General features: G+C 50.0%; 4 protein-coding genes across 11 annotated transcripts; 1 reads left to right on the forward strand and 3 right to left on the reverse strand.

Annotated features, from left to right (window-relative positions):
• Nucleotides 1-3,962: 3,962 nt before the first annotated feature.
• On the reverse strand, nt 3,963-92,300 carry C8H4orf50 (chromosome 8 C4orf50 homolog). Its single transcript, XM_087909085.1, has 13 exons — nt 90,695-92,300; nt 86,812-87,208; nt 81,756-81,894; nt 78,309-78,854; nt 70,990-71,104; nt 69,936-70,054; nt 66,152-68,578; nt 59,884-60,057; nt 56,826-56,882; nt 55,503-55,685; nt 48,907-48,958; nt 47,346-47,467; nt 3,963-11,152 (listed from the first exon to the last, which is right to left on the reverse strand). The coding sequence occupies exons 2-13, from the start codon at nt 87,093-87,095 to the stop codon at nt 11,066-11,068; spliced, it is 4,305 nt and encodes a 1,434-aa protein (XP_087765211.1). The 5' UTR covers nt 87,096-87,208; nt 90,695-92,300; the 3' UTR covers nt 3,963-11,065.
• A 131-nt stretch (nt 92,301-92,431) lies between these two features.
• Jakmip1 (janus kinase and microtubule interacting protein 1) lies at nt 92,432-185,908 on the reverse strand. Of its 8 annotated transcripts, none has more exons than XM_087909078.1 (22): nt 185,604-185,908; nt 152,458-152,720; nt 145,747-146,241; nt 135,251-135,460; nt 134,208-134,327; nt 131,286-131,432; nt 130,512-130,652; nt 129,009-129,068; nt 120,528-120,656; nt 119,223-119,351; nt 117,098-117,181; nt 114,528-114,590; nt 112,893-112,991; nt 110,327-110,428; nt 109,744-109,797; nt 109,136-109,201; nt 103,822-103,890; nt 102,361-102,438; nt 99,191-99,394; nt 98,171-98,236; nt 93,913-93,957; nt 92,432-92,855 (listed from the first exon to the last, which is right to left on the reverse strand). In XM_087909078.1, the coding sequence occupies exons 2-22, from the start codon at nt 152,584-152,586 to the stop codon at nt 92,826-92,828; spliced, it is 2,520 nt and encodes an 839-aa protein (XP_087765204.1). In that variant the 5' UTR covers nt 152,587-152,720; nt 185,604-185,908; the 3' UTR covers nt 92,432-92,825. The 8 variants fall into 8 exon arrangements, with proteins under 8 accessions (XP_087765204.1, XP_087765206.1, XP_087765203.1 ...); XM_087909080.1 differs by having other exon boundaries at nt 93,913-93,988; XM_087909077.1 differs by having other exon boundaries at nt 102,349-102,438.
• On the reverse strand, nt 120,565-128,804 carry LOC146893882 (uncharacterized). The gene has a single exon (XM_085691971.2). It carries the CDS (start codon nt 123,989-123,991, stop codon nt 123,785-123,787), a length of 207 nt encoding a protein of 68 aa, XP_085548097.1. The 5' UTR covers nt 123,992-128,804; the 3' UTR covers nt 120,565-123,784.
• A 63,324-nt stretch (nt 185,909-249,232) lies between the features above and the next one.
• Nucleotides 249,233-277,550, forward strand: Wfs1 (wolframin ER transmembrane glycoprotein). The gene is made up of 8 exons (XM_048414974.3): nt 249,233-249,363; nt 256,203-256,454; nt 266,688-266,770; nt 268,447-268,591; nt 269,999-270,169; nt 270,674-270,754; nt 272,159-272,310; nt 274,976-277,550. Exons 2-8 carry the CDS (start codon nt 256,208-256,210, stop codon nt 276,779-276,781), a joined length of 2,685 nt encoding a protein of 894 aa, XP_048270931.2. The 5' UTR covers nt 249,233-249,363; nt 256,203-256,207; the 3' UTR covers nt 276,782-277,550.
• The last annotated feature ends 9,920 nt before the right edge of the window (nt 277,551-287,470 follow it).

A 287,470-nucleotide genomic window follows, 5' to 3' on the forward strand; every position in this document is an offset into this window, starting at 1 on the left:
TGCATGCACAGTCAGAGGTATTCACATCCAACCCCCAATTGGCTTAGACAACACTACTACACTGATTGCCTAAGAGGGTCTGGTAGTAGTGTAGGTGCTGGGGACTGGGCTAAGAGTGTAATAAAATCCTGTTCTCAAGGGCCAACATTCTAAGGGGAAATGATACAGGAATGCAGCATGCAGAACTCAGGAATAGGTCCCTACTGCACAACAAGGGGGTCATGTTAGTATTAACTCCCGGATGCTTGTATATGAACCAATGACCCACACGCGTGTTGGATACAGACTCCAAATGACACCTCTGGCTGGACAATTTCCACACAGTACCAAAGGCAAACTCACAAAGCTCCTCCACACATACCAGCCTGTAGACAGGGAACCCACACACATCCCCACCAGAGAAGTGGGAAGAACTAGACACACAGACAGCAGGCAATCATCGGGACAACAGCTTCCATCTATGGGCAGCTACCGCATGCTGAGTACAGTCCACTCTAGATATGCCTGGAACTTGAAACCTGGAGATTTGGGGGCTCTTCTAACCAGGAAGAAGTGTGAAGACTAGGGTTTCCCCTCCTCAGAGGCCAGGCAACAGTCACTGTCCCCTTATTTATTCATGACTTTCTAGTCCCTGGGGACCCTGGAATCTCAGCTGTGCTTTCTGGATGGAAGACTCACAAGCTGCCAGCCCCCTAGGCAGACAAGTCCAAACTGGCAGTTAGAATTGGAGGGAAGCAGTAGGAAGCCTGATTCAGCATCTGTCCTTTAGTAGGCTTCAGGGCGCTGGGAGCTGTCCCTTCAGCATCCCCACAAAAGGTCACAGAACTCTGTGAACAATCTTAGAGAATCCCAGATCAGACAGACAGCACAATGAAATGATTACTGCGATGACAGCCTGAAGACTCTACATCAGCTGACACCTTGTGTGCCTTGGAAGCCTGGACCAAGGCAGTCTGTGCTGCAAGTAGGGTCCTTCAGTTGTGGGACTGAGGAAACGGAGAAGCAAACAGTTGTCTGCCCGTCCCACTTCATGTGGCTGTCTGCCCCTGTCTGCCTGAGACTTCATGATCATCCAAGGTCAGTGTACAGTTGGAAAGTTCCTTCCTCCTCCACTCACCCATACTTGACAGGGACCAATGCTGGAGACACAGGGAAGCATTTATAAAGTCCTTGGACTCAGGAAGAGTCTTTTCAACAGTCACCATTTTGGGGACACGGTCTCTCCAGCCTTGTCGATGGTGCTGGAAACCTTATTGCTTTTTAAGAAAATATTAGGCCTGGAGAGATGGCTTAGAAATTAAAAGCACCTACCACCTTTCTTCAGAGGACCTGAGTTTGATTCTCAGCACCCATGTCAGGTGGCTCACAAGTGCTTGTAACTACAGCTCCAGGAGAACATACACCATCCATTTCTGGCCTCTGTGGGCACCCACAAACACACACTCACACACACACACACACACACACACACACACAGAGGGGAGAGGAGGCACACACATCACACAGATACATAAACAAAAGTAAAAGAACAAAATAAATCTTGTAAAGGGAATAAAGGAAGGGGCTGGAGCGAGGACTCAGCAGTTAAGAACTCTAACTGCTCTTGTTCCTACACTGTCATGGAAGCTCACCAATGCCTGTGCCTCCAGTTCCAGGGGACATGACACCCTCCTTTAGCCTCTATGCTCTCTGAGGTGCATGTGGTGCACATAAACTCATGAAGAGTCACACACATACAAATAAATGAATAAATTTTTAAAGAAAGAATAAATGAATAGATTTTTAAGAAAGAAAAGAAAGCCCATTCCCTCAGGAGAAAGAGCCAGCCAGTTTGTGAATGCAGAGGATGCAATGGGAGGAAGCACTCATTATGTTCAGGCAGAAGCAAGGAAAATCAGTTTTCACTTACCGAGTGTTTACCACCTGCCTGGGGCACCCTACCAACAGGATGCTTGGTGCGCCACCCACCCACACTCCCACCCCCACCCCCGCAAGCCTGAAGGTGCTATTTTAGCCTCATTTTCCAGATTAGGAAAATGTGGCTGAGAGATTAAATCCTTTGCCTAGAGGCACAGATGGCAAGGAGACTGTTGGGATGCTAAAACATAGTCTCCTGCTGAGGCTGCATTCTAACCATCAGCCCTTTCTCTCCCCAAAATGTCTGACTGAGGTGGTCCCTTGGGAGAGAAGAGAGAAAAGGATGAGGGAGGTACTGTCAGATGAGTGTGGACGTGGGAGTTAGACTCTTGTCCTTAGTGAAACCTTGGTCACCCAAGACAGCTTTTGGGCGCCACTGTGTGGTCACTGTCTGGGCCAGTCATCTCTCCTTCCTTCCTTGCAGAACGGAACACCAAATGCTGGCACTGTGTATTCTTTGTGTGCTGGTGAATGGTGCTCTACTTTGTGCACCGCTGACTCCTTCAGCCATGCCAATGGCAGCTTTGCCACCTCCACCTTTAGGCTGTTGTGCTGAGGAGGCCACATTGTAAACCTATCACTCGTGTGCTCCAGGAAGAAAATAGGTTTGGACACCCTCTAGTCAGGTTTGTCGGAGGCCTTCCTGCCACATCTCTTTAGTCAAAGTCAGTAAGGTAAGTGGAGCAGATAAGTGGAGGCAGAAGACAGAGGCAGGAATGGAGCTAAAAATGTTCCAGTAGCAGTCAGGGAGCTGGGGACAGTGGCTGGCAGAGGACATCCAGGATGCTGCATCAAGCCCATCCTGTGCTAGACAGCTATGACCTCTCCGTCCTCCAAGGAAAAGTTGACCTAAATTAGCGACACCATAAATGTGAGAAAACCCAACCTTGAACTCACCATGGAGACTGTGAAGCCTTCCAGGGCACTGAGAGAGAGGGACATGTCAAGAGGGTAGCAGAGGGGACAAGGCCAACTCCACACAAAATAAATACCAAAATACAACTTGTCAAAAGAATGTTTTGTTTGGCACAGTAGTACACACCTTTAATCCCAGCCCTAGAGAGGCAGAGACAGTAGAGTCTGTGAATTTGAGGCCAGCCTGGTCTACATAAGTTTCAGGCCAGTCAGAGCTGCATAGAAAGACCCTGCTGGGGAGCGGAAAAGTTTTTGGAAAATGGAACTGCAATTTGTTGTCAGGGGTGTACTGCTCTTTGTCAGTCTTCTAGCCAAAGTGATGGGCTCATCTGAGACGTGAGAAATTCAGAGCGGACAGGGGAGCTTCCTGAAGTGAGCCAGAGATACACAGCCAGGCCAGTATGAGCCACAGACTCAGAGTTCTAAATACCTGCCTTTTTTTGGCTGCTCCCACCCAGAATACACTGCACAGAAGTAAGCTGCCCAGTGATGTTCGTACAATCTCTCGGACCCATGTATTAACCCACATGCCAAATGAGGATTCGGGGTGTTCTTAAAGATCTGGAGATGAAGAGGATGTGGTAGAATATCTTGGTGGAAACAAGAACAAGAGGCTGAGGGACAGAATGAGATGGTGATATAACAGCAGAAGCAGAGAGAATGTATGCTGCAGCCCTGCCCTTGAAGATGCAGGAGGGACCCCAAGCCAAGCCAGGCAGGCAGCCTCTCCATGGAGGAAAAGGCAGGAATATGTATTCTTCTCTGGAGTCCGAAAGAAATGCATCCTGCCAACACTTTGATGTTGAGACCCACTTCAGGCTCTGGATGCCAGAATTAGAAAAGATGTGGGTGCTGGGGGGTGGGATCTCATACCTGTAATCTCAGCACTCAGGAAGTAGAGGCAGGAGGACTTTGGGTATAAATGTAGAAGTGTTGGCTTTCGCCATTAGTCTCTTGGCTAGAAGAAATTAACATGGAAGTAAATGTTAATTTACTTCCCGTTGTTTGTACTGAGTTGATTGGATTCACAGGAAAATAGTTTATTTCCCACCAGAAAAGGAGAGTCCTGAACTCACTGCCTTTTTACATTAGACCAGGACTTCCAAAACTCAGTAACGATCACCAAACACTAAAAGGAAAAAAATACTTTAATCATGAAAAAAGCATATGTTTTAATGTACAAAATTAAACAAAGTATACATTTCACTAACATAGAAAAATACCTCTGCATAACAAGAGAACATCCTGTTCTAATTTACACAAGACGGGATTATCATTAGAAATCCTGATGGGGCAACTGAGCCTGAGTTACACAGGTCTGAGTGGTGATGGGAGGGGCTAACAAATACCCATCATTCTGTTCGCCACTCTGCACGCAGAGTGCTATGGGACAGCCACTGCCAATCCCTCGGGGCTCTGCCTGTCACTGGACCATGTCTCTGTGAACCACAGTGGTTCACCGGGAGAGGAACATGGCTGGTCTGCTAAAATTTTGACCTTGGTTTTGTTAACACGGTTGTGGAAGAGTCCTTTTAGAGTTCAGCAGTGGGCTGTAAGCTTCTTGTAAACCTGTGACCTGACTGGGATATACACAACCTCTCAAATGCTGTTGTGTTTTACATTTGTCCTGTGATTTCTGCTCCTTCCCAGTTCTCACCCCCAAAGGCTGAGAAGGCCAGGGACTCTCTTCAGCAACCCAGCCAGTGATTCCTATTCCCTTCCCTCGCTGGCCATGAAAAGCTTTAGCCCCCAGCTCAAGGGGGTAGCCTGTGCTCTGACTTGCTCAGAGTTGTCTGCATACAGATTGCTTTCAGGGGAGTGACAGAAGTCCCTGGTGTCTGTCAACATTCTTTGAGTGTTTTCAGACACACAGACTAATCCTCACACCCACCTCCCACTGTTGCCCCCAGAGAGGCCAGGAGAGTCAGTCTGAGCTTCCACGGCAGGTTGGTGGCCCTGCCAGAGTTCGAGCTCAGGGTGTGGATCTGGCTTCTCACTAACCCTCCCACCTCTACTGGCCTTGTACTTGGGCTAGTGAAGACTCTGAGAATTATCCTTGACCTAGCTTCCACTTCCCCCACCACTAGTCCAAGGTCATATTTACACACACTCACACTGCGTTATACTTCTTCAGTTGCAAAAGAAAATGACACCGAATTGAAATCAAGTTTTCAGCCATGTTTGACAATGAATCTCATCCATTCTTCGCTTCTCTTTTGCTCATCATTAAAGATCCCATCAGGTCATCCTTTGTCATGGAAACAACCACCCCCCAAAAAACATGCTTTTGAAGAAAGCCTTTCTCTTGTGGCTTGGTTCAGTCTTCTCACAAGGCCAAAGTCGGATTGTGGGGCAGCAAGGATTTATGAAATCAGAGCATGAGTGGAGATCGGATGAAATGAGGAAAACACTGCCCTTCAATCTCACGGTGCACTTACTTAGTCCAAAATGACTTTGGGTCCAAGGTATGAACCTTTTCTATAAGGCACCAGAGAATCTCAAAGTATTTATGCTCAAGCCGAGTAGGATACACTTAGCCAGGGGCACCAATGCAGGAATGAAATTCGCTGCCGTTTATTGAGCAACTGGTAGATTTGCCTCTCATAGTGTTTCTGGCCCAGAAGACTTCAAGATGCAAGGAAGATGCTAGAGGGACATTCCATTCCCTAGATTTTCAGGTAGTTCTGCAGTGATTGGCCACCAAGACCCCATCATCAAGACTTGTCACAAAGAACTGAAGGTCATCTCTCACTGTGTGCTCTGGCTCCACAAGACACACCGAGGCTCACAAGAGCCTCAACAGTCAAGTCACCAAGCTGACTTGTGGTCAGAAATATTTCAAAGATAGGAACTTGCTACCCGCACACTTCTTTCCTTGAGGACAGTAAAAATAAATACAAAATGAAGCACAGGAGAAGCCCACAGGGTTGTCTAGGGCAGGGAATAGGGGTGGGGGGGACGACATTGGTTCACTGTCTGAAAGTGGATCGTTATCTCCCCAAGATGCCTGTCTCAGAGCTTCCCCAAAGCATCTTTGCTCTGGTCCCATCCAGGACAACCTCTGCAGGTGAGCCGAGCACCCACTGTCTCAGCAAGGAGAACACACGGATCATCGGAAAGATGTCAAAACTGTCTAGTGCCCTGTTCTGACAAGCTGAAGCCTTAAAAAGTTTTACTTTCCAAGCCAGGGGTGGCACATGTCAGCATCCCAGTACTTGGGAGGCAGAAGCAGGGAATCAGAGGTACAAAACCAACCTGGGCTACACAAAGCCACGAGAGTGTCTCAATCCCACCCCGTCCCGAAAAAAAAAATGAAAGAAAGAGAAAGAGGAAGGAAGGATAGGACGAAGAAGGAAGGGAGGGAAGGAGGAAAGCCTCACCTTCTAGCCCCTCCACTTGGAAACAAGCACAAGCCATGAGTCTCTTTCAGGCAGCTGAGAGCTTATAGGAGGAACAGTCCCTGAAATTATTGACCTCGTTCAATCACCTGCAGAGCAAAAGGAGTGCAGGGCACTCTTGTGTGAGACCTGGGTCCCCATTCTCTGCAGTGATGATGAATCAGACTCACAGATGAATCTCATCACAGATGGTTCAGGAACATTTTTATCAGACAATTTCACAGAGCCCAGGCTAGCCCTGAACTCTGGATCCTCCTATTCCCACCTCCCGAGTGCTAGATGTGAGGATAACAGGCATGTAACAACACACCCTCCCCAATTCATGGTTTGTTGTGTTTTGTTCTTGAGTATCTGTAGATCTCAGGGAAGCTTCAAACTTGCCATGTAGCTGAAGGTAAGTTGAACTCCTGATCCTCCTGCTCCACCCCTGGAATGCTGGGAGTTCACCATCACATGCAGGGTATACGGTGGCTGGATGGGCCTCACACACGCCAGCCAAACTCTCTACCAGTCGAGCTGCATCTTCAACCTCATGTTCATGAGCTTCTGGTCAGTTCTGCTGGTCTGAACATTGGGGAAGTAGGGAGAGGTCGAGCCAAACCCCACTCACACAAGTCCAGCCATAAAGTAAGAGTTCCAAGCTATTCCAGGACTCCGGACTTCCCAAGGAGGAGCCCACACATGAATCCCACAGAAAAGGAGGACTGGAACTCAGTCTCGGTGTTAAATGATGCCATTCACATTGAAACCCACGACAAAACGAGCCACATCCTCAATCGGAAGCAGCTGCACTACGGCACTGCTGGTCAGTAGTCCACAAGAGATCAGAACCTGGTTCCGTCCCATCTGGGGTCCCTTAGCTAAGGATGTCCCACTTTAAGTTTTCTGGGCTTCACGAAGGAAACGGATTTCCCCAGATTCCACAGGGGATGCTCCCGGTTGACCATCTCAGTCCCTGCACTGCTGACCTGCTGGGGAAGGACAAGGACATGGCCACCCTGAGCTTACCACCCAGTTCAGCCTGCAGAGCAATCCATCTCGGCGGCTGCCACACCTCCAGCGTACCTATTTTAAGCATACTGCCTCGTAGTTCAGGGGAAAACGTTGCCATGCCAACTCTCTGGCTGTTGTTAGTCATGATCTATGAATGTGTAGTACAGCCATCTGACAGGCAATCCTTCTCAGTCCAGGGACATATTCCAAATCATCTCGAGGCAGACTGATTACGTCGGTCACAAGGCACACAGTAGGTACGCTACACACGCACACCAAAGTAACAGCCTGAACAAAGCACCTTTACTGTGCTCAGGTCTGCAAAGTGCTTCCCTACCCAGCCTGTTCACTGGTGCCCCCGGCAGATGCTGGTGTGGGTGACTGTGTTAGGACCCAGGCTGCCAGGTGAGGAAATGGGCTAGGGGGTGTCTTCAGTGTCAGAGCTTCAGACTGCTCCCTGCAGCCTTGTGGCTCTGGCTTTAAATCCTTTCCACCCCTCCTATGCCAGGTGGTCTCTGTATTCTAGCTAGCACATGAAAGTCAAACAGCACCAATCTGGTCTTTTCCCACAGAATGTAAGTTGACAAGAGCCTTTTCCATCTGTGCCCTATCTCATCCAAAGCCCAAAGAGGAAGAGACTGGGCTCTCCTGGGTCCATGTCTGATCTCAAAGGATCCCCCATGTGTGGTCCAGGGGTGTCTCGAGTTAGGGGATGTTTCATACGTCTCCATCCAGGCTTTGGAAAAGAGCAAGCAACAGCCTCGGTGTTGAGTGGGAGGAGAGACCAGTGGGACCCCAGGACAAACAGACCACCTAGAACTTGGCCCAGGAAGACAAAAAGCACCCCATCCAGCCATGGATGCCCCTTGAAGGCAAAGTCAGGGAGAAGGACTATTCAAATGGAGCATGGAGCAGAGCCACCAACGCTGGCCACAGTGGACACCTGCTGAAGGGGCTAGCCTGACTCTTAGTCAATGCCATTGGTTGAATCAATAAATAAGATCTGGAAAGCATTATGTCATGACATCAAGTGCCTGTGAGTTCTGGAGTGAGCCAACAGGAACTAAAAAGCCACCTGTGCCCCTTCCTTGTGGAAGAAGTATTTGGAGAATTGTATTATAAAGAGAGGATCTCACAGTATAGCCCTGCATGGCCTGGGACTCACTTCAAGCTCACAGAGATCCACCTGCCTCTGTCTCCCAAATGCCAGGATAAAGATGAGTGCCACCACGCCTAGCACAAGCTTTGCTGATCTTGAACTTCTAAGTCTATCCTCCTGGTACTGAGAAGACTATGCAGATGGCCCGGAGGATGCCCACTACAGGCTGATTCAAATCAAGCAGGCAAATCCAAAGCCAGGTGCTCCCTAGACATCTTGACTTTTTCTGGGAAAGGGAAAGTGTTTGGGAGACCTCAGAAGTGACCCCACTGACTAGAAAGAAACAATTATGGAATACCTGGTATATGCCAAGTTAATTTCCCACAGGCCTCGTGAGTCCTGGGAATGGTCCTAGGTTGTGCAAGCCTCCTTTCCACTTTACAGCACAAGGAAGGAGTCCCTCTCCATGCACACTCAGTCTCCAGGATTGGCCTGAGTTGTTATCATCACCTTCCAAACACACTTTGCCCTCTGTTTTAGCTCCTCCAGGCTGCCAGAGAAAGGGCTTTTCCTCCAGTGTTCCTCCACGAGACAGAATTGAGACTCAAATAGCTCAGGGCTTTGCCCTGAGGTGGATGGGCAGTACAGGGCCCAGTTTATCCCAGGGAGAATGGTGGTATCACTCCCTGTCATACGTAGGCTGAGGCTCTGACCCTTCCTGATATCTGTACTGCCACTGCTACGTGCAGTGCTGAGAGACTGTCACTGAATAACGGTAAGGTGGCAGCCAGCTGGCCTTTGGAGTGGGTTGAGGAGAATAGTCTATTCCCAAGGCATCAGGACAGGTGTTTGACATTGGAAGACAGCAGAGCAGCCTCACACCGCTCCCATGGTGGCCCAAAAGACAAGGGGTTGGGGGAGCAAAGTGACAAGATCCCACAGCTTTCTGGAGAACCCAGATGTTCTCCAGAAACTTCCTAGGGAATGTCTGGGCTTTAAATGTTAAGTTAGTCCGCATGCGCGCGCGCACACACACACACACGGAATAAAGCATATCAGCATATCTGAGTGCTCACCTTCCTAGCAACACCAGTCCTGTGTTCGAAAGATCCCAATGTCACTGCTGGGTGAGAGGACAAACAATGTGGCCAGTACACGCAGTATTGGCTTTATCAAAGGGCATTCTGATGCATAATTAGCATAGGCAGGCTCTGGAGACATCATACAGAGCCCAAGAAGCTAGTCACAGGATACATGTTATTTGCTGTTCCTAGGGCAATCAGACAAGAGAGACATAGAGTCTCTCAGGGCTGTCAGGGTCTGGACCAAGAGGAAGAGGAGCTAGTGTGTAATGGACATAGGGTTTTAGTTGAGAAGACAAAAGAGCCCTGGAGATGGTAGAGGCTATGACTGCACAGCACTGAGTGTGTGGATGTGCTCAGTGCAGTGAGCTGGAGGGTTGAGATGGTCATGACACTGAGTTCATACTCTGTACCTTCAGCCTAATAAGAACCACAACTCACAGACAGGGTTTTGGCAAGACCCTCCAAGGGTAGCCTGTATGCTATCTACTGTGGGCTAGATTCTGTGTTTGAGCACATAGGTTATCTATCACTCCTATATCCTGTGGTCCTGTATCTTCTGGGAGTACTTAGATCTCAAAGGTCCTGTTAGATACCCATCTACCAGAACCAGCCAGCCCCATCACCCTTAAAGGGAAATACCCTACCCCTTCAAGGAAACTAAACCCCTGGAGAAGAACACAGAAATGGGACAAGGCATTGGTATGTGTTGCTTGCTTGGCATGCTGTGACTACCTAGGGGAGAAGTAGAGGACACAGTTGTTAGAAGTGGCCTGTGTTTGGATAAGCAGTTCTCTTTCCTCCTCCTGGAAGAAGAGAGGCTACCTGGAGACTTTCCCATGAGTCAGAACCTGCTCCTTAGGAGAAACCAGCAAAAGGAGCTCATAACCAGGAGGGACTGAGCCATGGTGTCAGACAGGGAGATGTTGCAGTTGCCAGTGAACTGGAAAGCATGTGGGTGTATCCGCTACACAAATGAGGAGCTGAAGCCCTTAAGGGCCAAGGGATTGCCTAAGGGTCACCAGCAAGGTAGGGGCAGAGGCAGCTATCTAGATCCCCTGCAGAATTCTCTTTCTACCCCTATTTGACACGGAGTCTGTTGCTTTGAGAACCTGATGACAGCTGGGGGGGGGGAGCTCTCCCTCGACAATTCTCAGTACAGGTGAGACCTCCATTCAGCCTGGGACTCTGTAGAGCCTCCATGATGTCCAGATCATCACCAAGGCTGCTTTATAATCATCCTTGGCAGGCCTCATGACCTGCTGCAGGTAGAAGAGACATCAGTGATACGGTGTGTGCTTCAAGACAGCAAGTCCTGAATGGCAGTAGGGAGGTGAGCAAAAGATAGTTCACAAACACCAAGAAGCTCCAACACAAGAGTCACCATCCTGGAGTGTCAGGATGACTTGCCAATCATCACACATGGGAGAAAGACTCCCCAAACAGGTTAAGAAGGAAACATTCAAAAAGTTAAGCCATTTGTGCAAGTAACACAGCCAGCCGGGAAACTCCAAATCCCAGAATCCTGCCATTGCTCCACGCCAATGCCGGGGACTTCTGAGGCTCTCACCGGCCTCGTGCAGAGAGACACACCCCCTCATGATGACTGGGACAGGGGCTGGTGACGCGGCTTGTAACTCAGCTCTTGCAAGGACTGTAAATCACAGAGCCACCTCTGCTCCATTGGTCAGCCGGGACAGCCATTCATCTTTGCCAGCATGATGTGCCTGATGGTGCTGTCTTCTTTCCTGCAACAGGGAGAGCAGGGAGATGAGTCTCTGGAGAGAGCAGGCCACCCATGTGGCCACCACTGAGAGCTGTCCAGATGGGCCAGCCTTCAGATTGCTGGGGTCGTGCCTCGAATCTCCACATGCATAGGGCCTGCAGGACAACTCTCCAGCTGCTCATACTTGGAAAAGAAGCTACTTGGTGTTTTCAGAGAGCAGGCTTGTTACTGGGGTGTCTGTGATCCAAGTGTGCTCTATGAAAGTGTTACATGGACAAGTCTGGTACACACAGGCTTTCTAGTATCCATGAGGCCTTCATGGAGGCCAATGGCCCAAAGAAGGCTTGAGAACTGACCAAAGGAAGAGAGCAACAGGGTTTCAGGGGTGTATTTACTGTTCTGTTGGCAGAGTTACCAGATCCTTGCCTCTGCCAGGCCTGGTGCCAGGTTCAGAGGATACAGACAACCCTGTGGCGGTTCCACTGAGCTGGAGGAAACAGTGAGCGGTGGGGACATCACAGCTGTACTAAATCAGGACAGTTACTGCAGGTGCCAGGAAGGAACCATGGAGGTAGCAGAACAGGAACATGAATGAGAGGAGACTGCCAGGCAGCCTGGGCAAGGGTTCTGTGGAGAGAAGCCTATATGGTGAGAGCTGAAAAGAGAGGGGCTGTGTGGCTGGAGGAGGGAGGGGTGCTGGGAAGCTCCAGCACAGGCCTGGGCACGATGAGAGTTCAGAGAGGAAGGAGAAATAAGAAAGAAAACTTTGGGGATTGGTGAATGCCTAGAGATCGTGATATCTGGGCAGGATATCAGAGACCCATAGGAGTTTTCTAGGCAGAGAACACACAGAGGCTGGAGGCAGTGCAAACTGGGTGGGGTGTGGGAAATGCAGGCTGGAGAGGAGCCCGTCGGGAAGCTGCCAGATTCATTCAAATATCTGGGCAGTGTGACAGCCCAGAGGGAGACCCCTGAAGAGTGATACCCTACCAGAGCGAAACATCCCTGTGCAGTTCCGCGGCCACCCCACAGCTGACGTCACCAAGGCCAGCTTTCCTGTGATGCCGAGGGTCTGTGGAGTTGGACAGCAGCAGCACCGTCTGAGCTGCATCCCTCACAAGACTGTCATCCCCAGCATCACCCTCAGTGCCCAGTCCTGTAGCACAGATCTCATTGTTCTCTCTCTCTCTCTCTCTCTCTCTCTCTCTCTCTCTGTGTGTGTGTGTGTGTGTGTGTGTGTGTGTGTGTGTGTGTGTGTAGGTGGCTGCAGACTGCTTTGCTTTTCAAAATGTATTTATAGCTTTCTTCCTGCATGCTATATCACATGTTGGGGGTGGGGAATGAGACAAAAATAAACTCAGTGCGAATCCTTGACCTCGTAGGATCTCTGGGGCCAGAATTCCCTCTCCATCAGAGTCTCTGTGGAGCTTCACAAGTGCTCAGGTCCTAGGAATGTCCGTAGCTCTTCAGACCCTGTGCACAGGGTAGATTCCAGAGGTCTGTATATCCAGAGGGTATACAGAGAACTCCTTTCTGTTCCGAGCATTCTGTACCTCGTAGCCTCAGCACCTGGTACTTGGGTATCACTGCATTGAGATGGATTCTATTCTGAGCACAGAGCACAGTCCCTAGATAGGGCTGAGTAACAGCATCACCCCTAGTTTACACTGACAGCTCAAGACAGCATCACCCCTAGTTTACATTACACACAGGGTTCATGCTTAAATTCTTGCACTGATCTTGTATTCACCAAGAAATATACAAGGATTAATACACAGAATTAATAAAGGCCATAGGGCCACCTCCAAAGTCCATATGGGATGTTCACAGGTTCAGTTTAAGGATAAAAGTTGGATTCCAGAAAGGATGTTAAAATGAGATGTTCACAGCAATCTCTCTCTCTCTCTCTCTCTCTCTCTCTCTCTCTCTCTCTCTCTCTCTCTCTCTGTGTGTGTGTGTGTGTGTGTGTGTGTGTGTGTGAAAGCTTGCCCACGCATGTACACACCCCTGTAAAGAAAAACGTTGGAATAGCTATTATAAGACCTCTCTCAGCAGGTTAAACGGCAGATAAACAAAGATAAAGAGAGATGTGGTGGACAGAAAGACAGATGTGAGGAAACCATCCGGAATTCAGTAACAAGGTAAAAAGCTGTGGGGAAAGAAAGTCTGCGTGGTCAGTAGAGATCGGAGGCTGTGACATCTGGGTTGAAACCCCAGTGACCAAAGAGACCAGGCCATGGAGAAAAATAAGGCAAAGGGTCCCAGGCATCAGAGTGCAAAGGCCCTCAGGTGGAGTAGAATCATCCAGGTGCCTGAAGGACAGAGAGAAGGATCCTTGGGCCTACTGTGTGTCAAGGGACTGTAGGAAGAGGGAAGAAGATGAGACATGGACCAGCAGGATTGGCTCCAGCTGAGGGCCCAGGACTGCGGAACAGTGAGAGCGCTTGCCTACCCGCTGACCTGTTCCTCACTCGCTTTCTCATTCTTTTACCTATACACGCACTCATTCATTCCCTTCCTCCCTCCCCTCTCATTCATTTGTTCCTTAATTACCTACTCCGTGCCTATGTGTCAATGTCAGGATATGTTTGTTCTTGAGGGCCGCTGGCCAAGTGAACCGCAATGGCTAAAGAATGAAGGCTTAGGAAAGATACTGGGGTGGTGGGGAGTGGGAGAAGGGAGGACCAGGAAGAGCCTCCTGAGATGGCAGGTGGAAGCCTGTAAAAAGGTGGCTGCGAATGTCAAGAGGACTCCTGAACATGAGACCAGGCTTCAGCCTCCTGGCATCATCAAAAGAAGGAGGACCTGTGTGAGCAGACCATGGTGGAGGCTCGGGCAGGAAGGCAACCACATGATAGGGAGGGAGAAGCCCTGGGGTACCAGGAAATTAGGCCAAAAATGGGGACAGTAGTCTATGCCCTACTTAGTACCAGACCCTTATGAAGACAGCTCCTTAGCAAGAGAGTGCAGCCCGACAGGAGGCTGGCATAGATGTGCCTGCCCTTGGCACCATTTGCTTCACTGGATCACAAGGTCACAAATCTCAGTGGGGACATAGATGGAAGCCTCTCTCAAATCAAAACCCATCAGACCGTGAAAAGCAGACTGGAGCTCACACCAGCACTTCTGAGGGTGAGGCAGGAGGATTGCCATAAGTTCAAGGGTAGCTTGAGCTACATGGTGAGTTCTAGGCCATTCTGAGCTTAATTATGAGACCTTCTCTCAGAAACAATGAAAGGAAGGGAAAAGGAAAGAAAGGAAGGTGGAGAGAGAGGAAGATAAGGAAAGGAAGGAAGGAGGGAGGGTGACAGGAAAAAAAGGAGGAAGAAGGAAAGAAGAGAAAAAAATGAAGGAAGGCAGGAGCCCAAATACAAGTTTGGAAGCTCTACCCCACCTTTCTCTTCCACACTGCCAACCCCAGCCCAACCACCATCACTTCCTGCCTGGGGAAGCTTCCTGCCAGTCTCTTGTTCCCAGGCTGGTCCCTCCCTACTCCACACAGCAGCCAGAATTCCTAGAAAGAGGATGATGTCATCACCTTGCCTCAAACTACCTTGTCTCTCACTGCTCTGAGGAAGCAGCCACACTCCTCAAAAAGGCACACAGACTATTCCATGATATCTAGCTCCGCCTGCCTCTCCTGCATGTCCTAAAAACTTGAGCCCTTCTTGACTGAACTTACTGCTGTGGCTGGGGCCACCGTGGGTGTCCAGAAGGTGGGCTGGAATTTCAGTTACACTCTCTTCTGTGTCTGCATAAGATATTCATTTCCACCAGTCCTTCCAGTGCTCCCCAGAATGCCTGCTCCAGCTTAGTCCCTGAATCCTTGGCTCAGTTTAGCGTCTGGACACAGCTCGGTGTTAGGGATTGGTGCTTGCAATTCTTAGGACAGAGGGGCACCAGTCCCTATAGTAACAGTGATGGAGACATGGAAGCAGGGAGCCTGGAGTTCAAGGAGGATCCTATGGGAGCACCGAAGAGAGCCTTACCCTAGGAACCCACCATGTAGGAGTCAGCCCACTGTCCCAGGACATAGGATTAGCAGGTCAAAGCATGCCATCCCAGAAGCTTGGACTGTGGGCACCTCCCTGGACCGGCATCCCCTTGGACAGCTGCCACACTCAGAATCTTACTGGTATCTAAGATGCATGTATATCTTTATCCACACTTCTGACTATACAGCCAGGTCCCACATCCAGGAAGTGGTGACACTAGCAGCTGGAAGTCTGGAAGACTCAGGACTGGTGCCCTTAAGCAAGGCACAGAGACACACACAAAACATTTCAAGCCCTGGAGAAACCACTCATGGGGAAGTATGAACAGTGAGGGACCTAAACAAGTTAAACCCCAGTCAACTTAACGAGTCTCCCCTCTGAGGCAGCAGGTTTCAAGACAATCCTTGAGTCAACATTTTTTTCCTGCCATATAATGGAAATCAAACATAAGATCCATGATTCCCATCCAACTTCAAATACAAGGCTTCAAAATTTAAGTCCCTACCCCATCTACTCCACTGGGTCGCTGATTTCTCTATTCAGATGTCAGAAAGTTCCTGGTCTGCACTCAACTATAAGCAGGGCAGGTATGAATCTCAGCATTGAATGAACAGACCAGTTCTTGAAATGGGACCACCCAGAATCCTCTGTACATAGGTAGTTCAGGAAACAGGCCCCCCAAAAGCAAGGGGCCCCAGAGTGGTAACCAAACTAAAAATCACTTTCTGATTCTTCAGCCAACACTGTCTCTACCTCACTTCCGGCTCACATTTATCCGGACATCCTATGACCCGCAAGCACCCAGACAAAAGCCATGTCATTCTGTGCCACCTCTCTGACCTAACATCCTTTTAATTATCAGGGAAAACCTTTTTGGATACCTAACCCAAGGCTGTGAACAGATGGCACCAGAGACCTACAGTAGAGATTGCCCTGCCTGGCTGGAACCAGTGTACCCATCTTCCCTCCAATGCATCTGATGCTTTGGTTTGCGGATTTCTTTCTGCGACTACAAAAGCTCACAAAACTGCTTCCATGGAGAAAAGTGTTATCTGGGGCAACCTGAATTTGGCTCAGAATAAATGACCTATTATTTCCCCCTTTAGAGTGAGACCTGGGCTGTATTCATATTTCTATGCACCCAACCACGGGCAGGAAGTTCTTTGGGGGTTCAAGAGGAATCAAAACGAAGTTCATTCCTGTAGCTGCTCTTGAATGGTCTGTTGATGCCTGGCCCCACCCACCACACATGAAAGCGGCGTCATCTCTGCTTTTCTCCAACAGGCAGCCCTGAAGAACTGTGGGTCCCTTCCCCTTCTATCTGCTGAATGTGGGGAATTTGCTGGCCTTTCTCAAAGCTGTGCTGAAAATATGATGATGACAAATGCAAGAGACTAGTGAAAACCAAGCAGTTTTTGATATACACTTCTGTAGAAAGGGACACCAGGATAGAAAAAGGGCAAGAATGACCTTCATGCTGATTTGGTGTCAAACAGTGTTTTGTCTTTGTTTTTAGGCCCCGTCTCAAGAAATTCCTGCCTCTTTCTCCATTGGGAGATCTTGCCCTATCCCTCGATTCTCCATCTTATTGGCTCAGGACACAGCCTTATCTTATGAATAACATGGAACTCAAGACTTCTCTGACCCTGGGCTCAGTCAGTTGTCCCTTTCCATCCTCAGAGTCCCGAGACAATCATCCTCCAGCCAGTGGGGAGGGACGCAGCACCTGCTGCTTGTCTGTGGCTCTGATGAGCTCTAAGTGCACCCCATGTTGAAAATGCACTATGAAGCCTCCGGCTGGAATAGTGAAGCATGGTTGCTCAAACCCTCTATCCTCTACAGACACCATGATGAGGCCAGTTAATGGTGCTCTGGGTTTCTTCCAAATAAGAAGAGAGCATCAAATAAGGTGCCTTCGCCTGCTCAGGTGATCCATTTCACCTGCTACATGGTCAGCAGATCATGGGCCACTTGCTGCTCTTGGACCCTGGCAGGGCACAGAATAGAAAGACCCACAATAGGAGCTGGCACAGGTCTAGCAATTGACTCTCAGATGAGGTCTGCCCTAAAACTGAAATTACTTCTGATGTTGAGCCAACCACATGATTGATGACTGAAGGGTTGATAAGACGCACAGACACACAGACACACACACACACACGCACACACACACATACACGAGGGGGTAGCTGAGCAACCCTCTGTGTTTGCATGTGTGTGCATGTGTGCATGCATTAGGGGAGACTGTACCTGGAAGGGAATGAACGAGTACACTAATGAACAAGAGAGGAGCACCAATTTTTCAAAAGCTGATAGAGAAGAACTGTCTCGATCAAAAATTTTTATAACCACACCAGATGTGCCTCTGTGAAGAACAGCACAAAAGGTATTTTATTATAACTTTTCCAAATTTTCGAAACAGAACAAAACAAAAAAACAAAACAAAAATACATGTGCCCTTATATCAGAGGCATGACGGTAAAGCGCCTGTGAGTTTTAATCAGCCAGGCGAACATCACAGACACAGAGACAGCAGCCCGAGATGGCAGGCTATTACTCATGGCTCCCCAGAGGAGGAGGGGGCACATGGGGAGCACTAGGGTCAGTCAGGAGGCAGGCACAGCAGCAGAAAGCCTTTATTAGGGTTTCCAATCTTCCAATTAAGACGAGCAGCTTGAGGTAGACTTAGACTGACTGGTTTGAATGGTGTGGGGGGGGGGTCTCCAGGCTACAAGGATGGGGGTTCCCTAGGAAGTAGGGTGGAGATTCACTTTGATTTGAATCAGAAAGGTGTGCTCACAGGGAGTCTTCTGCCATTCCCCCTCACCCACCCAAGGCCACCTCTTCCACAAGTTGCTGACATTACAAACAACTGAAGATAAGCAGCTCCAGGTTTATTACCCCTAGGACTTTAGGCAGGCTCCCTCAGTTTCCCCATCTGCACATTGAGGGTAACAATCCCTACCCACAAGGCTGTTGGAAGAAGCTGACTCTCGAGGCTTCTGTAAGCGACTGGACTGGAATCAGTGCAAACCTGCAGTGACTTTTCTTGGGGTCACGGGTGGGGGGGGAGGGCTGACACACTGGTGTGCAGTGGAAAAGAGCTCACACTGTAGACTAGGTGAGCTGCTCCCCAGCTTCTGGGAGCTTTCTGAACAGTGAGACACTGAAAAGATAAAGACAGAGTGTTCTTTCCTCAACGTGCCCTAATCTGTGCATCAATAGTAAGATTCATGGGGCTGCTTTTCCTCTCCTGGTCTCCAAGCTCCGCTTTAATTCACGGGTCTGTCCTGGAGGCGGGGCTCTGAATCTCATTACATACACTGGGGCTGGAGCTGGGGCAGATCGATTCCCTCTAGAAACGAGGCAATAAATCGCCCATAGACATTATGAGCAAACCTCAGCTGCCAAGAGGGAACACACAAAGCAGGCTTTCTCCAGCCCTGAGTTTGGAGGTTCACTCCTGTCCCAGGTTGACATTTTGAACCAGCCGTAGGCATGAGGCATGGCTGGGTCTTAGAACTACCTCCCAGAAATAGGCTCCTTTCTACAAAGGCAGATCCAATAATAACAACCAGCACGGCATTATTATAGGATGGAAGAGCGGCCCAATGTTGGGTCACAGGGGTCAAAGCAGCTTTTTGTTATGCACCCATGAAAGGTGACACCTCTGAAGACCACACTGACCACAGGGAGAATGGCGGTGAGATCCAGCTCCAACAAGGCAGCTCATAAAACTCGGTATTGATCATGGCCATAAATATTACAAGGAAAAGTACACAGGGGGATAAAAACGACACAGGCCAGAAAGCTAACAGCAATTTTGTTTTTATGAATTTCAGTTTTCTTCTTACCCACTTTTCTCTCTCTTTTTTTTCCTGGACAAAGTAAACATCACTTAAATTTATTTATTTATTTATTTTTTTGGAAGCTTTCGATAGCTACAAACGTTGACCGTTAACTGTAGCTTCTTCTGTTCCAATGACAGCACACCTCCTTAAAGCAACACGAGCAATGGCACTTATCCCTTTCACTTGTTCAACAGCCTGGCATCCTACTCTACAGCCCTAAAGGAATCCATCTTGATCTACTTTAGGTGTGGGAAAGTGGAGCTTGTTTTATGCACCTGAGTGAGTGACCCCCCCCCCCCCCAGAATCTGCCTGTTTGCCAATAAAAACCTCACCCAAGACACTGAAAGTCAGAAACTTGCGCCACTTCACCGTTCTCAGCCCTTCGAGGACACATCCCAGAGTTCTCCTGAGAGAGTGTCTGTCACCTACCCCGTCACTTTGTGTTCTATACTTGGCTACAGCATCAACAAGCCTAAGCACATGAGCGCCTCTCACTGGCTTCCAGTCTGGCTACCCTGACCTATTGACTGGAGGTTCCAGAAGGTGCGGTCAGTCAATGGCAGTCCTTCCTAGCGCTAAGCTGGGGCTGTCAAGTTCTTTCTTCACTCTGCCCCAGCCCCACACCTCGAGGTCTAGTCTCATCCAGTTTCTGCCACTCCGAGGCCCTTGCTCTTTTATAGTGCTGAGGGTTCTTACACCACCAGGAAAAGACACAGTCGGTGCGCTAACTCACAGCCATTTCCAGCCTCCTTTCCCACTTGCGTCTTATCTGAGATGCTGGAAAGGAAAATACTCGTGTTGGGAGGAGTGGCCTCAGAGCAGTTTCTGGCCATTCTAGCCAATGAGAAACAATGCAACATTAGGAACTGGGAAAGGCATGCATTTCCCTTTCCTATTCAGACACGTGAAGTGTGAAGCTGCAAGTAGCCACCTCGTGACAGTCTGACAATGCTCTTGGAGATGTGAGCACACTGAAGACAGAGAGCCTAAGAAACAGAGGAGGGCAGCTAGATGGTCGTGAGCGTCAGGGAGGAGCCGGGAAATCCCTGAGAACAGGCCTGAGTACCCATTCATCCTCTTTCCCCTTCTTCTCGAGTGCTCCTCCTAGGCCACACCTACTCATCTTCTGGGAATGCTCCAGACCTGGAGCCATATATTTTCCTGAGATAAACCAGTTATATTTATGTCCATACAATGTGGCTGCCTGTGAGTGGGTTCACACTGAAGTTGCCTAGGAACAAACTGGCTTTTCCAGAAAGGCTGCGAAGTAACCTCAGGGGAGGATGGACTACCTTGAGTAAAGTTAGGCTTTCAGACTGTGACAGGGTCCTGTCCCACAGGGGACCATTACTGCACCCTCTTTCTCTGTCTCATGGCTTTTTCTCTCAGACACAACACACTCTGCCCAGCTCCAATTAGTTTGGAGTTCTAGGTAGTTGAGCCGGGCAGATCCTGCAAGAGTTCTGATTGGCTTGGTATCAGTCAGTCTCCTGACTGTCGACCAATTGTCTTTGAGAGGGGTGGAGCGATGCTGCTTGACCCAGCCTTGCATCTAAGCTCCACCCACTGAGGAGAACAAAGCAGAGGTAAGAGAAAAAGCTGGACCAATCTCTGGCCTCCTCCCTCAGTCCATGTGATGGACAGGCTTCTGTGAGACACCAAGGGGAGCAAGGGCATCTTCTGGGCAAAGGCAACTCCTTCTTCCACGATATTCACAGCTTAGGTTCCTACAGGCACAGAGGCCTAAGTCAGAATGTGCATGCAGGTAGATGCAAGAGGAGGAGCCAAGTGTGAGGCAGAAGGCAGAGAAGCCAGTGTCCTGGTAAGGATGGAAGTCACTCCTGTTACAAGAAATCATGATGCTAAGGACCATCTGGCAAGACCAGAGAAAACCATTGAGATGTTCTGCCTCCTGGACAGGCAGGTGCCTGAGGCCCTAGGAGAGCTGCGCTGGTCAGTGGAAGGCTGACTAGAGTGTGCAGCATGGCCCCAAGGCCTCTGTCCCACTGGCCGGAGGATACAAGACCAGGACTGGAATTAGCCCAACAAGGAAAAGTTCAGTCTAAGAAGGGCACTTCCAGGATACATACACCCACAAGGCTCTGCTGCTGGTGGCCACACATGATTCCATAAAGTTCTCTAATTCTGTGTTGCCTGCTACCTTCAGCCCTCAGTTCTAGAAGAAGAAACCAAGCTTGGGGACACTAAGTAACTTCCTCGGAGTCGTCCAGCCGGGGGAGGGCAGATCAGCACTGGAATCCAGATCTCCCTTTTCTCTGTAAGGCAGGTGCCCCCACGAGCTCCTCTTCACCCCAGGCATCTTAAGGGAAGGAGAACTGGGCTGAGATTTCCTGCATGTTGCTGATAAGCAGCCTCCTCACACAGCCTAGCTCAGCCAGCCCGGGGTTGCAAACACTAGAATCTCCCATTTAAACCCAGATATATTTGTTAACCTGAACTGTACCATGCAGAAAAGCCTAAATGAGAAAAAAAGGAAGGAAGGAAGGAAGGAAGGAAGGGAGGGAGGGAGGGAGGGAGGGAGGGAGGGAGGGAGGGAGGGAGGAAGGAAGGAAGGAAGAAAAATACCACCAACAACAAAAATTGTTAGTGATCCACCCAGAAAGAACAACAGCTTTGAGCTGGTAAAGCCAGAACACTGGCAGCCTCAACCCAGTCTCCCCCGAGAGCTACAACATTTCATTCTCGAGTCTGGAAAGCGTACACCCAGCCCCAGCGAAGTATTTAATTATTGAGCATCCCAGCAATTCAACTGCGCTCACCACAAGCTCTGCTTTGCACAGATCACTGGGAGTCACTGGGCCTCCACAACTCCCATAAATCATTGCAGTCTGGCAGAAGCCCAGGCACAGGGCAGCAGCAGCAAAATCATACAGAGTGCAAAGAGAGGCCGCAGGCCATTCGTCGGAGAGCTGGGGCTAGAGGGACACAAATGGTGACTAAGAAGAAATGATTTGTGGCCCTGAGGGAGATGCTTGCAAGGAAAGGGCAGCATGTGAGAGAGAAACCACATGGTTAGCCGTGTTGTCGGGGAAAGACCGCACAGGAGACCCCAGAGTTCAGCCACATGTGAAAGAGGAGATAGCCTCTCACCCGTCACCACGCCCAATGATTACACAGTCCAGGAAAGCACGGCTCGTTGAGGGACCAGCAGGCGCTGGACTCCGACTTCAGGAAGGTTGGGTGGGGCACTGAGCAGTTGGTTCAATGTCACATGGATAGATTGGGGTAGTTCTGCTCCCGAGCCACGTTCCTGACCAACCCATAGAACACAGGACCACACTCGGTGTTGGGGCAGGTGCCAAAGAGGCACGGAGCTCAGGCTGTGCTGGCTCCAAGGCTGACTTGCGATGTTTGCCTTAGGGTGTTTGCGGAGGGAACAAGAGGGATAGGAAGGCAGAACACACCCCAGCTGGCTGGTGAAAATGGACACTTATTGCCTGCGCATCTGGAGGATACCCTAAGGGAACTGCTAGATGTCTGTGGCTTCAACGTATCCTCCTTTACAGCATCCTCTGTAGTCACCATGTTGGGGTCCCTATGCCTGGCAGCACGCCGACACCTCCCACTTGAGGGTTTCTGAAAGTATCAATCGTGTCTTTGCAGGTCAGGCGGGCAGAGTGTCCTGAGGGACTCAGATATGCTATCCGATGAAGTTCCCACCTTCCTCCTGTGCAACCTGGCCTGAGAATCGCCGGGCCAGACCACACCCCTGTCTGTGTAGGGTAACAGACCTCCAGGCTCAAGACTTAAGGCTTGGGGCTTCTCCAACAGCACCTCCCACAGATTCTCACTGGGACAGGCACGTCCTCCGTTTCCCAGGAAAAGCCATCCCAGTAGGATCTGGGAGGAAAGGAAAAGGGACACCAGAGCTGAGGGGGCCTGGGGAGGGGGCGCTCAGCTCTCATCTCATCTGAAAGACATTATCTCTCTGGCCCTATTGAAAGGTCTCCCAATGAAAACCGAGCATCTGGAAACAGTGGCAACCGAGTCTCCTCCCCAGATGACTGACTTTTGGCCAGAGGGGTGATGGGAGTTCAGAGGACAGGCAAACACGGAAGATGGCAGGGCAGCTAGCCCACCTCAGATCTTGGCATGGCTGCAAGAGACAGATCGTTGGGGACAAGGCTCTCAGAGCCCAGAGTGTCAGCAGGAGCCAAAGAGGGTGCCCAGACTATTAGGGACCAACACCAATACGGGCAACAAGGACCCTCTCATTATCTCTGTCCCAAGAGTTGATGCTCAGAAAAATTGCCAGGAAGGAATCAGTGACCAACTCTATGGTCCCTTTGCAATGTAGAGATGCTCCGTGGGTTAGTAATACACCCATCCCTCCCTGCTGGGAAGTCAGCTGTCATTGTTAGCTCAGCACCTCTCACTCGGCAGGCAATGCCATTGAGGATAAGCAGGGGGACAAGAAAGTGCCCAGAGTGACCACTTATCACATATTCCAGGGTTGGGTGAGGCTTCAGAACAAGGACCCTGGAGTCATTCACAGGCTCTCTTCACACATGCAACTTTCTCATTCAGGCTTCTAAAAGACCCTCAGAAGGAGGCAGGCAGTTCTGTAGCTCACTTCTGCCTCTCTCCAGGCTGTTCTAAATTTTAATTAGCAATAATTATCATAAACATTTCAGAGTACTTGAGCATCTACAAACCACTTTGCACGCATTATCTCCCTGGGAACTCACGGAGTTCTGTACGTGGGGACCTGTGAATGAGCTGCTTTCTGGATGGTAGCCAGAGCATTGCCTGTTGCAGGGACGACTGGGCCAGGTATTCTCTGTGGCCTCTAAGTACTGGAACCTTTACATGGGCTGCTAGTTTTTATTTTACACAACCCAGCAGCAATGCAGGGAAATTCAAGAACCACTGACGGTGGATGGGAATTTGATGTTCACGAACGGTGTGCATCTCGCTCAAGGGCCACAGCGAAGGAGAGGGGAGCCGGGACTCAACCCTGGGTCTGTCTGACTCCAAGAGGTCAGAAGGACAGTGACAATAATGACGATACAGGACACTAACTGATGTCACCGGAGCCAGGCACAGAGCCTGGCACTTGGCATTGTCTATCGTCTTATTCACTGCTCACAAGGAAAGGAGACAGTGCCTGCAGGAGTGGATAGAGAGGACTGTGGAACCACCCTGGGGCAGAAGGCTGGAGAAAGGAAGAGAACTATAACTGGGTCAGGGCTGACGTGGAAGTGGGGACACAGTCTGAGCAGGCAAGTGAAGAAGCCGGCTCTGGGTAGTGCAATCCTGAGGTAAGAGCCTTGCAAACTGGGAGGGCGTTTTGTCCTAAGATCCCACCTCACCCTGGGTCCAGCCTGAGACAGATCTCACTCACTGGGGTTAGAGTTACTTGTTAGGCGAAGTTTTGAGCTTCTAACAAACTACAGGAGTCTGTAGTGCAGGACGAGGTCTCACAAAAGGGGTCATTGGACCAACTACAGGTCATGTAACCCTGGAGTTCTGCCTTGGAGATGACACCCACCACCGCCCTGCCCTGCCACCTGCCTCAGACCTTAGGGCCACTGGAACAAGAGAGTAGGAAGAATGGTGGATGTCCTTATCCGCTGTAGAATATTATTTTAAGATATGCTACATTTGTTTTTGCTGTGCAACATTTGTTTAATGATGCAAAGATGTGTTGCATTCTTTTATGTTGCATTTGTTTAACTCTGTGAAGCTGTGTCACTTTGTCTGTCTAAAAAACCTGATTGGCCTAATAAAGAGCTGAATGCCCAGTAGCGAGGCAAGAGAAAGAACAGGCAGGGCTGGCAGGCGGCGAGAATAAATACAAGAAGAAAGAGAAGACTGAGGAGTAAGAGAACATGGAGAGGAGGGCCAGCCACACAGCCACACAGGCATGGGGTAAGAGTGAAAGTAAAGAATACAGAAGTAAGAGAAGGAAAAAGGCCAGAGGCAAAAGGTAGATGGGATCGTTTAAGTTAAGGAAAGCTGGCTAGAAATAGTACAAGCTAAGGCCAGGCATTTATAAAAAAGAATAAGACTTTATGCATGTGATTTATTTGGGAGGTAGGTGATGGGCCCCCAAAGAGCCAAAGAGTAAAAACAACAACACTTTTCAGTACTGTGTAAATCGGAGGCTAGCAAGGATCGGAATCTGGGTCTTGGTTCCCATTTCAGTGGCAGCCACCACAATTGGGGGTGGAGTGGAGGGTAGGGGACGGTCTGCTAAACCTATGTAAACCAGTTTTAACCAAAGCTTTGTGGCATAGCTTGTAATTCCAGCTACTGATGTGAGGCTGGGAGGACAGGAAGATCATGAGTCAAGGCCAGCTTGAGTAACTAAGACTCTGCCTAAAAGAAAAGAAAAAACAAACAAACAAACAAACAATAACAAAAAACCCGACTGGGGATGTAGTTCAGGCGTGAGGAGATTAAATGTATGTGTGAGACAAGCCTAGAAAAGCAGTCAGAGAGTTCAGGGATAGGGTGGGGTGGAATGGAAGAGGCGCCCAGTGTTCCTGGTGGGAGCTTCAAAGCCAGGGGGAGGAAGGAAACTCTCAGCAGGAGCAGAAGTTAGAGCAGCTGAGCTCAGGCTTCTAGAAGCTTAACCAGGCTGAGCGAACCATGGAGGGGTGATGGTCTCCAAGTTGCCATGCTTTTTATGATGTGTCCTTTCCAGGTAAGAAGGAATAGGGAGCCCTGTAGATTGTCTAGGATCATTCAGCCTATGACCTGACACCTGGAGATACAGACTCAGTCCAAGGCTGTGGGGAGAGTGGTATAGTGGGGAAGGTGGCAGCGCTGGTCACTAGGACCCGTGTTCACTTGTTTGAGGCAGGCGCTCACATAACCCAGGTTGGCCCTGACCTTCTTGCCTAGCTGAGGATAGTTTTGAACTTCTGTTCCCCCTGCCCCCTTGTACTGAGTCCTAGAAGTCCAGGCACGAGCCACCACACCCAGCTCGGGCTGCTATTGAAGGCTGACTGTATCTTGTCATCATAAACGCGTGTTTCTATGGCAACCTGCCCCCTTACACATGTTTAAGGCAGAGAGTCTGCAGTCAGAGATGAACAGAGTGAACTCTGGAGCCATGTCTGGCAGGAGAGACACTGGGTGCAAAGTGAGGACAGCACCCCGACTTTGGCCTTGGCTGTGGGAAGCAGAGACCAGCTGGAGTTAGAGAAGCAAGGAAGCTGGTGGGGAGTTCTGAGGAACGAGGAAAGAGATGAAGAGACCAACTGTAAGGAGAGTCCTTAGCATGAGGGCAGACCTGGAGACCCCCAGGGAAGGCTGTGGCTGTGAAGCATGGGGTCTAGAGACCCCCCCCCCCGGGATCCCTGGCTGTGGGGAAAATTAAGCCATGCGTGAATGAACAGTGACGATGACTGTGGATACCCAGGGTATGTTCCCTTTATGTTTCTTTCTGGAAGGTCTACTTTGGTTAATCTGGTAACTTACGTATTCATAACTGTCAAACTGAAAGAACTCAAGTGTTCAGCAACTGAAGAATGACCACTGAGACATGATCTACCCGTAAATATTGCTCAGCCATATGATGGTCCCTTACATCTGGGTGGGCTGAGGCCGGAGCATCGCCCTGACTTCAAAGCTATCCTGGACTACAAAGTGAAACTTGGACTTAGAAGACCAAAACAAATGTAAAAATTGAAATGAAATGGTGACCTCCTTTGGTTTAAAAGCAGACAGCCAGCAAAGTGCCTGCCTCCTCAGGCAGGGAGACCGTATTTATGATCCAAAGAAAAAGCTAGACGAATTGACTGAACCCAGTTTCTAAGCATCAAGGACACCTACCTTCCTCATTACTCTCCTCCTGGCTGCATTCTGCCCAGGCCCAGACCCCTGGCCTTTGAGAGTGGAGGGCCCCTCCCCTCGTTCACATGCATTCCTCCCTGCTCCACACATTTCCTACTGCTTCATTTCATTTCTGTTTTCTTATTCCTTTATTCAGGAATTGTCCCTCGGCCTCTCCTTGGCTAGTTCTGTGCAGAGAGAAGAAGTGGCCACCAAGAGATGTCTGTCTGCCTTCCCGTCAATGTGTGTCTGCCTGCCAGTCAGATTTATGGAGTGCTTTCAGCAGCAAGCAGGCCCAGGGTTGGCAGGAGAGACTGGGAGTCTCATCCCCATTGCCCAAGCAGCCCTCTGTGCATGGGAGCCAGAGTTCAGGCATCAGGGGGGTCAGAATGAAGCTACCAAATGGTTGATCTGATGGCCACTGTCCAAGGCCAGCCTCAGCACTCCCCATTCCTCAAAGGCAGGGTCCTCCACGCCTTGTCCTCCTCCATCACAGCTGCCCATTCCCCGCTCTACACAGACTTCCAGTCCTCCTATCTTGGCCCTTGGACGATTAATTCCTGTCTCCCAAGCCCCCAGTTCAGCTTGAGTGGGGCCTCCTCCTGGACATTAATTCAGCTGCACTGCCCAGCTTCCCTGCTGCCCAGGTTCTCTCCTAGCAACTGCTGTGCAGGGCTGCCATTGATGCCTGCTCTGTGCCCCCTGGGTGGACTGTGAGGACAGCCCTACGCCTCTCCCAGTCCCAATTCCAGCTCCTTTGAGGGACCCACAAACACAAAGCTGAAATTAACACATGGAACTCACGATATTAAGGGACATAACATTTATAGTCATCTATAAATGGCAAGCGTTCATGAGACGCATGATGATTGAATTCAGTGTAGCTCATTAAGTCAGAAATAAAACTCGGTCACAAAAGGCCCTGGGACAGTGTTCATGTTCCACCCACCGAATATCTGTCATGGGAGGGTCCTAAATCAGAGCGGCAAGGGCATTCACCACGTAGGAGCAAAGGTGAAAGCACTGGACGAAGCTCTCTGTGGGCACACGTACACATCTCTACTCAAACACACACGCATGCACAGGACAGCTATCAGCTTGACAGCGCTGACAGCCGGCGGCAGCTGAGCTCTGGGTCTCCAGAGAGCACGTGGAGCAGATGACAAATCACCTTTGTTGCTCAGTCAGGGTTTCATGGAAGCAGGAGCAGGTCCTTGCAGGGACACAGATGGGAACGGAAAGATGGAGGCTTCCCTGAGAATCTGCTGGAAGAGCTGTGGTCACAAATGCTCCTATACACTGCAACCTCAGGCTGTCAGCTGGATAGGGGTGGCTGTGTTGCTCCCAAAGGGTCAGTGATTCTGATACACAGACATAACACCCTCAGAAGCTCATCGAACTCTATGTGGCAGATGCTTTTAAATCTGCTCCGCCTCTCCCCTCCTTGTAAGTATCGGGTTTCCTTTCGAGACACTTGGGGAAGCAGATTGAAAGAAACACTGAGTCAACCTTCACGGGGCTGTGTGTTAACAGAGCTGATATTATAAAGCTGTGGGAGGCATTTGCATTCAACATTTTACCTTTCCGCAGCATTATCTTCCCAGAAGTCATTATCCACAGCCCCTTCCTCACTGGGTTCCCGCATCCCGGGATGGTCCTCAGTACATACAGCTCTCAGTACTCAGGGCACACGAACCAGCGCTTCATTATTGTACTGTAGCATCATTTGCTTAATGCAATTGGATGTCTTTCCTGTTCCTGGTCATTTTCTATTACAAGTCAAACCGTGTTACATTGTACAATTAGCTGTATCTGTGTCTAAATGACCAAGAAACCCCAAAGGGAGTTGTTACTGACGGGCAAAGCAAAGACCATGAAACGGCGGACAGGAGGTCGCTGGCTCGAGGCTGTGGTGAAGGTGCTGCCACAGTCTGACCCAGGCTGCAAAGAACCTTGTGTGAGGAAAGTCACTGGTGGGGAGAAGCCAACAAGGCAAACATCCAGCAGGACTTTGGAGCAGAGGGACGTGGAGAGTAGAAATGATGAAGGTATGCTCTCATCAAACCCGAGGCATCCAAATGCTCTCTGAACCACGAAGGACCACAGTCCCATTCCATCCCTACCCGACACACACACACACAGAAATTACCCTGATGGTTAAATGCTTGGCGACCATTAACACTGTACACTTTCCCATTAGCTCTATTTGTAAATCTTGGCAGAAGAAGGTTTTCAACATGGTGATACCTTTATAAAATTCGAGACTTTTCAAATCGGTCTTACATTGAAATAATGCTATGTCAGAGAATGGACTTCAAGCTACTGTCTTAGTTTGGGTTTCTACTGCTGTGATGAGACACCATGACCACCGATAAAGGAAAACATTTAATTGTGGGTGACTGACAGTTCAGAGGCTTGACCGATTACCACCGTGGCAGAAAGTACAGTTGCACGCAGGCAGACACAGTGCTGGAGACTAGAAGAGTTCTATCTCTGGGTCGGCAGGCAGCAGGAAGAGACAGTGACACTGGGCTGGGCTGGAGTTTCTGAAACCTCAAAGCTCACCCCCAGTGACATACCCTCTGCAAAAATATATGCACACATACTGACTCCAACAAGGCCACATGTTCTAATCCTTTCTAATATGCCACTCCCTCGGAGCCTATGGGGGCCATTCGGATTCAAACCACCACCACTACTTATATTATAGATTGTTCAAGGGCCTTCATTTAAGGCTCCCAATGTACAAGAAACTGGGAACTCCAAGCTCATCACTTGCACCTATGCAAAGGGTATGGGTGCTGTCCAGGCTTCCAACTTATTTACCAGCAGTCATTTCTTTCAAGCTAGGGTATGTGCATAAACACTCCTTTATCCCAAGCCCAGTACTCCAGCTAGGCATAAGGACACTGTTTTGTGTATTAATACTTCATGGCTTGACTCTGATGCCCACTGTGGCATGCGTGCTTTTGAGAACCAGGCACTCAGAACCTCAGCTTGTTTCTCGCCTGGTGATGACAGCAACTTGAACTTAAAGCCAAGTAGAAGGAAAATGAGATTCACTGTGAGCTCCTTGTGAGCAGAGCAGCAAGGAACGTGAGCAGTTTGGGGGCACAGAATGAACACCAAAACTATGTGCAGCAGTGACTTAGGTGGGCCCAGCCCAACGGATGCCTGTGGAATTCTCCATCTGTCCGTGCTCCTGAAGAGACAGGTGTCAATGGGACACGTGAACATCCTACGTGGTGACCTTCCTGTACTATCCTCTCATGAAGGATGATGAAGTACTAAAGATGTCTCATTGCTAAGGGCTGTTGTGATGATGGTGGGTTCCGCCAGAGCCACCCCACAGTGAGCAAGCTGCCCTGGGCTCTCCCCAGCCTGGGAGACTGGAAGCTTATGATGATTTTTACACGATTGCTTTATAGTCTCCTGAGTGTTCATAGCCTTTAAAGGCTGCACCACATGTGTCTACAGGATTCAGCGATACTTTAGCTGCACTGAAAGCCAGAGAAGCAAGAGGCAGACCCTGGAAAGACCAACGCTGGAGCCATGCTGCACTGTGTGCTGTGATACAGAACTGAGAATCAAGGGAACACAAACCTTTCGTGGACACAGATTTCTCCCTCTCTCCCTCGAAATGTAGGGCCAGAGGCTGGGCGGTCTCTGCACACCCAGGTGTTTGGCAGGCAGAGGCTCTGCTGCTGTTCTTCACAGCCAGGTGGTATTTCACCTTCCCTGCAGAGATCAGTCTCCTCACCTCTGGGTCTCAGTTCCAAGTTCATCTTTGGGTCACTTTTGTCACTAGTGCCAACTGAATTCATCCCCTAATATATCTGAGCCCATTTTTCCAGTTACCCCCTCTCATAACACTTTAAGAAAAGCCAACACGAGCTTTGTGGACCTCAAAACACCAGGCATTTTCAAGAACTTTAAATAACACGTAGCTAACCCTCCCCAGAGTGGTCCTACAAGGTGCAGGCAGTAGCTTTGATCTATACAAAGCAGACACTACTGATCTACAGTACATCTGGACAAGCAGATACACAACTACCTTGGGCTTGCTCCAGAACCTGGCCCTCCCCACAAGGGCATGCAAACATGTTCACAGTTTGCTGTGTGGCTGTGTGTTACAATGTCGATCTCCTTGGATCCCCTGTTTAAATTCACTTCTGTGTCCATGCTGGCTGGATGGAATGAGAGGAGAGGCTTGTGGCAAAGCCTCCCGCATTAGTGAGCAAGCTGCTCCGGCTGCCTAGAAGAGCTCACGGTGGGAGCAAGAGCCTGGTCCTATCCCAGTGAAACAGATGAGGATGACCGAGGGCTGGTTCAAACCCCACTGGAAAGAAACCTCAGGGACAGAGTGAGAGTTACGGTGGGCCCTGGGTGGGCCCATCCACTGGGAGTCCAGGATACATGGCTGGCCTGCTCCTGAGTTCAATTTGTGTCCTGGACAAAGAAGAACTGGATAACAGCATTACAATTGGTGAACAAAGCAAAAGACACACGCAAACTCTTTCCTAGAAAGTGCACGCGAGGTGAGAGATAGCCCACACACACACAAACACTCACGCATGCACACATATAAGCACGCATGCATGCGTTCATAGCTCTAGTTGGTGTGGAAGGCTCATTTCACTCTCTCAGGTAGTTGGACCCATGTAGCCATCACAGATGGTACAATCCCATGATTTTTAAACTTTATGTCAGTGTCCATTCCAGCAAAACCTAACGTTGAACTGACTACTGATCTCTCCAGGCTAGTGACAGGAGACACAGTTCTCCCTCCCTGCTCAACAGCAGAAGCAAACTCTGCCCCAGCAGCATACAGGGACCCTCCAATAGGGCACGTGCTGCTGACCTAGGTCTCCCACAGTGAGGTAGAGTCTCAGCATTTCCAACTTGCAGTGGTTTCAGGTTCAGTTATGCTGAGTTCATTGGATGGAAAGCTGCTGAGCCGGGGAGCACCTGTGCTCTCACCTCACAAACAGGAAAGGATGCTAAAGACCAAGAGCCTCCTCCACCCGCACCCAGGAAATGCAGCTCTGAATAGGCAGGCCAAGGAGAAAGAACTGCAAGTCTGCTTTGTAAACTTGAGACATGACTCCATCCCCCACACTCTAGTCACCTCCTCACCCTCCATCTCAGACATCTCCACAGTTCCTGTGATATCTGTCTGTGAGCTGAGGTCAAAGCAGTTGTCTCATGGGGCAGGTTTACCACTGCCTGAGTCATAGTGTAGATGCTACCTGTCACCTTCAGGGACGTTCTGAGGCTGAGTCTGTAGTCACATCAAGGAATTTAGTGCCTGGATCTTTCCAGTCCGTCCACCCTCCACTCCCACTCCACCCCACTCCTATGCACCTATGTCTACCCCTTCCTCACTCGCCCTGTCACCTGTCGAATACCCCCTTATTCACCATGTTGGCACATAGCAAGCTCAGATGCAATGACTTGCTCATGGGATTCAAATTTCTGCTCCTCTGTATATCCCCAGCACTGACCATGAGTGGCTCGGGTTCTAAGTTCAGGCTGACCTCGGGAGTCATTCTCAACACGGTCACGACTCACCCTTGCAGAGCTCTGGGGCCCATGTCATATGGTCTGGGCAATAGCAATGTTCCCGGCGTCCTGACGCCCATGATGCCACCATTCTCAGGCTGGTGCTGACATAGTCTTGGGTGCTGAGGCAGTCAGCTAGGATGGATCAAAGCCTTTCTTCAGGACAGAAAAGAATCCTAAATACGAGGATCCTGACTAGGGTCCTGGGGATGCCTGCCGTGGGGGGAGTCTGGAAGGGGCGTCAGGAGAGAGGAGAGAGAAAGAGGGGGAGACATGGAGAAGCTCTCTTTCACAAGGGCACATGAATGACAGCCTGAGCTAGGAAGCCTTAACAAGGAGAGGTTTGTACAGTTCAGGGCTCCAGAGCTTTCACCCCACAGTCAGTCGGCTCCATGATCTACCAAGGTAAAGCCGGTTCCAATGGCAGCTGGAACTTGTGGAAGAGGAGAGCACTCAACATGTGACAGCCAGGAAGGAGGTGTGGAAAGGGCCAGGCCTGACATAGAACCCCCAAGTATCCATTTCCCTCCCAGCACCAGGTGAACCAGGGGCTGGGAATCAGTACGGTGCTTGCTGTGCCCACAGGAGAAGCCGAGCCCAGTTCTCCAGCAGCTGTGTCCAAAAGCCTGGCACGGCAGCATGCACCTGTAGCCCCCACGTGGGGGAGGTGGAGGCAGGATGATCCCCAAGGCTTGCTGGCCAGAGACTCAAGATGGAGCTCACCCAGCGATTCTGTGTCCAGAAAAAAAAGGGGAAGGCCGAAAGTGTCTGAGAAAGACGCCTGGCTCTGACCTCTGGTCTCCACACGCATGTGCAGACATGTGTACCTGCACACATTTGTACAGATACAAAAAAGAAAGCAGAATGGCTTTATCGCCAAGATACTAGGCCCCTGATCAAGCCAATGTTTAGCTCTCCCGGGGCCTCAGTTTCTGCAGCGAGACAGTTGGGCTGATTCACCCCCAGGTCTCAGATAATTGTTTTAGTTTTTTTCCAACTTAATTTGAATCCATCCAGTTTCAATTCTGCTTAATATCACACAAGACCAATTCTTCTTATTCACTGCGAAAACCTGTCACAGCCCTTTCATAATACGCTGCCAGCTTTCTTCTCCCTCTCGTCACCAGAGACAAATGATGCCTCGCTTCCGCCTTTCCTTCACCCCATCTTCCAAGTTTCCTGCCGAGACAGATGGCCCCTCCATCAAGGAGCATGCCTCCTCTCGAGGCCTGGGCTCATCGGCTTCTTTGATTTATGGGAGAAACCAAGCAAATCACTCGCCACCCAGACTGCCAGCCCAGGGAGGTACCAGTGTCTCTCGTGTCCTCGTGCCCCCTATGCACCGATTCGCTTTTCCACAATGGCCCTAGGGTGGACCTCTGAGGCTCCGTGAGATCACTTGGCCTCTCAGAGATTTCCCTCAGATATGGAGACTCTGGATTTAAGACCTGCTGCCGCTGGCTGAGCCTGTCTCCCTGGCCAACCCTGAAGGTCCATCCTTTTTATCTCAGCGTGGAGGCTGGGAAGACCTGGCCTCTGCTGTTTGTAGGACTCATTATTCATCTTCCTCTTGCTGCCCTGCACAGCGGTGCCCTCTGTGGAGTGTCTGCATCGATGGGAGTGGCCAGCCAGGTGTAGGAAGCCCCTCCTGCCTGCCACAGATGGTCTCTGGCCGGGTTCCTAGCCTGGACTAGGTGCACCTGTTGACTCTCCAACTGGTGAAAAAAACACCTTAGTTATTCAACTTACAAGGAGGAAGGTCCCTAGAGGTCTGCCCCACGGTCACTTTGTCCCATTGCTTTAGGCCTGTGGCACAGGAGACTCTCAAGACAGGAACATGTGGTGAAGGAATTGTCTCCCCTCATGGCAGTCAAGAAGCAAAAAGAGAGGAAGGAGCCATAGTCTCAGAATCCCACTGAAGGACGTGTTCCTAATGACCTTACACCTCACTTCCTCCTCTAGGCCACACCTCCTGAAGAAGTTACACCTCCAGGTGTTACCTTAGGCCAATGACCAAGTTTTGCACAGGTGGGTCTTTGAGGAACATTCCAGATCCCAACTCACTTACTTGTACCTGCTGCACATGGTGGAGGACACCAGATTTTCTAGGCTTCTCCTGGCACACACGTGGTTCCTTTAGTCTCTGCAGCATCAGCCACCTTCTGAAGCTATAACTATGTAATTACCTCTCTAGTTGTTGGCAGGAGAGCTTTTCTACCACCGATTATATGTAACCCAGAACTGCGTCTTCCTTCCCAACCCCAGACTCACAGGTTTCAGAAGCTGAAAAGCAGGAGCAACCAATAAGCAGACGGAGAAGTGAGACCAGAGACATTTGACAGAAGGCTTCCCAAGGTCTCCTAGACACAGACTATGGCTGGATCATTCTAGTTCCCCTGCCAGTGAAAACCACTCCCAAACCTACACAATGCTCTCCAGGTACCATGAGAACCCAGTGCCCCTGCTGGTTTATGCAGAAATAAAAGTCAACACAACTTCTCAATCCTGACGTGTGGTGGGAATCTACACACCACACACTAAAGATCACAGGCACCTTCTCAGTACAGCACAGCTCATTCATTCTCACCGGAAGCACCCAGGTGCCCTTCTCTTGGTCCCAGAGTACAGCGGGACTCCTACCATCATCACCATTGGTTTTTATGGTGCTGAATACTGGGTAAATCCTATTGCTGTAGTGGGGGGGGGCTGGTAAAGCTCACATGAAAATCCCTCCCATCTCTGTGGGCACAGCTATTTGGAGCGGGACCTGCCCTGCTCCTCCTGGCAAGAAGTAGCCTGTCTCCTCAGGTTTGGAACAACTTGGCACCTCCTCACACCAGAGAGAGAAGCAGTGTCACTGTGAGAATGGCAAGCTTGCACCTCAGGAGACCTTCAAGATCCCACTCTCTCTCAGCTCCGCCTCTACACCTCCACGTGCAGAAACCCAAAGAAACCTCCACGAGGCTGAGGGCCGTGCGAAAGAAAGGGGTGCATCCTTGTTGGAGAGATGGTCACCAAAAGTGGGCACCAACCACCCTCAGCCACCAATCACAAGGCCTTGCTTTACTCCACAGCCCAAGTGGACTTTCTGATGAATGAGGGTGAGGCCAGCAGAAAGCCGCCCTGCAGAGCAAAGCCTTACAAATGTATAAACGAAGCAATGGGGCTTGGAGGATGCAAGCTTTGGGTAGCAACAGCCCAATAGTATTCAAACAACACACCCTCCTTTTTTCTAAATCAGTGTTGTGATGGTGGTGGTGGAGACTCACATGTCCTTTGTATTATGCCCTGTGATGGATCTATTTAAGGTCAATAGAGTGCTTGCTGCACAAGCACAAGGACCAGAGTTCGATCCCCCAGAAGCCACATAAAGGGTTGTGGTGGGTGCCTGTAATCCCTGTTCTGGGATCAGAGATAGCAGACATAGAGGTTTGCTAGCTAGCAGCCTGCATGAGTCAGTGAGACCATGTCAATAAGAGACCTTGTCTCAAAAGATAGAAGGCATACACACACACACACACACACACACAGAGAGAGAGAGAGAGAGAGAGAGAGAGAGAGAGAGAGAGAGAGGAGCTAAAACTGTAACCCTGTGAGTTAAGTATAGTTATTGTCCCTATTTGCTAGTGAGGAAGTGAGTCCCTAAGGGGTGATTTGCTGAAGCTTGCAGGGCTCACAGGTAGATATGTTTCCACTGTGCGGATTCAGCAGGACAGCCATGTTGAGTTGTCCCAGGTAACTGCAATGGGTTTTGCCCACATAGCTTCCCAGTACATTCTAAACAGATAAAGCCACCAGAATGCTATGGAGATCTGCAATGAGACCCCAGCACCAAGAATGTACTTGGCCATGTTAGGTTAAGGTAAAGCAGGGGCACTCCAGCTTAGATAAGGTCACTTTCGTCCTAATCACTCTATACACATCATTTTCTGACCCTTGACGCAGGATGACGCTCCTGTCATAAACTGTGCTCCACAATCCTACATCTACCTGTTGGCGTCTGTCTTTGGTCTCAAGGGATCCAGTGCTGGCCATCTTGTACTACTGTGTTCAGATCGCTGTGAACACTAGTGTATTGGCTCCAGTTTCTAGAACTGTCTTAACTATTCACATAGCTTCTCTCTTCCCTTCCATCCCATCCCCCTGCACTCTGTAACTCTTCCCCGGAACCCCCACAGGATGGTGGGGCCCAGAGCACAAACATGTCTGTTGGGTGTTTTCTGTCGAGTGACATTTCCTCACACCTGTGCTTTACCCCTAAAGCACAGTGGGTAAAACCTTTGCTCCAGAGGGTCGTAACCCATGCTGACACACCCAGGACACCTGAGCATATGCACTCCAGGTCCCCGCAGTAGCCTTGCTGGGGAGGTAGCACCTCTGGGTCATGTAGCAGCTGAGGTGGAAACGGAGTTATTTGGTGGCGCAAAGGACTGAACTAGAATGGCCTGGCGCCAGACAGACTTCTCCCCATTTATTGTGACACCCCTTTCTATTACCTGCTTCTCAGGTGCAACGGCCCCAAGTCCTCTCAAGCTAAAGACCCTATTTCCCTGTCTTTTCTGGGTTCCAGCTACAGCCCTAAGGAGCACCCCGCACCCTGACAGCTGTTCCCACCCAGAAGAGCTTTCAGCCTGATTGTGCTTCCTGGGGACAGGAATGGCTCCCAGGGAACACCCCACCCTGGCTACATCCTGATGCTTAAGGGAGAGACCACAGCAGGTTTGAAATCCCTGGGAGGGAGGGAGGGAGGGAGGAAGGGAGGGAGGGAGGTAGGGAGGAAGGGAAGGAGGGAGAGAGTGGATCATAAGTGAGCCACCAAGGCCTTTGTTCGAGGCACACAGGCCACAGCAAGCAGCAATGACCAGCACCAGAGACACTGACAGTGGCACCTTGGGTATCAATCCGACTTTACCGGAGCCAAGTCTGGGAGTGGGTGGTCCAAGAGCAGGCCAATTTAGGGAGTCCAGCTGGGGCAATCTAGGAACAGGACAGGGATTTGGGGGTGCATTTGGATTGGAGGACTGGAATTCTGGATCCGATGGCTGACACATAACTTGCAAAGTGCCTAATCCGCTCCGAGCACTCCGTCACTGTTAGTATCAGTGAAGCTGGCTTTGTGGGTGCCATTTTGGGAACTGAATATGGCAACATGGATGAAAGCTTAAAAGAGGATTAGCACATAGTAGGGCCAAATATAGAGAATTTATTTAAATGAAGGTGATATCCATGTTAGACATTCAGGGAAAAGGCGTGTGTGCCTTTACTAGTGCGGCTTCTCACGGTGTGGTAGTTTGAATGTAACGGGCCCCATAATCTCATAGGGAGTGGCACTATTAGGATGTGTGGTTTTGTTGGAGTGGGAATGGCCTTGTTAGAGGAACCATGTCACTGAGGGAGTGGGCTTTGCGGTTTCCTAGGCTTAGAATACCATCCAGTGTTTCAGTCGACTTCCTGTTGCCTGCAAGATGTAGTTCTCTTAGCTACTATTCTAGTACCATGGCTACCTACATGCCGCCACGCTCCTCTTCATGATAATAACGGACTGAACCTCTGAAACTGTAAGCAATCTCCCTCAATGAAATGTTTTCCTTTATAAGTGTCCCATGGTCATGGTGTCTCTTCACAGCAACAGAAACCCTAGGACCCATGGCTATGACCAATCCCTGAGAGAAAAGGCCTGAAGGAGGAAGGGTTGCCCCTGATCACAGTTTCAGGGGTCTCAGTCCATAGCCATCTGGCTCCACTGCTGTGGGCCTGAGGCGAAACTAAGCATCACAGCAGGGAACATCCCCTTGCTGGCACAGGAAGGAAAGAAAGAAACAGGAAGAGAGCTGGGAAGGATACTTTTGGGAAGCACAACCCCTAGACCTATTTCTTCCAACCAGGCCCCATCTCCTACAGTTCTTCCACCTCCCAAAACAGTGCTACCAGCTGGGGACCAAATGTTAACACTTGAACTTGTAGGTGACAGTTCATTAGAGTGTCATACCCTGTTCTGAGCCTTTGTACGGGAACACACTGATGTCCATGACAGGATCTGATGGGGAAATGGAGGCCCAGCAGGATAAAGAGCATCTAATGACGTTTATGAAGAGGGTTGACCAGCTCCAGAATGCACCGTCTTTACCAACACGCCTTCCTGCACCTCCCAAGTGTGACGCTGGTGAAGCACACAGTGCTGGAGACATCGTTCATTAGTTCATTATCACTGTGGGAACTCAATGACTGCAAAAGTACAGCTGCCTGGGAGTCAATTCACCATCTCTCAGCTCTGGAATTCCTGGTGGTTTTGTTTGCTGCTTTATTTGTTTGCATTTCCCCAATTCGCCCAAATAAACATATTTGATTTGGTAAACAGAAATCACGCTGTTCAAAGTATGCTCATCTCTATCGGTGGTGCCAGGAGTGGGGAGGCACTGCGTGGGAGGCCATGGTCTCCAGGCAATGTTTGGAAATCGTCTAGTCAGCTTAAAGCACTGTCAATCTTCGGCTCCATTCCTCCCAGGATCAGCACCATTGCAGCTCAGTCCATCCACAAACCCCTCAGCCTATTTCATATAGTCCATCCTAGCCACAACATCATTATGTTGCTAGGGATGACCCTGACCTTCTGATCCTCCTGCCTCTACTTCCCAAGTGCTGGGGTGACAGGCATGTGGTACCCATGAGTGGTTTATTCTGTGGGGGAAGGGAGATAAAACCCAGGGACCCCTGCAGGTTTGGTAATCACTCTATCAAATGAGCTACACTTCCAAGCTTGCCATTAGGTTTCTAAAGTGAATTTTAATGGAAACCCATGGCTCCAATTCTTGACCCTGCTTGGGGAGGGCGTGGCTCTTTGTACAGCCCTCCCATTAAGCAGGAGGCCCCGGGCTTTCTGGAACCCCCAGCCCCCACTGTGAAGGAAAACCAGAATATGTGTGTTAGCGGGTATCCCTTGGTAGCATCAGTCTAATTACACAGCCCTGCGAGGCCATGACCTCCCCATCCATCATCCTTCAGGCCTTCTCATGACAGGGGTTGACACACGTCCCCCAGGGACCAAGTGGTTACTGGTACCCAGGCTCCAGCTGAGGCTAAATCTCACCAGACTCACTTCACTGCCTATGTCTTCTGCTGCATTGGATGAGCTGGGTCCAATTGCCATCTCTCAGATAGAAAGAGAGAAAATTCCATTTGTCCTCATGAAAGTGCTTCATGAATGTGAGCTTGGAGCATCTGAAGATTTGGTTACTCACGTGGGGCATATTCAGTGGGCAAAGAAGTCGGGGAACACATTGACCCAGGAGGGGCCTGGAGGCTAAATCAGACACAACACCTTCACCTTGGAGAGGGAGACAGTAGTTCATTGAGGATTGCCCTTTTTCATATGGAGGAGACCTGAATTTACCATGAGCATCTAACAAATACTGAGCCTATGCCAGACACTCATTAACCATGAGCTAGAAATTTTTGCTATCTGTGTTTTCCCATACATTGGACCTAGATCCATCTGTTCTCCAGGCCCAGGAGACCACTCGGAGAGGATGATCACAATGGTTGGCCCTAAGAAGAGTATGACTGGGGTTTCCTTAGTCTCTGTCTTCCAGTTTGGTACATCTAATAGGAAACACAATGAGAAGCCTGGAGAGAGGAGAGAAGTTTCTAGAATCCACTTTCCATCCAATATAAATAGGCCTCGCAACACTTGAGTTCCTTAGTAGCACACTTAAATTTCATATCCAAGAGCAGCTCTCTCCTCGCATTCTGAGAGTCCTCAGATTCAAAATGGAGTAGCCCCTGCTGAACCTTAATAGCAACAACAAATGAAGCCAGGGGGTGCTGGAAGAAGGGACCATGAAGGCCTGCGAGCAGGAACTATCACCAGATCTGTAACCTATTACAAAGACCCCACCGGTAGCCTTGTGTAAGGAACACGTCTACAAGGACGTCTGCCCAGATGCCTGTCCTAAGCCTGCCATCTCTCTGAACCGAACTTTAAAAGCCCCTTTTCTCAGTGCTGGGGGAGTAGGTGGGTGCTGTAAGACAGCCAGGGTGCCTCCTCTGTGGCCTCTGCTTCTTGAATCTGCATCGTTGACAATGGCACAAATGTCCCCATTGCCGTGAACATTCTCAAAGATGCACTTTAATCTGCAGAGACTCCTTACTGTTGGTATCAACAGCTTCTAATCTTAGGGAGACACATAAGGAGTTGGTACATGTGGCCACTGTGCTCTAAGAGAGAGGGATATCCAGAGAATGGGGCATGGCTCAGTGACTGAAGACATGCTTAGTCCTCAGAAATATGAATCTGGACCAGAGGCAAAGTCTAGGGTAGATAGAGAAGGGTAGGACCACGACCACACCACTGAGACATACCAGTGAGACCCACTGTGCAAAACAAGGACAGTGACCTAGTTTCTTCCATAGATGAGAGCAGAAATTAAGAAGAGAGAAGGGGAAACTTGTGCATTAAAAGAGATAAAAGGCCATTTGTGTGCAGATGGATGATATGTGATGGATGGATAGATGGATGGATGGATGGATGGATGGATGCATGGATGGATGCATGGATGCATGGATAGATGGATGGATGCATGGATGCATGGATAGATGGATGGATAGATGGAGGGATGGATGGATAAATAGGTAGGGTAGATATATGGGTGAATGAAGGAATGGTAGGGTGGCTAGGTGGAAAGATTGATAGGTGGGCAGACAGATGAATGGTTTGATAGACAGATGGCTGATCAAACTGTGGCAGGTTTATCCAGGTGAAGCATATCCGGCCTTTAAGAGGGAGGAAATTAGTGTGTACACTCTATTGTACACACACACCTTCATGACATTGTACGAAGTCTAACAAAGCTAGGTACGAGGGAACAAATTCCATCGGGTCCATAAATATGAGGGGCCTAGACACTGTCACTTTCTTTAAGACACAAAGTAGACAGGTGATTACCAAGGCAGGTGGATGGTTCATGTTACATAGGGACAAAGCTTCAGTTTGGGAAGATGGAAATGCTTTGGAGAGGGATTGAGGAGATGGTCACACAGCAGGTGACCACACTCCTATGTAAGGAGGTAAATTTGTCTTACATAGATCTACCTCAAAAAAGAAATGCCAGCTGAGTGGTGGTGGTGCATGCCTTTGAGGCAGGCAGATCTCTGTGAGTTCGAGGCCAACCTGGTCTATAAGAGCTAGTTCCAGGACATGTAGGGCTATTACACAGAGAAACGCTGTTTTAAAAAACAAAACAAACAAACAAACAAAAAAGACATGCTAATCAGCTATAATGAGACCTTAGTTAGACTTAGTTTCAAGTAAACCATAAAAATGCTAATATAATTTGTAAAATAATTAGAAAATTGAACTGATTGAATGTTTGATAGACTTAAAGAGCTATCACTTATTTGGAGCACGATGATCAGTGTTTGAAACGTTCATAAACTGAATAAGGTTTGTCTAGCTCCACGTTCAAATAGTGTAGTGGAGGGAGAGAGGGGACGGGGCAGGGTCCTGACGCAGGAGCCTGCTCTCAAGCCAATCTCTGTTGAAGCTGAATAATGAGCAAGCACACTGGAACCTTTTACTATTCTGCCTGATTTCACAAATATTGACATTTTCCATGCAAAAATGTTTTCCAAAATGAGCTTAAATTTTGTTCCTTCCCCCATCCAGCCTTTCTGTGACAGAGGATCTTGCTATTCCTCTCCAAGGCCTCAAACTTAGAGATCTCTCTATCTCCACCCAAAAAGTGCTGAGGTGCACAACCATGCCTACTTGGAAACCAGTTTACGGCCCCTTTTACATCAGCTGCCCCAATTCTTCCTCCTCTCTCCGCAGCCTCTGTCACTCAGAGCTTGAATCTCTCATCATCCCAGGACACGGCCTGCCTTCTGCTCCCAGGGCAAGAAGGGCATTCTGGACCCCAGATGCTTCCTGTCTTCGTAAGGTCCCCTTTCCCTTGCATTCTCACTACTGCCTGGAAGAGCGCCTGCAGTAGTGTTGACCCTTATGGTTCTGGGTTTCCCCAGAGACCTCTCTGTGTTGAGCCCAGGGATCGTGGCTCCCGTGTGTGTCGTGTCTCATGCCCCACGGCACACTGACCCTACATTTCAACCATGGCACAAATACGGCACTTTAGACTGTGACCAGCTCTGCCCCAGAGGTCACTTGCAAGCTGTCACACGAAGCTCAGATCAGCACACGTCCTTTATCCGAACCTCTTCTGCCGGGGGCCTCCTGTGCAGCTGAGTCCTGCTCACCTCTCCACACTCTGGTGTTTCCTGTGCCCCAGCTATGAAGATCACACTGCCAGGGTCACACAGAGGAAAGAATGCTGCAGCTCTTCCGTATTTGAGCCCTCTTAGTGTGGCAGAGTGTGACTCACTCCTTCCTGTCATGCTGGAAGCCAGACACCTCCATCCCATAGGCCAGAACACTGAGACCCTGGAGATAAGTGAGGGTCAGAACCTGAATCCGAAGCAAGGGGTGGGAGTTAGGGATGCTTAGCTTCTAAGCCATTTGCTTCTCTGAGTAGTGCTGTGGGAGTTCCTTCAGCTCCTTCAGCCAATCGCCGCTGAGTTACCAGCCCATTGGGGCGTGGTCTCTCTCCCTTTAAAAAAAGCAACGGCTGTCCTCCACTCTGTCTTTGTCTTCCGGCTCCGTTTCCGGCCCCTGGACTCCTTTCCTGTTCGCGCGGAGAGGCTGTTGTCTGGGACGGTAATCTGTAAGTTTTTTCCCCTTTGAATAAATAACCATTCTATTAATCATAATTCCAAACTGGTGTGGGATTGTCTGTGACTTACGCCTTCAGAGTAGGCAGGGAAAGCGTGAGAAGCTGCCTCTGAATTAGAAATGCTTCAGGACACAGCATGAAGCATGTCACCAGGCTGTGTCAGCAAGGATGGTGGAAGACGGTGTCACCATGGAGGTGTTTTGCCAGCAGAAGCCAGGTCTCCAAGGGCTGCAGCCGAAAGCTACAGCTGGCTAACCCAGGTTGAGAAGAGCACAAGGCTCTGCCCTCAGGACACACACTCCAGCAGGGTTTTGTGGGTTTGTCTACATCCTTGCTTTCTATGATGTTTATAGCGGGCCTCCTGCCTCCAAAAGAAACAGGAACCAAACACAGTGCTAGATGTATCTGGCACCCACTGGCCTGGCCCTGAAGCCAACCACCTCGCTATCGTCAGATGATCCCCTTTCAGGGCTCAGCAAGGGCCACCCACTCTCTCCAGCACTTTATCATCTGTCCCCAAGGGCCATCTCACAGCTTCCCAGCATCCCCTGTGGTCCTTTCCTCCTAACTGTGAGCCCAGCAGGTGGAAGCAGGTTAGCCATTGCTGGAACTAAGACACAAACACACATTTACTATGTTAAAGCTGCCAGCAGAAATGGAGTCACTGCTGCTACCCTCATAAAAACAATGAGCAATGGTAACTAAAGCCAGAGGTGATAGGAGAGGAGATTTTACCACACAAACTTGGCTCCAAGAACTAATGCAGGACCTACTGGAGGTGTAACCATGGGCAGAGGCCGTCACAGCACTGTAGGTTCACGCCTGACTATTTTGTACAGCACCAGGCTAGGTCTCTATAATGACAACTTACTGTGTTGACATCTCTGTACTCCTTTTGTTTTCTGTTTACAAACTTTCCCTTACCTCAGCCTCCTTGGACGTACGTGGACCCACACAGTGCTCAGCTAAACCCAGAGAAACCATCACCTTTGAAGAGAGTCTGACTGCCAGTAGGGTTGACTGCCAGCCTCCCTCTACTGACACACCCCTGGGCAAGGCTTGTCTATGACAGCAAACGGTGTGTCCCACAGCGGGATGTGACAGTACAGGCTTACAGCACACCATGCTCTCTCTGGGAACAGCTCACCTTGGGGAGATATGGAAGGGACTTAGCTTCTATGGATGCCTCACTTTGACACCTCCTCTTCCCTGGCAGCATCACACACACACACACACACACACACACACACACACACACACTTTCAGGGTGCAGCACTTCCACCAGGAGGATACTCCTGTATACTCATGGGCAGCTTCCTACCCCATAGTCCCACCCTGTGTCCCATCTGCTTAGGCCATTAGGTCACACTCCACACATTGTCTGCCTGGAAGCCCAGGGGCAGGAGCTGGCAGGAGACAAGGAGACCCAGCTCCAGTTCTCCCCTCCACGCCCGCCTCCCAGAGTCAAAGGAAGATGAATGAGGCCCTAGGGAGGGAAACCACACTCAACACAGCCACTCTTCAACCACACAAGTAAAGCCAGGCCTCCCCATGGACATGCCTCACAACTAGCGGGGAAGAGCACACTTAACTCACCGGCTTTGGCTAGACTCCTGGGGAAGTCCTGCACGTGGCTTGTTGACAACTGACTGATAAATTATTTTTTGGCTTGCTATTCTGGTTGCCGGCCTCTCCAGAGGCCTCAGCAGAGGAGTGGCTGTTTCCAGCTCCTGCAGGCCAAGCTCCTGCCTGGCCTTCACCATCCTTGTCCCAAGTCCTGACCTCTGATAACATATAGCTGACCGAGGGTGTGGTCCACTGGCAGCCTCACTAGGATATAACCTGGACATGGTTCCATCTCCCAAGCCCCAAGCCAAGCCAAGTGGCCACAGCTATGTGAGTTTTGCTTGCATTTCAGTGGCTCCCATTTCCCCTGGAAACCAAACCCACCAAGTCCTAGATCCATACTGTGGTTGGTTTCACGAGATACTGATATTGGGGAAGGAAAGGCAAGGGCAAATGGGAATTCTCTGTTCATTCTCTCTCAAACTGAAAACCAAAGTGCACTAAGACTAAGCCCACAGGCCCCGCCTACATCTTGAGTTGTCTTTGTCCTTGCTCCCTTCTAGGAGGGAACAGAGTAGGACAGGCAGGGAGCTCTGACCTTTTCTTCAAGATGGGGAAAGACACATAATGGAAAAGCCCAGAACAAGGCCTAGGACATGAGGCCTAAGGACCCCAGGGCAGCATGCCATGCTTCATCCTGAAGGCTGTCTGTGCAGCTGGCTGAGACTCGGTGGCCATGGGTGAGCAGCTGGCTGAGACACAGTGGCCTAGTCCTTCCTAGGTTTGTGCACGGAAGACCTTTTGTCGCTGCCTTTGTACCTAGCAAAGCTGAGCTAAGTCTGCAAGGCGCCCCGGCATCTTTCCAGCTTCACCCACAACCACAAGCCTCTAAGACAAAGACAAAGGCACTCCCCACTCACCGAGGGCCAAGACCGAGACCGATTTCTTAAAGTGCTCTCGGAAGGCTCAGCTTCAAATATTTATGGAGGCTGTGAAGTGGCCCCAGAGAGCGAGTGGCCCTGTCAACTTCACGCCTGCTGCCAGTGATTTATTGGCTTGGGAATTGCTGCAGACACTCTGCCTGAGTGCTTGGTGGGAAGCCAGCCTCCTCCAGGAGCTGTAGAGCGGCAAGAGACTGCCTGCTAGGAAGGGAGGATGGGATATTTTGCCTCTGCCCCTTAGCAGAAGGAAAGCTCCGGATCCCCACTGCTGGGCACTGTCCAGAATCCAGGCTGAGCCTGAAGACAGGGACAGCTGGAGAAGAGAAAAAAAAAGTAAGTCTCTGTGTCCCCTGATTATGGGATGGCAGCTCACATCTCTTATTCAAGGAAGATATGACAATGACAGCCAATGCTTACCAAGCACTTACTGTGCTGGCATCAGACATCTTATCGCGTGTTCACTTCCTCCTATGACAGTCCTAAGAGACCATCATTACCAAGTCACAGCCAAGGGACTGGAGATGGAGACCAGTTGCGTTGTCAAGCCCTGCCACTGAGAAAGCGAAACATGCAGGCATTGGGCTGGTGGCAGAGGGGAAGCAAAGGCTTTTGTTCTCAATGGTAGGAGAACACACCCTTAACACTGAAAGGCCCCATGGCTCCTGCATGTTAGCCTCAGGCCAGTGTTCCCATGACCCTCCAAAGGGAACCACATCCCTGCACTGGATCTTCTTATAGGCTTGCCTCCGGGCTCTGCACAATGAGACAGGCCAAATAGTTTGATGACCCCAGACATCTTATGTAACTCTATGTGGCTGTGTAGCTGTTGGTTCCACATCACTCGGGGCCATGCGATTTCACCCTCCTCCCTGTCTACAAGCCCTCCACCAGTCACTCCTGGGCATCAGACAAGCCGTATCAGCATCTCACCTCTGAAACCACGTTCCCTTCCAGAACTCAAAGGAAGGACCAGCTACAGGAGCACTGTAGCAGGGGTTCTTTTGCCTCTCCAGCATCCTCCAGATAGGGTTATGTGTCTGCCTTCCAGTCTGACCAGCAGATTAGAGTCATCTCTCCATCCCCCTGGGATGGGAAGGGGAGCAGCCACAGAGCTACACTATCAATGCTGTCAGCCTGAGTCTCTGGGGTGAGCCTGTGGGACATCAGGAACTGTGGGGGAGGACTTGGAGGACCCTGTAGGTTTTTGTGCTCAGAAGTCAGTTTGAGCCAGAGAGCAGACAGAGCGGCTCTAGCAGTGTTATCTTTGAATGAGCCATGGGTGAGGAGGGCACTGCCCAGGCCAGTCCGTCAGAGCAAGACAAGAAGGGGCAGGGATCACCAGAGGGCCCAGGCCTCCACACACGAGGGCCAGCACTCAAGACAAATAACAAGACACGGCATGAGGCTTCACCAGAAACAAGAACTAAAAAGCAGGTATTAGACATGGGGTTACATTTTAGCGCTGAGATTGGTGGGCTTTATTGGAGCTGTCATGCATGCCTGTGTGTGTGTGCATGCACTCATGTCTGTCTGTCTGTATCTCTCTGTGTGTCTTTGTCTCTGTCTTTGTGTGTGTGTGTGTGTCTATGTATATGTACTCATGTCTGTCTCTTTCTGTCTTTCTCTGTGTCTGTTTCTGTCTCTCCCCCCCCTCTCTCTCTCTGTTGTGTGTGCGCGCGTGTGCGCATGTATGTACATGAGCATGCCCATCTGTGAGTATATTCCACTTTCAATCAAAACCACATTTCAGAAGTGAGGTGAAGGTGTGTGCTTACCTTTGGGGAACTGGGTGGAGCCATCTGAGATGCCCACTTAGTCCCCGGAAGGGACCAGGACTCCACACCCCACAGGCTTTGAAGGATACTGTCCGGTTCAGAATTAAGCAGATACTCCTGAGCTGGAAGAGAGAATCCTCAGTCAGGCCTCAGGCTAGGCATCCATCTTTAAAACTGGCAGGTCCTAAACGTCATCATCCTGTTTCCATGCTCTTGCTAGCCACAGATGCTCCCAAATGGCCACCCCATGACAGAGGTTCTCTTGGTGCCTTTGAAATCTCTTAGCACCACCCTTAGTAATGACATCATCATGGTCTTGTGACACCTCAGACCACTGCCTGACTCCCTAATCCCTGGTAGCTGTCAACTCCTCCAGGGTGGGGCTATGCCCCCCTTCATGTTCCCTCTGCTAGCTCCCACCCCTTGCATGAACCTCCTACAGGGGGCGCCAGGCAGCCTCCAGAAACCGAGTACAAACAGTCCCATTAATCACAAGCATCTCCTTCTTTGACAGGTGAGAAGGCCGAGCTCACAGAAGGCAGACTGCTAGAAATCAGGGGCAGAGTGGGGGCAGATAGACTGTACAGCTCTCCAGCTGTGGAAACAGGTACCAGACCACGCTGGGGGGGGGGGGCAGCAGTGATGGTGCAGTGGGCAACCCCAAGCTGACGAGAAGAGCCTTTGCTTCTCGTGTATTGTCATCCTGCTATGTGCTGGGTGTGATGAATGATCATCCTATTATCCTTCCAGAAATGGTCTGTGGCTCAGAGAGGCTGATTAACTCATCCACTGCTCAGCGCTGGCAGAAACAGAATCTAGTATGTGAGTCATGGAGAAAACAGATCTGGTGTGAGGGCAGCCTCACAGACCCTCGGACCCCTGCTCGACCCCACCTCTGTAAATCAGCCCACACTACTAGTACGTGGCACTTAAGGCCCAAGAAGAGGAGAGTCTGTCTGGTCCCTAGCGCCCTAATTTCTCTATTACAGTAAAGACAACAGGACCACAACAAATGACTCATGTCCCTCTCTCTGAGCAACCACAGTTAATATTTAGCTCATCTCTTGGCCTGCTGATGGCACGAGGGTGCACATGCATGATACAGCTGACAGTATAGAATACCTTGTGTCCTCCCATCTTTGAAATTTATGCCTTATCATCACACTGTCCTATGACATGACATTCTCGGCCACCTTAATGGCTGTGCTATTTCCACAGAGGACATGGGTTAGCTCACAACATTGAGGGCATAGGGTGACATGCCTGTCCCCTGAGCGTGTTCCTAATATTCTATGGGAATTACTTATATGAGATGAATGTCCAGGGCTGGGGAACGGATGGAATGGTTCATAAAGAACAGAGATGAGGAATTTAAGGCTCTTCTCCCTTTCTAGTGTGTTCTGACACTATGAGGTGGGAAGGCGGGACTGAGAGCAGCAGGAGAGAGAGACATAGGAAGTCCCCTTAATGGTACAAGCTCAACACTGGGCAGGTTGTACCTGGCTAACCCGGCCCTGACTTTTGCTGAACGCACAGAAATGTTTCTGGCAGATGCACTGACCTCCTCCTCTGGCTGTCTTCCCCTTGGAGCCAACATCCAGGCGGCAGACTGTCTGGAAGAAAAGATAGCTCAGTGGGTATACTGTGTAGAGCAGGATAAATGTTCCCAGAGGACCAGCGTGAGGCTAACCTTCCCATGCAGCTGAGCTCAGCCTGTGCTGGGAGGTAGAGGTGGTGATATGTCGCCCACATTCCCTCCTCAGTCACCTTACAGGTGGCCCATGCCAGGCCTGTTCAAGGGTACCACACACCAGAGACCATTCAGTTTTTTTCACTCAGATTCAACCATGCAGAGACAGCAACAAGTGTCTTTTCAAAATTGCATTAAGAAAAAAATTAGAGTTGGGCTATCTGGTACTGCTAGAGGCCACCGATTCATCTCCCAGATAATGAGGAGACCTGGAGTCCAAGGCCACCCCTGCACTACTGCAAAGATTTGTAGGGAGCAGGGCGGCCTCAGGAACTCAGACTCCACTCAGCAGCCCCGAGCGGTTAAGAAGAAGCCATCTACTAGATCTTCGAACCTGGATCTTGCATTGTGTGTGGGGCAGGGCCCTGCATGAGGTGGCCCTGGGACATCTCTTTTCCCCCATCTTCATCATGATGCTCCAGGTACTGGCACAACCCGTCATCACATCTGAAAGTTCTGCTCTCTTTCCTTCACTGGCAAACCTCTGTGTGAACCTCAAGATCTAACTTAAATGCCCTGGTCCCTTGACCATCTTCCCTCCTGACATAGTTCAGCCACCTGCTTTGCTACTTGCCATGACCAGGATCTACGTGACAGCTGGGCTCTGTGACAGATTCCAGAATGGACTGACCAAGGCAGTTACTAGTAATCAAAGGCCTGGACTTTACTTACCTGTCCTCTGGTCACAACCTATTCCTCCCATCTTTCAGGAGCCTTGTGCTCCAGGAACGGAACGATAGTGCCTGCTCTCCTGCTGTGCTTAGGTGTGGGTAGAAGCCCCTGTCCTGATTTCATTGTCATTGCTGTGACAAATGCCTTGCTAAAAAAGCATAAGGGAGAAGAAAGGCTTATTTCAGCTTACAATCCCTAATGACCGTCCACCAGTTTGGAGAAGTCAAGGCGGGAACTCTGGGTGCTACTGGCGTGACATCTGCAGTTGTAAGTCAAGAGAATAAACACACACTTGCTTGCTCTCGGCTAGCCTTCTCCTCTCTTCTACTATTCAAGACAGCTGCCTGTGCATGTCTCTGTGGGCTTTGTAGTAAGCACCGCCAAGGTCCTGGCTTTCCCAAGGAGCTGAAACTTCAGTGAGGCTGGATGGTGCCCTAGCCCCTGCTGGGTGCCTGTTGTGGTCTGAATGAGAAATGTCTCCCATGGGCTCATGTATGCGAGCACTTGATCCCTAGTTGGTGGGGCTGATGGGAAGATTTTGCAGCCTTGTTGGAGGGTGTTTATCACTTGGGACAGGCTTTGAGCTTTACACTCTCACCCCCTTCCCACCCCTCCCTGTTCTTTTTCTTTCTGAGTGTGGATGAAAATGTTGCTAAGCCAGCTTCCAGATGCTGCTGCCATGATATTGCCAAGCCTTCCCCTTTCATGATGGACTCTGTCCTTGTGGAACTGTGAACCAAAATAAGCCCTTTCCTTTGGTTGCTCTTGCTGGGATAGTCTATCACGGCAACAGAACGTAACTATGACATAGTCTATAACAGGTGTCATACTGGGCTCTATGAGACATTATTCGATACCCAAAGAGCCTCATGGGGGACAAAGGACTCTACTGACTCAAAACACATAGTTTAGAGAGGTGAGGCTCCAACATCGTGTTCTTTGTGATCAGGGCATCTTCATGCACAGGTGGCCATGCCTAGATGTGAGCCAGCTAGGCGAGCCTAGAAAAGGACACAGAGGAGCTGTTGATCTCTGATCCAGGCCCACTCAAGAAGAGCCCTGGGGTGAGGTGGATTGGGGAGTGGGAATTCTTGCTTGTCCCTTTCCCCATCTCTATCCCAAAGCCAGGAAAATGCCAAGACCTTGAACCCTCAGCACGGGCCACAGAGAAAGCTGGCTGAGCTGGAACCACTGTCACCACCCCAGGACACCTGAGCTGGAGAAGAGGTCCCACTGGGAGACAGCGCATGGACAGCACGTGTCGCTCTGGGGAAGCGGCACACTGGAGAGGTGAGGTGACAAGCAGGTGCATTGAGCTTGGCCCCACAACCATGCACCAGAGAGAAGGGCTGACTAAGTACGGGCTCCGCCCCTCCCCAAATCTCAGCACTTCAACAGAGGTGCAATTCCACCATTGCAAAAATGGAAAGTGGCCACACCCCTCTTCTGGTAAGGGAAGGTGCCAAACAGTCTCCATCCCTTGCCCTCAACAGCTCTCAGGCTATTAGGGCCCTCCTTCATGAAGGGGTATTTGGGAAGACTGAGTGAATCCATCTGTGAAGTGGCAGGCAGCCTGAAGGGTAGGACAGGAGCATGGCCAGATATAAAACACAGATGGCCTGCCTGGGTGGGCATAGCCCATGTCCCATTCCCACATTCTCTGTTTCCAAGGAAGGGCTGGTGGGCACCTTAGGGTTTGAACTCTCCAGGGATGTTTCCAGAAGGCTTCTGTCAGAGACACACCATCTCCCTACTTGCCAAGCTGCTGCTGTGCACAGCCTCGCCCAAGGCCATCAGCAACTCATCAGCCACCAGGCAGTCCTCTCTGATGCCAGCCAAAGCCCAAAGGCCTCCATCAGGACTGCCATCTGTGTTCCCTGAAGCAATAGCCAGTGTCCATGGAACCAAGTGCTCTGGACCAGCTTCCAGGCCAGCTGCCAGCAGGAACGCTGCCGCCACCACCACTGAAAAACTCAGTGTCCCTCTCTGGCCACTACTTGACCACCAGGGTCGTCATGGCCCAGAATGTACTACTAGAAGGCACAGAGGGTTGGTTACACAACGTACAGCCAACTCCTCAGACCCCAGCCTAGGGAACTTGTCTAAGGGACTCTTAGGGGACTCTTGAGTTGCTGGGATCCTGCAACACCACACCATCCTTCAGTTTCTGGAAGCTAATGAAGCCAGTGCAAACACCATGGACTCCACTCAGCCATGCCGCCTGTGTGCCTGCTCTCAGGATCTGCCCAGGAAATGCACCCTTGGAATATTCTTTGTCTTCACAACACATCACAGTAGTTTCTGCTCCTTATTCTGTAAGAGACCCATACATTGAAGACTGGCCTTCCTGTGTCCAGAGGAATTGCCTTGGCGGGTGCCAGACCCAAGCTGTGACCAGCAGCTACTCCCCACCTACCCGTCTCTGCAGTGGCCATAGCTGGGGCGTGTGCAGACTCCCACTGTAAGTTTCAAGTCCCACCCCCCTCTACTACATAGGCAAGTCACTCAGCACAGAAAGAGCCGAATTAGAACGCTCCACAGGGACACAGGTCTTTGGGTAGGTGAAGACCCTTCAGAGTCTCATTTTTGTGTTCTGAATGGGGGATAATTGCACCATGCTTGTGGGATGACAGGTGCTTTACTAGTCTGCAGCAAGCACTTAGAACATCACCTATACACAGTCAGCGGAATACGGAAGTGTCCCCCTCATCGAGTGGAGGACACCAGGGGTGGTAGAGTGGAGATGGCGACCCTGGACCTACAATCTCAGCCTCTTGCCTACAGGAGACAGGTTATCTCGTTCTGGCTTCTCAGCAGCTGTCCTGAACAGACTGTGCTCTTCCCATTGTAGAGATCAGAGAACAAAGGTCAGAGGACTTAGAGCCTTGTACACCAGCCTTGGCCAGAGCCCTGGTGAAGCCAATTGTTCCCCTGTCCGTTTTGTTAGCTCGCTGTCTTTTGGCCTCCTTTGTTCTCCCCCAGCACCCCAGATCTATGGCTCAGGGTGGCAGGAATGTCTGTCAACATTATGGCCAGGAAAGGGCACAGCAGGCTGACACAGTCTCCAGAGCACAACACAGGGATGGGCTCCATTCAGAGTCACCTTCTATGCTGGTTAGCTTTTATCAACTTGACACAAGCCTACACGTGCATACAAAGAAGGAATGTCAGTTGAAGAGTCGCCCCCAGAAGACTGGGCTGTGACCATGCCTGTGAGGAGCCATCTTCACTGTGGTTGTGGGAGGGTCCAGCCCACTGTGGGCAGCACCATCCCCACCAGGTCCTGAGCTGTGTAAGAAAACAAGCTGAGCATGAGCTACAGAGCAGCCCAGTAATCAGCACCCCACCCCCACAGTCTCTACTTCAGTTCCTGCTTCCCGGTTCGGGCCCTAAGTTCCTGCTTCCTGGTTCGGGCCCTAAGTTCCTGCTCTGAGTTCCTGCTTCCTGGTTCGGGCCCCAAGTTCCTGCTCTGAGTTCCTGCTTCCTGGTTCGGGCCCCAAGTTCCTGCTCTGAGTTCCTGCTTCCTGGTTCGGGCCCTGACTTCCTGCTTCGGGCCCTGACTTCCTGCTTCCTGGTTTGGGCCCCAAGTTCCTGCTCTGAATTCCTGCTTCCAGGTTCAGGCCCCAAGTTCCTGCTCTGAGTTCCTGCCTCAGTTTTCCTGATGCTGGACCGTGATCTGTGAGCCAAATAAGTTCCTGTCTTCCACAAATTGCTTTAGGTCATAGCATTTTTCACAGCAATAGAAACCAAACTAGGACACCTTTAGAGCTGAGGGTAGCACTGAGCTGAGTCGGGAGCAGAGCCAGGGCTGTGACATGCAGTAGACAATGCAGAGGACAAAGAGACTGACCATCAGGGACAGTTATGCCTGCTGTGTGGCCTCCCCAAGATCTACACCCCAGGCCAAGAGGAGACAACTCAGATCCAGGGAACTTCCTCACAGATGAAAGCATCCAGCATGGAACAATTAACACCCACTCCCCATCTGTATTCCACCACCCACCCCATCCCACACCCCCATCCCATGCCCCATCCCCACTCCATCCCACGCCCCATCTCACACCCCCATTCCATGCCCATCCCCACTCTATCCCACACCCCCATCCCATGCCCTATCCCCACCCCATCCCACGTCCCAGCCCCATCCCACTCTGCACCCCATCCCACACTCCCGTTTTTCTTCAGTTCCCACATGACCTTCTGACAACAGATGGTGATTGACCAACATATGAACACATGAATGAATTTGCCTCTCTGATAACTGTAGGGAGGAAATGTGCCAACTTTTTTGGTGCGTTCACCCACCTAGAGTATGGCAGGCCACATGCTTGTTCTGTTTTTCATAGATAATTGATCATGCTCTGATTTACACATCAGCCCCTTGGAGTTTGGTTATTGGAAATCAGCCTCTCCCACCCTGGTTTCATATTGTAATCAATATATTCTTGCTTCATCCCTGCCTCACTCACCACAATTATTAGGCACCAACTGTACCCCTGAGACGGTCTTAATCACTTCAGCTAGAGTCTGCTCTCTCTCTTCCTCCCTTCCATAGCCACAGAAATGGAGGAACACTAAACATGGCATTTGGTGTTCTGGATTTGAGATCTGGCCCTGCACCAAGTCTCTACACCTTTGACAACCCCATGACCTCCAGTTTCCAGCTCCTCAGTTGCATGGCAATTTGGACCATAGACACCTGCAGGTTGTAAGAGGTTGAGGTCAATCCCTGTGCAGCCAGGAGCAACCCCAAGACCATATTCCTGGAAAACAGCTCTCTGTGTTTACCTCCTGCATCCACCATACACCATCAGTAACCTGGCTAGTCTTAGATGCACCTCTGGCTCAAACCCAAGGAATCGGGCCTCCTGTGTGGCTGACACCGTGGGTGCCCCAGGCTGAGCCAAGCAGAGACCTGGAAGCTTTCTATCTGGGTCAGAAGAAAATAGCAGTCAGCACCAATCCTCCAGCCATCAGAAGGACATGTGAATATTCTGCCCTCAGTTTCTTCTGCTGTTGACCTTCAGCAGAGGAGACTCTCACACACTGGTTCATTATCTTTGTGTGAGTGCGGCGCTGGGCATAGCACCCAGGGTCTCATCTGTACCAGGCAATCCCCACCCAGCTACAGATCCAGTTGGTTCCTGATCTTGTGTTTCAAGAAATATTCCCTGAGCAGATTCTATGTCAGACAATGGCGAGACAGAGAGCTGGGGAGCTGCTCTGGCCTCACGGAGAGGTATCAGGCAATGCTCTCAATCACACAGGAAGGATCCCTTGTGTATGTTACACTATGCATGGCCAGCTGCAGGGCAGGGCAGAAGGGTGTGACAGGGATTGTGGTCATTGGTATTCAGACCAGTTGCTGGGGATAGGCACTTGGAATTGTGCCTTGAAGGCTGGATAGGGGACTGCCAGTGGAGTGGGCCAAGCCTTCTAGTGGAGGGGGCTATGTGTACAGACCTCATAAAGTATTGGTGACAAGAATTTCTGGTGACACAGCATGATGGTGCTTATGTGACACATTTATGTCTGTTCCTCTGAGTCATAAGCCCTTCAAAGGATCCCCAGCACTTTTCCCAGTACCCAGAACACCGGTGCCACCTGGAGGAGGATCCAGAGAGTGTGAGGAGTGGGTGGGTCAGTAGCCAAGACAGCACAGGCAGGCAGGGGGTCTGGACTGGGTCCACTCATGGTCCCTACCAGCAGGGACAGCCTTGTGCATGGCAACTTACCTCTAGGGCTCCCGGGGTCAGGAAGGTGGCAGCATACTCAGCCAGAGCCACATCATCAAGCATGTTCTGTGCCAGCTCAAAGAGCAGGTGGGTCTTGGGCTCTTGTCTTGGAAGTTCCTGCAGCAGTTGCTCAATGAGGCGGTTCCTCTCTTGGCATTTGTGAACCATGGAAGCCAGCTTGGCCTGGAATGTGGGGTGCATGGTATAGGTTGAACCGAGGGCCAAGGCAGTGCCCCATTCTCAGCATGATTCCTCACCCACACCAACACCTCAGGATGGCACGCTAATAGGCTCCAGGGCCCAGTAGTAGGAGGCAAGAGTTGGGCTATCTTGTGGTACAGTGCTCTGACTAAGTTTCTCTCTACAATTCAACCCACCAGTCTGTACAATGCATTGTGAGGGGAACCGGGACCCACCCAGGACAGCCCTGCCTTTCCATTTGGCTTCACACTGACAAAGAACAAAGTCCTGGAGTTTTCCTTCAGATGAGAGGGATTTGTCAAAGCAGGAATTTAGTGGGAGAGCATTCTCATGGTCTGACTTTATGGGATTCATTGTACTGCCCTGTCTATGGTTTCCCAGATGGCATCTCGGAGTCTCAGCAGGAATTCTCAATTCTTTTTTACCAACACAAAGACAGATAAGGAATGATGGGAGAGGAAGTAGTTCATATGTCTGATATTAGAGCTGAGGAAACTGAGTCCACAGGAGAAGGCAGAAGGAAACAGGGTTCTGGGCGTCGTGGTGCTTGGCTGATGCTTAATCAAGGCTCCTCTTAGCTCACCACACAGAGACCAGAACCTCAGGGTGAACCTCTGCCTCTTCCCAATGCAGGCCCAGATGAAATGTCACCCTCTCCTGCTGGCAAAGGGTATGTGGAACAACAAAGGCCATCCCTGGGTTTGTCCCAAATATAAATATAAAAGGATGGGTGGGGGAAACTTCCTTAGCAAACAGGTACTGGAGTGTATGCAGTAATGGAACAGTGGAGGAGACAAGAGATGGAGAGAGGGGAAAAAGAGAGAAAAGGGCAGAAGAAAAGAGAAGAGGAGGAAGATTGTGGTGGGGGTGGGAATGTGAGCACCTGCAGTCTCCAAACCCTTGCACCTTCTCGGTTGCGCCAAGGAGAAAGTGGGACACAGCATGTGGGATTAGGACCCATGCCATATAGGATGATTTTGAACACATGAGAAGCCAGACAAAGAAAATATATGGAATGCTGCCCACGTGGGGACCTGGGTGACACCTGTCCCTGGCGTTCTTAGGTGTTTATATGAAATACTAAGCACCCTCTTGCGAAACAGCGATGTGGCACTATGTTACCTTCAGAGGACTCATGGCCAGGAGTGCTTCATGCTGCTGTGCCCGAAGCTCCTCGAGCTGAAAGGAGAAGCATGCTTGTGATTGAGCAGTGTGGCTTTGGTTTGGCGACAGTGCAGAGTGCTGGCCTACCATCACCTTTCCCTGTGCAGAGATGGGGTGCCGAGGAACAGCCAACTGTGATCGCCAACATGGAGCCACAGAGACACAATCGTGTGAAACTTGGATCCCTGAGCCACACGTGATTCCAACCCAGCTGCCCACTGTGGCTTGTGAATCTCTCATTCTCCCTGCTTACTGTCTCCTGTGCAGTGGGGTGCAGTGACTGTTAACCCCAATTAGAGGGTCATGATGAGGCTTCACTAATACATGGCACGTAGGCCCGGGCATGGTACTCAGTCATTAGCTACTGTTACTGCTTGGCGCAAAGTAGCAACATGGATTCTGTCCCTGAGGGGAAGCACATCTCAGCCCTCAGCTCTGGGACGCCTCTGTCACCCATCACATGGAATATAGCATGCACGCCTTCCTGGCATGGCCTCAGCCCCTGCTGGGAAGGACCAAGTGTGGGACCTGACCCAGCAAAGAGAGGAACAAGCACCAGGCTCTTGTGTGAGGTCACTCAGACTTTCCACATTACTCCAGCATCCACCAAAGGACCTCACTTCTGTTCAGCCAGATTGTCTGAATTCTTTCCCATAAAATATATTAAAATGGGAATTTTATAGCTATTCCTTCACACTCTCTTTAGAGTCTGCGGTGGCCTAAATAAGTCCTCCATCCTTACCCCTGACCTATTCTGACCCATCATCTTTTCTGTCAACATTACACACACACACACACACACACAAATCAAGATGTGTGCACACAGACACATGAAAACCTGCTACCTGGAGAGTGTCGCACATCCTATTTGGTAATTGAATAGAAAATCCTGGTGATGTGTTCAGGCAAACCAACTGGCTTCATCCCTTTAAAACGTGCAGCTTGTGGTGTGGTTTATTCCAGTAGGTCTTCGTTAGGGGACATATGTAATACTGGTCTGCTTCTTTGTTTTACAAACAGTATTTCTGTGCACCTGTTTGGTGTAACTTTTCAGGCCTGGTCAAAGGGTAGATTCCAGCTTCAGATAGACTAACTTATTTCCAGGGACTCAGTGTGTTACCTTGATGTAACCGCTCCCTGCCTCAGTTCGGGGAAAAGCTCGAAAGTGGCCCCGTGAAATGAGCACAGGACAGTTGCAACTCAAAAGTGAGTGCTCAGCCCTAGATGGGACATCTGTATCACATTTTAGTCTCTTCCTAGACTCAGGGATCATTGTGGAGAAGGGGGCAGGGATAGTGTAAGAGCCAGAGTGATAGATGGCTACGAGGAAACAGGGTTTTAGGGACACAGCAGGCCAGTTGAACATATGAATTTAGTGTTTGTGACTGCACGAGACTCGGGCTCAGGTCAAACTGACCCCCAGCATGGAGAAGGGGAGTGAGCATGGGGTCCCACCACTAGCCAGGGAGCTACTGACAACTGGCAGCTGCTGGGAGAGGGAGGGCCGGCTTTCTTGAAGAGTACAGGCCCTGGTAAGTGGACCACACTGTGACAGAAGGCCACACATCGTAGAGTACATGGGCAGCACACACTGTACTTGATGGATTTAATAAAAAAGACAACAAAGATGGGTGGATAGGGAAGGGAGGGGTGGATCTATGAGGAACTGGCAAAGGGGTAACATGATCAAAACATATTGTATGAGATTATCAAAGAACTAATAATTTTTTTTCAAGGCAGGATTTCCTGTGTAGCCCTGGCTGTCCTGGAACTCCCTCTGTAGACCAGGCTGACCTCGAACTCAGAGATCTGCCTGCCTCTGCTTCCCAAGTGCTGGGATTAAAGGCACGAGCCTCCTCTGCCAGGCTAGAACTAATGATTTTTTATGTGGATGAGAAAAAGAGTAGAAAGAAAAGCTGGAGATTAGGAGAAAGCATTTTGAGTCATGTATCTTGTCATTGCTTAGTTATAAACATTTTGGGGGCTGCTTAGGGTTGTCCATATAAAGGATTATAAACAAATATCACATATTGACTGAAATTAAACCACTAACACTGCCTGCACTAAGTGCTGACACATGATGAGAAACAAGGTGGGGAGCCCCTGTGTATTGCATGGGGTTTCCGCTAGAGAAAACATTCCACAAAGCCGCAGCCTCAGGAGGGACTGATCAGGAGGGCAGCACGGCCCAGCGCCGCAGCCAGGATTTCTGTCATTTTGTGTGAACATGCCTGACAGGGTCTGCGTGAGTTGAGCCACATGTGGGTCTGACCATCTTTCACAGCCAAGGTCCTGAACCAGTACCCCTGGAGCCTCTCACCGCCCTTTTAGAATCGTGTCCACACATTTTCTGCAGAGAAGGACTGAATTACCCTCCTGAAAGTATCTGAATGTCCCTGTGCTGGCTAGTCTTATGTCAACTTGACACAAGCTAGAGTTATCTGAGAGGAGGGAACCTCAGTTGAGAAAATGCCTCTGTAAAATCCAACGGTAAGGCATTTTCTTAATTGGTTGTTGACAGGGGAAGGCCCAACCCACTATGTGTGGTGCCATCCCTGAGCTAGTGGTCCTGGGTTCTATAAAAGAGCAGGCTGAGCAAGCCATGGAAACCAAGTTAGTAAGCAACACCCCTCCATGGCCTCTGCATCAGCTCCTGTCTCCAGGCTCCTGCCCTGCTTGAGTTCCTGTCCTGACTTCCTTCAATAATGAACAGGGATATGGAAGTCAAATAAACCTTTTCCTCCCCAAAGACCAGAGTGTTTTATCACAGCGATAGGAACGCTAATTACACAGCGCCTGATGCTTTTTAAAGATCCATATGTACACGTCGTTTCTAATGGAGGACAGCTGGCTGGAAAGGCTCCAGATCCCTTCCTTCCTTCCTTCTTTCCCTCCTTCCTTCCTTCCTTCCTTCACTCTGTTCTTTAACTCTCTAGCCAACATGATCAAGCTGTTGGTACTCGGATCCTTGGGGTCTGGAAACATTTGGAGGAAGAGGAGGGTTGGCCCAGCCTACCTTGCGCTTGAGCTTATCCTGGAGGCCCACAGCCTCATCCCGAGCCACCTGCAACTCCCGCAGTGCCCAGCCCTGGTCCCTGAGCTGGCACTGTAGAGTCCGCACCTGGTGGTGGAGTCGCTGTATGCACAGTTTGGGGTCTTCTTCGGGGACAGCAGCCTTGGAGGTCTGGGGCTGAGGGAAGAAAGTGTGGGTGAAGTCCTCAGGTGTTCATATGCCTTAGCCAACAACCAGTACCTGTTTTAATGTCTGTCTGTCTGTCTGTCTGTCTGTCTGTCTGTCTGTCTTCCTGTCCTGATTGGTTTTCTCACAGTAGAAGGAAGAAAGGAAGGAAAGTGAATGAGGGAAGGATGGAGGGAAGGATGCAGGAAGGGAAAGAGAAAGACAAGAAAGGAACAAACAACTGTCTCAAATTCTATACCCCAGCCTATTATTGCCCCATCCATTTCCCACATGGCCTGCTCTCAGTGCCTCTGTGTGCACCCTTGAGTGTGTGGGTCGTGATGGACATTTTGGGAGAGGAGGGGAAGAGGACATGGAACCCCAGAACAACATCCCAGAATGTTATTCTCAAAAATATGTGAAGTAGGACCAGGGTTCTGTTTAATCACTCTCAGTCACCACTGTATCGAAACACCAAGAAATGAATGACATTTCACACACAAGTCAAATTATCAGACACACATTCCAATGAAGCTTCAGACTTCAGATAGGACGGCAGTGCCGAATTTCCCACAAGCACTGGCTTACACCAGTTCCAGATAATATCTTATTCTCTGACAGAACACCAGGGTAGCAGGTCTCACAGAGATGCCATGGGATGCAAGGGAGAAAGGAACTTGCCCAGCCCTAAGGGAAGTGGGCTCAATGGTAGAGACAGGGCTGCCCCCAAATGGCCGGGTGTGGTAAGTTCTCATCGTTTTACTAACTTACATATGCATACATCTGCACACATACAAGTATTTTTTTCTTTATCAGTTTTTAAAGATTAAAAATGTTAATTCATGTGTATGTCTGTGTGAGTGTGGGGCACATGGGTGCAGTGCTCAAGGAGGCCAGAAGATGGCGTCAAACCCGCTGGAGCTGGAGTTACAGGTGGTTGGTGGCTGCATAGTGTGGGTGTTGGGAAAGTGGAACTTGGGTCCTCTGGAAGAGTAGTAAGTGCTCTTAACCCTGAGGCCATCACTCCAGCTCCTCTATAAGATCTGATACAGGATACATAGCTATTGCCTTTCGCCCATCGCGTGCCACATGCCCTCCCCACTTTTGTTAGTATTGGGGTGCCATCTGCAACAGTGCTCAACTTGATTGTGCTAACGCAGTGGGGAGACAGGCCTTGTCCATGACAGGAACACACCTGTGGGTGCTTGACTTGAGACCTCAGTAGGAGGATTTCTGGGCCCATGAGCAAGGTGTGACCAATGATTGAACCACTAAGGTAGGTATGGGAAGGGGAGGTACCGCTTACAGGAAGCATCCCCTCTGTGAAGGACTGGGGAGCTCAGAAAGCCATGAACACCCTTGTCCTTCACCCACTCGTCTCATGTCTCCCACCATTCCACACTCTAGTGGGAGAGGGAGAAAGGGGTCCCAAGTTATTCTGAATGGGAGGGGGAGGAGAAGAGCGGAGGAAGAGAGAGCAGGATCCATGTGACTCCGTGGATGGTCGGCCATCTCCCTGTGAGCAATGACCACAATAGCAGAATGTGATATTTTTCTTAATTAATAGAAATTCACACTGCGTAGGCCTGAGACTCACAGGCTGGGGTCTGTCAGGAACAGATGGGTGCTCCGGCTGGTTCCATAAAATCTAGCTCCATACTCCAAAATGTGGCCTTTTGAGAAGTTTGGTGGTTTGTTGCCACCTCTTGCCTCTGGTGGCTCGGACAAAGACTCTGCTCCATTGGTCCTAAGACAGTGCCCACAACATGATCTGGTGGTAGAGGAGAAAGCTGTCTGCTGCCTGGATCTACCCTACACAACTGACTGTATGCTGTGATTTTGCTTAGGAACACTGTCCCGAAGAGTTCTGGTTGAGAGGGAGAGTGACAGACACAGGACGTTCAACCCAAGTGACAAAAGGAGGCCCAGAGACTGTAGGAGCCCTGAGGAGCTCTGAGCAGAGGATCTGGCTCCATCTGTGCTGTCGTGGCAGACACATGGCGCATGCTGGGACAGTAGCATTCACCTATCTGGTGATATAAGTCCCCATCACAATGACATTGATGACCGCAGAGCTGCGAAGAGCTATGCCTGAGTCAGCTCCAGCACTCTGAGCCCGCTCCACCCTGAGTCCGCTCCACCCTGAGCCCGCTCCACCCTGAGCCCAGGCTACAGGGCTGCCCCGAACATGAGGCTCAAAGGTCAGTAGCAGCTTCCAACTAAATGCAGGGACACACAGAGTAACGGTGAAGGATGCAGAGAACTTGCGGTGCAGCTCAGGGTGGGGCAGATGGGGCATAGACAGTGGCTGCTGCAGCCGTGGAGACTAAGCTGTATGTATCCTTACTGTAAGAGTTGGGAGGTTCATGCCCAATATGACAGGAAGCTATGAGAGGGCCATAGGCCTAAGAGAGACTCAGGGACAGAAAAGGGGACCTTTCTTCACCCTCTTCCCTGATCACCCCTAAACCCTGTGGGGTTCATCTCTAACTGCTAATTCTACATTTCCCAACTCCTAGCTGTGATTGTGATCCCCAAACTCCCTCTGAGGTCCCCAAACTCACTCTCTCTCTCTCTCTCTCTCTCTCTCTCTCTCACACACACACACACACATACACACACACACACACACACACACACACGCACGCACACACACACACGCACACACACACACACACATACACACACACACCACCACCACCTCAGGGCAAGGTTAACTAGCCAGCCCTGACCTTTTCCCTACAGCTTCTCAACCTTCCATCTCACACCACAGCCCTGGCTGCTGTGGCAGCCACATTGGCTCAGCTTTATTGTTCAGCAAACTTGACTTTTCACTGCATCAGAGCCCGGGCAGCCATCTTGCAAGGCCCTGAAACTCTCTCTATATATCCATCTCCTTGGATCTCCAGTTCTTCCCAGGTCAAGTCAGAATCGCTATTGTTGAAAACCAAGAAATCCAGAGAGAAAACACAAAAATAGTTCTTTGCACGTGCTGTAAAGTGACTGGGGGAGCAACGGGGACGAGGGATTAAACACGGGCAAGTGCGGGAACCCCTAGGCTTCTCTCTGAAACTCATTGTAGACCATGGTTTAGGAAATTAGTTCCAATGCTGAGATCAGGGCTGGGAGGAAGGATGAGAGACGGAGTTCGGTACAGAAAGACAGCCAGGTGTGGAGAACAAACAGAGAGCTGCATTAAAACAAGCAAAAACAAACGCTGCCCTAGAAAAGCCTTCCTCCTGTCCTTCACTGGGAGGGTGACCCACCAGGGCCTCGGGGCCACACACACTGCTGAGAAGGTGGCAGTGTTTCGGCTGAGCCAAGGTGAAGTCATCTCACTGAACACTCTGGGAACACAGCCAACGTCGCAGAAGGGTGGATGTCTTAGGAGCAAGTGCCACACTGGGAGAGTCACCGCACACCCTGGAACTGAGAGAGACTTTCACAGAATACAGTGACCAGAGGTCACCTCATGAGGGGCCAGCAAGAGACACTCACAGCACTGCTGGGAGGGAGAGGTGGCCGGCGACCTCTACCACACATCACGCACAGGTCCTACATCAAAAGTTCTTTGAGTAGGTGGATATGTGAGGAAACCGTGAAATGTGACATCTGCCAAGAATCAGGCAAACAGGAACAGGCCGAGAGATGATCCAGGTGCTGGAGAGGAGATGAGACCTACAAAATGGCCAGAGCTAGTGTGTTTCCGCATTCGAAAGATAGATTTGAAAGGCTGACAAGATGAACTGTTTCAGCGCACTGTCAGTAGCTCTCCATTGTAAATAAGAAAATGGATGGTCTAGATGCACAGAGTGCTATGAACAGAATCGGGAGCTCACTGGGTGAATTTATCCAAAGGTGGGTCACAACAGAACACACAGCTAGCAAATTAAAGTCAATAGAAAACGCAAAACACAAGCACAGGCCTGCAAAACTAAGGCAAACTTTTCAATAGATAAAAGAGTCTGGAATTACAGAAGGTGAAAGGGAATTAGGACAATAAAACTGACCAAAGGACAATCATGGGACTGAAGAGCTGGTTTGCAGGCTAACGTGCTTGCTGCAGGGCTGAGGACCAGGGTTCCATGTCCAGCACCCATGGTTAAAGCCAAGTGTGGTGGCACACACTTGGGATCTGCAATCCCAGCACTGGGGAGGCTGAGACAGGCAGATCCCTGCGGCTCACTGGCTACTCACTCTAGCCTTGTTGGTGAGTTCTAGGTCCCAGAGGAACCTTGTCTGGAAGGAAAAATACAGGTAGATAGCTTCAGGGGAATGACACCAGAGGTTGACCTCAGGTATCCACACACATGCACAGCACACACACACACACACACACACACACACACACACACTGCACACATACAGGCACTGCACACACATGCATGCAATAACAAACATGCCCAAACACACAAGCACTATACATATACATGCATATGTACCTCTGAATATGGAAATTTTTCTTAAGGAAATGATAAGTAAAAATCTCTCAAGTCTGAAGAAAAGCATAAATATCTAAGTTCAAAGAGCTTGGGAAATGTGTATAAAAATACAAACAGAATCATAGCTAGATCCATCATGCCACCAAAAATCAAAGATAAGAAGGAAATCTTCAAATCAGTCAGACATGACAGCATTCGTTTCTTCCGGAAACGGAAGAAATGACAATGACAACTGCTTTCCAAATGGAGCTCGCTGGAGGCGGAAGACAACAGAAGGCAGCCTTCAGAGTGCTGCATGAAGGGGAGCTGCTGACCCACAGCGCTGAATCTAAGAGAAACGATCTTCAAGGCTAGCGAGAACAATGTTTCATAAAGAGAAACACAAGAAAGTCAGCCGCCAGCTAACTATCACTATGAGAAATACCAACAGCAACGCATTCCTCCAAATGCTTGTGGAAGAATAAACACCACAAAAACTTGCAGATATTTGCAAGAAAGATCAATGGCTGCTCAAATCAGCAGCAGCAATGACATGAAGCTTATTATACTTCGAAGCAATGCATGACAAGATAATAAAGAATTAGCAAAGGTAAACTACTGAAATTTTTTTTTGCATGATTTGGGACATGGTACAAAGGCATTAATCTAAGGCAAATCTAAATGACAGATACATCCTGAACTTTCTAGAGTGGCCACTAGAACAATAATAGCAAAGTATACAAAAATATAAGCTATTGTAAGAGAAAGAATTATACACACACACACACACATTCATACACACATATACACACACACATACATACACACATTCATACACACACACATACACACATTCACACACACATACACACATTCACACACACATACACTCATACACACACATACACACATTCACACACACATACACACGATGAAGTGCAGACAGTAAAGGAAACTGGTAGAAATCCAAAGGCTGTTCTTTGATAGTGACTAGAATTGCTGATGAGAGAGGGAAGTGGGAGCCAGCAATGGAGAGTGAAGGGAGGGAGCAGATGGAGACACAGAGAGGGAGAGAGAGACAGGATGCTGGAGTGATGCAGGGTCTCCGTATGAAGGGTCCCCAGACATTAACAATGTGAGTGTTTCATCTTGGGAATCATAAAAGCTGAGATTTGTCTTGGGACAGAGGGCAGGAGCAACTCAGAAGAGGGACTCCCATGTCTGCACCAAAGTCTCACGTCTCTACAGAACCAACCCAATTCCCCTGCTGTGTTACCTTCCATGGACCACTGTTCTGTCTGCAACAACTGTTAAGACCCCACCTGAAGAGTGATGGCTTGGGCTGTTTGGGCTATTTCCCACTTGAGAAAATCCAAGGTACGACCTCAAAGTGCAAGCCTTCTCCTGCACCCTTTCCTCTCTGGATCTACTGAGAGGGTCAGGCTTACCTGGCAAGTCAGAAGGGAGATCTTGGGCCAGCCTGCTTGGGTTCATGCCAGCTGCAGCTCTCCCTAGCCAGGCGACCTCATGCAAACCCCTTCACTTCTCTGCCTGGTTTTCTCATCTAGCAAATGGGTCTGGAGCTCTAACTCCCTCATATGGCTGCCACTGGGATGCCTAGATCTTGTTTGTGGGTTACCCCACTACAGAGTCAGCAATACAGGAGGGAAGGCAAGCCAACTAACCTGGAGGCTGCGGCTCAGGGACCTCTGAGACTGTCCTTGTTGCATGGAACACCATGGTGTCTCCTGTTCTTTCTGCAGCCGAGCTCCGTCTCCCTTTGCCCCATTAGCGTTTGCTTCCTGAGGCCCTGTAGTGACTGCACAGACTGATGAGGCAGAACTAGCCACAGCCCCGCATCTGGACCCTTCCAAATCGAAGGAAGGTCCTGCCTGCCCCCACGTCACGCCTGATTTCTCATCCCAGGGTGGCCCACAGGCTCGTGTAACCAGTTGTCCTGAAAGCAGAGTCACCTGGACCTCTTTGTCTTCCGTGTGTCCCTGGTCTCCTGCCATCTTGAAGTTTCCCTGGCGACACCACTTTTCTTCCCTGTGATTCCCGCTCATCTGCAGGACCTCCCGCTCCAGGCCTTGGACCCTGCATACAAGGTGCTGGTTTTCCCCCTGCAGAGCCCAGAGCATGTCTTCTATCCCTAGCATCGTGTCCTTTATCAGCCCTTTGTAACTGACTCCGAGCTCTGAAATCAGAGCCCTGAGCTCCCTGTTTTCCAGGGTGACATGCTCCATCCTGCTTCTGGCTTTCCTGACACTCTCGGACATGGCTTTGTGCAGCCGGCCCAGGTCCCCCTTCAGTTTCTCATTCTCCTCTTCCAGCTGGGAAATCTTGCAGTAACTCTTCCCATTACAGTCCTCCAGGTCAGACACAGCCTGCAGACACTGGTCCAGTTCGCGCCTGAGGCGGTCCAGCTCTCCCTGCAGCGATCGGTTTGTCTGTTCCAGCCTCAGGACCTTGGCCACTTCTCTGGCCCGCTCTTTTTCACAACGGTGTCCTTCATGGTGACATCCTTCTTGGGCTCCCTGAAGCCTGGCATTGTCAAGCAAAACCTGACTTCTCTCTTTCTTTGGGGTGTCAAGGAGCTGAAGGAAGCTGCTCCCTACCCTCTTGGGGGTACACCACATTGGGGGGAGCGGGCTCCCACTCAGCTTTGTGGGACCCCGGTTGGCTTTATCCCCATCAGCTAGTCTTGAAAGAACTTCTCCAGTGCACAGAGCCACACCCTCCTCCGGCCTCACTCCCTCGCCATTCCTGGTAGATTTTGCATTCGGATCCTGGCTGGCTGAGACCTGCTGATGGCACACATCCCCCTCAGTGTCCAACCCTGTATAAGCGACACTCTGGCTCTTTCTCATCAATGCTGACATCTGCTGGGGATCGTCACAGACAAGCTTCAGGTTGTTCAGGTGCTGGAAGCAGGCCCCCACCTCCCTTTCCAGTGTGTCTAGCTGGAGGGTGCTCCTGCCCTGTCCTGTGGTCAGAGTCTGTGAGGGGCAAGGACCTTCACTGCTGCCACCTGTTGGGGCCCATTTGGGAAACTCCAGCAAATCCCGATCGCCCATTGGTAGTCCCTGTTCCTGACCCGCATGGCGCATGGAGTCAGGCTGCTCAGGGTCACCCAGTGAAGCCGGGCTGGGTGCCGCTCGGAGCTGCATCTTCTCCTCTTGCTCTTCCTCCCCAGACCACTCCTTTTGCAGGAATTGAGTGTCTCCAAAGCACAGCTGGTGGCCCTGTTTGTCCTGTGTCCTCCTCCAGATCTCTGTGCCCTCTCCTGCAGGAAGCTGACTACCCTTTGGCTCTGGCTCTCTCGTATCATGGGCCCTAGAGCTGGTAGCCGCTTCCTCCTTCTCTGGTGACAGTGTTCCCATGTGTTCCCAGCCACATCCTTCCACACCCCATCTCTTTCTCAAGGGATCAGGACCTTCCTGTGACTTAGAGGTTGCCCCATGCAGAGTCAGCATGAGACATTCCGGCCAGAGCCAAGGACAGCGGGCCATGACTTGGGTCTCGGAAGCCCTGCTCCCTTCCTGTATGCCCTCTGGGGCTTGGTCCTCGGTGTTCATGATCAGCTTCTCGCTGGTTTCCTGGTCCAGCAAGGACTTGCCATCCAACTCTGATTTCATCACACCCATCACCTTCCATTTCTCTGCCCTTGCAACTGGAGGCCTGCCTCTCTCCTTCCACATGTCTCTGGGCTCCTTGGACTCTTCTGTGGGAAATGGGCCATTTGAAACGAGTGGAGACTCCTGGCTGGAGGAGGCGACTTGGCTCCTTGCCAGATCACAAGGCCAGTCAGGGTGTGTCACAACCTCAGGGGCAGGGGACGGCTTGCCGTCCATCTCTTCTTGGGTCTGAAGTTCTTGTAGGAGATGCTTCCAGAGCAGAGGTGGCAGTAGGGGCTGTGGTTCCCCAGCAGGTCCCCAGAGCGGGAACATGGATGTGGGTAACAGTAGGAAGGATTCCTGGGCTCCAGCAGCTTGAAGGTTCTCTGAAACTCCTGCCAAGGGGCGGAGTGGCTCATCCATGCCTGGTTCTGGGGGGTAGCTACACCGCAGCCGAAGAATCTGTCCATCTAGGTGGGGGTGGACAAGAGCGCCCTGCAGGTAGAGAGAGGAGATGGGGTATGAACCAGTCTCTGCCTGCCGAGCTTCACCTACAGTTGATCATGCTCCGCCCCCAGTGCCCTCAGATCCTGCTCATAGAGCTGCACGGGTGTCCTGCTCTTCCACCTCAGGGCTTCGACCTGAGCTCCTCCCACTGCCCAAGATTCTCCCTCTCCCAGATATCCTCTAGGAACACCCCTTCACCTCAATCCAAACATTGCCTCCTCACAAATACCCAACCCCTGGAGCAGCCCCTGGCCTCGGGCAGCAGTGACGTGGGTTCTAAGACAGTGATGAGATTGAGATAACAGAATTAGCAGACACAGATAAGGCACTGAAGCCGAGTACATGCTATTTCAGGGTGACAAAAGATTGTGTGGAATTCCTTCCTCTACATGAAGCCAAACTACATGAGGGGATAGTTCAGGAAGTGAATGGATGCAAGGATGGATGGATGATGCCGCAGGGCGATCGGGAATGAAAAGTCCCCAGACTATCTTACAAAAGATACAGCTTTAATAAAACAGAAGGAAAAACTTACACAGAATCCCACCCATTTGGAATGCTGGATCCAGGCCAAGTCGAGAGGGAGAGAGAGGGCGGGAGCTTTCACCCGCCAGGTTTATAGGTAAATTTTTACCTTAGGGCAACACGCCCCATGAAGAGGATGTGATTGGCTGAACTCCCCTATCAGATGGATGCATGGATGGATGGATGCATGGATGGATGGATGCATGGATGGATAGATGCATGGATGGATAGATGCATGGATAGATGGATGAGGTTTAGAACCACAGAGCCACATCCGGACACCACTCCCAGTTCAGCTTTGTTTTTTAGGACAAGAGACAGAAGATGAGGTCAGAGGTTTGCCACAGCATTAGGACGAATTCAGATCCAGCTCCTGAGGTCAGACCATCAGAGTGATACAGAGAGCAGAAGGAGGAGACCAGGGTTCTGTACCTCTGGAGCTGGGGAGCTCTGGGGAGAGGGGTCCCAGCATCCCTCGGGTAGCTCTGGGGGTTCCCAGCATCCCTCAGGTCTCATCATCTCTGGATAGGAAGACAGAACCAGCTCTGTGGGTAGTCAGAGGGCTTCCCCAGCACAACATGAGTGAAGTAGTCCAGGCCAGGCGCTTGGTCTGGCTTCTTTTGATCCCACTATACTTCTTAGTCCAGGTCTCAGCAAACTGTAACCCATCCCCTAAGACTTCTCACTCAATCACTTCCAGAATATTCTTCCAAATCTGGAGTTTGCCAACAAGAAGCACCTCCCCAGGGTGGCCACATCACCAAGCACATAGCACGGCCACTAAGGCCCCACTGATCCTCACAGAACCCTCTGGCCTCACCTGTCTATGCTCAGACCCTGGCAGGTCTTCCGGGAGCTCGCCTATGGTACTTGCTGGCATCACCAAGCAAGGGTCTGGCTGATCTTGAACATGGCTATGGGGCTTTTCTGAGAGCTGGCCTAGAACAGCAAGACCCTAAGGTTAAAATCACTCTTAGAAGATTTATCATAATGCCCACCAACAGCCATGTCAGCTGACAGATGTCTCTCTTGACTCGGGTCTTTTAGCCCACAGTGAGTCCTGAAAAGCCCCACTCTTCTGCCGAGCAAGAACCTGAACCTGGAAGATATGAATGACTACCAAGGGCGAGCAGAGGAAGTGGCTCTTAAGATACTGCCCTGGACCACAGTTGGACGGTGCCCATGGAGCATTTTGAACACTCGGGATCCTCATTTGCCAGCAGGGTGATACCCCACCCCCAACCCTGCACAGCTTTCAGGAACAGCCTCGCCAAGTCACATTGTACTTTGACCCATCCAACAGCTCTGTCCCCACACCATCAACCCTAGATGTGACTACTGGGGGACATCAGCTGCCTCCTCCTACAACCAGCAGTCCTGGGTATCATGAGGCTTGAACTACTCTTATGTTTTGACGACTGAGGATGAGCAAGCAGAATCTCTTATAGCAGGGACGTGAGAAACTATGTCTGACATTAGAGACCGGGGACTTCAAAGCCCCAGTGATTCTCAGACTGACAGTCACAAGTATCACCCTCAAGCCAAAGGGTAAAAGGTGGCTAGAGTGATCCCTGCTTGCCACAGATGTCTCTGTGAGGACAAGCCCCCACCACCAGCCTGCAGCTGGTTGGCACCCCTTGAGAGCTGAGTGCCTAAGTTTAAGTGTCAAATTATCCTAAGCTAATGGCCCCTGGAACATCACACACTGATTCTGCCTTGACCAACTATGTGCTTGAGCCTCTCTGAGCCTTGGCTTGTCTGTAAGAGGAGCAAATCATCCTTCCCAACACTGTAAGAGTAACATGAGGACTAAGCTAGCTGGCCTATCACTGGGATGTCAGGTGGCCCCTCTATGTATGACGTCATCCACAAACCTGTGAGGGCTTGAAGTCCACAAGCATCACTGTGGCAGCCTCGGCTGCTGCAGGGATTCAGCACCTCTGCCCTGGGCAGGGGCAGAGAGTCACTCTGGGCACAGCCCAAGGCACCCTTGAGAGAGACAAAGAATTGAATAGTCACAAGTGCCCTGGTTGACCTGTCCACTCCAAGCCCATGCCTAGGCTCCCTTATAGCAATGGTCAGACCCCTCCAAAATAAGGAAACTAAGGCTCAGAAAGTGGTGGGCTCAAAGCTGGCCATGGTACCTAACCTGGGTCATTGTTTTACTAGGCCACAGTGTTCTTGTTGATTCTTGGTATTCTTTCAGTAAGTTACAAGGGGTGGCAGTCTGTCCTTGGAGTAGTCTGTCCATCTAGACAAGAGACTGTATGGGGAGGTGTGGACGGGGACTGAGTCCCAGCCTTGCTCCTGTGTGGTTTCTCTGTCCCACTGGGAAAAGCTGGAATCTGCCCAGGTATGTTGAATGTTTCCCTGTGAGCAAGTCCTAAAGGTGACAGTAGCCAGTGATCTGGGAAGTGCCCCCCGCCAAGACCTGCAGGAGGCCAGTTGTGTGAGCAGAGAGGAACATACCCAACATGGGCCTGGAGACCACCTCTGAGCTGTTCCAGCTGTCATGACCACTGTGAGCTCTTGCCCCTGACATGGTGGCCTCCTGGCCTGCCACCATGCTGGCCACATTCTCTGTCTCTGGACCTCTGCACAGGCTGTTCCTTCTGCTACTTTAGGGTAGGATTCTACAAGCCAGTCAACTGTCATACAGGCTCCTGGCCCTGTGCCCACTCCACTGAAGATCTGACCAGCAAATTAACCTGGAAACCAAACCAGATCAGGGTGCCTCACCCTTCTCACTCTTCTCCAGCAAGAGAAAAACCCCATCCTCCCAGTCTCACACATACGCCTTGTTCTGTATTCTAGCCAGGGACTGTAGACCCCAGGGTATGGGGCAGGGCTGTGGTAAGCCAAGGTGTATTTGAGTGGCCCTAGGCAAGCCCACACCACAGTAAACTACCACTCACCTGGAACCATTTTTTTTTTCAGTTCCATCTTTGAAGCAAGGAATCCATGAAAGATGGCAGTAAACTAGGCTTAGTGTCCCACGGCAGCAGTGGTCAAGTCCCCATGAGGCTTTCTTTGGCCTTTCTTGCCAAAGAAAGGATCTTTTCACAGATCAAGTCCCCATCATCCTCCCCAACAGTCCCTCCCTCAGTCACTCTGTGCTTGTGACCTCTGATCTGTCTGTGCAATGGTTTGTGCTGCATCCTTTTGCCTATAAATCCTAAGCCCCATATGCATCATAGATTCCTCCAGAAGCTTCCAACAAAGACTAATAAGAACACTCAACCCCAACTGATAGCAACCAGAGGGCATTCGCACCAGTTCACACCCTAATAGACAACGGGCTGCATCTAGAGAGGCCTGACCAGACAGGCTATTGTCAACTGCACTCAGAGCCCTGTCTCCTGCCTCTGTTTCTGTCCACTCGCTTCTCACCTGGTCATAATTAAGCAGTCCCAATTGCAACTTAAAAATCACCATGAAAACAAGATGGAAATTCAGAAAGATGAAGGGAGGGAGAGACAAATGCAGGAAGGTTGAAAAGGATGGAGAAAAAGATCAGAAAATAAAAACTAAATGAAACATAAAAAAAGAGGGGGGATGAGAAGAGAAAGAAAAACTCAAGCTCCAAATAAAGGTGAGGAAAATAGAGGGCAGAAGGAGAGGAGGAAGGGGCAGGTGGAGAAAGAAAGGCTGGGGTCAGAGTCGCTCGTCATGTTCCGCCAAGACCAGCATTCACCATGGCGCTTACTGTCCAGCCAGCTTGCACTGTGCTTCTCTGCCCAGACGGTTTCAGGAACATTTGCTGAGCCCCAGCTAAGGGCCAGGCCTGCTTCTGAGACTGGAGAACACAGCTGCAGAAAATGCACACACTTTTCGCCCCAGGGAGACATCTAGGCAGCATCCTGCACGCTAGGACACTGAAACGATACCTTCCATCTGGTCTACCCCTCACTTTGTCAGTGATTAAACCAATAGTCAGGGAGGGAGGGCAACTTGTCTAAGGTCACAGGGCAAGTCAAATGGAAAACAGGAGAAAAGCTCCCATATCCAGACTCGATCCTTCCCACGACTGTGCTCTGCTCAACCCTGAGAGAACAACGGCCTGGATTCTGGTTTGCCTCGGTGTGTGACTGCTCTGAGATACAAGGGTATCTAGACACAAGATTTATGCATCACAGTACATCTTTCTGGGCTGTTCTCAAAGCACAGATAATAGAAGACTTCCACTTGCACAAAATGTAAACTTTAGCTTTAGCTTTGTACCATTTTTTTTTTATTCAATAGTTTAGAAGAACCAAATCCTCCTAAACTCTCCTGCTGTGATTTGGGATTGTCTAACATTCTCTGCCCACATAGTTCCTAAGCTGCCGCTTCTTAAAATGGGTGTCATGAACCACACAGGTTGTACAACTAAATGTCACCAAAAAAAAATGGCAATGGTAAAAGGGTTCTGAATTCTCAAGTACCCCAAATAAAGTCAGAATCAAATAAGCAATGAAAATGAGGGGTTCCCAGTAGCACTGACCCATATTACACTGTGTGACTTTATGCAAAAATATACACACACTTCTACTCATTATATGCAAATTTGCTTTCATCTTTAGTAATTGGTAAACATATATATAAGAATTGTTTAAAATAAAATTTGCATTACTTATCATCACTAAATGTTTCACATGTATACCTATTTTTTAAATTTATTTTATTTTTATTTATGTGGATCTGTGTGTCTGTGTGTAGGTATGTACACACTGGGGAGGTGAGTATGCGCAGAGGCCAAAAGAGGGCACCAGATGCCCAGGAATTGGAGTTCGAGGTAGTTGTGAGCATCCTGATGCTGGGTGCTGAATATCAAACCTGGGTCCTCTGTAGGAGGTGTACATGCTCTTATCCACTGAGCCATCTCTCCAGCTCCTATGCATCTATTTTATATGCTGGCGAATCTAGATTGTGGGAAAACTTCTTAAGAGAGAGGTGTCATGAGTGATTTGAGAAGCCCTGGCTTAAGCAAGACCACACAAGCTCCATCTCACTGGGCACTGAGGCTACTTCTGATTCTGCCAGTGGCAAGTAGCACTGAGATGAAGACAGCTGTGTGCAGCTGCTTAGCAGCTTCTGACTCCTTTCTTCAAAATGTGCTGTGGTCTGAGTGTGAAATGTCCCCATAGGCTCATGTTTGAACCGTTGGTCCCAGCTAATGACACTGTTTCGGCACTGAAGGCTGTTGAGCCTTCAGAGAGTGTAGCCTCCCTGGAGGAAGTGGGTTATGGGGACAGCCTTGTGATAGCACACACCTGATGAACTGGCCCCACCTCCTACCCACTGTCTGCTTCCTGAGCACACGCACAATGTGACCAGTGGCCCATGGCCCTGCTGCCTGCCATGCCTGCCTCACCATACTGGGAGTAAACACCCCAAGTCGTGAGCTAAAATAAGTTCCCCTTCCCTTACGCTGCTTCTTGTCGTGTATTTGGTCACAACAATGAGAATAGCAAACATCTGTCCATGGAGGTTCATGCTCACACAGGAAATATAGGCATTTGTACGACATTTGATACTCACTGACTGTCAGCCCTCCCCAAAGGCTTGGGTCTGCAAAGGCCCAAACCCTGCAGAGCAGCGGCTCCTTTATAGCTGCATGTATTGACTATCTCCTTCTGTTTTCTTTGTGTGGTGTGTGTGTGTGTGTGTGTGTGTGTGTGTGTGTGTGTGTGTGGTGTGTGTGTGTGTGTGGTGTGTGTGTGTGTGTGTGTATGTGTGTGTGTGTGTGTATTTTGCTGGGAATTGGGGGTCTCACACATGCTAGGCAACTACTTTATTTCTTGACTTGTGGTCAAGTATTCTTTTAGAGAGTTTTATTTTATTTTATGTGTATGTGTGTGTGCCTGCATAAATGCTGGAATGTGTGTGCAGGAGCCCTCAGAAGAAGGCATTGGATTCCCAGGAGCTTGAGGTACAGGCAGTTGTGATCTATTCCAAGTGAGCACTGAGAAGCAAATCCTGGTCCTCTACAAGAGCATCAAGGGCCCTTAACCACTGAATCATCTCCTTAGCCCTCTTGACTCCATTTCTTAATAGAGTTTGCTTCATAGTGAACAGCAAGCCTGTGGTGACACAGCCCTACAGAGGTACAGGCAGGGGTCTCTCTCCAACCATGAAAACATCCCTACAGCTGTTGCCAGGGCTCACTCTATGTGCCCTGCAGGACAGGGAGATACAGAAAGCACCGAGCAATGCCCATCACTGAAGAGTCCAGATGACAGAGGACATGATGGCTGACTTTCCATCTCTGTACATAAACCTCTCTCAGTGACCCCCCAGGTCAGGTCATGGCCATCTGTCTGTCTTCTGGTGTAGCTGTTCAGAAGCCAGGACCACCACTGCTTCCCCTGTGTCTATCTCCCCTCCAAGCTACTGAAGAGCTGGTCCACACCCAGATCACCCCCAGTCCCAGGTCCTAGCGCTGTGCCTGGGACACTGCAGAAGCACAGTGAACACTCGCAGAGAAGCATGCCAACACACCAGCAGGCAACGGCAGCTTGCCACCCACTGTCCTCCCCAGCTCCTTCCACCAGCATGAGCCCTTCCCCCAGACTCCTCCCAGGGACCCATCCCTCTGTGGATGTAGCTTTAAAGCAACCTATTCTGAAAGTTGTCACCGATCTGAGTTTGGGCAAATTAAGTTCATTCCTCTAGACTCAGCTTAGGAACAGGGACACTAGGGCCTCCCTGGCTACTTTACAACAACTAAGAGAACCTTTCAGGGCAAGAGCTTTGTGGCTAAGAAGCAATTGAGCCATCTTCTCACAATGCCTGTTCTATAACACACAGCACAACTCCCAGATTCCATCAGAAGTAAGAAGTAGAGAGCCGTCTCCGGGCTGGGGGACTGTGCTCCCTTCAAGCCTGGCTTCTTCCATTTGCTGGAGCACGTGACTTAAAGCCCCACCTCCTCCAGTTCCTTCACCTGTAAAGTGAGGGCTAATAACTCCACCCCCTCATTAGCTGGCTGCAGTGAAGACCCAGCTCTGGGCAAATGGCAGCTTTGTGAAGACTGTCTGCTGCAGGCGTCCCTATATATACTCACTATATACCTCTTGATCCCCAGTCTCTGTTCCTTACAGCAGTACGGCCACACGCAGACAGTGCCTATGACTGTGGTCATTTCCTCACTGAGTGGCTCATTCACTGAGTATCACAGTCTCTGGGTGTCAGTCCCATCCCACAGTAAGGATGCTGAGGCACCGAAATTTACTAACCAGTCCAAGAGTATCCTGGCCCATCTAGATCACCACTGTCCCCTAAGAGGGATCCCCCTGCAGTTCCCTTAGGAGTACCGCCCCCATGCCATACTGAGCAGTGCTGCATGTCCATGGGTTCTCACAGCAGCCTCTGTTTTGTCCTCTGCTCCACACATGGGGACCACAGCTTATGGACAACGTAGGGGACCTTCAGTAGGCATCTTTTGGCTTTGATAGTCGAGGTCCTAGGTGAGATGTAGCTCCTTGGGGTGCAGGGCTTGCTGAAGCGAAAGCAAGCAACATTGTTGAGGTCATGGATGTGGCTGTGATGCTTTCCAGCCACACATAGAACCTATCTGACCCAGTCACTGAAGAGTGCAAAACCCCAAAGAGCTACTGATGCTCGCCCCTGATCCAGAGGGAAGGCCAGCAGAGGGAGGTGGGATCCTTTGCCGGTCTTGATGCTGTCTTGATGCTGTCTTGGTGCCTGTGACCAAATCACTTGCCCTTCCTTGCAGTCCCTCCGTCAGCTTTGTGGGAACAACGTGATGCATGAGGGGTTACAGGAGAGGACAGGAAATGGACAAACAGGAGCAAGACTCTGCCAGGCATCTAGGAACCCACTCTTCTCAGAGAAGTGTTTTTAAGGAACAGTGAGTCCCAGCGCTTGGGGTGATGGCAAGATGGGAGAACAAAGCCTCGGGCCAACTGCCTAATAGAAAGCACATTTATGGCGATCACAGAAAAGATTCTAGATGACAAGTTCCATGTACGCATCATTTATTTTCAGAGTTACAGGGAGACAATGGTGAGTGTACACTGCTGCCCCTTAGTGGCTGAACAAGAAGTGCACAGGAGGGACAGGCGGGAGCCAAAGCGGTGAAGATGCACGGCGGAGCACAGACGCCATTAGTAAGCTGGCCCAGGCAAGAGCCAGGCCGTTGTATGGAGAACTCGAGTATTCCAGGGTTCCAATTACAAGATACATTCAAAGTTTTAAACAAGCAACGCCCATTGGTTTCTTTTTGTCTGTTTTTGTTGTGTTTTGTTTGAGGCAGGGTCTGACACTGCCCAGGGTGGCCTCGAACTTGCTATGTAGTTTGGGGTGGGGATGCACTGGTTATTTCCCTTGCCACTGTGACGAAATACCTGGCCAAGGCAACCGAAAGGTTGAAGGATTTATTCTGTCTCTCCACATAGAGGCTACAATGATGACAAGGAAGGCACAGGGCTGGGAGCAGCTGGAAAGGAGTGTGGGTTCTGCTTCTTCACAGTGCAGGAAGCTCCTGAAGGTGGAAACCTTGAGCTAGAACCTCAGGTCACCCCAAAAACCCACTTTCCCCATCCAGGCCCCACCTCCTAGCAGGTGTCTCTAACCTTTCAACATTGTGACTCCGATATAATCCCTACCAAGTTCACGCTGTGAACTGTGTGGCTGTTATTTTCAAATATCCTCATGGTGTTTTAAGTCTTGGCTTTTTGTGTTGGACCACATTTATAGCTATCCCAGAGAGACTGCATCCTGAGGGCTTCAGACTGAACACGCCTGCCCAATTTAAGTGGGGTTCCACTACCTCCTCACACAGGACCATCAGCTAGGGACCAAGGACACAAACATATGGGCCTGTGTGGGAGGAGGGACATTGCACATTCAAACCCTTAACAGTGCGGGGGAGGGGGGACAACAGAAGTTGGCTGTGGGGTAGAGTACGTAGTTGGACATGGGAGTCCGCAAGTGCGTGGACAAATGGGCAGACATCAAATGGCTGGCAGATGAGCAGACGGCCATATGGGTAGTGAGGGACCTATGACAGTGGTGACTTTTTATATATGGAAGGGTGGAGACAGAGACTGGGTATGGTGAAGAATGGACTGGCCTCTGGCTCAGATAAATGATGAAAGGATGCTGGAAAACGACCTTGATCAAGTGGCTGGACAGGAAGGAGTCAGAGGAGGGTAAGCGGTCATTCCTGTCCTGAGTTCCGGCCACTTACCGGGCTACCGTGCCCCAGCTGGGCCCGCAGGCGACTGTTTTGCTGGACGAGCTCCTCCACCTGGCTATGCAGGCCGATCTCCGACAGCGTCAGCCCATACACACAGCAGCGCAGTTCCTCCAGCTGCTCCCGCAGCTGCCGCTTGGTGACGCTGTGCTCCCGCAGCCTGCGCGCCGCCTCCGCCCACTCCCGCTCCGCGCGTTCCGCTCTGGCCCGCAGTACACTCAGCTCTGTGGCCTCGGAGGCTCCTAGGGAACCGGCCGGAATCTGCGGCCTGGAGCTGCCCGCACAAGGCAACGGGTCCGCGGCGTGCAGCTGTGCCAACAGGAGGCCCGCGGCACGGCCCAGGCGCCACACGTCGCGCTCCAGCCGCTGCACCTGCGCCCGCAGAACGCGCTCTTGCTCCCGCACCAAGCCCAGCTGCAACCGCTGGGCCCGCCCACAGCGCTCAAGGGCCACCGCCTGCCTTGCCAGGGCCTCGTCCTTGAGCTGCAGCCGCTCCTGCAGCCGCTGCTGGCGTCTGGCCGCGCTCTTCGCCTCCCGCACCTAGGATTGTGGTGATGGGGACGTCAGGGAATCCCGAACCCCAGGCACGCGCTTGCTCGCTTTGATTTCTCTCCCTAATATTCTTGTATTTCGTGCATAGTGGGTACTTTGCATTGAAACTTTACGCAAGGATCAAAGATGGCTCAGAGACTAAAGTCGCTTGCTACCAAGCATGAAGACCCAAGTTGGGTTCCACAGGACAGGCACATGGTGGGAAGAGCGAACCAGTCAATCTCACAAGCTGGACTCTAACCTCCACTTTGGCATATGTATGCGCACGTACAATATAAATACACAATGTTTAAGTTTCGCTGATTACTGAGTTTGCTAGCACTGCAGACAAGAGTCGCCTTCACCTCACCCTAGTGTGAGCCCAGGAGCTCCCTAAGTCTGTGTGTGTGCAGTAGATTGGAGGGACATACCCCCTGCAGATGGCTCTGAAGTTGTTCAGTTTGAACAGTTCACACCAATTTCCGAACTCCACAGAACTTTCCAGAATCTCTCACTTCAGTGATGTGAGCTGAGCAGGGGCCAGGAAGCCACAGCAGCTATTCACAACTGTGAATGCCTCCCCAACCCCCAAATAGGACTGTCCTTAGCCCCACCACACACTCAGAAGTTACCTGTATAACAGAACAGCGAAAGTCTGTAATAAATAAATGGGACAGCAGCCAGCTCTGGGGCCCAGCACGGCAGCCTTGTGTCTGACTTCTCTCCGTCCCTTGGCCATCTACCTAAGCAGGGGACATTTGATCCATATCTTGACACCCCGCCTTCTCCCTATCACATTCAATGAACCAGGCTGGGTTGCAACACAACCCTGAAAAAATGGGAGTCTTCAGTGTTCACGTTCTGTCTAGGCAAACACTGCCTCTGTGGTAAGCAGTCTCTCACCAGCTGCCTGCTCCCTCTGCTGCCAGAGAGCCTGCAGGTGAGAGACAGAGTGCACAGAGAAAAGGAGGCACAAAGTCGGCTCAGGCTGGCTCGGTGGATAATTTATTGGTAGGGCGTGGAGAGGGAATGAAAACTAGAGTTGCGTTTTCTGGGTGGAAAATTCTCCTGGCTTTAAGATGGCGTGGATTCTGTACTGGGTGTCTTTGTGGTTCTGGGTGCATGGAGATCCATGGTATGAGTGGGTGAGCCTTTGGCACCTCACAGGATGACCAGAGCTCACTGCAGAAATGAGGCCTCTTTGCTTCCCGGAAATATGACCAGAACAAAGTCACCATCTGTGACAGATCAGACACAAGAGATGCCAAAATCCTATTTGCACATCCCTGCAATACTGACTCCCACATGCCAATGTCTCCACCAAAAGCAGAGAGATTAGAGGTTAAGGTTGTGGGCTGGGTTATAGCTGGGCCACGTGTGACTCTGACCAAGCCACTGAGTCTATAAAGAAGCTTCTGGAGAGGCCCGCCTTAGTGTATTTGTGTTGTTCAAAACAGTAGTAACAACAAGGAAGTATGTGGAAAGGGTATGTAGCTCCCTGGCCTCCCCCAAACCCCTCCTCCCACCAATGCAATTAGCTTACATGGCACCCTTACCCTATAAGCATCTCCATGGCAGGACTGTCCCCAACTCCCCTGGGGTATCCCAGGTGTGTCCAGAGCAAGGCTCAAAAAACCATTAAGTGTCTCCTCAGAGAAACCACATGTCCCCAGTGCAGAGCCTCAGCCTGTACCTTGCTATAAAGACACCCCTGGGGTTGAGAAGCTAAAGGCATGTGGAGCCAGTTTCACCTGATTCTAACCCCCTAGTACTCGAGGACTGTGCTGAGCTGAGCTGTGTTGGGGTCCTTCACTTCCCACTTCTGTGTCAGTAAATACTATGTCATGTACCCTGGCTGTCTCATGGCTGTCCACTGTCTGAGATATCCAGGATCATCACCTATGTCATGCACACATACAAAGGCACAGCTAAACAAGACTTGACAAACAATGCTCCCTTCAGCGCATGCACCACCTGTTTGTATTGAGTTCCCATCCCATGAACAGGCTGCACCCTGTAATCTCAAAGCCCTGAAGCTCTGCTTTAAAGTGAAATCCCTGAAGCCCACGCCCAGGCATCACAGGGTACCTATCGCAGGATCCAGGTTCCTCCATGTGCCCTGAATCATCATCTCCCCTCCTGGAAGGGTTCTTATAATGAGCAAGAATGGCAGATGCAGATAACACTGCGACACCCACCTCTCTGGGCATTCAACATGCATCTCCTCAGTTAACTCAGATGACCGCCTGAGGGGTGGACCATATTATGACTGCTTTCCATACACGGGAACTGAGACCTGTCGAGGTTGTGTCACTTGACCAAAGTCACACAACCAATTCATCAGCAGAACTAGGGTTTTCTTCCAAAACCTGCCCCTTAGGTGGAGCTGTCTACTGTGCTCTGCCTGCCTGCCCCGCCTGCCTGCCCCACAAAGCCTTAGCTGTTGTCCTTGGGCCTCCTAGTGCCAAGGCTAGGGGGTTAACTCTACCACGACCCCACTGGAGGACCTGCTGTGCTTCCCAGCCTTCCCCTCCCTGTACAACTCCTTCCCTGGCCCTCCACAGCACTGTGTTGGCCCACCTCATTCTCACACTTCACAAGGTCTGGAAAGGTCTACCCTCAGGTCTCTGAAGTGCCTTTTTCCTATCACACCCACAATGTGCCCAAGTCCCCCTCCCCACTCCAGACCAGGTTCTTCTCTTCCCTCCATCCCCACCTGCATGCAGCAATTTGAAGACAGAGACCTACACTGGCCACCTCCTGTCCTCGGGGGCCCAGGCATGAGAAAGGTACCAACATGCTGACACCCACGCTTTCCCCAGGAGGCCTGGGAGGTTGGGAGGGGGACAGAGAAGCTGAAGCCCAGGGTGACCACACAACCAGGCACTGAGAAGTAGAAGAGATACGAACCTGGCTGACCAGCTCCCTCTGCAGTGCCTGTAGCTGCTCCTGGGCGTAGAGCGAGGCGCTTCTTTCCTGGGCCATGCAGGCACTCAGCTGCTCTACCTTGAGGAGAAGTTTCTTCTCAGACAGCTCCAGCTCCTCAACCCTGCAGGACCATAAGCAGGAAACGCTCGCTCAGGGCGGGAACTGTGTAAACCTCACCAACACCGCCTCAGTCATCTGGCCCGGCTACTGGCCTGAGAACCTCATTGTAAAGCACTCTCATACGTCATCAACTTGGGCTATCTCTGTGGACCAGACTAGCCTCAAACTCCTTCTCTTTCTGCCTCCCAATGCTTAGATGACAGGAGTGAGCCACCATCCCAGGCATCCATATCTTACTAGAAAGTTTCTGCTCTACCTCAGAGACATTACTTGCAAGGCTGGGAGGATGGCTCAGTTGGTAAGAGCACCTGTTTGGTCAGCATGAAGACCTGAGTTCAAATCCCCAGCACCAACATAAAGGCTGTGCCTGTAACTCCAGCACTGCGGACAGAGACAGACAGACATTCGGAGCTCACTGGACGGTCTGCCTAGCCAAACTGTGAGCTTCCATTTCAATGAGAGACCCTGTCTCAAGCAATAAAGAGGACAGTAATGGAGGAAGACATGCTCATGTCCTGTTTGGGCCTCTCCACGTGTGCAGATGGGCATTGCATGGATATACATACTACATACGGTGTGTATACACACATACACAATGTCACTTGCCATGGCATTCAACCTTAAGTGTTTCTCAGCCCTAAGTTAGCGACCCACATCCACGAAGACCTGAGACACTGAGTGGAGGTCAACCAGCCAAGAGCTTTTCTGAACCTTAACCTTAAGGTGCTCACACGTTAACCAGCCTCTGGGTAGTATTCTTCACACAGGAGAAAACTGAGGGCCTGGGAGAGGGGTTATTTCCCCAGGTCACACAGACTGTGGATTCCAGGCTGACTTTTAACCTTAGACATTCTTGCCTCAAACTTATGAATGCCTTCTAAGGAAATGACTGACAGTCAGAAGAAGGTTTCTGGGATTTATAAAAATAATTTTTAAAAAATGTCTGTGGGAGTGACCTGAGAGCCTGACATGGGGAGCGGCTGAGTTACACAGAGCTCTGTCTGCATGACCAGCAGAGACTGTGCTAGCTGGGAAGGGACAACCCCTGACTACAAACAGAAGAGGTGACACAGCAGGATGATGGTGACACCTGAAGGGGAAGTCAGAGCGATGCTCCCACCATAGGTGCACAAGACGTTTCTGTCTCTAGTACAATGCTAGCCCTGCCTCCACGCTAGGTCACATTGGCCTGAGATAGCCCTCCACCTCCCATTTCCTGAAGAGGAAGTCAGAACAATGCTCCCACCACAGGTAGACAAGATGTTTCTGTCTCTAGTACAGTGCTAGCCCTGCCTCCATGCTAGGTCACGTTGAGCTGAGATAGCCCTCCATCTCCCATTTCTGCGCATGCTTTCTCCTTCACCCAAGACTACCTGGTGACCTTCTGTTCCGACTCAGTCCCTGATCTACAGAGAAGGGCAGGCTCTGCTTCCTGCCTCTGTCTTTTCTGCCATGGGAGCCTAACTGGGTTAATTTACCACTAAGGTCCTTAGATTTTCATCTGTCAGATAAAGATACAGACAAAGACAGTTTCTGACAGGAGCAAGAAGAGATGGCCAGTGCAGTAATCGATACAATACAGTTGGCTCCAGATACTCCCAGACCCTGATCCCTGGAAGAATGGTATCACCCTTTACAGGCACGGAAGCCACAGGGCGGGTGAAGTCAGTCTGTGAGAGGAGATGGGTCCTGGAGCATCACTCGGCCTCTCGCTCCTTAGAGGAGGCCTGTGTGGAGCTGACCATAGGGAGGAAAGCTGCAGAGGCACAGAGCACCGCACATGCTGCAGCTCGGAGATGGGCTGGGGGCCAAAGGGGTGCTCAACTGAGAACTGAGGGTCAAACATCTAGGAGTCAGTCCCAAGGGTATCTGAAGTGGGTAAGACCCTACCGACAACTTGAGCTAAGCCTGAATCCTAACTTCCAGCCTTCAGAGCTGTTCATCGACTGAGCCAGGGCTCCTGCTGTTTGGGTTTTATTTTGTTTCGGAAACACTATGTGAATGAAAACATACATACGTGTGGGGGCCAAAAGCGGACACGGTGTGTGTTCTTCAACCACCCTCCATTTTTTTAAAATTTATTTTGACACAGGGCCTCTTACTGAGGCGGGAATTCACTTGTTGTAGGCTGGTCAGTGAGCTTGGCTGATTCCTCATCTCTGACTCACAGCACGGTGGTTGGAGGTGTGCACCAACCCTGGCTTTTACTTGGGTGTGGGGGATTCAAACTCAGGTCCTAATTTTTGTACATCAGGCCTTTACAGACTGAGCCACCTCTTTAATCCCATCTCTGTAGGCTGTTTTTAAATCACCAAGTTTCACGGTTGTATGCCTATAATCTTAGCACTCAGGATGGAGAGGCAAGAGGGTCAAGAGTTCAAGGCCATCCATGGCTACTTAGCAAGTCTGAGGTCAGCATGGGCTATGAGAACTTCTGCCTTCAATCCTACCACCACTACCGCCAAGAAAAGCTACCAAGTGTGTGCCATTTGTCACGGCAGCCCCAGGAAACCCATACACCCAGGACCATGGAACACCGTGAATCCAGGAGGCCCCACCGTGAGCACATGGGCCCACAGTGACCACAGACTGGACTTCTGGGCACCTGGAATCAAGTCCTACTGCCCGTAAAGATAGACAGGCACAGCTGCACATCCAGGCCTTGGTGTCTCTATCGTAACACAGAATACTCTCACCCTATTTTCCAGTTTTAAGGATTAGCCACGGAACACTTGCTGAGCAGGGAGGGCTGGCTCAGAGCAAGAGTGTGACAAGCCCTCAGTGTGACGCTGCTGGATTTTGGTCAGAAATGACTGCGAAACAGTCCAGTGAGCTAGGAGCAGGCTTTTTTTTTGTCCTTTTGATTTTCTAATAAATTCATTATTTTCATATTTTATGCATTTGTTTTAGTTAACTAACTTCAGTTTTTGAGACAAGATTAGACTCTCTAGCTCAGGCTAGTCTGTGATTTACAATGGTCCTCTTGCTTCAGGCTCCTAAGTGCTGGGATTCCTGGCATGAACCTTCACCCCAGCTCTGTACTATTTCCATAATAAAAATCTTTGGCATGTTATCACTTTTTGATTTAAATTTTTTATTTTATTTTATTTTTTAATTTTGGGGAGACCAGGTGACAACCACAAGTGTCATCTCTCGGGCACCATTCACCTTGTTTTCAATGTATCTATTTTGTTGAGGGGGGCAGGGCACATGAGGAGGTCAGATGACAATTCTGTGGGAGTTGGTTCTGTCGTTCAACCATGTGGGTCCCAGGAACTGAACCCATATCTTCAGACATGACAGCAAACATGCTAACCCACTGACCTATTTCACTGGTCCCGCAATTTAGCTCTGTGGCTGCGGCAAGCCCAGTGTGCACTCCCAGACACTCACCATACTTACCAGGAAGACACCAGGAAACCAGGCTGGGTGTCTGAATTCTTAGTGGGCCATTTAGACCCTACTTCTGCTCTTCTTACCCCTGACCCTATAGTTTATGCTTTCAGCCTCAGCTCCCCCATCTGGAGAAGGAGGTAATAACACTCTATACATCTCAGGACTCAAGGGTCTCAAAGTGGGGCCAGACTGGAAGGAAGGCAGAGTGGTCCCTTTTCCCCTTCAGCCCTGCCACAGATCCCACCTCCCCATCCCCTGGTCCTCTTCTGCAAGATGTCCGCCTCATCTTCAAAGAGAACAGCGGTTCTGGCCTCACCCTGGGCTCCGGGTCAGAGGTGCCTCCACCCAGGTGCCCTGCCTCACCCTGGGACCAAATCAATGAACAGATCTGCAGCACAGACTAAAATCCACTGTGAGCCAGAATGAACTTGTGTTTCTTCCATTAATTCAGTGTTTTGCCACAGTGACAGGAAAAATAACTAACACAGAAGGTCTCAAGAAACTCTCAGGGACACACCACCTCCCTTCCTAGCTACCATGAGAGGAACAGCACCCTTCATGAGGTTCTCACCTTGTCATAGACCTATAACAATAAAGCATGCTAACCATGGAAACCTCTAAGACAGCAGGTCAAAGCAAGTTCCTCCTCTTGAGAGAATGAATGGAGGGAGGAAAGGAGGGAGGGAAGGAGGGAGGGAGGGAGGGAGGGAGGGAGGGAAGGAGGAAAGGAAGAAGTAAAGAAAAGTAAATTGGGAGGGCTGGGGTATGACCTGGCAGCACAGTGTCGCTCTAGGACATGCAAGACCCTAGCAGCCTACAGCGTCCATCCACAAAACCACCAAAGAAAGGGAAGACAGGAAGAGGAGGAGAGGGGAGTGTAAGAGAGGAAAACAAGGGAGGGGATGGGAGAAAAAGGACAGGAGGAACCATTAGGAAAAAGTCAGAAGATGTGGTTTGGAAAAGAAGACCTGATTCCAATGGCCATTCGGGGTCTGTGTTGGCTTCACCAGGCCACAGGGCTCACCCACTCCAGAAGCTCAACAGAGAGAAACAACTGCTTGGTACCCTGTACCAAGATGATGGAGGATCTGGGAGGCCAGACAGAGATGATAGACAGCTGGTTCAGCAACGCTGGGGGGACTTCTGGTCCTGAAGCTAGGGGACGACTCGGAGGGAGCATGTGACCAGGGTTTGCACCAAGCCATACAGCAGGGGTTGGGCCGACAAAGAAGAGATGCACACATCGTCTGGGAACAGCCACAGGAGAACGAAGGTAAGGGAAGATGGCTATCTTTCCCCTTTCTCATCCACTGTCAGTGCTCCCCGTTGGCCAGACCCTGTGGATGGTGATCAGGCACAGAACAGGACCACGACAGGAGAAGTGAGGGCAAATGACCACCCAAGGCTGGTTCTGTACCTCTGGGGAGGCCAGCTGGAGGCAGGAGTCAAAGAATCATTGTGTCAAGGGAATCCATCAATGCCCCCTTCCCCCTGCACAGCATGTTCACAAGGTTACACCCACCTGCTCCTCAGCCCTGACTCTGACATCACATGCTTGTCCACAATGGCCAACAGCTTCCGCTCTGAGGATTCCAGCTGCTCTCTGAGCAGCTCCGGGTCCAAGTCTGGGCTGCTGACTGCTTCTGGAAGGCATCCCTGCTCCTGGTCACTCTCCTCCACATCTCGGAACACCCAGCACGTGTCGATCTTCACATCCACGTTCATCACATCAAAGCCATCGCTGCTGGGAGCTCTGATGACATAGCGGAAGCTTTTCTCGGTCTGTTCCTGGGATGCTGGCTCCATCCTGGAAACATTTCATTAGCCCAGGCTTAAGAAAAATGGATTGAGTCTGCAACATGGGTTTTCTGGAAATTTCGAGGTGGCTACCATGCCTTTGGATTGTCCGGGGAAATGTCCTTTGAGAAGAACAAGGACAGGTGGATTATTCATGAGCGGGTGGCTTGGGTTTCATCCGCACAAACGTCATGCAATATGTACGAACATCTCATTTTACACGCTGGTGAGCTAGAACACACCTAAGCTAGAATACAGCTCAGATCAGTCACCTGGAATTAAATGTTTAGCGAGGCACACAAAGAGGAAAAGAAAGATTTCCAGGGAGTCCACATGAGTTACAGGTTCTCCAAGGCCAGCCAAGGCCATCCCCACCACAGTGAATGAGGGTCCAAACCACTGTTTGTATATAGCACATACTTACCAAGGACCTACAGTCTACCAGGCAAAGAAGATGGGAAATTAATGCCACACTGAGCGGTCTCTCACACCTACCTAGTCCAGTTGTCCTGGTGACCCTAGGAGGTAGGCATCATCATGACCATTTTAGAGATGGTAAAATGGAGACCTCAGAAGGTGGAAGAGCTTGTCCAAGCCCTACAGATGGGAAGGAACAGCCAGGTCTGACTCCACACCTGAGAATGTGTGTGCTAGCCCGGGAGCTGTGAGATCAAGTATGGAGCGAAACTGGCTTCTGGAAAGCAGGCAAGTCCCTGGGTGCTCAGGGCGGGGCGGGGGGGGGGTGATCCAGAGGATGAAAAAGCAGGAATGGAAGGGAGCAGCAGGCAGGCACAGGCAGCGATCCCTGGAGTGCAGGCACACCTCAGGTCATAGCCAATAGGATAGGAGTGGCTGGCCACATGGCACGTAGAAGGGGGCCATGCTCACATAGGTGTTTAATGTTCTTGGGCCTCTCACTGTGCACACAGGGCAGTCACAGTCATTAAGAGCCAAGCTCAGGAGATGGCTGGTCCAAGGTGGCATCAAAGGGTTTATAGAGGGAAAGATCTGAGGTGTGACCAAGCACACCAGAGGCCAGGAGTAGGCAGAGAGGTGAAAGGACAGAAGTATGAACATCAGAGGCGTGGCGCCCCCAGGGAATAATGAGAGCGGTTTCCACTCAGATTTCCACTCAGGTGTCTTAGCGCCTTTTCCTCGGAGCACTCAGGTGTGCTCCTCTCCAAAGTCATGCCCCTGGGGGCTCACAGGAAACCTCATTTTCCCCTTCCCACCTCTGCACATTGCTGCGCATTCAATCCCTTGCTATTTCTCAAACAACTGCCTCTTGCCATAAAGATAGGCATTTATTTTAACCCTTTGGATAAATCCACTTAATGGAGCCAGGAGGTTGCCCAGCTAGTGAGTGAACTTGGGGTGAGTCATTCTTGGAAAGGAGCAGCCATGGTCTTAGGATTCAATGGGGTTTGGTTGGAAATCACATACCGCTGTCTGAACATCCTGCCCATGCCCCCTCTGAGCTGTTGAGGACATATCTCACACTAGCTTTACGCTTTCCAGCAATGAAGAGAGTGTTTCTCCTTTCTCCCTTTGCAAAGAGGCCTTCTGAGTTCTCAATAGTGGTTTTCTGGGGTTTGGGCAGGAGCAGGGGGGGTGCATAAAGAGCTGTAGCTGAGTGGGGCGGGCAGGTGGAACGAACAATGTGAACCACTGGCCTTAAGGGACAGGAAGATCAACTCAAACTCTGGGTGCTGGGCCTGACTCCTTGGGTTTGAATCCTGCCTCGGGTATGAATCTGGACAAAGTACTGAACATCTTGTAAAAGGATCTCTGCTTACTGTGTGAGTACAGGTATCTGCATCCAGTGAGGAAAAAATACATGAGCGGATTCACACAGCCTGCTCGAGAGCCCAGCGCATCCTCAAGGCTAAATACCGGCTGGATGGGATGGATAGAGCAATGCTGCCTGGACCACACTCTCAGCTGCCTGGGCTGTGATCAGCTTTGTTGCTTAGCTGCTGTAGGCTACTGGGCAAGAGGCCAGCACCTTGCAAAACGACACCATGAACAGTAAACAGTTCTTTACCCCACCATGGGGACGATTCCCCAAGTATTTGGCATGTGAGCCCCAGAAACACTGGCCACAAGATGCCACCTGCTGTGGGAAGATGGCTGCTAGCTGAAGGCAGCAGAGTCCAAGAGATGGCCTCCCGAGAAACAGCCCTTCTTGCCCACACAGGCACAGGACAGCTGGGTCTTCTTGGTGAATCACTAAGACTTAGGGGGAGAAGAGGATGGGGCTGGGAAGGTTGAAAAGAGAAATGGTTGCCAGGTAGAGGGTTGGTACTGTGGCCTCGTTGTGTAAGGGCAGGGCCTAACGCTTTTGAGGGCATGGCTGAGAGATAGCCACAGGTCATGACTGGGGCACCCATCTTAAAACCTCAGCCTTGAGGTAAAGGAAGAGGGAGGGAGAGGGGGCAGGTTCAGCCCAGGAGACCCCACTCCTTCTGTCAGAGTAGGGCCCTGAACACCTGGGTTGGGGTCTGCAGAAACCCCTAAGGGTGTTTTAATAATTTGACAGAGAAAGAAGGTAGAAAGTGCTTGGTTCAGAATTTCCTCCTCCATGATGGGAGTCTCTTAACAAGCTGAGATTAAATATGAAAAATAAAAAAGAATATTTAATCTCAGTTTGTTAAGGGACTCCCATCATGATGCTGGGAGTGCTGGGGCAGAGGGACTCCTGTTTGCAACCTGGCTAGGGAATCCAAGGGAAACAGGGACCTTGTAGACAAGGGGAAGGCAGACTGCAACTCTCCAGGGAACAAGGCCTTGGTCTAGGGCCCTCGAGCCAGATTATCATAGTTCTTGCCCAGTCGGGGTAGGAAGCAAGTGGGAGGACTTCAGGCTGGGTGCACTTTCTGCAAAGCTGAGCAAGGACACAGGCCCCGCCTCCTACACAGCCGATGGGTAGGGGTGGGGCTCCACACTATGCTCGCAGGGGCACTTGAGCAAAACCTTCCCTGTGACCAGCTAGAGATGCAAAGTGAAGAGGAGCTGGTAGAACATGGGTCTTACAGCCTTAGGGATGCCCTCCATTTTAAAGCCGGAGGGTGCCCTCAGTTTTCAGCTCAGCTGACCACCTGGCCCCAGCCCGGGCTGCTCTGTTTAGCCCCCACAGACTTCAAGAGTGGCAGAATAGCCCCGACTCCCAGGCTTCTCTGTGTTGCTCAAAATTGCATACCACTGGCTTAGAAGACTGGGGTATCGAAGAAGAACCTTGTATTTGAAGACTTCACAGGGAGGGCTATGGCCTCATCCTCCTAGTGGGTCTGGGAGGAGGGCCATGGAAAGATTCCACCTGCCTTCCTGTCTAAAAAAATGTGGCATTAACCTTGGAGATTGACTCTGTAGCTCTGTTCCCCTGGAAACTACACACAAGTGTTAATGGGTAGTGAGAGCCCTGAGACTGTGTCTCACGGGACCCAGGGCTGGAAAGAGGAGGTGAGCATCTCTGGTGCCGCGCAGCCCTTCGGTTCCCTGAGCACTATGGCTCCTAGCCAGGCTTGTTCCTAATGGGGCCTTAGGTAGCAATACCTAAGATAGTGACAAAGAATTCTGGGTCCTGGTGGGAACTGGGGCAGTTTGCACACCTGCCTGTGTGAGTTGCATTCTCTCAGGCATGAGTGGCCTCCTGGAGGTTGAAAGGGATGGACACCGGCCCCGGCTGGACAGTGGGGATAACTCCTGGGAGGACCACCTCATGAGGGACTCAGATGCTTGCTCCTGCCAGCCACTGTAGGGATGCCAGAAGTCCCGTGGAATGATGCAGGTCCTCCTGTCCATTTGTGGTCACAGAAGCTCTTCCATGAGGCATGGTCTGGGATCTGTAAGGTGTGTTCCTCAGAGTCACAAGAACGTGATTTGTCTGCAGCAGGGACATGGCTGAGCTGGGGGTGCTCAGATGGGTCTGACTGCAGAGTTAAGGCCACCATCACACAAGGTGCTGAGTGACAAAGCCAAGCAGACAAGAAGGCTGCCCTCTCCCTCACAGTAAGTATGAACAGGAGGTATAAGGACCACACTCCAGCCTCCAGCACAGCCTGTGGAGATTCTAGACAGACACAGTGGCCAACTTCTCCATGACTCTTTGGGATGCACCAGAATGACTGACTACAGAAGTCAGGTGAATAGTGCACCCCACATCTCTACCAGGGAAAGCAGGAATGCTCTCTATTTTCCTGACTGGTACCCATGTTCCTGCCACTCAATGACTCGGATATCTCTGTTGTCAAAGAAGGGTTCCTTGGAGTTTAATTAAGCCACCGAGTAAGTCCCAGAGGCTGGGCTTGTGGGTCGTAGGTGTTTGGGGATTCGGATTTCAGCAAAGAATCAACACTTCTGAGCTGTCCTGGTGTGTTCGCTTCCAGCTTCAGACTTCACGTCTGCTGGAACTACCTCCTGTCTGGACAGCCCCCTTCCACACAGAGCACGGTCCTCGCTTCTCTGTCTTTGGATATGGCTTCCCTACAAGGTCAGGCCCTTGCTCCATAGTCCCCTCGACGGGCCTGATCTGAACTCCAGTCATTTCTGTTTGCTTCCAGGAAATCCTGGTGCCACCTACATGGTCCAACACAGCCTGCTGCCACCATGCCACGTCTAAACTCATGGTGGGCTCCCCACACAGACTCACCACCGTGTACCTCTTCCACTCTGTCAGTCAGTGGCTAACATTCTCCATGTCCCGAGTGTGGGAGAGTATAGCCTTGGGCTGATACCTTTTGGAGGTGACCCATCCCACCCGCCCTAGATTGACAGGAACGTCTCCAAGTTACTTCTCAGGTAATTTCCTCTAGAAGTCGACTCCCAGCACCTAGCTTCCAGTGAACCCAGGGTGTGCCACCCCCACCTTACCCACTGTGCTCTGGGGAGGCTCCAACACCTGAGGAGATGACTACTCTCTACCGAGGATCCTGGGCAGTGAAGGCTCTATGGTAGAAGGGTACCTCTGGCCTCAGCTCTATGGTATTTTCTCTATGGTAGAAGGGTACTCCCTGGCCTCAGACCTCTGAACTCAGAGATTCTGGGCTCTGCTCCAACAGCCTGAGCTTCTTTTTAGGATACCCCTACAAACTATAACAGGCAGCTTGGGCCTGCTCTCTCAATCCTCACTCCCCCCTGTTCTGAGGCAGGGCCACGCTCTGGGACGTCTGTGCTATCACACCTATAAGAGAGTTGGAGCCTTCAGTTTCCTCAGAAATCTACAATCCACGGGGCTCCCACATTGGCAACTCCAACGCTCTCTTGCTGGCCACCAGCTACAAGTTCAGCTGTGCCTGGAGCCAAAGGTTTTGTTGGTTGCGCTGGCAGACAGACTCCAGAAGAGAACACTCAGTCCATGGAGGTTTATGTACATAGGGCAGAGGGGGTGTCTGTATCCATCGAGGCACATATAGCGCCTTCAGGGAGGCACACAGCACGGGGACAGGCTTGCACCTATCCCCTGAGGCAGCAGCTCTCATGCCCTGGGTTTCCGCTAATTGCACTTAGATTCTTGCCGTCCAGATCCTTTGTCCTTGGCTCCCGAAGATGCCACAGTGGAGACATTGGGGAGGTTTTCCCATTGTCCCACAGAGTTCCACAGCAGAAGTCAGCCAGGTCCCCAGGCCTCCCCTTTAAGTGACTGTCAAATGTGCATAAGTTCTGGGTTCAGGCACCGGACTTCGAAAAAACTTGTTGTCCTGTTGGATTTTGGTCTGAGTGAGGATGGGGCACCACGGGGACTCAGGTGATTCCGAAAGCTCTTTGTCTAGCCTGTAAGAGTAAGGAATAATTTGAAGTGAAACAAAAATCAAGGGTTAAGAAGAGTTGAGGGGGCCCTAAATTATCTTCAAGCCCCTGCCACCCTGACCTCTCTTGACAGCTGCCCAGAGCAGGGTTTGGATAGCCCCAGCCCCAGGGATCCATCACTGGGGCATAGTGTGAGCTGTCTCCTACACCTCAGGCCAGCCCTTCATTCTTTCTACACACAATGACCAATCACTACGTGTCTGGTCATTTCCCAGGCACTGGGACATAGAAGATAGCCAGCCTAAGTCCTTGTGGGCTATTGTCAGAGTCAGGGACATCCCTAAGGACATTTGGTGGACCATCTAGGGATCTAGTGGCCTTCAAGAGCACCCTGGAGTTCAAGATCTCTCAGCTCAGGTTGGTTTCAAGGTCAAGACTCCAAAATTTAGAGGTCCTGGCAAATACAAGCCCCAAGGGTGAGCACTCAGCACCTAGAGAATGTGGAACGACTGAGGTCCCAAAGCAGGAACTCCGGTTGAGAGCTAGGTGCTTGGGTACAAGCGGACAACAGCTAGGGCAGGACCGGATTCTAGGATGTCTTCATTCTTGGGATCTCTGAAGATAATTGGCCATCATAACTGGCCATGCAGGTTGAGCTACAGAGATGAGGAAGAGGGCACTCCTGGCTCCTGGACACTGTGCAGTCATTTCAGGATCTGGCCTCACGAGCCACTGGCCTGTCAACCTGCTGCTCTTTGGCCCCTAGAAGGTCACTTGCTTTGGACAAGATAGGAGATGTGCACATGGCAACAGAGCAGGGACTAAGCCAGGCTGGAGGAAGCTTTGGGAATGAGACATAAACGTCTCTGTGGATGAAATGCCCCGGGGCCTGTCTGTCTCAATGAGCCCCGTCACGTGTCTCTACAGGAAGACCCCAGGGACCCAGGACCACACCGCCCCAAGAGGCTGAAGTGGAAGACCTCAGAACAAGGTTGCCTTCCTGGCACCTCATCTCCCAGGGGAGCCAACCTCCTCTCTACGTCAGCTTTGCATCAGTCAATGGAAAGTAAAGGATACACACCCGAGTTCTCGGCGCATGGGAGTCATCAAGGCCACAGAATGAATGCTAGTGAGAAAAACAAAAAAAGGAACAAAAACTATAACATAAGACCAAAAGAAAACGAGGAAAAGAAAAGAAAAGAAAAAAAGATGTGAGAGATGTGGTATGGAATTCAGTGACAGTATCTTACAAGAACACTAGAGGGCAGCAGAGAGACGGGCGGAGGGGCACGGACTGCAAGAGCCGTTTGCTCCCTCCAGTCTTATGGGCTGGGCGGGTTATTCCTACACATTTATCAGGCATCCTACATCTATGCCTTGCACAGACACTTTGAGAGATAAAGGTAAGGCTACACAGGGCAACACAAGGAAAGAGCCCACCCAAAGTCATTGCTATGCTTCAGCAGTATATGCTATGGTGGGCAGCAATAAGAGAGGTAGGCAGGCTGACCTGTGGACAAGTGACCCTTGCCTACACTGTCCATTCCAAGTGATTTGTTTATATTTGAAGCATTGCGTGCCTTTTCACCAGTCAACTTAAGAAAAACACTGTTGGGAAAATAACCTTACAAAAATAGAAAAGTCTTCTTGGTTAGTTCAAAAGAATATATATATTTTTTTCTTAATCTACTCGGGGACTTGCCCTGTTCAAACAGAATCACCAGTTTTCAGAGGAAACATATCGGCCTGTCATCTGGGAATATTAAAAAAGTCACCCCACCAAACAAGGTCATAGTTTCCTAAGTTGATTGTACAAAAAAGTAAAAATCCAACTAACGGCCACCACTTCCTTCTGTTGAATCTCTAGGGTCAAGAACTAAAAGGGGCCACTGTAATCCTGGAGCCCTTCACGTTCTCTACATGGGGAAACTGAGGCTCAGGAGGAGGAGCGCTTGGTGAGACCACCCAATGGACTGTAAGTAAGAGTCTAGTCATGCAAGGAGGGATCATCAGTAAGCCACAGTTGATGGGATCAGCTTCCCATGATCACTGGCAGGGAGAGACTGGGAGGATCTACAGGTGAGTTCGGCCTGGCAGACACCCCTAGTCACACGGCTAGCCAGTAATCCAGCAGTCAGGTCAATCTCTTCTTCTGCATATTTGACCTGTGTTATGCCCGCCTGGGAAGATGGAGGCAGAACAGCCACAAATCAGCTCTGAGAAAATCTGAGAGAGCAGAGAAACAATCCAAGCAACAACCCAGTGCTTCCCCATGGCGGCATAGCCAGTGCACCTGACCAGCCTGGCTTTGACAATATTGTACATGTATGTATATATATGTTTGTGTGCATGTGGGCTCACGTGTGAGCAGGTGTGCATGTACGTTATGTAGGGCAGAGGACAACCTCGGTTTCATTCCTTAGGCACTGTCCTCTTTGGTCTTTGGAGCCAGGAAATCTCACTGGCCCAGAACTCATCAGCGAGGCCAAACTATCTGACCAGTGAGCCCCAGCACAACCTGCCTATCTCCACCTCCACGGCACTGGGTTTATACTGCACCGTCACACCTAGGCTTTTGATGTGAGTTATGGGGACCAAACACTGGTTCTCACATTTGCAAGGCAAGCACTTTACTGTCTGAGCCACCTCCCAAGCCCCCACTTTTAACATTTGAATTGGCAACAGCCCCTGTGGCCATGTTTGTGCCAGCTGATGTCATATTTGGCTGGGACCCTCAAGGTGTCTGAGGATAGAAAGGCAGGCAGAGTCCACCGCTCCCACCCCGTGCCCTCTAATGGACTCCTTGCTATTACCCAGGGAGGAAAAAGGTCTTGATCTCAGAGCAGTAAGAAGACTCCCATATAAGGTGCCAGAATCTCAGGTTGTCCTGGGCCTAATCATTGGAGACAAAGTGTTCTCAGTTGATTCAACCTGGCATTCCCCTTAGGATTTCCCAACAGTCCTAGAGGGTTGAAGAGGGCCGGGCACCTGTCCAATGGGGACTCTAGGATCTAGGACAGCCACACAAAGGATTCCCCAGTCAGGGAAGTAGTGGGAGAACCCAGCCACTGCCTAGACACACTTTTGATGCCCCCTGCAGACACAGCCAGCTATGCACCCAGGAACTCCATACAGGGTGAGACTGGTGATTGCCCTGTTTGAATTTCCCTTCCCAGGGAGATAGGAGAGAATACGCATGCCCCATATGGAGTCTCAAGAGTGTTCTTTCTCTCCCCTCTCTCCCATATGTGCTATCTGACAGCCGCCAGGAAGGCTGCCCCACTTATGAAGAGCCCCAAACTCTGTTGTCCACTGACTTCCAGAGACTTGTCCCAGTTTTGTCCCTGGGGAGTCACGTTCCTTTCTCACAAGCTGGCCTGGGATGTTTCTGCCCAGAAGTGGTTTTTCTCTTTCTTTCTAGGCTTCTGCATAACCCCCCCTTTAGGATCCAGATAGAGTTGCCTACTCGGGCACATTAGCCTCACCCTCCCTCCCCCTGCCAAAAGCAGGCTGAGTCAGAAGAGTGTCCTCACCACCCCACAGAGGTAAGGCTGACCTTACTGCCCTGTTCTGTGACATAAGTTAGTCTCCATGAATTTGTCTGAGACCGTTCTGTTCTCTGCCTTGGAGGAAGAGACGAGGATGCACAGGTAGCAGGTATCATCACAGGAGGTGACAACGGTCTCAGTAAAGCCACCTTGCCTGTGTGATCCTGAAGTAGTCTCGAGGTCTGCCCAAGGCAGCAGCACTGGGTGACTGCCAGCATCCCAGACATGCTGGCTGTCTCCTCTGTGACGGTTAACACTGATTACCAACTTGATAGACTCCAGAATCACCTGAAAACCACACGCCTCTACGCGCATATACAGAATTTTCTTTCTTTTTTTCTTTTTCTTTTTTGTTTTTTTGAGATAGAGTTTCTCTGTGTAGCTTTGGAGCCTGTCCTGGAACTCATTCTGTAGACCAGGCTAGCCTTGAACTCACAGAGCTCCTCCTGCCTCTGAGTCCCAAGTGCTGGAATTAAAGGCATGGGCACCACCACCGCCCAGCGAGGAATTTTCTAGAGTGGGTTAACTGAAGTTGACAGACCTAACGTAGACATAGGGCATACCATTCCATGGACTGTGGTTTCAGATTGAGTAAAAAGGGGGAGGGTAAGGGCTGGAGATATGGGTAAAAAGCTTGCCCAAGCATGAGGGCTGGAGTTCAGATCCCCAACACCTACATAGAAGCCAGAATGATATGGCAGTCAACCTGGAATCCTAGTGCAAGGGAGGAAGGGTCAGAGTATCCCCAGTGCAAGCTGGCTAGCTGGACTAGCCAAAATTGGTGAGGCCCACGTCTAACAAGAGACTGCCTTAATACCTAAGGTTGAGTGTCACAGACAGACAAAGACACTTGACATCAACTCTGGCCTCCATGGTTCTGTGAACAAACATGCACCTGCACCTGCCCAGCACCTACACACGTGAGCATGCACACACCCACACATGTACCCACACATGTCAGGACATGTATACACACATGTTAGCATGCACACACATGAGTATGCACACACGGGCATGCACACACATGATCATGCACACACACAAGCATGCACACACATGTGAGCATGCACACACACATGTGAACACACACACACACACAGGAGGAAATAACCTGAGCATCAGCTTTTATTTCTCTTTGTTTCCTCATGGCAGGCAGCTGCCTCACCTTCCCAGCCATGATGAGCTGTATCCCCTTGACCTGTGAGCATGGATAAGCCCCTGCCCCTTGAAGCTGCTTTCATCGGATATTTGATGAGTGCAATGAGGGAAAATAACCAATACGCTTTCTTTCCTGGGACTGAGGGTCATTGTCCTTGCTCACCTAGGCCTTGATCACATCATCCCAATCTAGTCCTAATCCCACAGGGACCCACGGGCTGAGCCAGCCTTGCTAGTCCTGCGTAGGAGCATCGCTGAGAGTGAGCGAATCCGTGGAGATGAGTGACAGCTGTTTCTGAGGCATGAGAGTCTCAGCACAGTTTAGCCTGATCCTGTCTCTCTAAGATCACCTGCAGCAGAGGGGTTGGGGTGGGTTGTGGAACACACACATGCACACAAATATGAACTCACATGCACACACACACACACACACACTCAAAGTGGTGGTGGGGGACCCAGCTCCAGTTGTTACAGTCACTGAGGAGGCAGTATCTTTGTCTGAGAGCCTGTGGGGGCCCTGGATTTCTTGGAGAGATTTGGGGGAACAGGAAGCCTGATATTTTAACCCAGACCTGGCAGATAGACACCAGCCTGTATCTCAGGCCTGAAGTCTCGGCACTCCTAGCCACCTACCTTTTCCTCCAGCTCCTTCAGCTGGCGCCTCTGCAGTTCCAACTTGCCCTCCATCTCCCGGATTTTCTGAAACACATCAAGCCATGCGTCAGAAAAAGACTGTCAAGTCCCCGAACTAATATGCTGTGAAGGATGGACACACCAACAGTCAGCCCCCAGAGGAACACTCTCTTTTGACTTATTACAGAGGAATAGATTTCACCCGCTTGTGAAGCCCAAGGCTCATGTCTAGTGTAGACAGTACACACTTATATGATGAAAGTTGGCCATGGTACCTAAGCTCCCAGGAGGACAACAAATATCATGGATTACAGTGGCCTTAAACACTCATGCACTCATGTGTCCAACATACAGGAAACTAGATCTGGAGGGTGCAGGTAAGGAGAAGGGCAGAGAGGTAGGGCTGGTGGCCGCCATGCTGTGTGGTGATGCCATGAGGTGGGTGGAGACTCTGCACCATAGACAGCACGCTTCCCAACAAAGCCCTGTGTAGCTAATCTCTACTGTTTCCCCTCCCTCAGCTATCATCAGGATTCTGGAACCTTCTTTCCTCTGCTTAGCATCATGCAACCCTCACAGATGCTGAGGTCCTCCAAGAAGTAACCAGTCAGGTTCCTAGGCTGATTCTCAAGCTCCTGGCCATCCCAAACCCAGCAGCACAGAGGTATTGAGTCAGTGTGGTCCCTGGGCATCAGGATGCAGTATAGGGAATGTTGGAGGAAGGTGAGAAAATGCCTTTGTTTTGTGTGCACGTTTCAGCCAACGGAAAGGACAAGTTTGCCATCTATACAACATCCAAGTGCCTCATGCTTCCCCAGGCACCATGGAGGGAGTGCCTTCCACCCTGTGACAGGCATCCATGAGAAAATATGCTGTGCCTACAGAACTTCACCTGCCAGTAGCTATCCACCCAGCATCCGGAGTACCTGCTGCCCATCAAGTGCCAGAGGGCCATCAGTGGCCCAGCGTATACAGGAGGCGTAGATGAGGAAATGACACTGTGGGGGCCACCGCCAGTACCTGCTGCGCCTGCTGGAGCAGCTCCATTCGCTCCCGCAGGATCTGGCTGTCGAACTCCCGGCTCTGACGCAGGAGCTGTCTGCGCACCTTCTCTACCGCGGCCTGCAGGTCCTCGCGCTGGCTGGCACTCAATGCCTCGCTGGCTCTTCTCCCTGGCTCCTGCTGCAGCGCATTGTACAAGGTGGCCTCCAGGTCCTGGATTTTCTGCAGGGCCCAAACCACAGACATTTGAGGTTACAGAAAGGTAGACAATCATCGCGATATCAGGAGAGCAGTGCTGCTGGAGTCCACGCTAGGAAGGGAGTGTCCGCATGCAGGGGCCAGGGGAGCAGCAAGTGTGTGCCTTGGCCAGAGGGACCTTCCCATGCTGTCCCTTGTGATGCTTACTCCTCAGTGCTCTCAGTTTTTCTAATGCTGCAACCTTCAACACAGTTCCTCGTGCTGTGGTGACCCCAACCATAACATTATTTTCACGGCTACTTCATAACTAATTTTGATACTGTTGTGAGTCATACTATAAATCATTTTGGAGCTAGAGGTTTGACAAAGGGGTCATGGCTGAGTTCAGGGTTTGAATTCTTTGGGAAGTAACATCAGATCCCCTGCTGAAAGCCCAACAGTGACCTTACCATAGTGCCCAGGGGTGAAGGAACAAACTATCTTTCTCCTGTGTCCACAAAGCCCTTCACCCCTTGCTAAGAAACACCATAACTATGTAAAGGAACCCATCCTACTACAAGGCAGAGCAGCACAGAAGGCTCTACCAGCCCTGTCCCCTGCAGCATTGTTTTAACTTCCTAGACAGATCCTAGCCCTGCTGGGTCCTGATGATTTAGCCACAGACATTATCACCTTCTCTCCAGGGCTTGGCCCTGCGAAAGTGGAAAGCAGAGCTGTGAGATTCCATATGGCCCTTGTCTGGGCTCCACGTGGGACAGGAACTCATCTGACTTCTGGTTCACACCTCACCATTCAGCAACCCTCGGGCTGCCAGCTTCCAGACTGGCCCCCACCTCCACACCTGGATGCCACTGTGGGCCTATCTCACCTACTTCTCACTCTGCACCACAACAAAGGGAGACAGGCATGCACTGAGCGCCTTCCCTTCCCCAGCCTAGATGCAGGAGGTAAGCAGTTCACTGACCAGGCTCAAAGTGAACCTGGTGCCTTGTGAGAATTGTCTCGAATCTCCCAGAACTGAAATCCCTCTGGGTGCATGCTGCCCACTCGCAGCTTATGACACTTTTCAGGGATGGATATGTCTTTTACAGGGACTGGGATCATCAAGGTAGGAATATCTTCCAAGAGCCAGCATGCCCGAGGTCCTGAGCCTGCCTGCACACTGTCATCAGAAGATGACTGGGCACCAGCTGTTCTGTGAGAGGCCCCAGGGAACCACAGCACTTGGAAATGTCTGACCTCCGCCCCCCTCAGCACCACAGCTGCCCTTTGGCACAGTGCGACCCAGGGAGTTCTTTAGGATCAGGGCCCTCAGCTTTCCACCTACTGTGCCTCCCCTTGGGAGCATCTAAGTCCTTGCAGCATCTCTGAGGAGTGTCCTTTAGAGCTGCTAAGCATGCTTGAAAGGCCATGCTGGACAGTGCGGGTGTGATCTCCATGGATGTTTACAAGGACCAAAGCTGGATGAGGTTAAAGGAAAATCAAAATGGAGAAATGGGCAGATGAGAGAGAGCAGAGAGGAGAGTGTGGTCACTCAGCCATTGCCCTCCGTGCTGGTGTCAGCCACATCATGTGACAAGAGACAGCCGTGACAGGCGAAGATGCTGCTTGATGGTGAGTGTTGACCTCGAATCGTGAAGAAGCACTGGGGGATCAGAGAATCCCATCTCTGAGTGTCTGTGGCGCATTTCCGGAGATGCGATCCTGAGGGTCTGACCTCATCAATGAATTAATTCCCTGGATGGGTCCTAATATGATGGTGGGTCCTAATACTGACAGGTGGTGGCAGGGAGGAGGTGGGACCAGGCTGGGGAAGTAAGTGACAAGAGATGGGTTCTTCTAGACATATCTTCTTGGCCTTTTCCTATGGCTCCTTTCTCTGCTTCCTGCCCCTATGATATGAACTGTTCTGATTCGACACCTTTGAAATCACAAGCCAAAGGAAAGCCTTCCTGTAAAGTTCTTAGGTCTTCCATCTCTCTGATGTGAAAAGCCACTAAAACAGCTGTGTCTTGTCAGACTCACTGTTACAGGAGCTATCTCTGAGCCACTACAGAAAGGTGGGCTAGCCTCTGCCTCCATGTTTCTAGGGAGGTGGGCTAGCCTCTGCCTCCATGTTTTCTTATTCACCCTGCATACCTTAATTGCAATCTGGGCAAAGGTTCACTTGAGCCTGGAGGACACCAGCTGCTTCCTACACAGAGTGTCACTGTCTCTCCCTCCACCATGGCGACATCTTAGAAATGTCCACAACCTTTGATATGCCCACCCACAAGGAAGAACAGCTCTTAGTGCTGGGGGCTTGGGGCTTGGGGCTTTGAGCGTATGGTCATCTGAACCCGAACCTCAAACTTCAGGATGACCAGACTCTTGAGAGCCACACAATGTTTCAAGAACTTGAAAACGCTCCCCACTCGCTCTGGGGCATCTGGCCACAGCTCACCACCTCACCTCTCTGGTCTTTCAGGACTATCTCCTTTTCCTACTTAGGACACCTGCTCTGGGATTTTTCTTTTGACTGGTCTGGGATTCACTACATCGAGGAGGATGACACTGAACTCCTGATCCTCCTGCCCCCACCTGTGTGCTGGGATTGCCAGCAGGGGCCACCATACCTGGGACTGAATGAGCTTCATGTATGCTAGGCAGGTATGCTACCAACTGACTATATCACCAGCCCCTTTGGAATTTTGAGGATTTAAAAAAAAAAAAGCATATACAAAAGTCTTTACTCATTCAGCTCAAATGACTGCTAGTTTAGTAAGCTAGTCAAACAACAACAACAAAAAAAAAAACCCACACAAAAACAAGGTCACCAACTCTTTGTAAAACCCATGGCTCATTTGGAACACCTGACTGTTTGCTGGTCATTCTAGTCATGTGTGCAGAGGACACAGCACTGTACTCTGAACCTGGCGTGCTGCCTGTAGGAAGCAGCCTCTAAGGCCGAGAGGAGAAATCCAAAGTGTCAAACCCACTTCTGGTCCTACCAGGTAGGCCTGGTCGAGGGCTTCCTTCCTGTAGTCCAGCTCCTGCTCCAGGTAGCCTTTCTGCCTGCTGAACAAGTCCTGGAAGAGAGGAGCATCATTAGGAGCCTGGCCAGAGCAAGTCAGCTGCAGGGAGGCGGAGTCTACCCATTAGTGACTCAGGGCTGGGGGGTGGGGAGGCCTTGACTGCCCTATGTGAACTCCCTGCAGAGCCCTCGCTGCCCTGGGCTGCCCGGACTGTCCAGGAGAAGCCTGACCAGGATGACTCTCACTCCAGCTCCCTCTCCTCTTGGGTAACTGGGAACAGTCCCGAGTCCCTGTCTATGGCCTGGGACCGTGAAGATTGTCTTAGCAGTTCTTAGGTGCAGTGCATCCATCCTCTGTCCAGACTGCGCTCCCTCCTCCCATGGATCTTACTGTAAAACACTCCCGAAGCCCTCCGGTTCCCTCTACATGGACCTCATCTGAGCAGACTGCATGTCCCGTTCTACCCAGGAGGGTTAGAGCCACAACTCACATTACAGCCCCTGTGTTTTATAGATGAGGAAACAGAAGGCCAAGGAGGCCAGTGCCTTGTCCATGGAGCCACTGATGACAGGGATAACTAGAAACCCAGGTTCTGAGGTCTGCCCAGGACTCTCCAGACACCACGTCCTGCTTTGGCTCTGTTTGACGGCCCCTCTTTTACTGAGCTCTCAAGAGAACTTGAAATACAAACTGGTCTTAGATGGCTTCAGAGCCCAGGACTTCTATAATGGCTTCTCTTACCTCTCTGGGTTGAGGACAATGTCTCCCACAAGTAGGGCTGCTCATGGGCATAGCACCCCTCATGGCCACAATCTAGTCAGGTCTGCATTAAAGAACCCAGTAAATAACCAGGGAGGACAAACTCCAGGCCCCCAGGCTATCCCGTAAAGACTCCAGCTGCATGCGTGTCTGCCAATGCCCTCGGACAAGCTCCTGTGTGTCATGCTATGTCTCTAAGCTTCTCAAGCTGCAGTCATGTGACCCAGGGGCCTGTGAGTCCAGGACGGGGGCACAGACTCAGAAATGAGTGTTAGGTTGAAAACTGGATGAGTAAGAAAGGAAGAGAATAGAGGTGGCTCAGAGGACCAACAGGGACTGAAGGGAGAGGATGGAGATGGCCCAGAGGACCCACAAGGGCTGAAAGGAGAGGATGGAGACGGCTCAGAGGACCCACAAGGGCTGAAGGGAGAGGATGGAGACGGCCCAGAGGACCCACAAGGGTGGGAGGAAGAGAATGGAGATGGCTCAGAGGACCCACAGGGGCTGAAGGGAGAGGATGGAGACGGCCCAGAGGACCCATAAGGGCGGGAGGGAGAGGGTGGAGATGGCTCAGAGGACCCACAAGGACTGAAGAACTACAACGGAGCTGAGCTTGCCACAAAGTCAAATACCTTAGCTCTCCATCCTGCCCCCTGACTCAGGTGGTGGAATCTTTACCTTTTCTTTCTCCAGATCCATCATCTTCTGGGTGAGGGCTGCCTCTGTTCCCTCTATCTGCTTCAGCCACTAGAAAACAGCAGGACAGGAGGACATAGGCAAGTGAGCAGGGACACTGGGGTCGGAGGATCAGAGGGACTGGGCCTTGTAACCCAGTATTTGGATACGGGCATTTGCTCAGGATGAGGAATGATGCGCATTCAAAGCGCTGTGTGTGCATGGTTGTGGCTGTGTGTGTGACATCAGGGCTGTTTAAGTAGGTGCATGGGTGGACAGGAGCTGGAAGGCCTGTGTGGCACCCATGTGACCCCCACTGACCCTCCCATGCCCATCCCAGGGGAAGGCAGCAACTCTACTATTTTTTCAGGTGAAGACATGAAGGCTGCATTAAGTCTTTGTTCAAAGTCACACAGCAGTGGACTAGCGGGTATACTACCCAGCTTGCAAGACAGGGAAACCACTCCCATGATACTTCCAAGGCGTGCTTTGAGAGCAAGATGCAGAAAGGAGCTGGACACATGCATGTAGGGTGGAGAAACAAGGGCATGAAAGTGGACAAGAGCCGGGAGGACCCTCAGACATGCCAGGGACCACATGAAGCACACGCTGATGGCTGCCATATGACCTGCCTTAGGTCTGGACAGATGTCGGTACACGGTGTGTCCTTGTCACTAGGCTAACGTTGGGGTTGGGTGGGGGTGTCAAAGGTACCCAGGAGTATTCGGGTTTCACTGATTTGAACCTGAGTATGAATTATGATTTTGACCTTCTAGCTGTGATGCCCTGTAGTCTGGCCTGGTGACGCTGTGCCTCTTTTCAGACTGAGGCTTCCCATAGCTTCCCGGGACTCACTTGTTTCTTTCTCCTCTGGCCACATCTCTGAGGTCCAACTTAACCACCCCGAACCTGCTCTAGAGCCCGCCTGGCTTTTCAGTCTGTACCTCAGCCCTCGAGAGCCTCACCCCGTCCAGATACTCCATGCTGTGTTTTGTGCTCTTTGCCTATTTTTCAGACCCACCACATTTCCTCCCCATGTTCATCACCCAGGTCAGAGCCCCACCCAGTGCCTACGCCATGACGGACTCTACTGGGTGCCCCAACCCTTACTGCAGACACAGCCGTGTGGAGCTTCTCTCACATCCTCTACTTCTGACAACACAGACAAAGTCAACACAGCATGGTGCCCACTGAGGATCATTGCGGTCACTCAGAAGGCTCTTCTGGCCCTCAGAAGAAGTCCAGGCATGGTGGCACACACCTGTAACCCCAGCACTCAGAAGGCAGAGGCAAGCAGATATCTATGATTTTGAGGCCAACTTGGTCTACACGTGGGTTCTAGGCCAGACAGGACTTACACTGAGGTGCTGATTCTCCATCCCCACCCACTGCCCCCTCACCAAAGCCACACGTATCTTAGTTGTCTGAAAGTGCACTTGGTTCCAGAGTGAGTCATCTTTCACCTCAGGGCCTTGGCACACACTGCTCAGACATCAGCATCTCCATCCTCAACATCAGACCCAGGCCACTGTTAAGCCAGCATCCACCCAGCTCACCAATCTCATGCTAGCTCTACTCTCTCCTCCAGGAAGCCCATACTGCTTTCTGAGGCCACAGGCTCATCTTGTCCTGGTGCTCACATGACGACCCGGTCAGTCATTTCAACTTCCACCAGCCACCCAAAGGTGGGAAACAGCAGAGCCAAGCACACAGCAGATTACAAATAAACAGCTGTGGGGTGGAGGATGCCCAGCATGGATGTGGGTAGAAGGGGAGAGAGAGGTGTGAAAGCCATGGTCAGAGATTCCTCCCACAACATGGGAGTCAGCATGGCCCTGAGCAGCTCTGTGGGGCCAGCGGCAGATGCCAAGAGGCTCCTCCTCACACAGCTTGTGTAGCTTCTTGTGAGAAGGATAAATGTTTTTGTTGAGGAATTTAGAATGCTGTGCTTTTAATAGCCTGATGTGAGCCTGAAATACATTTTTGAAAGGGGTCCTAGGGATGCTTTCCAGTCTTGAACGACACATGCCCTTTTCAGGACCATGGACAGTAACAGGGCCAGTTCAGAGAGCTGGCTGGAGTTTCTGTTTGCAGACCTCACACTCCCTTGCGGAAACTGCTTCGGCTGGACAGGAAAGAAAAGGGCCTGTCCACTGGGGATGCTTCAGAAACTGAATGTCTTATGAGCATATACAAAAATCCTCTCTGTACATCCCATGCCAGGGATCATTAGTTGCAGAGCCTGGTGGGGGGGACCTCTGCAGCCGGTGTAGGGTGGGGCTACACTCCCCTCTCTCTATACTGACTACGGGCCAACTCAGAAAGCTTTGCTGTGGCTGAAGGTCTAGCTAGGTCTTGACCTCTGACCCATGGCTCACAGAGAGAATATAACATAGTGAGCCTTTGTGTTGCTATCTTGGTTTTAGTTTTTAATGTTTTTCATCTTCCTGAGCTCTGTGCCTACTTTTCAACGGGTTTTGAAGTTGAGGGAGAAGAGTATGCTTGACTGGGAGCCACAGGTGAGCCATGCCGCTTTATGTCTTAAATTTGAGCCTCTCTGTGGGCTCGAACCTGGGTCAAGGTTAAGCATGACAACTTGTGCTCAGTTAACCTGATCAGAGAGAGTCTGGTGGGACTTATCTGCAGCCCAGAGCTTGATCAAGCTCCTGAGGGGGGCAGGAGGAGAGGGGCTGCTTGATGTGAGACCATCACAGGAACAAAGGACCACCTGTCCAGACTGGGATACACTTGGCCTGCACACCAAGATATGGCCTTAGTGCTGCTAAGAGAGAATTGGTCTGGGACTCATTGGATACTGAGTGACAATAGTTATTTTGTTTGTTTGTTTGTTGTGAGGTATGTTGGGAGGGGAGAGCTTCCTGGGTCCCTAACCAAGTTCTCTGACATTCATACTAAAGGCCCTGTCGTGCAAATTGTCCTCCCTGTAGTCACTTGTCCCTCCTTGCACTCGACTGTCCACATCTGAGGGCACCTCCACGTCCCCTGTAGTGAAGGCTATACTGGTCACACGGCTGTCTCGCCAGCATTGTCATAGGACTCATGACCCAGCTCCCACCCAGCTCCAACCCCTATTCTTGAACATTTGCTCCAAGCAGGGAGAAAATAAACAGCAGTACCCACACCCGATTTACTTTAGTTCACAGGGAAATGACTGAACCAGGGTCTGGCAAAGCCAACTCTGAGAACCAGCTGAAGGTCAGTCTCCAGCCTCCAGCCTGATGCTTCTTCTGTGCACTAAGAGCTCTACACACAGAGAGCATCCATGGACCCCCTGCTGTCTGCTCTCATGGGGCACTGAGGGCCAGGAAGCCAGGCAGCCAGTATCAATCTCTAGTATTTAGGATAAAGTGGAACAGGTAGGCCAGCATATGGGGATGGCCACCAGTAGCAGAGGGGTGTCAGCTAGCAGGAAGCTGGTAAAGGTGAGCAGAATGCAGCCAGAGGTGGGCAAGGGAGGGCATGCAGAGTGTAGATGATGCCAGACAGGCCCCGTTTCCTCCTCTGTAAGAGAATGCAAGAAGTTGAGGGGCCCTAAGGTGCTAGGGTACTGAACTTGGCATAGCTGCTGGGACAGGCGTGGGAAGAAGTGTCATGGAACTGTGTTGCCTGACGCCTGTTCCCAGTGAGCTCCCCACCTTCCACTAGAGTAGCACTGCCCCTGGGGGATACCCAGGAGCTGGAGAACCAGTACCTATGATTGCCCATTATCCTTGTCTACTGTGAACCAGCCACCTCAAGCCACAGACTGTTCCTACTCTGTTCATCAAATCCTGAGAATCTGGAAGAGCAAATGGTGAAGCCAAGACTCAGACTAGGAGAGGCCTCCCTGGTAGCTAGGGAGCTTGCAAAGGTGGCCTTTCCTCATACTTTGGAGAGTCGCTAGACCCCAAGGACCAACAGGCTATGTTAATGTAGGACATACTGGGGTGTGTATCGTTAGTCAGCACTTGGATGACTCTATAACATGGCCTCTGTTATGAAGGGCTGTAAAACCACATTTGATTTTGTTGATGCCAGGGGTCATATACTGAATCTGCCTAGCATGGTGGCAGACACTTGCTCCTTAATCAGCCAGCCAAGTGTGACTCACTGACCCACCATCCCCTGGAGAAAGCAAATTTGGCCAGGTAAGGACCATGTGACCTTGGGCAAGGCATTATCATAGTGTCTTATCGCAATGATTTGTGTCCTTTACTTGGCTGGGGCTTGGGGGATGGATAGGCCTCCAGAGGAGAAAACTGTATTTTAAGTGCCTTTCTGAAGATCATGGAAGATGGAGTCCAATCAAGATCATTAAGACCTCATCATTCCAAAAGCGGCCTTTCAGAGTCTGACTTGTGTGAAAGGAGAAGACCTGCAGGGAAGACTCTACTGCATGCACACTAAAAAGTTGTGTGCATCTCAGGATCACAGTCACACCGCGGGAGGCATGTGAGCCAGCATGTATTCTTTAAAGTAAACAGACAAAATTTAACATCTTTAATACACAAAGCATATACAGAAAGAACAGTTACAACAAATGCTGATGTGATGAATGGATAAATGGATGAACGGACGGACGGATGGACGGACAGACAAGAAGAAAATGCATAAGGTACACTGGAACCTTTAAACACCATACAATGGTAGCTACCAGCTTCCCATGGTTTTGTTCCTAGTAACAGCTGTGTTGGGTGTGGAAATCAACCATGTGCCAGAGCTTCAGGTTATGGCTCCAGAAACCAATTTGACCTTACCAAAACCCTGACAAGTGGTCTTACTATCTAGCCAGAATTCCTATTCCAGAATGTACTATAGGTGGGTTTTCCAATGCCTATAGACATGTACTGTGAAGGTGTCCCTCCAGCGCACACTGGTAAACAGGAAGGGATGGGCACTCCCTGGACATTGAAGCACTAAGGGGTGATGAGGTTCTCTGTGGGTAACCATGAAGGGATGACAGTGCTGTCTGAATACATATGTATGTGTCACTCTAAATGACTTAGAAAGCAGGAGAGAAATACAGCATGTTAACTAAGCCAAAAAAGAGTGGACATTGGAGAAACCAGGAGGAAATAATGCAAATGTCTTAGCTTGTTTCCTGGGGCAGGGGCACTTCTTCCCGGGTCTCGAGGCTTTTCTGCAGTGAGCATGTGTGGTCCTTCATCTTGAACACGCAAAGGCATGCATGTGTACATGCAGACGCAGACTGACCCACACACATGCTTCCAAATAAAGCGACACACCAATGTACAGTTTCTGATATGGTGCTGGGTGTTGGGACAAGATGTGAGCACAAGGACACTCCCGTGTCTACCTTTTCACACAGGGCAAGCACAGTTCCCGCCTGGATTACTGCAACCTGCTCTTCATTCCTCAAATTCTACAACACAAAAACGGGCAGGGGCATTGACACTGGGCTTCGAGTTTAGGGCGGACAAGTCAGCGCCAAGCCCCTCTGGGGTGCACCCCGATGATCAGCCCCCACTCAACATCAGGGGTCAGCCATCTCAGGCAAACAGCTCCAGTCCCTCTATGTGGAGACAGTTCACAAAGTGGCACCAAGGTTTGGGGATGGGACATGGTGTCTGCCTCTTTAAAGACGATCGTTATGGAAGGCAAAGAGATGACCTTTTAACTTTGGCAATCTTGAGTAGCGGGACCTCTTTTCTGTGAGTCAATTTGTCTTTAGGCTTCTTGGTCCCCTGTTCACTCACAGATTGTAAAGTTGTCCTCACTTCAGAATCCCACTTTGACAAATACAGACCCAACCACCCACACAGGAATACAGCCATACACAAAAGCCTTCCATTGTAGTTCTCAGATGTTTTAAATCAAAGAAAAAATTAAAAACAAAACAAGGTCACACAGAATACCCCAGTCAAAACAAGACAACAGAACCAGAAACCGATCGCTCATAGTTACCCCGTTATCGCCAAGGATATCTAAGTTCTTCATAAGTTCAGAGATATTCACACCCTGGAAAAGATTTCCAACGTTCATTCTCATGTGAACTGCTCATACAATGCACAGCTATTCCAGAGTCAGGGCTCACACGCCTCCTTGGGCTCTGACACCACGGCGGGGGCCCAGCCTCTGGCTCTGCTGAAGCAGGTGGGGGAAGGCGTCGCTATGGCTTGCTTATTGAGATTCAATACAGGACAACCCTGCTTCCTGGGTTCACAGGAATCTGAGGATTCTGCCTGGGAGGTTTAGTGGGGCTCCAGGTCTGTGGCCAACCACAGACACCATCAACAAAGCCCTTGTTATAGGCCGGGCACTGTACAAAAAAGAGACAGCCAGTTGCTGGCTTGGGTTTGTAGTCTGCCTGGAGTTGGGCAGAAGTAAAGGGTGACACTTGGTGACCCCACTCTGTCTTTCAACACAGCAGCTTAAGGCTCTGTCCCTGACCTGATGGTACAATCCCTCTTTACCACCACACCAGGCACTCAGCCCGCCCCGGAATGGCAGGTCCTTGGGGGTATACCCCACCCCCCAAACATGCTACCTTTACTCCTTCCTGGTGACAGAACAGCTGGAGAGCGCTGCTGTTGTTCTCGGGGAAGGTGGTGATTTGGAGGTTAAAGGCTGGCGACCTCCGCTCTCTCTCCTGGGGAAAAGACGTGGTTTAAAGACAGAACTCGACTGTGCTATTCACCTCTTGCCACTCTCCCGAGTCATCAGCAAAAAGCGACATGTTCCGGCCGGCTAAGGTGCAACTACACAGCACACATCTTGACCACACAGTCCTGCTATGGGACGTGTGGTGTCTTCTTGCCTTTCCAGGGCCAGTGGCCTCTCTGCACACTTTACTTCTCGCCTACTGCTGGGGAGAAACAGGTAAGACGGCCTCACAGGTCTGCCTGTTGCAATCCAAACCCCAGCAATTACAAAGATGAGGCTTGATCAAAACAGTGCATGCAATTCAATGGGGAACAGAAGCCAGCCACCACTGTGGGTTATTCTAGGTTGGATACATCATTATCCCATCTGATATTCAGGCTGCCTCATAAGGCATGTATCCATGGAGGCTTAGGAAGGCTGAGTCTGAGGTCCCCTGTTATTAAATGGCAGAACTGGGCCCGCTTCTGACTTTCCTTGCTTCCCATAATGGGTGACTCAGCTCACAGACTCTTTCGGTTTGGTTTTGTTTCTTTGATCCACACTAACAAGATTCATGACCACTCTCCAGTCTCGCCACCCCCTCAGATTTACGGTCAGATGTCCCAGAAGAGACATTCCATCAGGCATATACCATGTGAGCATTTTGTAAAAGGCCTGAGGGAGCCTCATTGCTTAGAGGGATTACAGCATCGCGTTGGCAGAACGGTACCCAGGTCTCCAGCTCGCTCTCTACATGGAGCTGGCTTTAAGCCCGTGACACTGGCAGATGAGTCAGGACCAGTTAGCGCAGAAAAACCCTCTCAGATTTTGCCTCAAATCAAGTTGCCGTGGAGGAGGGGGGGGCTGAAATTAAGTACAAAGAACTTACAGACCTAGGACCTTTCATAACACAACCAAGAGAAGTAATGGAGACTGGTGTGACCCTAGAAAGCACGCCCCAACACACTGCTCCTGCATGAGCGAGGCTTGGGGGGGGGGGGGCTGTTCCCTGAGTTTCCATGAAGGCCCGAGCTGGCTCACCTCACTTTGTACTGCTCTATCAGCCAAGGAGGTTATGGCTGCTTACTGCCCCCACACAGCTGCCACCAGAGGTAGGCTTTTCATAGAAGGGGGGGTTGGAACCGTCCCTATTTCGTCTGAACAAAGTCATGAAACTGCTTCCCAGTGGTTCTGTAGGCTGTGGGAAAGCACACAGTATCTGTGGAGCTCTCAGGGGAAAGGGGGTCACAGCGAAGGACTTGCAGAAGGCATTCTCACAGTGGCGGGGTACTAAGCGTGACCTCGGGACTTTTGATTCCTGATGAACGAGTAAAGGCTAGAGCTGAGGGACACAGTGACACTGGAAGGCGAGAGCCACACGCCACGCGGCCCATCCTTGTCAACAGGACACAGTTCGGGTCACAGATAGAGCTTCCACGACAAAGGAGGGAAAACAAGGGCAGAGGTGCCACAGACGGGTGGAGGCGCCCACGTGGATGGAGTCACTCATGCAAAGGTGTCAGCTGGAGAAGCAGTGCACTGTCACAAGGGCCTGGTGGAGACGCGTCACGAATGGAAAGATGTGTTAGATGCCGATGGCTTTTAAACAGAAACAGAAGGGGAGGATGAAGGGCTGTGAGAGCCAAGCAATGCTGTGACACACAGGATGCAGGATGGGGCAGGGAGCGACAGATTCCCCAGTGCCCCACCCCCACCCCAGAGTCCTACTCACTGCCCTGTGAGCTCCCAGGGGGACAAGGTTTCTATAAGCGCAGTGTCTGGGAGTTTGTAGTTGCAATTCGAATCACAAATAATTTTAGTTCAAACGGCTGCAGAGCCCAGGTCCGTATTTACTGGCCAGAGGGTTTGAGCGAAGGAGTGGGTTAACACCAGTGTAAATACATCCTCCTGCCTGCCTCCACTTACCTTGCATTCGCTTTGGCAGGCAGAAAATAGGCCCACACTGCTATTAAACACAGCAGGGGTCAAGAGCCGGCTGGGTCAGACCCTGCTATCTCAGGAGAGGCCTGCTGCATGCAAGATCAAAGGTGTGTTCTCCATTGCAACAGTGCTGCCATCTGGGGCTGCGGAAGGCACACCCAGGGACTGTGCATGCAGGAAAGTAGTTATGGAAATGAAACACAAATAAAAAAGGCAAAATATTGCAAAAACAACTTATTTTATTAAGTGCAAAACAAGCGGTAGGCAATAAATAGATTGCTCTGGTACAAGTCCACAGACGTCGCGAGCATCCTCCCAGGACACATTAAGGCAGTGAAGTTATCCCGAACATACAAATTTTTAAAAAGAAGAAGAAGAAGAAGAAAAGAACGGAGGAAGGAAGGAGAGAAACGGTAACAGGTCCCTTCACGCATGCTTGGAAATGGCAGGGAGCTTTACACGAATTTCAGTTTGGGCTCAAAGAGAATGTCTGCTCCGTTTGGGAGCTTACAACAGAGAGAGTCTCTTACTTCGAGCTCTAGCACTCGGAATTCTAACAGCTCGTTCTGGTCCTTGGCGTCTTGTATTTCGCTCTTTAGCTGGTTCTCCTCCATCTCCAGCCTGTAAATCTGGGGCAAAGACACCTTTACATTAACGGCCTCCATGGTTGCCCCCATGCCCCAGGGATCCCTCGACTAGGAGCCAACTTTGGTGGGTGACCTGAGAGCAATGGGGAACTGGCCACCCAGGGAAAAGGCAAGACTGGCCACAAGTCCATTTGCTGGCGAGCCTGGGATGAGGGAGAGATGTTGGGCTGACTTCACGGCCTTAGCACCAACCCTGGACTGGGACACTAGACGCTCCTTGTATTTCTGCTTTACAAATGAGTGATGGGGAACTGAGACTTGGGGCTATCACATCCCTCCCTGAGATCAGTGTGAGGGAAGCCAGAGTGCAATGTGGGCACTTCAGCTCCCAGGGCCCTCCAGGCCCTTCCAGGCTAGGCCTCAGGGTCAGCTATGGCCAGTGCTATGGCAGGAATCATGGGGGTTTTAGGTCTCCTACTCCCCCATAAAGTTCTTAGGAGTACATCTGATCATAATGAGAGCACAGACCAGCCTGGAAAGAGCTTCCAGTGCCCTAAGCCCCAATGCTATAGGGATGCAAGTCAGATTTGCCCTGACCCTTGGTTTCCATGCATGGAGGTAACCATAGTGTCCACAGACCAGCATCAATGAGGAGCCACCAACACAAAATGGATTCTCCACCCTCCTATCTAATGACCAAAGGAAGGCTCTCTTGCGGGTGGTCTCGACCTCAGGAGACACAAACAAACACTGAGCTTCCTGTGTGGTCTCCCTGACACACAGGGCCCACTAAGCAGCCAAGTTCACTCACACCACAATGCCTGAAGGTGGATAAGGCTAGGGTAGGCCACACAACAGAGCTGGGCCAGACCCAGGCTGCCTTTGAAGGAGATGGGCCTGGTTGGCTTAGGTCTGGGCTTTCAGGCTGCTGAAGATCCAGGGCCCAACCCAGGTTCTCTTCCATTGGCATGGAGTGTGCAGAAAGGGGTGAGTCTACTGATCATAGAGCTAAAATATACCGGGTGTCGGAGACAGGGACAGGAAAACAGGCAGGGGTTGGGAAAGGGGAGGCTCAAACCACTCTAAAAGGGAACCAGGATCATGGTGGCACAACTTGGCAACTGCTTTAACAATAACCGAACTGACTCAACCAAGAAAGAAAAGCTAATCTAAATGCCAAAGCGCATTCAGGGAGACTCCCTTGGAGCTTCAGGGAGGCCTAGGGTGAGAGAGCAAACTGACCCAGCCAAAGGGGCCTGAGGGCTTGCCATGGACTGGCTGCCTCAGGTTCCCCCATGAGGAACAGGACAGCTCTGGATCCCAAATCAATAGCAAAAAGTCCAATGCTGGGGTGACCGGCAGCCTTTCCTGTTCCTGGAGGCGCCCTAAAGGTTCTGAGACCTGTCCCAGAGGACAGACCCTGCGTCTGGTCCTGACTGCAGTGGGGACAACCCCTTTCCTGTGAGAACCACCCAGGTATGGGTCTCTGGCTTTGGTGGTATACTGAGAGCACAGGGCAGGTGGGTGACCTCTGCAGTTCAGTTCATCACCAGGCCTGAGGCTCTCGCCCAGACATACCTTTTCCAGCAGGTCCTGGTTTGTCCTCATGAGTACCTGCTTCTCCTCTACCCAGGCAGAGTCCTGCAGGAAACATAGGGTATTTAGTCATTGGTTCCAGTCTTGGCTGAGCCACCAACGCCCAGGATAGAAAAGACCACAGGCATGGACAGAGGCTGTTTGATTTCGTTGCCTTCTAAACCTTTACACCCAGGCAAAAGCAACAGCATGTCTGTGAGGAGTCCTTCTATGCCCCCATAGGCGCAAGGTCCCCTGGGCCATTACAGGTCACTGCTCCATGGTGGCCTGGTCAGCACCCTGCAGGACTTTGCTCTGCCCACTGGAGCTTCCTTGAGCTCCACGCACATGCACTGAGAGAACACAGCACAGCCTCTATCCCGACACCATGGCATCCTCAGTGCTAGGCCAGAGCCCCAGGCACTGGCTCTCCCCCTCCCTCAGCATCAGGCTGGGGAGGAAGAGGACAAGAGGAAAGGGGGCCTTTTCCAGCTCCTCCCTCTGACCCTGCTCAGCCACTGCGCCAAGGTCTGTCCCCTCCTCTCTGCCTCCCTAACTCCACCCCACGGGGGCCAGACCAGACTCACTCAATGCTGGAATTCCACAATGCTCACAGGCCAGTGCTGGCCTAGGATCTGACCAGCAGATGTGGAACATTCAAAAGACACTTGAGTCACCTCCTGGGGGACTTCTACCCAACATTCCGTGTCCCTGCTGTGCAGATTTGCACGTATGTTCGTGTGTGCTGTATAGATTTGCACGTATGTTCATACCCATTCACATTCCTCTCTGGGCACACTGCTCATACGGATGGCTGCAACCTTTGTCCCATACTCGTGTGAACAACTTTGCAGTTTTTCTCATCTTCCAAAGGGATGGAGTTGTTACTCCAACCTCCCCGCCAGATAAAGAGGCCAGACTATCTCCTCAAGGAGGGGTGGGCAGACCACAAACAACAAGTGAGGTCATGTAAGGCCTCCCCTTCCTACTTGACCCACCAAGCCCCTGAGGCCCAGAAGAGACCAACAGAACAATCATTTGCAGAGCTCAGTCCGGAGCACTAATTCACAGATCTCAGAGCAAATCAAACCTGCTATTTTAATCAAGTAAGTTTTGGGGCAGTGTGTTACACACCAACAGCTAACTGATAAGTTAGCAGAGCCTGGTTCCAGGGGTGAGGGCTCTGGTAAGCACTTGCTGAACAAATCACAATTTGTTTTGTCCTAAACCGGTCCCTTCCTTTTACACACACACACACACACACACACACACACACACACACACACACGAACGAGGCAACACCAGTCACAGCCTATGATCAAGCAAGTTACAAATATACGAACTCAACCTAGAAGAGGGAACTGAGGTCGTGGGAAGTTAGAATGGCAGCTTGGACATCATCTCTCCCATCTCTCTACTAGCCCACTCCTGAGTCTGCCACCTTCTCATTCTGTAGGCGAGGGAACCGAGGGTCAGAGGCTATACAATGTGTCTCAGTCACAGGCGTAAGAGGTGGAGCCTGTGCTTGACTCAAGGCTGTGTGCTCTGTGCCCCTCCTGCCTCCAGGGAGCAGCACCCACCACTGGGGGTCAAGTGCCCCCACTCTTCTCACTTGGTCCTTTCCTGAGGGCTTTGCGGTAGCTCCTGGGGAGCATACACAGACTTAGCTCACTGGCACACTGCCCCTATTTCTACCTTGCTTGCAGTCCTTAGCTCTCCCCATTACCTCCCCACTGGGGTTAAGTTGCTCAGAGCTGGAACTAAGCCACTGGGATCTACAGACATCACTGTCCCCGACCTCAGAACTTCTTCCAATCCCTTCCCTTCTCACTAGTCTCCCCCACTCTCAGTGAGTTCCCCTCAACTCTGAACTCTCGCCTTAGACCTCTCCATACACCCTTAGCCCCAGACTGAAGGCAGGAGCAAAGACCCTATGGACGCCCATGCCTGCACACTTGTCTCAGCATTTCACAGGCCAGTGGGGTCATGTGACTGGTTTGGGCCAGTGAACTATGCTGAGGCGGTGGCAGTCACCCAACCTGCGGGCAGGAAATAAGTTCTAAGCAGAACTGTTCCAAGATGGTGCCTCCAACTCTGGGTCCCCAGGGAACCTGGAAAGTAGATGGCCCTCTGCCCACAACAGGCAGCAACAAGAAAAGCCTATTGGCTGCCTCCCTGTCTACTAGGCCTAGCCTAATCTAATCAGAGAGGGTGTCCACGAAGGTGACCAATCCGGACTCTCCTAAGGCACAATCACAGCTAGACTGTTGATATGGGCCCCGGCAAGTGGTCCTTAGCACTTCAATTATACACAGGCAATTAAAATCTTGTCAGACACAGCAGCTTTTCTTTGGGTTCCAGTCAAAAGAGCTCTTGGCCATGTCTCAGTTCTAAGAGTCACCTTCTGTTTCCATGCATTTGGCAAACAAAGAAAAACCAGGCAAGGCGAGGGGCACGCTATGACTGTGGCAACACATTCTCTCCTACCCTTGTCATGCCAAAGATATCATCGGACCCCAGGGACACCACGAGGACAGAATCAGGAGGGGCACAGAGCCCATGTTCCTGCTTACCTGTCCCTTCTCAACCAGCAGCTTCTCCAAGTCCTCGATTTTGGCCTGGCACCTCAGCAGGTCAGCCTGAAGCTGCTCCCGAGTCTGAAAGGAAAAAGATCAGGAAGTAAGCAAGTCACTTGCAGAGGTGACACACAGGCTGCCGACCAGACAATGCCTGGAACACGAGAGTTTAGGGGTGGGAGGGTCCTGGTGCACACACGCTCACACCTGCCTACTGGAGAGTTTAGGGGTGGGAGGGTCCTGGTGCACACACGCTCACACCTGCCTACTGGAGAGTTTAGGGGTGGGAGGGTCCTGGTGCACACATGCTCACACCTGTCTACTTGAGGGCTCTGAAGTTCATCTATAGCTGCATCATCAAAGTGAGAGCTAAGGGGTCATGGGAGGTGACGGCTCTAACTCCCCCAGTATCAGACAATCAAAGGACAGTTTGGAGGAGTGGTGCTTTTCCAGAATGAGCCAGGCAGAACTGGATGCCTCAGGATCCCAAGGCTAGCTCTGACAAGGTCACTGTTTTCTCATTCAGCCGGCATCCAGCTGCTGACAGCTGTTCTACTTGCTTGGTAGCCTGGTGGGCTTCTCTGTGACCTCCAACAAAGACTGGAACCTAATACCTCACGTACTAGGCAAGTCATATACATAAGAGAAGTCACTGATCAGTTGACCCTACAGCAGGAAGCAGCAGGAGACACTGTGGACAAGGGCAGGCACACATCCTAGCCCTGAGAGGCACAGTCACACACTGCCACAGGGAAGGGGAAAACCCCCGATGTGACCTGCTTTGCAGAATCCAAGCTAGGTGTGCTGTCACAGCCCTACAGTCCTGGCCCTCTGAGGTGTATGGGAAGTTCAAGGTCATCTGGAAAACCAGGAATCTACTCTTTTTCTGTTTTTTTCTTTTTAAAATTTGAAACAAGGTCTTGCTCTATAGCCCAGGCTAGCCGAGAACACTCTATGTAGTCCCAGCTGGCCTCCCGGGAATGGCAATACTCCTGTTTTAGCCTCCAAGTACTGGGATTACAAGTGTATGCCACCATGCCCAACGTGTATTATGAAATCTCAACTAACTGGGCAAGTGGATGACGTTAAAAGACAAAGAAATTAAGCCCACATAAAGCCTAGAAGTTCACTTGCTGTGACCCAAAAAGACAGATCTTTCATTGTGGCAGAAGTGGCCACATCCCCCCAGGAATCTTGATTCCTGCATGCTCCCCTCCCCCATCTGGATCTGCCACTACCTGAGTGCCAAGCTCTTTCTGGAGATGGTGCCTCCTACCTACACCTGCCATCTTCCTGAGGCCTGCAAGCCATACTATTGCATATGCATTTGGATACCCACGCCCTCCCTGTGTGGGGTGGGGCTCCCAAGGCTGTTTCCAGAGCATTCTGAGCCACAGTGGCATGGTCCCAGCTCCCAGTTCTGTCGGGAACCATCTGGGCATCTTCAGTCATCTCGCTGCCTTCCTGAGGCTCAGCTTTCTTCTTCAGGAAATGGGACTGATTCATCCTGACTCACAGGACTATGGGTATGAGATGGGGAGCAAGGGACAGCACTGGTCCCAGTTGGTGCTCTCTGGTGACTCCAGTACTCCCAGAGGGACGTGACGTGTGACGCCAAGGTGGGAGAAGGGTCAGTGGGAGGAAGTTTCCAGAAAAATTCAGCTCAGCACCATGGATGTATGGCTTGAACTGAGGTTACCTGCAGTGCCTGTGCCTGAGGTACCCCATGAACTCCTGAAAGTGTTCCTTGGGGACACTAGAGGGGAGGAGGGGCCTTGGATCTGCAGGAGAAGGAAAGAACTGAAACCTGAAAGGCTAGTTGAGTCTATAATTTCATCACTCCCTAAAATCCCATCCTATTTTAATTTATTGTGCATGTCTGCATATGTGGGGGTCAGAGGACAACTTGAAAGAATCAGTTCTCTCAGCAGCTCGAGTTAGGAGCAGCAGACTTAGCAGCAAGCCCCTCCCTGTTTAGTCCTCTGTCTGTCCCCAACCCTCAATGCTGTAAGTGTTCTCTCTGGCAAACAGATGCCCGATGAGGAGCGAGGGCTACGGAATCCCAAGTTCTCTCCTGCTCCCCAGTCTCCACGCCCTTCCATCAACAAAGGGACACACTTACCCGGGCCTCCCTCTCAGCATCCAGCGTTCCCCCCACTTGCTCCTGAAGCAGGGCATAGGCCCTCTGCAGGGCCTGGTACTCCCTGGTCAGCTGGCAGAACCTCAGGTCAGCCTCTTCTCTGGTTGTGGTCTTAACCAAACAACAACAACAACAGAAACAGTCAGCTCAGGACTTAGGTGACTTCAAGAGACAGAGTCAAGATAGCAGCAAGTGCCCACATCTCTCCCCGGTGTCTACAAATGCCCAGTGAGCTGGTCAAGCCAGGAAGGAATCAGGCCCTGGAGTGAAGGCTACTGGGAGAAAAGGTCTTCTCCACCTTCAGCCCTTGGCCCTGAGCACTCACAGGCCTCCTGGGAGCCAGGCTGACTCCACAGCGAAGGTTCACACTGAGAAGGGAACCCCTCTGGCCACAAGTCTTTTCTGAGAGTTTCTGTTCTGGAGACAGACCTGCAGGTGGTCGTGAGAGGATGGGGCAGGGTGACTGATGTAGCAAGTCACTGTTGCAGCTATCACGACTGCTTGTAAAAACCAGACATAATGTTGGAGCAAAACCTTGGCCAGACACTCAGACAGGACCTGGCCTTCATGGTGTTTCCAACGTGGGTTGGTCCCTCCAACCATAAGCAACTGAATTTGAGGTCAGTGGGATGACTGAGATGAAGGTGCATCTTCCTGAGGGTCCTGATATCACTCAAGAGGGAACACCAAGGAAACAGCCAACAGGAAGGAGTTTGAATGTACTCCAACCACGGGTCTGTAAAAGGCTGCTGCCCAAAGAGCTAAGAGAAGGAGATACAGATGTAATGCCTAGACTCATCCCGGAAGCTCAGGGGCACATGTGACACCAGAAAGCTCCATCAGCACTTGCCACAACCAGATGGCATCACCCTGAGGCCAGTGCTTAGGAGACAGTCACTGAGAGGTACGGGGAGGACAGGCAGAGGAGCCTGCTGTGGGCTGCGGCACCAGGGGAAAGTCTGTACTAAATAACACCTAGAATTTATGAAAGTCACCCCCTGTTACCACTTCTGTCACCTGTGTGGGGGCGGGGATAAGAAACAAGTCACACATAATTTTATCTGCAATGCTGAGCACAGGGTCAGTATCTGGGTGTGTCCTTAGCGGTTTGAAGTCTCAAAGGAGATCGGCTCTGGGGAAGGTGCTCATTGGTTCCCCTCAAGGCAACAAAGACCAGCTTTTCCTGCTTTGGGGCTCTGATAAGGCACAGCAGGACTGACCTCAGAGAGGAAGCAGCCCTGGCCAACACGAAGGTGGGAGGTCCCCAGCATACTGCCGTTTGCTTACCTCATCTAAGTCCTCCTCAGGTGTGGCCGGGGTTCGGTCTGTCCTGTCAGTGTTGTAGGATGTCTCGGACAGCGTTTCTGAGTCCACGGACTCCTCGTCAAATCCAAAAAATGTCTCCACAACATGCTTCTGTAAGAGACCCGAGCATGACGTCAGGAGCAGGAGAGAACAGCTGCCTATCCGTGCCAGCCCAGGGCAGAGGTGCTCAGAGCCCATCTACAGCTGCAGAGGACAGAGCGGGCCGCTAGGGCAGCTAGTGAAGATGTGGCTAGTGTAGCAATGACAAGGTGGTAGGAGGTGCCACAGCTAGAGAGGGCTATGCAACTCCTGGGTTGGCCTTAAACACAGGGTTCTCTGAGCCCTAGGTCCCTCCCGGCAAGAGATGAGCTGCCACCCTTCTGGCACAAAAGGGGACCTCACCCACTCTGTGGCGCCAGCACCAGGAGCAGTCTAAGAGCGGAGTGGGATGTCTGGCTCCAAAGGGAGCTGCGACATGGGATGTCAGGAAAGGGGCACGTGATCAGGAGCGCTGAGCAAAGACCCCAGGGCTGAGCTGGAGAAGCAGCTGCATGGCCCACGTCCCTCCCAGGCCTGCCTAAGAGGCAACTTTTCTTACCTTTTGAGGACAGCACACTCAGAACATTGACACAATCAGAAGGAATAGTGTGAGAGCCCCGAACTCATAATCTCAGATCCCACAGTTTGAATGTCCCTTGTGCCAACGACCTGAGACTCTGGCCACACCTCTCTCACTCCAAACTGTACAGGACATGGGGCTTTACTCATTTGTTCATTCATTCATTCAGTAATTGCTGACTGAACAGATTCTGTGAGCCAGACAAGGTTGAGCCTAGAGATGCATGCTTCAAACCAGGTGGGGTAGCAGTCAGGGGAGTGCTTGCTGCAGGAGGCTACCTCCATCAGCCATCAGCCTCCACACGCATCCCTGCTCCTGGCTCTAGTACACTGCTCTTTATTCTCGTCCTAAACAACCCTCTTTGAGAGACTTCCTCGCCTTCACAGAGGGCTTCCTATGCCCGTGAGAAAACAGCAGCCTCATTGCAGTGGTCAGCTCTGGGCTGCCAGAAACTCCTCGAGTTCCATACCTCTCCCCAGCCCACAGAGGAGGAATGGTGCACCTCATACCCAAAGGGCATCTCTTTCTCTGTAGGTTGACGCCAATGTGCGCTTGCAGTTACACGTGTGCGGATAGAAATCATGGAGGTTTGGGTCTCTAGTGACAGCATCACGAGGAAGTCCCTTTCATGTTGCAGAGAAGGGACAGAGAGGGACTTCTCGGCCAGCTTACACAGTTAAGGTTTCTACAGAGGTTTTTACAAGGCACCAATCATCTCTTTCCACCAGAATGTTTGTCAAGTGATTTGGGGTTTGTGTGTGACCTCTTTGAAGGTTCACATGGCCAGAATCTACTGGGTATCCCCCTGCCTTTGTGTCCAGGTGAGCTGGAAGGTAGGGCAGTGAAACCAGGCTAGGCTTCATCTAGTCCAAGGGGCCTTCAGCATCCTCCCCTGCCTTCAGAAAGGAAGCCCCAGGCCCACAGGTATTAGAAACTCCAGGGAGCAATGGGGTCTACACCCGCAGCTCACCTCTGCTTCAAGCTCCACACCCACCCCTGATGTCTTGAGCTGCTCCCTGGCCAACCCTATTTTTCATAAACACTGCTAATTGCCTGGGCTCTGGGGACAGAGCTGTGAGCTGGCTGTGCTAACTGGTGGCCTGGTGGAGTGAGGTCTCTGCTCCTCCCCCTACCAAGTGGGTCCCAGGAAGTTGCTAAAACATACTTCCCAAGATCAGGGCACGGTGTTTGTTAGCATTCTTGATGAGTCTGGGGCTAATAATCCTGCTCCATTTCCTAGGCTAACCTGCTTCAGAAGGTCAGGGAGACAGCTTATTAAGTATTCGGTGACAGAGCCTAATCACAAGGTTTTGACTGCTGATGTTCCCAACTCAGCGGCCCAGGGTCAGGCCCAGATGGAGCCTCACAGCAGACCAGCCCCACGGAGAGCCGTGCTGCACCAAGGGAAGCTAGGAGCTACTTACAGGGTAGAAGCCGGCACAAACCAAGAGTCACAGTGAAACCCTGCACAGTGGAAATGAATCCATAACTATGTACAGTAGTGCATTTCCCCAGCAGCCCTGAGCCAGCTGGGTTTCGGCTCCGGCTCCGTCAGACTCTCGGTCAAAACACGTGGGTGGGTCAGTTTGTCTCCTTTACAAGCTCCTTGTTGCCTTATTTTCCTTCTTAAATAATGTCTCACATTGTCCCGGCTGGCCTTGAACTCCATCCTCCTGCCTCCACTTCCCACAAGGTTGAGATTACAGAGGTGTGCCCACAGGCTGTCTCATGCCTGGAAGAGCTCCCTTGTCTAAGCGATGAGATGACAGAGAAGCCGGTACAGCCACCTCCTCCCTCTCCCCTACAGCTTCACCCACACAACACAAGACAGAAACGCCAGCTCAGTGTTTAAAGTGAACACAGTGGCTATCCCCTTGAAAACCGCAAAACTTGTTCCTGGCTGTAGACACACAGGAGGCGGCCCACACCTGCTTCCAGAGGCTGGGGGAGAGCCACCAGGAAACGTTGCTTCCTGCATGCTGCCGAGTGGCCTGTGCTCCTCGAGTCTAAACTCCCTGGGTATGTGCCCCCTGCAACTCTTGGACAGGAGAGTTCCAACAATTCACAGATGCCAAGTGCACTGGCTGTGAGGGGCTTGCCCCTCTAGTTCACCCTCCTCACAACGCAGGTCAGTCTATCCAACGGCATTTCTATAAACCAATCCAAAGTTTAGAATGTAGTTTGGGGGCTAGGGGTGTCTTTTGTTTGGTAGAGTGATTATCCAGCATGGTGGGGGTGCATGGTTGTGGGGTGCTAGCAGCTGTGAGTCACTGGATGCAAAGCATGTGATGTAGGTAGAGATTGGAGGCTCAGAAATTCAAGGTCATTCTCAGAAATATGGTTAAGTTGGAGGCCATGTTCATTGAGCTACCATGAGGTGTGTGTGTGTGTGTCTGTGTCTGTGTGTGTAAAGTAATTTTCACCAAAATGCCTGCAGATCGAATGTTTCTTCTACACACACACACACACACACACACACACACACACACACACACACACAAGCTCATGCTTGGCAGATAGAAGGAAAGTCTCTCTCTCTCTCTCTCTCTCTCTCTCTCTCTCTCTCTCTCTCTCTCTCTTTCTCCTCCACTAGACCCCAGCATCTCATCAACTCCTTTCTTTACCTTCCCAGCATCCAGTCAGAATCACCTGAAAGATACAAGACCTTCCAATGGCAGCCAGGAACTGCCAAGACCCTCCCCACCCCAGCGAGCTGCATACCTTCATGCCTATAGGTCATCTCCTGGCAGCCAGAGAAGTAGAGGCACACGAGGGCACAGAGGCAGAGGAAGAAGGAGAAATAAAGCACAAACAGGATATACTCCATGTTGGGATGGTGCCGGCACTGCTAGCCTGTGCTGGGTGGACAGGCCATCCCCAGCTTCTCTCTAACCCCAGGAAAAAGCACTCCTCACAGCTTCCTGAATACTGTCAGCGGCAGAAGCTGGAGGACAGGGATGCCCCAAGGGTGTCCCCTTGGTAACAGCGATGCTACCTTGGATCGGCTCCCAGATGCTGGTGACAGAGCTATCAACGGAGAAGAGCCAGTTTCCAGGCCCAGGTATTCATCATAGAGCACAGCTTCTAAACCAGCATGTCCTCCGGGAACTTCCCTCCTAGGGCCCAGCCTCCATTATGCCCATAACTGTTGTCAACAGTTTCAGGTCCCTGGATAGCTGTCAAGTCCCTGGGCACAGCAGTAGCAACGGTACCATGAAGAGAGAGAGCCTGCTGTTCTGTGCCAAAGTCACAAAGAACTGGGTGCCTCCTCCCTCAGCTGCCTGGGACATCTTCCAGCTAATCACCACCACCCATGGATGTCCTGGGCACACTCAGTCCACTGTTGTCTCTGCAGTGTGTCACTCAGGGCTTATTTACCTTAGCGCTTACACGGCCTGCCACAAACCTCTACAGAGAGTTAAGGGGAAGCTGTGCCTCCTAAGTTACAGGGGAGTCATCAGTCCCTGGCCTAGACAGGGGTCCAGGGTTGGATAAAGGCATGCAGCCCTTACAGAAGTGCTACTAGGGCAGGAGAAGTGACCCCTCATCTCTCCCACATGAGGGCCAAGGACCAGCCCTGCAGGCAAGCTGGGCATAAAATGTATGACAGCTTCGTGTAGTCGCTGCCCTGAACCTCTGGGCTGGTGGGGTGCTGTGCTGGCAGCTGTGAGTCACTAGACACACAGGACATGACAAAGTCACACAAGCTCCTGGGGCAACAGCAGGGAAGGACTACCTAGGAACGGGTTCAGCTGCAAACAACCATGGGGGATAAAAGGGCCTATAGTTGCTGAGAAGCGGCAAAAATCACACCATAAAAGCAGTGGGATGCCCTAGGCAGGAAGTCATACCACAGCAGCGCCTGCTCCAGAGATGCCCGCCAACCCTCTGGCCCTGCTTTCCACAAGCAGCAGACTTAGCCTCTAGGCCCTGGCTTAGGTTTGGATGACTAGGTGTGCTGTGAGCGGACTCATTACTGTCAACAGTAAGGCGAGGTCCCTAGAGAGGAGGTGACTCCGACTGGGCATGGCCAAGCAGACTTCACATGCTGGGTGGCTAACACCACAGGAGACTGACACTAGCCCAAAGGCTGGACTGTGGGTTAGAGGGCCTGAGCATCTGGATTTAGCAGGCCAACTACAATAAGCCAAGTAGTTTCAGCTCTCAACCTTGACACAGCCTAAAGTCATCTGAGGGATCCCCGATTGAAGCGCTGCCTTGATAGGACTGGCCTGCAGCCATGTCTGTGAGGGCCTGTCTTGGTGACTGGTGCTGTGGACACTGCCGTTCTCAAACAGAAGAAAGCTAGCTGAGCAGCAGCCAGAGAGGGAGCCAGTAATCAGCAGTCCTCCGTGGTCCCTGCTCAGATTCCTGCCCTGAGTTTCTACCCTGACTGCCCCATGATGAAATGTAATCTATAAATTGAAACAGGCCCCTTCTTCCCACTGCATAACCTGGGCTTGGTGGAGCATACGTGTAATCAGCATGCAGGAGGTAGGGGCAGGAGGATCCTCAGTTATATCAAGAGGTCAAGGTCAACCTGGGCGATAAAAAACTCTATCTTTAAAAACGCCCGTGCAAGAGATGGGGGGGAGTGGAGGGGAGGGGGAGCAGAGGGAAGAGGAGGGGAGAAGTGGGGAGGAGAGGAGAGGGGAGGGAAGAAGTGGGAAGGGGAGGGGAGGGGAGGAGAGGACAAGAGAGGAGAGGAGAGGAGAGGAGAGGAGAGGAGAGGAGAGGAGAGGAGAGGAGAGGAGAGGAGAGGAGAGGAGAGGAGAGGAGAGGAGAGAAAAAGAAGATCCACACAGGTTTCCCAAACCCAGCCTTTCAGTGTTCTCACTGACGTACCCTCACACCCCTGCTTCTCTGAGGTAGGCCATGTCCTACAAATGCATTTTCTCGGGAAAGGCAGTGCCTTTAGTCAGTCAGCCACTCTGGAGACTCCTGCTCTGTGCTGGACAGGGAAACAGGACAGGGGACACAACCCACTGTGCCTGCTACACACGGGTGACTCACTGCCTGTGCACTGTGAACTTCTCTCTCGATCAGCAGATTTGGGGACCAGTGGGAGATTCCGATTCTTTAATTCCCAGCATTCCAGCACAGGTCCGGCCGGCACTCCTATCTGAGATACTTGGGGACACAAGTCTGATCTTTTCTGATTGGCAGAAACTTTTATAGACTTTATCAGTTAAGTATCCCTAATCCAGAATCCAGAATCTAAATGTTCAAAGTTGAAACTGAAAACATTTTAAATTTCAAAATTAGAGTCTGGGATCAAGGCTTCACAGCCTATATAGGCTTGAAATAGCCAGACCTCAGCAACGAATTTCTGGGGAACCTCGAACTATGGAGTTTTTAGTGCCCAGCTTGATCAGCAAACCACTCAGCTGCCTACCCTCAGTATTCTAACTTCTGTGTCAGGGTAGAAGGGGGCTCCCATGCGCTACAGACAGGTTTGCCAACCGACACAATCTTCATTCCAGCAGCAGGGGGCGCTTTCTCCCCATTAGTCTCAGCTTCCAACCACTGAGTTGGCAGCAGCCAGAATCATCCAGACTTTCTGTGCAAAAGGACTTTACTTCATTGACATCGACAGAAGCAAAACGTCCCCCAGAAGGGAAAACGGCAGGCCATTAGCTCTACCAAAGGCAATGTGCAGCAAGCAGTCAGTGGAGCCGGCTGAAAGCTGTTAGTGAGGTCACCGTGAGGCAGAAACAGGTACTGCAGCATTGTCCCTAACCACAGGAGGACCTTGTGAGCTCTCAGTGCGCTGCTCAGCCCTGAACAAGTTACCACCCACACACTCAGCAGACTGTGTGGCCATAAACATTCATATTCACGAGGCCAGTGTGTGATGCTGATGGACATTTCTAGAGTGATGCTGAGTGAGAATGCAGTCAAGTCCCAGCCGAGCGTGGGACAGACACTGGCCCTGGGGAGGGGCCATGGCTCCATCACTGTTTTCTTTCCCAGCTTTTCTGGGATGCGGTAAACCCAGCTGTGAATATACACCAGCTGTGCGGGACCACTTTCCAACCCGTCTTTCCTGTCTGTCTGTTGGTTGGTCTGTCTGTTTTAGAAAGGGTCTTTGACTGAGTTGACTTGAAACTTGCTGTGTAGACCAAGCTGGTCTCAGACTATAGCCCTCTGCCTCCACTGTGCTGAGATTAAAGGTGTGCACCACCATGCCCAGCCTCCTGGGCTTCTGGCCCTGACTTGGCTCGGCCTGATGGAGAAAGCTGGGCCCTGGAGCTCAAGTGAGTTGGAGGTCCAGCCTCGTCAGCCCACTGCTCTGCATCTATCTCCTGTAACTGAAAGAGACAGGGTGGCCGTGGGAGAAAATGAGATGGTGGCATGGCCACTAATGACTCCAAGCACCCAATGAGCTCAGACACTGACTTTAGTGCCACCACGGGCGACCTGTGGGCCAGACGTGGCTCAGAAACACGTCTGACATGCTCTACAGTAGTTCTGACATTGACATCCACATTAAAAGTCTTGGATTTTATATAAAGGTGCTGTGACTGAATTGTGTCCCCTCAGAAGATATGCTCAAGTACAGGATGTGCTGCTGCGACGTGTGAGTTTACTTGGTCAGTGGAAGGGAAACTATAGAAGAGAGCAAACTGAGGCCAGGGGAGGTTCTGTTTCCACCATGACTGGTCTCCCTAATGAAGACGTCAGTGTGACCTGCAGGGTCACAGAGGCAGCTATGGGCTGACATAGTGCAAGGAATACTCCCTATCACTGGAGCTGAAAGGAAACGGGGAAAAGAGACCTCCAGCTGCCAGAGGGAAGGAGCATGGCCTGGCCAGCCCCTTAAGGCCAGGCTTCTGGCCTCTTGAGTTATAAGACAGTAACTTTCTCTCATTCCAAGTAACCCATTTTGTAGTATTTTGTTCAGACAGTCCTGGGAAAATAGTATGTCAGGATTTACACCTCCCTTGCCTCTTTGCTTACTGAGCATAGCCCAGTCTGGCCTCAACTCAGCAGCTAGCTGAGGCTAGCTTGGAGTTCTAGATCTTCCCACCTCCACCTCTCCAGGGCGGGGGTTATAAGTGTGTTCCACCACACAGAGGAGAGGACTTACACTGCCCTTGAAATAGCGGAATGTCTAGCACCATTGGCTCACCTTGTGCCAACCAGTATTCTGTGCCAGAAGAGGCAGCGTCCCCACCACTCCCTACTGTCACCCAGACTCCACCAGAGAGCGCATCCTTGGCCATTTGCTATCACGCTTACATGGTTTTTCTTATATGAAAGTATTTCTCTACAACCGTCTCTCTATCAGAAGATGAAGCCAGCGGGTCCCAGTTCAGGAAGGAGTGGACCCATCCCAGACAGGTAGTCAGGGTGAGGGACACACAAACCACGCCTTCTTTGAAACCTCCCACGAGGGTCTCTAAGTCTCCCCAGTCATTTCAGAGTTCCCTCAACAGGACACCTAGGCTGCCTCTGGGAGAAAACACACTTACATTTTACAAAAAGAACACCGTTCTGTGTAAATCACCAAAGCTGAGTTCCCAGAGCATGGTGTTGGGTGGCATAATACAAGGCCAAGGGTCCTTTAAACCCTTCAGAAGACCTGGGTATTTATGCTTTTAATTTTGGACATATATAACCCAAGGTCCAAATACAGTTTTCCATGAATAAATTACCATATCTAGGTCATATTACTGTGCCGTAATGTATGGAGCCTTGAGACAGCCATAAGAGCCTTTCTTTCAACAGCCAACACAGCCGTGTTACACGGTCAAGCTTTTGCTCTGGGTCTGTGAGTGACCCTGTGACCCTCTAAGGCCGGCCTGTCCTAAAGACTCCTGATAGGTACATGGCAGGCTCACCTTGGGGGGCTTCAGGCTCTTCCCTCGATGCCTCTTGGAGCGCAGCAGGCGTTCTCTTTCCTGCAGGGAAGCACAGCCACCCGTCAGCACCTGCAGCCAGGCCCCCACGCCACCACACCACACAGTTAAGACTCAGAGATTCACCTTTACTGTGTGGCCTAGGTCACATTCTAGGCACCCCACTGAGAGTCTGGTGACAAGACATTCACTCAGGCCCTTCTCTGGGTGCAGATCTCCCAAGAAAACATCCACCTTGATGGGCCATCCCATCGTAGGCAAGCCTGGATTGTTCTTTGGGTCAAGAGGCTGCAAAGTCTAAGCAGCGTGGCCTCGGAGTAGTCCTGCTGGCCTCGGCAGGGTCCACAGCAGTTTGAGGTGCCTGTGACTTAGGGCTTGGACAGAGCCAGGGTGGAATCTCCTACAATCCCGGAACTGGCCAGGTGACCACTTTATTTTCTCCAGTTGTTTCTTCCTCGCTGTGGTGTGTGGGGCTAGGAGCTGTCCTGCAGCATTGCTAAGTGGGTATCCTCTGCAGAAAGGGCTCCTGTGCGGTAGGAGTGGCAGAGCTGGGGGTGGCACTGTACCCGGATGGATCCAGGCCCTCTCGCTCTCAGCACAACCTTTTCCCTCCAGCAGGACAAAGCTGGACTCAGCCTGAGCCTGAGCATCCACCCATCAGACCCCGGCAGGCTGGTCACGCTAGTCCCTAGCCTTGTCATTTTTCTTTTCACTCACTGTCCCTTCAGCAAATGTGTCTCGTCGTCCCCAGCTATATTATGCTATCTGGATAATGAAGCCAAGATGGATGGCTATACAGATAGTGGAAGAAAGAAAGGAAGTGTCAGGGAGCAGGGGGAGGGAGGGAGGACAGAAAAAGGGCATTGGTCTCATCCTTCTAGGATATGATCATGGCTTCCCAGCCTTCAAAGTCTTGTTGATGGAACCTTCACGTACACACAGGTCTCGTGAGTAAGCAGAGCCCACTCTGCGTCTGAGCTCCAACTAAGTCCACTGAGGGTGTGCCTGACTGTGCTGTCAGGTGCTGTCGTCTGCAAGGGACATCCCCTCTCTACAGCAGCCTCACTCCCCTCCCCTTTCCACAGAACCAGCCCTGAAGAGTCAGTCACAAAGCCCACCCGCAGCCTTAGCTGGCCCGTCAAACTCGGGTCTGATAACAAAGTTCAGATTTGCAGGCTCAAACTCCTGGTATGCAGCGGCTAAATGCAAAAATAAGTATAAGTTAATAATAACTCAAAGGCCCTGCATAGCAGATCTATGCTGCCTCTTCACCACGGCAAGCCAGGAGCCAATTGAAAAGTAGGTTGCCATGGAAACCGTTCCCAGGTAGCACCGGATCTCATCTCAGCTGAGCTGAGCCACCTTTCTGGAGCATCGCAGGGGAGCCAGTGCTGGAGGCTGGGCTGTCAGGGCCCACTCCCACCCTGAGGCTCACTGCTGACTCTGCCTCCTGGGGTGCCGTCCTGGCCGAGAGTGACAACGTACCAGTGAGAGGTCATCGATGACGTGCTGCTGCTCCAGCACCTGCAGCCTCAGGAACTCAATCTCCTGCTCATCCCTGGTCAGACTGAGGTCATTCAGGGATGTGTGTCGCTTTAGGGAGGCCTGAGCAGACAGCTTTTCTTTCTGCAGCCGGAAGGAAAGAGAGTGTGGTGGTGTGCCACAGTGTGAAGGACAGCGCTTCTGTGGGGCTCAGGAGGCGGGGGTGATAGACAACTGGTCCCAAGATGGGAGGTACAGAGCTGCAGGCCAAGGCCAAGCCAGAGGCGTGGTCAACGGTGCTCACCGGAGAGGGTGGAGTGGCAGGGCACGGGGCAGAGGATGTCCTAAGCGAGTCTTGGAAGCTAGAAGGCTAGGTAGGCAAGCGGGGGCGGGGGAGACTGCCCACCAGAGGCTGCCCACACTCACACCTACGCCCCAGTCTTCTAAGCTGTAAAATGGGCACTCTAATCAATGAACATGACGGCATCTTACAACCACCCAGACAACAGACACCAGTCATCCCTGATGGAGGAAAACCCGAACCATGTTTCATATACAGCCCCCACAGCAGTAACTGCTCCCAGAGGAATCCATGAAGCGTGAGACAGTCACAGACCGTCATCCACCCAGGGGATAAGCCTGCCCTATTGATTCTACAAGGCCAGCTGGGAATTGATCCCACTGCTGAGGCGTCCTAGGGGTGGGGTGGGTGGAGATCATGGACCACAGAGTCTGGCCAGGGGCAGGAAGCTGACGGGCTCCGTGGCTGGGCCTCACCATCTCCACGTTCTCTCTCGTCAGGCTCTTGAGCTTCTCCTCCATCCTCTGGATGCTGTGTAGCAGGTCCTCATTCTTCTTGTTCATCCGCTTGTTCTTCTCCACCAGTGGCTTCAGCTGCACCTCCGTCTCCCGAGAGCGCTTCAGCTGCAGTGGGGACAGACACCGGTCGGGGGCCAAGCCACGCCAGCAGAGCTTCAACACTGTCCCTGCAGGAGCGTGACCCCTGGTGGTCAATCCAGTCACCCAGTTTTTCCTGGCCATTCTTCGGCAGACCACGGGGCAACACCCTGCAGACAACAGCCCTGGCCAGAGCCGGGCCGCCTCCTGCAGAAAGGTCAGTCCAGTCATACAGCCTGGAGGGACTTACCACAATCTCCAAGCAGACAGTCCCTAAAAGAGTGGGGTGTCCTTCTAGGCTGTCATTTATTCAGCCTCTGGGAACTACTCTTATGCCCCTCTTGGTGATCTGATCTTCACCCCAGTTCCTAACATCTTTGAGGCAAGAAAAGCTTTGGGGTCAGATCCACCTTCTAAAACAATCTATGTGTTTAGCATGTGGTGTGAGGGCCAGATCAGTGTGAAAGAGACTAGCGAGAGGTCGCAAGGGGCAACAGGGGGAAAGAGCAGAGAGCTGTACAGTTACAAGTGGCTACTCCTTTTCCTCTTAAGCACAGTAGGTGGAATGGTAGGGTCACTGTCCAGCTGCACAACCATGGTCAAGTTCTCAGCCTGTTCCCTCATCCATAAAATTGAAGCATCGGCGGTATCTGTCAGCATCTCTCAGCATCTGTCTTTGCAAAGCTCTTCCAGTGGGCCACAATCAGAAGCAACTGAAATCTCCTCATATCACCACCACAGAAGTGGCTGCCAAATCACCAAGTCCTTGCCATGAACCTGAACTAGCTCTGACCCTCTCAGTTCTCTCACTGAATCCCCTTTCCACCCAGGAGGGCCATGGCCACTATGCTATACACCAGAACATGAGCAAAGAGGTGGCCCTGTGGTCACTGAGGCCACAGTCACAGAACTAGAAGCAGAGCAGGAATCCAGCACAGAGGCTGACCCGAGCACCCACCCTCAATTTCTGTGAATGTTAAACTCTCTGATATTGTGTGTCAGGTACCAAAGGCACCACGTGACCCGTGAGGCACTTGTGGAGATCTACCCCTGCTCCCATTCAAGAATGATGGTGACTGACTTAAAGCAAAGACAGGCACAAGGCTTCTTGGCATTGTTTATAATAGTGAAGATGCCAGGAACAACCTAAATGGTCGGCAGGCAGGCTGGCCAACAAGCCATGGCACTGCCACGCCACAAAGTCCAAGCCAGCAAAGCCTACGCCTCATCACCAGGGATGCAAGGCGCACTGCAGAGCATTAACACACAGTGGGTGAGGACAAAGAGCCCACTTTGCAAAGGCAAAATCAAACCACCGGCCCTTGGGGTGTGGATGTGTTGATTAAAGTGAAATGTGTAGACGCCCAGATCAGAAGTCAAAACAGTGGGGAGTCCTGACTGCCTCCTCATTTCCACCTGAAAGTGTGTTTTCCTGTTCTCCTCGGTAAACTACCACGTGGTCACGAGTGATTATTCAGCTTGGGAATATTCAAGCAAGAAGTAGAAACGTCATGGGTGTATAGCCCAAGTCTGATCGTCTGGTTGTCGCTATCTGAGGTATGCCTCCAAGCACACTAGGAAGAAATTAATTTTCTTTCTGCTAAACCTGTGAAGATACATTTTCCTTCACAATCCAGGCCAGAATGAGCACCAAGATCTTGAGGCTTTTGCTGAAAGGTTTGTGCATTAACGATGAAAATTAGCTTAGCTGGGGCCAGCGAGATGGCTCAGCAGGTAAAGGTGCTAAACTTAAATCCATCCCCAAATCCACACAGTGAAAAAGGAAAGCCAGCTCCCCGCAGTTGTCTCCTGACCTCGACAAGTGGCACACACAAGAAAGAAGATATAGTGAAAGAAAGAGATGGGGGGGGCGGGTTTAAACATAAAAGAGGTTTAGTTGTTTCTATGGCAGAAATAAGCATATTCATGCATACTAGTTTTACTAAAGATTTATTTTAAACTATAAGTCTGTGTTCATTTCACACCACACACAAACAGAGAGAGAGAGATCTAAGACAGGATCTCACGTAGCTCAGGCTGGCCTCATAACTTGATATGAGCTGAAGAACAGCCTTGAACATCTGATCCTTCTACCTGCCCCCTCGGGTGTTGGGATTACAGGCTGGAATTACATGTGGTTTATGGAGTGATGGAGATGAAACCCCCACCCCACTCCCGGGAATTCCAGCATGACAGGCAAATATTCTAGCAACTAAGCTACCAGCATGCATGTTCATCACTTTTAAAAATAGAAATGTATCAACTTTTATGCCAAGTAAATAAAGAATAAAAGTAGAATTATCCATAACCACGCCACCTAAATGAACAGCTTTCCAGATCCGACCCCACTACAAAGCCTGCCCTGTAAACTGCTCTCATCCTGCAATCTACAGGCAGAGTCTCCTGTTGGTGACATCTGCTCCTCAAGACTGCGCTGCTTCAATCTGGAAAGTCCCCACAGTTCCTGTGCGGGAGGCTTTAGTGTTGATTGCCTGTGTTTGTTGTTGCTTTCTGTTGCTAATATTACAAAGCGCTGTGGTGAGCACCCTATCCAGCACCCTCTTATTGACTTCCCCAACTGTTTTCTAAAGATGGATCCCTAAACAGACAACAAACAGAGATTTCTTCAGTGAGTGTGACACACCACACACACACACACACACACACACACACACACACACACACACACACGGGGTCAGGGGGGAGGGGGACCAGGAAGCCCTCAGCATCCACTCTGTTGGCCCATCCCTTGGCCCAGCCCCTTCCTCGCGTCCACAGACGCCATGTGTCTTGCGCGGTTACCAGTTCATTCCGCTCATCTGCCAGCAGGGTGTTTCTGTCTTCCAGCTTCCGAATCACTGAATTCAGTTCAGCAATTTTTAGTTGAAATCGCCTCACATCTCGCTCATCCATATGTTGATCCTAAAAATAAAAACTTTGAAGAAGCTCAAATGATTCCGTGGAGGCTCTGAAGACCCAACGATGACACAATGGGGACAGACCTGTCTAGAGGACTGGGTGCTGAACAAGGCGGCAGACAGACAGACACTCCTGTAACATCCTTCAGGGACACTGCACCTCAACCTGCCTGAGACCTCAAAAACCTCAGTAGGATTCCAACACAAGCCCAGGGAAGCTGAAGCTAAAGCTCCCACACATGTGCAACCCACCGACCCTGCGTGTCTTCTAAAGACCTGCCACAAGTCAGTGTGGTTTCTACAACATGCTACTACATTCCTCCACAGCAGGCTGTCATTGCTCAACATTCAAACATCAGCACCTAAAGCAACATTCAGCATAGAGCATTCATGACATCCGAAGAGGCAGAGGGGAAGGAAGGAAAGGAGAAAAGGAGGGAGGGAGGAAGGGAGGAAGACCGGCAGGCTGGCTTGCTTCAGCCTCCTTTTGCCAAAGGACAGGTGGCTGCCCCCACACACCCTTGCCCTGGCACGTGTGGCTAGCCCCTAGGAAAACCCTTCTTGCCTTTGGGTCCCTGACTTTGCCACTCTTTGGCTTGCCCAGGGCCCTTCTCCTTGCAGAGTCCCCGCTGTGTACCCTGCTCTGAGATGTCCATATCTTTGACTCCAGCCCCAGCAGGCTCAGAGAGTCAGTTCTTCATTATCTTCTCAGGGCTGAGTGCTGAGCCTGGCACACACAGAATATGGGTAAAGGAGGGAAGGACCCAGGGAGGAGCAGGAGTGGGGAGGGGAGTGTGAGAGAATAAGAAAGGTCACAGAAGGGCTAGCAAGCTGAGCTAGCTAGCCAGCAGAGGAAGTAGTAGCCAGCAGAGGAAGAATGCGGGTGGGTGGTCTTCTCTACGGCTAGCAGAAGATACTATCCCTCACCTGCCCACCCATGAGCTCTGCCATGTCTCCAATGCCAGGAGGGAGCTCCCGCTTTGGGCTACTATGGTGGCGCTCAGCCTCCTTGACCTGGACCAGCTGCTCATCCAGAGCCTCCTTCTGAAGTAGCAGCCTCTGGGTCTGCCCAGTCTGTACACCAAGCTCCTTCTCCAGGGCCAGGATCACCCGTTCCTTCCCTTTGATCTCGTCCATCTGGAAGAGAAAAAAAAAATGAGCCTTCACATGCTGACTCTGGACCATGGTGGCCTCATCCAGACTTCAGATGGATGCTGGGTCCACTGAATTGGGAATGATCTGGATGTGGGGCAGCGAGAGTCTGCAGCCCAGAACCTCTAACTTCACAAACACTGAAGCACAGGTCTAGGTCTGAGCATCTGCAGTCATGGGCACTTCCCGCTGCAACTCAGTCCTACTCAGTCATCTCTTCACAATAAAGAGCACATGATATCCCAAGACACCCCAATCCATCAGTTCCCTATGGGCCCCAAGCAGGTCAGCCCATCCTGCTTCCTCACAGAGGAGCTTCTTCTGGAGGTGACTGCTCCTGCCTCCCATTCATTCACCAATACTTTCCTGGATGGCTGGATCCTACAAACAACGGATGCAGATATGCATGTCCCTGGTGTGGGAGAATTGTCTGTATTCTGTCAATCATGTTTTAAATAAATGCCGATTGGCCAGGCAGGAAGTATAGGCGGGTCAACCAGACAGGAAGTGGAGGTGGAGTAATGAGAACAGGAGTATTCTGGGAAGAAGGAAGCTCTTCCCACAGTCCAGCCCAGATCACCTAAGAAGCAACATGTGAGCTGACCCTCTGAGAAAGGTACTGAGCCATGTGGCTAGCATAGATAAGAACAATGGGTTAATATAAGCTACAAGAGCTAATAAGTAGACTGAGTTTATGGGCCAATCAGTTGTATAACTTATGGAGATCTCTGTGTGATTTTCTTTGGGGCTTGGCAACCGTGGAGTATTGGGAAGGACAGAAAACCCAACAAACCAGCCCCTCATGTTACATTTCCCAAATCCTAACTTCCCTTGGAACCCCAGAGTCACAGAACTATGAGAAACCTAAACCCTGCTTGGGCTCCAGTGAACCCCCTTTGCAGGTGTGGGGAGGCCCCTATTTGGGCACAGAGGGACACTTGTATCCTTGCCTACTCCAGCCCAGTCAAAACCAATCTTCCCTGGGCAGCATATCAAACAGGGAGCAGAGCTTAGCATGTCTGGCCAGACAGATCAGGGAGTCACACAGACAGAGGTTTGCAGAGGAAACCCCAGACCATCCTTCAACTTACTCATATGAAGTCAACCACCAGGGAAGTACCCCTGTGAGGACAAGGTCCTAACTAGAGTGTCATCCAGAATCTTCATCTTCTCTGGGACCTCTGGATATGTTTTTCTTTACAAAGAAACAGTTGAATAGTCAGGGACAAAAAAACCGGAAGCAACCCCGGGAGCTGGGAAAGGTGGAAAGAACCCTCCTCTAGAGCCTTCAAAGCCACTTGGTCCTGGTAACATCTTGGGTTTGGTGTTTTATCGTCACATAGTGAACCAGAAGGGACTCTAGATTCTCCCCCAGGGCAGAGTTCCCTGGGGCTCCAGGTCCCACCAGCCCAGGGAGGCTCTGCCTCCTCCTTCCTGCTTCCTAGCTAACCTGGACATGCCCAGAACCTAGAACCACCATGCCTGGAGCTCTCATGCCTTCTGATATTCTTGCTATAAGCAAGGGTTTTTTTTTCTTTTTGAGGGAGGAGAGGGAGATGTTGAGAAGGTCTTCCTATAAAGCAGCCCTGTCTGTCCCGAACTTTCTATGTAGACCAGGCTGGCCTCAAACTTAGAGATCCACCTGCCTCTGCCTCTTGAGTGTTGGGATGAAAGGCATGCACCACCATGCCTAGCTTGTTTTGTTGTTTGGTATCTAGACATTTTGAAGAAAAGAATTTTAGGGTCTGACTCAGCAGTTAAGAGTACTGGCTGCTCTTCCAGAGGACTGGGTCTGAGCCCCAGCACACACATGGCAGCTCACAGCCATCTGTAACTCCAGCTCCAGGGGGTCTGATGCCCTCCTTCTGGCCTCCACAGATATTGCATGCATACAGTGCAAAAATGTGCAAGCAAAACACCCACATACATGAAATAAAAAACCAAACAAGAACAAAAAAAGTAGAGTTCCTCCTGCTGCTGTGAAAGAACATGCCTTCACACAGGAGGAACTGAAGGCCACAGGTGACTGGCCATCATCCAGAGCACCTGGGCTATGTTTCCACCTCCTTCCCTTCCTCTCCCTGTTCCCACCTCCTCCCCTTCCTCTCCCAGTTCCCACCCCTTCCCTTCCTTTCCCTATTCTCAACTCCTTTCCTTCCTCTTCCTACACCTCCCCCTCCTCTCCCTGTTCCCACCTCCCCCCTTCCTCTCCCTATTCCTACCTCCTCCCCTTCCTCTCCCTGTTCCCACCTCCCCCTTCCTCTCCCTATTCCTACCTCCTCCCCTTCCTCTCCCTGTTCCCACCTCCTTTCCTTCCTCTCCCAGTTCCCACCTCCTTCCCTTCCTCTCCCTGTTTCCACCCCTTCCCTTCCTCTCCCTATTCTCACCTCCTTCCCTTCCTCTTCCTACACCTCCCCTTCCTCTCCCTGTTCCCACCCCTTCCCTTCCTCTCCCTGTTCCCGCCCCTTCCCTTCCTCTCCCTGTTCCCACCTCTTCCCCTTCCTCTCCCTGTTCCCACCTCCTTTCCTTCCTCTCCCTGTTCCCACCTCCTTTCCTTCCTCTCCCTGTTCCCACCTCCTTTCCTTCCTCTCCCTGTTCCCACCTCCTTTCCTTCCTCTCCCTGTTTCCACCCCTTCCCTTCCTCTCCCTGTTCCCACCCCTTCCCTTCCTCTTCCTATTCTCACTTCCTTTCCTTTCTCTTCCTACACCTCCCCTTCCTCTCCCTGTTCCCACCTCCTTCCCTTCCTCTCCCTGTTCCCACCTCCTCCCCTTCCTCTCACTGTTCCTACCTCCTCTCCTTACTAAGCTCTGCAAAAGAGATCGGCTCACTCAATTAGCAGCCTGAGTCTTTAGTTTCACTTTGTCATAAGCCGCCTCCAAGGGGCTCCTGTAAGTTGTCATACATGCCACTGCTCTGACCCAGGAGGCAGAGGTGGCCAGAGCAGGCACAAAGAGAAAGAGCATCTTGCCAGGGGTCTAAACATGCCCTTGCTGGTGATGAGCAGGAGCCCTGCAGTGGGGACTCACCATAGCCATCTGGGGCACCATTGTGCACTGCCTCACACAGAGCCTGGGGTCTCATGGCGAACAAAACTGGCCCAGCACCTGGTGGCCCTCTCACTGGGGCCACAGGGAGGTGTACTAGTGTCAGTTGGTGATGCTCCCTGCTGCTGCTGGCTGCTGCTCTTGCTCCTGAGACCTTCCAGGTACTCAGCTAAGGGAAGGGGGGGTCAAGTAGGATGGTGATTCCCACATCTTTGCTAGGTTGACTAGCCCAATCCAGCAGCACTCAGCACCCTCTCTCGAGTTTCTGCCTGGAGACCAAATGCCACTGTGTTACATCTCTCACAGCCATCCTGCCCCCTAGTGGCAGTGATGCCAACTAAGGGCCAAAAGGGGTCACATAGATAAGGGAAGCCCAGGCTCCAGGTTTACTGGTTCCCACAGTACAAGAAGCTACTCTGGTTTTTCTAATAAGCAGAACGGGTCAATATCTACATCTGCTTAACTAGCTTACTGCTGGTGTCCTGTCGCTGCAAACCAACAACCAAAAGTCTAAATGCTTATGTTTGTGGTTGGGGGGGAATACCTGGACACCACCTTTGGGCTTTGTGGGGTGAGGAAATGACTTTCCTTGACAACCCTTGATGTGACTCAATTCCACAGAGCCAAGGCACGAAGTCAGAGTGTAAAACGCTTTGCCTTTATTGTCTCCTCCTCTTCCTGGACCAGCAGAAGACAGGCCTTGGGCGACTATCTAGTCTGCAGCTCAGGGTTTCTGTCCAATGGGGAACTGCAGTCTGGACAGGAACAAGAAGCTAAGAGTCATCCTGGCCTTTACCGAACCACATACTCTCCAGCCTAGCTTTGCTGATGATGAAGGAAATCTGTTACCTCCTCCTCTGCTAACACTTTTGATTGATTCTCGCTTGGTTCAGAGTCAGCAGAAGACAGAGCATTATCGCTGCTCCTCAAAACTCCTGCAGCATGTCCATTTCCTTTCCTTGACCACTTAACCTCTTGTTATGTGTCGAATGCAGGAGTCCACAAAGCTTTGGGTACTGTGCTCAGTGTGCATGAGGCGGTGCAGCTGTACAGAGACTGACAGACCTCAAAAGAGCCCTTGCATGGTGCAGTTCTACACAGCCAGCTCCAATTTGATCCCAGTCACCCCGAAATATGCCAAGTGAGGACACGGCTCCGATAAGTGCAAACACTGTACCAGCCGGGACTGCCTTGGCTGCCTGTGAGTGATGCATCCTCCCGGGGCAACAAGGAAACATTACCAAACGTCCAAGGGAGCTGCTCCTCCTTCACAGCCCCACCCTGCTGGCAGCCTCCACTCTGTCCTCCAGGGCCACCATCCTCTTTCCCCTTCTGCCCTCCCTCTAGGTAGAGATATGCCTTCATCCTCATCCTCGGGTTGGCTTTTTACTCCTGGCACATGTCTGAGTTCACCCAAGTTCTTGTTACATCAGAAATGCACTCTTCCACACTTCTGTGTAATATTCCTTTAACCAACTTGCTATTATTCACATTAGTATTAACTGCCTATTTGCATAGCATTTTTTCTTTGTCCTTCAGGGAAAGCAGGCCTTTGTGTTTAATGTGTGACCTTCCTGTAGGAACTTCTCCTTTTAGGGGGTTGGTAGCTCTGTGCTCGCTGGGACTAACTACTGATGCGATCTGTTTGCTCCTGCCATCCCTCTTCTGTCCCACCGGAAAGTCTATGGCACAGCCCTCCTCTCTTCCTCAAGCATAAACAAATTCTCAGATTCTTCAGTTAGCTTTCAGCCGAGCCCTTTTTTTTGTTGTTGTTTGCTCTGGATCCTCTCAGAGTGGCACACCTCAGGGGAGATGGGAGAGCTTTACAGGGGTGTGCATTCATTAATGGCCCAGGTCTCACCCATCCCTGGCCACACATCTGCTTCTCGGCCGCACATGCTTCAATGTTTTATCTAAGCAATCATCTGAGGTTTAAATTAAGGGCCACGGATCACCTTTTAGTGCATCTTTCCTAGGCATTCTTCCCTTTCTGCCCGAGCAGCATTGGTGCCAGCTTAGTTCCCATTCCTTGGAAAGTATGTTTATCTCATTCTCCCCTTTTCATAGAGCATCAGGGCTGGGTCCGGGGTCTCCATACTGACAGGCTTACTCGGCTTGCTTTGCCTCACAACACTCCCATGTAGAAGACACAGGCTCCCATGTGTGAGACACAGAGATTCTGATGATTTCCTGGGACTACTGGACTCTTACCTGGGCCACCCCAGCAGCTGTACATAACATATATAAATATGTCACAGCAGAAACACCCCATACAGACACACCACTGTCTGAGTGTTGTTTATTGAAATGCCATCCATCTCCTACTACGCAAAGATAGCCTTTTCCTTAGTCACGTGGTCACATATTTACAGGGCTGTTCGAGCCCCTTCTGTTCCTTTGATCTGCCTTTACCCTCAGCCTCACTGTTTCAATTGCTGTAACTTGGTCAGGAAGGGCTCTGGGTCAGCTTGAGCAGGGCTCTGGCAGGCCTTGCCCTTCCCTCCCACACTCTGCCTTACTTCTAAAGCTAACTACCAAGGTCTATATCCTTATTCGGCTCCTGAGGCTGATTAACAAAGCTCAGCTATCAAAGTATTGAAGTCCAACAATCAAAAGCCCCCCTTTGGCTCACTTAATTAACATGCCTAATTAAAATTAAACACCTGATTCCAACAAAGGGTTTCTCCCTTAATCTACCTTTATAAACTGCCCTTTGCCCACGGGCCACATCTGTCTCCTCTCTATTCAGAGGCAGTCCTCGGGGCAAATAAATATCCCTGCCCCCTTTCCTTGTTCCCTTCCCTTTCTCCATCCTCTACCTCCTGTCTTTGTCTCTTATCCCCTGCCCTTTGTCCCTCCAGGCCAAATAAATCTTTGTGCTGAGAATTTGGTCTGAGAGTCAGTAAGTCATCTGACACCTGCAAATTTTCCTTCTTCAAGGTTGTGACTCCAAAAAATGGAAGTGTGCCTTAGGGAAAAAAATGCTTGTCTAGCATGCAGGTAGCTTCCAGCCCCACATCACAGACACACACACACACACACACACACACCTGCCACTCCAGAGTCTTCAAATCTAAGTTAGATCTAACTTAGAATCTGCTTGACAGTGTCTGTGCTGCGCAGTCCTACCCTTCAAACAGAAACACCATCTTTATACTGCCCAGAGTGTACTCAGGAAAGTTCATCCCAGCTGGACTTGACTACTGACGTCCCCACACAGGAGGGGCAGGGCTATCACCCCCCCCCTGACTATCCAGCCACTCCTCCCAGTTGCATGAAATTCCGCCCTAAAAGAACTCGGTTTCAGGAAGAAGCTAGAACATATAGGTTTGGTGGTGTTAATAGCGAGGGGCTCCATCTGCGCAGGCGTGGGAAGCCATCATCCACGCTGAGTGCAAAGCCTCCTATGCGCTGCTTACCGTTACCCACCCTGAACTCTGGGGAATCAAACTGTCATTTGGGAATTTATGAGGCCAGGGTAAGAAAATGCTTAGTTGTCATTATGTCTTCGCTGTCGTTTTTATCGCCTCCCTCCCCTGCAACCCAGGCCGGCTCCACTCTATCCTACCAACCCTCCCCGCCATACACACACACACACATACAGGAAAATTCTTACAATAGCCTCTGAAAAAAGTTAAGTTGGATTCTGGGAAGCTTGCATTCACTTTTATCAACATTCTCAGCAATGGAAACTGTTTACTTGGCTCTCTAACTCTTCGCAGCAAGACTTTGTAGCTGGGTAGAACACCTACACAACTTGCCTTCCAGTTGTTCCTGGAGCCTTCTTCCTGCGATTTAAGTGCTTCCCTTTCCAGCAGTCAGCCGCTAGTGTATAGAAACAAAGGGTATTTTGTATCTACTTAGTATCAGAGCTTGGAGCAATGTGCTTGCTAGTTCTGAGAAGCCCTGAGACTAACGACCTTGTAGGAGCGGCTGAACATCACGTGCCTCCCTTTTGCTGTTCTGTGCCATCCACTGTTTGAGGACAAGGCTGTGAAGGTGCCATCATGGGAACAGGGTGCTCGCCGGACATAGAATCTGATGTTACCTTGTTACCTTGGCTTTCTAGTTTCCAGACCCATAATTACCCAGTCTGTGCTATGAGACAGTCAGGGAGCAGATCCCAGACTCCTGCAGCAGCATCACAGAATTCACATATAACCAACCAGGTTCCTCTTCTTCCAACCGGTAGAACTTAGTTCTTCTGTGGTCTTCTGTGCCTGACTAGTGCAGAGCTGAACAGAAGAGGTGCTAACAGTCCCTTTGTTTTGGTCATGAACGTGAGTGGGAAACCTTAGCTGGTTCATCATTACGACAAACATTGTTAGCAGATTTCCTAAAAAACAGCTTGTCAGATTAGAGCAATTCCGCTTTAATTCAGATATTATAAGAGTAAGTCCGGAAGATGAATTTTAAAATGCTTGGAATGCATTGATGAAAATGGCCAGATAGGGTTTAATCCTTTACTTAGTTGCCAGATTAAAGCCTGTGGTGGCCTCTATGAGTGGATCTCTGAGTTTGAGGCCAGATTGGTCTACATAGCAAGCTCCAGGCTATCCAAAGCTATACAATGAGACCCTGTCTCAAAACATCAAAAATAAATAAAGTATACTCTCTGACTTTAAATCCGTAAATACTAAACTGATCTTTACATTTCCATAATTAACTCAACCTGGCCCATGATTTCTTAGCCTTCCAATATAGCCCTGGTCTTTCTTTGTTACTACTCAATTAATATTCTTATAGCTATGTTCTTAAAAGATAAGAATCCCCCAATTCTTCACACATCATTAGCTAAGAACTTTGGATATTTTCTACTCCTCTATTTCCTAGATGCCTTTGGTACTGTGAGGGTTAATATCTGTCAATTTAACCAGATTAAAATCAGCTAGGATTCACACCTCTGGGTGTGTCTATGAGGATGTTACCAGAGGTTTAATTGAGGTAGGACGCCCCATCCCATGCAAGGGGTTCCGGACTAAGTAAGCAGAAGTCAGCTGGGCACCCGTATCCATCCATCTCTCCTTGTTTCCAGGGAATGCGCTGTGAGCAGCTGCCTCCAACTCCTGCCTGCCCCACGCCTTCCCCACCAGGATGGGCTGCACCCTCAAACTGTGAGGCCCAAATGAACTCTTCCTTTCTTGAGTGGCTTTTCTGGAACTAGCTCTGTAAACCAGGCTGGCCTCGAAATCACAGAGATCCGCCTGTCTCTGCCTCCTGAGTGCTGGGATTAAGGGTGTGCGCCACCACCGCTGGGCCATTGAGGGACATTTTTATCAGGTATTTGATTTTAGCACTGAGGCAAGCAGCTGATACAACCTGGATTCATTTCATTTCCTCCTTAAATATTTGAAATTTGAAGGCCTTTCCTGTTGGGGAACCAGGTCCAGGCTCTTCTGTGTGTGGAAGTACCATGAGCTAGTAGCCGCCAGTTCCTCTAAGTACATCTCATCTGTTGGTCCACACAACCCAGGGTGTCTTCAATGTCAGCCCTTCATTGACCCCAGCCCACCCCTGTGACTTATAGTTAGCCATGTTTCCCTTCATCAATATTGTCGGTACTGAATCAATTTATCAATTTTAATTAATTTCTGAACTTCTTGGTTTCTTTATTGGTTTTTGTCTTCAGTAATTCTTAATCTTTATAGTTTTCCTTGCTCTACTTTCTGAAAGGTTTAATTTTTATTATTACTATTACCATCGTCATAATTATCATAGTGTGTTTTATGACATATGCATTTGAGTATGGGAATGCACGTGCCATGGCATGCATGGAGGGTCAGAAGACAACTTATAGGAGTCAGTTTTCTCCTCCCACCAAGGGTTCCTGGAACGTAACTGGGATCATCAGGCCTGCACAGCAAGCACACTACCCAATTCAATTGTCTGTCTGTCTATCTGTTTGTCCTCCTTCCTGATAAAGCAGCTCGGATGACTGACTTCTGGCATTTCTTTCATCTGCAGTGTGTTTTGCTCTGTGAATTGATGCAGTACCAACAATCCTCACATTGTGAAGCACAGCAGACTTGATAAGGGGTATGTGATGTATGTCCTTCCCCAAGAGGAACCCTGTAGGCTGCCTGTAAGTCCCACCACTAGCTCAGAGAGATCTTTTGTCAACTCTAGCTACAGGGCTCCTCCTCCTCTTAGTCTTCAAAATATTTCCTTTTACATACTTTAGGCTCTCCTGACAAACCCTTTATTGCTAAGTACTGCCTTTGCTTAGGACCAGTGCGACCTCCTGACTGAGATCCTCTACCTCTACATCAGCAGGCTGGCTACACTCAAAGTCAATGCAAGCATGGCGTCTCCCTGCCTCTTCACCTGCCACCTATCAGCCCTCAGTTTTCACGGTGGCCCTTCTAAACATCACCGTTTCATGCAGTCTGAGAATCTGAGCTAGCTGGCGAGGCTGCCCAGGGTCTTGATGGACACACAGCTGTTCATCACAGTCCCAAACATGTCTCCTGTGTCTTCAAGGACTGTGGGAGATGCCACTATACCTTGTGGGCCCCCACTGGCCTTCCACATTCTTCAGGACTCAGGAGAATATTACGACCATATCACCCTGAAGGTGCCTGATTCCATCTGATCTCAGAAGCTAATCAGGGTCAGGCCTGGTTAGTGCTTGGGTGAGAGAACAGTATTAGCAGTTTGCAGACTGCTCCTTTCCTGTCACCACTGAGATGGCTCAAAGTTCCACTCATCTCTTAACCTCTGGTAGGGTCAATGCCTTGGGAACGCAGACTAGAGCTGGCAGTGACTGATATTGGCTCAGTGAAGTCTCCTCCTCCCCTCAGAAATGCGAGTCATCTTCACTTAACACCCTTCACCCCAACCATCCCATTTTTAAAAAATACAACTCTTTGCACTTCACAATTCCCTGTTGTAGGTCTGGGTCTTACCCAGATGTAGCGTCCACTCCCAGTTCAGGTGAATGAAAGAGCTGCACCTCCAGCCTTGCCTCTACAGCCACCGAGGTCCTCTCTTAAAACCCCCACATCCTCCATCCGCAAGCCCCACTACAAGAGACAAGGTAAACTGCTCCTGACAGTTTGCAGATCTGCCCAGAACCATGCCGCAGGAGAGACCTGCCATGCTAAGCTACGAGAACTCTGGGGACAGCCAGGACTTTGTGAATACCCCAGTACCTCCAATCGTGCCTGGAGCACATAAACCGCCATGTGCCTGAGAGAAAGGGTGCTGTGGCAAGAACCGCCACGTACCAGTCTGCGGATGTCACGTTCGCACTCCCGCTTGATGCGATGCACCTCATCCTGGTGTGCCTGGTAGGCAGCGCGCAGGTCGGCTGCCTTGGCCTTGTCGGCTTGCATGCAATTGCTGAGTGCCTCTTCTGCCTGTTTGCGAGCGGCCTTCAGTTCCAGGATCTCCTGTTGCAGCCGCTGGCGCTCGCCATCAAAGGTCCTGCGTGCCTCCTCGCGCGCCTCGGCCAGCAGTGCGGTCTTGACTTTGTCTGCGGCGCCATCGCGCAGCACATTCAGCGTGGCCTGCAGTCGCTGCAGCTCGCCTTCCTTGATCTTGGCTGTCCGAGCTGCCTCCTGCTCATGCTGCCGGATGAGCGCCTCACGCAGCGCCTGCAGCTCCTTCGTCTTTTCCTCGTGAAGTTTGGCCTTGAGCTCCGAGATGTAGGCTGTGTGGCGCCGCTGCTCCTGCTCGCGCTCCAGTTTGGCCTCCTGCAGACGCTCCCGCAGCTTGCCCACCTGCCACCAGAGCAGGAACAGGGGTTAGGATCAGAGCTCTCAGGGGTAGGAGCTTCAGACCCCCACTTTCCAGTCTCCACCCTCTAACTCCCCCTGTAGGCCACACCCACTGTCCTCTAACTCCCCGTTCTCCACCTCAACTTCATCCAGGATCCTCCTTCCCAGTTGCTTTATGATTTTCCCTGGAAAGCCAAACCTTGAAGACCTTTCAGTGCTGAACTGTATCAGAAAGGACAAGAAACTAGAGACAGCTGGAACAGAAACCTTCTCTCCCCAAAGCCAGGAAGATTCCAAACAGTAAAGAGTTTCTAGAATGAGCCCAGAGGCACCCAAGGGGGCAGAGTGAAGCCCTAACATAAGGGCTGGGTTATTGCCATCCAGCTAAGGATCCACACTTAGGAAGGAGGCCTCACCTTAAGTCATTCTAAAGAGATGGGTGGGATAATTAGTTTGTTAATGAAATTCTGTCCTTTCCCTTCCCTGAATTCCCACTCCTAGTGCAGAAGTTCATAGTTGGCAACTCTGTAGGGACACTGGTGTGCCCACTCTCTGGTAATGTCTTGGGTTTCCCTCCCCACCATGTGACTATCGGTCAGCTTGTGTCTGACCTCCACGCCAGCAAGGTTTTTTGCCCTTCTCTCCTCCTCTGGCAGCAGAAAAGTTTACATCTCACCTGACGAGATTTTCTTTTACAAACAGTCCTGTGCTTCCACTTGTCCATTCTTAAATTCTCTTATTAATGAGACTAAGAAACCCCCCACAGTGGGACCCTCTGTGTGTACATCTGTGTGTGTATCTTGTGTGTGCATCTGTGTGTGTCTATGTGTGTGTGTGTATCTTGTATGTGCATCTGAGTGTGTCTGTGTGTGTGCATCTGTGTGTGTCTGTGTGTGTGCGAGTGTGTATATGTATTTTGTGTGTGCATCTGTGTATCTGTATGTATGTGTATCTTATGTGCATCTGTGTGTGTGTTGTGTGCGTATCTTGTGTGTACATCTGTGTGTGCATCCGTGTGTAAGTGTGCATGTGTGTGTTAATTATAAAAGTTGAGCCTCTCAGGGGACCTGGCCCCAGGACCTGTGCTCAGCCTGAGCATGCTGAGTGGGTCTGATCTGCAAACCTTTTACATGGCCAGGATACACACTGCAGAAGAGCCCTTACACTGCCTGTGGGATCCTTTAACAGTGGCTGTCAAAGCTCTGAGACCAACTGCCTTGGTTATCCAGACTTCCGAAGAAACAGCCATGTCTTCCCCAGACCACACGATTTATAGCCAAATCGGGGGAATTAAGTGAGTCTCATGACATCATCTCAGTACTGGCACATCCGTCCTTTAACAGCCAGGAAAGATGCAAATGACAATCCTGAGGCAGATGTAGGAGACCGGTATCTCCTGACATCACATGCAACCACAGAAACAACACAGGATGCCAGTCATCACTGGTCACCTCCCCCAGGGCTGGAACTGGAGTTAACATGATGAATTTAGTGCCAGGACATCAACACTCAAACAGTTCACAGATGACTCTAAATGCAAGGAACACTGCCGCTGAGCCGGGACTGCTGTCCCAGCCATGTCTGCCTCAGACAACTGTGGGGTGTCAGGCCTCACAGAGTGGGTTTAGAATCATCTCAGTGATGGCGAGGAGCACATCTAGACAGGACTGCAATGGCATTTCCAGGGAAAACTAAATGAGGGGAGAAAGGCAGCCCTGAACGTGGGTAGTACCATCCCATAGGCTATGGACCAGGATGGAACAAAGGGGGACAGGAGAATGCCACCTGAGCATCATGCTTTTCTCTGCTTCCTGGCTGCCATGTCTGGCTGCCACTCTGCTCAGATACACCTTCCCTGCCATAAAGCACAAAACCCTCTAAAGTCATAAGATTCAAGTAAGACATTTTTCTCTTCACGGTGTCTGTCCCATGTTGACATAACTGTAAAAAAAATACACATAAAATTGACACAAGAAGTAGGGTCGTTGCTAAGACTAAACCTGACTGCATAGTTCTCGGGGCTGGGACTGGTCTGGGGGAGGAATGTGGACGAGTTTGGGATGTGGGCTAGAAAAGGTCTAGAGGGCTGCAAGTGAGCTCAGTGGGTGGTTCTGGTGAGAGGTCAGGACAGAGTGGGCAGTAAAGACTGACCGCTGGGGACTTTCGGATGGGAAGAACTGTTTTGAGCCCTGGACTACAGGCCATTCAAGATACCATCTGGAAATTTCTGGTTTTCTATGGAAATATGGAGCAAGAATCAGAGAAAAATGTGAAAAGCAAGTTGTTTGGGCGGAAAAGGAGACAGCTGAACTTTGTAGACAGGAGGGTATGGTGTTTAGAGATGGCGGCTACCATTAATGAGGAACCAAGCACTTAGTACCGTGTATAGAAGGAGTTGGTCAGATTTCACCAGTAATGGCTTCTAGGTGTAAAATCTGAATTCATTTGAAAGACTTTTTTTTCCCTGGAGAAGACCCGGCAGCTGGGGAACCTGCTCATACACCACTGTGAAGGGAAGTGCTTTCGTAGGTTCAGCTGTCCCGGCATGCACTAAGAGACTACAGCAGCCATGGCTCCAGGTCTGCTCCAACTAGAAGCCGACCTTGGCACTGTCCACTGGCATTGGTATTACAGGCATGTAGAATACTAGAGTTATAGTGTCATGGTAGGTGTCCACCTAGATTTTTAAGGGAGTCCGAGGAGTCAGGCAATGTGAGGTAAGATGAGAGTCCCTTCAAGAAACCACTATGCCAGCAATGCGTTGACACTTGAGGGTGAAGCCTGAGCCACAGTACAGATATCAGGATGTTGGAGACGCCAGGAATGGGGAGCAGCTTCTGAAGAAAGCTGCAGACAAGGGAAGCCAGCCCAGGACACAGCTCACAGGAGCTACAGATGACAAGGCCGTGGGGGTAGGGCTGCCCAAGGTCGTCAGAGATGACACCACGTGTTAGTCATGGAGCTACAAGATTTCACGTTTGCCTCTCAGAGGTCCAGTCTGTTTTGCTTTGTTCCCACAGCTCCTTTCATGGCCCTGGTCCATTATATTTTGGCAACATGTTAGTTTGTTTTATTTTTACAAGGTTTCATAGCTAAGAGATTGCCTGGAGTCTCAGCAGAGACTTTGAACTTTAAACAGTGTTGGAAGTGTTATGATTCTGGGGACTCGTGGACACGGACTGAATGCATTTTACATTCTGAGATGGCCATGAATGGCATTTTGGGGTCCAGGGTGGAATGTGAGGGTTTAAAGAGAGCTAACAAAGGGTAGGCTTAATTATCAACGGGACTGGGTTTAGACTCATCCTGTAAGGTGCCAGACCAGGTGGGGAAGACCTACCCAGCAGCTGGGGCCACCGTCCCATGGGCTGCGGACCTAGATGGAATAAGAGGGAAAAGAACTCCAGCTAGGTTCTGGCAAGCTTCCTTTCTCAGCTTCCCTGACAGGAACTACGAACTATCCTCTGCCACACCTCCCCTGCCATGAAGGGCGGGTCCTCGGAAAAGAAGGGTCAGAATAAACCTGTCCTCCTCAAAGCTCCCCATCCCCAGGCTGTTTCTGCCAGAATCTTTGTTTTTCCCAGCAGAGAAGAGGACCTCACACACACAAGGGGCTTCAGCTCTGGGACTTTGTGAACTCCAGAGAACCTGGCTCAAACTGCGGCTGTCTCACTGGAGGAGGGGCCTTCCCTCACACAAGAAAGCTTGTTACTGCTGCAGTGAAAAGCCTGTAACTGGCTCTTGGCAGACTTGGAAGCTGTGTTGTGATTGGTAGAAATTATTAATACCACATTTGCATGACACTCTCTGCCACACCCTCTCCAGGCACAACCGGGCTGTAACCTTCACTTTTTGACCCAGGAGGACACACCCTCCTATGCTGCCCCCTGGTGTTCAAAGAGGTTATCCCGAGAAGTCTTGTCTACCTTTGCGCTTCCCCGTGGGTAGGGCAGGTGGTGTAGGTAAGGGTGGCGGCAGTGGTACCACCAGAAGCAAGAAGCCAGCAGAATCACAGAGAGTGACCGGGCAGAGACTACAGGGAGCAAAAGCAGGAGACAACTCAAGACAGTGGAAGCCCAGAGAAGGAGGAAGGTCAAGACAGCCAGCAGAGGTGACAGGCTTCAAGGGTCAAAAGCCAGAGCTGCTGGCAGAGTTCAAGGAACTGTCAAGTCCAAAGATCTAAGAGTCGTGACATCCAAGGCTAGGAGCTGTGACAGCAGCTACTGTAAGAGCCCAGGGTCCTGACACTCAAGGCCGGGGAGCAGAGTCCTATTCCACCAAGGCCATTCGGCACTTGAGGGTAGAGTTGATGTCTGACTCACTTCTGCAGCCCAAGGCTGGTGCTACATGAACTGGTTACTGTAAGATCTACTAAATCACCAGCAAGCTACAGCCAGAACCTGCATGATCTTTCCTTGGCTATCCCTGCTCCCCACATTACTTCAGACTTGGGGGCCTTTTCAAGCTTAGCATTCCACCCTGTCAGCCATACGTCCATCTCACCCTGTCCCCAGCTGGCACTGGGGTTGTTTATGTGCCCTGTTGAACACTTGAGGCAGTGTGGGTCTATTTGCTTCCTCCCCAGTCAGCAAACTCTGGGACCAGCTCGAAGATGGTCAAGAAGCCTTCACAGGCCCAGTTTGCCCTGCGCGTGCTGAGACCTCTGATGTGCCAAGCACTAGCTCCTGCATGCCTCTATACCACCAGTTGAGGGATGGGGCTACTTCTGAGTCACCTCATGGCAAATGCAGGTCACCTAACTCACAACAGGCTGCTGCAGTATGTGTGCAGGTCCCTCACTGAATGAATGGTGCACTGAACATTTGCCCCCGCATTCCTTCTTCGCCCTCGAGCCTTTAAGGCCGGTCCTCTGCTAGCATACGGACACTATTAGCACAGCCTTGCCGGTTTGTATGATGTCATGTTCAATGACGCCTAAATGAAATTTGTGCTTTCCATACTAGCCTGGGGGATGCTCTGCTGAGTTTCCTGAGAACAGAACTCGTCCCAGTGACGGGACAGACAAAGTTCTATGGAGAGTGCAGGTGAGGCAGGAGGAGACAGCAGCCAGGACTTGGCTAGGCTGAGAGCCCCACAAGTCCCAGAGCTGAGAGCACCCTGGTGTCAGGAGACTCTCGTGGGTCTGTAATCCACACTGCGGCACCTGCGAGACCAAGCTAACCTGGTGTGGGCGCTCAGTAATACCTCCCAGAACAGACGAGCTAACTTTCTAAACATTGGGGTGTTAGGATAGCATTAGATTAGTGACAGGACCTATAATGAGGAGATCCGTATAAAGTGAGGACATTATTCTGAGTCCAAATCCCATTTGTGAAGGTTAATGTTAACACCGACCTGGTAGATGCTAGAGTCACATGAAGATGGGCCTCTGGCATGTCTGGGAGGGATTACCTTAATTACATCAATTGATATGGGAAGACTATTCTACAGTAGGGAGCACCCTAGGCAGGGTGTCCAGGGCTGCATAAAAAGGGAGAAAGCAAGCTGAACACTGACTCTTACTAACTGCTCTCTGCTTCCGATTGTGAGGGTGCTGTGACCAGCTCCCCAAGGATCCATCATACAGCTGAGAGACCTCAGACCCTCCCATGTCACAGACACAGCCACAGCAAAGGTTATGGCAGTGGGGCTTTCCCCTGTAGCTGTTCTATCAGACATTGGGGACAGCATTCAACTAGTACATCACCTGCAGGCACAGAACAAGGCTTGGGAGACTTTAAATCCCCCAGCAGTTACTTAAGTCAGTGACATGGCCAAGATCAGGAAGTCACTCTGGCTGAACCAAGGAGAGAAGCCACCAGGTTTGTGACTTTGAAAGCTCAAGTCTCCCCACAGTGCTGAGTTGACATCGGTACCTTAACTGATTTCCTGAAGTATGTAGTCCCCAGTCAGGCACTGTTCCAACAGACTCCAAAACTCATACATGCCCTGTGACAGAGGCAGGCTCTTCATAGAGGACTTGCCAGAACTCCTACCCCCACCACCATCTTGCAGGGAAGGGAAGCTAAAATGCAAAGAATCTCGCAGTCCCACCAAGCCTCATAGGCAGCATGGGGTAGAAAACTGCCACCATGCAGTCTGCACAGCTGCCTCCAGTTATCAGGAGGGGCAGCCAAGGCTCCAAAACCCGGTAATATACCCCTTCACAGCCCAATGCTCACAGCCCAGCCTGACGTGGTGTCAGAGACCCTGCCCCACCTTGCTCTTCTCCTGCTGGAACTCTATCTGGATGTTGGTTAGCTTGGCCCGTAGCTCTTCGTTGGCCATCTGCACAGAGTCCGTCTCCGTCTCGGGCTTCTCACCCTTGCCGCGTCCCTTTTTAGACATGTTTCCCCTTGGAGCGAGACACTGGGGTCCTGAGGTTCACGCCCACCCACCAGCAAGCACAGCTACTGGCTCTGCTGTGCTAACCAGTCGTGCAGGGCTCCGCTTGTCCTCTGTGCACACCATCACTTGCGATCCTGTATGGGGAGAAGAGAGACAGAGTAAGCACACAGGCAATGTCCCACTAGCCTGGGCACCCCAGGGCTAAACACTTGCCTCACCCTCAGAAGATCTGCCACACACAAGCCGGGCCTGTCACTGCTCACTGAAGCCACCTCAGAATCACCTGGAAGATGTTATGCATCTTAACATCCTTGTTATGTTACAGCCATGCTATGTCTTACCAACCTTGAGACATAATCACCCCCACCCTGTTGGGCCCAAAATAAGACCAGTCAGGGCAAGACCATTACCCACCCCATGGCCACCTTCTTGAAGTGATGCCCAGTGGGAATGGGGATGATACACTACAGGGAAGGACGCAGGAAAGAAGGGAAGGTAGAGAAGGAAGTAAAAAAAAATGTATAGTTTCTGGTCCAACCATAAGAAACTTGGAGTCCAAAGATAGATAAACAAAATGAAAATAAGAAAATCTCTTAGATCTGTCAGAGACCTGAGGTCATAGGACAAAGCGATGTCCAACAGGCAGCCAGTAGCAGAGACCAGCTCCTGAGTACTAGTCCCAGGTCCTTCGCATCAGGCCCAGCTCCCAACAAAATGATATAAGGCATACAGAAAGAAAAGCATCAAAGATTAGATCCAGACTTAGACTTTAAAGAAATTCTGAATTCCACGCAAAGGGCCTCAGAGGAAAGAGTAGACAGCATGTAAGAGCAGATGGCCTGAAAGTAAAGTTAAAAAATTCAGGAAAGGATAAAGAGATGTCCAAATTTTAAAAAACAAAACACCACAGAAGAACTGAAAGAAGCCTTCCACACGCTCTTGTTGTAGGGCTGCACAGAGCTAAAGAATCCATGAGCACACAGCTGCACCAACAGTGTATCCCAAACCGCAGAGAGGCTGTGAGCTCACAGATACTAACATAGTATGTTCAAACCAAAAAGCAATGGAAAACACAAATGGCAAAAGGAGCCAGAGCATCCAAGGAGTCGGGGGCAGCTTCTCCAGCAGAACACTGAGGTGTATTAGCTGGTCAATAGCTGTGATCAAACACACCGAAAGCAACTGTGGAAGAAAATGGTTTATTTCCGCTTGTAGTTCTACATCATGCTCTATCGCTGAAGGAAGTCAGGGCAGGAACTCAAGCAGGGCAAGAATCTGGAGGCAGGAGCTGCAGGAGCTGATGCAGAGCCCATGGAGAAATGCACACTTGATGGTTTACTCATAGGCTGATCTGGTGGGGACATTGTCTCAAGTGTGGTTTCCTCTTCTCAAAGGACTCTAGCTTGTGTCATGCTGACATAAAACTAGCCAACACAAAGGGGAATGGAAGAGAGAGAGGAAGACCACAGGACTATCTGAAGTCGTGTGTTGTCTTCCACAAACTAATCAATCACCAAACCGCAGATCCGCAAACTGAATTTGCCCTTGAGTATATCATATGCAAGCTGCAGGTGATCAGAGGCAAAAGGGAAAAAATCCTAAAACAAGACTGGGGGAAATATCTTGGTTACAGAGAAACAGGATAAGAATTTAGCAAACATCACTGAAAAAATGATGTGAAGAATGAAGCAAAATAGTGTTTAGAGGGGAAAATCAACCTGCCATTCAGTCACCTGGGAAATTGCATCTCAGAGACTGAAAACCAGAGAATCAGATACCATGCAGACTTCCCCTTTAAGATGGCTAATAAGAAAAATGCTTCAGAGAGAGGTACCTGGATGGAAGTCAAAAACTCCATCTAGCTGGACATGCAGTGCACACCTTTAACGCCAGCATTAGGAAGCAGAGGCAGGAGGATTGCTCTGAGTTTCAGGCCAGTGTGGGCTATGCAGGTGTCCCAAACCAGTCAAGACTACATAGTGAGACTGTCTACAAAACCAAAAAGAGACTTCAGACTAAAGTGAAAAACATAAAATAATTTAAAACTATAATCTACATTAAAAAAAGGAAAACGCTCTAGAGAAAGGATAAGTAAACACAATAAAAACTTGCACATTCTATTCTTAACTGATCTGACAGTGTGCTGGAGCTGAAAGAATAGTGTGCTGGGTGCTTGTAGCTCAGGGACAGGCTGTTGGGGGCTGGGGGCCAAAGGGTGGCGGCAGGGGAGCGTTCAGAGGAAATCAGACCCCACAACATACTATAGAGCAATGGTTCTCAACCTTCCTAATGCCACAACCCTTTAATACAGTTCCTCATATTGTGGTGACCCCAATCATAATATTATTTTTGTTGCTACTTCACAACTGTAATTTTGCTACTGTTATGAATTATAATGTAAATATCTGTGTTTTCCAATGGTTTTTGGAGGCCCCCTGTGAAAGGGTTGTTCCCCACAAAGGGGTTATGACCCAAAGGTTGAGAATCTCTGCTATAGACCAAGCAGAACCCATGCCAATACTATAGTATATTGCTCATCTAAACTGGACTTAGACCACTTATAACTTAGACCACTTATATATGTTGCAAACTAAGTAGGGCTCCTGGTTTTGAGAGAGGAACAAATTGAGCTCCTCTTAAAAGAAATTGAAACATTAAGCTACAAAAGACAGAAAGAGAGTAGAAGACAAAATCAGTTACCAAAAAGACTCAACAACACAGACAATAATTGGGCAGACACGGGCTAAGTACACCAGCTCTAACTCAACCACCCAGAGCACAGCGGCTTCAATAGTGGGCCGCTGCCCTGTGTTAGGTCCTGCAACTGCATGTGGCAGCCAGAGGAAAACTGGCAACAATAATATCTGAATGCGTAAGACCCCAAACTTAATTCAAAATCAAACCATAATCCCATGGCGTCACTGCAGCCTTGACTCTGAACACACAGCACTTTGCACAATGAATGCCAGCTGAGGCTGCAGGAAGCACCTGGCTTCATCTCACAGCTGCTGTATTTTCTGCTCTTCTCGAAGCAGAACAGTTCCAATAAGAAAAACAGAAGCTTTTTAAATATTCCTACCCTCGGTGTTCAGCATGTGAATATTAAATTCACATTTAATTTAAATGTGTTGTGTTAGAATGTTGGATTTTTAAAAGCGCTATTTGGAGCCCCTAAGATGGCCGGGTGGGCAAGGGCGCTTGCTGAGTACAGTCTCTGATCTACACAGTGAAAGGCAAGAAGGGTCTCCTGCAAGTTGCCCTCTGACTTCCACGCATGTGCAGACACAAATGATAAATAAACATAGCAAAGATGTCTTAATTGCTGTTTGTGTTGCTAGCATATTTCATAAAAAATCATTCAGTGAATTCTGACTCACAATTGGGATAGAATTTACAACAACTTCTGAAATGACCCTAAGCATGCTTTTGTTATTCGGTATGGTATGTAATTATGCAAGGTGATATTTGAAGCCTTCAGGATTATGAAATTAAAATTTTAGTCCGCTCTGAAATGTTTTAAGGAGTCTACTCCATCTCTCAGTATCAACTATTCAGCTGATATTTAATTCCTTGAGTAAAAACAAAAAGCCCATCCTTCTCAATATAAAATTTGTTTTCATCTTTAATAAATGCCAAAATTATATGAACATGAAAGAATTGTTTTAATGTAAATTTCTTACAAATTACTATCGGGAAGTGTTTGATTTGGCGGTTTGTTCTATAAACCTTTAAACCTGGGGTCATGTGAAAATTACTCCAGCAAAAAGGGATCACAGGAGAAAAGCTTTAGATGCACTCACAAAAACAGACACTGGCAGAGTGGATCCAAAATAAGATCCAATCATTTGCTGTCTATAAGAAAGCACTGAATTGTAAGACTCTGTGCACAAAGCAGCCAACACAGACACTGTCCACTGGGGATGCACCTGCATGAAGACAATGCTGGCAGGGCTTCCTCACCCTAATGCTCATGGGCAGGTCTCCCTCCCACTGCCCCACCAGCATCTCTTGTCCCTCGATCACGTGGACAATGACAGTCAGCAAGTTCTCTGCAAGGCTCAAACAACTGATGCTAAACACAACTGTTCCATTCCCATGTAAAAGGAAGCACTCCACATCATACTCTGAAGGAAGAGGGAGGGAAGGAGCCAGGAAAGGAGGAAGGGAAGGAGGGAGGGAAGAAGGGAAGGAGGGAGGGAAAGAGAGAGGGAGGGAGGGCAGGCTGGCCATAGAGGGAAGTGGCCAATGCTGAGCCCAGTTGTTCAGAAGAAGCAAATTAGAGGACCGGTCATGAATCAACCCCTCTTGCATGGTGGACACAGAGTCCATAACTCCCTGAAGCTTTCCACCTTCCACAGGTTCACTTTCCAGACATGAGGTTGGTGCTCAAGTGGGTGATACACCCTGAGGCGAGGGAGTCTTTGTTGATTTTCTAGCAGAACAGAGGCTTCAGGGGCCAGAGCTGCCAGCCTTCTTGTGCTCTCTTGCCCCATCGTATCCTGTTTGCACATAAAGAAGACACAAACAAGCAATTATAATCAAGACAATTGCCAGCCAAGAGACACAAGCACCTGCTGAAGTGCACGGGTCCTCAGCACAGAGTCGGACATTGAGCTGATGCTCAAAAATGGTGTACGTAGATAGGCTTGGTGTAACAAGCCTATAATCTCAAAATACTTGGGAAGTTGAGGCAGGAGTGTCCCAAATTCAAGCCCAGGCTAAGATCAAAGAGCTAAGAGAAGTTAAAGCCAAGAGCATGAGACCCAAGCCCTGAGCACACTGCAGCCTCATGCCTGGCCTCATAGAAAAGGGGTGTATGCAAGGGAGGGATCACACCCTCTAGCCAGTGCAGCTATCTTGCTAGAACCATATAAAAGAGGCAGCTACCAATACCACAAGGTGCACTCCATGTGGTTCCTCCTATCACACTGCTTTACAAAGCAAACTTTGACCACATACTCCATGATCCCTGCAGAACAGAGGGCAGAAGTCTGTCTCCCCAGCACCTGGCCTTTGCATACGCTCTCTCCCCAATCACACCCCAAGATAGCTCCTTCATCCCAACCCACAGATGACTTCCATAGCCTCGTCCCAGGAGAGGAGGAGCTACTTCTGCATCAGACAGAAAGCGGTCCCTGAACTGATCCTGGGGACAGCCAACTGACGTTCAGTACCCATAGGGGCTCACTGGTCACCCAGACGCTAGTGGAGCATGTGTTGGGGGGGACCATTTCAGCCTTGGGACCCTGGAAAGGGACTGAGTAGAATTCAATGCCATGGAGAGGAGCTGGGGTTTAGGAAGGTATTAACCAACTTCCCCTCGTTTTAAAAATCAAGTATGCTCCTTATAAGGAACTCCAGAAAACACAGACAAGGGGGATGAAAAGAAACTTCTGTGTCCCTTAATATGTGTGTGTGAGTGTGTGTGTGTGTGTGTGTGTGTGAGAGTGTGTGTGTGTGAGTGTGTGTGTGTGTGTGTGAGTGTGTGTGTGTGTGTGTGTGTGTGTGTGTGTGTGTGAAAGAGAGAGAGGGAGAAAGAGAGAGAGAGAGAGAGAGAGAGAGATCAACATGAGGCATCTATTCTGGTAACACATGGTCTCTCTCTGCACCTAGAGCTCAGTGCTTTGGCTAGAATGACTGATCGGTGAATCCCCGAGACCCTGCTGTCTCCATCCCTCCATCCTCCACCCCCGTGCTATAGTTACAGGTGCAGATCATTAAACCCGACTTTTACATGATGATGGGAATCCAAACTTGGGTCTTCTCCTTTACCTGATGAGCTATCTCCCTGGACCAGAACTCACTTTTAAACTGACGTCATTTTCTAGGCTGCTGTGCCGCACTAACTTGTCCATTTCTGACAAAGTCTAGGTGTCCCTCTGGGCAGCAGGGGAGGACAGGAGCTCAGGAGTCCCGGGTCTGTCCTCTCTGCTCTACTATCCAGCTGACTACTCTGGAGGAGAGTTTCCTGTTTGGTAGAGATGTGCCCCAGGATGTGAGGGGAGAAACTGGCCAGGCCCAGCCTAGAGAAGGGAGTCAGCGGAAACTGAGGTAGACGCCGTCCGTCACATAGCCAGCCAAGGTCAGCTCAAGGCAAACACAGCCCGTCAGGTCTGCTCGTCCTGGATGTGGGAGGGGCTGCGGAGCTAATGTAAACTAGTGCAGAGCCCAGGCTTGCTGCTGCTCCTTCACAGCTGAGATGAAATGGCCACAGCAGAGGCAGGTGCTGTGGCATATTAAACACACCTAATACTGAGACACCAAGAAAAGGCAGGCCTCAGTGGGTGGGAGGATGGATTAAATCGGGACTTAAAGAAGAACCTATAGCAGAGTTTTCCCAAAAGTAGAGGAAGGACCATTTCCCCATCACCCTACGACACCAGGACTTCAGTGATCACCAGAGCTATCACCATGGAAGAAACCGAAGACTTACACACTTGATGAAAGCAGACACCCAAATCCTCAGCCAAATATTAGAAAACAGAACCGTGCAATAAACAAAAGTAAACACCTCAGCTCCCAGTTCCTAGTATGGGCTTCCGAGCACATTCCCAGCCCAGGACTGCTCTGGGAGGGAGGGTCATCACCCACAGATCACAGATCTCCTCCCCAAAAGCTTCATCAAAAAAAAGCTTCTGCCCTGTGCCTCCCTTTGAGATGCCACGCTGGCCGATGGAGCTCCAGTCACCGATAATGTTTGTTCCACACAGCCCATCAGTCATTCACTCAGCCAAGGTTGACTGAGCTCACCCATGTGGCGGATGCTGGTCCTAGCATAGAAACCCAGACAGAAGCCCCTGCCTGCCTCAAGTTCACATTCTCTGACTTCTTCCTCACCTTAGCTCTGTGCTCTTGGGACCTGCCAGTCTCTGGGCATTCAGCAGATTCAGGGACAGCATGGCATAGGGAGACCTCCAACTCAGGATGACTCTGGGCTGGCAGTGTGCACTCTGGGAATTCTGAAATTCCATGACAGGGGCCAAGGGTAGAGAGGAGGGGAGATGAGAATCATGGGTTCAGACCCACAATTCTCCAGGAACACAGCCCTTTTTACACTCAGCATATATCTCAGCCTCACTCCTGGAAGCTCCCTGGCCCTGGCACATCCTGTTCACACCACACCAACCCAGTAGAAATCTTCCTCAGAGACTTTCCTCCTGTCACCAACCCTCCTCGCATTCACACGAGCTTCTACCCGTAGTCAAGGTAGAACCCATGTACACAGCCATGCGTGCCTTTCCCCCAGTTTGGGCTATTAAGCTGTCCTTAGCTCTAGGTCTAGAAACAATTTTATGATTGCGACCTAGCCTTGCAGAGGAGTGGGTCCCATTACTAGGTCCTTTATCCCTAGCTGGTATCTGCCTCATCCGGCCTCAGGAGTTCACCACACGACCTGATCAACTCCAGCAAACTCTGAGCTGAATACTAGCTTCCATGTGATGATTGGATGGCTTCAGTGTACTCTTCAGAGTGCGGGGTGACTGCATTGCCTGGCAACACGGCCCAGAGGCTGGCTGACTTCCGGCCCCTGCAGCTGCCTCCTGCCCGGAGACCTGCCTGTGCATTTTGCATTTGTTTCTCCTAAACAAATGAGGATTTCAGGCTTTTGTTTGGGCTGCAGGAAGCACACACCAGCATCACTTCTCTACGGCCCATAGCTTTACACACACACATCCCCAAGGCTTTCCACTAGCAAGCCACCAAGGAGCAGTCAGCTGCTTGAGGATCAGGAGCCAACGTCATCTTTTTCCTAGTTAGGCCCATCAGCGTGTCCTGAAAACGAGGACAGAGGAAGGCACAGGGGATCTGCAAAGGTCCCCAGACTGGAGGCCTGTGGGTCCTGCTTCTTGCTGTCCCTAGCACTGTCATGGCATTCCTGTACCTCATCTGCAAACTGTACATGGCCATTCCCAGGCCTGGAATTGTGTAGAATTTCCAACATTCCATCCTTAAGGGATGCTCCTTAAGGCTCAGGAAGGAAACAACCCGGAAGTGTCTGGAAGTCCCTGAATGTACCAGCTGCACAAGACCCCTCCCTCCTGGAGGTTATGTAAGCAGCAGCCCTGCTGAGGAGACCGAGGCAGGTACAGCTTGTTAGGACAGACACTTTCCAACTCTGATCTCTTGTCAGTTTTCCTATTCCCGCCACGATTCTTTCTCCCTATGTCACCTCACACCTGCACTCAAGTCCTCCAAAGCCAGTGTCACATACATTCCTTCGCGGAGCACACCACCAAAGTCCACACAGCACCTGCCAGAGGCCAAGCTGTGAGCAGGACAGACAGGGGTGCCCACAGCTGCTTTGCTAAAGCCTTGCAGGTTCCCCTGTATCACAGAGGACATGTAGCCACCAAGTGTGGGTCAGTGCCATCTGCACGAGCTCAGATGTCTCTAGACGCTTTCAGAGGGACTCCCCGCCATCACCCCCTGAGCCCACCTTGATGAAGAAAGAGACGCTGCTGCCAAAACATGATGCAGCACTCCTGCAGGGGGCGCTAACTGCAGATCTTCACTTCTCCCTCCTCTCCTCCAAACCCAGTCCCCAGTCTCACCCCCAGTTCTGTAGAAGACAACCCGGCGCAGTCTCCCCTCCCTCCCTGCCCCCATCTCCAGCAGATCATGCAGACAGATCTTCTCCTCCAACCTCCCTCCCACTCATCCTGTTATCCCAGCCCCCAACTCCAGCAGGCATTCCCTGGGAAGGCACCAGCCAAGCCTGCAGAGAAGAAAGTAGGCCATCAGAGCAGGCAGCAGAGCTTCAGATCTTCCCTCTCCCTCCTCTCCTCCAAATTCAACCCCCAGTCTCCTTCCCAGCTCAGAAGCAGACGACCCACGGTGGCCTCTCCTTACTCTCTGCCCCTATTCACAGGGGACTCAGCCAATCCTGGTGGAAACCCTACTTCCCTCTCTCTGTGAACTCCCTCTACCCCCCCCCCACCCCATTCCTAAGTGTCAGTTCCCAACACTTAGAAACATATTTTACCAAACCCTCAGCAGTCACACCTAGTTAGATGCCAGAAGAATCTCTACTAAACAACAAAGAGTTCCACGCCTTCCTAAGCACCAGAGACGGCAACAGAAACTGGTGAACAAAATACCCAAGACAAGACCAAATATCAGCTCCTAGAATTGTAATCATCGCAAACCCAGATGCCTGGACGACAGCATAAAAAAAGCAATCAATAATAGCCAGGACAATATGTCTCCACTAGAGCCCAGACCCCTACCACAGAAGTCTCTGTCATAACTTAAGCACAAAACAAAGACCTTAAAATAGCCATTATGAATAAGACAGAGGTCCTTAAAGATGAAATGGATAAATAAATCCTCTTAAAAATTTTTATGGAAACACACACAGTGGAAGGAAATAAATAAAACAGTTCAAGACCTGAAAGTAGAAACAGAATCAATAAACAGAACCCAAACTGAGGGATATTGTAAATGAAAAATTTAGGAACTCAAACAGGAAATTTGGAGGCAAGTCTCACTAATAGAATACATAAGACGGAAGAGAGACTTTCGGCATTGAAGACACCACAGATGAAATGGATACCTCAGTCAAAGAAAATGTTAAATCTAAAAAAAAAAATCATAGCATAAAACATCCAAGAATTCTGGGACACTATGAAAAGAACAAATCTAAGAATAATAGGAATAGAGGAAGAGAAAGGAAGCCAGGTGAAAGAGCCAGAAGATATTTTCAACAAAATCACAGAAGAAAATTTCCTTACTATAAAGAAGGAAATGCCTATAAAGGTACAAGAAATACAAAGAACAACAAATATATTGGACCCTTGACACACAATAATCAAAACACTAAACTACAAAAGGAAGAATTAATATTCAGAGCTACAAGAGAAAAAGACCAAGTAACACACAACAGCAGACTTATTAGACTAACAACTGGCTTCCCAATGGAGACTCTCAGAGCCAGAAGGGCCTGGACAGATGCTTCACAGACTCTTAGAGACCATAGATGCAGCCCAGACTACTATACTCCACAAAACTTTCAATCACGTTAGATGGAGAAAATAAAATATTTCACTATAAAATCAAATTTAAGCTACATCTGTCTACAAATATAACCCTACAAGAATGCACTAGAAGGAAAACCTAAACCTAAAGAGGTTAACACACCCAAGAAAATAAAGAAGATAAATAATCCCAGAACAAATTAAAAGAGAGGAAACAAACACATCACCACCACTTCGACCACAACAAACTAGCAGAAATCAACAAACACTGCTCACTGATGTCTCTCATCATCAATGGTCTCAATTCCCTCAACACACAGGATTCGTCCTTCTGCTGCACCCAAAAAACACACCTCAATATCAAGGATAGACATCACCTCGGAGTTAAAGGATGGAAAAAGTTATTCCAAGCAAATGGACCTAAGAAGCAAGCTGGTGTAGCCATTTTAATATCTGACAAAACAGACTTCAAAGCAAATCAGAAGAGATAGGGAAAGACACTACAAACTCATCAAAGGAAAAATCCACAAAGAGGACACTGTGATTCTTAACACCTATGCACTAAACACAAGGACACCCAAGTTCGTAAAACAAACATCATTCCAGCTTAAATCACATATTGTCCCTCACACACTGATAGTAGGAAACTTCGGTACTCTACTCTCGCCAACAGACAGGTCATCCAGACCAAAACCAAACAGAAAAATGATGGAGTTAATTGATACTATAAACTAAATTAGATCTAACACATTTACAAAACATTTCACCAAACACAAAAGAATACACCTTCTTCTCAGTACCTCATGGAAATTATCTTCAAATTTATCAATAGTCTCAGACACAAATTAACTCTCAAAAGATACAAGAAAATTGAAATTAACACCCTGCATCCTATCTGACAACCACAGATTAAAGCTGAATCACAACCACAGAAAGTTCGTGAACTCAGGGAAACTGAACTTCTCACTAATAAATGAAAATGGTCAAGATAGAAATTAAAGACTTTCTAGAAGTGAGCAGAAAGGAACCAACATGGGGCATGATAAAGATGACCTAAAGGCAATTTCATAGCATTAAGGGCCTATGTTAAAAAAAAAATTGGAGAGAACTCATATTGGTAACTTTACATACCTGAAAGCTCTAGAACAAAAAGAAGAAATCAAACCCAAAAATAGATGGCAAGAAATAATCAAATTTAGGGCTGGAATCAATAAAATAGAAACAAACAAACAAAAACAATACAAAGAATCAATGAAACATAGCTGATTCTTTGAGAAAATCAGTAAGATTGACAAACCCTTATCCAAAATTAACTAAAAGGCAGAGAGAGAAGATCCAAATTAACAAAATTAGAGATTAAAAGGGGGCATAACAGACACTAAGGAAATCCAGAGAACCATTAGGACATACGTTAGAAACCTGTACTCCAAATTGAAAAGCCTAAAAGAAATCGATAATTTTCTCAATACATACCACTTACCAAAATTAAATCAAGATGAGATAAGCAATTTAAACAGACCTATAAGCCCTCATGAAATAGAAGTAGTCATTAAATCTAACAAAAAAAGCCCAAAGCCAAATGGGTTTAGTGCAGAATCTTATCAGACTTTCAAAGAAGAGTTAGTGCCAATACACCTCAGAAATAAACACTGCCCAATTTGTTTTACAAAGCCAGTTACCCTGATACCCAAACCACAACCACATAAAGACCCAACAAAGAAAGAGAATTACAGACCAACTTCCTTATGATCATAGCTGCAAAAAAAATTTAAAAATTAAAAAAAATAAATAAAAAAAACCAAGTGGGCTTCATCCATGAGATGCAGGGATGATTCAACATAGGAAAATCAATGTAACCCACCATCTAAACAAACTGAAAGACAAAAACCGCATAATCATCTCATTAGATGCAGAAAAGGCCTTTGATAAAATCAAACACCCCTTCATGATAAAAGCCGTGACAGGATCAGGGATACAAGGGACACACCCAAACATAATAAAGTTACTTTACAGAAATTCCATAGCCAGCACCAAGTTAAATGTAGAGAAACTCAAAGCACTTCTACGAAAATCAGGAACAAGGCCAGATTGTCCACTCCCTCCACACCTATTCAAAATAATACTTGAAGTCTTAACTAGAACAATAATAGAAATGAAAGAGAGATCAAGGGTATAAAAATTGGAATGGAGGACCTGGGTTCAATTCCCAGCACCTACATGACAGCTCACAACTGTCTATAACTCCAGTTACAGAGGATCTGAGACCCTCACACAGAAATGCAGGCAAAACACCAAAGCACATAAAGTGAAATAAAAATTAAAAAGAAATCGGAAAGGAGGAAGTCAAAGTATCTTTATTTGCAGATAATGTGATATATACATATACGTGTGTGTGTGTGTGTGTGTGTGTGTGTGTGTGTAAGACTGGAAAAATTTCACCAGGAAACTCCTATAGATAATAAACACTTTTAGCAAAGTAGTTAGACACGAAATTAACTCACAAAAATCAGTAGCCCTCCTATATCAAAATAACAAATATACTGAAAAAGAAATTAGGGAAACAGCACCTTTCACAATAGCTTAAATTAATAAAGAAATATATATATATATATCTTTGGGCAACTCTAACCAAGTAAGTGATAAAATTTGTGTGATTAAAAACTTTAAGGAATTAAGGAAGATATCAGAAGGTAGAAGAATCTCCACCGCTCAGAGATCTGTAGGATTATTATAGTCAAAATGATCATCCTACCAAAAGCAATCTACGGATTCAGTGCAAGCCCCATCAAAATTCCAACACAATTCTTCACAGATCTTCAAAGGACAATTTACAGCTTCATAAGGAAACACACATAAACACATGGGGAAAAACCCCGAAGAGCAAAAGCATTCCTGAATAATAAAAGAACTGCTGGAGGGGTCACCATCTGTGATCACAAACCGTACTACAGAACTATAGTAAAAATAAATACATAAAAATAAAAATAAGCAGGATCGCAAAAACACAAAACAGACACACTGATCAATGAAACAGAACTGAAGACCCAGACATAAATCTGCATACCCATGGACACCTGGTTTTTTTAAAAAAGAAACCAGAAATACACTGGGAAAAAAAAATAGAAGACAGCATCTTCAACAAGCATGCAAGAGGGCAAAGGCTCCTCCATCTTGTCTCAGCTGGAGCCATCTTTCTTTAAACTGAAACTAATCCACCTACCTGCTACCTCTGCCAGAAAATGTTCTGTGGGAAAGCGCCCAACATTGTTCTAAAAACTTGGGGTCAAAATGCCCTCCATAACTGCACGCTCTTGGCTCGCCTTAAACTGCTTGCTTCCCCCTGCAACTGCCAACCAGGATGTAGTTCTTCTGTGTTCTTTGTCTTTAAACTTACTTCCTGTAATATGCATTCGGGGCTGCTCTGTGAGAAGTGTTTCTCTCCAGGCAGTAGCTCGGACTTAATACAGACTCTCAACTCCTACTTTGGTCCTGCTGGTTGGTCTTTGGATCGTCCTCCTACAAAAATGGAGCTGGTCAAACTGGATGGCTGAATGTTAAAAAAAAAAAAAAAAAAAAAAAAAAGCAAATAGATCCATACATATCACCCTGCATGAAACTCAACTCTAAATGAATCAAAGACTTCAACATAAAAACAGATATATTGTACCTGACAGAAGAGGAAGTGAAGGATAGCCTTGAACTCATTGGCACAGAAGACTTTCTAGGCAGAGCACCATTAGCATAGGAACTAAGATAAAGAATTAATAAATGGACCTCATGAAGCTCAGAAGCTCTGCATGACAAAGGACACTCATTTGGACAAAGTGGCAGCCTACAAAATGGGAAAAGATTTTTTTTTAAACCAACTACACATCGGATAAGGGGCTAATAGCCAGCATACACAGAGAACTCAAAAGACTAGATATCAAGAAGGCAAATTACCCAATTAAAAACTGGGGTACAGATCTAAACAGAGAATTTTCAACAGAGAAACCTCACATGGCTGAAAAACACTTAAAGGAATACTCAACATCCTTAGCCATCAGGGAAATGTAAATCAAAACAACTCTGAGATTCCATCTCACACCTGTAAGAATGGCCAAGATCAATAACACGAGTGACAGCTCACGTTGGTGAGGATGTAGGATAAGGGAACTACTCCTTCATGGCTGGTGGGAGTGCAAACTTGTACAGCCACTATGGAAATCAGTGTGGTTCCTTAGGAAGTTAGGAATCAATCTACCTCAAGATCCAACTACACCACTCTTGGGCATAGGATACTTCATTCTACCACAGAGACACTGGCTCAGCCACGTTCATTGCTGCTTTATTTACAACAGCAGAAACTAAAAACAACCTAGTTGTTCTTCTGGAGATGGATGGACAAAGTAATAGTGGTACATTTGCACAAGGGAATATTACTCAGTTGTTTTTTTAAAAAAAATGAAATCATGAAATTTATAGATAAATGGCTGGAACTAGAAGAAATCATCCTAAGTGAGGTAACCCAGGGTCAGAAAGACAAATACGGCATGCATTCACTTATATGTGGATATTAGTTGTTGAGTCAATGATAGCCAAGCTACAAACCAGAGAACCACAGAAGTTAGGTATAGAGCAATGGACTGGAAGTGAGGGGGTAGATAGATCTTCCTAGGAAAGGGAAACCGAATAGATAATTATGGATGGATGGGGAGAGAGCAGTGAATGAGAGGACCAAGTTGTGCGGGGTTTGAGGAGACAAGGGTGGGAATATGGGGAGAGAAAGTATGGACCATTTGAGGGATAGTATAGAAACCTTAGACAGTAGTCACTTCCATATACATACATATATATATACACATATACATATGTATATATATGTATGTGTGTATATATATATGTATATATATGAAAGTGATATAAATAAAATTGCCAAATAATGAGGGACACAGGACCCCAACTGGATATCTCTTGTCATCAAATAAAGCTTCCATACCAAAATTGGGTTACATCTAATTGAGTTGTTGGCCAAAGGGGTCCCATGGAAAAACACCCCCGAAACAATGCAGGTTATTTCCAAGACTATAGGTTACTCTCCACAAGTTGACAGCAAGGCCCCATTGCTGAAGACAACACCTACACAACCCGCTGAAAAATAAGAGCTCAAGCTGGCATCTTATAGAGCCTTCACCCTTACATGTTAGCATCTTTGGTATAGGAACGTACTCTGCATGTTATCAAAGGAGAAACGCAACGACCAACCCAGCCACAAACACTTTGATCTATAATGGTGTCCCACCTGCAAGATATGCTAATGCAATGGAAGCACAAAGCTTATAGGAGTAACTATCCAATATCTGATTTGACTGACAGCCACTCCAAAAAACAGAACCCATACCCCACACTTCTCGGGTGACCAAGAACCTGAGACCAGATAGCTCAGGAATCTAGGGTAAAACCAAACCTACTCTTCTACTCAAAGAACATAGCGATAAAGTGACTCCTAAGGAAGTTCTGCTATACTCAGAGGTTAGTGCCTTGCTCACTGGTCATCAGAGAAGCTTCCTCCTGCAGCAGATGGGAACAAATACAGAAACCCACAGCCAGACAATATACAGAGAGTGAGAGATCTTGGAACATTCAGCCAGAACTGGAATGTCCTTTGCATAGACATTATAGCTTCCAGTTTCGTGTTTTTTTATGGAATCCCTGGGAGTGTGAACTAGTGGGTCTCTGTGTTTCTTGTGCCTTTTCTTGAACTCTTTTTTGTTTGTTTGCTTTGTTCTACTTTGATGTGGAAGTTTTTGCTTTATCATATTATATATTATTATACTATATTATATTTATTATATTATACTACCTTAGAATCCTGTGTGTTTCCTCATTAGAAAAAAATGACAGAAAGGAGGCAGATATGGATGGGAAGGGATGTGGGAAGGAACTGGGAGGAGTTCAGGGAAGAGAAACATAATCAGGATATATTATGTGAGAAAAAAATCTATTTCCAATAAAGTGGGGATACATTAGGCTGCCCATGTTCAGGGGCTGGGAAATGGTGTTGGCCTTCAGGGTGGTCTATGTAAGACCCTCCACTGCACTTGCATGACCTTCTCTCAGGCATCATCAGAAAAGCACCCACCTCTGCATCCCCAGAGCCCTGCCCAGGGCCTGACACAGCAGCTCATGGCCTGTCTGCTGAGCAGAGCAGTTTCTACCTCCAAAGCCATGACTGTTGCCCTCAGCCAGCCCATCTTGATGAACAGATCCCAAGCTGGAGGGGCCTATTTCAGCATCTCCCTGGCTTCCTCCTGAAACCCACTGGCCAGAAAAATCACTCTGATGTCATCAGTAGGACGTAAAATCATTAAAAGGCATATCTGAGAAGGCAATTCTGAAAATCCATCTTCCGAAACCTCTGAGAAAAGACAATGTGTGCTGCACAGCCGCTCCATGGCCGCCTCCATCCACACAGTCACACAATGCTGATATCTCCACAAGGTCCCCAATCCACACCAAAGCAGCAGTTCTCCTTAGTAAGCTTAGCGCTCTCTCTCTCTCTCTCTCTCTCTCTCTCTCTCTCTCACACACACACACACACACACACACACACACACACACACACACACGTGTTGTGCGTACACAGCCCCTGTGGCCCTTGATCAACCAGCAAGAAAAGGGTAAGAACATATAAAGTGGGTCTTGCCCCCGAGGCCTCTATTCCTTCCGCCTGCCACTCTCACCCCATCGGCAGCTACAGTCCAGGTGTTCTAGCCTGGCAGCCAACACCCTCCATCAACTAACCTCCAAGCTCAACACCTTCTTCCTAGCGGTGACATGCCCACACCAGACCACACACAAGGAGTGATGCGAGAAAATATGTATCACCTCCCTCATGCCATACATTGTATCATTATCCTGTTACTTATGGGAAACAGAGGCCCAGAGAGTTCATGGGACCTTCACAAGATCCTATGATTCCCACGACAGGACTAAGATTACACACTGATTTTCTTACTAACCAAAGGCCTCTGCCTACGTACTCCAGGTACACAGTGGCCTTGTGTGCCTCCATCCCTGCCCACGTGACTCCTTTTAAATGCCCACTGCTCACAGTCTACCAGACCGAGCACCCTCAGCCTAGCAAGTTAGCTTCAACACCACCTCCCCTCGGTGCCTGTTCTGGGGTTTCCCACTCCCACCTGGTTGTTCTCAGCATTTATTTCTTACAGTTCCCCTGGCTGGGGCTACCTGTTTGCATGACTACCTGTCACTCACACTCCAAGTGCTCTGAAGGCCGCATGAAAATAGACGGAAGCTGGACAGCAATGTGGAGTGTATGAGGCAAAACCTTTGTGCTTCTGTTTCCTGTCTAGACCTCAACTTCTGCAAAATGGGACTAAATAGTCACACCTAGCCTACAGTGCTATTTCAAGAATAAGCAGGAGAGTGGAGGCAAACAGAGTAAAGATATTGCAGGCCCAGGGTGCCTTCCCCAACCACCCGCAGCTGCTGCTGCCACAGCCATTACTGTGACCACTGGAGCCTCCCTCGTCTCCCCCTCCCTCTCCCCCCCTTTTCCCCCACTCACTCCTGCTGCCATGTCCAGTGCTATCTCCCCAGGCTGGTCTTGAACTGAAACCTGAAACTTCTAGAACGGTGATCTGACATGTGTCTTTCTTCAGTCTGTCAGGTACACTGTCACAGCAATACAAAGGCACTTCCTCTTGTGTGTGTGGTGTTGGGGACAGCAGGCAGGTGTTGTGCATGTTGGGCAAGTACTCCACCACTGGGCCATGTTCCAATCCAGCATTCACTTAGTGTGTATCTACATGTTTGTACAGGTGCACATATATACATGTGTGCATGTAGAGTCCAGAGGTCACTGGTGTCTTCTATATGCATACATGTTTGTGCAGATGCATATATACTCATGTGCATATAGAAGCCAGAGGTCATTAGTGTCTTCTGCATGTGTACATGGTTATGCAGGTGCACATATAAACACATGTGCATGTAGAGTCCAGAAGTCACTGGTGTCTTCTGTATGTGTACATATTTGTGTAGGTGCACAGATACATATGTGTGCATATGGAGGCCAGAGGTCATCAGTGTCTTCTGTATGTGTACATGTTTGTGTGGGTGTACAGATACATATGTGTGCATATGGAGGCCAGAGGTCATTAGTGTCTTCCATATGTGTACATGTTTATGTATGTGCCCAGATACATGTGTGTGCATATGGAGGCCAGAAGTCAGTGGTGTCTTCTATCACTCTCCATTCTACTTTTTGAACCTGGATCTCTCCCTGAAGATGGAGTTCACTGATTGGCTAGACTGACTGGCCAGGAGCCCCAGGAATCCTCCCTTCTCTGCCTCCCCAGCTCTGGGATAACAGGCACACCAGCGTGCCTGGCTCTTTATATGAGTTTTGGGAATCCGAACTCAGGTCCCCATGCTTGTATTCAAAAGTTTCACTGACTGCGCTGCCTCACCAGCCCCTAAGTTTACTTTTTAAAATCAATCTTCCTAAAATGACACTCAGTGTTAGTGTATAGCTCAGAGTCTGACGGCAGATAGATACCTGGGCAACCCTAAAACATTTCTGCGCGCCTTTGTACAATCTTCCTTTGCCTAAAAGTTTTAAGATTCTTCACTTTTAAAACAGACACACATGCACACACAAACACGTGTGCGCGCGCACACATACACACACACACACACACACACACATACACACACACACACGCCACACGCCAGCAAGATGGTTTGGCAGTAAAGGTGTTTGCTGCCAAGTCTGATGACTCGACCCCAATGCCTGGAATCCACATGGTTGACAGGGAATCGATTCTCAAAAGTTGTCTTCTGACCTCCACATATGCAGTGTGTGACCACATGTACACACACAAAATATATAAGATAAAATGAAGGTTAAAAATTAAGCATGTATGTGTATGTGGGGGGGGGGGTATGTGTATATGTGCCCACACACTAATCCAGCCTTATTCCAAGCAACATTTCATGAGCTCACAGGCTGGGTACATTCTTCTTAGTACACACTACGTATTAAGATAGTCTCTTGAGCCCTAAGATTTCTCGAACCAACTAAAGCAGTCAGTCTCACTAGAAAGCACCCGGGGTAGCAATGTTCCCAGTGCCAGCTCTCCAAGTCTGCAATCCATACTTGCACGTACCAAATCTAGCCCCGGGGCTTGTACACAGCATATGACATGAAGCCACAGAGTGCCAGGCCCATCTTGGTAGCCCACCCAAACTGTGTCTGGTCCCACAGCCCTGCTGCCCGGGTGTGAAGGAGCAGACATGTGCTCTGGGGAAGTTGAAGGATCTGCGTTCGGGCTTGGGCTCTGGCAGCAGGAGGGACAGAGTGAAGCAGGAGGTGGTGGCCGCAGAGATGACCAACAAATGCACAGTTATGCAGAGCGGCTGATCTGCCTGCATCTTAGCTTGCTGCACTATGTTAATAATTCAGTCACCGCATATCAGAACTGCTCTGTGGAAACCCACTAGGGTGTCAGTCTGCATGCAGAGGGGAGGGAGGCTTCCTACAGAGGCAACAGACGGATCCCCTTCCAAGTCCTCACTTCGCAAGCCAAATAGCTGAAAGGAAGCCTTCTGTGCCCTGAGCAATTAGGCAAGAAGTCTGTCAGATGTCTGCGGTCTGAAAACGGACTGGGGGAGGGGGACGTTTCAGCCTAGAAAGAGGGAATAGGGTAGATTCTCAGGAACTAAATCAGCCTCCCAAGGTCTCTAGTTTGCTTGATTCACTGCACACTGGAGTCACACCCAACTTTGCAGCCTGCCTCCTGGATCCTATCAGTCTAGCATCAATTTCCTTATTCTCCACCCCACTGCCAAGGCCTCACCCCAGTCAGAATGAACCTTGGACACTGCCATGTACCTGCAGGCGTTCCTTTGTGTGCACTGGGTCCTTCTTCCTGCTCCATGGGAAGGGTTCCTATTCATTCTTCAAAGGCCCCACTCGACCCCCACCTCTCACAGCGCCACAAAACCAGCTGGCACAGGACACACAGGCAGGAGAGAAGAGAGGAGCGGCTGGGCCGGAGCCAGGTTCTAAAGAGCCTTCCTCTCTTGTCTAGTGCATAAAGGAATTTGCAGTCCACCTCAGGCAGCAAGAAGTTAAGTTGTGAATACACACCTGGCCAGTGTGTGACGGGAATGTATCTGGTGACCGTGCTAGGGAGGCAGGCTGCCACTACATCAGGAGCCATGACGTCTGATTCTCTAACATCAAGAGGCACACAGATATGCAGCCACTCCTGTCCAGAGCGTCCCTCCACAGTGACCCCAGTCCACAAAGAGGAGACACAGCCATCCCCGAAGAGAAAGCAAAGCAGCTCAGGTGTGCCAGCCACTAACCAGCCACACTGGGAAATGCCTGGAGAACGTGAGGCTGTGGAACTGGAGCTCTGTTCTCAGATTCTGAGCTATCATCCTGTCTCCCCAGTTCCTGGTGTGCTTATCACAATGCAGCTGCTGGGTCTGTCTTAGTTTCTGCTCCTGCTGCTGTGATAAAAAACAAAACAACAACAACAACAAAACAAACCACCCTGATAAAAGTATCTCAGGGAGAAAGGGTGTCTTTGGCTCACAGTTGCACGTCACAGTCCATCCTGGAGAAGTCAAGGGGGCAGGAGCTGGAAGCAGATGGTGACATCCAGTCAACTGCAGACCATGGGTGCTGTGCTCAGCTCAGCGGACACTGCTGACACTCTACACAGCTCAGAATCCTCTGCCTAGGGAATGGGGACACTCACTACGGACGCTCCTCCCACTTCGCTTAACATAATCAAGGCAATCTCCCGTAAACATGCCTACAGACTACCTAACTAGGCAATCACTCATTAACACACTCATTAACATAATCACTTGCTAGGTGATTCTAGGCTGTGTCGAGTTTAGAATTAAAATTAACTCTCTCGGGTTTCATCCCAGAGGAAAGGAATGGGCACATCTGGAAGCAGGGCTTGGCTGCCTCAATTTCTGTTTTGTTGCTATGTCTATAGTGCAGGGAATCAAATTTTTGTGATGTTTCAGCAATGGTTTTCAACCTTTCTAAGGTGGTGACCCTTTAACACAGTTCCTCATGTTGTGGTGACCCCCAACCATAACATTACTTTTGTTGCTATTTCATAACTGTAAGTTTTACTCCTGTTCTGAATCATAATGAAAAAATATCTGTGTTTTCTAATGATCTTCGCAACCGCCCCCACCCCCGTATAAAGGTTGTTCAACCCCCAATGGGGTCACAAGTCACAGGTCAAGAACTGCTCTGCTAGGGGCTAAGCCAGGGCTTTGTGGGTGCTAAGCAAGTGCTCCACCTCTGAGCCACACTCCAACCTCACAATCTACATTGCTGCACACTGGTTTCTTTGTGCGGTGGCATCATAGGAAATTACAGGGAAGCTGACCGTCATGTCGGGTCTGCTCTGTGAGCCGCACAGACCCTGACAAGGTCTCCGGTGCTTGGCACACTGGTGCTGAAGAACTCCGTGTCTGGTGGATCCATCGACCCACAACTGTTTGACAGGATCTGCTGCCATACTACATGCCCAGCATGTAGTTTCTAATTTGGTTTTTATTACTATGGTAAACACCATGACCAAAAGCAGCTTGAGGGAGAAGGGTTTATTTGGCTTCCATGTCCCAGTTACAGTTCATCATCAAGAGAAGACGAGGTAGGAACCTAGAGCCAGGAACTGAAGCAGAGGCCATGGAGGAACACTGCTTACTTCCTTGTTTCAGCCTGTTTTCTTATACAACCCAGGACTCCCTGCCCATGGTTGGCACCACCCATGGTGAGCTGGGTCCTCCCACACCCATTGTTAATTAAGAAAAGGTTCCCACAGGTCAATCAGATAGAAGCAATTTCTCACTGGAGGTTGTCTCTTCCCAAATACGACTAGGCATATGTCGAGTTAACAAATGCTAACCCACACACCTGATCTCAGAAGAGATCTGCAGCAAGCAAACATGGGCATGTCCTGTGTGGCCCCACCATGCCCTCTTTCCCTGTGTGACGTTTATGCAATGCAATGTGCCGTCACTACGTTCCTGGCAGCATTGCCCCTTCATACTGTTGGCATGAAAATACTGCGCCCGCCCATTGACGGCATCTGTGATGTAATGAGCTAACAGAGCTCAGAATTCAGACGAAGCTGACGAGATCCCAGTGCCTGCACAGCTAACAGCCGGCTGCGTACTCCCTTCTCACATTTGCACTTACAACTAGAACACTACCTGTGAGCTTCCAGCTCCGGCCCAGCTCGTCACGGTGACGCAGGGAGCAGCTGCTGAGAAGAGACTCGCATAGCTGATGCAAACACAAGTCTCTCCTCTGCCTTCCTCTGCAGCTTCCAACTGTAGCAGCTTCTAGGAGCTCTGCACCCTTCTCTTCCTTGAAGGCCAAAGTCCTTCTGAGCTCCACCCTGGGTCTGTTCTCCAATGCCTGGCTTTGGGAAGCCACATTTCCAAATCAACTTTGACTTGCAATACCTGTTGGTCCTGCTATGACCATCTGGTGAGCCACACTCTTGACCAATGACCACAACTCCATAATCTGCCATTAGTTCCACAGCAATAAGAGCCAAATACTCTCTGAGATGGAGTGGCATGAAGTGTCTACAGCCCAAGATCCCTCGCTGTCCTTACCTTCTTTGGAGCAAGGGCACAGGTCACCAAAGCAAGCAAGAGTCAGGCGTTGGGGGTTGGAGTTCCAGCTTAGCTACCTTCCCCAAGAGCCTTATATACACCAGCCTCAGCTGCCTTCATGGTCTCTGCCACTGGGCAGTGAGACCCACCTTTCTCTAAAGCACCACCCCCAAACATCCCCACAGGCACGTACGTGATAGAGAGCCCCAAGGGCTGTGTGCTGCAGGGGCAACAGAGTGCAGTCACTTTCTTCCTGTGGATAATTTTCAGCTCAAAGAGAAAAAGACAAAGGCACAGAAAGACAAGAGAACCTGAGGTTCCTAAGAGAGGAGATAAGCAGACATACAAAGGTCAAGAGGTCAGGGCTCAACATCTTCTCGGTGTCTTGGAGGCCAAAGTCAAAGGGAATTTCAGGCCAACGGCACCAAGCTTGGATGAACACTCAAGACAATAAAGCTATTGTCTCATAATACAGAGGTACATATAAACTGGATTCAACAGGATTTTCCCAAAAATTCATGTCCTTTCGGTTGGAATATGATCTCATGAAGAGACAAGACCACTGAGCTGCCACTGGTTAAGGTATACTGGTTTGGGGCCCAAATCCACAGTGGCTACTGTCCTTCCAAGTAGAAACCCCGGAGTCAGGCACAAGGAGGCAGAGAGTGGAGTAGGACACACGCAAACCGAGGAACCAGAGAGCTGCTACCACTCCTGGGCACTGGACGAAGAATGAAGGGTCCTCCCCAAACCCTCTAAGTGAGCAGCCCTCCAGTACTCTGACCTTGACTTCTGGTCTCTAGGAACATGAGGAAATGTAATTCTGTTTTTAGACACTCAGTTTATGGCAATTTTTATAGCACCATAGAACCTCGTGTGTGTGTGTGTGTGTGTGTGTGTGTGTGTGAGAGAGAGAGAGAGAGAGAGAGAGAGAGAGAGAGAGAGAGAGAGAGATTTTTAATTGTCAGGTGCAAGCAAACCAAAGCTCCTGTCCTGAACAACTTAACCAGCCTAGAGCTGGCCAAGCTCATGGTAACCTAACCATCTGGAGACATACACAGAGGTTGAGAGTCACAGCCTGGGGAGAGGGCAGAGGAGACAGATGTGCAAAGGACGACAGTGGGGTTCAGGGTACAGCAGGAGGCAGTGCTGCGAGGTTGCTGAGAGCCACGGTTGGCGAGGTAAACACAGCAGAGCAATTCAGCCAGGCAGGCTGACTTCCAGGCCTCGACGGAAAGGCCAGAAAGCAGCAATTCCTTATCCACACTAACCACCTCAAACACAACACAAGAGGGCAGCTCGGTCTCCCTCAAAGCTCCAGCCACAGGAGGCCTCCCCAGGACTGGGCTGAGCTGTACACCCACAGGCCCACCACCAAGCTGTTCTTGCCAACGAACAGCTGCCCAGTGGCAAAATGGTCATGTACTCAATAGTGATGGTGTGACGGATGACAGATGGGCATGCACTATGGTCCCTGAGATCCCACATCCAGGTGATGCTGCAGCTACCTCCTCTGCGGAATCGTTCTGTGATGTTCTTGCCTAAGGGCATCATCTCTCTGAGCAGGTTAAATGGCGCATGACTGCCCTTTACTTTCTCCACGTCCTGGATGAAAAACAAGCTCAAGGGAGATTTACTATGTCTACAGAGGTCACAGGGTCCCACAGGATAATGGTAAAAAAGGGGGTGCCCTGCAGGTCCCTCTTACCAGCAAGAGGGGAGACTGTGATTGGCAATCTCATCAGGACTTGTGCCACCATGGGTAGAATGTCACAGCAGGCTGGGAGAGCAGTCTTCACTCTGCTTCTTTACCTCCATTCTCATCATCATCACTGGCACCAGCAGCATTACCAGCACCAACACCAGCACCGGCAGCATTACCATCATCATCACCGGCAGCAGCACCAGCACCAGCATCAGCACCAGCACCAGAACCAGCACCAACACCGGCATCGGCACCAGCACCAGCACCATCACCATCACCGGCAGCAGCACCAGCACCAGAACCAGCATCAGCACCAGCACCAGAACCAGCACCAACACCGGCATCAGCACCAGCACCAGCACCAGCAGCAGCAGCAGCACCAACACCGGCATCAGCAGCATTACAATCACCAGCACCAGCACGGGCAGCATTACCATCACCATTACCATCACCAGCACCATCACCAGACCCTTCAGTCATCACCACAGCCAAACAGAACCATCAGGGCCCAGACGGAAAAGCAGGTAAAGCTGTTTACCTTGCAAGTCTGGAGACCTGATTTCATTCCTGGAACCCACGTAAATGTGAAAGGAGAAAACTCGTCCCACAAAGTTGTCCTCTGACCTCTACCCATGTGCCATGGTACATGTACCACCCCCTCCACACACACAATGATCCATTTTTAGAAATCTGTCAGCATTTAGGTCATCCCAGCATGTAGGAGGCGGAGGCAGGAGGATGGTGAGCTTCTGCAGAGCCTGCTATGACACAGCCATTTCTACCCTGTCAGGATTCCTCTGTATGGAAGACCAGGAAAATAAGAGAAAAGCCTCACATACTAAATTGTGCTGACTCGCCCAACCAGGAGGCCTCGAGGGCAGTCCAGACGTCTCTCAGGAAGCTGGGGTCACCCGAGCTCCAACTGCATCCCCGGAGTTGGAGCTCGTCTGAGTTTAGAAAGTCACTATGTGACTCCATCTGTGCCTCTACTAAGTGGTGATGCTTTTCTGGAACATTCTTGCAAAGTGATGCAGACATTCAATAACTGAGCAGCATGGAAATTTATGGTTAATAAGCAAAAACAGAAAAGTGGGCACTGCACCGCTAGCCACGGGCTCCCAAAGAACCACAATCACTCCTCCGTGGACAGAGACTCACACACAACACAGGCACACAGATGCCAGCGGGAAGTCCCAGTCCTAACTCTCAAAGGCAAGTCCCCGAAAACACTGCTGTCTTTGCTCTCTACAGCCTCAAGGCTGGAGAGCCCCATGCCCTCTCACATATGGGGGTGGGGTGCAGGATGGAGGGCCATTGTGGAAACCACTGGCTGGAAAGCCATCCCCCAGCTGAACATTCTGCCAACCTTTCATTTCCCTCTAGGGGCAGTGGCCTGTCTCTTGGCACTGACCTGATGATGTGTATGTACATAACTAACACGCCCCAGCTGAAGAAAACAGCATCTCCCATAAGAAAGGATGGACCAAGAAAGTGCACAGAGCAGGCCTACATATAAACCCAGGCTGCTCTGGCCCTGACATGGGCTCCTTTCCATCATGTGAGATATGACCTGTTCTGAACTCTGGAGAGGAGAGAGGTCCACCCTTGGCCCATGCATCCTTTGCATCCTGCCAGCCCAGCCCACACAGATTTCCGGTGTCAGGGCATAGGAGTCCCAGGATGGCCAAGGCCATGTTTCCCAAAGTAACTTTCTGCCCTTCTGTCTCCAGGGCTCAGAGTTTGGAAGAGAAAGCCACCCTCCTGACAGGCTCTGCTCCAGTGGATATCTCACCTAGATCACCTCCCAAACCCTCCACTTGCCCCCCTGATCCCCAGCTCCACCATGCAGAGGGAGTGAGGACAGATGCCGCTCCTGGCACTTGAGAGCTAGCAGGTAAAGTGGTTCACAATAATTGCATGGAGTTCCGGGCCTGGACTCCCTGGAAGAGGCAAATCTTCACTAGTCTCCTAGGAGGTTCACCAGGGTTACAAGGGGGCAAACGACAATAAGAAGAAATCCAACCTCATGCCCTTTGAGATTAATCTGCACATCTACACATGTCTCTCAAGGTTGGGAAAGTCCTACCCAGCACTGGCCTCCCACAGACAGGGACAGGCCTGGGGATGAAGGAAAGGCAGCCTGTTCTTTTATTCACAGCCCCACAACTGGCCCCATCCAATCTGTCATCAGCATCGGCACCGGCATGGTGGCTAGAACCCTTTACTCTCTCCAGCATGTAAAGGAGCAAGCTACTCACACGTCCCCTCAGTACAGCGGTCCAGGAAAGAGGACTCTGACCCTCCAGATAGCAGACAGCCATTTCTTTTCTGGGCAGAGCGTTGGCTGCCTAGGGCTGACTTCCTTAGAGAATCTGTGCTGGGTGGCAGGAGTTGGGGACAAGACTCAGGCCATGGGCTGACCACATTTTCCCCATGGGGGAAGCCCCTAACATGGATAGTTATTCCGCTTGCTATGGTGTCAGCAAAGGTGACATTGCTGCTCTGTTGCAAGTCCTGCATGAACCCAGGTGAAATAGCCAATAAATGTATGTTACCAAAAACACTGAAGGAAAATGTAGGAGAAAATGAAAATCTGAGAGAAGAATCCCAACACCGACATTCTGGAAACAGTGCTGTGCAGTCTCTACGGCAGGAGTGAAAGGCAGAAGGTCTTGCTTTCACATCAGTGCTGGCTCCCAAGGAGAGGTCCAGGAAGGAATGTAGACGGTGGTGCCTCAAACCCTCCACGTGATCGAGACATGAAGGAGAAACTGCGGGGATGGATGGGGGACACAGCAACCATGTCTCCAGGATATTTCTGCTCCCAGGGACACATTTTAAAAACTTATTTCAATAAACTTCAAACGCTACAAAGAATTTTCTAGAACAGTAAATGAACTTCCCATCCCTACATCTGGAGGCCCCCGAATGCCCACATTTCTCCACAGCTGCTTCCCCCGTCTATGAAGATGCATCTCTGTGCAGAATGCCTATTTTTATGAATCTCTTTTAAGTCACAGACATGTGACTTCTCATCCTGAACACTGTGACTTTGATCTTAAGATGAAGGGTGATATAAAGATCACAAGACAGTCTATCCCCCATGACAGTGGGTTCCACGTCTGTGAGTTCAGCCAACTAGAGAGGAGAATTATTTTTAATTGCATCTGTACTGACACATAAACTTTTCCTTGTTGCTTGTTGAACAAAACAGGGTCCAAACAAGCGCTCTGCACTGGCTTCCACCACATCAAGTATCACACAAAACCTAGAGGCCGCTAAAGGCGCACAGGGCATGTCCATGGGTTTCCTCAAGCACAGCTCCGTCAGGTGCATTGTGGCATTTCAGTGCCTGGTAGAACTGGTTCCCTGCAGACACTGAAGGTCAGCTGCACAATTGCCAACTAGAAACTCTTCCATTGATGATACACTTGTTACCACCCACAGGCCACAACAATGCCCTCCAGAGTGAAGTGATGCTGTTCCTGACCCAGGCCTCAGAGCAGGTGTCCAGCCTGTCAGTGCTACTCTGAGCCACAAACTTCCCCAGAATGTTGAAGTGGACACACATAATATAATGACAATGGCGAGTAGCCAGTAGTACCATCAGTCAAACTGTGGCCTTTGACAAATAAGGAGCAATGTGATGGCAAGCCCCTGACTAACGCCAGGTTCCATGTTCAAGAAGCCTTTAGGCCTGAAGGGCCTATTCCTGGGATGTGGAAGGTGTGGCTTGGAGCCAGGAACTTGGCTATGCATTTCTGGACCGTCTGGGTTGGCATGGAAGGTTGTACTGGTGCTACAGGCCTCAGTTTCCACGTCTGCAAAGACCCAGAACTCCCTCGCTAGGGTAAAAGGGACAACTGGAACAGGAAACCAACCAATCACTGACCACCTTGACTCTGAACCCAGAGTTAGTAAAAGAAACACACCCTGGATCTGAGACCTGGGCCAGAGAAAGAAACATCTTTATCCCTAAACTCAGGACTAAAGACATGTGGCCTGACTCTGAAACTAGTGTCAAAGAAACACACTCTGTCCCTAGAATCAGAGCCAGCAAAAGAAATATGCCCTGGTCCTAAGATTAGAGTCAAAAAGCTAAAAAGGACCAGTGAAAGTAACATAGTTTGGCCATAAAGTCAGAGCCATCTCTGCCCTGACCAACTAAACTAACCAATCCCTGAGCAGGGAAAAACAAACCAATCCCTCTTCTCTCTGGAAAACTCCACCCCTAAGAAGCCCTATATAAGCCTCTCTGCCACTTCAGTTAGAGGCTGCTGTTTAATCCTCCCTGGCAGAAGCAGTCACTGTCCCGGACTCCTCCTTCCCAAATAAATCTTTCTGGAAAGAGTCTTGGGTGACGACCTTCATTCACCAGCCCAGACTAGAAGAACCTGGCTGGGATGTCCCTCAGGGGACTGAACTGAAAAACCTTGCTCATGCGCTCCCTCAGGGGCCTGAATAAGGCGGAGCACAACAGAAGAACCTTGCTAGGATGCTCCTTAAGCGGGGCTGAACAAGGCCAGGAATAAAAAAGTAACAACTTTACGCTGGAGCAGGAGGAGATTGTTACATTTCTGCAGGGGCTCCCCTTTAGCAGAGTGTTTCCAAAAGAAGAAACATCTTGGGCCACACAAGAAACTGAGAGCTCTGCTAGGATGCTCCTTAAAGGGAACAGAGCAGAACTCCGCTGCAGCCGCTCTCTAGAAGAGCAGGATCCTATATCCTGCAGGGAGACCATCCCCCACCGCACCCAGCTTCAGGTAGCCTGGCTTCCCGATAGTCAGGACACCTGTCCTCCAGGGCTGAGCTGTCCTAGTGTGGCTCCAGCCTCTAGAGTTGTCCTAGTGCGACTCTACCCCTCCAGAGCTGTCCTATTGGGGCTCTAAGTATAGCCTGGCTTCCTGATAAGTCAGGAGATCTCTGCAACACTATAACTGTAACAAATTCCCCTACACTCGTGATCTCCTGGAGAACAATTAAACACATTATCAGGACTAGAAAGATGATTCAACCAAGTAAAAATGTTTGCCACACAAGTCTGATGAACTAAGTTCAATTCCTGGAACCCACTGTAGGAGAAAACCAACTCGCAACAGTTGTCTTCTGACCTCCACCCATATGCTGGGGCACAGGCGCTCACTCAATGCTCCGCTGCTCCCCCACCCTATATGTATGTGCACACAAAAATATGCAATAAAATAAATAAAAACACTTCCCGTTTACCTCAAGGCGCTCCTAAAAAGAGACCCTTCCAGTTCATCCCTGTCTCTCCTTCTGGGCCCACAGTGCCCTCAACTAGACCATGACACCCAGGCAGGTGGCTGCACTTGCTTTTGTTACCCTCCTCTGCTTTCCCACCACTTCTTCCCCCAATTTCATCCATGCAGCCACCTGCCCCTGGACCACTGGGCACCACAATGAGTTCTGATCCAGTGTCCCTTGACCTAGGTAGGTGCCACTGCCTTCTGGGCAGAAGTGGTTAGATACAATCATAAGGCCTGGAGAAGGTCCGTCACCTGGTCCCTACTACATGTCTTCTTAAACCTTCTCAGATGCTAACGTGGGAAAGATTCAGGTAGCAACACTGAGAGGCAGAGGGACTGTTGTTCTGCAGAGGATTGCTGAGGCCAAGAAGGCTCAGAGAGACAGAGGAACTTCCCCCAAAGTCACACAGCTCATATTTGATCAAACCAGGGCACAGACATGTGAGCCCCAGAGCAGGCTCTGCAAGAAGGATTCTGGAGTCAGCATGCCTGAGTTCAAATCACCCTGCAGAGCCATGATAGCAAAACAGAAGGCTGTCACATAGAGGACCAGCGAAATGCTGAGAATAACTGTTCAGTGCTCAGCCCTTAAACTGGACATCTATGTCACCCCCTCAAAGGCTCAGGGAATACTACAGAAAAAGGAACAGAAGGCATGTACAATATTGCAGAAGACAGGAAGGAATGTCGTTAAACACTGTCTCTTGGACACGACGTGACTGTTGAACCTGTAAGCTCAGGGCCTTATGGCTCCCTACGCAAGGCTGGGCCCACCAACATTCCAGCATGGATGGGGAGATGCTCACACAGCTTCACCTCTCCCCAAGGAGCTAGAGACAGTTAATGGTTGCTGGGAGGGAGGGGGGGGGTCATATTTCCCTTGGTGTAGTTACTGGCAAGTTGCTATCACTCAGGTAAATAATCCCCATCCATACTCATGGAGGCAACCTTATTAAATGTAATGGGACACACACACACACACACACACACACACAGAATTGAAAGTAGGGAGACTTAGAAAGAGGAGATTCAATGAGAGGAGGAAGGGGGTGAGAATGTGAAGAGGGAACAGGCTCCAAGTACAATCTATAGATGTATGCATGAAATTATAAAATAACAATTTAAAAATAATAGCAGGTCCGTATACAAACCCACACAGATATAGCCATCTGATTTTTAGCAAAGATGCCAAAAATACAAAGTGAAGAAGAGACAGCATCTTCAACAAATGATGATAGGAAAACAGAATGTCCACACACAGAGGAATGAAACTAGGTCCCTATCTCTGGCCTTATACAAAAATCAGCTCCAAATAGATCAAAGACTTTAATAGGAGACTTGAAACAATGAAAATGACAGAGGGAAAAAATCAGAGAACAGACTTCAAAATTCGGCACAGGTGGGCTGGAGAGATGGCTCAGTGGTTAAGAGCACTGGCTGCTCTTCTAGAAGAAATGGATTCAGTGTCAAACTGGCTCACAACCATCTGTGACTCCGGTTCCAGGGGATCCAATACCCTCTTCTAGTTTCCTGGAGCACACAAGTAGTGCACAGACACACGCAGGCAAAACACCCAAGCATTTAAAATAATTTATATTAAAAACCAAGATGAGACATAGGCAAGGACTTTCTGAGTATGATTCCCGCTGTCAGGGAATCAGGCCAACAACTAGCAAAGGGGATCTCATGGAATTCAGAAGCTTCTGCACAGCACAAGAAGCAACTGAGTAGGAGGAAGCCTGCAGAACAGGAGAAAAATCTTTGATAGCTAGACATTCAACAAAGAATTAATAGGTATACTAAACAAAGAACTTAAAAATAAACAGAAACTAACCAACCCAATCCATAAATGAGATGATGAAGGATAGTTCTCAAGAGATGAAGTACAAAGGGCCAACAAACATACCCCCGAAAAACTGTTCAACCTCACCAGTCACCCAAGAAATGCAAATCTAAAGTCCACTGATATTCCACCCCACACCAGGGAGAACGGAAGTCACTAAGAAAACAACCACTCACAATAATAGAGGGGGAGAAGGGAGTCAGGGTACTGTGCAAGTCTGGGGACATGAGTCTGGACACCTGAAACCCATATAAAAACCTGGAAATGATCGCATATGCCACTTAACCTCAGTGCTGTGCTAAGTAGAGACAGGAGGGTTGCTAGAGTTAGCTGGCTGCCAGCCTAGCTCTGGGTTCAGTGAGAAACTCTGTGTTGAAGAATAATTCAGAAGGTGACAGAGCAGGACACTAGATGTCCTCCTCTGTCCTACGCGTGCGCGCACACACACACAGAGTGAGAGAGAGACAGAGACAGAGACAGACACAAAGAGAGACATAGAGACACCGAGAGACACAGAGTGACAGAGAGACAGAGACAGACACAGAGAGAACAACAATATTGTCAAGGCTATGGACAAACAGAATCCTTACACAAAGCTGGTTGAGGGAGTGTAAACTAGTCCAAACCATGGTGGAAATCAGTTCCTCAAAAAACTAAAACTATGTCTACCATATGACCCACTGCTGATATTTACCCAAAGGACTCCATCAGCATGCTACAGAGATCCTTGCACACCCATGTCTACTGCAGCGCTTCATAGCAACCCAAGAGACCACCAACACAGGAGTGGATTTTAAAAGTTGTCCATTTACACATCCACCGGATGGCTTTCAGCCACAAAGAACAAAGGGATGTCATTGGCAGGGACGTGGATGCAAATGGAGACGATCACATTAAGTGAATTGAAGCAGTGTCAGAATGGCAAGCATGTGTTATCTCATCTGTGGCTCATAGACTTTGTATGGTACCTAAAGCCACGGATGTATACACGACACAAAAGTAGACGTGAAACTGCCTAAGGGACAAAGGAGGCTAACGAGGGGAAGAGCAAAGGAAGGGGAAGAGCGGAGGGTGTGCTAGGCATTCAGTATTATATGTAGGAAGGTGTGTTTCTGGGACCTAGTACCATGAACACTGAAGACACAATGAAACTGTTTTCAAGTATGTATCCAACAGAAGACTCACCATCTCTCTAAGTATATGCCTCCTTCAGAGCTCCAGGGAGCATCAAAGGGAAGCGGAGCAGGGGGAGCCCAGGTCAATGTGAGTTGCTTTTCCTATTTACAATATTATGATTAATTCTGCCATTCTGAACCTTCACAGTGTGCTATGGCTTGAAGGTAAGATGCCCCCACATGTGTGTGCAAGCACATGCGTGCACATGCACACACACATTTGGTTGCTAGTTGGTGGTGCTGCTTTGGGAGGTTGTGGAATTTCAGGAGGTGGGACCAAGCCAGAATAAGTGTGTCATTGGAGTGTGGACCCGGAGACATACAATCCTGCCCTCCCTCCAAGAGTTCTCAGCTTCCCGAGTACCCCAGGGTATAAGCGGTTACCTTACACGCCTATCATTGAGCAGCAGCTCCTCGCCTTCCCCATGATGGATTGCAGCCTCTCAAACCAGGGGCCAAAGTGAGTCCATCTTCCCGTGAGTTGTTCCTGTGAGGTCTGCAGTCACAGAAAGTAGAAGTAGCCAATACTGTGGCAATAATGCCTAGAAGCATAAATGCTCAGGAGCCCCAGGCATCCTGCTCATTCAAATGTGCCACTAACAGGAGGCAGTGGGGGTCTGATCTCAGCCAAGGACTCACCCCAATCAGGCTGGCCTTGGGCAAGCTCTGTCTCAGCTGTGCCCAGGCAGATGAACACACCTCCCTGAGCACACAGGCAGCAAGCCGGCTACCAGGGTGTGGCTCTGTGCCACACCTGCAGAAGGCAGCCCTCTCGGCACAGACTTTCCCCCACTTAAAGGAACAGGTACTTTAGGAATGCCTTGAAGAGGTTCAAAGGCTAAACAGTCACACAGTGATTGCCTTAGTCCCTGAAGCTCCCGTCCTCTCCAAAACAGATGTGGCCTCCAGCAGGGCATGCATGCACACACGATGGTAGTGTCAAAGTTTGTAGCCTGACCACAGAATCACTTTTAGAAAGCCTTAACAAGGGGCTGGAGAGTTGGTTCAGTAATTGAGAGCACTGGCTATTCTTCCAGAAGTCCTGAGTTCAATTCCCAGCAACCACATGGTGGTTCACAACCATCTGTAATGAGATCTGGCGCCCTCTTCTGACTCACAGGCATACATGTAGACAGAATACTGTACACATAATAAATAAAATCTTTTTTTTTTTAAAAAAAAAAAAAAGGCTTAACAAAATGGAGTCAGCCTTGTCTGAGACCTCATGCACACATACCTCATCAAAAACATAAGACCTCATCAAAAAGAAAAGGAAAACAAGATTATAACAAAAGACTTTCACAGATAAAGCCATGCCTAGGAGGGCATCTTTGCAGTAGGAGACAGTCCCAATACAGGCAACTTGCAGCCATGATCCTCTCCCAGCAACACCCAGTGTACAACTCCCTGTCTATGGGAAGCCTCAAGAAACAAGGAGTTTATTTGAAAAATAACCTGCATGTACTTCTCCCTTCTAGTACTTTCCCCAGATGTCCCTAAGATTAATCAGAGCACCCATATCTCAGCTCCCAACCCTGTGCAGAGTCCAGGTTCCATTCTGGTTCTTAGGAGGACACCTCTCTCTGCCTCTCTGCTGTTGCTTTAGGCTGGCACTAAAGCCCTGGAGGAGAACAAGGTGCACCGTGCCCTAGAGTGTCAACAGAGACCCAGTGGCACCCTATCACTACAAGGCTTGAACTTGACCTTAAGCACAACAGGGGCCACTCAGAGGTGTCTGCCTGGAAAGAAAGATCCCTCATACTTCAGAGCCATGGCTCCAGGGCCAACCTGGAGGTCTGCCTGGAAGGCAGCCCCTGTGGGGGTAGAAGACAGGGAGGAAGCTGTGTCTTTGGTACAGTAAGAAGCTGTCTGAGCCAAGGCACAGATGTGAACAGTTTAGGACAAAGAAGACAAGACCTACAGCCCAAGCAGAGAATTCCTGAAGCATTGTTAATGTGTCAGCATCTTCATCTGGTTTCCAAGCTCTGTGTCCCCCTGCAGGCTGCTACCTCTCTGCAGGGTGGGGAAGCAGAGCCCGGTCACCTTGACTCACTCAGCAGGGGCAGCAAGGCCAGGGACTACCAGTTCCCACAATGGAGAAACTGAGACTCGCTGAAGTGAGATGACTCTAGAAGGGCCCATGAGCTCAGGCCTGCCAAGCAGCAGGGTTCTTTTCCCGCTGTCCCCAGTGGAGAAGCCTGGAAGCAATCTTGATCTCTATCAAGGCCAGAAAGAACTGGCGCCTACTGTAAAATAACCAGTGTGACACGGGCCTGTTGTCATGAAGATTGGTCCTACCTTAGGGTCAGAATCTCAGTCAGCACTGTGACACCATACAGGCACTTTGGGTGGGAAAGAAATAGGCAGGTATCAATCCATGTGACCAAGCAGAAAAATAATTAGGAAACACTGCTGTAGATGAACAGGTTACAGGGTTAGGACTTTAAGAAAGGCAATCTGGCCCACTCCTTACCACAGAGACGTTAACGAAGTCAATGGGAATGTATCTAAGCCCTAAGTAGGGGGCAGGGTCTAAATACAGACTCCCACCCCCACCCTTCTGTTTTCACTCCCATCTCACTCACTCTTGGCTCATCATGGCTGCCTCAACAAGCTCTTGGTGTATGCCAACACTGACCCAGAGCCTCAAAACCCCCGGGCCTCCCTACACAGAGCAAAACGCAGGAGAAAGAGCCAAAACCTCACTCCAGACCTTGGATAGAGGTTCAGCCCCAGTTCTTACTGTCCTGTGGCCTTTATCAAGTATGTTGTCTCTGAATCCTGGTGCTATTGGATGGGTGAAGAAATGAGGCCTAAGCAAAGCCACCCTCGCAGGATAGAATGATGCAGGGAACACTCATCCCCACACCAGCGACCCCTGGGGCCTCCAAAGTCACTACCTACATCAGGACCAGGTCCTCTGGGCCACCAGGGTGCCCGACTCCATCTGCCTTCGGACTCTGCTCTCTGCACCCCGCCGCCCATCTGCTTCCTGCACCCTGACAAGTCACTGAACCACAGGCAATTTTAAAAAGAAAAGGAAATCAGTGAACTCTAACAGCCCTAAAACACTAACTTTACTTCCGGTACATATAGCCTGACTTCCGGTCTGACTTTTAAAGTCAGAAGTTCCGTTCTTAAGTCCGCCTTTCTGGGCCACGCCCCTTCCCTGCTCTCTGTTCCCGCCCTTCCGGAAAAGAAAAAAAAAATCCCTACGAGCGAGTCATTTGGTACGTACACACAATGAATAAATAAATAAATTTTTAAAAAGTTCATCCCTTAATGTTTTGTAGTACGTCTCATTTTTTCAGTTGTAACACTGAGCTACCTTACCTTCAGCAAAGCAGCCTTTCCGATCATAGTCTAGTCACCTCTGAATGGAAACTCCACTGACCTGAGTCTCACCCACAGCTAACTCACACCCAGGTCACTTCCTATTTCAAGAGCAGCCACAGCTATCTCCACCTCCTCCAGGGCTGGGCTGGGACCACTGAAACCTTCCACTGGCTATCTGTTCTCCCCAGGACAGAGATTCCGCTCCAAAGCACACAAATAAAGAACAGCCAGGAAGCCTTGGGATTGGAAGGCTGTGTTTAAGAAGGTCAAGTTCACCTCGGTGGCACAGCCTGTGCTCAGGAAACAATAGAACCAGCAGGTGTGTTCAGAGAGGAAAACAGAACTCAAAAAGGTGCATCTCAACCCTTCACCCTTTGTCATGAAATAGAATCTTACACTGCTCTTCCCTGGGCTGACCTGGTCTCCCCACCATCTTCCTCAGACCCACCTGAAAGCCCAAGGGTGTTCAGAGAGAAGCCGGGCTCTCTTAGTCCAGACCCCAGACTCATGAGCCCTCCCCCTTCAATGACTGTTACATCCAGGTGTCTTGCTTCCTCTGGGCATGGTGGTTGAGAACCTGATGGAGGAAGTTACGGTACGTACCACAGAGAGCACTCAGTAAATGTAGAAGCCGGTGGGGGCAAGACAGAAGGACTGAATCCCAGAAGGAGACCTGGCCCCAGGAGGACTGAACCCCAGAAGGAGACCTGGCCCCAGGAGGACTGAACCCCAGAAGGAGACCTGGCCCCAGGTTCACCATGGCCAGGCTCTTCCACATTCCTGACAGCCCAACAGATACTGCAGACTGGACAGAGCAGCATACGTGCACATGTGCACACATGCATGCACGCACACACACACACACACACACACACACACACACACACACACACCAGGAATATTGGTCTCTCAACCCCCATATCCAACCACCTCATCTGCAAAAGGAGATCTGTCAATCGTGCCGGATAGCATGTGAGGAGGTAGTTCAAGACGGCTCCAAGCCAGGCTATACGTGTCTCAGGATAACATGCGTCCAGACTCAGGAGCAGAAGCTAGGACAAGACTGTGCCAGGCAGGGTGCTAGCACCCCTCAGCATTGGACAGCTAAGGCCCAAAGAGACCAAGCACTTGCTCTGGGTCTAAAGCTTTAAGGTAGTCAGGAAGACAAGCCCAGTCAATTCCCAGCTGCAGAGAGAGCTGCCTCTGTTTTATTTCCCACCTTTGGAGCAGCACAGTGCTGCTCATACTCACAGAAGATGCCAAGAACACACTTGGAGATGAGCAACCGGGCTCCTTCCTGCACATGCAGCCACAGCCTCCAAGAACAAAGCACACTGACAAAACCAAATACCACCAAGGCATCCCATAAAACGGTAATTTCAAAACATTCTGGCGGATACTGTGTTTCCAATAGCATCAGACATTTCAATTTCCCACCACAAACACAATTTCTGGGAAAAAAAATAATAATAAAAACCCCTGCTACTCTGACTACGTTACATATGCAGAACCAGACAAGATTGTCACTACAGCGAGAGGTGTTTATCAGCACCCAGGAGAGCACAGCCACAGCCAAGCTTCCCTTCCAACACTGCACACATGAACTCTTCTTTGTCGTTGAGCTTCTTGTGTGTGATCTTACCAGGTGCTGAAAAAGACAGGCGCTTTGGGGCGGGGGCGGGGGAGAGGAGTGATATATATTCTGCAAGAATAACTAAGTATTCTATACCCTCTTCTTTCTAGACAGAATCCAGTACAAATGAAGTAATATGTACCAAGCAATAAGTGTCCACTTCTGCAGCTTTCGCTGAGTGCCAAAACCGTTCCAAAGCTTTTAAGCAATTACTGTTCTGAAACCGGTGACACAGCTCTGACCACACCAAGATGAGCCTCTGGGCTGGGGAGATGACTCAGCAGATACAGCACTTACTGATTAGCATGAGGCCTAGAATTCAGATCTCCAGAACCCACATCAAATGGGGTCGGTATGAGGGTCCTCCTGTAATCCCAGCACATGAGAGGCAGAGACAGGGATTCCCAGGAGCAAACTGGCTACCAAGCCTAGTAGAAATAGATGATCCATGTTCAGTGGGAGAACCTGCTTCAGTATGTAAGGTGAAGAATGATGTCAGCCTTGGAGGGTGAGGACATATAACATGCACACACATATACACATGCATACACATATGAACATGCACACAAACACATCCATAATAAAAATTAAAGCGATAAAAGGAATTACCTCCTGCTGTTATTTCAGCAGAAAGGGTGAATTCCTGAGACAATATAATATAATTAGCAAAGGGTACAGCTAGCAGCCAGAGGGTATGGTTCTATTGTCTTCTTCTCACCTGTTCTGGGGTGTGGCTTCTAGGATCTTTTATTATACTAGGACCTGAGGCTAGAACTACAAGGTTGTCCATCAGGTTCATCAGAGAAAGGGCCAAGCTAACTGTATCATAAAACAAACAGCCCAAAGAGGCCCAGTCATCCAGCATGTCTGTGGGAGAGCAGCTGCCCCTTCTGAGATTATATAAAACCTTGGGGGTAAATAACACATTATTTTAGTGCTCTGAATTTCTTGGAGAAAAACCTCTTATTTCCCTTATTTTGTAGGGAAGAATTCAGTTTCAGACAGGTTTTAAGAATTTGCTAAACTGGGGGCTGGAGAGATGGCTCAGAGGTTAAGAGCATTGCCTGCTCTTCCAAAGGTCCTGAGTTCAATTCCCAGCAACCACATGGTGGCTTACAACCATCTGTAATGGGGTCTGGTGCCCTCTTCTGGCCTGCAGGCACACACACAGACAGAATATTGTATACATAATAAATAAATAAATATTTAAAAAAAAAAAAAGAATTTGCTAAACTCCCCACCAGAATGCAAAGTCTGCAGTTTCAAATACCCCTCATTAGCTCCAGGAAGACTGCCTGCAGCATCCAGGAATCCCTTCTTGAAGTGCACAGGACCCTTATGAGGTCTCCCCAAACACCCACCGAAACAGTCTACCTGGGCTAATGGGAGCTCATCAACTCCCGCCAGACAGGGAAGGAACCAGCATAGGACCAAACTGGATTCTCTGAATATGGATGACAGTTGTATGGCTGGGACAGACTGAAGGGCCACTGGCAGTGGCACCAGGATTTATCCCTACTGCTTGTACTGGCTTTTTGGAAATCCATTCTCTTTGGATGGATACCTTGCTCAGCCTAGATATAGTAGGGAAGGCCTTGGACCTTCTCCAAAGCAATGTGCCTTACCCTCTCTGAGGAGTGGATGGGGAATGGGTTGGGGAGGAAGGTAGAGAGGATGGAGGAGGGGAGGGAGTGGAAACTGGGATTGATATATAAAACAAAAAAAGCTTATTTTCTTTTTAAAAAAATATAAATAAATAAATAAGTAAGTAAGTAAATAAATAAATAAGAGGTCTCCCCAAAGCCTTAGCCCTCCTGTTGTTTCTGTCCCAACTCTGCTGAAATGAGTCAAGAGGCCAAGGGTAACCACACCACTGAGAATGGGTAGGGACGGTTGGTGACATCCAAACAAAGAATAACTTTTTTCTGTGGTTTCCACATCCTTTCCACGCTCAGCGTGGCTTGACATGCATAGGGCACTCCCATCAGAATGCACCTGCTGTGTGCAAAGGGACCCAGAGGGAGGGGGACAAAGAGCTCAGGGCTGTCATAGTTGCTCTCAAAAGGCTCCAGGAAGTACGGTTGAGGGTGATGAGATGGGAAGGTAACTTGGAGCTCAGAGAATGGGGTGCTCAGCCCACTGCAGGGTTACTCACCCGGTGAAGTCAGCTTCACTTCAGCTCAGCATAGAGTGACGGAAATGAAGGACGACACTCTGGCCTGAGGCCCTGCAGACCCTCGAGCGTCCTGATGCAGCCTTCCCTTCCCCAGACACGTACACTCAAGGGGCTCCCAAGTGAGTAGGGAAGATACGATAGCTAGCCCAGGTAGTACCTAGCATGGAAAACCATGTGATGAAGGGACATTTGAAGTGGGTTTGGCTGTGGTAAAATGAGAACTTACACAGTGGGGAACAGGGTCCTAAGGGAGATGAGAGAGCAGTAGGGTCCCCAAGTTTCACTCACTGACCCAGCAGCATCTCTGTGCCTGCTCAACCCTGGGCCTGCTACTGACCACTGGAGTCTCACAGTGAGTGAAGGAATGAATGAATCAATGAATCAATGAATCAATCAATCCAGCACAGCCCCTCCCTGTACTAAACTACTCTGGGGAAGACAGAAAAAAAAGAGCTACATGGTGAGACCAACTTGGGGGGACAGAGAGAGGTGCAGGAGGTAAGAGAAGTACCTGAGGAGAGGGGCTTAGGCCACGCCAGAGGTACCAGGAAGGGTGTGACAGGGGAAGGGCTCAGCAGTAGATAAGACAAAGGCGGAGCCTGCTTTGGTTAGAGGGTGCAGGCAGCTCTGTGGTGGAGGACAGCTGGGATTTCCTAGGTTCATGTGCCCCGCCCCAACAGGGTAGTGTGGTATGAGGAGGCGGGGCCTTTGGGAGCCCTCACTTTAGGAAAGTGACGTCAGGACAAAAGAGAGTTTACTTCTGCCACCGTGGGGGGGGAGGGGCACAAGAGAACAGGGACCCCTGCAACCCACAAAGAGGACCTCTCCAGACCAGAACTGCTCTCAGACTACACAGCCTGTGACAATGTCAGAAACAATCTCTGCTAGAAGTCCCGAGTCTCTGGGGTTTGCTGGAGTGGCCCAAACTGAAAATGGCTGATATCTACCAATACATCACCCTGACTCGGTTCCCTTAGTCCACTTCCCAAATGTCTCCTACAGATCCAGAGCTACTCCAAGGAAGGAGTGAAGAGGGACCCTCAAACACTCCGAGAGACACGGGATCCTTAGAGAATACGTAGAGGAAGGGCAAATGTGGGCTCTAACATAGCTCCAGACCCCTTGGCCAACAGTGGTCCTGGAGGCTCCCAGCCATGGTGCTCGAAGGTTGGGACACATTCATGGCAACACACAGACACAAGCAAGGGCCAGGTGGAGGAGAGCAGCCAATGTCTGAAACGGAGTAAGGCCTCTGGGCACTCAGGATGCAGAGCCTGTTTTTCAAATCCAGATGCATGAAGTCTCAGGCATGTCTTAAACATGCTGGAGGCTGTAATACCACTTTGGGGTATATATCCAAAGGATGCTTAATTGTGCCACAAGGACATGTGCTCAATTATGTTCATAGCAGCTTTGTTTGTCCTATCCAGAACCTGGAAACAACCTAAAGGTTGCTAGACCGAAGAAAGAATAAAGAAGATGTGGTACATTTACCCAATGGAGTACTACACAGTAGAACAAAATAATGACATCTTGAATTTTGCAGGAAAATGGATGGAGCTAGAACACATTATTTTGAGTGAGGTAACCCAGACCCAGAAAGACAATTATCACATGTACTCACTCATAGGTGGTTTTTAAACATAAAGTAAAGAAAGCCAGCCTACAAATCACAATCCCAGAGAACTTAGACAACAATGAGGACACTAAGAGAGACTCACATAGATCTAATCTACATGGGAAATAGAAAAAGACAAGATCTCCTGAGTAAACTGGGAATATGGGGATCTTGGGGGAGGGTTAAAAGGGAGGGGAGAGGTAGGGAGGGGAGCAGAGAAAAATGTAGAGCTCAATAAAAATCAATTTTTAAAAAGATGCTGGGTGCTGGGAGGTGTGATGCAGGCTCAGCCTGGTTTGGTCTCGTTCTAGGTGAAGTCATTTTCAGGCTGTCACACGAGGACTCATCACCATCCTGGTCTTCGGTCCAGCCATCCCATTCTCTCCAGGGACAAGGCCTGCGTCTGCGCAGCTTATGGGTGCTGCTGGTTGTAGGAACATTGTGCACATCATCACCATACAGAACATTTCCATGGCAACGGCCAAGCAGGATGTCAATCACCACGCTACAGGCTGCTCTGACAACAGTGGTCTCCTGAACTTATTTTCCAAAAGTTAAATTCAGCAAAGGAAAACAGTCTTTAAAAAGAGAAAAACAGTGTGGAGAGAGAGGAGGAGCTGAGCTTGCAAGCAGCAGGTGCTATGAGCTGACAGACGGCAGCTGGGCTTGATGGGAGACCATCACTCCTCTGTTTGGATGGTTTAGCTGGGTTTTTTTAATGGGGTGGAGGCTGAAGAGAAGGCTCAGTGGGTAATAACCCTTTCTGCACAAGCATGAGTTCCTGAATTAAAATCTCCAAAACTCACGTAAAAATCTAGGTGTGGCCACATGCACCTGGAACCCCAGTGCTGTGATAGAGACCGAGACAGGAGGATTGCTAGGGCTTGCTGTCCCAGCTCCAGGTTCAGTGACAGACCCTGTCTCAAAGGAACAAGGTGGGGCATGATAGAGAAAGACAGCCCATATCCGCCACTGGCTCCACCCAGGCAAGGACTTACATATTGCACACACATGTTCATACACCACACGTGGTAAACGAAGGCTTTTTCTGTCCCACCTGGTCCCAAGGCCCTTTTAAATAATCATTTAGAGGCTTAATATTAATTGCAAACTGTTTGGCCTATTAGCTCAAGCTTATTATTATAACTCAGCTTATTAGCTAGTTCTTATAACTAAATTAAACCATTTTTATTAGTCTATAGTTAACCACGAGGCTCATGGCTTGTTACTTCACATCCTGTTTCCCCAGAGGCTGATGGCGTCTCTCTGATTCTGGCCTTCTTCCTGTATCTCTGCTTGGATTTCTCACCTGGCTCTATTCTGTCTATTGATCAAATTGGCTTTTTTTAAAATTAACCAATGGTAATAAAACATATTCACATCATACAGAAGGGTTCTCTCACAGCAACATATAAACACACATTTTTTTTTAAAAAAAAAAGGTGATTTCAAAAATCATGTTTAATCACTTTATTCTGAGGATAAGGAAATGGGCCAGTGAGGGGTATCAACATCACACTACTCAGAGACTACTTACTGTCCATGCTTAATGGATGGAAACCAGCCAGGTGCCCTGTCCTTGACAAAAAGACCTCAAAACATCACCAGGAGGCTGTGGACAAATCAAATCCAGGTTCCCTGGGGCCTCCTCCCTAGACCCTGGCCCACAGCTTGCTTCCCCCCCTCAGCCTCCCCTTTTTTCCTAGGGGTGCGGTCACACCCATCCCATGAGAGCACAGTGATGAACCAGGACTTCTCCCTTCTGCAAGAAGGTACTAGAAGTCAGGTACAGTCCCTTGAGCACCAGGTTGAAGGCAGTGCACATATACCCAGGAAGGACCCTGCACCGTGCACACAGTTAAGGTCCCCAGGCTACCTTCAGAGTCAGCAGGGGAGGACTGCAATGCCCACATGCAGAGGCGCTCGTCAAGTGTCAACTGCTTTAGAAAAAAACACTCCTGGTGTCCTGTTCTGCAGCTGGAGGGGCTGTCAGAAGCTCCCAGAGAATTCAAGAGACCGGCTGCTGGGTCAAATGCAGGTGACCAGAGGATGTGAAGTCATGAAATACCTCCTGGAGCTACTGTTGCCACTGTCGACTGGGACCCACATCCCAGAAACCCTCCTCTACCTCTTTACTGCACGGCCTCTTTAGAGGGCTCCTTCCAGTCCATGCCCCATACCCCTACCCAGGCCAGGATCAATGCTTCTAGTAAAGCTTCGCTGATGATATGTCTAGACTACAAATAAACACTGCATTACCTCAGTGCAGGGGGCCACTTTCCAGTCCTGTGCAGTTAAGAGGGAGCAGAAGCAGAAGGAGGTGCAGGCCCGGCCGCAGAGCACTCCCATCAGTGATAGATAAGACAGACAGAGCCAAGCATCCACCAGGGTCAGGTAGAGCCTGGTGAGGGGGCCACAAAAGGGATGAAGTGGACTGGTGAGGATCCCAAGTCCCAAGGAAGACTGGAGTGTGGAGGAAGGCGGGTGCAAAAACAGAAGGAAAAGCGGGCCTTGGATGGCAACCGAGGAAGAGCTCTGTGTCCTCCGCTGGCGTCTACAAGGGCTTGTTACAGCACTGTTTGGCTTTCCCCTGCCCTGGTCAACTTCCGTCCTGTTGTCCAGTCCATTAGCAGGAGTGCTGCTCTCAGCCCTCATCAGAGAGTCTTGCTTTAGCAAGCACAGCTAATGAAGGACTCACAGGCAGCTAGAGAATATGCTAAGACCATGAGTGCCCAGCCCTAATGGGTAGCTACAGCACCCCCCAATCCCGCCTCAGGGAACACGGCAACAAAAGGTGCTGGAGAGCAGGAGATAGGGCAACAGGGCAAAAAGTACCCTCAAATTCACAGTAGCAGTGACTGCCTGCACCAGAGCAAGCCAGTCAATATTCAGCATGGACAGTGAGCGGCTCTTGAGGCCCCGCCCTCAGACTGAGGACCTATTGGTAGCCAATGGCGGCTGGGGAAGGGAGAGTCATTGTTCAGGGGTGTGGTCCCTGGTAGGTTGTCCGTGCTGTAGTAGATAACCCCACACCCATGTCAGGTTGTCCATGTTGTAATAGCCCCACACCCACGTGCATGATGGCTGCAGGCAGCATGGGCTACAAGAAAAAGAAGAGGGGATGAAGTGGGGAGCGGCTGTTGGGCACAGGGGGTGTGTAGGAGGAGCTGGTGTGTTTCAGGGCCTGGGTCTCATCCCCAGCACCATGAAGTGTGCCAGGAAACGAAGCATGTACATATCATTCTTGAATACTTCCCGTCACTTCTGGGTTTTACTCATGGATTTTGGGGCTGTGTTGTTAAGTGTGAGCATGATCATACCTCCTCCCTCGTCCTGTAGCAATGACCCGTTTTTATCCTTATAAAATATTGTTCTTCATCTCCAAAAACTGTTTTATTTTAATGTCTCTTTTGTTGGGCACCTGTGCAGCTACGCTAGCTTTTCGGGGTTCCTCTTCCCATCTTTCCATGTTTACCTTAGCTTTTCAGTGTTCTTATTCCCATCTTTCCATGTCTGTTTATAGCTCTGGATCTGATGGGGAAGCTTGGTTAACCAATTATCTTTAAGAGGTGGGACCAAGTTAGGGTGTGGCTTACGGGGGGGGGGTGGGAAACAGGTGCATGCCCCACCCCGGTGCTCTCTCTCTCTGTGTTCCCTGACCACACAGCTGAGCTTGGACTTCTCGTTCCTGTTTTGTGAGTTTTTCCCCTTATAATAAATAAAAATATAATTGTTTAGTTTTAAGCTAGCCTGGTTATTTCCAGAATTGGGTTAACTTCTACATGGATCTAAAGTGTGTCTCACCGGGACATTGTTGTGGGGTTTATGTCCCCAGAATTCACCTGTTAAAACCTAACAAATGTGATGGTGGTGGGATAGGAAAGTAATGTGTGACACTCTGCCCTCACCGATGGATTCAGACCCAAGGCCAGGCAGCCTTCCCTGAAACATGAGGCCTCATCAGGGAGCCTGCTAACTATGAGGAAGCAGACCCTCAGCAGACACTGAATATTTGGGTATCCTGAATTGGACATCCGACCTTCAGTATGTATGAAATAAATCTCTTATTGACAAGCTCCCAGCCTAAAGTATTTTGTTACCGTAGACCAGGCAGACTAAGGTAGCATATAACTGGATCATATGCTCTATCCACTCTGATGCTAAGCATCCATCTTCTGATTGCATTGTTTGACACACTCCTGTTTAATGGTGTTATTGGTGTGGCTGGGTTTGCCTCTACCATCTTGTCTTTTTTCTCCATTACTATTGTTTAATCATTTCAAATATGTATAGAATTTTTATCCAAATTTATGCCCATTTACTCCACTAAAACTCCCCCCTCTACCCCACAAATCATGTTTCCCTCCCAAATTGATGGGCTCTGTTTTTATTAAAGCCACCGAATCTATTCAGTGCTGTCTGTGTGTGCATGGGTTTAAGACCATCTGCTGGGCCATGGGCAGACTCTCGTGTCCTGTGTCCCTCGGGGAAGCTGACTAGACTCTCCCTCGCCCACTGCTTTCTGTCTTGTGCCACCTTTGATCCTCTGTTCCCCCTTTATTGCTTTCGTTGGCATCAAACGAAGCCGGTATACACTCGACATAGAATTCAGGGGCCGGGATTTCAAAGAGCTATTTCTGTTTAATGTAGATAGGCAATTTTAAGCTCCTTAAATGGCTCATTTTCAAATCCATCATGTTTCCCTCTATCTGGTGCCATTAAATGGGAGCACATCGACCCTTCATCGAACGGCCATAGGACACCAGCTGCATTTTAAAATGCCTGCTGCCAGCCTCTGCGGCAGGGGCATCTGAGGAACTCAAGGTGATGTCCTCACCAGAAGGCAAGGCGAGGTCATTATGTTTTAGGTATCTCCTTCATGAAGTATAATGGCAGCCCAAGGCTCCAGACTGAGGTGAAGTGGTGGCCGCTGGAATTTTCAAAAGTTACGCGTTGCTCTCAAGGACATCGGCACGGGTGCCAAAGGAAGCTCCAGGGAGCAGAGGTTCTTCACGTGCCTTCTGAAGTGAACAGGTTAGACAGCACCCCACGCTCTCAGCCTGCCTCAACTGCCCAAGTGACAACACCATTCGACCGCACAGTTTACCTGCAAAGTCTTCCTCACCATTCACCAGCAAAAATTGAAAGACAGCTGCAACCCAGCAGCTTGGGACGTGTGAAATCTCAAACTGACAACATACCATGAGATGGGTAATTCTGCACCCTTCCCTGTCTTCTGGAGGACCCCATTTCTGGTCTCCTACAACAACAAGGCACGTTTGTGTCTTGAAGCATCTTGTGCTCATTTTTAGCAGGACTTACAGAAACATGCAGGGGTCCCAGGAACCAGGCTCGTGCTGAGCCACTGTGAGGCTTCCAGCCACCAATGCACATCAGTGAAACTCCCATGGTACCAAGGTAGTAAAGAGGCCAGACACAAACTTTGTTAGTTGGAAGAAAGAAGCTGCCGCCATCCTGGGCCTGACAGGCTCCAAACCTCGCTGGAGAAATCCAATCAAAGATGGTTAATGCTTGATCACCCGATCACCTGACTCCCTGGCCCAGCAGGCATCCCTGCCAACAACACAGAGGCTTGCCTTCTAAAGGGTGTCCTAAGGTGCACTGGGGAGAAAGGAAATGCAATGTGGAATTCCAAGAATATAGAGTTGGAAGAACACTTTTTTCAAACACTCCTGTCCCTGCCCCTGCCCCATTAAAAGAGCAGAGGGAGGAGTTTTACCCATATTCCCTAGCTGTTACTCTCAGACTGTCTGACAGCATGGGGTGCACCACTGTGGTATCTAGGGCTCAGACTATCACTAGAGATAGCTGCTCAGGGCACACAGTGACCTTACCAAGGACAGGTGGGTCCAAGGAAATCAGACTCACGCATTTCAGTTCATATGTGAGCCCAATCCATGCTGGCATCATGGCAACTTGAGGCCAAAAAGCCAGAAACTAAATCTGTAGACCTACTGAGTGCTCTACTTGCATCAGACTCTGGGATCCCCCTGTGCATGGACAGCATTTTCCTCCTTGGAGCACCCTTACAGGGAGGTACAAAAGTCACTAGCGGCTTCAACACCGTTTGTCTGGGGGCAGTGACAGAGGCTGCTTGCAGTGGCAGGGATCCTGGAGATGTCCTTGACCCTTCCAGGGGAAGGGGCATGATGCTGTCAGGGCAAGTTTGTTTTTTCATTGCACCCCATAGACTTTTGTGCGTTCTTGCTTCTGAGCTGAACTCCAGATGGAGGTGTGCTCATTGGATGGGTGGGAAGGGCAAACAAAGAGAGCCTGCAGGTAGGGAGAACAGCAGGTAGATAGGGCAGCTGACCAAGTCCATTCCCTGCCCTGAGGATGCTCCAGGGACAGCCCCGAATCTTCATTCATTCACTCTGTCTATAATAACCCAGAAACATTCCCTCATGGAAGGAGAGGGCTTATAAGACTCAGGAAGTTGGAGGCTAGCAAGAGGGCTCAGTAGCTAACAGTACTTGTGGCTCTTGCAGAAGATCCAAATGTGTTTCCCAGAACACACACATGCTTGTGGCTTACAGTCAACTGTAACTCCAGTTCTCGGGAACCTGATGTCTTCTTCTGACCTCTCTGAGCATCAGGCATGCATAGTACACATATATACATGCAACAAAAACACACTCATACATACACAATAAAATATTTTTTAATTCCTCAGGAAGTAAAAAAAAAAAACTTACAAGTCTCAAGAAGCATCTGAAACTCACAAGACACACGCACGCATGCATGCACGTGAACCCTGGACCCTCAGTTCCACAGACTCATTTATTTATGTGTAAGTCCAACCTGCTTCTGCCTTGATCCCTGCCAGACATTTTCAGGCAGTGTGCAAAGGACTGACCCCGCTGAGTTTACTCAATGTGTCCCTCCTGGTCCCTTTCCATGCAGACTGCACACTCTGTGGTACCCCAAGACACCAGAGCTCCCAGGGAGAAGAGGCTTGGTTCCCTTGTGGTTTCACACAACACACAGTCCCCTAGCTGACCTGGCAGAAAGTGGCGGATTAGGAACCCCTGTTCTGGCCACACCCATACCACTGGAGAGGTACAAGGAGAAAGTTTAAGTTCCAAGAGTAAAATACTGCAGGCTGAGAGAAGTTAGTGTCATTAGCAGACACTGTCTCAACACTCTCCAGAAACATCAGAGTAACTACCTTAGCTTCAGGTTAGTTACTGATAGGCAACCGTGAGCCCCCCATGCCCTCCCCTGAGCACAAAGCCAAGAGGCACTAAGCAGAAAGCCTTGCGGGTGGGATCATCAGTACTTCCTGCTTGCAGCCTTCAGAAAGCCCATCTGGGCTGGTGTCTCACTGGGCTTGGAGTTTTACTGTGTGCTCCAGGTCTGTCTCCTCTCCCACAAACTCAGCTCCAGGGTCTCTAGACCTGGGGGCCCAGACCCTAGCAAGACACCAGAAGGCCTGCTATGGACAAAGGTTCTTTGTCCCTGTCCATCATCAGGCTGAGCTTCTTGTTCACAGAGGAGGAAACCAAAGAGCCACAACTTCCCTCGCCCAAGGTCACACAGGCCACAGAAAGCAGAGGGGAGCACCTAGCCTCAGGGAGCTTCAGCCTACAGCCAGCACTACAGACAGGGCCCCAAAGGGAAGGTCCTGCTTCAGCTGTGCAGTGTTAGAGCAAGCCCCAGGCCTCGTGCCCACAGGGAGGGCAGGCAGTCTTCAGCCCCTGAACCTCCCCTGTCGCTTTAAATATTCCAGTGGTGGTATCGTACAACTTGAAAAAGCAACAGGTGATATTTGCAAGCGCTTTTCATTCAGCTCAAACCATCCAGAGCAGGCCCACCTCTGCACATGCTCAATGCCCATCTTCCCCCATGCTCAATGCTCATCTCACCCCTGGGTTTGTTCATAGTAGAAAGTCTGTCTTCGTGCCTGCTGAAGCCCTGTCTCGGTGCTCAGGAGCCACGCTGTGGAGTGGCTGAGATAACACAGCAGCTCGGTTCAGGAGGTCTCCTGCCATTCCCAACACAAGCACCTGAGCTCCCAAGTCTGAGGGGACTCACTCAGTCTGATGACCGCGACTTCTACACCTCCAGCAGGGACACCAGCCACAACCTTATGCTGGGCTTTTATGCACTAGCCATAGCAGCCCCAGGAGAAGCAGAGACATCCTTTAGATTTCACAGAGGAAGTAGTACGCAAAAAAATTAAGTCATGTGCCCTTGAGCCCAGCGGTGGCAAGGTAGCATGGGGAAATTAAGTTGTTCCACCTCCACGCAACAACAACGATAAACATATGTGCACATGGACACCATCCGGATGCCTGGCTCTGAGAGTCAAGAAAACTTGGGAATTGAGCTTCTGCTGACATGATGCTTTATTTCAGCGTGGGTGGGGCGGGGGGTATAGAATGAAGAAAAAGAAGGAAACCAAAGTAATTTCAGACTATGCTGACTCTCAGAAGGAATGGTACCAAAAACAAGGGGTAAATGGAGTCCCTACCTGCCACAGCAATTTAAGATGGGAAAGATGCCAAGCAACCAGCTGGGGCCAAGGCAGAGGACAGCCTTCCCAAGAGCAAACAGCAACCAGAAATGCTCCTCTCAGCAAGAGACTGTCATGTTCCAGAAACTGACAGAGAGGTGGCTAGGGCTTCCTGCACCGTGCCAACTGCCACCCTCGGTCATTCTCCCAGCTCCCCCACCTCCTCTCTCCAGTTTCAAGGTATTCCCATGCTCTAGTTGGGGAGATGAGGAACCAATTAAGCATTCTCCTAGCTGGATGCTTGCAGCACAGTGCTGGGCATGGAAGATCCATCACTACTTTGTGACGTGTGCCTGAACTGATAGTATAATGCAGAAGAACGCTGCCACACTGTATGCAATCCTGACCACCGCTCACAACAACAAGGGTGGAAAGGATCAGAATGCCCATCAATGAGGAGTGGACACTCACGTTGAAATAGTATACAGCCACCCCCCCCCCAAAGAACAAAGCACTGACATCTGCCACACGTGAGCAAACAAGGTCAACAAAAGAAGGGGGTCATAGAAATGAGGGTGTGGCATGGTCCTGTTTATATGAATCTTAGAGGTTAGAGGCCAGGAGGAGTGGGCAGTGGGGCATAACAGTGAACAGGCAAGGAGGTTTCCAAGAGAGGGGTGAAAACGGCCTTAACTAGGCAAGGATGACTGCACTCTGGGTGTACTAAGTAACTCATGTACTAAATAATGCATGTACTGCATGTACTACACTCTGCATGCACTGTAAAATTACACTTTGCAGGGGAGTCGGGGAGAAGAGGAAAAAAGGGAGATCGCCACAATGGAAGATGCAGATTGTGACTTCCTTAAACAGTGTCCTGTGATGGATTGCACAGGTACAGTGCCAGCCTCCAGAACAGGATCAAAAGGGACACAGGAGGAGAAGGAGCCACCTCATTTTTCACCACTCACCTGACTTTTATGCCTCGGCCCTCCTGGGAAGCAGGACACCCCTCTTATAGCACATTCCATTCCTTCCATCCCCAGGGAAAGTACCAAGGGCTCCAAACTCAAAACACTGCAAGGGAGAAGCGAGTGGCCAGAAAGCCGAGCCAGCACATCCCTCTGACCTGGAATACACAAGCACATTACCACCAGAAAAGCCCAGGCCCCACTGGTGCACACAGAACTTCTTTTATTCCTCAAAGTGGTCCTTCAGCCAAGCCAGGGCCAGTGCCCAGTCCCAGGTTGCCATGGTTAGTTTGGAGTCATCAGGGCACTGGAGGGTCCTGAGGACATAGCCAGGCCCTGCAGAGGGAAAGAGGACACCTCAGGCCACAGTAAACAGCACAGAATGGCCCAATAGCTGCCTGGGTGTGCTGTCCCAGGGCACAACCTTACTGCTTCTGTCCAGTGCACAGTGCTAGGCCTTCCTTGTCTTGTCCCATCCTTGTGTCTAAAGGATTTGCAAGCATGGAAACCCAGCATTCTATTTTGTTTTCTGTCGCTGTGACCAAAAAGCACTCACCAAAAACAACTAGAAGCTGGGGAGGACAGGGTTTCTTTCATCTTACAGTTTACAGTCTTTCATCAAGAGAAGCCAAGACAGGAACTCAAGGCAGGAACAGAAGTAAAGGCCATGGAGGAATGCTGCTTATTGCCTTGCTCCCCACAGCTTGCTTAGTCTGCTTACTATGCAACCCAGGACCACCTCCCCAGGGTGGCATCACCCCCAGTGGGCTGGGTCTTCTCACATCACAGCATTCAAGACAGTGCTCCACAGACAGGCTCACAGGCCAATCTGATAGAGGCAATTCCTCAACTGGCATTTCCTCTTCTCAGGAGTACCTAGTGGTCCTCTGACCTCCACTTGCAGCTGTGGCAGGGGTCTTCACCTCAATAAGTAAATAAATGTCATTAAATTTTTCAAAATTTTTATTTCATGTGCAAGGATGTCAGCCCCCCCTGGAACTAGAGTTACAGACAGTTGTGAGCTGTCATGTGGGTGCTGGGAATTGAGCCCGGGTCCTCTGGAAGAGTAACCAATGCTCTTAACCACTGAGCCATATCTCCAGTGCCTAAAAAAAAATTAACCATGGCATCCCACCCCTAGTCAACTCTGAATCACAAATGCATCATTTTAATCCACACTTTCTCATATGCTGGCCCCAGGATCTCACGCTACTCTCACAATATAAAACACAGACCAATCTTGAAAGTTCCATTCATTCTTTAAAAAATTTCAATGATTTTAAAGCTCATGGTCTCTTTAAAATTCCAACATCGAGGCTGGTGAGATGGCTCAGTATTAAGAGCTTTGAAAGTCTTGCACCGACATGATGACTCACAACCATGCATAGGCATATACACAGTGTGCATGCCTGTATACATACATACAGGCAAAACATTCACACACACAAAAAATAAAATAAACCCAAAATTTTTATAAATAAAAATCCAGGGGCTAGAGAGATGGCTCAGTGGTTAAGAGCATTGGCTGCTCTTGCAGATTCCCAGCACCCGCATGGTGGCTCATAACCACCAGTAACTTTGGTTCCAAGTTATTTGATGTTTTTTTCTGACCTCTGCAGGCACAACACACACACACACACACACACACACACACACACAGAGAGAGAGAGAGAGAGAGAGAGAGAGAGAGAGAGAGAGAGTACTTACATAAATACAGGCAAAACACACAAAAAATAAAAATAATAAATAATAAATCTAAATTCTGATAACTGTATGCTCCTGTAAAACCCAAACAAGTTACATATTTTCTTATTCCAAGAGGGAAGGACCAGGCCACAGTTCTAATCAAACCAAAACAAAACCCACACTCAACAATGTGACAATCTCAGTGTCCATCTGGGACTCACTCATGATTTTTCTGGGCTCAAATGACTTGGTTATATCCACTCTCCAGTTCTGCAGTCCACAGCACACAGCTTGTCTTGTCTGCTCTAGCCAGCTCCACTTCATATCTGCCAATGTCCTTGCCAGATGTGCCACGGTACCAACACTTTCACCAATGGCTCTCTTGGCCTTCAAATATCAGTCTCTCTCTATGACCCCTTCAACCCTGAGATTTGTCCTGCTACTGAGGCTGTATCTTCACCAATGACCTGGCCTCTCATGGTGCTAAGCCTCAGCTGCTCTCCGTGACCCCTCCATGCCTTCAAAACCAGTACCACCTGAGACACTTTATACATTACCCAGTTGGGTCAGCTTGGGGTGCAGACTCGACCCACTCTGGACCACAGCTTCTGTGTGCTGACCCAGAGGAATTCCTTCCCAGAAGATTCCATTTCACTAGCGCTGCTCTTTTATTAACCACCATTGATTCTTCCATCCCAGTTGGCCAGAAACTACATATTTTTCATTCAAAATCTCCCAGGAATGGCTCCAATAGAGGCTTTGAGGGACTCTCAGACATCCCTCTGAAGCTTCACAAGTCAGGCCCCCATTATCTGCATTGCTCTCAGCACTCTGTATATTCCAAGCTCCCAGAGAGCAGCCACTAAGCTCTGAGCACTATAAATAGGCCTTTATAGTGGTCTATTATTTGTGTTTTAATAAAGCTTGCCTGAAGGTCAGTGAAAGCAGCCACACTAGTCAGCCATACAGGCCAGGCAGAAGTTGCACACACCTTTGATACCAGCAGCCACACTAGTTAGCCACAGAGGTTGGGAGTGCACACATCTCTAATCCTATCACTAGAGAGGAATTTAAGACAGGAGGAGACAAATATCACACTCAGTCTCATTCTGAGCATTCATGGAGGCAGGATAGCTGCTTTGGTCTGTGGTAGAGGTAAGAGCCAGTGGCTGGCTGCTTTGCTTTTCTGATCTTCAGATTGAACCCCAGTGTAAGAATCTGGGTTTTTACTAATCGTGCTAAAGGCCTTTCTAGCCCAAGGCATCAAATGCTTCCACCATCCCCCAAAACAACATGGTCAGGACCACTATAGCAACACTTCTTGGTACCAATTTCTCATCTAGTGTGCTTTCTGTCACTGAGACAAAATACTGGCTGAAGCTGGTTGTGTTTACTCTCTTATTCTTTTCTGGGCCCGCCACCCAGCTCCCAAGCAAACATACATGGAGATCTTTTCTTAACTTAAAAATGACCGGCCTCAGCTTGGTTTGTTTCTAGCAAGCTTTTCTTAGCATAAATGATCCTGTTTATCTTTTGCCTCTGGGCATTTAACTTCTCTATTTCTGTATATCTTTTCTTTCTTTCTTATTCTGTGTCTGTGTGGCTGGGTAGCTGGCCTCTGAAGTCCTCCTCCTCCTTCTCTCTCTCTCTCCTCGATCTTTTTCTTCCCAGGCTTCTCCTTCAATTTAGTCTCTCTGCCTGTCAACCCCGCCTATCCTTTCTCCTGCCTTGCTATTGGTCATTCAGTTCTTTCTTTGACCAAGGGCCATTCAAATCTTTGTTAGACCAGTCAGGTGCTTTAGACAGGCAAAGCAACACAGCTTCACAGAGTTAAACAAATGCACCATAAAAGGATACAACACATCCTTGTATCATTAAACAAATGTTCTACACCGTAAACAAATGCAACACATCTTAAAATAATATTCTACAACAATTGACCCATAGCAATCTTAAGGTGTGGGGGAGGTGGGAGTTGTTATAGGTTACAATTCATCACTGGGGGAAGCCAGGGCAGGAACTCAAGTCAGGGTCTTGAAGGCAGGAAGTGAAGCAGAGGCAATGGAGGGGTGCTGATTACTGAACTGCTCCCCAAGGCTTACTCAGCCTGCTTTCTTAAAGAACCAAGAATCGACTTCTCAGGAGTGGCACAGTTCACAATGGGCTGGGCCCTCCCACATCAAACAGCAGTCAAGGCAGTGCTCCAAGGACATGCCCACAAATCAATCTGATGGGGACAATTTCTCAACCCAGACTCCTCTTCTAAAGTGTGTTTAGGTCTGTGTTAGGTTGACAAAATCAATGACATCAGGGACACTGACTGTCACCAAATGAGGAAACTAAAATGCAGAGGACCCTGAAAGGTGCAGACATTTGCACAGTTAACTGGCAAAGGGCAAAGCTGGCGTTGAATCTGAAGCTGACATTTGCACTGGGCAGTGAAGTCAGTAAAGAAGAGTTTAAGATGGTAGATGCCGTTTAGGATGATAGAAAGCTCTGGAAATGCAGCCACTGCTGCAGAGCAATGCAAATGTGCTTAATGCCACAAACTATGCACTTAACAAAGATTACCATAATGGCCACTGTTCGATAGTAAATATACAGTTGATATCAAAGTTTTTTAAGAATTTATTAGCAAATGCTCAGCAAATTTTGACATTAGATATAAGATATCCTCTACCCTGTACCCCATTAACATGGCAAAATTCAATGAGTGGCAATAAAAGTATAAAGCCCCAAGGGGGGAAAATGAAGAAACAAAGATCAGGGGATTCCTGCCCTCCAACTCATGGGCGGTGTGACCTGGACAGGCTATAGAGCCTCTCTGTGCCCATTTGTTAACAGATCCCTCTCTGGGTCTCAACGAGTTCAACCAAGTCAGAGACAGTACTGCTCACAGGGCAGCAACCCCCTCAGCCTGCCACACCAGCTCTGCCATGACCAAGCCACAGATGCCACCGGCCGTCCTGCACAAAATGGTAGGGCAGGGCTGTGTTCCAATAACTTTCTTGACAAGAGTACCAGTTGCCAGTCCTGCTGTGGCCCCTAGTGCTTGGTAAGAGCTTTGCTACAATGTTCTAAGAGCTAGGACATCTGCCAGTCCACTATGCCAGTTCATGAGACCCCTAACACTTCCTGGGCAGTTCTGGAAAAGTGCATCAAAGCCAGAGGCAAGAGCAAGATGCTATCCCTGACCCCACCACCTCCTGTACTCTGTGCTGTCCTCAGAATGCTGGCCTTCTCTCATCTATGTCCAGCCAGAGCCTTTCCGTCAAAGACTGATTCTTATGTGTATGAATGTCTCCCTGTGGGTATTCCTGAGCCCAGTGCCTGCAGAGGCCAGGAAGGGGCATAGAACCTCCTGGAACTGGAATTGCAGACGGTTATGAGTTGGCATATAGGTGCTAGGAACCCAACCCAGGTCTTCTTCAAGAGCAGCAAGTGCTCTTAACTGCTGAGCCGAGCCATCGCTCCAGACCCCCAGACAGGGTTTTGATCCGACATGCAATTATCTCTCCCAGCTCATCACTTTCCTTGTGTCCACTTCCTTTCTGTGTCCTCCACTCTCAGAGCTTGCCTTCCACCACCACCACCCTCCCCGTATGCTCTACAGCCTGTAGCCCCTGTGCCTTCAGCCACCCATGGAACCCCAAAAGCAAAGCAAGCATTTCCCCAAGGCTTTAGAGTCAGGGGATTGCTGGCCAGGTCGGGATGGTCTTCTACCCGGCAGATTAGATTACAGCAGCCCTGATGGCTAGGAGAATATTATGGTGGCATGTTTCCACAGAAAGCAGGGAGAAGGTACCTCAAATCTCATGCTAGCCCCACAGGAAGGTGGCGATACAGTGCAGGGGTCAGTGTCCAGTGGGGCAGTATCTGAGGTAGTGGAGGGCCCTCTGATCTTCTGCTCTGCCTCTTCTCATGATCTCTACCTGCACGGTGTGCCTAAAATAAGAGCCCTCACGGCAGAAGTGGGAGGCAGAGCCCTGCCAGCTGCCCTCCTTATATAACCTCCACTCCCACGGAGCAGAGAGACTGGGTGTCTTGCCTGGAGACACAGAACCACCGTGGAGACCTGAGTTCCCCTCGCCCATTACTGTTTCTTAGGATCATCAGCTTAGCTGGAGAAGGACAAGAGAGAGCTGCCAGCGTGGGCATCTGCTCCACGATCGAGCTAAAGGACACAGCCTGTCACACACTTATCATCACGACCATTTGACAAGAGTGATCCCCCAGACAGCATAGTGGAAGAGAAACAGTGTCCCCATTTAGAACCGAAATGAAGAGCGAGAGAGTTTAGTCCTCTCGCCCAGGACCTCGTAGCAGTTAGAATCAGGACATAGACGAGTCTAGTGGATACATCCCGTCACCTTGGAGGAAGAGATCCACCCAAGAGAATGGGGATAACAGTAATAATTTCCCTAAGGGAGGACCTTAGTCAGAAAACCCAGGTGGAAAATGCCTGCCAGTTCCAGTTAAGCGGCACACAGGGTTCTAAGACATCTCAGTTCCCCAGATCCCTAGTGGGCTAGATCGGTATAAGGGGGAAACCACACGAATCCTGTTGTTGCACACGTGTGTGAGGCTCTGGGAGGTACAGACAAGGAGTCACACAGTCTGGTAAGTGAAGAGAAAAACCACAAGAATGTAAGTCAAGTATACAGACTTGACAAAAGGGGTGCATTATTCTAGAGAGAGAGAAGAAAAATTAGAAAACTTGTATTACACAATCACGGAGTACAAAAGTGTCTGAGACAGGAAGGACAGCAGGAAAAGGGATCCGGTGGGCCAGGGGACCGTGGGACTCTGCAGATGGTTTGTGGTACAGAGAATGGTGGTCTCATCTCCTGGAACCAGGGACCTTTTGAGGATTTCTTGTTGTGAAAACACCTTCACTCCTGGGGAGACCCCAGCAATCTGACCTGGAGCAAGGTCCTACGAGCATGTTTCAGTAATCCTCAGCATCACAAATGAACCCACAAAATGAGCTTCCCGCTCCACCACACTTCAGACCAGTTCCTCCCAGTTGTCCCGCCCAGCTGATCGAACTGCCACCAACCAGACTTCAGTCCTGGAGAAACAGCCAGCTCCTCCCCCAGCCTTATCCACACATCAGAGATGCCCAAGTTACAGGAGGTGACACCAGGTGTGGTTGGCCTTACCCTCTTCACCTAGGCTGGTTTGGGGGGCACAGCCACGCACCATAAAGGCCCAGAGTGACAGGCCCTGCCATAACAGGAAGCTTGGGCTGGCAAGGAGCACCTTCCTACTTTATTTTGTTCTACGAGGAGTTGGCCAGAGGAATGAAGGGCGTGCCCAAAATGGGAACAGCAGAGCAAAGGCCAAGGTCAGTGTGTCTGAGTGTACGCTAAAGGCAGGTGGCTGAGCACCGGCTTGATGCACGAACAGACTGGCAGAGACGGGAAGAGTGTGCTGGAAGGGGAGCGAAAAGCCTCCAGCCTGGCCAGTGGTCTAAATGAGCCTATAGGGATCCCGCAGCTGGGAGGATGAAATGATGGACAGAAGGCCTAGGAAAGCGCCGCACAGCGCAGCTCCCTAACACGAGACCGAAAGGTCGACGGCCTGATAGCCAGGAGCACAGCATGGTAACCGGTGAGGTGCCTTGCACCGCGGAGCCGATCCTGGTACCTGTCCCGAAAGCCCGTGCACCCGGGGAGCGCCGCTGGGCACAGGGTGGGTACCAGCCTTTCTTCGCAGCGCCCCAGCCTTCTCCCCGGCGCACACGTGGGCGGAGCGGCGCGAGGGTGTGCGTAGCCCGGCAGCCGCAGCGTGTGCATTGCGTGGTGTGGGATACCGCCAGGCCGGCCTCTCCCTCCCGGTCACCCCTATAAACCCTGGGCTCCACCTAGGCGGGGACCTGCAGAACAGAAAGCCGCCGGGCAACCACGCCCCCACCCCGAGCCACTCGCTAAAGCCGGGGAGGGGAGTTATCTCCCACTCCTCAGCTCCCGGGCGTAAAGGGGGAGATTAGTGGAAAGCGGGGTGGCGTGAGCGACACAGGGGAGCCAGGGACCAGTGTCGGGGAGCGCCGCAGCCACAAGAAGGATTGGGGGTCTGGAGAGAGTGGGGGAGGGGAGATGGGCGGGGCCGGGAGGTGGGAATAAGCGGTGCAGGGCTGTCGTGAAGGGTGCGGAGGCTGGGGGTTGGGATCGGACAGGCAGCACCGGTAGAGGTGCCCCCGTCGCAGGGTCCGCCCACTGGGTGCGGTGTCCTGGGCCCTCTCCCTCCGCGGCACACCTGTACCCACCTGCTTGACGCTCAGACCTGAGCCGGGCAGCAGCCGAGCGCCGCATTCTCCGGCCGCCCCCTCCCCGCGCGTGCCTATGCCGCTGTCGCCGTCGCCGCCGCCTTAGAAGAGACGAGACAGGACAGAAAATGAATGCAAGAAAAAAAATAAAAATAAAGAAAACCTAGACCATAGCCAAGGAGGCTCGGCCCGCTTGGGACCCTTGCGCGATGCGGGGACGGCGGGGACCGGCACCGCACACTAGCGGGTGCAGTTCGGTGGGCGCCGGGCGCCGGCTCCCAGTGCGGCACCGCCCCCTTCCGCATCTTTTCTCCGATTGGTGCATCCTCCCGCCAATCAGTAGGGAGGGCGTGGCGTCCTCCCGCCCCGGGCGAAAGCCCAAAGCGGTGGTCAGCTCCTGGCGCAGGCGAGCGTGCGCATTGGGTTGGGAAGGCCTTGGGGCTGTTAGTCCGGACCTCCGACCATCGCAGGCAGGAGCAACATTGGGGAACCTGTCTCAGGACCGTGAAGCTCGCGCCCTGTCTGCAGAAGCCTCCTACTCCGGAATGGTAACCAACCTGGGAAAGATGCCGCGATGGTGGTGTATATGCCCCTGCTTTGTGCTAATGGGAAACCTGAATAGCAGAGGATAAAGCGAAATGTTCAAGGTCACAAGTGCTAAGCAGAAGACGTTGGATTCCAACGGTTCTGACATCTTCCATCATTGAGCAAAAGAGCACCAAGCCTACTTCATGACAATGCGATGTGGCAATTGAGATCTTGCAGGAGAGGGTTTAGCGAGGCAGAGATTCATTTGCTCAGTATTGGTCTACAGATATGTATTAAGAACCTACTGTGTTGTCCCTAAGTTCTAAGGATACCATAGTTGACATACCATCAAAGATGGGGAAGAGCATCCATCTCCAGGGAACAGCATCTAAAGACACTGTGGTATGTTTCAGACTCAGAAAAAAATGTCTGTATCAAGACAAGAAAGGAGACTGGAAAGGTGAGAAAGAAGGGATGGTCAGAGGCCAACACTTTGGAGTCTTATGAGCTATGAAAAGGCATTTGGAATTTACCCTGAGATTATATCACCTTGGGAAAAACTGCAGTCAGATTCACTTTTAATGTACCAGTCAGGATGAATTCTGTTGAGCTGCAGTAACAAACAAGCCGGAATCTCATTGACTTGTGCTTATACCTGCTTAGGTCAGTGGAGCTCTGTTGATGGTCATACATCACAGGTCCACACATAGGAGATTTGGATTAGAAGGCGCACCCACAATTTGCAGCGTGAAGGAAAGGTTGCCTGATACAGGTGTTTGTAAAATCAACCCTCCCACCTCAAAAGCCCAACACTCCCCCTTGCATTTCATTGGTCAAAGTAAGTCACGTGGTCACGCCTGCCTTCAGAGAGTATAGACCCTCCCCTGAACTGGGGAGAGAAGACGCAGAATGTTTGTGTGAGGGACTCCAAGGACGTCATTTACAACAGAGCAACTGTAAGTAGAGCATGGACTGAAATGAAAGCTTGGAACAAAGAAAGGTCACTGGGACTGTGGAACTTGTTGGTGGCTTGAACACGGATAGCAGGGATAAAACAATAGGGATGAGGCCCCAGTGTTTCAGGCCCATCTCTCTCTGTTCCTCACAAAACGACCTTTGGCAACAGGATCGTGGCAAGTGTCGTTAATGAAAATGAGGCTATCCTGTACCTGACCCTTCATCTATGAAAACGGATGCAGAGAGACACACACAGGAAGGACTTAGTTTGTGAGCCTGAAGATACCAACAAAACCCCGAAGATCAACAACCCAGCTTGAGAAAAGAGCAGAGGGGAGGATTCTGGGAGCCTTGGGGGAGTGAGTTTGGCCCTGAAGAGGGCTTAAGTAGTAGCGTTCTTGCTTTGAGCTGAGACAATAAGTTTCTGTTAGCAGAGCCACAGAGTTCGCCCTGCTTTTGATACATGTGTATCAGTTACGCATTACATTTGACCACAAGTTATTCAAGCACTGTTACACAGTAGGTTCATTTTTTCCCACTTAACAAGAAACCCAGTGCAAGCCAACCCTAATTTTGTCCTGTCATTTCCTGCTCAGCATGAGATTTCCTTTCTCATAGTAGCAAGATGGTTGCCTATAGTAGCAAGATGGTTGCCTATCTTCAAACATCCTATCATCACTCCAGGTGAGAGAGGGTGATACAAACTACACACACACACACACACACACACACACACACACACACAGCTCCTTTCAACAGCTTTTCTAGAAACTCTTCCAGAGGCTCCCATTCAATATGTTTGACCAGAATAGTGTGGCACAGCACCTCTGACTCCAGACGGAGCTGGATTTCTTTTTTAATTAAAGAAGTAGTTTTCAAATACATGAGAAAAATGATACCATGGAGTTCTGTTAATGGGTAAGAGAAGAAGAATGAATCCTGAACAGACGTCCATGTGAACAAGTTGCATGGTGCCCAGAGTTTCTAAAATCAAAAGTTCTCCTTAAGAAGAACGAGAGTTACAAAATTCTATGCAAATTTTAATTTAGAATATTTATTTAGAATAATTGGGGCCATAGAGATGATTCAGTAGAAAAGCATCTATCAGTAGATCTGATGATTTGAGAACCAAAGGAGAGAACCAACTCCCACAATGGTGTTCTCTCTCTCTCTCTCTCTCTCTCTCTCTCTCTCTCTCTCTCTCTGTGTGTGTGTGTGTGTGTGTGTGTGTGTGTGTGTGTGTGTGTGTGTGTATCTGGCTGACTGGCTGTGTCTGTCTGTCTGTCTCTCACATACACATAGACCACACTCACACATACACACACAATACGTGTAAACACAGAGACACATACACTATACACAGAAAGAAGCACAAATGAATGTAAAAATATTTTTATTTAGAATAACAAAATACAATGAATTTTTTCTGTAACTAGACACTACAAACATTAAAGGACTCAGAAAATAGCGTAACAACTAACTGTATTACTGATCTACCAACAGGCAAATACCATTATAGTCCTTTGGTAATTTTTTTTCATCTGTTTTGTGTGACTTCATGAGATAATGACTTGATAACACTCTTTTCTATGCAGAAAGCATAGAAATGGATAGTTCAGAGTTCCATAATGAGAGTTGAGGAAACTTTGATGCCAATAGAAAGATTATCCTGACTCAGACTCATTATGAGCGATGTGGCACATTTTCAAGATTGTTCACAAGTTAGGAAAGACTGGTATCTTCCTTCATAAATGAACGCTTAATGTAAACTTATTTATTATAAATATATTCTTTCATGGGTCTTACTCAGCCTTTGTTGTATTTTGTTATTCTAAATAAAATAGTGTGTGTGTGTATGCCACATGGAAACTGGTTCTCTCCTTTCACACTGTAAGTGCCAGGGATTGAACTCAGGTTGTCAGACTCAGGGACAGGAGCTTTTACACACTGAGCCAGCTCTCTGTCCCCAATTATTCTAAGCAAATATTCATCTTGCACCTATAGTAGAATGCAGTCAGTACTCCTGCCTCAGCCCCTGGAGGGATGGGATAATGACTATGTGACAGTATACCCTGGCTATACACTCTGATGAGGTATAACATGAAGGGGCCTGCTTGTTGGGGTTATGTCCTGCCCAGTTCCCCACAGCCAGCAAGTCCCAAAGAAAATCACACAGAGATCCCCATAAGTTATAAAACTGATTGGCCCTTTAGCTCAGGCTTCTTATTAGCTCTTATGACTTATACTAACCCATTATTCTGATCTATTTTAGCCATATGGCTCAGTACCTTTCACAGAGGGGCAGGTCACATGTTACTTCTTCGGTGATCTGGGCTAGACTGGGAGGAATCAGTTTCCTCCTTCCCAGAATTCTTCTGTTCTCATTGCATCACCTCTACTTCCTGTCTGGTTTTCTCGCCTATACTTCCTGCCTGGTCAATCAGCATTTATTTAAAATATGAGTGACAGAATACAGACAATTCTCCCACACCAATGAGGAGAAACATCTGCCTCAGAACTACAATCAGAAGGGAAGCAGGCCAGCATGTCCAGCCCTAGGGCCCATCCCTGACACCTAGGAAGAAAGAAGAAAAAAGCCCAAGTGCCCAAGCTCCTCCAGGCTCACTGAATGAAGTGACCCAGTGGCAGACCAAGGCTCTGCAATTGTGTAGTGTGTCAATCGCATTCGGAAGTCTGCTGGTGCTGGCAGTGTGTATTCACTGACTCTCGGGTGCCCTGTTTGCTAATCCTGGCCAAGGCATTTTATCACAGCAACAGGAAATGAAATTCATACAGCATTGGTCGTGGGAGCCATCCCAGACCTTGGAAGGAGCAATGCTTGACCTCTCAAGCTTGAAGGTGACTGTACCCGGGTGCCTGTGTGACTGCTGCATAACCCTCAGTTAGGCCTGGTGAGGAATGTGCCTAATGTGCTGTCCTAATAAAGAACAGGAAGTTGGGCCCAGGTAGCAAGCACCCAAGGACACACCTAGTATCCAAAGCTGCACCCCTGGCACTGTCATATGGCACCCAGCCCCAAGTCCAAGGCTCAGCTCCACACAATGACACTCAAAGTGTCCCCAGCATAGAAGCTTCTTCTGAGAGATCCAGAGAGCCACCCTGTGGTGGGAGGTCCACTTCTGAGAGGGAGAGGGATTTCAGGGGATGACGAACCAGAGAATGATTGGTAACTGCCGGCAACTCTGCAATTCCCTCAGAATATAAAGGGGAAAAAAACTCACCATCCTTTGATAACCTTGAAAGTGGTTGACTGAGTTTCTTGTTCTGCACAGAGTCTTTTTCCAGAGGTGTGATCAGGGGCTGCAGGGTTTCCTCCAAAAATTAGGAATTTGTGAGCCTAGCTTGATCCTCAAGGTCAGGCCATGTGGCTTCATGCTGGAAGCATTTGCACCATTGCATGGGTGTAGTTTGCTTTCTGTGATTCCCGTGGAAAGATTAAACAGTGCAGGTGATTGTGGAAAGGAAAAACAAAGAGCACCTTCATACCTCTGGGTAAATTCATAAACACCTGATGATTTTGCCTTCAATGTCTCTCCTTGTGTGCAAACACTCACACAGAACTTTTGAGTGAGGAGCAGTTGTAGGAGCTTTCGAGACAGGGTTTCTCTGTGTAACAGTCCTGGCTGTCCTAGAATTCACTTTGTAGACCAGACTGACCTCAGACTTACTGAGATTCACCTGCCTCTACCTCCCAAGTGTGCCACCACTGCCCAGCTGCATGGAAATTTCTATGAAGTGCAGACTCTCTCCCCACCCCCATCCCCGCCCCTGTCACACCTCACTGGTGGCTGATCTCCACAGCCTGGCTAGTTTCGATTTTGTTTTCAGTACAGGGGTTTGAGCCTAGGATATCAGATTGCAAGGCACGTTCCTCTTGGCCAACCTCTTCTCTATTGCCATCCAGGGACAATGGCAGGAAACACCCTTCCACACTTGTCCTTAGGTGCCAGGAGTCCTGTTTCTGTGAGATGTCTTCCTAAGGGTAAAGTTGCCAGTTTCTGGGCCTAGTCTAATTTTTAATAGATGTTCCTAGGACCCTAGGAGTAACATATTACTCCTGCATCCTTAGTTCACATTATCAACCCATGTTACTGCGGGCTGCAGCATTAGCAGAAAATCATATGGTGGTCTGTCCTTGTAAATTATTTTGAAATAGTGCATTAGTCTGAGTTATAAGAGCTAGTGAAACAGGCCTAAGCTAAGGCCGAGATTTCATAATTAATAGTAAGTCTCTGTGTTGTTATTTGTGTGCTGACAGCCCAAAGAAAAGTCCAAATACACTTAGCCTGCCGTACTATTATGTGCTTAGGTTTAATTAAGATTAACCTGCCTTAAAGGGAGCAATGTAACCAACCTGACTATACCTTGGGCATCCCGTGTACTTATGTACTCTTCCATGCCCAGAATAATGTAGATGTGTATGTGTGTGCTGTGGCAATCATTGGATGAAAACAGACTATGGGTTGAAAGCAACCTTAAACAGCACATATCCCATAAACGTTGAAAGCATCCTGTAGATACGGGTTGACAACATCTGTTTGGGGTTTTCAGTTCCTCTCAGGTTCAGCTAGTGTGAATAAAGAACATCCCTCCCTGTAAAACCCTGTTGAAGATCTCTGTAAGGAACTCCTCATTTCCATTTCTCCTTCATAGCGTGTATTCTGTGATGCTCGATGAGTACAGAATAAAGCCCTTTGTTAGGAGCTGAACAAGGAGGCAACCTGGACAGGACAGACAGACCAGATATGTAAGACAGGCAGACTGTAAACAGGCAAGTAGTTACAAACAATAAACAGAGAGAAAACCGAAGAGAAAAAGTAGAGAATTCAAATGTTGGCTAGTTCTTGGTCAAATTACTCCAAGAGAGAGAACCTGTCTTCATTCCTTAACGCTCTTCCAGAGGACCCAGGTTCGATTCCCAGCACCCACATGTTAATTCACAGTCATTTGCAACTCTAGTTCTGAAGGGTCCAATGCCCTCTTCTAGTCCTAGAGAGCAATAGACCCTCATATGATTAGAGGGAGTGGGAACGGCTAGAGAGGTGACTCCGTGGTTAAGAGCACTTGCTGCTCCTGCAGAGGACCTGGACTCAGCTACCAATGGCCACATGGCAACTTACAATCATTATAACTCCATTTTCAAGGAATGGAAGCTGACACCCTCTTCTGACCTCCTTGTATACCACGCATGCATGCGGCACACAGGTACTTGCAGGCAAAGCACTCATTCACTTAAAATAAATCTTTTCATAATTAAGAAACAAAAAAAGCAATTGGGTGACAAAGGTGACTCCATAAAGATACTTTATGTAGAAAATTTTCCTACCATGTGTCATATTGCAAGAATACCAGAAAAGCCATTTAAAAATGCCTTCTCGGACTGGGACTGAAAGAGGACGTGATCTAACCAGACTCTCCGAATTTGGCCGGATTCTCTGACTGTGGCTGACCCGAAGTCTTTCTGAAAAGCCATTGACTATGACACTGGGACCTGTTTCCTCTACATATAATGGATTTTGGGGATCCAGTCTGTTTGGACACTCACCTTCCTGGACCTGGAGGGAGGGGGAAGGAACTGGAACTTCCCACAGGGCAGGAAACCCTGACTGCCCTGGGGGACGAAGAGGGAGGAGGAGGGGGAGTAGGGGGAGTGGGAGGGTGTTGGGAGGGTGGGTGGAAATGGAAACTTTTATAATTTAATAAAATTTACAAAAAAATAAAAATAAAAAAAAAATAAAAATAAATAAATAAAAATGCCTTCTCCAAAGGCCTGTAAAAGGCTCCCAGTGCAGTCAGTTCTACCTCAAAAGTAAAACTCACAAAACCAAAGACAGTGAGATTATACCACACAATTCAGCTGGTATAGACCCAAGACAATTCCAAAGAAACTGCTATTCTTTCATCACTGTTCCTCAAGACAGTGAGTTCTCGTTGCCCTTTGTGAGAGCGGGTGGACCAAAGGCATTACTGTTAATCTGCACGTTCTTGTCGCTCTCAGTGCACTCAGGCGTGTAGAATAAGCATTAGGGACCAGCATCCCCTTAGACCACAGCATCCGAGGACCATCCCCTGTGAGTCTCCCCTCAGTGTGTTTGTCTTTCTCACTCCATGTGCAGGAAGTTGTGGCTATAAATGTAACTCAAATTTTTACACCTTTAAAAATTCCTATTTTTTTTAACCTGGGGCTTGAAGAGACAGTGTTTTAAAACATATTGCAACAAGGCAACTTGAGCATTTGTGTTTCTGGCCATGCTCCTCCAGAGCAGGACACATGATCTTTGGGGCAGGACGGTTCTTGAGTAGGGAAAGAGGCTACGTACCAAACAAAGCATAACAGCATCCCCAGCCTTGACCCCCAGGGTGCTGGAGTGTCTTCCCTTGTGGTGTAGCAACCAAAGATGTGTCTGGACAGGGAGAGCAAAGTCGCTCCCAAGGAAAACCACGATACAAATGTGTCTGCTGTAGAAGAGGAATGGCTAGCAAGTCCATAGGGGTGTGAACATTGTCAGCTTTACAGTGCAAAACAACCCTCTAAGACGTGGATGCCAGTTTATCACATAGCAGCTACAGAATAAATGTGTGCCATCCCCCTGTTGTATCCCCCACACCTTCTGGATGCCAGTGCTGGGCTGAGATCTGCTCCACACATGTCTTCTCTCATGTTGTTATGGGTTCCTCTGCATGAATGAAAACAGTGCCTTCAATGTAGTCAATGATTGCAATGCTTTTCTCTGTTCTGTGAGTGTGTGTTTTAATAAATTCTCAGTCTTGAAGCAATAACAGAATATATCCCCATATATCCTCAGGGTACACTCAAATTTTTATCTCAAATATTAATGTCCCTGGAACTTGAGGTTTTGCACATTTTTATTTTATTACATCAGTGTGTGTGTGTGTGTGTGTGTGTGTGTGTGTGTGTGTGTATGATACATATGTCATGGGACATGTGTACAAGTCATAGGACAATATTGTGGGATCAGCTCTCTCTTTCTACCTTTACATGGGCTCCAGGGATTGAACTTGGGTCTTTGAGCTCTTGCAACCAGTACTCTGATTTGCTGAGCCACGTCTAAGACCTTATGAATGACGAAACCAGTGTGAGACTGTCTTTCCCAGAGGAGATCCGCTGCAGCACCAGCAATGCTTCCTTAAGGCTCTGTCCTGTGTCTGGCCTGGAACACGTGCTGAGTTTCCCTCCCATTTCATTTGTCTACTCGGTCTCTTGCCACATTGTCCTACCCAACAGTCACAGCACCTCACCTGGCTTGTTCTTCTTCTCAGAGCATGGAAGCTGTTCTTAACCCTTTGCTCTCCATATAGATTTTGGAATTTGATTGGCAGTTTTTTTGCAAAGAGCTGTGTTAGTGTTTGATCAGTTCTGCAATGAATTGATCACAGGAGAGAGAGAGAGACAGAGACAGAGACAGAGAGACACATAGAGAGAGAGAGACAGACAGAGACACAGACACAGAGACAGAGAGAGTTTACAGATTGCATCTCCTGGTTTTGAGACCTGCCATTTCCCTCCCCTCCTTTATTCTTGTCTCTGTTTCATGTGTATGTGTGGGCATATCTACAAGTTAGCATGCATGTAGGAACCATATACCTTGGTTTTTGAGACAGGGTCTCTCCCTGGAACTTGGGGCTCACTACACTAGTTAGCCAGTGAGCCCAGGGATCCTCCTGTCTCTGTCAGTGCTGGATTCCAGAGGCACTGCACCTAACTTTTTGTGTGAGTGCTGAAAACAAAATTGAAGTCCCAATGATTGTGTGTTTGTGTGTGTATGTTTTTGTGCATATGTTCATGTCTGTGTGTTCATATATGTGCATATATGTTTGTGCGTGTTTGTGTGTGTGTGTGTGTGTGTGTGTGTGTGTGTGTGTGTGTGTGTAGGCTATAAGTTCAATGTTGGATGTCTTTCTTGACTCCTCCCCACAGTTTCTCACTGAACCTGGAGCTCACTGTTTCAGCTAGACTGGCTGGCCAGAAGGCCCCAGTGATCCTCTTGACTCTGCCTTCCCAGAACTGGAATGATAAACATATACCACTATACCAGCTTCTTATGTGAGGGCTAGGAGTCTGGACTCGGGTCTTGTGCCTGCATGGCAGCGCTTTGCTGGCTGCACTATCTCCCCAGCTCCAGTCTCTTTAACTTTTGACATTTCCACAGCTATATGTGCCGTGTCATTGAATTCTTAATGTGCATGATCAATAACAAGTCTGTTTTCAAGTATTTGTTTGCTTCTTATTTATCTTCATGTTTACTCAACACAAGACATTTTTAATTGGGTTTCATTTTAAATAGTGAACATTTCTCTTTTATGTATTTATATCATATATTCATACAATAATGTAATTTTTGTCCCAGTCTCTTGTCTTTTCATTATTCAGCAATATCTTATGCTTTTGCTATGATAGCTCAGAAATCTTTGCCTAACCCAAAGCCATATCATCTTTTTTCCACTTACTGCTGGAAGTTTTTCAGATTTAAGCTTTTAAATTTAGATCTGCCATTCATTTTAAAGAATGTTTTATAAGTGGTTCAAGGTTTGACTCAAAATTGATTTTTCATGTAGTTAGCCAATTGTCTCGACACCGTTTGTTGAAGAACACTATCTGTTCTCTACTCAATTTTCTTTGCATCTTTGTCAAAAAAAAATCAATCTCCCACATGTGCGTGAGTTTATTTGTGTGTATCCTGCTCCATTGATCTGTCTGTGTGATATCAACACCATGTTCATTTGTAAGACTCTAATACCTTAAGCAATATTTCTCTGACTGCTTTGGCTATTTCCAGTGGGGTAGAAAATGTGTCTTCATGTGCACACATGTTTGGGGGACGTTGAGCTGTTTAGTCTTTGTTTTCATCAAATTTAGAATTTCTGGAACTATTTATTCCAGTGTTCCTAATGCCCCCCTTCCAAAGCTGACGTGCCTAATCTCCCGTGAGTACCCCTCAAGCCCCTTCCCCTCCCTGCATCCCTTCCCCTCTGCGTCCTCTTAAGGAGTCTCTGATGCCCCATGTTCATGGCCACTATGTCTTAACTGATGTAAAGCTAATCCAATGCATGTTCCATTTCTGAAATGGTGTGTCCGCTCCAGAAGACCCATTTCTGAGATGCTGTGTCCGCTCCAGAGACTCATTTATGAGATGCTGTGTCCGCTCCAGAGACCCATTTCTGAGATGCTGTGTCCGCTCCAGAGACCCATTTCTGAGATGCTGTGTCCGCTCCAGAGACCCATTTCTGAGATGCTGTGTCCGCTCCAGAGACCCATTTCTGAGATGCTGTGTCCGCTCCAGAGACCCATTTCTGAGATGCTGTGTCCACTCCAGAGACCCATTTGCCCGTGGTTTCATCTTTATTTCTTCACTCATTCCGCATTTCTCTCTATTCCAAATGCATAGCAACAGCTTCTCCACAGCCTTAAATGCCAGCTCCTCCTCTCTCTTCTACCTAGAAGTGTCCTTGAGTTTATTTCCCCACCTATTTTCTTTCTTTCTTTCTTTCTTTCTTTCTTTCTTTCTTTCTTTCTTTCTTTCTTTTTTACAGGATCTCTGGTAGCCTAGGCTGACCTTGAACTTGTGACCTTTCTCCAACACTCCCCAAGAGCTGGAATTACAAGCCTGATCACAAACCAATGTGCCCAGTTTATTCAGTACTGAGGATGAGCCCAGGGTTTTGCACAGGTCGGGCGAGCACTCTACCAGCAGAGCCACATACCCAGCCTCTGCTCACACTCTCCCGTTTCCATAGGTGTCTAGGAGTTTCTGATGGATGCCAGCCTTATGATTTATTTGCTGAGTGCAGTTTTGCTTTCTTCCTTAAATCAGCTTGATCTTGTTTGTTTTGAGATAAGAGTCTCGTGGATGTCAGGCAGATCTCAAACTCACTGTGTAGCTGAGGTGTGTTGACTGACTCTCCTGCTTTCAGAACTGTGGTGGGGTGGGACATCATGTCAGAAGGCCTGTGGTGGGTGGACATCAGGGCAGAAGGCCTGCAGTGTGTAGGACATCATGTCAGAAGGCCTGTGGTAGGGTGGGACATCATGTCAGAAGGCCTGTGGTGGGTGGTACATCAGGACAGAGGCCTGTACTGGGGAGGGACATCATGTCAGAAGGCCTGTGGTGGGGTGGACATCATGTCAGAAGGCCTGTGGTAGGGTGGGACATCATGTCAGAAGGCCTGTGGTAGGGTGGGACATCATGTCAGAAGGCCTGTGGTAGGGTGGGACATCATGTCAGAAGGCCTGTGGTAGGGTGGGACATCATGTCAGAAGGCCTGTGGTGGGTGGATATTAGAGCAGAAGGCCTGTGGTGGGGTGGACATCAGGACAGAGGCCTGTACTGGGGAGGGACATCATGTCAGAAGGCCTGTGGTGGGGTGGACATCATGTCAAAAGGCCTGTGGTAGGGTGGGACATCATGTCAGAAGGCCTGTGGTAGGGTGGGACATCATGTCAGAAGGCCTGTGGTGGGTGGACATCAGGGCAGAAGGCCTGCAGTGTGTAGGACATCATGTCAGAAGGCCTGTGGTGGGGTGGACATCATGTCAGAAGGCCTGTGGTGGGTGGACATTAGAGCAGAAGGCCTGTGGTGGGGTGGACATCATGGCAGAAGGGTTGTGATGGAAAACTGCCTACCTCGTGGCAGTCGGTAAGCAGAAGGCCACAGGAAGGGCTGAAGACATAGCCGCTCTCCCAGGAAATCTGTCTAAGGATCCATTCCCTCCAGCTCAGCCCCACCTTCTCATTTTCACTCCTCCCACTATGGCCAGCAAACTATAGCAGGATGAAGGAGCAAGTCCGCTGACAGAGCCCTCATAAGCCAATCTCACCCTAAAGTCCCACTTCTGAACAGTGCTGCATTCAGTACCGGGCCTGAACTAAAGAATCATAGCGGACACTTCCTCCCCCACCATAACACAAGTCCCTTAGCTCTGACACCTGCAGAAGTCCTCAGTCACGACAGCTAAGGCTCTTGCTGGGCTCTTCCCACGCTCACACTTTAAGAGTGTGAACAAAATTCCCTAAATCCTCTTCCTTACAGGTATGGTTATTATCCCCACTTAAGAGGCATTGAGATTGAGCCTCCAGGGATGTGAAGACACCAGTCTGAGATCAGTCAGCAGAGATGATCCCAGATTGTTGGACTACAGGGATGTTATCTTGATGTAGGCAACCTCGTAAACTCACACAAAGAGCCTAAGAACTCAAGATTACTCCTAACACAAGTTGGCCATTAATACACAAACATGGAAGGGATACCTATGGAAGGGGACGGTGGAGGGGAAACTCGCTTTTCGAAGTGTTTGAACTATCCTTTAAATTGTATATTTTTTAATATTAAGGAGATACACCAAAGTATTAATAAGAGTATACCGGCAGAGAGACTCTGCTCTGAGCTTTAATTCCACCACTAGCGATCATGTAGCACGTATTCTTATGAGATCAGGAAATATAAAAAGACGTATAAATAATTTAGAAAGGAGACTTCTCCAGATAGCTCCCTGTTGACAACAGGAGAGATCTGCAAGCAACAAGACCCATGTCAGATGGGGCGGGGCTTCAGGCCCTCTGCCGGGGGCCCTTCAGCTTTTTCCAAAAATCGGAAGCTTCGAGCACCAAACGACCACACCCCAGGGCATAGGAGGAGAGTGCCGATTTCCTTCTTTCGGCAGGGCGCCGCCCATTGGAACCCGGCACCCAGACAGCAGCCAAATTCAGCCGCTGGACTTGGCTCTGTGCCGCCTCTGTCGCGAGAGCCAGGGGAGGGAATGAGGTGGCCTCTGGAACAAACAAGGCACCCCAAGTAGTCTCCAGGCTCCTCATGTGACTAGCCTTGCGCCCCTATCGGAGTCCTTAGCTCCACGAACTCCACGCTCTAGCGAAGCAGTCTTCAGGACGCTGGAGCTGTCCGCCGCCTGGTGCTGAAGGGGAGAGGAAAATTAAAGATGGCTTGCTGCCATACTGGCCACAGGGCGCGTCTTGCACTGCTTGAGGAGCGAAGTGGCACGCGATGCTCAGCTGTTTTGCAGCACGCCCGCAGCGTCCTGGCAGAAGGATTGACCCAAATCAGCGTTTTTTAAAAGTGTCTAGCACCTTGAACCTGAGTTGGAACCCACATTAGTACGGTTCTGCCTTCCAAACCAACCATGCAGATGTTGAAAAGGACATGGAAAAGATTTGGGTTACTTTCTGTAATTTTCCTTTACGCAGCTGCCCCTCCCGCGTTGGATGGTTCCATGTTTGGGGTGTACCTTAGAGTGACAGTCATCCCTTGTGCTGCCTGCTTCCTGGGTGCCACACATGGCAAAAACCAAGTTGAACTCAGTGGCCCCCTCTTGGTAGTCCCTCAGTCGCCTCACAGGTGAAAAAGAGGCCTGGAAAGATGTGACTGCTAGGTGGCAGCACTGATTCACGCTATACTGCTCTATTCTAAAGTATGGTCACTGCAATGTCCAGCCGCTCTGCAGGCCTGGGCTCCAGGGCAGGCCACACACTGGCAATGTTGGGCACTTGAGGGACTCAGTTTGCTCAAAGTTAAAACAAGAGTGACCATTTCTTGTATTCTACCTTCTTCAGTTCACTTTGCTATGCCCACTACTGCTTCTCTCATCTGTGTATGACTTGGCACACCCTCATACTAATGTCTGTCCACGGAATAAATGGACAGGCCCAGGGCAGCCAGCCACCTGTGTTCTTTCCCGGTGCTCATCAAACTTGGGCCATTGGGAAAGGGTCAAACTGGGGGAGATACAGGCAGGTCCTGTTAGAGTAAAAGTCCAGGGTGTGGTGAGTAAGGAGAGGATTTTTATTTGTCAGTGAGGTGCCTGGGGAGATGTGGAGAGCAGGTCGGGAGAAGCAATATTTGCCTTCCAGTGCCTACATCAATGAACTTGTGTCTCCTTCTGTCCAATGGATATGCTTGTGTGTTGTTATAGTAAAGGAGTAGAGGTGAAGATTACTTGGGAAAAACCGTCTGAAGGACCTGGTCATGCTGGGAGCGTTGTTGTTTTGTTTTGAGCTTCGGGTTTGTTTTTCTTTGTTTTGTTTGAGGTTTGGGGGTTTGTTTTGTTTTTCAATCCCTGCCTTTTAGAGCTAATTCCACAGGCTGGATGAACTTCAGGTTGCAGATGTGGGACCGGGCATTATAGAGCCTCGGATGTCAGGCTGGAGTGCTTGGGCTTCATGCCAAAAGTGGTGGGAGCTGCAGAGGGCACAAGCATGCCAGAGGCAGGGAGTGCTTACGGAAAAGGGTCCTCCACGACTGGGGGCAGCCATGGAGAGAGGAACATTCTATCAATCCACCCGTGTAAATTGTTTTTCTCATTACTGTGATAAGATACATAGCAAAAGCAACTCTCAGGAGAAAGAGTTTGTTTTGTCTCAGAGTTCTAGGACACAGGTCATCAAGGTGGAGAAATCCTGGGAGCAGGGGTATGAAGCAGTGGTAACGTTGAGTCCATAGTCAAGTATAAGGCCCTGTCTTCCCTGTTCCTCGAGGCCAAGCACAGGATGCAAGAACTGTTTACGCTACCAGTTTAGCTTCCTCTGCTTGATTCTGCTAGCCAGAGGGGATTAGCATAGAGCCTTATTTCCGTCTTTGCTGTGGTAATTTCACCTGCTAAGGAGGGTTCTCACAGGCGCCCTGAATCTCCTCTCTGTCTGTCAGGTATCCCAGCTCGATACCCCCTGCCTGGAAGCTCCTGCCACTCGGGCGCCAGGCGCTCAACACCGTGATCTCACCTCTGGCTGGGAGGGGTTTCCATTGTTGGGGCCAAAGGGTATTTTAACCCCGGATTAAGTTAAATAAACGGGCATTCTCCTCCTCTTGAGAATGACTCGAACTCTATATCTGTGTGTGTGTGTCTTGTGTTTTAACCCCTAGGACCTTATCCAGCTCGTGGAAGGCATGGAACCGAGGTCCATACCAGGTGGGTGGTGATGCAGACCCCATGGCGTGGAACGTTCACCACAGTCAAGGAGCAGAGAAAATTGAATATTGCTGCTTAGCTCAATCTGCCCTTTTTATTTAGTCTGGGACCACAGCTCAAGAGATGATACTGCCCACATTTAGGGTAGGCCATCCTACTTCAATAGTCACAGTCTGGAAAAACCCTCACTGAAACACCATAGACACATATATGTTTCTATAGTAATTCTAAATTAAGTCAAACTAAGGATGGCTATTGATCTTCACACCATCTATATCACAGGCTCTCCCTTTGACTCAGCACACACATGTAATATGCGGAGACCATGATTGCCCTCTGTACCTATTACTGGGCTGTGAATGCTCATGTACTCATGGTACAGACACTTCCAGCAGACATGCTTGGGGTACACTGGCACAGAGGCCACTAAGATATACTTGTAGCCAAAAAAACAAACAAACAAATAACATACTACCTAGGGCAGCATGCCTAGGGTACCAGTGTCTAGCAAAGGAGTTATAGGGTCAGACTCACTCTGGATCTTTGAGAGGGGCCAAGGAGAAGCCCAGCCTCCAGGGAAACCATGACAGGCTGCTGGACCAGGGCGGGGCTGGCTCTGCCTCTCCCACCATCCCTTGACCTTAACCTCTGAGTCATACTCATGAGTTACAACCCAAACCCAAAATTCCATAAACACATAAGGCATAGTTTCAGCAATGGACTCCTGGGCCTTGCCTAAGCTCAGGTGTGTGTGGACAGAAAAGCAAGAGAAGGCCAGGCTAGGGCCAGAGCTCTGGGTTTGGTTGTAATTATTTGTGCGTTTGCTCTTTCCATAAGTTTCCTGCTTTTTGGTACTCTCTGAATGATTGGCAGAAAACTGTGCTTTGGCTTCATAAGGGCATGGATATGATGAGGTCACCTTTGAGGATGCTTGGTGTGGGATACCCTTCTATATGCTATGAATATGTTTTATTACCATTGATTATTAAAGAAGCTGTTCCAACCAATGGCTTAGGAGAGTAAAGCCAGGCGGGAAATCTGAACAGAGATAAAGAAAGTAGGCAGAGTTAGAGAGACACCATGTAGCTGCCAAAGGAGAAAGATGCCAGCCACCAGCCAGAAACTTACCAGTAGACCACAACCTTGTGGTGATTCACAGATTAATAGAAATGGGTTCATCTAAGATGTAAGAGCTAGCTAAATATGCGTGAGTCATTGGCCAAATAGTGTTGTAGTTAATATAGTTTTTGTGCTGTTATTTGGGTCTGGGTGGGCAGGAAACAAACAAGCAGCCTCCACCTACAGATGCTCCCTTCAGAATTGTTCAGTGTGAAGGGCCTTGCTGTGGCGTAGGGTATGTGGGCAGGTCCTGGGCTGACTGTCAGGAGACTTGAGTTCAATACCTTGCACGTGCTTTTCCCGCCTGTGTGGTTCTAAGCCTCCCGTGTCTCCCCACACCTTAGTATTTCCATCTACATATTAGCTCCTGCATGTGGCTGGGGAGACAAGCCACGGTCATGTGTATACTGATTGACCAGAGCTATGCAAAGCCCCACCACCACCTCCTGCCCTCCTGTAAGCAACAATGAGGCCGTAGCCCAAGCCAGCCGCCTTCATGCTGTGTCATCATCGGCTTCAGCTGTCAGCTTGACCCCAACCTAGAGTAACTTGGGAAGAGGGACTCTCGGCTGAGGAACCGCCTCCAGCATTGACCTATGGGCTTGTCTGTGAGGCGTTTTCTTAACTGCTAATTGATGTAGAAGGGCCCACAGCTCTGTGAGTAGTACTATCCTTGGGAAGCTTGGCCTGGCTTGTATAAGGAAAGTGGTTGAATTTGAGTCTAAGAGCAAAGCAGTGGTTTTCTGCTTCAAGCTCTTGCCTTGACCTCCTGCCTTGGCGTCCCTTCCTGATGTATTATAGCCTATAAGATGAAATAAAGCTTCGTCTCTACATGTTGTTTTTGCCAGTGTTTTTTTTTTACAGCAACATAAACAATTGAGGACATGTAAAACATCACAATCAGTATAATCAACCATACCCCTTCTAGCTCACTACTCTGATAGCCTTACCGTGTGTCTCATGGTCCAAGGTAGCTGCTGAGGACCACCATTCAAATCTTCTTTCCATCTTAGGAAAGAGATAAGGATTATAAAAGATCCCATATCCTTATAATGATGTTCTAGAAGTTTAACACTATACTCCAGTTTAGTCTTATTGGCCAGAGCTTAGTCACATGACCCCGTTCGCCAATAATGGATGCTGAGAAGCATAATTATCCTAGGTGACCATATGAGCACCTAAAATTCAGGGCTCGGTTGCTCCTGGAACAGGGCAGATAATAGCCAGATTGGGCTTCTCAGCCCACAGACACCTAGGACCGAGAACACAGTGGCAGCGCAGCTCAGTCTGATTCTGACAAAGGTTCCTCTTCTTAGATTGCAGCAGGCCTGTCTCTGCACCTGCACATGACAATGGGGGGTGGGGTGTTCTAACAAGGACATACATATGGGATTAGGGCACCATCCTTAACCTTAACTACCTCCTGAACACCCCATCTCCAGACGATGGGGGTCAAGGCTTCCACATGAAATAAGGGAAACAGAATTCACTCTAATGCACAGGAGCAGTTCATTTCCAAACAAATGAGCTTGGAGCCTGACCAGAGGCAGGGCTATGATGTGTGAAGGCACGACCCAGGCTTGGCAGTCTGCTGTGAGGTGGCTGTACTTCTGTAGAAAGCATTCCCATAGCTCAAAAAGGCAGAGCACCACACGCTTCAGGAAAAAAAAACAAAAAACAAAAAAACAAAAAAAAAATATTGTCCACATAGCAGAGGCCAAGCCTGACCTACCGAGGAATCTGTAAAACTTCACAAGACACAGCTTCTCCCTAGCCATAACTCATCGTGTGGGCTCTCCATTGAGTGGCATGGGGTGCTGCATACTGGCCCAGGCTCCTCATAGAAGCCTGTCTGTTAGCTTCAACCTGGGTTTTTTTCAACCTGAGGAAGGCAGGGAAGGAGGACGTCCCTGACACTCCTGCTCTATGCCAGGTTCTTCACGCACATAACCACATGGCCCCACCTCTTTTTTTTTTTTTTTTTTTTTTTTTTTTTTTTGCCTTTTTCAGTGGCATCTGTAAAAAATGCTGACAAGTCCTGTGTGGCAAGGCTGGGGCTGAGCCGACCACTGTTCAAGCCCGGCTGCCTTTGTGCTTGTGAAACAAAAGCCAGTTTGTTGAACTAAATGTCCAAAATGCTCCACTGTAGTCTGAGCCTGTCGCTTGTTCTGGGGAGAATCCGATCAGGTGGACTCTTTGGCTCCTCGAATTTTGCTCATCTCTTGCTTTTCTGCAGCGTGGTGGCTGCACTCTGGAGACATCTTTACCCTTTGATCTGCACTCTCTCCTTTCCACTTTCTGCTGGTGCACTCTAGCGGGTGGCTGTGCTGTCTGCATGGAAACGCCCTTTGCCTAGTGATGAGCTGTCAAGCTACTATCTGTCTGGCTCTATGTAGGCCAGAGGCTGCTTGGTATAAAACCAGCATGAGAAAGTCAACAAGAACAAAAAAAAGACCAAGAAAATCATCCCACAGTACACTCAAGTCTTTTTGTCCTTGTAACCATGGTGTCTGGGCAAGCTAAGAGAACACTCGGGAAGAATTTTTATCTTAATGGGAAACTGACACAAAGGAGGGAGAGAGAGAGAGAGAGACAGAGAGAGAGAGAGAGAGAGAGAGAGAGAGAGAGAGAGAGAGAGGCTCAAGGGAAAGAATCCTCCAATTTGATTTTTTGGTTAAGGTTATTGGAATATGGAGGGTGGGAGGAAAATGTGTAGAATATTCTCTCCATTGATGCAAAACTCTGCCTTGTGGAGTAGAGGACAAAAAGAGGTGGCTATGTGACCCGTGGAAGAGGTGACTTGTCCCGTCTTTCAAGTGGCTCCTCCAAGCTGTGAGTGTGTTCTGGGCACAGGGCTTGGCAGTGTCACTCAGGACCGAGTCGTGGCATCTTTCAATGGCATGGAATGATAATATTTGCTACTGGTGGGAAAGACACTCGGAGTCAGAAATGGGGTGGGGGTGGGGATCCTGGCTGATTCTAGTCAGTAGTCTAGGGCTGAGCTCTCCGAGGTGCACAAAGTCCCCCCCCACAGTTATGCAGATGAGCATGGGATAACGAATATCTAACGTGTTTGTGAATCAGGTTGTATTTGTTGAGCACCTACTGTGTGCCCTGGTTCCCTGTGCAACATCGCTTCATTAGCACACATTGTCCCTAACTGGGTCCTTGCCTTTGGTGTCCCTGAGCTCGGTCTGCCTGCTCCTGTGTTGCCATCCTGACCCTTTTGTGGCCTGAACAGCTCAGTCCTTTGATCCCTAGCACAGATGGCAGAACTTTGTGGCTTGCTGCTGGACCCCTCACTTGCTCTCTGTCTCCTGTCCTGGGAAGGCAGCATCCGACCCCTGGACAGAGCCGCACTCTGCAGCCCAGCCTTGCCTGGGACTCATCATGTTGCCCATCCTGGCTCCAGCCTCATGACCATCTTCTTGTCTCAGTCCCCCACGTGCTGAAACCATAGACATTCCCAGCCAGGGTTTTGTCTTGTTCAGCCCTCTGTCCTCCACATATGGCACAGAGACCTAACAACAGTGAGGGCTCAGTCACATGACTGATGGACCTAGAAACGAGACTGATGTCAGAGGGGCCTGGGCTAGGGCTTCTAGTCCTAACTGGCATCTGTGGGGAGAGCCTTGCACCACAATAGCTTCTGCCCTCAGGAGTTCCTAAGTATTAGCACCCTGGATCCTTCCTGCAACAAAGTAGGGATGACTAGAGTCTTTCTACAAACATTTTACAAGCAGGGAAACTGAGGCATGGGGTCAGCAGGCATGGGGTCAGTAATAGTTATCTAGAAAACAGATCATCCACTTTCTCATTGTGCCCTGTGATGAGGTGGGTCCCGTCCACTGTGAACCTAGGGAGTTAAACATGGGCACCGCTTCCTGACTGTGCCCGGTGTGTCCTATACCCTCTGAATGATGCTGAATGTCCACCACATTTCTCTGTGCCTTGGTCCCCCCTCAGGACATGATGATCTCTGCCCTGCAGAGTGACTGGGCAGTCAGAGGCCACATGTGTGGCACATGGAAAGAACCCTGTTGGTATCCTGCTGCGTGCTCACTGATGTTGCTCACAGATGCACGCTGTGGCTCACACATCCTCTGGTGTTACTGACAATCTTGGAGTCTGCCTCAACAGATTTCTGTTTTAGAAAAAGGAAAGAAGGCTGGACCCAAGACAAAAATAAACCTCAGAAGGGTCCATCTGTGCCCCGTGTACCTACAACAGGTAGCATCAGGGATGGCAGGCCAACCCAAAGAGAACATCACAATCAGAGTTCACGCTGTAGCCTGGTCACCACCTAATCTCAGCTTTAACCTGCTCATTTCAGCCTGTGATCCTGAGGCTACACGGAGCAGGGGCAGGCTAGGAGGTTCTGAAAACTACAGTTAAGTCTGAGGCTGAGATAACTGGCTTGAATCACAGATGCAAAGTGGCGGGGGGGGGAGCCTACGGGGAGGGGTGAAGACCCAGGTTTGCGGTCAGGTTATGTAGGTGGACCTTCATCAAGGCACAGCTTCCTTCCTCAGTGTGCTGACAAATTTTACATCTATGTGACACAAACAAAAATCATTGGAGAGGTCTGAACCTCAGCTGAGAAAATGCCTCCATAAGGTAGGACTGTGGGCAAACCTCTAGGGCATTTTCTTAATTAGTGATTGATGGGGAAAGGTCCCATCCCATTGTGGGTGGTACCGTCTGTGGGCTGATGGTCCTGGGTTCTCTAAGAAAGCAGGCTGAGCAGCCCTGGGAAGCAAGCCAGTAAATGACTTTCCTCCATGGCCTCTGTACCAGCACCTGCCTCCGGGTTCCTGCCCTGTTTGAGCTCCTCTCCTGATTTCCTTTGATGATAAACAGGAATATGGAAGTGTAAGCCAGATAAACCCTCTCCTCCCAAACTTGAATTTTGGTCCTGGTGTTCCATCACAGCAATAGAAACCCTGACTAAGACACACCTGTGTTCTGTGACTTTGCCACTTGCCCTCTGTATCTTGGGCCACAGGAGGGAAGCTCATGCAGGTCTCCGCCCCGAGGTTCCCTTTGTCCCCCTGCCCTTTAAAACTGCATGCTTTCTCCTTGTCCCCAGAGTTTAGACAAGTCTATGTTTCAACGTATATTTCCTGAAGTCCTATAGCCTAGGGATGACCACAAAACTAGCCATATCTTTTCTTTGTCCTCTCGGTCTGCTGTCAGGAGAGGAAAGGGGTTGGACCTGGGACATTAGACCTGACAGCAGGTGGCTTTGTGCCTATTCCATGGAGGGGAAACAGATTTGGTGGGCCGGGTGGTCTTGGAACATGTCTGTCCTTCTGGGAAGCCCTTCTGAGGACTGGCCTTTCCTCACAGGCTGCATGAACTAGTCAGTCAAGTGTTTCCTTCCCTTAAGTAAACCTCATGGGAGACCACCTAGCAGATAATGACTGTTCCTCTACCTAATGGAAGCCTTGTACCAACAGCCTGCATCCCTGCAACCCTTTTCATCATGTGTATTTCAGGAAAATTCTCACCAGACTCCTTCAGGACTGTAAGTATGATCAGGTGGTATCTTCCAGGGGGCATGTAGTCATTGGCTTCTTTTTTATTGACACGGAATAATTGTCATGTTTCTGGGACAAACTGCTTGCTGTCTCTACATGTGTGTGCCCTGCATGTGAAAGCCCCATGTGTGATAAAGCCAGAGCAGTTAGCATGCCAGCACCATCAATACAGTGTATCCAGTGCTAACTATTACCTGGGATCCTTGTGACTGAGCCTCTGCCAAAGCAATGCCATTCAGTGTACCTGGCAGCTTGGGTTTGCATGTCTTGTCTGGACAGCAAGCCCTTTGACCTGAAGCATCCACATATTCCACCTAGAAAACTGGCCTACCCAGGACCCCCAAGCTTATCCTCTGCTTTGGGTTGAATTGGGGCTAGGTCAAGTCAAGACCACCAGATAAGATTGGGGAGACCAAGGACACAAAGGGTATGGCAGGGATGCGGGCTACGGTCCCCACCTCTGCACAGACAGGTAATCCCAACTGATCAGCCACCAGATGCCCTCCTGATCAGATTCCTGAAGGTCAGACCTTGGCAGGACATGCTTCTCTGCATGCACTTAAAGTTCCCCTGGGAAACCAAATGACAGGGCAACAGACGCAGAATAGGACCAGAGTGACCTTGGACACAGGGGTGCTCTGTGTGGATGGGAAACTCCCAGGCAATGCAGATCCCAGTTCACTGGTGATTGGTATGGTACCTAGCGAGCTGAACTGGGACATGGTAGAACTCAGACTTCTCACACCATGGCCCAGTAAGAAACACACATCTCAGGTGATCCATCATGACTGAACCCCAAGAGACAGGGTTAGCCCTCCTCAGGAGTGACTCGGACAATTTGTCTCCTTTTTCGTCTCATGTCTTAAACAGCTGGGCCCCATTGTCAAAACTTCTCCACTGGCCATGAACTGTACTCTCACAACTCAGGCAGGCTCAGGGACGGGCAGCTTAGCTGATTGAGTGCTCGCCTAACATGCATAAAGCTTGCGTAAACCAGATGTGATAGTGCACACCTGGAATCTCAACATCTGAGCAGTGGAGACAGGATCAGAAGTTCAAGGTCATTCTCCACTACATGATAAGTTGAGGGCCAGCCTGAACCAGAGACCCTGTCAAAATAATATGCCAAACCTAAAAATTAAAAAGTAAAACCTCAAGCATCTCTCCAGAAGCCCTTAGTCTCATTCCCTCGTTTGGAGCCAAGTCGTTAGGCATCCCCATCCTGAGTGCTGGCCTCTCTCAAGTGCAGCAGATCAGCAGGCCATGAAGCTCTGCCTGCTGCAGGTCTGTGTGAGAGCAGATGCTGGGAGAGCCAGGGACTGAAGATGGCATACCACAGCCAAGGCAGGTGAGGCTGCCTCTCAGAACACAGGAACCATTCTTACAGGACCTGGGTCAGATGCTCCACTGTCACCATCTTGAACCTTCTGTCCTTTGTCTTTGAATTTGTGTTTTGTGACAGTGGGGTGTCCGAGTACACACACACACACACACACACACACACACACACACACACACACACACACGGGGAAACATAGGAACTGGCACAGCTGGTTGGGAACCAGGTTAGGGTTGCTGCTGGTGATATTGATGACAACTGTAGGGATCCCAGGAGATGGGAAGCTTCCTGTGGGGTTAATGCTCAGACCGTCCTGAGAACATGGGAGACCACTGGATCTCCATCCTGGAAGCCTGGCCCAGAGGTGGTTATGTGTGAACTGTCTAGCTACAGCCAAGACCAGAACTTAGGGTGCAGACAGTGAACTTGACCGAGGTTTGGAAGGATGCAGTCAGAGCCCAGAGACCAAGGGCAGTAACATAAAGTTTCTTCAAATGCTGAGCACAGAGGAAACACGTGACCCAGCTAGACCCCCTCACAGGAATCTACATGCAGGATGCTGGATCCCGCCACAGAGATCCTCAAACACCGGGGCAATAGCGCTTCTCATGAACGCCAGGAAATGGAAGTCATCCAGATGCCCAACAGAGGGACAGATAGATAATGAACACAAGGTTCATGTGCCTAGTGGAATTTTATGCTAATGAAACCACAGCATTTGCATAAAAATGGATGGAACTGGAAATTACTTTGGTAATTGGAAGAAGCCAAACTCAGAAAGAAAAACACCACGTGATTTATCTCCTGTGGAACCCAGATTTAAGATTATATGAGGGGTGTGTGTACATGCGCACATGTATTTGTGTTAAATGTATATATGATCTGCCTGTCTATAGGAGGATATGCAGATGCATGCAGGTGTGTGTGGAGGTCTGAGGCTGATGTCAGGAAACAGAGAAAGACCCAGGTGCCCTGGGCTGTGTTAAAAAGCCAAAGAGAGAAAACCATAAGCAGATTTCTCCATGTTCTTTGCTCCAGGTCCTGCCTTCTTGAGATCCTTTCCTGACTTCCCTCAGTGATGGAGTGTGACCTGCAAGTGTTAAGATGAACTAAACCCGGGGGCTGGAGAGATGGCTCAATGGTTAAGAGCATTGCCCGCTCTTCCAAAAGTCCTGAGTTCAATTCCCAGCAACCACATGGTGGCTCACAACCATCTGTAACAAGGTCTGGTGCCCTCTTCTGGCCTTCAGGCATACACATGGACAGAATTATGCATACATAATAAATAAATAAATATTTAAAAAAAAAAGATGAACTAAACCCTTTCCTTCCAGGGCTGGTTTTGGTCATGGTATTTTTCACAGCAACGGGAAGCAAAGTAGGACACACTTTACACGTTTATGCTGTGTGTTGGACTGAAGGCCTATAGGGAGTGTCACTATTAGAAGGTGTGACCTTGTTGGGGCAGATGTGGTTTTGTTGGAAGAAGTGTGTCACTAGGAGATGGGCTTTGAGGTCTCAGATGTTCAAGCCAGGCCCACTGTGGCACTCTCTTCCTGCTGCCTGTGGGTCCAGATAGCGACCTCTCAGCTACCTCTCCAGCACCATGTGTGCCTGCATGCCACCATGCTTCTGGCTATGACGATAATGAATTAAACCTCTGAACTGTAAGCCAGACCCAATTAAATGTTTCCCTTTATAAGAGTCGCTGCGGTTGAAGGGACACTAGCCCACTTGAACATTGATCTGGCAGGCTTTTCCCTTCTCCCCAATTCCCTCTGCCTTGCTAAAAACCATTAGATCGCATTCCTAAAGGAAGCCACCAAGGTCTATTCCATTATTTGACCACTTCCTGTTCCTGAAACTGACTACCAAGATCTAGTCATCAAAGTATTGAAATCCAGCAATCAAACCCCCCCACCTTGGCTCACCTCATTCTAATATGGGGGTTCCCCCTTTACCGTTATAAACTGCTGTTTTTTATGTGCCACATCTGCCTCCTCTCTATCCAGAGGCAGTCCTTTGTCCCTCCAGGACAAGTACCCCCTGTTCCCTTCCCCTTCTCCCTCACCCTCCATACCCTCTCCCACCGCATCCTAGCCCGGTCTAACAATTACCTTTGCTCTTTCTCTTTTTAAAAATTACACCTGCAAGGTCATTTGCTGCTGTTTTTCTGCCTGAGTCAGAAAGCAGTCATTTTAAGTTTTCTTCCCTGCTTAATAAAGGATTTCTCTGTGAAAACAGGTGTTTGGGTGTGGTTTGTGCCTAATCCAGGGTCTGGGAGGGAGCCCCCACTGGGTGAGAGTCCTTTTAGTCACGGTGTCTCTTCATAGCAATAGAAGCCCTAAGATATATGTCACCCATCCTTAATATTGCCCCACCACAGTTTATAAATAATCAAATTTAAAGGGATGAGTACCCTATGCCATGCCCTTGCCAGCACAATCGCTTGCCCTCAACAAGTATCTTGCATTATTTTTAACTGGGTCCCTCAAGCTCCTTAATCTCCCTGTGCTCTGAGGGCTGCAGTACCCTCAGCATAGACTTTATTTCCCTCAAGAGTCTGCTACGTGTCGCTGTAGGTGAGGGAGCTCCAGCCTGGAGTTAGCCCTCCCCAGCGTATATCCCAGGGGAGTCCCAGCTCCACCCTTCTTCTGGCCAGAGGTGAAGAGAGGAAGATACTTCCTGCCTGTACCTGAGGTACCTAGCAACCTTCCTCTTCCTCCCAGTTCTGGCCGGTTCTGTGTTCCAGCACCTGTGTAACCGTGACTGGATGTTCGTTATAAATGCCCAATCCAAACCACGCCCAGATCTGCTGCGATGGCATCTGTGTCCTAATAACATTCCCAGAGAACATGAAGCCCTAAGCAAGAAATGAACAGTGAACTTAACCTGAGTCCTCTGCTTGGAAAATTTAGTTTCACCTATTGCTGTTTTCAACATGGCCACAGGGGGGCACCAGAGCTAGGCATTAGGTAAACAGTTTGCCAGTCAGTCTGAAAGGAAAACATGTATTCAGATGATTTTCCGCCTAGACAGGTAGGTATATGAGCTTCTGCCCAACAACAACAACAACAAATGTGTTTCATTGGAAAAGTCCTTGCGATGGGCCTGTCGATCAAAAATAGGAGGCTGGTTCCCATCATGGAAACTCCAGGGCACAGGCCTTAGACTCCTAGTACTTGTACTGCTCCCACTGTGACCAACCCTGTCTCCTGTCTGGGCCGAGTGTCCCCATGCATGATGTACAGATATTTGGGCTACAAGGTTCCCAGGGTCCCTTCTGATTCCAAGGCAGCAGCTCAGACTGTGGGGGTCATTTTTTTCTGCAGCCTTCTCTGCTAGGCCCCAGAACTTGGAGAGGAAATGGAATACGGCTCTACATCCCTATATCCACAAGTAGAACACACTCCTTGCCTGTGGTTGGCCCTGGGAGACGTGGCTTGCTGGAACTGGGGTTCTGCCACACCTGGGTGTGAAGGTTTCCAATCCTCAAGGTTGGGAACAAACAGCACTTTGGTCTCTCTGCTGCAGAGACTCTAAACCTCAGTGGGGAAGCGTGGAATGAAGCAGGAAATCCACGTAGCCATTCAAAGATGGAAGAGCTGAGGCCCAGGGAAGAAAACAGCCATACCCTAAGTCCCTATGGTCCAGACACTGGTAGAACAAGCAATGGAACCCAACTGTCAAAAAGTCAGGAGCAGCACCCCAATGTTGCTGCTTCGTCCGAAGCCCCTGGACTAGGGCAATCAGCCCACATCCACCCTTCCAGGAGCAGCTGCCAGAGGAAGGCAGAGGAAGGCCAGGACACAGGAGCTGCCCATGGTCCTAACATGTCTGCCTAGTAATAGACTCCTGTTCTTGTGAAAGGCAGCCAGACAACGTCCTATAAAAGAGCCTGTGGCACCCAGGAGGGCAGGACATAGACCAGGCAGGGCCCCATGTAGTGGTCAGGGAAAGCCCCAGGAGGCGACTCGTGAATCAGAAACATGACATTCAGGGATGGCTATACAGGCTTAGGAACAGCAGCCGGGCAGAAGGAAGAGCAGACACAGAGGGCATGCGATGGGTTCATTGTGAGAAACAATAATCTCCATTTGTAACAAGAGTCCTGGAGACAGAGTAGCAAAAGAGACACAGTTTAGCTGATGGTTTTGAAAAGCCAGGTGCCTCAAAAATTAATATGGGGGAGGGCAAAGAGGTGGTTCTGCAGGCAAAGGCCCTGACCACCAAGCCTGATTGTGGGGTCCCTGGGAGCTCTGCTGATGGCAGAGAAACAGACTGCAGGAAGCAAGAAGGAAACCAGCTCAGCATGACTTAGTTAGCGAGGCCGGTTCAAACTGCTGGAGTCTGACTCCAAGTGGTTTGCTTTTGACATATTTAAAGACAGCACAACTTTGGAAAAGGGTTTCCTTGTGACAATGATCACAATAAAGCTTAAGGCATGGCTACATCAAAACCCCTTTGCAAAGCACCTGTGACCTCCCCCATAAGAATGGGTTCCAGCCGGGCAATGGTGGTGCATGCCTTAATCCCAGCACTTGGGAGACAGAGGCAGAAGGATCTTTGTGAGTTCAGGCCAGCCTGGTCTATAAGGGCTAGTTCCAGGACAGGTTTCAAAGCTACACAGAAACCTGTCTTGAAAACAAACAAACGAAAAGAATGGGTTCCACTGACTGAGAAACAGTGCTCGGGATGAGGGTCTCGGGAGGAAGGGTTTGTAATAGCAAACTCTTTTGCAAAGTCCACGGGACCTTTTTCATAAGAATGGGGTTATTCGGGTGAGCCCTGAATCTACAGAGAGAAAAAAAGCTATTTAACAGCATCCTTCCCAGTCATCTGGATAGAAAACAGGTATGTACATCCCTTCCATTGAAGAAAAATGGCCGTGTTTAACAATTCTGGCTTCTCTATCACTATCTGTGAGCATGGGGGCCTAATATCCTTCTACACACACACACACACACACACACACACACACACACACACACACTTTTTTTATTAAAATAAATAAAATCTAACAGCCTAGAAACTATATTAGAAAACCTTTAGATGCAAAAAAACATGCTTAGTAAAGTAGATACAGAATCAACATGAAAAACCACCAATCGTTAGGAGCAGTAACACTGGACACGCTGAAAAACAACAGGAAAACATTCTCATTCACAATACTGTCAAAAAATTATATACCCAGAAATAGCGTAACCAAGGGGCCATGTGATCTCTACAATTAAGATTTTAGGCACTGCTAGGCTTACTCTGGATATGGAGGGCAAATAAAACCTTTCCTTCCCCAGAGAAAAGAAAAAAAGATTTTAGGAACTGAAGGAGGAAAACTGCAGAAGCCCCTAGAAGATGGGAAGACTTCCCACGTTCACAGAGGGACCGGCAGAATTAATATTGTGAAAACAGCTATATACAGAGCAACATTCAGATTCAATATTCTCCATCGAAATCCCAGGGTCATTCTGTGAGCGAATACAAACAAAAAAGACCAGAAGATTGAAATGGAAACACCTACGATTCTGAATAGCTAAAGTAATCCTGAGCAAAGGGAGCAGCGTGGCAGGTACCACAAGCTCGACATTCAGGTTATGCTACAGAGCTACAGTTGCAGAAACAGCAAGGCACTGACACAAATGCAAACAAGCAGGCCAACAGACACAGGACCTAAACAAACCCACTGAGCTCCAGCCACCTGATGTTTGAGGAAGGGGCCACAAATCTACGCTGAAGAAAAGACTGACTCTTCAAAGCTTGTGCAGGAAAACTGGATAGCCACACAGAACGGGTGAAACTAGATCCCTGTCTCTCACCCCATGCAAAAGAAAAATCAATTTTAAATGGATCAGCAACCTTAATGTAAGACCTCAAACTTTGAAGCTGTTACAGGAAAACAAAGGGAAAATATTTTAAGATCTTGGCACCGGCAAAGACTTTCTGAAAAGGACTCCAAATGCCTAGGGAATAATAGCGGGAACAGACAACAGGGTCGCAGAAACTTCAAAAGCGTGTGCACAGCAAAGAAGCCATTAACAGAGTGGAGACAGAATGCACAGTGGGAGAAGTTCTCTGCTAGACAGACATCTGGCGGCACACATAAAGACTATATGAAGAGCTCGAAAGAGTGTCAGAGGTGACGTCTCAACTGTCCACAAGGCTCCTGGCAGCAACTGAGACCTCTCACCCCTCCCCACCCCATGTCTCCACAGGTCTAAGCTGTCTGCAGCTGAGCCTGGAGGGCGTTGGAAATTTGAACCACTTCTGAATTGAGGTAATTTTCAGTGCCCCCTCAAATCTGAAGTTCTGCATTTGAAGATTTTCCTCTATTGTTTCCTGCGACACAGAACAAGGCGTCCCCCTCCCACCAGCCCCTGGGCTTTGTAAGGAAGACAGTGGGGACTTGGGGGTGAAAGCACTTCACAGCAGAAGTAGGGGCGGTTGCCATGCACCGCCCCCAACACACAGCCTGGGTGTGTGCGATGTTCTTAGCGTTTCTTCTCTGGAGCCACAGGAAATGTTCCAGGCACACCTGTTGGGTTTGGAACACTGAGGGTGGGGCATGTTGTAGCAACGTTTGGGAACACTTGGACCCAGAAGGTGTCCATAGTAGCTCTGGGCATATCTGTGGCTTCCTGCTCTGTGGTGGGAACAATATCCTCTTGCTGAGGTTGTCCCGTGGATGAAATGAGCCATTGGGTATGGGTGTGGTCCAAGCACTCAGGGAAGGGGGCCACTGACCCCTGGAGTGACTATAGAACACCAGCTCTGACCAACCACCGTGTGCCATGCTGCATTGGGACAGCTCCGCAGCCCAGAGTCTATGGAGGGGGTACTTAGAGGGGATCATGGGATTTCTGCAGCTCTAAGGGCACCCCATAGGCCAGACTCACTGATGTCCTTGTCCAGGCTCAGCCATCTGACTTAAAGGTAATTGCTCTTGAAAACCAAGATGCCTTGAGCTGTAATTGGGTGAAGAAGCCACCGGGTCCTGACAGTGAAATGTCACTCGTCACTAGAGGAGAAAGATCCATGAGGACCGTGGGGAAGGCATCTAGCTACAGACACTAAGAGGGAGCTGGCCACTGGGATGCTGCCTGATGCCAGCTCCATGACATCCAGGCAAGGAGAACAGTGGGGACAAAGGAACAGTGGACAGACTAGACATCTAGGCCAGTGACTCATTCCTCCTGAGCCTTCATGGTTCCTTTGTCTAAACCCAGAGAGCATCCAGGACGGAGATCCCAGAGGGAAGGTCCAGCTTTAGGGAGATAATGTTCTGCCGGTCCTCCTGGGAGCTGGAAGTGCACGGTGTGGGAGAGCCGGCAGAGAGAGGGAGGAGGGATGTGATGATATCCAGTACTTTCTGCTCTGTTTTGCCGTGAAGCTTAAACCTCTCCAAACAATGAAGTTTATTTAAAAAGCAGAGGAGGATCCCAACAGTGGTGGCTCAAGCCTGTAATCCCAGCACTTGGGAGGCAGAAGCAGGCAGATAGCTGTGAGTTCGAGGCCAGCCTGGTCTACAAAGTGAGTTCCAGGACAGCCAGAGCTGTTACACAGAGAAACCCTGTCTTGAAAAGCAAACAAAAACAAACAAACAAACATAGCCAAGGAGGAAGAGGACAAAGGGGGAGGAACGGAGTCAGCACCTCCTCCTGGGAGCCTTTCCTGACTGACGCTCAAACCTGAAGGCAAGCCTTCTTCCTGCAGGAATCTGTACCAGCACTGTTTTTTTTAACTGGCTCTTCCCAGCACCCCCTAGCCTAACCTGTTCTTCTATTTCTAGTTTCCCAGCAGCTAGCCCATTGGTCCCTGGAAGGGATGGGTTGCCTCAGACCCTCTCACTCTTGCCTTAGTAGCAGAGAGGCCTATGGAACACAGCAGTGGCTGTCTAAGGAGCTATAGCCTTCCTGCCTCTTCTGAAGACAAGATAGACACAGGGACACAGAGACGTTGGATAGACACATGTACGTTGGCACACACAATCTGTAGTGCCACTGCTGCTGTGTCTATCTCTGTGACACTCTGGGACCTGAACTGCCACCCCTGAAGCGTGAGTCCTGCGTGGACTTTCATGGTCACTCCTCCTATCACACATGATGCAGATGAGGGTCTGGACACAGGAAGTCTCCTGCCTCTATGTGGTACCTCAGCGGACTGCCTAGGAGCAGACATCCCCATACAATGGTCCTCCTCTGAGGGGCCGCACCCTTCTCACAGCTCCCCCACACCCTCCCCACATGAAATTTCCCAATGCATCGGGTGACTCACTAGCAAGTGGTGGTGGTACACGGTTGGCTGTCACTCTCTGCCTTCAGAGGTGGGTAAATCACGACTCAGACTCACACAGAGGCTCAGAGCTCCGAGAGACAATGCGGTGTGTGTGCACATTGGGGAGTGTGGAGGTGTTGGTAGTCGTGGGCCTGATGGAGCACACAGCCCTGACACACGAGCCGTGTGACCATCACCAGCTCAGACTCCCACTCCTTGTACTGTGATCCCCAGAAGACTATGGAGTGGGTGCCACTGGGCTGAAGGAGGGAAAGATAGAGAAGGGGTGGGAGTGGGGGTGCTGCCCAGGGCCATGCCGGAAGGTGGGGGGAGGTGAAGAAGGATGGGAAAGCAGAGGCTCTGCCACTCAGCAGCTGTGCAGTGTGAACCTTAGAAACCTCCGTCTTTGACAGGAGGGACAGAGAGGTTACAGGAAGATCCACGGAGCCCAAACAGCAACACAACCGGATATAGCCAAAGCCTGGGAAGCCTGCACAATGGAGCTGGGGAGGGGGTAGGCTTAGCATGACTGGGGAAGCCCCAGGACTGCTTAATATTCAAGGTGTTCATGCGCACTTCTTCCCAGGACTCCAGGGGAACTCGGGCTTCCAGGCCAGCTGCTGGGATTGGAGACCATGCTCCCCCAGGGTGTTATGGGATGAGGGCCTCCTGCCTACAGTGGTGTCTCCAGGTCTCACAGGCATCTTGTTAAAGCAAAGTTTAGAGCTGGGTGGTCTAGGGTTGGGCTCTGCCTTTCTACATTGACGGCAGTAATGCTGTTGGCATGGTGACATTATGACCAGCTGACTTAGCAGTCATGGGTAAAGTTTCTGTATTAGTATCTGTTGTCATGACAAAACACTATGAATACAAGCAATGCACGCAAGAAAGGGTATATTTAGCTTTTAGTTCCACGTCACAGTCCAATCACTGAGAGAAGTCAAGACAGGAACTCAAATAGGGCAGGAACCTGAATGCAGGAGCTGATGCAGAGGCCATGGGGGAGTGCCGCTTACTGGCTTGCTCAGCCTAATTTCTTATAGAAGAACCCAGCACCACTTGCCTAGGGGTGGCACCACCCACAGTGAGTCAGGTCCTCTCAAACCAATCACTAATTAAGAAAATGTGCTATAGTCTTATCCACAGGCCAATCATTTAAGGGTTCCTCTTCCCAAGTGACTCTACCCTGTGTGAAACTGACTTAAAACTAGCCAGTAAAGTGGCCCTATATATCAGAGTCTCCAGGGACCCTAATACAATGAAGATGCCTGGTCCTATCTCATTGGGTGCTGGTGCAGCTAGTCCCCCAATCCTGACCTGCTCCATGTGTTACCACTAGCAACCCACAGGACTAAAAGCTCTCAGGTTCAGGCTATGGGGATAGAGATGGTGTCTTAGTTAGGGTTTCTACTGCAGTGAAGAGACACCATGACCATGGCAACTCTTATAAAAGAAACCATTTAACTGGGGCTGACTTAACAATTTCAGAGGTTTAGTCCATTATCATCATGGTGGGACATGGCAAGGCAGCATGCAGGCAGACATGGTGCTGGAGCAGGAGCTGAGAGTTCTGCAGACATCAGAAGTGAACGGTGTGCTGGGCATAGCTTGAACACAGGAGACCTCAAAGCCCACCCCCACAGTGACACACTTCCTCCAACAAGGCCATACCTACTCCAGCAAAGTCACACCTCCCTTTGGGGGCCATTTCCTTTCAAACCACCACATACGTTAAGTCTCTAAAGCATTTGACCTGGTCACTCAGGGGCCACAGTGTTCAACACTGCTTGCTTCTCCTCTGGGCACTGAGTTTTTCATTAGATGACTGTCTGTTTAAATGGCAAGGGGTTGCTTACATTCTCCCCAAGGTCATCTTTGTGAAAGACCAGAATTTTCACACCCCACCCAAGCTTATCTATGGGAACTTGGCTGGGTATCAGGGACCACAGAGCCACAACTCTGGCATGTTATCACTGACTGTACATTTCCTATGGCTGCCTTGTGATAACTTGGTGGCTTCCAATCACAGAGATGTCCCTGCCACCATTCTGGAGTCAGCCCTCTGAAGTCTCTATGGCTAGGCTGTCACCATGGAGAAGTAGTTTTGCTCCTTCCAGCTTCCAGTGGTGGCCAGTTGCCACTACACCCTTCCAAGTACAGCATCTTTGACCTCTCTTTGTCCCAGATTCATCTTCTTCTCTGATCCAAACCTCTTGATGATCTCTCTAGACGAACACCAGCGATTATGTCTAAGGCCCACCCAGACACCCAGGCCGGCGTTCATGCATGCATGGTCCCACTCACAGGATTCAACAATCAGGCCCTGATACCGATGATTCGTCTCCTAACATACCAGTGGCCTGAAAAGGTCCCAGCTCAGCTCTCCTGAAGATAATTCACCAGCCCCTGACCTTAGTGTCTGTGAGTTTAAGTGAGTTTGACCCTGTGCCTGGACCTGGGAGGAAGTCAGAGAGGGCTATCTGCAAAAGGGAGCTGCAGTGTCGGGGGCACTGGAGTGGAGAATCTAAACATCATGACATCATGGGAAGAGATCAGGATCGGGATGTGGGAGGAAGACAAGGCAGGTGGTCCTGGTGCTATAAGAAGGAAGCTGAGCAAGCCATAAGGAGCAAGCCAATAAGCAGCACTCCTCCATGGCTTCTGCTTCAATTTCTGCCTCCAGGTTCCTGTTTTTGAGTTTCTGCCTTAACTTTCTCCGTGATAGACTGTGTTCTGGACACACAAGCTGAAATAAACCCTTTCTTCCCCGAGTTGTTGGGTTGTGGTGTTTACCACAGCAACAGAAACCCTTATTAAGACACCCTCCTCAACCCTGCTTCTTCCTTTGTCCTCAGGCCCTGCCCAACTTCCGCATTAATTCAGAAATTCACAGCCGCTTTCCCACTAACTGCAGCTTTCTGATTTCTGAGCCACAAATGGCTTTTTTCCTTTAAAGAATTAAAAATAAATGGCAGTGGCACCCCGAAAGGAGTCTTTCATGCCCTGTGTTCTCCAAGTACCAAACCAGACTTCCTTCCTTCCTTCCTTCCTTCCTTCCTTCCTTCCTTCCTTCCTCCCTTCCTCCCTTCTTGTCCACTTCTCAGTTGTGATCCTAGAATGGCCTGACTTCTCTAAGAGAAGCTAGATTGCATTTTTTTGGCTGTGGGTTAACATAGACTTCCCTGGGAACCTGTGGTATATATTTCGAGAGCCCCACTTGGCAGCCCCAGCAGGAAGTTACTGGCTCAGATCAAATCAGAGCTAAACTGGCCACCACTTCCTGTTCCTGGCTGTACTCTGTCTTGGAGTCGCCTCTATGTTTGGAATGTCATGGTCAGAGCAGAACTTCACGGCTCTTCCCCTCTAAAAAGCGGCTCAGCACAGCTGCTTGCCATGTTGCGTGTTTTTTTTCTTCTACCTGACAGATGAGTCCTGTCACTACAGGGAAAGGAGCCTTGATGTTGTTCCAAAGTCCTCCAGAAACTTGGAACCCCTCCTTTGGCTGTGACCCTTTCTTGCTGAAATCCCACAAGGATGTCTCCGTTTCCTTGGGTCAAAGGGTACATCTGCAGCCTGGGGTCACTGCCTGCTTCTTCTCTCCTCTTGAGTTCCCCTCTGTTCTATTGAACCTCCCGCGCATCTCCTTTTTGGTGTGTGTGAATGTATGCACTTTTGTGTGATGTATGTATGTGATGTGTGTTTTCCCTCCTCATTCTATACTGTCCATCCCTGCAGTTAGCTATCTTCCAGTTTGCTAATCTGCCCTCACTTCTACCATTCTTTTCAGATTTGCCTGTGACTTTGTTCATTTTTCAGCTCCATGGAAAAGGCAGCGTGGTGCTTTCTGAGACTCCCTGTGCAGTCGGAGGCAATTTTAGTCAAATCTCTTTCCTTGGCCACAGGAAGATTTATTTAATCTTTACTCACCATGATCTTGCCCCACTGTGGTCTCTGTATGGCAGCTTATGCAGCATCCTGAGAGCCAGGCTGTTGTGATCTCCCGGACAGTGGCCAGAAGGGGTGGATGACCAAGTTACACATGCCTTTAGAGGCCGTAAAGAATGAGTAGGCAAAGTCCAGCTAGAGCAAGCCTATCTGTGCTGAGCCTTGCAAGGGTAGCAGGATGCTAATCCTCAGGGTGGGCAAAGCCCCAGCCCTCCCAGATGGAGGGGAGGTGGCCCAAGTGTGAAGAAAAGAAGAGAAAAACTCACCAAATTGGTTTTTAAAGAACTTTTAAATGTTTGAGAGATAATTAGGAGGGAAGAGCTTCCCAGGAGGAGGAAACAGGTGTGTGGCTTAGCTGTGGTTTGCAGGAGGTGGGATGGGGAGAGGTGGGAGGTGGGCACTGAGTCAGAGGAAGGAGAAGTTCTGGTGAATGTCACACAATAAAGTGGCCCTATGCTTATGGTGAGTGCTATGGATCTCAAAAATAGATGAAAACCATTACAGAGATGACAAATGTTTGAGCTATGTTTACCCTGATTTAAATCTCAACTTCTCTCTTTCTCTCTGGTGTGTGTGTATGCGTGCGCGCGCGAGCGCTCCTCAAACAGTAGCCTGTATAAGTTTTATGTATTGGTTAAAGCATATTTATATTAGCAGTAGCAACACAAACCTTTGTTCACCACTGTGAAGCTTAGAGGAGGTCAGGCCTTTGAGGTGCTTAGGTTACTAAAAGGGGTTGAAGTCTTTTTGAGGAGTGCACCAATTACTCTCGTTTAATTAGTTTCTACTGAGCAGGTTACGAAATATGGTGCCTGTGTTCTCCACTCTCCACAGCCCACCTACCCTTCTGCTTTCTGCAAACATTGATGCAGGACAAGGCCCTTGCCACATGCGACTGCCTGCTCCTGCCTTCTTCCACCCCCAGAACAATGAGCCAAATAAACTTCTTCCCTTTGCAAATTACCCAGTCCCGGATATTCTGTCATAGCAACAGAAAGTGCAGTAAGACAATTAGTTACCATGGAAATGCGAATTGCTACTGCAGGGGCCACTTTCCCTTTTCCATATTGGGAAAGGTTATAAAAATTTTAAAAATGTCATTTCTCTGAACAACTCTCAGAAACTTGTTTTGGTCAAACGCGGCTATAGGTCCGAGAAAGCCACTGGCATCTGGTGCTCCCGCTTACTGGACTTGACCCCTGGGAAACAGTCACCCCCACATAGGGGGTGAACCAGAAAACCTCCGCTTATAAAAGGGCCCTGGAGGGAACCAGGGCAGGGCTGCTCTGCTGGGATGAGTTTCCTTTCTCCTCACTGAGCCTCTCCAGCAGCTGCAGAATTGAAGTATCTGGTGAACCAGGTGCCGTTGACAGAGCACGGTTGGGGTGGTTCAGTGGACAGAGACTACTCCCCCTGAGACGCTTTCCTGTCTCTGTCGGCCTGAACAACGGTTGCTGCACCTGCACGTAAGCAAGACAAGTTCCATGAAGTGGGAAGTGCGGTCCAGAGAAGAAAGGAACACAGAAACTAGTCCGTAGCTCTGATCTCCAAACCACACCTCTCAGCTACCAAAAAGAGGATCAAAAAGAAGGGGCCTTCCAACTGCCTGAGCCTGGCGTTATTGTCTGGCTAATCTTTAAAGCCTGCTAGTCTGCGTTTGGTTTTGGTCATTTAAAGGAGTAGTTAGTGGCACGTGCACACTTATTTGAGCCACACTTTTTTTGTATTCGCTGCAACTCTGGGGAGTCCTCTGTCTATCTCGATGCCTCGGACTTAGGGCTCCTGGCACGAAGGGCGCGCGGTCCACAGGCACTGCAAGAGCCGATCTCAAGTGTAAAAATGGGGCCCCCGGGTGCAGAGGTGAGCGGAAGGTGGCGCGACTCTTGCTCCTGGGTCCAACCACCTGTTACTCTGTTGGCTCATAAGCTTGGATCAGGAAAGAGAGTTCTGGAGGCGGGGCGGCTAGGGGGCAGGACCGGGCCGAGTTCGCTCCAAGACTTTCACTGTGGGCTGGCCGGACCCGCCCTCCCGGCGCCATCTGTCCGCCTGTGGACCAAGAGAGCGCGTCGCTGCAAGGCGAGGCGTACGGTGATTGGCGAGAACACATAATGATTGGCAGGCTCACCGGCCTCTCATCGGGCCGAGTCCCGGGAGCAGCTTCAGGAGTGGAGGGCGGCTGAGGCTCCGCCCAGGCCCCGCCCCTTGCCTGGGGCCGCGCTGGTTGCAGGGCCGAGCGCTCCGCCTTGCTTGCTCTGTTGGCCGGGGAAAATCTCCGCGGTTTCTGAGCAACTTTGCTGCGGGTTGGGAGGCCCAGCACTGCGGCCGGTGAGTACTTCAGGATCGTTGTGCCGTGTCCTTGGCTCTGGGTGTGCAACGGCAGGGAGGGTTCCGAAGCGCTGGGAGGCACGGCTCTGCCGGCCTCAGTTTCCCCTGATGGGTGGCCAGGCCCCAAGTCAACTCCAAGTTGCCAGAAGTTGTAGGCCAAGACTCGTTGCTCCGCGGAGCCCGAGACGCCTACTGCCCCAACCGGATCGGGTGTGCCCCAACCGCGCGCCCCTCGTCCAGCCCCGGAGTACTGGGCACGCCTGCAAATCTCCCCGCGAGACTGCGCTGCGGATCGGACAGCCGGTCATCTGGGGCTGTTCACGCCCCAGAACTGCCCTATCATGCCCTATCTCCACCCTACCCCACCTCCCGCACAGGGCCCCACAGGACCTGATCCTTGGGGCGTTTGGGGCTGTTTCAGTTCTCAGTGAAGGAGGCAGGACAGCGGGAGGAACCCTTGTGAACTGCTTGGAGTGACCACCCTAGTAAGAACCGCTGACTGTGGTATGCCCCTAGCTCTGGTATGCACCGCACCTTAGGAAACTTAGGTTCTGATCGGATGACTGTCTTCTGGAAAATCTGACCCTGTCCTTTTGGTGTGATTGGAGCTGTGTCCTTTCACCGTATTTGGTTAGTTGACGTTATATGATAGTCCAATAAACCAGTGTATGGGTTCCTCAGAACTACCTCCCTGCTACCGCCACCTTCCACCCCAAGTGGGCCCCTAGTTCCAGGGATAGGACTTAACAGTTTTCATTTGCCACTAGAGACTCAGTGGATTTGGGACCTGGCCAGGACCACGCAGCTAATGGACAGAGCTAATGAGCCTCTGCCCCCAGCAAGCAAGTGCAGCCCTTCCTCCCTCACCTTGGACAATGACCCCTGGTGGTTGGCTAGGACTTTCCTATCTCTAGGCTCCATCACTCACTCAGAGCCCAAAAGAAGTGGGAAGGGGGGCTGACTTCCTGCCCTCACACATGTTGATCTTGGTCTCTAAGGTGCTGATGACACTCACAGGTACTTTTCATCAGACTAGGGATCTAGAGAGAGGTTCTTTTATTTTTCTACTTCCTTCCTGAATGCTCCTTAGACACAGGCAGCATCCGCAGGAGATGCCCTTCACCTTCTTTCCCACGTGGAAAATGTGGGGAGTGCCCCAGTGCTGGCCTCCCCTATGCCTTCAGAAGGTTTGGGGCTGGTCCCACAGGAGACCTAGCTCAGTCTTGGTCCCAGAAATGCCTACACTGTCTGACAGATGCCAAACACAGTGACAAATGGGTAGGGAGCACTATGCTCTGTAAGGCACCCCTCCTCCCACCTCCCCAACTTTAGGAGGAGGCTGAAGTCCCCAGACGCATGCCAAGTCACTTCTGAGTCCCCACTTCTTAGTTCCTCTTACATCTTAGTCCGGTTACAGCCTTCTGTGTTCCCTGGCTTCCCGTCTACCCCAGTGCTTACCCTGTCCAGGCCTCTCACTCTGTCTGGATGGCCCCTCCTCTCCTCCCTGCTCTTCCATGGCTCCAGGCACCCTCAGTGGCTCTTACATTCTTGGACCCATGGGACCAGGCTCACTCCTAGCCTGGCATTTCTGCTGACCCCCCAGGGGACTGATGTTTGTCTATCTATTCACCCCTTCCCCAGGACACGAGTACATCTAATGCTGAAAAAAATCTCCTTTTCTCTTGCGTTTGTCCCGAAGGCTTAGCCAGGCCTTTGCAAAGTCCCTAACGTGGCCCTTTCCATGGTTAAATGAGAGCTTCTCTGTCCGTTCCATCACTGTGGCTTCTCAACCAGGCTGTCTAACTAGATATCACCTTCCTACCAAGACAGATGCTCGGAGATTAGCCCTGGAGCATCTTCTCCTGGGCAGGGAGGCTCAACATCAGATAGACCCCCCAGTCCAGCCTGCTGAGCCACACAGCCAGCCCAGAGCAGGACCACCACCGCAGCCCATGCCCCTCCCAGCTCACTCTCCCTCTGTCCCTGTGAATTTGTCACACTGGGAGAGCTGGACTGTTCCTTGGTTTGGACTTAATGCTCTGGGCAAAAATAGGCATCTGGGAGCCACAAAGGGCTTTGTGACCTTGTCTTGAGGGTCAGCCCTGTGCCAGAGGGCTGGGTCAGGCCAGGCCAGAGTGGGCATCCTAGGCCAGGGGCTTGGTCACTGGTGAATTTTAAAATAATGTTTCATTTTAACTCTCCAAATGCTCCACATTCATGATAGGAAATAAAGGAAATGTATTTTTAAGGTAAAATAAAACCACCTATGTTCCTTACTCAGATGGTACTGCTGTGGGGGAGGGGCATTTCTTCCATATTTTTCTACAGATAAATTTTGTTTTCATCCGAAACAGACCCAGGATGATTACCAAATCTGTTTGGAACACTGCTTGACTGTGTATTTTGCTTTCTATCTTTGACTCTCTGTACATAAGATCATGGTTAATAGCTGTGCAGTGGGTACCATGTGGAGGCTGAAGACTTTATCCCTGGGCTCTCAGAACACCAACGCATTGCTGTGAGGAATGCTTCTGGGTGTGAACCTCGCCTGTGTCTTCCGTGAGCACTATGTGGAAGCAGAAATGCTGGTCATCTTGACTTGCCCTGGGGCTTATTACCAAGGGACTGAGAGAGAGGCACCGTCCCCTGTAGACCAGAATGAAGCTATCCTGGGAAGGTTAGAACTTTCCGGATAGAAGGCTCCATGCGTCCTATAGCCCCAACCTCAATAGAACACAGTTAGGCAGCCCTGCCCAGCGTGGCTTCTCCGGGGCTAGCCACTCCTCAGCACAGCTCCTTGACGCTGACATTTTTGTTTAGATGGGATAAAAATATGCCCTGGTGTTCACAGGGAAGGAATGCCAGCCACTTTGTGTTTGGGGCTCTTACTCAATGATGAGTTCTAAAGCCACTGCTCTGGCCACTGTGCATCTGGGGCCAGAACTGAGTGACGAGGTTCTCGTTCTACAGCCAGGGATTTCCAGTCCTAGGAGGGACTTGCCTAAGGTCATTCAGCCCTATCAGTCCCAGTGCCCTGAAGCCTGACTGCCTAGTGTTTCAGCTTGCATTCATTAAGCCTAGTGTATGCCCTGAGGTGTAGCCCTGAATTCTGGACTCACTGTGGCACCAGCAGGTCCTTCCTGCCCACCCCCCATATCAGGTCTGATGATCTAATTCTTGTGTCTCTGTGACCAATAATTCCAGGAAACTGTTTTTGCATTAATAAGATCTTTGCCCTAAACTAGACTTGGCCAGTGCCCCCAGAACCTGAAATGAAGTCCCCTGCTTTACCAGACTTCTTTCTTTCTTTCTTTCTTTCTTTCTTTCTTTCTTTCTTTCTTTCTTTCTTTCTTTTTCTTTTTGGTTTTTTTAAGACAGTCCTAGCTGTCCTAGAACTCACTTTTGTAGACCAGACTGACCTCGAACTCATAGAAATCCACCTGCTTCTGCCTCCCAAATACTGGGATTAAAGGCATGCACCAATACCGCCCGGCCTCACCAGACTCCTTGTTTTGAATAGTTTTGCTTTGACTGCTGTATGCACTTGGTCAGTTACGTAGGAACGTAGCAGTCAGCTATAGCCTGTCTCCCTGGCACCCTGGCATTTCCTTTTATAAGGTGTTTTTCACCTGAAGGAGAGGCTTTCACACTTGGGTCTCTGTGTGTTCATATGTATGCATGTACTCATGGATGTACACGTGAATGCATGTGGGAAGCTAGAGGTCAACCTTAGCTGTTCTTCAACTACTGTCCACCTGGATCAGCCTGTCTTTGCCTCCAGAATTACTGTATAAGGCTTTTGTTTTTACACTGGGATTGGGGATTGAACTCAGAGCCTTATGCCTGGTAAGCATTTTTCCATTTGAACTATTCCCAAAGTTCCCCATCTAGGGCTTTTGTTTTGTTTTGTTTTAAAATGCCTCACCATTTACAGGTGGCTTTCTCTTTTACCATATCCCTTTGCACCTGATGTGAAAGGTGTGGGGAAAACCGAGGCAGGGAAGCTAAGCAGCCATTCCCCATGGTACCTGTGACTATGTAGTGCCCTTTGGTCAGGAAAGTGCCCTCTTTTCCATCATGGAGAGAAGACAGAAGCCCTGAGAGCTAGTGTTTAGGGCCTCAGAAGAGGCCTCTGGGAAACCCTGACCAATGTGTAGCTGGAGCTGCAACTGAAGGTTGTGAGGCTTTGTATGGGGAGGGGTGGAAGGGCTCCCTGAAGGACATTGCAGGCCAGAAGCATGGAGGTAGCGGTTGCTTGGTGCTATGGAATGACAGCCAGTGTGCCAATGAAGGGACCAGGAAAAGGGTAGGGAACATGCAAGGCCTCTTTCAGCACTATGTTTGCTGAGGTCGGAGGAATCACAGGAGTGGGTTTGAACCCAGCCCTGGCACTTCAAGCTGTGTGAACATTTCCTCCTCCTTCCAGACCTCAGGGCCTGGGTCTGGAGGCTGAACAGTTTCCTCATCAGGGACCTGGAATGGTGTCTTCCTACCTGCTAGATTCGGAGGGGCCCGCAGGAGGCGCATGTGAAGGCTGAGCAGAGCTTCTGCCTAAAGACAGGTGCTGTGCTTTGTGTTTGTGGGGCAGGGGAGCCCCTTCTACCTTTCGTGAAAGTGGAAGCGGTACCTTTGTTCCATGGCAGGGGAACCAGTGGAGGAGGCAGCTTGCAGGTGACCCTGTCTTGAGTCTGAGGTGGTCTGGTGGTGAGGTGGCTCTGTGTGGGGAGCACAGCCCCTTGTTCGCTGCACTGTTGGCTGTGGCCTCCCTTGGGTCTGGGGGCTCCTATGGGTGTGAAGTCTCTGTCAGTTTGCATATCCTCATGGGTCTGTGTGTCCCTGTAGATGTACGATGTGTAGTCCCCCATTGGTCCGCATACCCCTGTGGGGCTGCACATTTAGCTAGCTGATAAGGTCTGCAAGGCATTGCCATTCCCGGAAGCCTGCGCTCAGAGCCCCGCTCTGATTTCCAAGCAGATTCATGAGACTTGGTCATGCTTTTGCTTTTAAATATCTCTGGGGAATGTTTTAAAATAAGGGCTCAAGAAAACATAAATAAGAAAGTAAATTGAATTAAGGACTCTGCCCTATGCAGGAGAATGTTAGATTGAAATCTGCTCTGCCCTTTAGACACAGCTCCCCTCTGTGGGACCCATTTGTAGCTGGGGGTGGAATGGAAGTGGAAGAGTCTGTGACTAGCGTAGAGGCCTGGGTCCATTCCTGGCTTTTCTAGTGGTACAGTGTGCAGAACCACCCATCTGGAAACTATTGGCCGGGTTCAATACTGAGACCTGGTCCCTTGCAACTTGGTCTTGGGTTCCCGTCCTCACAGTCACCCTGAGCATGGAGCTATGTCCTAGGTCCTAGATATGGATGCTGATGCTTAGGAAAGGCACACGGTTGTTCAGGATCACATGACTGGTAGCCCAGACCAAGAGATCAGGGACCCTTGGAGTCAGAATTCTATTTCCTCTTAGCTAGACTCCCCAGCTTGTTTCCTTACAAGTGATGAGGAGGACAGACATGGCCTTGACTTTGTGGAGGGTCATTTGGGAATCTGAGGGATGGTCTCTCCACATTCCAGTGTCCAGGAGTCCAGCAGTTTCAGGAGCCTCTCTCCGTCCCCTCAAAGCCCTTCTTGGCTTGGGATCCTCCAGTGCTTGCTATTCTATGGTCTCTGCTCATGACTGCCTTAATGATGACGACCTGTTATTTTCCAAGTTGCTAAGCAACATGCAAGGCCCTTTTGCTGACCGGTCAAGCCCTTTCACCAGTGTTGCATACTGACCGCTCTCCAGGCGATTCGAGAGCTGGCTTTTTATAATGTGTATTAAAAGCTGGGGTGTATGGTCCTGAGACTAGGGCCTGGTCTCTAGGGCTCACCAGTTGTGCCCCCTACCTCAGCCTCATCCCGTGTGCTTACTCTACCCGAGTGTTAGTTTCTTTTTAAAACGGTTTTGTTTTTATCTTGTGTGTATTTTATTTTATGTAGATGAGAGTTTTGGCTGTGTGCACATATGTGTACCATGCGCATGCATGCAGAGCCAGGAGAAGGCATCCATCATACCTGCTGGAACTAGAGTTAGAGATAGACAGTTGTGAGCTGTCATGTGGGTGCTGGGAATGGAATGCATGTCCTCTGGAAGAGCGGTCAGTACTCTTCACCACTGAGCCTTCTCCGCAGCCCCAGTGTTATTTCTTCAAGCTTCCATCAGAAGTCAGTGTGTTTACGGAAGTGTGTTGTCTGCAGTTGTGGAATCTGAAGGCTGAAGCCAAAATGATGTGTCCAGGCCTGGTCCCTCTGGAGACTTCAGGCTATTTATTCTCACCTCTCCGTCGCCTGGGGTGTCCGTCAGTCCTTGGTGTTTGTCCTCTCGCAGTTCTGTTGCTGCCGCCTCTGGTCCATCTCCAGGTGACCCCTGTGCTGGGTCTGTTTCTAAGGACACCACCAATTGAACTCCAATTTAACTTAGGACCAGCCTAAGTCCACATGATCTCATTTAAACAGTTCAGCTATTCCCTCGGCAAAGACTCGTTTTTCACAGATGCTAGGTAACCCACGTAGGTTTCCATGCATCCTCCATGGTGAGGCCCTATCCATGTTCAGTATATACCATGTGTCCCATCTCTCTGAGTGTCCTCAGCATCACCCTCATTTCTCGAAGGGAAGCACCAAAGTCCAGGGTCACCTGGCTTGACCTGATGAGAACTTGAAGCTGCCCCCCAGGGGTCATCAGGTTAAACGAGATTGCCGAGCTTGGCAGCTCACACCTCTTCCCCATTTTACCATCAGGCTGGTTCAGGGGCCTTTTTGCGTGTCTGACCCTCCTCTTTGTTTGCAGGCAAGATGAACTCCGGCACTCCACCTCCAAGCCCCTCTGGCCCACCTCCTCCATCTGTACCACAGCCCCAGGTCCAGCCCCAGGCCCGGGCCCGGCTCAACGCCACTGCCTCCCTGGAGCAGGAAAAGGTTGAGGCTCCGCACGCTCCCAGACCTCAGGCTGATCCCAACGCTGGACCAGGTGCTGGGGAAGCAACCACTCCAGAGTCACGGGCCCCTCGTGCCAGCAGCCGAGAAGGAGTACATAGAGCTGGTAAGGGGTTAGGCCAGGAAGGCCTGCAGTCCTCAGCCCACAGCAACCTGGGGAAGCAGGGTGGGCGCATGGCTGGGTTCCTTAAGTTCCTCAAGTACTGGGGCTGCAACATACCAAGTGCATGTGGATGTCAATTGTATGATCAACCCTTCAGTCAGTATCTTTCTCCCTTGGGTAGCAGCCTCACTTACAGGTGGACCACATGGCTCAGAGATGCTCACGGTCACACCTGCAGTCTCTGTGGTCCTACTTGGACCCCCCAGCTCTCAGAAGGGCTTGAGTGCATAGTGGTTCAGCCCTGGGTTCTTACTTCTGGCTTGTCACCTGTTCCTCCCTGCACCTTGAGGCCATTCTGCATCCTTCAGATCGGCCCTCATGGTCTCTCACCTCCTTTTTGCCCACTGAGAACTCCTGCCCCCAAAGTGCTCTGCTCACCTCACCTTTTGGGATGCCTTTGCTCATGGGGTCTCCTACCTTTGCAACCTCTTTCCAGTCTCAGCTCAAGGGAAGAACCACATATTCTGTTGGCGCCTGTGGGGTGCAAGCGTATGTGTTCTCTCTCTCTCTCTCTCTCTCTCTCTCTCTCTCTCTCTCACTGGGAACAGAAGTTTCCAAAGAAATATCCTCCTCCTCCTTGTTCTGTGTTGCATTCTGATGTCCTCTTCCTGTTTTTTTTTAATTAAAAAATATTTCTTGGGGCTGGAGAGATGGCTCAGTGGTTAAGAGCATTGCCTGCTCTTCCAAAGGTCCAGAGTTCAATTCCTGCCAACCACATGGTGGCTCACAACCATCTGTAATGAGGTCTGGTGCCCTCTTCTGGCCTGCAGACATACACACAGACAGAATATTGTATACATAATAAATAAATAAATAAATAAATAAATAAATAAATAAAAATATTTCTTTTGGGGAGCATTTAAATTGACCTCATGGGCCTCTGCTGGGTGAAAACTGAGCCTTGGGAATAGTTGCGACTCACCTCTGACTTAGAAGTGTCCTGAGATGCAGCAGGTCAGTTATGGGCTGGGTGTGGGACTCTGTGCCTCACACAGGGGCTTCTTGGCAGCCTCTGGCCTCCCCAAGTTCTTATGCCTCCAGGCAGCATGTGCCCTTCTCCTGTGTCAGATGACAAACGGGGATGATTGTGGGAGGATGTGGTGGGGGGCGGTAAGCATCAAGTTAAATGAATGAGAGCCCCAGGCACACTATCTGCAGAGGCTGGAGTCCAGCAGTGCAGGGCAGGGTCAATCCTGCAAGGGATCTGGGGGGCAGAGGATGGAAGCCTGTCAGGAAGGAGCACCCAAGGACCATGTGTGGAGAGTGGACATGGCCTATCATGATGCAGGAGGACAATGCTGCCTGTTGGTGGCAAGTGACTAGCATCGACACCAGCTCTGGATCCCGTGTACTAGGCCCATCCTCTCCAGTTAGTCCTGCCACCCTGGCATTTGTGTGACTCCACAGTTTCACTTGACACTATGTTCCAGCATGTGATGTCATCTACCAGACCTTTGCCTCCCGGGGTGGGTAGTCACAGAGTGGGGCTGTATCTTTGGGCAAAGGTTTGTGTCAAATTACTTCTCTCCATGGACTGTAAAGAGGTGGTGGCTGTGTGGCCTCAGCTGCTGCCATGCAGATGCTGAGACTATCTCTTGCTATACCGGGGGGAGGGGGGGCGGGTTTAGTGTGAGGCTTCTTTGGTCCCTGGATGGTAGGTATGAGTGATGGGGTACCACCTCCAGTCCTGGTCAGTTTGTTCTATAGCAGACTTTCTCAGACCACCAGCCCCCAAATCATGACACAGAGACTTCTTTTTAATTATGAAAACCCAGCCTTTAGCCTGTTTGTCCCACTAGCCCTTATAACTTAATTTAACCTGTTTCTCTTCCTCTACGTTTTGCCTTGGGACGTTTTACCTTTCTTTCATTCTCTGTGTCCTACTTTTTCTGCTGCTTCTGTGTCTGGTTAGCTGGTGGCTGCCTGGATGACTGGCCCCAGGTGTCTCCCTCTGGTTCTCTCTGGAGCCTAGATTTCTCTCCTACTTATTCTTTCTGCCCACAAGCCCTGCCTATCCCTCTACTATCCTCTATTGGCTGTTCAGCTTTTTATGAGACCAATCAGTGCCTTAGGCAGGCAAGGTGAAACAGCAACACACCTTTACATAGTTAAACAAATGCAGCATAAACAAATGTAATACATCTTTACAGAGTTAAACAAATGCAACATAAACAAGTGCAACACATCTTTGCATAGTGAAACAAATGCAGCATAAACAAATGCAACACATCTTTGCATAGTGAAACAAATGCAGCATAAACTGTAGTATGGAGCTGCGGGCAGGCCTGCTTTTCATCCTGCCCAGCTCCCGCACGGCTAGCTTAGTCCCAGAAATAACAACACACAAATTGTATTTATTTAAGCACTGCCTGGCCCATTATCTCTAGAGAGTTAGCTACTGACTAACTCTCATATCTTGATATTAACCCATTTCTAATAATCTGTAGCACCACGAGGTGGTGGCTTACCAGAAAAGATTCAGCACGTCTAACCTGGTGGCTGGCTCCATGGCTTCTGCCTCACAGCCCTCTTCCCAGCATTTTGTTCTGTTTTCTCCGCCTACCTAATTTTCTGTCCTATCAAGGGGCCAAGGCAGTCTCTTTATTGACCAATGAAAATAACACAATAGACAGATAACCCTCCTCCATCATTTCCCCTTTTTCTGTATAAACAAAAAAGAAAGGCTTTCATTTTAACATAGTAAAATTACACATAACAAAACAGTTATCAAGCAAGAATTACAGTCACAATATTTATAACTATATCTTTATCATAATAATGGAAAACTATAACTACGACTATCCATTCTTTAACTCCATCAAAGACTCCAGAAGGATATATTACCTAAGTAAACAAGAAGTAAGCAACTTCCAAAACTCTAGAAATGACAGAGACATCTCGCTGCCTGGACAGTCACCCAAAGTTCCTCTGTATCGTTGGGGCACCCATCTTCAGCCTTCAGGCCCATAATATCCAGAGACATTTCCATGAAGCAGGAAATTTCAAAGGCAATTCAGTCACTATCTGCTGTGTCCTGCAGAATGTCTCGCAGACTCTTTCATGAATCAGGAACCCCGAAAGATCATCTCACCTTTAGGCAAGTTCAGCAGTCCTCTCTCTGCAGGTTCTCTGTGTCCAGTTTATATAACAGTCCAGGCAAGAGCAGTTTCTTGCCCAAATGGCTAACCAACTCCATAAGGAGCCTCTTCGATGCCCATCTTCCTCTTGAAGTAGATTGGTGCTGCCAGGAGCAGACGTGTCTCATTGTCATGAAAGGTCCTAAGTTATTAAAACATTAAATGCTATGTTCTGTAGTCTTTGAAAGATATGAAGAAAGTCTCTCTGAAATATATCTATGCACATCTAGAAAATCAAACTAACATTACTACAAGCTTGAGTATTATTGATGATTATCCATTAACAACCTATATTTTTAATTATACATTGCATTTTTAAATGAACTACACAATCAAAATCAGAAATATATATACATATAACAAAATTGACCTTAAAATCCATAACAAAGCAAATTATTCATATCTATACTATATCCCCCTTTAAATGTAAAAGAATATTTATAAACAATATCTGGGAATATGGACGTAGTTATTTCTCTCCAAACTTCTTTCTGCTGAATAGGGGCGCTGTTAATCAGGTCTTTCACAGTAAACCTGTTTGCTAGCTTCGTCTCAGTTGATAGTTGAATGAAGTAATTTTTTGAGGGTGTTCACAGAAACCTTTCAGGAGGGCGTGGTCTATCATACCATACTGGGATAGAAGCTATCCACAGGGTCTCATCCTCTGTGAAACCAAAAGAAGAACCTCCTTTCCAAAGTATCATATCCTTAGATCCAAATTCAGAAGTCAAGGTATTTTGAACATATCTATCTTGGATTAGTTTAGCAGCATTTATAAACAAATATCTTTTAGCAGCTGTTGCTCCTTCCTCAGCATTCAGACAATTCAAAGAGAGCATAATAGCATACAGTATCAAGATTCTCTGTGTATTTTCCATCTTTATGCAGCTTTATTTTTAACCTCTATTTCTTTAATTTTTTTTTTACTTTTTGACACAGGTTCTCTGTATATCTTTGTCCTGGAATAACTCTGTAGATCAGGCTGTCCTTGAACTCACAGAGATCTGTCTGTCTCTGCTCCCCAGTGATGGGATTAAAGGCGTGTGCTACCACACCTTGAACTCAGAGATCCTCTGTCTCTGCCTCTCAGGCATTGGGGTTAAAGGTGTGTGTTACCACATCTTGAGGTCACAGAGGTCAATCTACCTCTGCCTCCCTTGTGTTGGGATTAAAGGTGTATACCACCACACCCAACTACTCTCTTTCGTGGGCGCCATCTGTAGTGAGGAGTTGCGGGCAGGCCTGCTTTTCATCCTGCCCAGCTCCCGCACGGCTAGCTTAGTCCCAGAAATAACAACACACAAATTGTATTTATTTAAGCACTGCCTGGCCCATTATCTCTAGAGAGTTAACTACTGACTAACTCTCATATCTTGATATTAACCCATTTCTAATAATCTGTAGCACCACGAGGTGGTGGCTTACCAGAAAAGATTCAGCACGTCTAACCTGGTGGCTGGCTCCATGGCTTCTGCCTCACAGCCCTCTTCCCAGCATTTTGTTCTGTTTTCTCCGCCTACCTAATTTTCTGTCCTATCAAGGGGCCAAGGCAGTCTCTTTATTGACCAATGAAAATAACACAATAGACAGATAACCCTCCTCCATCAATAAACAAATGCAACACATCTTTGCATAGTTAAACAAATGCAGCATAAACAAGTGCAACACACCTTTACATAGACAAATGCAGCATAAATAAATGCAACACATCTTTACACAGTTAAAGTAATATTCCATAACATTGTTCTGCCATCTTGTTGCAGCTGTTGGCATTTTCTGTTTTCTCTGAGAGAGGCCAGCAGCCCTTAGTGACCGCTCAACCCAGGAGCATTCCCCACCCAACACCTGCTGAGTCCCTCGACTAGTGATGCGCACCCCTGTGTCTACTACCGTCTGCCAGCCTGTCCACAGATCACAGCCTGGTGTATTAGTTCCTGAATTAAGGGACCAGATCTTCTGGCTGCCTCCCTGGCAGAGCTGAAGGGGTTCCAGCCTGCTTGACTGGGGCTAAGGCTCCTGGGCAACTAACACTGCCTGGCCAATGTCACCTTCAGCTGTCCTGTGCTCAGGCCCTTTGCTTTATAAATCTTCTTAAGAGATCACTGTGTCCCTCAGCTTTGCCTCCAAGGCAGTCAAGCCCTGGCCCCAGATCCAAGCCCAGCGCCAAATGCCACCCACCCCTTCTCCCTGATATCGTGTGACTCTGGGAGCAGAGGCCGTGGCCGGAAAGCTGGGTTTCAATGTGGGTATCTGAGTGAAAGGCCCAGATCGCTATTTCAGATACCACCAGGAAGCAGGTGTTAGCCGTGTGTGCTCTGCCCACAGTGGCACTGGGAAGAGCCAGCCAGGCGGGACAGCAGTCTGGAGGTTCCAGTTCTTAAAAGTCCAGGCTTCCCCTCTCCTGCCCCTGGTCACTGATGTTGGACAATAGGCCCCCACCCTGCTGGCAGGGGCACTGGGGCCTAGAGTTCCTGCCAGGGAGAGTTCAGCTAGTTAGCTAACATGTCTGCAGGTTCACTGAGCATCTGCTAAGATACAGATGTGTAACTACGACACGAGGCTTTACCTAGTACCTCTTTAGGCCTCTGACTGCATCGGCCCCTCCCCCACTACAAACCTGGGGTCGGGCACTGTCACCTGCTGCCATCTCCTTTCTCAGATGAGGAAACAGATGGAAAAAGAAGCTGTGGCCCCGGGTCCCACCCAGCTGGGGTGGGAGACGTGGGAGTTAGGAGTAGTTTGACTTTGTACTTACCAGTGGACCACCAGGGACTTGGTGGCCAAGGACAGAGGACATACTGTGTGCCTGCTGAATTGAGTCCATTGTGCCAAGGGAACCTTCACCAAGCCAGTTATCTGTCCCCAGAGTGGAGCCTGCCAGGCTTTGGTGGCAGGGTCCAAGGCACACGACTGCCCTGTAGGACCTTCCCAAACCTGTGCTCTATGGTGACAAATGAGTAATGGCATCCTTGGTGTTGATCTCAGTGCTGGGGACTTTGGTTGTAGCCCCCGAGGGAACCTGGGGCTAAGGTATCATCTGAGTTGCCTTTCAAAATCTCGGGCATGGCCCAGCGCTGCTTAGGGGTCCCCACTCTCTAGCTGTCCTCCAGATTCCCTTCTGGTCCATAGAACTTTGCTGGGACACTCACACTCCTGGCCCTGCTGGTAGTCCTGGCAAGCCCCCTGCCGTATCAGAAGGTGTCCCATGATGCTCATGGCTGGTCTGGGATGCTCCTGAGACCAGACAGCAAAGGAGACCAGCGCCATGGGCTAGCAAGCCACCACAGGAAGGGATGAGGCTCTAGGGGTGCCCAGGGACTGCTGAACAGAGAGATGGGTCCATTCTGAATGTTGAGTTTTGCCCCAGCAGTGCTGCACAGGTCACATACGACTTGTGTCCAGCTGTGCCCAGCCAGTCAGCAGGATCTCATAGCCGCATAGCCCATAGGTCAGCACAGGAGCCCAGCGTCTCTCCATAGGTGTCCTGGGCTTCAGGCCTCAAGGGTCGGTCCTAACGCTCGCCTCAGCAGAAGCCCAGAGCCTGGTCCTAGTGACCTAGGTAGCCTAGGTGACTCAGTGGACACAGAGGGCTGGGGGACACAGTGTGGTCTGCCGATGCTATCTGTAACCCTGCCCGTGTGCCTCTCTGGTGGCAGAACTGAATAGACTTGCTGCTGGGTTGGGTTCAGTGACACTGGTCTGGGCCTGTTGGAGACTTACGGACTGTCATGCTGCCTAGGGCGTGACATGAAGAAGGAAAGTAGGCTGCATGAACCTCGAGCCCTGGCCCAGGTGCACCCGGGGTCAGACGAGGACCTCTGAGACAGGCCATCTCAGTCCTAACCTGGTTACAGCCCTTTTTCTTCATCCCTCTGGGCCTCTCAGGAGCCCCTGGGCCTCACAGGGCTTCTGGTAGAACATAGCTGTTTAGGTGTGAGGAGCCAGTGAAGAACTGGATGTGGGACCCTACTTCCCTTAGGTCACACAACTGAGCTGTGGTCTCAGAGTCCCATAGCAAAGCCTCGGCCCACATTCTTGAGTATACACTGTGACCCTGTGCTTCAGCGACCATGTTGTGAGGCCACCCCCGATGGTCCCTGTGTCTTCTGGAAAGCTGGCAGCGTGCCTCTGTTTGTTACTTCCAGTCTCTGGTTGCATCCCAAGCCTCTCATGTCAGCCTCTCCAGGAAGTCTCTCCAGGCAGGGCTGTTGTCTCCAGTGATCATGTCACCTGAGCTGACAACATGGCTGTTCTCCGTGGCTCTCCTCACTGGCTCTCAGAGTGAGCTGTGACCATGGCTCCTTAGCTCAGTAGCGTCCGCTGGGTGGGTGACCGGGGCCAAGTGCCTTAGCCTGTTCAGGCCGCCAAACAACAGTTGTCTTTGTGCCTTCCCTATGGCTCTGCCAGCAAGAAGGGTGGTATCGCTGCTGTCCCACATGTGCTGAAGAACCCTCCTCCCAGAATGATCCCGATTGCCCCATGTGGGGGCCTCTATCAGTTTTCCCTATGGGTGACTCCATTGGTCCAGAGTGGCCCCAGTGACCCTCTTTATTGTGAAGCCCCCCCACTCAGGTAGCCTTGACTGTCCAGTGTGAGAAAACCCTAGTACACTTAATCCTCTGCTCTGGCCACAGGGGTGATGTGACCCCAGTGCCTTTGTAATTCTTCTCACCCATCAACATAACCCCTCATGATGGACGGACAGAGAAATGCTGGAGGCCAAAGACCCAGGGCAAATGATGAGGAAGTGTGGCATGTCAGAGACAGGATGCTGTGTCAGATTTATTGGTCATGTGTTTATAATTGTGTTCTTCTAAGGGTGTTTAACATACTTTAGGAGGTTTAAGCAATATTAGGTATAAGATGACTCAGTGGTGTGGAAACAAAGTAGCTTGCTGTACGGAGGCTGCCTCTGGGCGTGCTGGCTGTACAGTCAAGGCTGGGTAGAGAAAAGTGTCAGAGGCTGTCTGGCGTGGTTGAGCATGACCCTGCAGGTAGCACCACAGTCTCCAGACCGTGAGTGCTGGGCGGGTATGCTGAGACGGGTAGGCCAGAAGAACACTGAAAACCTACACACAGCTACCCCCTTGTCGGCCCAGTGCACTTAGCCCTGTTTGTTCTGAGTTCGCTGAGCTGTACTGCTGGAAGCTGGGGCATGGAGACCAGTCAGACCTAGTCAGCGGACCACACCATTGCACTGCTGGGGACTGGGATAGATGAAGGAGCTGGGGCCAGCAGAAAGGACAGTGTACCACAGGGGTTCTCCTCCCCAAGATGGTCAGCAGGACTGCCAAGTTTGCATGCTGTGCAGGACTCTTTCAAGTGCACGGAGCCTGTGGAAGAGCACCACCCGAAGAGATGGGCAGGGCCCTGTCCGTGGGCTCACAGAGGTCAGGACCTTCACAGAATTATATGAGCTACTCATGACTGTAACTGATTACATGTGACTAGCTGATTGGAGTTAGTTAGGAACCTCTCAGTTGCAGATGACAGAAATCCAGTACGCACTGGCAGAAACAAGGGTGAGGGACAATGGCAAGGAACTATTCTTTCCCTCCTTCCTTCCTTCCTTCCTTCCTTCCTTCCTTCCTTCCTTCCTTTGTCCTCCCTCCCTCCTTTCCTTCCTTCTTTCCTTCCATCCTTCCTGCCTGTGTATGTGGAATGTGGTATGATGAGTGTGTGGGATTGTGTTGAGTGTGTACATGTGATTGTGCAGGTGTGCACACAAGAGGCCAGAGAAAAATGCTGGGTGTCTTCCTCTATTGCTCTAATTCCCATGAGACAGGTTCCCTCGTTGAATTAGAAGCTTCTTGTTTCGGCTAGATTGGCTGGCTGGCCAGGATTCCTCTTCCTCTGGTCTCCAGTTCTGGGGTTGCTGGCATTCACAGCCATGATGAGCTTTCTCGTGTGGGTGCTAAGGATTTAAACTCAAGTCCTCCTGCTCACAAGCATAACACTGAACTTAACCCTCTGCACTAATTCCCCCAGCCCCAGACCATATACCATAGAGACTCTAGCTTTCTACTCCAGGTGAGGCTGGACCCAGGGTTCATATACTATCACTAGGAGGTATCTTCCCCTTCACTCCCCTCTCCACTCTGCTCTGTCTTCCTGTGGTGCCCTCCCTCTCAGGTAGGCTCTATCCAAAGGGTACCCCACCACAGAGCCGATCTGGCATGAGAGGAAGGCTGTTCTTACAGACCCAGTACAAGACACCATTGGCTTGACACTGTCCATCCCTGAACCATGCACTTGTTTGGGGATGGGAGGCACCAGGTGGACTTTCACGCATTTCCCTACAGCCCCTGATGAGGTTGTTGCTTATTTCTTATTGGAGTGTGATGAGATCATGAGGGTAGAGTCTCATAAATAGGATTAGTGCCCATACAAAATAGGTCCCAGAGCTATCTCGCTCCTTCCAGACAGAGCAAGGTACCACCATGAGCTATAAACCAGATCCTGAGATCTGTCGACTGGCACCATGAACTCAGACTTCTCGACCCCCAGAACCCTAAACGATAAATTCCAGATTGTAAATCCCCAGCTTACAGCATTTGTCACGGCAGCCCTGACAGGGAAGACACCCACCCTTAAGAATAAAGGAATGCCCGTCAACTGCGTCCTCCAAAGCTGCACTGTCTGCTGAGCACAGGTGTGCCTTCTCTTTAAGGCCTCTTAGACTGCAGCTCTGTGAGTGGATTGGAGCTGAAGGGCGACAGTGGGACTCAAGTCTGCACCCCACTCCTAGTCCTCACACCCAAAGAGCTCCTAGTGACGAACACCCCTAGTACAGAACAGGCTGCCACTGTTCTGACTTGCTAGCAGTGTCGGAAGGCAACCCGCTGCCTTCTAGGCTCCCTCTCTGTCCCAGCCTCATTCTCCTGCCTCACAGCCTCATCCTCCTGCCTCACAGCCTCATCCTCCTGCCTCACTGAGAATCAGTGGCAGAATTCCTGAAGCCTGGTCCCGCCATCCCTCCATTCCACTGGTGGGTGTAAGGTCCGGCTGTGTGACATTCTGATTTCTCCTCATGTTCAAGGTCCCATGAAAGCAGATGTGGAGATCCCCTTTGAAGAAGTCCTGGAGAAAGCCAAGGCTGGAGACCCCAAAGCACAGACAGAGGTGAGGACCAGCATTGGGGTGGGGGGGGAGAAAGCCAGGATTGGAGACCACAAAACCCAGACAAAGGTGAGAATCAGAATCTGGGGTGGGGGGAATCTTAGAATGTGACCTCAGCACAGTGAGCCTGGCTTGGTGCCCTGTAGCTCATGGAGTAGGGGTCTGACCTTTTCTGTGGGGAACTAGTGTGGTTATGTAACCCCCCCCCCCATATTGGTTAGTTTTGGGTGGGTTTTGTTTGTTTGTTTTTGTTCCTTCAGTACCTTCTTGGTGCATCTATGTTCACCACTCTGGTCCAGCACACACATCCTGTCTTGGGCATGCACTCCTCCAGGGCACCCTCCCTCCTTCCTCTTCCAGCTGTCTGCAGCAGGCTTGCTCCTTGCCTTAGCTGCAGACTCACCGTGTCTGCATGGGACAAGAACGTCATAAGCAGAGGAGCTCAGACAGGACAAGCTTCCTGGGTGTCAGAGACTCAGTTGACAGGCCATCATTTCTGTCCTCAGGATGCCCTGGCAGGTGGAAATCAGATGTCTCACATTTTGGCTGCCATGGAGACCAAGACAGTTTTGTCCCCTCCTGTCGGTCCTTCTGCACTGTGCAGGCAGCCAGACCAGTCCATGCTCCCTGCTTTCCCATCCCTGGGTCTAGGGTGCCCCACTCTGTCTCCAGCCTCACCCCAGTTTACACTACGGGGAGGTCACTGTGATGTAAGGGATTGAGAGTGACCTCTGACCACCTGACTTCCATGTTTGTAGCTCAAGCAAGTGACCCCTGGAGTCTCCCACCCTACAACCCTCAAAGAAGAGAGAAAGTCTCTATGTCGGGGCACAAGGAAATTTTTCTGTTTGTATCTGAGGGGCCAGTTGGACTGTGAAGTCATCTCCAGCCTGTGCCCTGTGGCTCCGGAGGCTAGTGAGCATCCATAGAGCTGGATGGGTTGTGAAGTCCTCCCCAACCTCCTGAACCCAAGGAGCATGCTCAGCTCTTTCCTGGCCTGTCTGTGTTTTTGGCTTCCCTTTGCCCATCTGTACAGTGGGAAGATTGGACTGGGTTAGTGAGCATTTTTGCATAGGGCCAGAGAATAAATATTTTGGACTCCACAATCTGTCTAAACTAATCAACATTTCCATGGCAAACAGAAAACCTGTCACATCAACATGTAAGCAAGCAGCCATGGTTACAGTCCAGTAAATCTGTTAGGGCTGGCGAGATGGCTCAGCAGGTAAAGGTGCTTGCAGCCCCAAGCCTGGTGTCCTGAATTTGAGTCCCAGAACCCACAAGGTGGGAGGAGAGAAACGATTCCCACAAGTTGTCCTCTCATATCCACGAGTATGCTGTGGCATACATGCACACACATGTGCATATGCAATAAATGGTTTTCATTTTTAAAATTTTATTATAAAAATAAATAGTAATCTGGCCTAGGACCTGGGCTTCTCCTGGCTGCCTTTCTCCAGCTTGTGCTGTTTGAGAAGCAGCACATGGACTCAGCCATTTTCTGCCTCTAGTTTTCTGACCATACTGGGGTTCCAGCACCCAGCAGGCATGGAGCAAGGGAAGGAGCTCAGCACGGTGGAGAGCCCACATCCTGTCATTATAGAAGGTTCCACACCTGCCCCATAGTGAGGAGAGCAGGGTCCTGGAAGCTGGAGGGTGATGGATGTCTCTGCTCCCAGGTGGGCAAACACTACCTGCGACTTGCGAATGACGTTGACGAAGAACTCAACAGCTGCTCGGCTGTGGCCTGGCTAATCCTGGCAGCCAAGCAGGGCAGGCGGGAAGCTGTGAAGCTGCTGAGGCGATGCCTGGCTGACAGGAAAGGTGAGACTGTGTGGGACCTTCAGCCGCTGCACGTCGGGTATGTGGTTTGCCGTGATGGCCATGCTGTTGGGAATGGAGAGGTCTTTTTGTTACCTCCTTGCCCTTAGAGGTTTTTGAAATCTACCAGGTACTTCATAAGCCAGGCCAATTCCTTGTCCTTCATCCTGTGCTTGGTGTCTGCAGGTAATTAGTTAGCAATTAATTATTCTCACTTCCCTTCTGGGTTCTAGTCCAAATCGGGGAGTAACTCATAGAGTCAGGAGGAGGCAGCTGTCCCAAGTGCCCCGGAGTGTGAGTGTTCTGTAGTCTCCAAGTCTGCAGAAGGTGGCATGGGGGTTTCACTGAGTTTTTGTTGTGGTTGCATATTTTGATAATTTATTTTTAATTGTAAATTTTTATGCTTGCTGTATATAGAAGCCACAAGGATACAAATTACTCATAACCAAAGCCCAGGGAGACACTCTGTATCTTTTCTTCTGGTATATATCAGTGTTTTCAAAGTTACATTTGGTGTACGTAATTTTTTTCTCTTCAACAACTAGACTGGTCATTTGTGGGGGAAACAAAATAAAACAAGAATGGTTTCCCCATTAAGTTCTGTCAACCAGGGTATCCCGGCCCAACTGCCCAGGCCACCGCAGGCAGAATAACCTAGAGCTGGTCATGTTAGGCTGTGGTCTGGAGCCAGTGGTTCCCAGGGCTACCTAGGAGCAGGGGCAGGCACACAGCCATGGAGCGTGGGAAGGAGAGGCAGCACAGCCTCACCCGCTCTGCCCTGTCCTGCTCTGACATCTTACCCAAGATTCCTGGGCAGGTAAAAAGTCCAGACCTCCTAAAAGAGAGGCCATACCATATTGCCACTGCTGCCCATGTCTCTGCTCACCTCACTCCCTTGGGCCATCTGGCATTCTTTCTTCATTCTGTGTGGAAGAATCCATGTTCCCAGCTACCCTGGGTAGAGTCCCAGCCCAGGAAACATTGTGGGCATAGGGATGCCCCCTTCTTGCCACAGTTCCACTGGTAATTGCAGCGATTCTGACCCAGATTCTAGGTGACTTGTTCCTCTTCAGACTTGGGTCCACAGCACCTTGCTTTGTACCTTGTTCCTATCGTAGTCCCTGCTGAAGGTCCCCTGAGGACAAGATGTGAGAGGGAACAAGCCAGGAAGGGCTGGCAGCTCTGTGCCTCAGTGGACACTCAGACATTGCCAGACCAGCCTGGCCTCCAACCTGGAGCATGGGTGCTGTCAGGGATAGGCTCAGATACACTTTGGGGACAGGTATCTACTCTACTCTGAATCAAAGAAGCCAGTCAGATCCCTTATGACCCTGTGCCCAGCCTCCTGGGAGTGTCTTTGGGGGCTGCTGTGGGGCATGGCTTTGCCTAATGCTTCTGTCTGTCTGTCAGGCATCACTTCTGAGAATGAGGCCGAGGTGAAGCAGCTGTCCTCTGAGACCGACCTAGAGCGGGCTGTGCGCAAGGCTGCCCTGGTCATGTATTGGAAACTCAACCCCAAGAAGAAGAAGCAGGTGGCTGTGTCCGAGCTGCTGGAAAATGTCGGGCAGGTCAATGAGGAGGGTAGGCCAGCTATATCACCAACAACTCCATTTGCCTTTCCTGCGGGGGTTGGGGCCCCATGGTTAGAAGGTGACTGGCATGTTGGCAAAGACTGTAAATACCATTTATTGTTCACTTATTCATCAGTGGTATCTTGGTCTGCTTCTGGCTTAAGGATTAGAGATACAGAGAGTGACAGAAGCTTGGTCCTTACGCCCAGGGTGAGGACTAGTATATGATATTGGCTAAAGGTGGTCAAGAGCTGGCAGTGCCAGCCGAAGAGGGGAAGGGTGGGAAAGGTGTGTTCATCACCAAGTAGAAACAGCTCTGAGCACACTGGTCCTCCTTGTGAGATGGTCCAGAGATAACTACCCAGGGATATGGCCCTGGCACATGATGGGACCCCAAGCCCTGTGGTCCCTGACACACAATAGCCCAGGATCCTGAGGACATGTGCTTGGTGGGCTATGGGGCATGAAGGGACAACTTGGCAGCCCCAGCTTCCAATCTTCTCTGATCCCACAGATGGAGGGGCACAGCCAGGCCCGGTCCCCAAGTCCCTGCAGAAGCAGAGGCGCATGCTGGAGCGCCTCGTCAGCAGTGAATGTGAGTGTGGCTGTCCGGCCTGCTATCCGCTGTCTGCTTCCCTTCCACCACCCAGATCAGCATCCGCCTTTCCTTGCATCCTAGCCTGGCTCGCCTGCCAGGGTCTCTGACTTAAATGCACTTTCATTCAGGCCCTTTGAGGGACAGTGTTTTTGTCCCTGGGACTTGAGCCTTGTACTCTGGGAGCTCAGACTACAGTGGGAAACAGAGCTACAGTGTGACAGTCCTCACCCTGGTGGAGGCCAGAGTTGGGGTTGAAACCTGAGTGAGCAGAAAGCTCAATGAGGGAAACAGGAGGGAGAAAGGAGTGTGGGGTGGGGGGAATGTGTCCCATGTGGGCACTTATGTTAAGGCGGAAGTAGAGTGTTACAACATCCATGTAGGAGAGAGGCTGGGGGCACACAGAGCTGCAGGTACTCAGGAATGTCTGGGATCAGAATTTGAAGACACCAGACCATCCCTCCATGTGTGGTGTGGGTGGGGGATGAAATCTATAGTTCAAGGGCCCCAGGCTCCCATCCTTGAGAAGATGGACATGTAGGAGGGGGCTTATGGCTTCTCATCGCTGATAGGAGAACTGAGTCAAGAACATCCTTGTGAGGCCCAGTGGGTGGGACAGGGGCTCACAATTGTGACTTGTCATATTAACTCACGAAAGCAGCCTCCCCAAGCTAGCCTAGTGGGAGCTTCCAACATGGCCGTGGCTCTTGGTGATTCCCTGCCAGCATCTGGCCTTTGTCTTCCCTGAAGGCTGGAAGCCCAGCGTTTGACACAGGCTGCATTTCTTTCACCTGTCCCCAGTGTTTCCCAGAGCTTAGGAAAGCATCCAGTGCCCAGCAGACTCTTGGCAGACGCAGGTGGGTCCTCAGGGGATCCAGGTGGGGGCAAAAGGCAAACTTATGTTGGCCCTCTTCAGATCCTGTGAGATGAGAGCTTGGTGGACACATGGTAGGCCTTGTTGGATGGAGGTCTTTTTGGGGGTCAGGATGGATGGGGTCACAGGCCCCCGGATCCTATGGGTGGCTAGTGCTCAGCACCTTGAGTCCCCGCCAGGTGGAAAGGAGGGAAGGACATCAGAGGGCACCAGGGATGCAGGCTGACTGACGGTCTAGCAGTAGAGCTTGGTTTGAGGGGTCAGGGGGACTTCGGGCCTTAAGGACTAGGAAGGCAAGTCACTTCACACAGGCAGCATGTCCCCTAGGTCAGAGGCAGAGGTGGGTAAGAGATGGTAAACCTTCTCCCCTTCCTCCCCACCACCTTTTTTTTTTCCATGTCCTTGCCCCAGGAATGGTCCTATGCCTAAGCCCAGCAGGGCCCTAAGTTGCCATCCTGCATCACCTGTGTTATCAGGGTCACAGTGGGCTTGCGGGTTGGAGAACCTGGTATCTTTTTCCCTTGCTTCAGCCAAGAACTATATCGCTCTGGATGACTTCGTGGAGCTCACCAAGAAGTATGCCAAGGGCATCATCCCCACCAACCTGTTCCTGCAGGATGAGGATGAAGATGATGATGAGCTGGCAGGGAAGAGCCCCGAGGACCTGCCGCTGCGCCAGAAAGTAAGTGTGGCTCCTGCCTGGCAACCGGCTCCTCTCCCGGAAGCTGCAGGTCAGAAAGGTCCTTGACTTCACAGACACACTTGGATCCAGGTCACTGGGCCTTGGGTTGTCTGAGGTTCCTGGGTGAGGAGGTGTCCTCAGAAGGAGCCCGGAAAGCAAAGGCAGGGTCATGCAGATGTGCTGGGGTGGTCTTCACTGGGTGCTTGTGTCTCTTCACAGCCCTCGTGTCTGGGCAGATGTGCGTGGGCAGCAGGCCGAGGCACTGCAGCTGCACTTTCATTTAGAGTCACTCTGTAGCGCTGTTGTCTGTGGCCCAGGACAGAGGCCACTTTCTAAATATGTCTTCCCAAAACCCAGTGTGCTAGGGTCTGGGGGCCAGCTGAGTCAGGGACACTAAGAATGAGCTGGGAGGGCAGACACACTGGAGGGAGACAAGAAGGATAAGAGAGACATAGAAATGTACCCTGCTCTGACAAGTCTCCACATTGTTGGGACTCAGTGCAAACACGGGGTATGGCCTTAGGACCATTGCAGAGTTGCCCCAAGTCAGCTTATGAAGCTGGGCCAGATGTCTCCATATCTTAATCTGCAGGAATACGAGCATCACTGGGTACTGGGCAGTTTGATCCGGGTAAATGGTTTAGTACTGTGTGGCCACAAACCCAAGGACCTGTCACCAGAGGAATTGTCACGTAGCAAATAGCTGTGCATGCCGCAATTCCAGTGTTTATGACCAAGAAGAGATGAACCACGTGTGATGAGTAAGATGGGGCAAATAGGTCAGAATGGGGACAACAACATGACATGGCTTAGCTGGATGAACTGGCATGAAGTAACTGGAAAGTCTCCACAGGGAGCTGGAGTGCGGAGCAGGTCGCCGCAGGGGACAGGGAGACAGGACAGAAATAAGATAGAAAGCAGGGAGCAGCTCAGCACGTTCCAGAGAGATGAGACCCACGTGTGAGCCATGCCCCCGGGTTGTTGACAGCGGAAGCCTTACTCTCGCCACTGAGGACAGGTAGCGGTCCAGAGCAGAAAGGGCTGTTACTCTGAAGGTGCTGAGCATCAATGTGGCACAGAGGCTCATGGCTGGGAGGAAGGTCCATCCAGAACTGGACCGGATTGAGCATGTTCACAGACAGGATGCCGAGATGGCGCTCCTACCATGAGAGGAGGAAGTTGGGGTACATATGGTTCTTGTCAAAGAGGAGCCCCCCCCCCCCCATAACACACTCTTTCTAGTGAGGTCAAGGTGAAAAGATGAATTGGAGAAGACCCTCAGGCCAGAGCGTCGCAGCTTGCACTGCAATGCCTCCTTCTGCCGTGTCCTAGTCTGAGTGTATGTTTGTCACTTCCCAGTGACCCGAGTCTGAACTGTGTGAGGTCAAGAAGTCCTTTTAAGGAGAGAGATACTCCATGCTGCAGTGTTTGGAGCCATCACGGCCCTTTCGTCTCTTCCCACCGTGTCATTAGGAGTCTCTATACACAGGCTACCTCAGCCCTCAGTCCCTGGGGCTATGCAGGGGACCAAGAGACTCCTGAGAGAAGAACAGGAACCTCTAAACCGATGACTCCCACAAAGAATGTTCTAGCTGCCAAGCAGCTTTCCTTGAGACTGAGGAAGCAAAGTAGCTTCTTAAAAAAGCAAATTTAATGTTTTAAAATCCTAATATGTTTTACACTAACTTATGGAAAATCCGACATGGACATTTTCCCTCAGTTTTCAACTTCCTCCCGCTTGCCTCAGGCATGCCAGTTAAAGGCGGCCATGTTCCGTGCCAGTTTGGGTTGCGGCGCTCTGCTTTGGTTTACAGTCTCAGCGGGAGGACTGGGGCTGAGCTCTCCAGACTCACCATCCTTCCTCAGTGCTCAGGCTGCCATCTCTAGTGTGTGTTGTAGCCTGGTGACGTCGTGGTTATTGTCCCTTTGACAGTTGAGGAAACAGACTCAGGGAATTGACATCCATACCCAGGAGAGTGCCACACCTCTGACGGGCGGCCCAGTGCTGTTGTGTATCGAAGCAGGAGGCCTGAGGGAAGAGGCGGAGCTAGGGACCCATGTGCCTTCCCCTAGATATGGTAGGCAGGCGCAAAGAAATCCCTGATCACTCTAGCAGAAGGTGGGTGTCTTAGTTACTGTGCCAGTGCTGTAAAGAGACATCATAACCAAGGCAACGTACATCAGAAAGCATTTAATTGCTTATGGTTTCAGAGGGTAAGCCTGTTCTCACTATGGCAGGAAGCATGGCATCAGACAGGTAGGCATGGCACCGGAGCAGAGCCATAGCTGAGAACTTATATCCTGTTCTGCAAGTTGCAGGCCGAGACAGAGAGCAAGACTGGCCCTGATGTGGGCTTTGGAAACCTTAAAGCCCACCTCCAGTGACGCACTTCCTCCGGCAAGGCTGCACTCGCTCTAACAGTCCACACCTCCCTTCCTAAACAATTCCCTAATTGGGAACCAGGCCCTCAAATATGTGAGCCTCTGCGGTCCATTCTCATTTCAAACAACACAGTGGGAAGGTGTACCTCAGCACGGAGGTGTAGGGCTTAGAAGAAAGCAGACCCCTGGGCACTGTGGAGCGTGGGGGGCACTAGAGCATGTCCATGTTGGGTGGCAAAGGGGCTTTTGTCCTGGTAAGTTCCAACCGCCTGCCTCGCCCTAGGTGATGAAGTACCCTTTACACGCCATCATGGAGATCAAAGAGTACCTGATCGACTTGGCCTCCAAGGCAGGCATGCACTGGCTGTCCACCATCGTGCCCACCCATCACATCAATGCCCTCATCTTCTTCTTCATCATCAGCAACCTAACCATCGACTTCTTCGCCTTCTTCATCCCCCTGGTGGTCTTCTACCTGTCCTTTGTGTCCATGGTCATCTGCACCCTCAAGGTGTTCCAGGACAGCAAGGCCTGGGAGAACTTCCGCACCCTCACGGACCTGCTGCTGCGCTTCGAGCCCAACCTGGACGTGGAGCAGGCGGAAGTCAACTTCGGCTGGAACCACCTGGAGCCCTATGTCCACTTCCTGCTGTCGGTCGTCTTCGTCATCTTCTCCTTCCCCCTGGCCAGCAAGGACTGCATCCCCTGCTCAGAGCTGGCCGTCATCTCCACCTTCTTCACGGTGACCAGCTACATGAGCCTGAGCAGCTCGGCCGAGCCCTATACCAGGCGGGCCCTGGTCACGGAGGTGGCCGCTGGCTTGCTGTCCCTTCTGCCCACCATGCCCGTGGACTGGCGCTTCCTGAAAGTGCTTGGCCAGACATTCTTCACCGTGCCCATAGGCCACTTCATCGTCCTCAATGTCAGCCTCCCCTGCCTGCTCTATGTCTACCTCTTCTACCTCTTCTTCCGAATGGCTCAGCTGAGGAACTTCAAGGGCACTTATTGCTACCTGGTGCCCTACCTGGTGTGTTTCATGTGGTATGAACTGTCCGTGGTCATTCTGCTCCAGTCAACCGGCCTGGGCCTGGTCCGCGCCTCTATTGGCTACTTCCTCTTCCTCTTTGCCCTCCCCATCCTGGTGGCTGGCCTTGTCCTCATGGGCATGGTGCAGTTTGCCCGATGGTTCCTGTCACTGGACCTCACCAAGATCATGGTCACCACGGTGATCTGTGGCGTGCCCCTGCTTGTCCGATGGTGGACCAAGGCCAACTTCTCAGTAGTGGAGATGGTCAAGTCCCTGACTCGGAGTTCCATGGTCAAGCTCATTCTGGTGTGGCTCACGGCTATCCTGCTCTTCTGCTGGTTCTACGTGTACCGCTCAGAAGGCATGAAGGTCTACAACTCCACACTGACCTGGCAGCAGTACGGCTTCCTGTGCGGGCCACGGGCCTGGAAGGAGACCAACATGGCACGGACCCAGATTCTCTGCAGCCACCTGGAGGGCCACAGGGTCACGTGGACAGGCCGCTTCAAGTATGTCCGAGTGACCGAGATCGACAACAGTGCTGAGTCGGCCATCAACATGCTCCCGTTCTTCTTGGGTGACTGGATGCGCTGTCTGTATGGCGAGGCCTACCCATCCTGCAGCCCCGGCAACACATCCACAGCCGAGGAGGAGCTCTGCCGCCTCAAGCAGCTAGCTAAACACCCCTGCCACATCAAGAGGTTTGACCGGTACAAATTTGAGATCACAGTGGGGATGCCATTTGGGGCCAATGGCAACCGTGGCCACGAAGAAGACGACATCACCAAGGACATCGTTCTGCGGGCCAGCAGCGAGTTCAAGGATGTGCTGCTGAACCTGCGCCAGGGCAGCCTCATTGAGTTCAGCACTATCCTCGAGGGCCGCCTGGGCAGCAAGTGGCCCGTCTTCGAGCTCAAGGCCATCAGCTGCCTCAACTGCATGGCGCAGCTCTCCCCAGCCCGGCGCCACGTAAAGATTGAGCAGGACTGGCGTAGCACGGTGCACGGTGCCCTCAAGTTTGCCTTCAACTTCTTCTTCTTCCCATTCCTGTCTGCCGCCTGAGAAGTGCCCACTCCTGGAGGAGGCTTCCACGCATGTTGCCGTGGGGCCCTCCCTGCGTGGCCACCCAGACAGCTGGAGCAGTGCTGTGCTGAGCATGTGCGTGAGTGCGTGTATGTGTGTGTGTACATGTCTCTACTCTGCTCTCATGTGGGTAGATCCCACGTGCAGGGACCTTGTGCTCACCTGTAGACTGCAGACCCTGCTGGAGAGCGGCTCTCTTTAGCTCTGTCCACTTTGAATGCCAAGTGTCAAGAAAATTGCATGCTATCTTCTCTCACAATCCTGCCCTTTTCCCGCAAAGCTGGAGCTCTGGGCCTGACCCCAAAGACCCTCCACCCTGAAGAGCACTTTACAGATAAGAGTCTCCCCCTCAGCCCTTCATGCCTTCCTGCCCTCCCTTTTGTGTGTGTGTGTTGGATTTGTTTTTCAAAGAACCAAATACGTGTCTATGTAGACTTCATGGTAGTTTTCTTATTTATTTGGTTGCTGCTAATCCTTGACAGTAGCAGTCCCCAGTGGTCACGTCCTGCCTGGCTTCCTGCCTGGGGATAGCATGTCCAAACTGGGCTCTGAACACTACAGCCGGCCTTGGAGCTCTTCCGTCTCTGGAGCGTGGTAGGGAGTGAGGTCACCTCTTCTGCATCTCCCAGGACCTGGGAAACAGTGCAAGAGTGTCCCTTTCAGTACACAGGTAAATTTGGCCATGTTCAGTATGGCAGAGTCGAAAGCAAGGTCCTAAGGCAGCCGAAATAAAAAGCTTTGAAACCCACACCCTGGTTTGCTTTCAAGGAGTTTTGTCCAGTGTGTGCGTGAGTATCTGAAGATGTCTGATTGAGTGAGAAAGTGTCCCTTGGGTTACTAAGGGCAGAACCGTTTTCCACACAGTTGACCCCATCTGTTGAGTCGCAGGCTGGACCCACACAGGTGTGAGTCTCCGAGGTCTTAGCCACAGTCCCAGGCACCCGGTGTCAGCACACGGGCGTCAGCTCAGCTGTTGACCCCAGCTTCTGGGTGAAAAGTGCTTTGTGGCAATGGTCACTGAAACCCAGGTCGCTGATTGGATCGTCTGCACGACTCATGATTGGTGCTTGCACCACTGACTGTATGCAGTCATGAACAATAATTCCACAGGGGCATAGTAAGAATTTGTCATGGGGCCTGGACAAGTTAGGACGCTGTGCTGGTTTCATTGCTGTGGCAAACACCGTCACCAAAAGCAACTCAGGGGAGGAAGGGGGTTGTTTACCTTATGTTTGCAAGCCATAGTCCATTGCGGAGGAAGGGCGGGGCAGGAAGTAAAGGTAGGCCTGTTTGGTATTCCTCACTCACAGCCAAGGAAGCAGGAACTGTGGAGGAATTGTGCTTGGTGACTGGCTCTCTGGCTCACTCACAGACCCACGCTTAGCTAACTTTCTTATATAGCCCAGTACCACCTGTCCAGGGAATGGTGCTGCCTACCATGGGCTGGACCCTCCTACATCTGTTAAGAGTCTGGACAAACCCCTAGGCATGCCACAGAGCACTCGATCTGGGCGATCAGTGGAGACTCCCTCTCAGGTGACTCAAACCCCCGGAGGCATGCCACAGAGCACGCGATCTGGGCAGTCAGTGGAGACGCCCTCTCAGGTGACTCAAGCCTGTGTTAAGCTGACAGGTAAAGCTAACTAGGATATGCTCCATGTAGGCATGGGCCCCTCTTCGGTGCTGCGTTTTGTTTTGTTTAACTTAATAGGATCTCGCTGTGTACATAGCTCAGGATGGCCTGAAATCCACTGTGTAGCCTAGGCTGGCCTCAAAGTCAGTGATCGTGCTACGTCAAACCTCCCAAGTCCTGCGATCACAAGGATGAGCCACTAAGCTGCCGTTTGATTTCTATGACGTCATCATGCCACTGATTGTACGAGACTCTAGGAACAAAGCACAGATAACCTCGATTCATCTTCACCCGGATGGGAGTTGTCAAGAAAGGCAAGGGTCAGAGAGCCAGGAGGTTCAAATAGGCTTGCCCCTGGGCCACCAGATTGCTGCCATCACCTTATGACTGGTAACCTCTGGGAGTGCAGTGGACTCATGGGGAGAACCCCAGCCAGTCATGGATTCTGGGTACCACTTCTCACTCCTGTGTGGCCAAGAGTCCTGCCAGGGCATTTGTCCACAGCCTCCATGTCCCTGTCTGGGACGGCATTTCTCACACCTTTGCAATGACCACTGTGCAGAAATGGAATGTCATACAGCACCCTGGTGTGTAGCTAGAAGCATTGCCTTCCGGTCTGGAGGCAGTGTCCCCAGCCCGTGGGCAGCTGCTTTGCCCCATACTTGCTCCTTCCCAGTGGAGCAACCTTGAGCAAGTCCCTGCAGCATCAGCCTCATAGGCTGCTTTGAAGGGGGAGAAAAGTTGATTGTCTGGGGAGGTGATCACAAAACCTCAATAAACCCTCATAAACAGGAGAACATTACTGAATGGCTCAACCTTGGGCCAGAGGCACTGTGACGTCCTTGCTGGTTCCCTGTCTAAAGCTGAAAACAGCAATGTTTAGATTGGAGCTGAGCTAAATGACAAGATCCAAACAGAGGACCTGGCTCCCAGCTGTCTGCAAGCAAGCAGCCCTCCTTCCTCCTGGCCATCTAACCAAAGCCCCTTGGCCAGTATCTGTGACTTACTGTCTGAAATATTCCTTGTCTGCATTCGCTAGCTGCCTGAATGCAGCCCATGCAACCATTAGGGAGACCTGAGAAGAGGTAGGGCTCGTGGCAGGGTTCCTGATCCTCAGCTCTTGCCCTCCCCACTCTAAAACTTCACTGGAGGCATCCTTGGGTCTCTTCTTTGCCTGCTGTCCTTGAAAGTGGGTTCTGTCTCCAGTGTGCGGCCTAAGGCCCCCCAGCCAAAGCAGGGTCTCTGGCCCAGGCCTCATTCCTCTTGGTTGGGAGTGCAGCCTCCTTCATTCAGACCTGCACAGCCCTGGTCCTGCTGCCCAACTGCCCCACACCCACAGGCAGATCTACGGTAGAGCTGTCTCAGGACTGTCATCAGGATGCTCGCTCTTGGTCCAGAAGCTGACTCATGCTCCATCCCAAGGATCAGAGTTGTCAGGGACAGAGCTTGGGTCCTGCAAGCCCTCACTACACAGGCCCAGGCACCACCCTCTGTAGGCCGATTAAACACACAAGGAATAGAAGGCAGAAAAAGGGGGTTCATTTATGTGGCCACATTGGAAAGAAATGATGTCTAGTGACATCCCCAAGTCCCTCTAAGGCAGTGTTCTCAACTTGTGGGCTGTGACCCTTTAGGGGGTTGAATGACCCTTTCACGGGGGTTGTCTAAGATCATTGGAAAACACAGAGATTTACATTACAATTCATAACAGTAGCAAAATTACAGTTATGAAGTAGCAACGAAAATAATTTTATGGTTGGGGGTCACCACAACATGAATTGTATTAAAGGGCCACAGCATTAGGGAGGTTGAGGACCATCACTCTAGGGGACCTGAGATTTAAATAGAGGGACAGAGCTCTGCATAAGTCCTGGTCAGGGTGTACCACTCCTTGTCTCAGCTCCAGTTTCTCTTGCAAGGCGATCCGACGAATTGTCAGGATTGTAGAAAATCTTTCTGAAGAGACAAGCTCTCCCTCGGGCTGGCATCATGGCCCCGGCCTTTCGTTCTTCCAGTTTCTCCGGGCCTGTTGTCTCCGTAGTCTGTGTCTCTCCCAAAAAGGCATCACAGGTCTGACTGCCCTCTAGCATTTGGTGGCAAATCTGCCTTTTCCAAACATCCTGCTGGAGCTGCTGGGATCCAGCTTGAAATCTATGGTTTGTGGGAGTCCTGGGGTGCAGCACCCTAGTGAACAGAACCATTGGCCTGTCAGAGGCAGGAACAGTGGGGTAGGTGACCCCGAGGGCCCCTTCTTCCATGGTTGTGAGGACCTGGTTTTAAGTCAGCTTTATTGTTGCCCAAAAATAATCTCATAACCCAGTTGCCCCCATTTTGATGCAAAACCCAGCTCTTTCTTGCTTCAAAAGGAATAAAAGAGAGTTTATTATGAGCCCAATATGAGTAACTGGGCCTGGGGCTATGACCATTTCAGGGTGTCCTCAAAGACCTATTCTACCATAGAAGTGGTCACTTGAGATTGAGTTAGTTGCAGAACAAAGTTAGAAACCCAAGGCAGTGTGTGTGTGTGTGTGGGGGGGGGGACAGGCAGCCCACAGTCAATGGGGAAATCTGCTGCAGGCTTCAGATTGCAATCTGATGAAATGCTTAGCAGTCATAAGGATGTTAGATAGGGCACAGAGTTGGGCCATAAACAGCCAGTAAGGGAACTTCAAACATTCCATGATGATTTGGTTTGGATCTGCAACATTCTATCGCTCCACAATCGTAGAGTTCTAATTGCTCAACCAACCCCGTAGAAATGTCAGCTCAGGCGTGTCCCTATCCCCCACCTGCAGCTCCCTGTGACCAGGGAGCTCGTGGGAATGGACAGAGTCAGTGTCTAGGTCGTACCGCTGTCAGACAGAGGACCCGCTGTCCTTATGCTCACACGTCATTGCGGGCCAACTTTAGGGAGGAAGACAAACCTCAGCAGCAAAGAACTGAGTCACAGGGCTGACATGATTCTCACAACCAAGAGCAACAACTTCCAGCCCCTGAGAGATAACTCACACCAGTCCAGACCCAGCAGAGCGGGGACGTAGTGACAATGACCAATAAATACCCGTGACCAGACCCTGCATTGGCAGATGCATATGGACGCCGTAGGCCACTTTCAGTTGGCACTGGCTCCAGGCTGCAAGTCAAACCCCTCCTTGTCCTATACCCTCTTCTTGAGTCCCCCCCCCCAACTGCCTGCAGCTGCCGCTGTTCATGGTGCGGTCTCCAAATCCCAGTGTGCACTACAGACGGTCTCACTTTTTTCTGGGACAGCCGGGACCTAGTCACACTACGTGGTAGGATTGCAGGGATCAGGCACAAGGTTGGGGGAGCAGCAGCCCCTCAAGGCAAGGTCTTGAGGTCTGCAGACAGGATCAAGAAGTGGTAGAACTCAGCAGGTCAGAGTGACATCCCTCAGGTCCACAGCTAGTGTTGACCCAAGTTCCCTCCCTTTGTTGCGCTCAGTAGGCCCTGAGGATAGGTGTTGGGTGAACAGCTGGGTGGTGGCAGACAGACAATGACGTCCCCAAGGGCACTGCCATCGTCCTCACAGTGTTTCAGACGATACCATGAACACTCACTGCTCTGACCACCCTGTCCGTTTCCCATGTCTGGACTTCGGGGATTCAGATTTGATAGTCGAGCTCCCACCACTCTTTAATACACACAGCTTTCTCTCTGAGACCCGTCAAGTCCTGGCCATGTGGCTGACTAATCCTGACGGTGAGGGTAACCATAGCTGTTCCACGGACATCACTGAAACAGTCATTCTGCACTCGAGTGATGATCCCCCGCCCCCCAAGCCTTGGTTGCTAGGAAACAGTGCCTGAGGCCCGGAAGCTTTGTTTTGTCTGTGCATCAAGTGGTTGAACTTGAGTAGTGTTGCTTTGAAAGGCAGACTGGGTGAAAAGGAACCAAACTAGGGAAGGACTCGGGTGAGCAAGAAAAGAAGGAACCAAACTCAACGGACTTGGGGTTCATTCTGACTAGAGGATTTTTTTCAGATAGCAACAAAGGTTCATTTCTTCCTATTTTAATATATGTGTGCATATATACATATATATGTAAATGTGTGTAACATATATGCATGTATACATATATATACATACATGCACACACATACGTATATATAATTTATGTGTTTTGCCTCCATGTGTGTCTATACAATGCATGTGAGCCTGGTGTCCGCAGAGACTAGAAGAGGGCACTGGATCCCCTGGCCCTGCAGTTACAGATGCTTGTGAGCCACTATGTGGCTGCTAGGGACTGAACCTGGGCCCTCTGGGAGAACAACCAGTATTCTTAACTGCTGAGTCATCCTTCCAGCCCCCATCTTCCTACTTAATCATCAGAACTATCTACTCTGTGGGACACTGTAGCCCAGGGGTTTTCTTCCAGGTCCCTGGGCTGATCTCATCCTGGAACACCAAGTAGCCTGGTGCTGGGTCTTGGAGGCTCCCAACAGAATCAGATGTGACCTGCGGCTGGTGTCATATGTCACCATCCTTGCAGAAATGAAGTTATTCTAGAGAGACCCTTAGCACCCCTCCTTCTGGCTATGAGATTCTTGAAACAATGGTTTCCAAGCTATGAGAATTGTCCAGGAATCTCATGTTGGGAGGAGGAAAAGACTGGAGCCTGGTGCCAGGCGGAGGGGAAATTTGTCTCCCAGAAAGAGATCTTACACGGTTCTGACAACTTGTCAGACCACAATGCAAAAGATACTGGAGCTGAGGCAATGATGGTGCAGCGATGGGCAGGACCACACCTTGACCAGGACTGTTCAATTATGCAGACCTCGTTCTCTCTACTTAAAACTAACTTCATGACAGAACCCTGAAAGTGGACTCGGTGGAGGGGGATGTCACTGGACACCTTTGTTCCTCTTTCCAGTGTGGCCACAGTGAAAAATCAATCTCCTTTCTCTGCTTTTCACTGTGCTTATATGTATAATTGCCCCATTAAGGGTGGGTGGCCTCTAGGACCCAGGTTGAGCATAGTAGCTTGAGGCTGTATTACTTGTCTCTTCTTGCTGAGGTCCTGAGGTGGCCTCCCCGATGGTTCATAGTCTCCACACGCAACAATCGCGCTAGTGCAATGGGCCGGTCTCTGAGCAGCAGAACATGACAAAGAGAGGAGACCCTTTATAACGGGCGGTGGCTCTGAGCAAGGCTCCTTCCAGAACAGTGGCTGTGGATGACTATGGAGAGGCCTGCATGCTGATGGACTGAGCCCTCAAGCCAGCAGCCAGCTAAGCAAATGGAACAGCCTCCATCCAGGTGATCCTCCCACTCCCGAAATGCAGATTAACTGTGAATCCCTCTGGCCAGGGCCTGTCTTCTCCTGGAGGCTGGCTTCAAAAACTGGGAGGTGATGACTGGTATACCTTTATGTGGCCTGGGGACAGTTTGTTACGCAGCAGCATCTAAGGACAGACTCTCCAGCGCTCCTGGGGAGCAGCCGCAGTCCTCTGGGTTCTTTTTCCCACCCCTTAAAAGTCCCCACAAAGGTTGGAGAGATGGATGAATCAATGTTAAGGGCACTGGCTCACAACTGGTCATAACTCCAGTTCCTGAGAGTGCTGATGGCCCTCTTGTGGCCTCCATGGGTACTGCACACATATGGTCCACAGATAACTGCCAACAAGCCCCAGGAGCCTTGAATGCTTTGACCCCCACAACTGCCAACAAAGGTGAGCACCTCACCTTTTTTTTTCCTGGATAAATTTTGTTTTTCTAGATGTTTCCATCACTCTTGGCTCAGTTTGTTTATTGAAGTCTAAGGAGGCAATATTCCTGACTGCCAGGACTTGGCAGTTTTCAGACATCCTGAGGCTAAGCCACAGAATAGAGATGTGGAAGCCGTCACCCATGTGGCCCTCACTTATATTCTGACACCCCTTCAATGGGGACGGAGGCCTGGGCTTTGTCTGTTGGGGCCAGATGTGGCCTTTCCACGAGCACTCTTGTGCCTTGGAAACTGAAGTTCCCAGAGGGAAGAAGGCTATGTTGAAGATTCCACAGGGTTGGTTGATTAGGACTTGGTAAGTGTGGGGGCCTAGTCAGCAAAGGGCTTGCTGAGTAAGCACAGGGACCCGAGTTCAGTACCAGCACCACTGAGAAAAAAACAACAACCTGGGTGTGGTGGTGTGGACTTGTAATCCCAGCGCTGGGGAGGCAAAGACAGGAGCATCTTGGAGCACTCAGGGCTGACTCTGATCTACACACACACACACACACACACACACACACACACTGATTCTGCCTGGTGCTCTGTTAAGCTTAGGCCTGGGGGCCATTTGAGTTTTAGCAACAGTGGTTTTCATCAGAATGGCCGCAGGCACCGTGCAGCAACCTTTGGTGATGTACAGATACTGGAAACCAGTAGATGCCCACAGAAATGGGAACACTCCCTTTGACTCGCACTGCTGGCTGAGCATCATCCTGCAGCCGGCAAGCATCGGAGTAGAAAGACCAAGGTTCTGAAACAGGAAGAACGTTGCTCCCATGCTCATCTCAGTTCTAGAATGTGTGCCTGCACAGGTGTCAGAGACCCAGGCTCCATTGTGGCCTCTGCCTTTGCTGTGTGGCCTTGGGCAGACCCGAGGTCTCTCTGAGCCCCAAGCTCCTCCTCTCTGCAGGGTGAGGACTTAACAGTACCAAGGGTGGGTTTACTCTAAGAAGAAATAAGGAGTGTACAGTGACTGGGTCCTTCAGGTCTCCATCAGTGGGCACTACCACATAGCTCCAGGCATGGCAGAAGTTTGGGCAGTGGCTAAAACATCCACCACTACACCTGCAGGCCCCATGCTGCTGTGGCAGCTGGAAAGTCCTGAGCACAGTATGGGCGTTCTGACCAGAGGCTCTGGGGGCAGAGTCTGGCACCAACATGGCAGTGAGGAGCCCTGAGCAACTTAACCATCTTCTATAGGATGACATGTTCGTGGTTGACATATGCACACAGCCCTTAGTACTACACACGGTGCAGAGGCATCCCTGCTCTGTGTGTGTGTGTGTGTGTGTATGTGTGTGTGTGTGTGTGTGTGTGTGCTCAAATGAGTGCACATGTGTGCCTGTGCATGTGGAAGCCAGAGGTCAACCTTGGATACTGTCCCTCAGGAGCTGCCACCTTATTTTTTGAGCATCTCTCATTGGCTGGGGGCCAATGATCCCAGTAGCTGGCCCAGGGTGGGAACTAGCCCCAGGGATCCTCCCTTGCACCAGGTTTATAAGCATGTGCCACCATGATCGACTTTTCCCCCCACCCTGTGGGTTCCAGACTTGCACAGCATTCAGCAGACGACAGATCCATCTCCCCAGACCCGGAGGAGTCCCTATCCTTACCGGTGACACGGAGTGGAGGGGCTGACAGGTGCAGGGATCGCCGGGGCTCACAGGGCTGTGGAGAGATTAACACGCAAGCTTGTTTTCAAAGGGCAGATGGCAGCTGAAAGGCTCTGGAACCCGAGTCTGAACCTGAGCAGCCTGGAAAGCTCCTGCCCAGGGCATCAGGGTGGCCCCGGTCTGCTGTCCAGGGTGCAGTGTTATGGTAGGTCTGGCTGGCTGCCCCTCTACTGTTCAAGCTCTGACCCTGAGATCCATTCCTCCCCACCTATGACCACTCAGCTCTTCAGGGGAGCTCCACCATCTTCCCCTTTAGGAAGGCCTCGGTGTGGTCCGGGTGGATCCAGTTCCCACCCTTGCTGCCTGTTCTGTGCTCTGCAACTTGGGCAAGCCCTGGGACCTCCATGAGCATCCTGTCTGTGAGGGAGGTGGGAATGTTCCTACGTGACCTGAGGGAAGGTTCTAGCACGCTGGCCTGGGGCTTCTGTGACAAGGGCCACAAACTCGGTGTTTTAAAAGGAACACATATTCCTCGCTGCACAGTCGGGAGGCCTCGAGTCCAATGTGGCTCTCAGTAGGAGAAGTCAAGGTTGGTAAGGCTACCCTGGAGTTAGCCAGTCCTCTGGAGGCTCCAGCAGCGACACAGCTCAGTTAGTGATGCTTGCTGGACAAGCATGAGGAACAGAGTTAGATTCCTGGAACCCATGGAAACCAAGGTGAAACCACTGGAGGAGAAAGGAGGATTCCTGGCTAGCTACTGGAACTGGCAAGCCTCAGGCCAATGAGAGACTAGAGGCCTCCTAGTGTGGCTGAGGCTCCTCCTCCATCTCTACAGCCAGCCATGCTGCCCCATCTTCACATGGTGCCTCTCTGAAGCTTTCCTTGATGTCATAGAGGGACAGATAGTCCCCCACTATGGAGAGCTCAGGAGATCTGATGGGACCACCCGGGTCATCCAGGATAGTCTCTCTACCTCAAGGGCATGGGAGCAGCCGCCGACACCAATGACGGTACTCTGTCACTGTAGCTGAAGTTGGACTTGGCGGACTGAGGTCACTGTGTCTGATGCCAGCTTCTGACTGAGCATCCACACTGTTTTACCAATTCAGACATGATCCTTAGTCGCCCCTGAGCCTCAGTGTTTCCATATAAGAAATGGGTGTAGTGACAGTACTCTGTCCACACTCTATGAGATGCATCCTATGGAGCCTAGGCTAGTTGCTCCTGTATCACAGCCTGCACAGGGGCACCGAGCTTCCATGACAGAGCTTCTATCTCGTTAGTCAGCCGGAGGTCCTGAGGAGCCATGCTCTGTTTACACATGTGGGTCAGAGGTCAACCAAATGACACATGGCCAGGAAGTGACCTCATCTCGACGTTGACCTTTGGACAGATGGCGGTCTTAGTCCTGCTGCCCTCCTGAACCTAAAGGACCTTGAGTGTGAGAGGTCTGGGCTGCAAGGTATACAGGGAGCCGGGAGCTCTGACTTCCTGACAATCCAGCGGCCCAGGAATGGCCTTCCTCCACCCAGTTGTCCATTCCCAGAACTCAAAGCGTCTGCAGGGTGGGGGCCACCAAGGGACTCTAGAGTTGAGGTCAACCCCAGAGAGCACACACAGCCGGGATACTAGGCTAATGCTCCTCTCTGAGCCTCAGTTTCCTTCCCTGTGTTTGTACTGAGTCATACACACTGC

The sequence above is a fragment of the Myodes glareolus genome, chromosome 8 (genome assembly GCF_982192425.1).
Source record: "Myodes glareolus chromosome 8, mMyoGla1.1, whole genome shotgun sequence".
Lineage (NCBI taxonomy): Eukaryota > Metazoa > Chordata > Mammalia > Rodentia > Cricetidae > Myodes > Myodes glareolus.

What these genes read in the sequence shown, in the direction of transcription:
- C8H4orf50 (XM_087909085.1), bottom strand. Translation starts at nt 87,095, where the DNA reads ATGGAGCCAGCATCCCAGGAACAGACCGAGAAAAGCTTCCGCTATGTC. An exon ending in AGGATAAGCTCAAGCGCAAG is followed by an intron (nt 56,883 to 59,883) that starts GTAGGCTGGGCC and finishes TTCTCCTTTCAG; the next exon opens with CTCGAGGAGCTTCGGGCACA. An exon ending in TGACCCCGGGAGCCCTAGAG is followed by an intron (nt 48,959 to 55,502) that starts GTAAGTTGCCAT and finishes CTTTTCTTCCAG; the next exon opens with ACAGTCTGCCGCCTGGATGT.
- Wfs1 (XM_048414974.3), top strand. Translation starts at nt 256,208, where the DNA reads ATGAACTCCGGCACTCCACCTCCAAGCCCCTCTGGCCCACCTCCTCCA. An exon ending in AGAAGGAGTACATAGAGCTG is followed by an intron (nt 256,455 to 266,687) that starts GTAAGGGGTTAG and finishes CTCATGTTCAAG; the next exon opens with GTCCCATGAAAGCAGATGTG. An exon ending in GCGCCTCGTCAGCAGTGAAT is followed by an intron (nt 270,755 to 272,158) that starts GTGAGTGTGGCT and finishes CCCTTGCTTCAG; the next exon opens with CCAAGAACTATATCGCTCTG.
- LOC146893882 (XM_085691971.2), bottom strand. Translation starts at nt 123,991, where the DNA reads ATGGAGTATATCCTGTTTGTGCTTTATTTCTCCTTCTTCCTCTGCCTC.
- Jakmip1 (XM_087909077.1), bottom strand. Translation starts at nt 152,586, where the DNA reads ATGTCTAAAAAGGGACGCGGCAAGGGTGAGAAGCCCGAGACGGAGACG. An exon ending in ACCAGGACCTGCTGGAAAAG is followed by an intron (nt 112,992 to 114,527) that starts GTATGTCTGGGC and finishes TCTTTGCCCCAG; the next exon opens with ATTTACAGGCTGGAGATGGA. An exon ending in TGAAGGAGCTGGAGGAAAAG is followed by an intron (nt 93,958 to 98,170) that starts GTAGGTGGCTAG and finishes TTTTCTCACTAG; the next exon opens with CATTCATTCTGTGGCCTTGA.